General features: G+C 40.9%; 3 protein-coding genes and 1 long non-coding RNA gene across 22 annotated transcripts; 1 reads left to right on the top strand and 3 right to left on the bottom strand.

Moving 5' to 3' along the window:
- Nucleotides 1-9,589: 9,589 nt before the first annotated feature.
- Nucleotides 9,590-20,784, bottom strand: LOC147581246 (uncharacterized). Its single transcript, XR_015250879.1, has 4 exons — nucleotides 20,229-20,784; nucleotides 12,831-12,960; nucleotides 11,473-11,612; nucleotides 9,590-10,840 (listed from the first exon to the last, which is right to left on the bottom strand). It is a non-coding gene; the product is annotated as an uncharacterized LOC147581246 (long non-coding RNA).
- Nucleotides 20,785-67,325: 46,541 nt separating this feature from the next.
- ABRACL (ABRA C-terminal like) lies at nucleotides 67,326-80,045 on the bottom strand. 2 transcript variants are annotated; one of them, XM_086707980.1, is made up of 3 exons: nucleotides 79,894-80,045; nucleotides 76,333-76,399; nucleotides 67,326-67,908 (listed from the first exon to the last, which is right to left on the bottom strand). In XM_086707980.1, the coding sequence occupies exons 2-3, from the start codon at nucleotides 76,391-76,393 to the stop codon at nucleotides 67,724-67,726; spliced, it is 246 nt and encodes an 81-aa protein (XP_086564106.1). In that variant the 5' UTR covers nucleotides 76,394-76,399; nucleotides 79,894-80,045; the 3' UTR covers nucleotides 67,326-67,723. The 2 variants fall into 2 exon arrangements, with proteins under 2 accessions (XP_086564106.1, XP_086564107.1); XM_086707981.1 differs by having other exon boundaries at nucleotides 79,970-80,040.
- Nucleotides 80,046-112,815: 32,770 nt separating this feature from the next.
- On the top strand, nucleotides 112,816-201,255 carry REPS1 (RALBP1 associated Eps domain containing 1). 8 transcript variants are annotated; one of them, XM_025925238.2, is made up of 20 exons: nucleotides 112,817-113,358; nucleotides 160,917-161,040; nucleotides 162,568-162,764; nucleotides 162,885-163,038; nucleotides 163,828-163,952; nucleotides 164,474-164,636; nucleotides 164,918-164,981; nucleotides 166,304-166,458; nucleotides 177,630-177,751; nucleotides 181,232-181,312; nucleotides 187,030-187,117; nucleotides 188,300-188,401; nucleotides 190,134-190,203; nucleotides 191,525-191,643; nucleotides 192,452-192,516; nucleotides 194,876-195,061; nucleotides 196,044-196,139; nucleotides 197,786-197,934; nucleotides 198,631-198,736; nucleotides 200,998-201,255. In XM_025925238.2, exons 1-20 carry the CDS (start codon nucleotides 113,206-113,208, stop codon nucleotides 201,064-201,066), a joined length of 2,388 nt encoding a protein of 795 aa, XP_025781023.2. In that variant the 5' UTR covers nucleotides 112,817-113,205; the 3' UTR covers nucleotides 201,067-201,255. The 8 variants fall into 8 exon arrangements, with proteins under 8 accessions (XP_086564140.1, XP_025781023.2, XP_086564137.1 ...); XM_086708011.1 differs by having other exon boundaries at nucleotides 112,818-113,358; nucleotides 163,828-163,889; nucleotides 190,131-190,203; XM_086708010.1 differs by having other exon boundaries at nucleotides 112,819-113,358; nucleotides 181,235-181,312; nucleotides 190,131-190,203.
- Nucleotides 201,256-202,979: 1,724 nt separating this feature from the next.
- On the bottom strand, nucleotides 202,980-285,847 carry ECT2L (epithelial cell transforming 2 like). 11 transcript variants are annotated; one of them, XM_086707999.1, is made up of 24 exons: nucleotides 285,550-285,845; nucleotides 274,502-274,593; nucleotides 272,521-272,717; nucleotides 271,327-271,453; nucleotides 270,065-270,177; nucleotides 250,573-250,735; nucleotides 247,509-247,761; nucleotides 246,487-246,655; nucleotides 245,600-245,738; nucleotides 243,193-243,361; nucleotides 238,884-239,012; nucleotides 232,438-232,530; nucleotides 230,240-230,422; nucleotides 227,850-227,953; nucleotides 227,329-227,454; nucleotides 222,615-222,701; nucleotides 220,223-220,437; nucleotides 218,787-218,934; nucleotides 217,052-217,125; nucleotides 216,796-216,952; nucleotides 215,569-215,634; nucleotides 213,523-213,611; nucleotides 204,870-205,042; nucleotides 202,980-203,429 (listed from the first exon to the last, which is right to left on the bottom strand). In XM_086707999.1, exons 4-24 carry the CDS (start codon nucleotides 271,426-271,428, stop codon nucleotides 203,302-203,304), a joined length of 2,880 nt encoding a protein of 959 aa, XP_086564125.1. In that variant the 5' UTR covers nucleotides 271,429-271,453; nucleotides 272,521-272,717; nucleotides 274,502-274,593; nucleotides 285,550-285,845; the 3' UTR covers nucleotides 202,980-203,301. The 11 variants fall into 11 exon arrangements, with proteins under 11 accessions (XP_086564125.1, XP_086564126.1, XP_086564127.1 ...); XM_086708000.1 differs by having other exon boundaries at nucleotides 272,601-272,717; XM_086708001.1 differs by lacking the exon at nucleotides 272,521-272,717 and having other exon boundaries at nucleotides 245,600-245,735; nucleotides 285,550-285,847.
- Between the last annotated feature and the right edge of the window lie 749 nt (nucleotides 285,848-286,596).

Here is a 286,596-nt window from a genome sequence, read left to right as displayed (position 1 = left end):
AGACGTAGCACTGAAAATTCAAAGACTTGTATCACCTAGATTTCATCTTCTGGATCCCCTGTGTTTCTTCCCAGCGAAATCAGTATTTTTCTAGGCTGCCATTCTAAAACACGATTTAACCACGGTGCTTTAGTCCTTCTTTCGGCCGTCTGCAAGGTTTGCCTTAGATAATGCAACACTGGCCTTCTCTAAATGCCTCTTTTAATTCTACACTAGTTATCTATTGCTGCCTAAACAAATTACCCTACGGTCTAGCAGCTCAGAACAGCGCACATGTATTATCTCACAATTTCTGTGTCAGGAATGTAGGCATGGCTTAGCTGGGTCCTCAGGCTCAGGATCTCTCTTAAGACTGCAGTCATGTTGAAACTCAACTGGGGAAGGACCCATTTCCCAACCCCGTCCTGAGGTTGTTGGCAGCATTCAGTTCCTAAGGGTAGCTGGCCAGAGGCCTCCCTCAGTTCCTTATCATATGAGTCTCTGCATAGAGCAGCTGGCTTCATCCAAGTGAGCAAGTGAGGCAGGAAGAGAAGGGCAAGCAAGACAGAAGCCAGTCTTTTTTGTAACCTAATCTCAGAAGCAAAAAGCAAGTCACCCGGTTCGGCCCAAGCTCAACAGGAGGAGATTTTACAAGGGCATAAATACCAGGGGATAAGGATCGCTGAAATCTATCTTAGAAGCTGCCTACCACAAGTAAGTTAATATATTGCTTCTAATCCAAATTCTAATTCCGAAGGGCTTCAAATTTAGCTTATAAGACAAGGGTGGATTGTGGTAATCATTTCATAATATATACATGTATCAAAATACAGGTGTTTGTACATTGTAAATATATACAATTTTTATTTGCCAATAAGACAAGGAGAGTGAGAAAAGGTATGAACTTATTCTGGTTCTTCCTTTCTAAATTACTGTTTTGACTAATTAATCTTTGGTGATCTTGGATGATTCCATTTCATGAATCTAAAATAACTTTTGCAAAATGATCTTTGTCTAAACTGTTTCAGGGGCGCCTGGGTGGCTTGGTCGGTTAAGTGTCCAACTTCGGCTCAGGTCACGATCTCAAGGCCTGTGAGTTCGAGCCCCGCGTCAGGCTCTGTGCTGACCACTCAGAGCCTGCAGCCTGTTTCAGATTCTGTGTCTCCCTCTCTCTCTGCCCCTCCCCTGTTCGTGCTCTGTCTCTCTCTGTCTCAAAAATAAACGTTAATAGGGGCGCCTGGGTGGCGCAGTCGGTTAAGCGTCCGACTTCAGCCAGGTCACGATCTCGCGGTCCGTGAGTTCGAGCCCCGCGTCGGGCTCTGGGCTGATGGCTCAGAGCCTGGAGCCTGTTTCAGATTCTGTGTCTCCCTCTCTCTCTTCCCCTCCCCTGTTCATGCTCTGTCTCTCTCTGTCCCAAAAATAAATAAACGTTGAAAAAAAAAAAAATTTAAAAAAAAAAAAAATAAAAAAAAAAAAATAATAAACGTTAATAAATAAATAAATAAATAAATAAATAAATAAGCTGTTTCAGTCCTCTGTATTGAAAACACTGTTGATGTTTAGAAAGAACCCAACAGTATAGTGCATTCTTGGACTGAGGGCCTGCTTCAAGGATACCTATTTTTTTAAGTGCTAAGGCTACGCTATGCCTCTTTGTTGAGTTAATTTTGATTGAGCTTGAATAGAATTCTTTCAAGATTCCTCCTCCTCCTTTATCTCCACTTACAACAAGTTCTACCCAGGGTGCCCTAAAGAACACGAGTTATATAAGACATGCTTCTATTACTGCGGTTGAATAAGTCTAGGAAACACTGTATATTTTATTAGTCATGAGACACATTACTATACTAAAGACCCTAAAAAGTCCAGCGGTAAAGAAACCTACTTACTCTCAGCTTAAAATTTCCCAAGCTTATACAACCCATAAATCCTCTTACGTGTAACACCCATTAACATCTTGTGAAACTAGAGTTATGCTAAATACTTTTTTGGGAAATAACACCTTAGAGCAAAAAGTACCTACTTCTATCTTTAGCATTCAGGTGAGTTAATGCAGGGGCAAAAATTCAAGGGAAAAGATAGACATTGGATCCTTCTTGTAAGCAACCAATTCTTTAGAAAATATCTTGCAAAATACCTACAATCTCCAATACTTATAATGATATATATAAAGTCCTTAAGTACTAATGTAAAACAGTTGAACATTCACCATACTGCTTCCATTTTCAGAAACATCAATGTTTTATTGTTCCATTGAAGAACAAAAATTAGTATCAACAACTAAGGACTACTTGGTTTTTTTTGACAGAAAGACATCATTACCAATACTTCAACCAGAAGCAACCTCCAACTTCTGTTCATAATCGTTGATGTAATAAATACTATAGAACCTAGAAATATATTGTTTTGTACCCTCTAAATATGATGTGGTTCTTTCCTTTACCATCACGTGAATAATCATTTTCGCCTTCGGCCTAGTAATTTTGACTGATCTTCAATAGAATTCTCTCTCAAGATTTCCCTTCCTTCTGCAGAATATTCATACTGACCCTTTGAATGCAATATGGTACTGCACCGATTAAAGATGGCCACAAGTGCGCGACTCCTCTTTCCAAAAAGAGGTGGAGTCTATTTTCCCTCCCTTTGAACCTGATCTAGGCTTGGGACTTGCTTTGATCAACTAGAAATACAGCAAGAGTCAGGGGTCACGTTGCTCTGGTTCCCATCCTGTTAGCTTTTGCTCTTACTCTCTTAAAGCTATTCACCATGCTGTGGAGGGCCTTGAGCTAGACTGTGGAAGGATGACCGGCCGTACAGAGACGGTGACAAAGCCTCTCCCCTTGATCAAGCTTGAGTCAGGCTCCTCTGGGTCCTCTGTTTGAAGGGGCCCTAACCCTGGGCTCTGTCCTGGGTCTGTTCACTCCACTTTTAGCAAAAATCCTGCTGAGTCAGTCTGTTGAAAATATCACCCTCAATACCTTATCACCCTGGCCTGCCTTTGGCAAGAATCGTATCAAGTCAGTTTGGCCAAGATCTTCCTAACCCTGATATTTCCTGACATTTCCTCTTGGTGATTTTTCATCCACTGACCCCCAACCCTGCTCCTTGGCTATACATTCCTGCCTTTCCTTATTGTATTCAGAGTTGAACCTAATCTCTATCCTTTACTATAAATTCCATTGGACTGGTCCCCCTGGATAAAGTCTGTCTTGCCATCCTTAACAAGCATGGTAAATAAATTTCTCTAACAAAGGATCCTCGTCACCTGGAAGATGAGAAGTGTCAGCCTAAAATTGTCAGGAGGCAATAATTAAGCCAGAGCATTTATTTGGGATCAAAGAATTGCAATTCAAGGTGCACAGATTTGGGTGGCAAACCAAATAGTTTGGAGCAAAACTATTTTTGGAAGCAAAAGTCAGGAATTTTTAAAGCAAAAAGGGAATGCTTGTATACATCTTTTTTTTTTTTTTTTTTAATGCTTATTTATTTTGAGAAGGGAGGCAGGGGAGAGGAAGGGGCAGAGGGAGAGAGAATCTCAAGCAGGCTCCACGCTGTCAGTGCAGAGGCTGATGGAGGGCTCCATCTCACAAACAGGGTGATAGTGACCTGAGCCAAAACCAACTGACTGACCCCATAGGCACCGCTACAAAGAATTTTTGATCAGTGTTCACAGCAAAAAGCTCATCTTCACTGAATATAATCCGTTGCTAAGGCTCTCACTAAGCAAAGTCTGTTACTGTAGCAAGTTGCAGATGTTCTGACTGGGCCCTTGGATTATTTGCGGTTCAGCCCAATTCAGAAGTTCATTGTTCCACCAGTGAGGACATGCATGAGGTCCACCCCCTTAATAGCCGCCTAGTTCCATTTTAAAATCCCTTGACATAAGTGACTCCATTCAATTTGATAATTCACAGGAGTCATCTTTGCTGTTTCAGCCTCAGCCAAGCTCCTAGCTCAGTGGTTCTTAGCCTGGGCTATTTTATCCACAGGGACATTTTTGGTTGTCACTACTGGCATCTAATAGGTAGAGGCCAAGAACGCTGCTAAAATCCTACAACGCGCAGGACAGCCTCCACAACAAATAATTATCTAGCCCCGAATGTAGTGAGAAGGTTGAGATATCCTATTCTCGTTGAATGCAGCCGTATGGGTCATCATGTCTTCACCGCGTCAAGCAGATCACCCAGATGAGCCCAGTCAATGCACAGAATTGTGAGAAATACATGGCTGCCATTTTAAGGGACTATTGGGACAGTTTCAACGGTATGTTATTGTTCAACCACTGAGGGGGCCTGGAGGGAGGGACCGTGTGGTCTAAATGCTCCTACCATAGCCAATTTTAGGCTACCAAGATGAGCCACTGACCTCAATGCTGGAAAGGTGGATGCCGTTGGCTCTGTGAGCCAGTGGCACTTGTTCACACTGTGATAGAAAACTGAGGCATCATCCTGTGTCCAATGTCTCTTTTTTTTTTCTGTGTACAGTATCCTTTTATGTCTGAATTCTAGGCATGGGCATTTCCTGTGTTCACTTGCCGGCACAGTCGGGTCTCTCTACTCGTATACGGTGGTCGCATTTCTGTTGGAAGCTTCCCCTTTAAACGCCAACCCACTGGTTCTGTCGTCTTTCTGGCTTGTACCATTTTTTGCACCACGAAAATTGTCGAATTGGGTTTAGCCAAGAGGCTGCCACAGAGGATCACAGGGTGGACCCCACTCCAACACAATCCCACCGCATTCTCAAATTTGTGGTTACTGAGGTGAATGGTCTGATTTAGGATAAAACGTTGGCCTCATTTCTTTGTGAAATGAGACGTCTAAACAACAGGTGAAGGGGGCTAGGCAAAGTGGAACGTGAGTAGCAAGGGGACCACGCATGTCAGGTTTGGGCCCACACTGGAGCACACTTCTGTTCAGAAAATACCTTTGGCTTCCGGATAGAGGCAATTTCTTCTAGCACATAAGCCCAAAATATTCTTTGTTATATGCTAGAGCAGCCATTTCTGAGGTTTTAGGGCGGATGTTGGATTTAGGTTCTATTAAAACTTATTATCGTTTTGTGGTTAGGAGAGATTATTCATGCAGCCCAACTTCCTGGGCTTCGGTTTGGGTTTACAAATTGTATGATCTTGGGCAACATATTTGTGAAATAGGGGTAATAATCGTATCTATTTCAGAGTTAAGATAGTGTCTGGGTAGTGCCTAGTACCTGGTAAGCTCTCAATAAGCAGTCGGTATTATTATATGCGCAGGAGCATTTGAAGTTTGTAATCGGGGTTGCTGTTCAACTTCATAAATGCTATCTAACAGTTCCCCGTCTGCACTGTAAACAAGTTTGTTGTTGTTTTTTTCTAAAAGCAGGGCTGGTTCTAGGTCAAGGATAAACTGCTTTCAGCACACTTTTGTCTCACCCAAGAACAAACCACACCCTGCTTCCTGTTGCGTGCAAATTCGGGTACCTTTAAAGGGACAGTCAAACCCACGCAGGATGCTACAGATTGCCACAGGGCGCACTCTGGCGTACGCAGATGGAAGCCCGGATGATGCTTTGCCCGAGCATTTGAAGTTGATTTGTGTGGACAGAAGTTATTGCAAGTTACTAAATTTAAAAATGATACGATGGGGGCGCCTGGGTGGCTCAGTCGCTTAAGCCTCCAGCTTCAGCTCAAGTCATGATCTTACAGTCCCTGGGTTTGAGCCCCGCATCAGGGCTCCCTCAGCTGTGCTGAGAGCCTAGAACCTGCTTCGGATCCTGTGTCTTCCTCTCTCTCTCTCTCCCTTCCCCACGCACATTGTCTCTCTCTCCCTCTCCCTCTTTCTCTCTCTCTCTCGAAAATAAATAATAAACATTAAAAACTTAAATAAAAACTGAAAAGATAAAAATGATGCGATGAAAACAGTATTTTTGAAAGAATAATCTAATAATCTTTGATTTTAAAGAAAAGCTGGAGCGCCTGGGTGGCTCAGTCGGTTGAGCCTCTCACTTGGGCTCAGGTCGTGATCTTGCACTCGGTGAGTTTGAGCCCCACGGTGGGGTCTGTGCTGACAGCTCAGAGCCTGGAGCCTGTTTCAGATTCTGTGTCTCCTTCTCTCTCTGCCCCTCTGCCTCTCACGCTCTTGCTCTCCCTCTCAAAAATAAACATTAAAAAAAATTTTTAAAGAAGAGCAACCTCATCATCACCTTATCCCATGTAGATGGATACCATAAATTTCAACTCACAAATAAGTTGGGAGCATCTTCTAATTCTAAGGAAACCCCATCAGGGTAAAAGAAAACCCAATACTTATTATGTTGGTTTGTTTGCTTTAAAAAAACACACAAAATTAAGTTACAAAATTCCTCAAGACTTGTTAGAGAACCTGGGGGGCTCAGTTGGTTTGAGCATCTGACGCTTGAACTGGGGTCAGGTCATGATCTCACGGTTTGTGAGATCAAGACTTGTGTCTGGCTCTGTGATGATAACACAGAGCCTGTGTGGGATTCTCCTTCTCGCCATCTCTCTCTGCCTCTCCTCCTCCTTCTTCTGTCTCTCTCTCTCTCTCTCTCTCTCTCTCTCTCAAAATAAATAAATAAATAAGTAAACTAAAAAAAAAAAAAAAAAAAAAAAAAAAAGCCTTGGAAGTTCCAGGTAAAACTGAGCGTTTTGTCATTAAACAATGTTATCCAGTGGTCTGGAAGTCTCTTATGCCAGCTCTGGATTAGGTCAACAATCCTGAGTTCATCGGTTTCCTAAGACGTTTTTAGGTTCCAGGCTGAGATAAAAGAAGGGCCAGACAGGGGGCCTGCTCGACATTCTGTCTCTCAGCCTCTCTCTCTGCCCCTCCCCCCATTTCTCTCTCTCAAATAAATAAATAAACTTTAAAAAAAAGAACAAGAAAAAAAAATCAATTAAAAAAACAATGAAGGGCCAAACATTTTCTGCCAAACATTCTAGATGACTGTTTCCTCACGTAGTATCCAGAGAAGTAGATTTAACTCAACATGTATTTCTGTAGTAGCAATCTTGTGCAATGCTCTGTAATAGATGAACAGCAAACATCTTTCTTTCTCCTTAGTTTACAGGCCACAAAAATGTCATGACCACAGCATCAACAGGTTGAAAAGAAGGAACTTTTTATTCAATCTGTCTTTTCCTCCTTGATTCACATAAGGAACATCTTCCACCTTCTGGTTTGTAGGTAACAATTGGAATCACAATCCTTTCCTTTAAATTGTCATTGTTCAGGGGCGCCCTGGGTGGCTCAGTGGGTTAAGTGTCCGACTCAGGCTCAGGTCATGATCTCACCGTTCGTGAGTTCGAGCCCCACATCAGGCTCTGAGCCTGGAGCCTGCTTCAGATTCTGTGTCTCCCTCTCTCTCCTCCCCTCCCCTGCTCACATTCTATCTCTCTCTCAAAAATAAATAAACATTAAAAAAAACTAAAATAAATAAATAGTCATTGTTCAAATTACCAGATGAGCCTTATAATGGCAACTTTGTTTGATTTATTCTCAAAAATATTTACTGAGCATATAATGAAGTTCTATGCCAGATCCAAATGCAAAGCAACGGAAAACGATCCCCATCCACTCCCAAAGAGCTCACAGCCTGGTGAGAGAAAGATGCAGATATGTCTTTATGTTCATGATTTTCTTCCACAGGACTTACAGAGAACAAAGAAATGTGCAATACAAGAAAATAAAGTATATCAGAAGCAATGAGAAAGATAAGGCAGAAGGAAAACAATGATGGGATCATACAATAGAGGTAGGCTAATGTCCAGAATAAATACAATGAAGGCCTACATGTATTTGCCAAAGATCCACCAGGAGTTTGGCTCTAAGCTTTTTAGCAATCTCTGTGAAAAGAGAAATATGATCAGTTACACAATCTACAGCTCCCACCAGCTACCAGCAGACCAATTGCTCTGGAAAAACATAAATGGTGCTGATATAAGTCCCAAACAAGCCCTCAAAATGCAATGCTATGCAGTACACGGAAGAATATCCTCAATAATAGCCTTGTACCCAATGGAGTGGAGCTATTTCTTACAGCACATCAAAGTCCAGGCTGATGGCTTAGCATCAAAGTTCAGTTTAGTAAAAGTAATTTGATAGGAGTTCACTTAAGCAGAAAATCATTATAACCTGATAGGTGCAGTAATAGAAATATGCACAAAGTGCTGTGGAGAGCAGAGGGGACACAAGTGCAATCGCATTATTCAAGGATGGAGCAGACATCATCATCAAGGAAAGATTCTGGAAGCTTCTATTCAATTTCCAAAGGAAATCCACAGGTTTTGCTGCAAGAGCCTAACTTTCTTAGAACATCAATTTTTTTTTTTAATTTTCTTTTTAATGTTCCTTCATATTTGAGAGAGCCAGGGTGCAAGCAGGGGAGGGCAGAGACAGGGGGAGACACAGAATCCGAAGCGGGCTCCAGGCTCTGGGCTGTCAGCACAGAGCCTGACGCGGGGCTCGAACTCCCAGATCATGAGATCATGACCTGGGCTGAAGTCAGACACTTACCCGACTGAGCCACCCAGGCACCCCTTAGAACATCAATTTTTATTATGGATGGAATATTGTGTTATTGTTTTATAATGTTTTTTAAAGTTTCTTTATTTTGAGAGAAAGAGAGTGTATGTGCACATGAGCAGGGGAGGGGCACAGAGAGAGGGAGAGGGAGAATCCCAAGCAGGCTCTATGCTGTCAGCGTGAGATCGTGAAAATCAAGAATCAGACCCTTAACTGACTGAGCCACCCAGGTACCCTGGATAGAACATTGTTTTTCCTTTCTTCTTTTTTTTTTTTTAAGTTTTTTCTCTTTATGTATTTTGAGAGAGAGATAGCAAGAGGGGGAGTGGAAGAGAGAGAGGGAGACAATCCCAAGCTGATAGCAAGGAGCCCAATGTGAGGCTCGAACTCACAACTGTGAGATCATGACCCGAGGCCAAGTCAAGAGTCTGACACCTAACCGACTGAGCCATCCGGGAGCCCCAGAACATTGTTTTAAAAGGGCTTTGTTGGGACGCCTGGGTGGCTCAGTCAGTTAAGTTTCCAACTTCGGTTCATGAATTCGAGCCCCACGTTGGACTCTGCACTGACGCTGTGGAGTTGCTTGGGATTCTCTCTCCCTCTCTCTCTCTGTGCCCCTTCCCCACCTGCGCAGGTGCACACGTGCTCTCTCTGTCTCTCTCAAAATAAATAAATAAACTTAAAAAAAACAACGGGGCTCTCTCATCACAGCAAAATTCACGTTAAGAAGTCAAAACATACCTTTAATGGAAAAATTCTCATTTTCTTTGTAATTTACATATCTTGGATCACCCTTATTATTAAATACAGTAAATAATAAATTAAGAAAGTAGACCGTACCTACCTGAAGGCTGGGTGCTCAAAGAATCAGTGAAAGTTCAGAGTTACGTCAAGTTTTAAGTAGGCTCCCTCAGAAATCCAAGACCACAGAACAAAAGGAATTTTGAGGGGGATTAGTTCTGGTTCCACGTTAAACTGCATTTCTAATAAATGACATGGTCAAGAGTTGTATTTCTCCTGAACACTAGAAAAAGAGTGAACAGAGAAGGAAATTCCCAACATAAAATAATCCACATATTTGACATCAAAGAAAAAGTCTTGGATTTCCAATCCATCCAATAAAAGGAGGTGACAAGATTTGTCTTGAAGGGAAAGAAAGGCAGGAAGAATGCAAAATGCTTCTATGGTTGATTTAAGGAATATAGTATTTTTCCTCAGGGTTCAGCCAAGTATGAGAGAAGTAGCATTTTCTGGCTTCTATATACTGTGACTTAGCTTCCTCATCAACAGGTACAGAGCAGGCTCCATGGACCATGCAGGTGAGTGGCAGACAAAGTCTCCTCCGTAGCACGATGGTTGGGACTGACACCAAATAACGAAGGATAATGATAAATCTCCACAGACAAAAATGCTCAAAACGAGAAGGACTGGCACAGATGCGAAATCAGGGGCGATCCTCTTTGACCACCACTGGTCAGAGAGCACACGGAAACATTGGTCTTGACTTCTCTATCTCTGAGCATATATGATTGGTCGCTGAGATTACAAAATGGGTATTTAAAATCTTTCCCCGGCAGTGCTTTAGATACTAGGCTTGATAACATTTTTGTGTGTGACAGAAATAAAATTTGAGTGTTTAAAACCCATCTGCCATCCTGTAAAGGGTATGGATCTTTCAGTTTAAGGATCTCGTTTGCTGAGCACAAATGAAGTCATCTTCAGAATTAGACTCCTGAAGACTGTATGAAGTGATGGGTGAGGAGGAGTTGAGGTGAGGTTCATCGCTGTGTATCAGAGTATGATAGGAAAAGACAGGGTAGAAGAGGCAGAGAGGGAAAAGATAGGACCTCAGGTCCCAGGGTGGGGAAAAACACCTATTTGGGAACAATGCTGGGAGTGTCAGACCACAGCAAGCCCCCTCAGGCATAAGGTTCCTCTGAAGAATGTAACAGACCCCACCTACTCCCTCTCAGATTTCCCCTCAGGAATTTTACAAAAGACCTAAGTGTGCCCACACACCACCCCTCATACGCCAGAAACCAGCCTATCAAGAATGGACAACCCAGCACCTAGAACCATCTAGCCAATAAGGGCAGAACCTGAGAAGGAACAAGGGGGAAGGGAGAGGGGAGGGCTGATCAGAACCTTGTAAAACGAGGGCCCTTGCCTAGAGTCGTGGGTATTCACCCTCGAATGTCCCCTCTCTGTAAAGAGAGCCTTCCTATTATTCTTCCTTTCTGATCTTATACTCTAATAAACTTTGCCCTGCTGCTTATTTTGTGTCTACCTCTTCATTCTTTGAGGCAGCGAGACAACGAATCCCGAGTATTGTGGTAAAAAAAATCCTGCAACAAGAGAGTGGAGAGTAAGTGCACAGGGGACCAAGAAGGGGAGAAGGCTGGGGGTGCCTGGGTGACTCAACCCGTTAAGCATCCAGACTCTTGGTTTTGCCTCGGGTCATGATCTCATGTCCGTGGGGTCGAGCCCCACATTGGTCTCTGTGCTGACGGTGAGGAGCCTGCTTTGGATTCTCTCTCTCTCCCTTTCTCTCTCTGCCCCTCCACCACATGTGCGTGTTCTCTCTCTCAAAATAAATAAACATAAAAAAATAGATTACAAATGAAATACAGTAGGAATGGAACACTACAGCTGTTTTGATGGGTTTTCCACAGTAATACACAGCTGTGAAAAGCACTTTTACCTATTTGTCCAAGGATGGCCAAATCCAACCTCCAAATTGGACATTATATGAAAGGGAAGGAGGAGGAAAGACCGGGAGGAGGAGACTCATGAACTGGGTGGGTGGGGGGAGGGTGCCATTTGAAGAAGATATCTGGGAGAAGAGACCCACCTCATAAAATAAAATGTCTTGGGCTGTAAATACCTCCACCTGCCCCCGTCTCCACATACTCTCTTTCACACACACACACACACACACACACACACACACACACAAAACCACATGGAACAGACCAACCTGTCAACGCTGGTTGATGGGGTGGATTTTCTTTGGTGGAATCAACAGTAGTGTTCAATCCTACTTCCCAGCTGGAGAGGAGCGAGAACAGAGGCTGCCATGAGAGAACAGGCACATTCATCCGCTCTGTTTTCCTAACTCTGTGAGGAAGCAGTACAAGTAATTAAAAGGCTGAAGGTATCTTTGTCTCCACCTCATTTTGCTCACATTATCTGTTGAGTTTCGAGACCCTGTGGATTCTGCCTCCACGGTCTCTCAGAAGTAGACCCCCTCCATCCTATTCCACGACTGGCTGCTTTCCCTGCACGACCTTCCCCATTTGCTGGCAGAACCCAATCTCTCCCACCCCTCAACGTGTGTCACACTTTACTGCACCTTCCCAGCTGAGCCCATTCTAACTTATATTTGAATGTTTTACAGAGCTGCTATATCCCTGAGAGTGGCAGCGGCTGGGAAAGAGGGGGGGGCAACTTTCTCCTCAACTCTGCAGATGTGACAAGGCCTTATGCACAAAGTGTTTAGGAAATCTTGGAAAAAGCAAAGAGAGAAGAAGAAACGGGAGGAAAAGGGAACCAGAAGAAACTAGGAAGGGAAGGGAAGAGACTAGGAAGGGGAGGGGAGGGGAGGGGAGGAAAGGGAAAGGAAAAGAAGGAAGTAGAAGAAATCCTCTAGCATTTTTAATTGGGTATATAATAGATCTGCAGTACAAGTATAATTTTGTTGACTTTTTTTTTCTTATTTTCGCAACCAGATCCTTATTTTACTTGGAATGGGTATCTTAGCTGTACCATCTAAGAACTTCAATCACGTAGCATTTATACAGATTCAAATTCCAGTGTTTAGCCCCATATTTTTCTCTTACTCAAATACCTCTCCTATTTTATTTTTCTTTAGAGGCAATGTTCTGTATCCTTAAGATGATAGAAAAGTGGACTAAATAGTTTGGAGAGTACTCAAAATAATTTTATTTTACTGTGTACTTCATTTATCCTTCCTGAGTATCTGAGGGGGTTCAATGGAGGCTAGCATATCATGCATTTCTAAGATAATGATTTTTCTCATTTCTGTGGCTCCGAAAAATCTGACAAGACCCTCTGCAGCTGCTCTGGTTCTAGCCTGGAGTGCGACCATGGCCGGGTGCAAGGACAATGGCAATCTATTAATATCCCCCAGGCCAGCTGTTATCCCCACATGTGCAACGCCCAGGCACTGGGGAAGAAGACTCAATTTTGTCTGCAGCCTCCCCTTTTTGGGAAGGAATAAGCTTTGCCATTGGCTTTGGAAGAGCTTATAAAGAGTTAAGGAAATAAATTGTGTTTTATGCAATACATTTCTCACACAAAGCACCAATGACGGACCCCTTTTATCTATCCTCATGTCTTAAGTAGATACAAAGAACAGGACTTCAGGCTCCGTAGGTTGTTGGTGAACCGATCTATGTGATTTCACTGGAGTCTGCAATGAAAATCAATCTGCCGTGAAAGTGCCCTGTAATTGGGTATAATGGACATAATGAATAGGTAAGACATAAACACATTGAAGAACACATTGGCAAAGTAAGACAGAAGAGGGACCAGGGAATACATGTGAAAGGAATTCAGGACAACAAAGCTGGGTGATATTTTAATTTTTAAAAGTACTAATATAGTTGTCTAAGGAACCTGTTAAAAAGAAAATCACAGGCCCAAAATGGCACCACTTAGGCCCAGTCTAAACCAGGGCGTAATACCTAATTGCAGTTTCAACCTGCCCCTGAAACGTAGTCTTAACTAGTCACTCAGGAATTTTCTGGTCAACACCAATGAGATAATCTGTCACATGGGTCCTCTCCATCCCCCAGAGGAAGATAGGGTAAGCCAACTAATAAGACCCCCTGTCCTTTCCCTTAAGGCAGGCTTACCTGGAAGGGTCTTTGTTTCACTTTTGCTAATAATGTTTTGCTCCTCTCTCCTTCCTATAAAAAATCTTGCATTTTGTACAACTCCTTAGAGCTCCCCTCTGCTTGCTAGATAGGATGCTGCCCAAACCATCAAATGCTTAATAAAGCCAATTAAATGTTCAAATTTGCTCAGTTGAAGTTTTGTTCTTTAACGAATCCCAATATAGCTTGAGAAGGCTCAGCTTACAAATAGGCCATACTCTTCATTATCTCACTTTGAAGTTAGTGCCTTTATCCATAAATACTTGATCGTCTAAAATCAGAAAGGTGGCAGAAACCAGTTTTCTGTGTCAGATTTACTTCCAAGTCATATAATCTTATGTTGGGAAGAGACCTTGTAATCAATCCAGCCTCCTCCTGAGCCCTGGAGCCCCAGAATGGCTTCCAAAACATCTTGAGCAGATGAGCATTTAGGCTTAGCTTGAATTCTTTCTCATGACCCTGAGCTAAGCCCTCTGGAAGTCAGCCTTGTACATTATTGGACATTTTTAGTTCCCAGACAGTTCTCAGGTGAATATTTCACCTCTATAATTTCTATTCATGGATCATGGTTTTGTAATCTGGAGGATGCTAGTTTATAATTTGTAGAGAAGCCATTAGGTAGACAGAGTGACAATCTAAGATGTCCTAGGTCCAAAGAGCAGGGAATTTAAAAAGCTGAAATAAGGGACTGTTAAAAAATAAAACTCAAATGAGTAAATGTTAAGATCTAATTGGCTTTATTAAGTAACTCATGAATTGGGAAGCACCCCATTTAACAAGGAGAGGGGAGCTCCAAGGAGTTATACAAAATGGAAAGTTTTGATAAGAAAGAGGAACCGAAGTTATTAGCAAAAGAAAAGAAAGGATTACAGGCAAGGTCACCTTCTCTTAGGGGGAGGGGGTTGGGGTCTTATCATGCAGATGACCTCATCTTCCCTTGAATAGAGAGGGCCCAGGTGACAGATTACCTCATTAGTGCTGGGGGGAGGGGTGTGCGGATTTCAGACTGATTGGATTAAAATTTCACTCCTTGAAGAGTCTGAAATTGAAATTAAGTCTTGGTTTTCTGTCCGGAGGGCAAGTGACTCCACCTTGAGCCTGTCATTTTCTTTTTAATAATACATAATTTTACATCCAACAACATTCTTTTTTGGATCAAGATAAATAGCAAAACTCATTATTCTAACTTACCTGCGAGGCATAATCAAAGAGTCAGTATACATAGCTAAGATTTAAAGGTACGTCACCACTAAGTACAGTGCAATACTTTTTCTAACTAGACTCAACTGTCATCATTCAATTTCTCCTGTGGTTCTAATTTCGGTAACCTCCCCAGCCTGCGAGCAAGCAGGTTAAAGGCTTTGGGAGTAGGAGACATAGGGAAACAATTTTTCCAAGAATTTGTTCCCTGAAAATATTGGGGGATGGCATTTCTTTCTGTTATTTTTTTAGCCCAATAAACTTGATGCTGCAATTGTCACTTATAATCAGAGGCCTGGGAAGACGTCTGCATTGTTCCAGGCTGGTGTGGAACTTCCGACCTTGCAAACAACATTCTGACACTACACCACTTCCTCTTAGTTCTGAGGTTAAAAGCAAGTGCTTGCCCTAGACAGTCTAGTTAAGATCTTATCTTCTCTTGTTTTTCTTTCTCTGATAGGCTACCCTGGTACTTCTCCTAGGCAGAATAGAAAAGTGCTTTGAGATCTGCTTTCCTTGAGGCTCCAACTGAAAGACCATCAGAAACCTGCCCTGCATTAGTCTCCTGGGGCCTGGGAGCCCCCACGGCGAGTGCATTCCTAACTTTCCTTGTCACGTCTGGTGGATAACTCACCATGTTCTCCACCTGCTTTGAGTTTGTTCACTTCAAGTAATTAGTTCTTTTGTTTTCCTCTCCCTAAACAAATTTTAAAACCGATATATTTTTAAATATAGATTAGTTCTCTCATAGGCTACCACTATACTAAATGCCCTTAGAACAACGATGGAGCTTATATTTCATTCACATGCTTCAAAGAATAGAGCAGAATTGAGGCCAGCAATGAACCATAGGAAGCAGTCCAGATACATTTTTTTTTAATCCAACTGGCAAAATTAAACGAGATTATGCTGGGAATCTGAGATATTTAGAGAACTGACAGAATAGAGAAATACCTATTCAAATGCAAAATAATTAATTCTTTTTCTCTCTTAAGGTCAGTGAAGGAAGGTTCTTGCAATTTTTACAACCATTAAAAGAAATCAAACTATGTACCACTGACGCTCATAAATACTTATCCAGTGTAAGCCTCAAAACAAGTCCCGGGGGCATTATCCTTCACATTTTTACAAGTAAGAAAATGGCTTTGGGGTACCTGGGTGACTCACTCCATTAAGTGTCTGACTCTTGATCTTGGCTCTGGTCATGATCTCAAGGTTTGTGAGTTTGAGCCCCACGTGGGGCTCTGCACCGGTGGCATGGAGGCTGCTTGAGATTCTGTCTCTCCTTCTCTCTGTCCCTCCTCCTTGCGCACATACTCTATCTCTCTCTCTCAAAATAAAGAAATAAACAGAAAGAAAGAAAGAAAGAAAGAAAGAAAGAAAGAAAGAAAGAAAGAAAGAAAGAAAGAAAAATAGCTTAGATAGGAATAGCTGAGACACGCCCATCATCCTAAGGGCCAGACTTGAAGAGTCTCCTGACTTCAGCGCCCAGGCACGTCCAGTATAGCACAGCTATTCTGGGGATCTGTGAACATACTTTGGCCTGCTATTCCACATAAAAGAGACCGTTGCATTTGCTTTCTAAACAGTTCTCTCCAAACGTCTTCATCCTACTAAGTCTTTAAATTTTTCAAATGGTTCTCCATGCATCCTTTGCAGGAGATTTCCAAAAATAAAGTCAAAGAGAGGATCTCTAAGATATGTTTTACCTTTAAAACTCTTGATTCTATGCAATTTACACTTTAAAGGGCAGAGAAAAACAGAGACTTAACTACAGACACATTAGGGTATATGAGAGTCCTGCTTTGTGTAAGGCACAGGTTTTGTTGATGAGAGAGCATAAGGCAAGCTGAGAGCAAAGCACAAGCTGACAACGCCCCCTACCTCCCAGGTGTGACAAAGGAAAGGGAGAGAAAACCAATGGTTAACGGACAGGGATCACAGTCATGCAGGACGTGAGCCTCCATCAGTTTATAAATATCTTAGTAAGTTACAAGAAAAAGGCAATCTTATCAATAACCTAACTTCCAAAAACCTATAGACTCAGTTTCCTGGAGCCCCTAATACCACCCTCTCCTCCATAGTGATGTGGGAACAAAGGCAAGAAGGAAATGGTCGGTACAATTAAATTTTCTTATAACCTGCAGCCTATTGACATACTCTAGGAAAATACAGAGTATAACATTTTTCCAGGAACCTCCTACTGTCTTAATGATAATGCTTTGCCAGAGGGAAAAACAACCTTAGCTTGCCAGTAGCTAAGTCTCCAGTAATCTTAGTCTTTATCATATGGAAATCCCTTTAAGAAACTCCTTCTTGGGAGCACCTGGGTGGCTCAGTCAGTCAAGCGTCCAACTTCAGCTCAGGTCATGATCTCACAGCTTGTGAGTTGGAGCCCCGCATTGGGCTCTATGCTGACCGCTCAGAGGCTGGAGCCTGCTTCAGAGTCTCTGTCTCCCTCTCTCTTGCCCCTCCCCTGCTCACGCCCTGTCTCTCTCTCTCTCTCAAAAATAAATAAACATTAAAAAAAATTTTACAAGGGAATACAAGCAAAAATGAACTATTGGGACCTCATCAAGATAAAAAGCTTCTACACTGCAAAGGAAACAATCAACAAAACTAAAAGGCAACCAACGGAATGGGAAAAGATATTTGCAAATGACATATCAGATAAAGGGCTGGTATCCAAAATCTATGAAGAATTCACCAAACTCCACACCCAAAAAATAAATAATCCAGTAAAGAAATGGTTTGAAGACACGAATAGATATTTTCCCAAACATATCCAGTTGACCAACAGACAGACACATGAAATGATGCTCAACGTCACTCTTCATCAGGGAAATACAAATCAAAACCACACTGAGATACCACCTCCCACCAGTCAGAGTGGCTAAAATGAACAAGTCAGGAGACTATAGATGCCGGCGAGGATGTGGAGAAACGGGAACCCTCTTGCACTGTTGGTGGGAATGCAAACTGGTACAGCCGCTCTGGAAAACAATGTGGAATTTCCTCAAAAAATTAAAAATAGAACTACCCTGTGACCCAGCAATAGCACTGCTAGGAATTTACCCAAGGGATACGGGAGTGCTGATGCATAGGAGCACTTGTACTCCAATGTTTATATCAGTGCTTTCAACAATAGCCAAATTGTGGAAAGAGCCTAAATGTCCATCAACTGACGAATGCATAAAGAAGATGTGGTTTATACATACAATGGAATACTACTAGGCAATGAGAAAGAATGAAATCCTGCCATTTGCAGCAACATGGATGGAACTAGAGGGTATTATGCTAAGTGACATAAGTCAGTCAGAGAAAGACAGGTACCATATGTTTTCACTCATATGTGGATCTTGAGAAACTTAACAGAAGGCCATGGGGGAAGGAAAGGGGGAAAAAAGTTACAAACAGAGAGGGAGGGAGGCAAACCATAAGAGACTCTTGAATACAGAGAACAAACTGAGGGTTGATGGACGATGGGCAGGAAGGGAAAGTAGGTGATGAGCATTGAGGAGGGCACCTGTTGGGATGAGCACTGGGTGTTATATGGAAGCCAATTTGACAATAAATGATATTAAAAATAAATAAAATAAAATAAAATTTTCAATAAAAGAAAAAAAGAAACTTCCTCTTGACTTTATCTCCCCCAACTCCATAGTGTATAACCAGTCACTCTTCAACCCCGGTGCAGCTCTTTCTGCCCGCAGGTCCTGTCCCCGTGCTTTGATAAAATCACCTTTTTTGCACCAAAGACGTCTTCAAGAATTTTTTCTTGGCCATCAGCTCCAAACCCCCAACACTCTAAAACCTCATCATTGTTAAAAAAACAAAAACAAAAAACAAAAGCAACAATGACAACAAAACCTACAAGCTCGGAATGACGTGACTCAGCCCCAGCCTCCAAACTGGGTCTTAATACCTAACCTAACTGCAGTTTCAACTTGCCCCAGAAATTTAGTCTTAACTGGTCACTCAGGAATTTTCTGCTTAGTGCTAATGAAGTAATCTGCCCCGTGGGCCCTCTCCATCCCCACCCCCCAAAAGCAAGATGAGGTCATCTGCATAACAAGACCCCCCACTATTGCCCCCCCCAGGGAAAGCAACCTCGCAAAAACAATCCTTTTCTTTTGCTAATAACTTCCTTGCCCCACCCTCCCATCTATAAAAACCTCCCGTGTTGGACAACTCCTGGGAGCTCCTCTTTGCTTCCTAGGTGGGATGGTGCCCATTTCGTGAATTGCCTAATAAAGCCAATTAAGAGCTTCAAGTCTTCTCTGTTGAATTGTATTTCAATAGTCTCCTCCTTGGACAAATATTAAAACGACCCAGAAATTACTGGGAATGGGAGGAGAGAAAAGAATACAACTAATAAAATGACCTAGAAATTTAAAAAATAAAACCAAAAATCTGTGTCTCACACTCAGATCATTTAATTAGCCTGGCAAAGAGCTCCCCAATTAAAAGTTTTTCTTCAACTTCCTAAAAAGAACTTCAAAGTTCCCCAGGTAATTCTAATGTGTAGTCGGGACTGAGGGCTACTGATTTGGGGTGCATTGGGGGTGTCTGTGGGGAATTTGGGGAATGGAAGCTGGGCGGAAGACAGCTCAATAACTTTCTCTTCTTGAGAATCCACACTTCTGCTTGTGCAAAGAGATTGTGGGAATAAACTCTACAAGAGGCATCCATTGGCATGAGATTAGGTCCGGGAGTTAGTAAGAGTGGATTATGTCCAGAGCTGGAACAGGGCTTTTAACTGAGAACAACCAGGAAATACCGAGAAACCCATGATCAAAACTTTGTTTCCTCAAGGCGCTCAATAAATATTAATTAAACTTCATTGTAACTGAATCAAAATCATCTTAATGGAAAATCATTTATTTAATGGCTTGAAGTAAATTGTGTACTTATCACTGTGTCCATTTAATCCTGGACCTTGTCTCAAGGATTTAGAAATATTAAGCCTGAGGATCACTGTTCCCTCTTTTTTGCCACTTTGCATTATCTTTCCAGAAGCATAATGAATGGAAAGGCACCCTCTTAGCAAATTCCACACCTTATTTTCACTCCTCATTTAAATGTTACCCTGACCCCATTCAATGAAAAATAACTTTGAGATCTCAAAATTACCTGATATCCACAAATACAGTGGATAGCTCTTAAGTGTCCTAGGATGATGGTCCCATGACCATGGGGGAAAAGGATATTTTAATGAAGCATTTTCACTGAACTTTGGAATCTAATAGCACATTAAGAGTTATTCTAGTTCCTTTTTAAAAATTGTAAAATGTTTTCCATTCTGATTTAAATATTTCTTTTCTTTAACATTTTTTTTTAATATTTATTTATTTTGAGGAGACAGAGTGCAAGCAGGGGAGGGTCAGAGAGAGAGGGAAACACAGAATCCGAAGCAGGCCCCAGGCGCTGAGCTCCTGGCTGTCAGCACAGAGCCTGACGCAGGGCTGGAACCCACAAAGGGTGGGATCATGACCTGGGCCGAAGTCAGACTCTTAACCCACTGAGCCACCCAGGCACCCCTAAATATTTCTTTTCAAGACAGAATGGAGTCAAATATGGATACTTTGTGAGATATAATTAATTGAGATATAAATAATTAATTAAGGAGACTTACTTGAAAATCAAACATGACCTTCCTGAAATATCCTTCCTTGGTGATTGTCCAATCAGCACTTAGAGATTGGTAGCTGTCAGGGCGCCTGGGTGGCTCAGTTGGTTGAGCATCCGACTTGGGCTCAGGTCATGATCTCGCAGTTCACGAGTTCGAGCCTTGCATAAAGCTCTGTGCTGACAGCTTAGAGCCTGGAGCCTGCTTCGGATTCTGTATGTGTCTCTCTCTGCCCCTCCTCTGCTCATGCTCTGTCTCTCTCTCTCTCTCAAAACTAAATAAAAACATTAGAAAAAAAAAAAAAGATCGGTAGCTGTAGCTCCAGCATCAGATATGTTTTTGTCACCAGCTGAATCCCAAGACCTGACCTTTACTGCTCATCTGCTTGTACCCACCAACCTTTGTCCCACATTTGTCCTTAAGCTCTTCTTTCCAGGTTATCTCTTAACTAAGGCAAAGATCCTAGAAGCAGAGCATCCCCTGATGGAAACCGAAACTACCCCTCAAGCAATAATGACTACCCAGATGAAGAGCTCTGATGGCCCAGACCACCTAGACCAGTTTGAGCCTAATCCGTGACTCACCTGCACAGATGGACCATGGAGTGGCCCACAGAGTGACCAGTAGTTACCTTTACCTCATAATAGTAAAATCTCCGCCCACAGAGGAGCACAGGCCTCGTTTATATGACACAGCAATGTATGTATACGTGTGTTTCCTTAAGGCACAGGCATGACCTTGTGCCCACCTCGACATATGATGGCTAGGCTCCCCTATCTAAATATTCATTCTAACCCTAAATGAAAGAGATCCAGGCACCCTTGCTTGGGTAGTTATGGCTTTGGAAGTTATTGCCTGTGACCTCTTTTATTTGCTGCAAATAAAGTTTCCTTTGTGCAACAACTCCACTGGTGGAGTTTCTATCTGTGACTCACCCGGGAGTGAACTCACGTTCGTTTGGTTGCACTTTCACCAGAAGCCTTCATCGACAAGTAGCAAGACAGGGCAGAATTAAATAGAGCGTCCTTATCATCTTTAAGTGGAATAAGATGGCATAAGATATTCTGGGCTCATTAATAGAATCTGTGGGAATAATGTAATATCTGACCTTGAAAAATACTGAAACAATCACAGGGTGTCCTTCATGCCACTATACCTGAATCATAAATTCATCCATTCACCCATTCATCTATTCGACAAATGCTGAGTCTGCCTTACATGCCAAATGCTGAGAAGGACAAGCTACTTTCGGCTCTCACACAGTTTAATGGGGGAAAGCCCAACAAACATGTAAATAAATGAAAAATTAAAAAAATACCTTTTGTGAAGTTATAAACGGAGGTCACTTGAAGGGCTAATAGGAGCACAACAGCCCTGCACACAGTAAGGAGAAGGAATTCAAGCAGAGAGAAGGCTCTGGATGAGACTGGAGAATAAGGAGGTGATGGCCAGGTTACACAGGACTTCTATTCAGCCTGGATCCTCTCTGCAGCCCAGTGCCAGTTCAGGCTCACCAAGGACACCTTGTACAGGCCCCAAACCAAGCTCCTATCTTACCATCCTCTGTGTGAAAGCTCCTTTGCAACAGATTTAGCCTTTCATTGTGTACATACATACACACACATTCCTGTGTGTATCTGTATTGCGTGTGTGTGTGTGTGTGTGTGTGTGTGTGTGTGTGTGTGTGTTTGGGGGCAGGGGGTTGGTGTTGCTAGCATAATTCAGGTTTTTTAATGAAGTTCACTTTTTTCTCTTATAGCCAGGAACTTAAATTTTCAAGAAAACTACGTTGGCAATAACTCTTGAGGATTGCTTGCCTAGGAGCCCGAACTTAGTGACAGTGTGGAAGATTCCCATGTGAGACTTATGAATCCATTGGTTTGCTGACTTTTGAGGCTAAATGGGGGTCAGGCGGGGAAGAGGAGTTCCACAGTAAGAGCATCACTGACTAGTGATGGGTGTCACCAAGTTAGGGATCATCTCAAGGGAACCTATGTAAAAAGTCAGCTGTGATGGGAATGATGCTGGCAGCCCAGGTCCGAGGATCCAGAGGGGGTCCTGCGGGACCAAGCAAGAGAGTCCTCGGCTTTGCACAGGATGGAACCAAACGCAAGCCAGAAAGAAGTAAGAGCAGAGCAGATACAGACAGAGCATGTGGAAGACATGGAAAGGAAGGGAGCATGAGTCTCATCTGTGTTCAGGGTCTGGGTTTTTTTATGGAGGACAGTGGTCTGGTGTACACGTCCCCGCAGGCATCCAGAAACCAGTTAGAACGAAGATGAGGGCCCAGGTGTCATTCCTTGGAGTTAGGGGGCCTTGACCTTGAGATGTCTAGTGCGGTGATCTGGAATGCACATGTGATGGCTTGTCTGGTCATTCTCACCTGGTCCTTCCTTAGATGTTATCTATTCTGAAGATATCATTAACTCCTTGTCCCTTACAAGGAGGACATACACTATTTGCATTATGAGGTGTGTGTGAAGTGGGGTGAGGGTGCAGGTCCTAGTAAGAATAGAAGCAGAAAAAGGAGAAAAAGCAGATTTTTATGGAGTCCAGTTTCCCGGTCTCAGCTACACCTTTTAAGCTTTGAAGTTCTTAGGGTTTTTGTTTTTTGTTTTTTGGTTTTTTTAGTGTTTATGTATTTTTGAGAGAGGAGACAGAGCAGAAGCTGGGGAGGGGCAGAGAGAGAGAGGGAGACACAGAATCCGAAACAAGCTCCAGGCTCCGAGCTGTCAGCACAGAACCCAATGCAGGGCTCAAACTCAAGAGTCGTGAGATCATGACGTGAGCCGACGTCAGACGCTCAACCAACTGCGCCACCCAGGCGTCCCTGAAATTCTCAACCTTTTAAACCCTATCTACTTTGAATAAACATAAAAAGCTCATATACTCTGTTATGGGTTGAATTGTGCTCCCCCATATGTTGAAATCCTAATCCCCAGTATCTGCAAATGTGTCCTTATTTGGAAATGGGGTCTTTGTAAATCGTCAAGATAAGGTCCCTAAATTGGCCCTAATCCAATATGACTGTATCCTTAGAAAAAGAGGAAGTTTGGACACAGACATGTCACACAGGGACTATGAAGATGAAGACAGAAGTCAGAATGATACATCTGCAAGACCAGAAATACTAAAGATGGCCAACAGACCACCAGAAGCTAGGTAAGAGGTTCTCCCTCAAAAGGAACCAAACCTGCTGCTACCTCAATCTTGGACTTCTAGCCCTGAGAACTGTAAGACAACAGATTTATATTGTTTAAAGCCACCCAGTTTGTGGTATGTGGTTTTGATAGCCCTAGCAAACTAATATGCACTGCTGCAAGTCTATTTGAAATTTCAAAATAAATGGAAAAGTAACTTCCTGTGATCCAATATTTTAGAATCAAAAGCTTACAAAATGGAAAATCATGACTAAGAGCCATAAAATATTAAATATGCTTTCAACAAATATGTTTTGTAGTCTACCCATTCCTGGGCAGACCCGGAGATTCTGATACTCCTCATGATAAGAGGGTATCCCCCCTTCACATCGCACAGTTGAGAACTGCTCTATTTTCTCAGCCAGACCTCCTCCCAGCCCCAGAGGAGACCCCCTCAACCAAGGTATGATATTGGGGGAGGTAGTGGAATTCTCTATAATGCACCCTCCGAAACCTCTACCTGATGATGTCCATAAAACACCTCAATAGCAGGCTGGACAATTATGTCCACACTTAGACACCAGTATCTGGGAGACCACTAAGTTAGCATCTTGCTTGGCCTTAAAGTTTAGGTACAGTATTCGTTTCTTAGGGAGACTATAACAAAGTACCATCAATTAGGTGGCTTAAAACAACACAAATGTATTATCTCACAGTTCTGAGGCTAGAAGTCTAAAATCAAGGTGTTGGCAGCGGTGGTTCCTTCTGAAGGCTCTGAGAGAGAGAGAGAGAGAGACTTCTACCTTCTGATAGTTTGAAGCTTGTAGAGCGTCTCTTCACATGTCGTTTTCCCAGTATGACTGTGTCTATGTCCAAATATCTCCTGTGTAATAAGAATACCAGTCATGACAGATTAGGGCCAACCCTAACAATTTCATTTTAACTTAATCATTGGCAAAGTCTCCATTTCCTAATAAGGTCATATTTAACATATATTTTGGGCAGGGGGGAACATGATTCAGCTTCTAATAGGTAGCAAATTGACACTCCATACTGGGAGACACTACAATCAGTAAGATGCTCTGTAAGGACCTGATCCATCTGTCCCAACTACTCAACCATTGGAAAGAGGTGGTCATGAGACTGGAGGTTGCCCGTGGGCTCCCCCTGCTGGAAGAGTCGATGATGTATTTAAACCACTCCAATCTAGCTGCGTTTATACCCATGGCCCCGGAGGAAAATTAGCCAACAATTCTCCTTTCTCGTTCAGTCCTTGAAATCAAGGTTACATTATTCTCCTAACATGAACTAAGGGATTGTCTCTATTTATTCTCTGGAATATTATGTATAAGATAGAAATTCTGCTGCTTGAAGAGTCAGTAGAACTTGCTTATAAAACAATTTTGGCTTCATGTGCTTAGTTTTATTTATAGGTAGATTTTTTTAACTACTAATTCATTCTTTCTCTCTCTCACCCTCTCTCTCCCTCACTTCCCCTCTCTCTTTCACGTTCTTTCCTTCTCTCCCTTCCTCCGTGTGTATGTGTGTGTGTGTCTGTCTCTCTCATTTCCTGCCTTCTTTCCAGTGAATTTCCCTTTTTACATTTCCTTTTCTTCTTCAGCTATTTTGGAGGTCTTACCTTATATTCCTATTTACCTTTACTTTACTTTTTCTTAAACTTTAACATGCTATGGTAGGTTATGGTCAAGCCTGCTGTTTATAATTGCTCTTCAAATTTGAAAACTTGACAACTAACTGCATGTTACCACAGCCTAGACGTTATTACACAACTTCTAAACACAGAACCATTCAATGACATAGCTATATAAAGGCAGCCTGAACCCACAAAAGCTAAGTATGTTGAAATTTGAGAAACTGAGGTATAAGAAGCTTCATAAACATTGTTTTACCTTCAATGGGTAGAGCACTATTGTCTAATACAAGCATATCTATGAAGCACTGGGGACTTGAGAAGCCTTGCTCACTGAATATCTGCCTGTCTGATGTTCTCTGTTACGCTTAAGAGTTTATGACAGTAAAATGTAACTGGTACACAATTTATTTGTCAAAGTGCTCATTATCCTCAAGACCTAGAATCAGTCCTCTGCAGAACTGCTTTGCCTGTGGATACTTAAAAATTCTAAATTAATTGGTATTGTAGACCTCATATTTCATAGTAAAAGGACTTGGAATACTGACACTCTAAAAACGCCCTCCCATCTTACGTGTAACTGTTCCTAGTACACCTTGTTTTTAACTCCCAAAATAGACATTGCTATTTGTTTTTCAGACCTATTTATAATCTTTTTCATTTTCCATTTCAGTTTTCATCTTGCATTTCAAATTCCTGGGAGCATGAATCTTCCCATTTGTTGTACCTGCTGGCTCTCACCCATGGTAGCTTGTTTCTCTGCTTGCTTTGTAACTTTCTGTATATATCAGTGAACTTGTTTTTAACAGGTTTTATCCTGTCAGAATCCCATTCAGCCTAGATCAGAGGACAGTTCTCCAGGGAACTTTCGTGCTTTTCTCTGCCCTGACTTGAGACTATTTTTTATGTTAATTTCTGGATTGGGAGGTTCATGTCCCACACAGTGAACAAAGAAGCAGATAACGGCGGACATAAGAATTTAATACGTGATAAAGAAAGGCTTACCAATTAGATGTGAACAAAAGAATTTTTTTAATGTTTATTTATTTTTGAGAGAGAGACAGAGACAGAGTGCAAGCAGGGGAGGGGCAGAGAGAGAGGGAGACACAGAATCCGAAGCAGGTTCCAGACTCTGAGCTGTCAGCACAGAGCCGCAGGTAGGGCTCGAACTCATGGTCTGCGAGATCATGACCTGAGCCGAAGTCAGATGCTCAACCGACTGAGCCACCCGGCTGCCCAGAAAATATTTTTTTTTTTTTTAAGTAAGGCTGAAAACACAACAGTGTACACAAATTAAAACAAAACTATCTTGGGGTGGAGGGTGGGGGGTCCAGGATGAAATGCAGAGTATGACAAAACAATCTAACTATATTACAGATATATGAAACAACCTCACTGAAGGAGGTTGGGGGTAGGAGGTGGTGGGGAAGTACTGACCTCAGACTTTGGAAATGAATAGACTCTGAAAATTAAAGGCAAAAGAAAATGTACGTAGCACTATACTTTAGTTGATAAAGTTATTTCCCACAGTTTGATTTCACAATTCTGCTACTGTTACACATGTGTACTGGATTTGAACAATTAAATAAATGGATGGTGAGCGGTGGGAGCCTGATTTCTGACTGTGGGAGTGAGAGATAAGCGAGGAGAGGTGCTAGAACAATCGATGCAGTAATGGATTAACATTGGAGACATCAACATGCATTCTTTTTATGTTTGGCTTTATATAGATACAGATGGTTAGAAATATGTACAGATATGTGTATATACACAGGTTAGCACACACATGTATATGTGTGTTCTCACACTGTCAGCTGAGGGGGTCCCAGAAGCAACAGCATCCTAGTAACAAAAAGTATACCTACCCCCCAGACCTTCGTTTATAATATTATTCTCCAACAAAATGGAAAAGGACTCCTTGGTGAAGTGACTGATTCTAAGACTGGAGCAGGAAATATAAAAGATGGGCCAAGGGGCACCTTGGTGGCTGTTGGTGAAGTATCTGACTTCAACTCAGGTCATGATCTCACGGTTTGTGAGTTCGAGCCCCACATGGGGCTCTCTGCTGTCAGCATGGAGCCTCCTTCAGATCCTCTGCCCACCCCCCGCCGCCCCTCCTCTGCTCATTCGCAGTGTATCTGCACGCTCTCTTGAAAAAGAAAATTAAAATTAATAAATAAAATAAACAAAAGATGGGCCTGGAACATTCTGTAAAGCCATAAAGTAAAGAAGCATTCACACACAACCACACATGCACGCACATACACACACAGAGTGATGAAGGTGTGTCAAGAAACACAGGAGCCAAGAAAAAAGAGCTCCCAATGGTCAAAGATGGAATAATTTGTGCAAAACACCAAAGTAGCATTAGATTATAAATCAAAATATGAATAAATATTCATGAATCCGTATTAATATATATAAATGATTCAATAAATAAATAAATGGGAGGGAGGAAGATAAATATTCCATGTAGAAGAATTCCAAGTAAGTTATGTAGCAATTCTACCCTCAAGGTAGGGGCATAAAAGTCCCCACTCCTTACCTGTGACTTTGTTTGCATAGTGACTCCCATCCAAAGAATACAGTATGGAAAGGGGAACAAAAGTAACCTTACAGTAGAAGAACCTGACAAACACTATCTCAGGCAGGTAGTCAAGGTCAGCATCAACAAGCATAAGTCATGTTAATATGTGTTACTGATATATGTAATGACAGTGGCACCGTATCTTTGTAGCTTTCCTCCCCAAAACCCATAACCCAGTCTAATCATGAGAATAGCACCAGACAAATCCCAACAGAGGGACAGTCTACAAAACACCTGACCAGTTCCCAAGTCTGTCAATATTATCAAACACAAGGAAATTCTAAGAGACTGTAACAGCCAAGCAGAACATAAGGAGACATAATGACTCAATGTAATACGGTATCGTGGATGGAATCCTGGAACAGAAAAAGAACATTAAGTAAAAACTAAGGAAATCTGAAGAAAGTATGGACTTTCATTAATAACACTGTATCAGGATGGGTTCATTAGTTTTGATGAATGTACTATGTTAATATATGATGGTAATAACAGGGGAAACGATATGAGGTTTATGAGAACTCTCTATCTTCGTGACTTCTCTGTAAATGTAAAGTTGCTTTAAAATATATAGCCTATTTCATAAAGGTAATGCTGCAGTAAACTTCTTTTACCAAAAAAATGCTAGGAAATCTTAAAATCTAAAAACAAATTAATATATATTTGCCTTCCTGCAACATTATTCTAAAATAAAGGCTGTTAACATTTTTAACATCTAAAAATACGCTGGAAAATATATTAAAAAATTTTTAACTCAGGGCAACTGGGTGGAGTCGGTGACTCTTGATCTCAGCTCAGGTCATGATATCAGGGTTCATGGGTTCGAGCCCCACCGAGGGCTCTGCGCTGATGGCACGGAGCCTGCTTGGGATTCTGTCGCTCCCTCTCTAGATGCCCCTCCCCCACTCCTGCCCAGGCGCGCGCGCGCGCGCGCGTGTGTGTGTGTGCTCTCTCTCTCTCTCTGAAAATAAATAAACTTAAAAAATTTTGACTCGTAGCAAGTCCATACCTCATTCCATTTACCAAACTAAAATTTAAACTTCAGTATGACAAAATAGAGAATTAAAAGGAAAATATGTGATAGCACTATTTTGCAATGATAATGACAAAAAAGAAATAGACTTAATTTCTAAAATCTTCATAGTTTTTCAAAAGAAAAACATCAAAATCCCAAAAGACAAATAGTTAGAAGCATTAAACAGACAATTCACAAAGAAAGAAATACAATACCTAACATATATTTAACAAAACATTTCTCCTTCATCACTGAAAAAATCGACAATTGTTGAAGCAGAGTGCCGAGCACGAAGATTCTTTATACAATTCTCTTCACTTTTGTATACATTTACAATTTTTTCGTAGCATAAAGTTAGATTAAAAGTTTCACCTCTCTAAAAATGATGGCTGATTTTAAGCATATATACCATATCTTTGAAATGGCAGAGTTTTATGTGTCTTTTTAATAAAATCCACTGTAGAGATGCTATACTAAAATATTACATTGATAGCTAATGAGAATGTACATTTGCAGAACCTTCATGAAAAGCAGTCTTGTCATGTATACATATACGTATGTATGTCATTATATGCTATATGTCATATATGAAACATATGTATGTATGCATAATATATATTTTTAAGTTTTTATTTTAATTCCAGTTAGTTAACATACAATGTTTTATTAGTTTCAATTGTACAATACAGTGATTCAACAATTCCATACATCATACAGTTCTCATCACAAGTACACTCCTTAATCCCCATCACTTATTTTACCCATCACCCCCCCCACCTCCCCTTCCTCTCTGTAAGTTTGTCCTCTATAGTTAAGAGTTTGTTGAGGAGCCTGGGTGGCTCAGTCAGTTGGTCGTCCGTCTTCAGCTCAGGTCATGATCTCACAGTCATGATTTCGAGCCCCACGTCAGGCTCTGTGCTGACAGCTCAGAGCCTGGAGCCTGCTTTGGATTCTGTGTCTCCCTCTCTCTCTGCCCCTCCCCTTCTCACACTCTGTCTTGCTTTCACTCTCAAAAATAAATTAAAAAACATTAAAATTTTTTTTTAAAAAAAGAAGTCTGTTTCTTGGTTTGTCTCTCTCTCTTTTTTCCCTTTGCTAGTTTGCTGTCTTTCTTAAATCCCACATTGAGAGAAATCATACGGCATTTGTCTTTCCCTGGCTCATTTCACTTAGCATTATACTCTAGCTCCATCCACGTCATTGCAAATGACAAGATTTTGTTTAATTTTATGGCTAAGTAATATTCCATTGTATATATATACCACATCTTTATCCATTCATCAATTGATGGGCACTTGGCTTCCTTCCATATCTTGGCTAGTGTAAATAATGTTGCTATAAACATAAGGGTGCATGTGTCCTTTTGAATTAATGTTTTTGTATTCTTTTTTTTTTTTTTTTTCAACGTTTATTTATTTTTGGGACAGAGAGAGACAGAGCATGAACGGGGGAGGGGCAGAGAGAGAGGGAGACACAGAATCGGAAACAGGCTCCAGGCTCTGAGCCATCAGCCCAGAGCCTGACGCGGGGCTCGAACTCACGGGCTCGAACTCACGGGCTCGAACTCCCGGACCGCGAGATCGTGACCTGGTTGAAGTCGGACGCTTAACCGACTGTGCCACCCAGGCGCCCCATGTTTTTGTATTCTTTGGGTAAATGCCCAGTAGTGTGATTGCTGGATTTACGGTAGCTCTATTTTTAATTTTTGAGGAACTTCCACACTGTTTTCCAAAGTGGCTGCACCAGTCTGTATTCCCACCAATAGTATAAGAGGGTTCCTTTTCTCCACACCCCGCCAATACTTGTTTCTTGTGTTGTTGATTTTAGCCATTGTGACAGATGTGAGTTGATATCTCATTGTAGTTCTGATTTGCATTTCCCTGATGGCATGTAATATATATATATTATATATATAATATATTAAGTGCTTATTTATTTATTTATTTATGTTTATTTACTTTTGAGAGAGACAGAGACAGAATGTGAGTGGGTTAGGGGCAGAGAGAAAGGGAGACACAGATCTGAAGCAGGATCCAGGCTCTGAGCTGTCAGCACAGAGCCCAATGCGGATCTCAAACCCACGAGCTGTGAGATCAAGACCTGAGCTGAAGTCGGTTGCTCAACCAACTGAGCCACCCAGGCGCCCCTGTTTTATTTATTTTTGAGAGAGAGAGAGAGAGAGAGAGCATGGGAGGGGTAGGGGCAGAGAGAGACAGAGACAGAATCTGAAGCAGGCTCCAGGCTCCGAGCTGTCAGCACAGAGTCCGATGTGGGGCTCAAACTCATGAACCAGGAGATCATGACCTGAGCCAAAGTCAGATGCTTAACCAACTGAGCCACCCAGGTGCCTATATATATATACACACACACATATATGTGTGTGTGTGTGTGTGTGTGTGTGTGTGTGTGTGTGTGTATGTATTATTTTGAGAGAGAGAGAGAGCATTCATGCGCACAAACTGGGGAGGGGGAGAGAGAGGGAGAGAGAAAGAATCCCAAACAGTCTCTGTTCTGTCAGCACAGAGCCTAATGCAGGGCTCGATCCAACATACAGTAAGATCATGACCTGAGCTGAAATCAAGAGTCACACACTTAACCAACTGAGCCACCCGGGCACCCCTTAAAATTTAAGCTCTTAAGCTGATACGGAATCTGATAATACCTCGGTCTAGGCTGTGAGAGTTTTAGCTTGTGCTTTCACTACTTTTAGCCTTTGGCATTTAGGAATTTCTCATTCTTCCTTGTGAATACAAGAAAGCATTAAAAATTTTATTTGTCTGAATCCATTCTACACGGTGCAAAACGAACTGATGACTCCTTCCCTCAAGAGAGAAGCCAAACAGACAACGAAGCTTGAATCTCCTCATTTGACTCTAACTTTCTCAGGGAATGGAGCTCATCTCCTAATTTAGGTCAGAGCTTCATCCCTGACACAATTAACTGTAGCTTGAGTGACAACATCATGTGCAGGAACATGGCTGCTCCCATTGTGACCTTATGAATTGAGTGAGTAAAGAAGAGACATTCCCAGAAAAACAAGGAGTAAAACAGTGGGTGTAAAGACATTTGTAAAACTTAGAGTAAGGTTGAAATGATTGCTGTGAAAATGTGATTTCAAGGGTCAGTGCAATTACTTAGAAAAACTCCTATGAAAATAAAAGCATTGGGCGCCTGGGTGGCTCAGTGGGTTAAGCGTCTGACTTCGGCCCAGGTCATGATCTCATGGTTCCTGAGTTCGAGTCCCACGTCAGGCTCTGTGCTGACAGCTCAGAGCCTGGAGCCTGCCTTGGATTCTGTGTCTCCCTCTCTCTCGCCCCCCCTCAAAAATAAATAAACATTTACAAAAATTAAAAAAAGAAAAAGAAAATAGAAGCATGATAATGATTATCAGGAAATAAAGGTCCAGACAATTACAGTAAGAGACGGTTTTATTTGTTTGGGAGGGAGGTTATATATATTAATTACTTCCTAATAGAAAAGAATAAACTGAACATCCTGTGTTTCATGTCTATTTTATAGTAAGAATTATTACATTTGCAACTTTTAAAAGATAATGAGGACAAAAATGTCCATATTTTATTATCCAGTTATTTTGCTAATAAGAATCTATCCTAAGAAATAATTTGAAATATAAACAGACATATGCAGAAAAAGTTATTATAGTTGTTATTTATTTATAAGCATAAAAAATTGAAAATAAATGTACAGTCATGGAGAAATTATAATAAATATTGATATACTCACAGAATGTATGCTATTAAACCATTAAAAATGATGTTTATAAAGTATGGTTACTAATGAAAAAAATGCGTAGGCTTAAGAAAAACTAAATATGAAATTGCATAAGCTCAAAGAAGCAAAAAAAAATGTATTTAATAATGCCCAAAAAACACCTCAAAATTCTAGTCAGAGAGTCCCTCGGGACAATAAAGAATATCATCAATTCTTGGGGTTTATTGTTTTTTTTTTTTCTTTAGTTTTTTTTGATGCTGATTTACGCTTGAGAGAGAGAGAGAGAGAGACAAGAGAGACAGAGCACACGCAGGGAGGGGCAGAGACAGAGGGAGACACAGAATCGGAAGCAGGCTCCAGACTCTGAGCTGTCAGCACAGAGCCTGACGTGGGACTCGAACTCAGGAACCATGAGATCATGACCTGAAGTTGGACACTCAACTGACTGAGCCACCCAGACACCCCTGTTGGGGTTTTTATCTAAATGAAGACATAGGTGAGAAGTTAGCCCTTAAAAAATGACACATCCATGGACAAAATAGACAGCTGAGAATATCTTTGGTTTTATGTAGACATTAAAATTAGGTGTTTTTTTGTTTTTTGTTTTTTTTGTTTTGTTTTGTTTTACCATTTACTTATTTTTGAGAGGCAGAAAGAGACAGAGCATAAACTGGGGAGGGGCAGAGAGAGAAGGAGACAGAATCCGAAGCAGGCTCCAAACTCTGAACTGTCAGCACAGAGCCCTATGTGGCACTCTAACCCACGAACCCTGAGATCCTGACCTGAGCCGAAGTCACTGACTGAGATTCCTAAGCCAGTACTGAATCTTATAATACATCCTCTATCTAGGACTGTCATAGTTTTAACTTGCACACTTCCTACTCTTGGTTTAACTTTACCAAAATTCAAGAAGTAGGAGGATGTGAAGGCTTTCCATATTTTGCTCACTTTTGCCCCCTCTGGATCCTGGCTTTCTCTGACTACATGCAGCTCTATGCCATCAGAAGGGATGTTCCCACCATGACATGAGGGCCATAGTGTCATAAGAAGAAAGAGGCAGTGGTGGCATCTTCCCATTGCTTTTTCTCAATGACATTGACTTGTCAGGCCAAGGCAACTGCCAGGTGCATAAATGAGAGCCGATGACAAAGTACAGATGTCTGATTGAGACGAGTTTGGTAGCACAAGGGAGAACACTTAGACCAATATAATGCAGTGACCTTTTTTCAGTAGGGGTTCTGTGAGAAAATGAAGCCCTACATAAAATGATTGGAGTGACTTTTTTTTTTTTAGTTTTTTAATGCTTATTTATTTTTCAGAGAGAGGGAGACACAGAATCTGAAGGAGGCTCCAGGCTCTGAGCTGTCAGCACAAAGCCCTATGTGGGGCTCAAACTCACAGACCTGAAGATCATGACCTAAGCTGAAGTTGGACACTTAACCGAGCCACCCAGGTGCCCCTGGAGTGACTATTTTCTTAATTATCCCTGAGACGATCCATTATTAGCACCATTACAGACACAGAGAAGTTAATTCATTATATACATTGAATGCTTTAAAGTTTAATCCTCTCAGGGCACCTGTGGCTCCATAAGTTAAGCATCCAACTTTGGCTCAGGTCATGATCTCACTGATTATGGGTTCAAGCCCCACATGGGCTCACAGCTCGGATCCTGGAGCCTGCTTCAGATTCTGTGTCTCCCTCTCTCTCTACCCATCCCCTGCTCACACTCTGTCTCTCTCTCTTTCAAAAATAAATAAAACTTAAAAAAAATTTTTTTAACTTAATCCTCTCATGTAATCTTAGTTGAGAAGGGCTAGGGACAACGGCTAAAATAGATCACACTTATGCCAAGCAAAATGGGCCGCTCTCAGTGAGCAATTCAATATTTCAATCCACTCAATCTTGGGCAGCCAAAATTACAGAACAAATAACCTATTTTATCATCTGGGTTATGACTTCAGGAAATCTTGTGGCCTAAAAACTTTAATGTCCCAGGTTTGTATTAGTTTGCTAGAGTTGCCATTAAAAAGTACCACAAATTGGATGGCTTGAACAGCAGAAATTTATTGCCTCATGATTTTGGAGGCTAGAAGTCTGAAGTCAGATGTCAGCAAGGTTAAGGGAGAGAGCTGTTCCAGGCCTCTCTCCTCGACCTGTAGATGGCCATCCATCTTCCGGTTCACATGGCATTCTCCCTGTAGGTTGATCTGTGTCCACATTTCACCTTATAATGATGCAAGTCATGTTGGATTAGGTCCTATCCCAGTGACTTCATTTGAACTTGACTGTCTCTATAAAAACCCTATCTCAAAATAAGGTCACACTGTGAGAGGCTGGGGGTTAGGACTTCATACGAATTTGGGGAGGACACAATTCAACCCACAATAAGGTTACATAGGCAACTGTTAGACTTACCTGGTCCGTGTCCATTGCACTTCCTTCCCAAACTGAAATCTTCACAGTAATCACCATTAATTGTCCTGGGGGGGGGGGGGGGTGGGACATATAATACAGACATCAACAATCAGAAAAGCACATGATTTGTTTAGGGATGGACACATAATTCAAATCAAGGCAATTAAAAAGTTCTCACTGGGACTCTCATTGTAACGATCAGGAAAGATTGCAGTTGCTAAGGATCATGTAAGCCTAGCTGCTGGTGGCCATCATTGGTGGCACATGGAAAGACAGTGCCTGAGAATAAAGTCAACCAACTGGATGCATGGTCTGCCCAGACCATTGCTTCAGAGCTGGAGTGTTTATTTCCCCGCTTGCTTGGAATATTGGCAAGGGATGCCTCTCAGCTGAGCTGTTCTCCATGACATACCCTCAGCCAAACAGCCACCTGGCCCAATGACTGAATAATGTAGGGGTGTGGGTTTATAAAGGCCCAGACCCTTTCCCTCCAAGCAAAGTATCCCTAAAGAATCAGCTACCTCCCTCTGCTCAATCCTACTTTCTTCATTCTCTTCACACATGCTGATACCAAGAACACTTCCCAGTGAACTTCCTGCATACAAATCTTTACCTCAAACCTACGATACCAAACAGAGAGGAAAGCAGCACTACAGGACCCTGATTACCTTGTTCGAGGCCGTGGATTCAACCCTCAGACCTCTTGGTTATATGAGCTAATAAATTTCCCTTTTTATTGACGCTATTTCATTTTGGGTTCCTGTCACTTTCACCAAAAGAGACTTGATGAACTACAACACCTTGGATACAAGTTTCAGAAATAATCTAGTGTGATCGGCAGAGGAAGGCACATAAATTCATTCAGTAAGTATTATGGCGCCCGTACGCCTCTACTTTGTGCCAGGCTCTGTTCTAGGCTCTGGGGACATGAAAGTACATAATTCAACGTCTCTCTTCTCAGAAGGCTTACGTTTTAAGTGAAGAGAAGAAAAAATAAGCGAGTAAGAAAATAAACATAGAGTAGAATTTTAAGTAAAAGCTACCTATCCAAAGTTGGCCATGGGGGATCGGAATGCCACAGATTGTCTCTACCAGATTGAATGGCATTATATTCGAGTAGGGGAGGCCGTTCCCAGGTTCTGACCTATGCCACAACGTCTGCCTGGAAGGCTACTATGGCCCACTTAGAATCATCCACAGGGACTGCTAGCTAGTAGGGGCCTTGCAATCAACATGCTACCCCCAGGGCTACCTTTGATCAAAGCCTAACTAGGCAACTTAGGAGACTGCTATATCAGGCCTTGACCTTCTGAGAACTTCTTCTCTATCAACCTCATCTCGGTTCTGCATTTTTCAGATCATTCAAGGTGCCTTGCGTGAATCATTTCACTTAGCACTTACAACAACCGTGTGAGCTATTACACCTTCACTGAGATGTAAGAAATCCAACTCACAGAGAGAATAAGTAACTTCTCCAAGGCCAGACCTCCGCTGAGTGGTTCTGAGCCCAGGCAGTCTGATTCTGGAGACCTTAGCAGCCCCTTTGAAAGCCTGCATGACTTGGAAATACTTGGCCCAGGGGTCATACCCGTCAGGGTGCCTGTCAGACCTGTCCCGGAGCCTGAATTTCTTGGCAAGTTCAAAAATCATAAGAAAAGGGTTAACATTTACCGGGTACCTACCATATTCCAAATGCTTTACATGTATAAGGTCATTCAATCTTAAACAACAATCAACCCTACAAGGTTGCCATCACTATCCTTACTTTCAATTTGAGGAATTAATGCCAGTTAAAAGTGTGCCCACCTCTTCACCAAGTGTTAGCGATGGGTCTCAGACCCGGATCTGGCAGATTCCAACATATGTGCTCTGTTATGATTACAATGGCACCATGTTACTTTTCCAAACAGACAGTCTTCTGGATTCGTTGAGCGTTAGCTGTTTACTTTCACTCAGTTTTATCTGAATGAGACCGATATTACTGAAATATCAGATGTTATTGAAACATTTTATTAGGGTTCTTTATTTAGGGAACTGAGAACAAAAAGAAATTAATTGATAGGAATCCGGTCTACATTATGGATTTGCTAAGTTTTTAACTTGGACATATATTTGTGTCCTGATACCAATAAAGAGTAATACACAGAAGTGATTTACATGCAGTCACCATATGCTTTCTCATTAAAGGACTGGTACACATTTCCAGCCACAGGTCTGTGGGGACACAGCCTCAATCCCAGTGTCGGTCCTTAGCCTTCCCCTCTCCTGGATCGTTGGCCTGATCTGGTCAGAGTACTCTGAATTTTGTGGTAGTCATGACTTTGCAAGAGTCTCTCCAAATCCCCTTAGGCTTGTTGCATTTCCTCAGGAGACTGCCTTGTATCTCCTATCACTGCTGGTGTTCATGTCCATTCATGCATAATACTAAACCCTCCACAGAGGGCACGGAGTCCCAAAGGTAGGACTCCTGGATTAATCTGTGATTCTCCATCCTTTGGTTCACCTTCTCAAAACTGTGGTTTCCCTCTGCTCACCAGGCCCAAGAGACAATCTTCTAAGGGAACACATGTGGAGCCCAGAGACCACAAGATGAGTAACCTCTTTCTGGCTCTCCTCTGCTTCTGCTGCCTTCTTATATCATCAGTCTCAGTGGGCATCTGATTTCTCACTGGCTGTCACTATGACTTGCTCAACGTCTCAGCTCTCAGTGTTCCTGTCGTCTTCTAGAATCTTGGGTCTCTGCTCATACCTTCCTGGGAAGAGCTGTTTCTACCATCCCCGTTGTTTCTGGACAAGGAGGATTAAGTCCTTTAGGAATAGATGACTCCTTTCTCTATAGTTGCTTCCTGGATCCCTTTTGAAACAATCTCTCTTCTTCCACAGCTTTAGGGCAAGGGACAAAAAGATTTTTACTTAATATGCAGATCTTGCAACCAGTCCTCTAACTGCTATTCCTGCAGAAAGCTCTTTTCAATACTTAAAAAATTCTCTTTTTCATGCCCTGCCCCTTTGCATATGGGTCATACATTTGTCACAACATTATAAGCTACTTAGCGTATCTTCCGATATATTTAATATAATGACAGTGTGCTAAAAGAGCTGATGCTGCTCTTTAAGCATTTAAGTTAACTACAAAATATAGACTTAAACTTTGAGGCTGATAGTAACCCCCATTTTCTCGTTATTTTATCATGAGATATTTATAAGTGCTCTGATACTAACATATCGGTATATGCTTATTCTTCATGCTATTTCCTCCAAAAATGAACCCTATAAAAATTTAAACACGATTACCATCCATTAAAAGTCCACAATGTAGTGTGGAATCATCCTGTGGGAATAAAAGGAATAGCTTAGGTTTGATGAGAATTTACCACGTGCCATGTTCTCTGCTAAGCACCTTACAGACATTATCTCATTTACTCCCTCCACAGCTCACAGAGGCTGGCATGAAAATAATAATCTCCAATGAGCTAGCGGAAGTTCAGAGGAGTTAAACAACTTTAGCAGAGCCCCAGAACAAGGCCACAGTGGAGCTTGACTCCAAAGTCCAAACCTTAGCTTTCAAGTGACATTGCCTCCTAAAACTAAGTAAAGAAAAAATGTGTGTGTGTGCGTGTGTGTGTATTAAGAGGGAGAGAGAGACACACACACAAAGAAATAGAGTAAGAAGTTCTTCTTCATCCCCATACTCTTCTACCCCAGTTATATTCCTCTCTGTAGAGCCTCTGTTGTGAAGAGCAATGTCACTATTGCTAACACTTAGAACATTCTATTTATTTGATCATAGAAGGGACACATTACTTTTCTCTTCTGTGACCACTGGAGGGAATTTGCCTTTAGTTCTCTTGCGAAATAACCTTCTCAGAGCTTCCTTTACTCATGACCTTAGCTGACCACCAATCTCCTCAGATGCAAATCTACGGACAGCGCTCAACATTTGAAAAGTGTGCGTGATCTGGCTACTGTGCTATTTTGTTCGTTGTGACATTGCACGCTTAAAAATCGGCTGGCATTTTTGCTGCGTAGAACCTATCATTTATTTAGGCTTACAGGGTTATAAGAAAATTTCTTGAGACATAGTACTAATAGTCAGGTCTGCTGTGATTCTTTAACTGTGGTCCAAGAGAAACAAAGGAGCATATGAGCCAGATAATCCCTTAAAGCCAAACTGTTCGTGGTAAGGTGCCCCAGGAAGTTGAATTAAGTTTTTCCATCTTTCAGCCTACAAAATTACCACTCGGTGTACTGCTACTTCAAAGTGACGACAGGTAACCACTTCACCCAGATTTCATTGTAGAGGGTTGCGGTGTTAATAATAGCATCGGTAGTGAGCCACCTCGGCGGGGGCAACAGCGATCTTGCTACGATATTTATTACTTGAAGATGGCGTTATTAAGGCTACAAAACCAGACGTGGCTCATCCATGTCATCATCCTGCCATTTCTCTGGAAAGAAGCAAATGACTCCTGTTCAGTGCCAGAGGAGATCCAGGAAGCCCTAATTTGTCCCTAGACTGATGGCAAATGATAAGGTCTCTTTCTCTCCCATTTTCCCGACCCAGTACTGGCTCTCCAGAATCGTGTGCGCACGGTCTGTCTTGCCTGTGCTTGCCGGAAGTATTGAGAGCAACTACTGCCGCACACTGACATTCACAAAAATTCCTTTCAAGCGTCTAAGAGGGTTCTGGAATTTTCCAGGGCCCAAGTCTTCACAGCTCCCGCCTCCCAAGAATGCACAATTCCCATTGACCAACGACCACCATGTGCTTCCTGTCCTTCTCTTTTCCAAATGAGAATATCAGTTGAAGTTATCCCATGTCGACTTCTCCGTTGTATGTTGGGCATAAGCGAAGGGAAGAACACGTGTTTGTTTTATGTTAAAGTGCTTTACGCGGAAGAATTCCGGGGATGAAACAATAAAGCGGTGGGGAGGATTGATGAGGAATAGAAGGAAGTTGGTCAGGAGGGCAGTGTCCAGCACGGCTCACTGCTTCAAAACTGCAGGAGAGCTCTGGAGAAGGTAGTTGTCTCAAACAGAGAGGAAGGAGTTGAGGCATTTATACTCTTGTGCCTGTGAGAGGTTAAAGGCCCTCTAAGGAGTGTGCACATTCTTGTGCACGGGCTCTTGTGGCTGTCTGTGCGTGCAAGCAAAGAGAGGTCTGGGACTAAAGACCATCCTCTGATAAAGAGACCCAGGCTCTGACTGTTAAGAGTGAAAGCACCCTGGGTGTCTGCGTGCATAAGAAATATAGTATGTACAAAAACGGTAGCAGATGTAAGTGAAACGCCGACATCCATCCAATGGTAGGCTTCTCTCTAAGGCCCTGCGATGGGACAAAGGCAGTCCCCTTCTTTCTTCTCATCCTCCCTGCCTTTCCTCTCGCCACTCCTGTTTCCCCCCTGGGAAGAACACTTTTCTATTCATTTATGGTCAACAAGCCAAAAGGTCTACCAGCAGCCTGGCTGGAGAGGACTGCACGTCACGCAGAGCCCTTGGACTGTGAGCTGATCATAGTTATTGGATGGGAGTTTGAATTGTCCCCTTTAGGGAAGGAGTAAATGCATCCATTGAGTGGAAAGAAGAGTGTGCATACGTGGAAGGCAAGGGGGAGAGAACTATGGCAGACACTAAGTGTTTACCAAATCCATTTCTCCCTTTAATGTAGAACTCCCAAGTTCCAGGGAGCATACAACTGCCAAGGTACGGCACACTGCACAGTTGGTGTCCTCATATTACGAAATTTGGGGAATGGGATGTGGACGGAAGTGATTTATGTCTCTTTAGAGTGGTGTCCCCTCAAAAAGAAGGCATGTATGCTCTTCCCCTTTCCCTCTTTCTGCTGGCTGAGAGATGAGGACCTCCGGGAGGGAGAAGACATTTACTGGGGAGAGTAGAGCCTCCTACTGGCCATGACCTGATTACTTCTGGACTGTTCCGTGATAGTCATACTGTTGTCTTATTCAAGCCACTGTGTATTGAAGTTGCTTTGTTGAAAAAGCGTAACTTGTAGTCTAATATTTGTGGTTTACGATACTAATGGAGAAGCAAATGTAACAGTTAATGAGTGACTAGCTGGCAAAATCTGATGAAACTAGAAATAAAAGTTAGAACCCCATGTAATAATTGGTATTGTTACCGCTAATTGTAGTGGCACCGATAATGGGGTACTGTTACGTCATTGTAGTTGTCACCACTACGAGCCCTGGGATCTTGCATTTCTGTGTATCTGTGGTCACCTCTATGGCATCTTTCTTTTTTTTTTTTTAATGTTTATTTATTTTTGAGAGAGAGCGAGACAGAGCATGAGTGGGAAAGGCGCAGAGAAAGAGAGGGAGACACAGAATCCGAAGCAGGTTCCAGGCTCTGAACTGTCAGCACAGAGCCCGACATGGGGCTCGAACCCACAAACCCACGAGATCATGACCTGAGCTGAAGTCGGACGCTTAACTGACTGAGCCACCCAAGCGCCCTTCTATGGCATCTTTATTTCCACCTCTTGTCTCTTTTCAGATTCTGGCGTCCTCATGATCTTTCCATTGACCCCTTCTTTGAACACATTAGTATAAATGGAGAATAGAAGACAACTGACATACATTATATATTTTCTCTATGCCTGGCACTATATATGATGTGAGGCAGATAAGAAAAGTGAAATTCAGAGATACTTATTCACTTCTCTTAAAGTCATTTATCTAGTAACTCTTGGGACCTGGTTGAAAATCAGTCCCTCTCTCTTTAAAACTTAAAGATGTACAGTCATACAAGACTCTATTAGTGTAGTTTCAGGTGTCTCTGAGTTGGATAGAAAAGTAGATTTTCTATTTGTGCTCTGTGTGGAGCCACTGAAACATGACATAGAAATACTCACGCACTTCTGAGAGCATATTAATACTTTACCTCCTTTGGGGGCTTTTAATTAATGTAATAATGATGCCAATATAATGCAAGTGACTCTGGTAGCTTTTGTCTTGCATTAATTATTAAACACTCTTGGTATTTTCCAATACATTATGTACTCTCTTTCCTTTAGCAGTGTCTAGTTCAGTGCTTTCCATCCTGAAGGTTTATCGAAGAAAGCATGGCATCCAAATGAAATCAATATAATCATAGCCAAGTCTTAACAACAAATTAAAACATAGCAGAGTGTGCCACAGAATAAAATATCAGATTGTGGCAGTACACAACATAGGTGAGCATGATTTTGTGAAAATAATGTATGGGGACATTTTGTGTTGAGATAGATAGGTGTTTCTGTCTGTTTATCTATCTATCTATCTATCTATCTATCTATCTATCTATCCGTCTATCCATCTATCTATCTTATCTATCTATCTATCTATCTATCTATCTATCCATCTTATCTATCTATCTGTCTATCTATCTATCTATCTATCTATCTAGAAAGAGAGAGAGATTCCTACTACAACAAAGCAACCACAAATTGGGTGGTATTGGCACAGCCTTGTTCTCTCTGAAGACTTTAGAGGAGAATCCTCCCTTGCCTCTTCCCAGCTTCTGGTGTTTGCTGGAAATTCTTGGTTGTCGTTGACTTGTAGCTGTATAGCTCCAGTCTCTGTCCCTGTATCTTCTTCCCCGGGTGTGTGTGTCTGTCTCTGTATCTCTTCTCTGCTTATAAGGACACCAGTCATATAGATTGAGGGTCCAGTCTAATCTAGTATGACCTCATCTTGACTTATTCCATCTGTAACAGCCCTCTTTCCAAACCAGGTCATATTCTGAAATTCCAGGTGAACATGAATTTAGGGGGAACACTATTCATCCCAATAGAATATACATTTGTGTGTGCATGTGTGTGTGTGAGCGCGCACTTACTGGGCCAATTTAAAAGATGTATTTCTTGCTGTGGATCCTGATCACAAATATGAAATTTTCTGGTGCTAGTTGAAGGGGGTATGGCATCTCCTTATCACAATGCCGGCAAACCACCAGAATACATACTGAACACATAAGTCCTAAGAAGAGGCAAAGCAAGAGAAGAGAACGGAGATGTGTGCAGCCTAGAAAAAGCACTCAAGAAAACACCCACTCTCACTCTTATTTGACAATAGATGTGCAGTTGTCTGGATCAGTGAGTGGAGCTCATCACAAAATTTTGGAATCAGACAATGTTTTAAATTACTTTAATGATGGGTCTTTACTATGTGTCGGTGAACTTCATGAATCGTAATTATTTTGCAGCCGCTCTAGTGATCATAAGCTGGGTTTGAGCTAGTAACCTGGAAGCGAGTTTCTTGAGCATACCGATAATACTTCAAGGACTTCAAGGAACAACTCAGCCATCGTGTGAAAAGAAGAGACTTCAACTGTAGATTATTATGAAACCCACATAGCTAAGGACTAGAAATTCACTGTAAAACATAAGTTTCAAACATTCAATGAACAACCCACGTATTTCTTTTTTAAAAATCTATTTCACATATCAAGTTTTCGTCAGCTAAAAAAACTTGCAATACATTGCTGATAGAGTTAGAAATTAATTGGGCAAGAGCTGAAGAAAATACAGCAAAACGGTCCCATTAAGTTTTGGTGAATGGAACATGGACACGTGTCATGATATTCTGTACATTTTCCTGTGCTGAAAGCATTTCTTTTTTATTCTTTTTAAGAAATCAGTTGTGCCGAACCGTGTTATTGTGTTTATTCAGACCCGGAAGACTCAAGGGGTGGCTGTGGGGTTTCATTTCCGAGCCCTTGACTCCCTTTCGTGGACACTTATACAAGCTCTTCCTGACCTGTTCCCTCATTCTTGAGAGAACAAGAGCCTTCAATTTCACCAGAAGACTTCAGCCTTTAGCCCTTATTGTTGGATGGCTTCCAGGTTGATCCTGGATTGTCTTCTCCAGCCATTCCTCAGCCACTCTGGTTAGTCCTGGTGGCCTCAGGAGGCCTTCAGAACCATCTCTTTGGACCAGCCAGCCTCAAAAGAGCTCTTCACACGAACGGCATCTTCTAGAGAAAGCATGGCGCCTGGAGGCTAACCTGGCTCTGGGGGAGGGACAGGGCACAGGAGTGGGGCGTGCAGTTGTGTGTAGCCCATGCATGTGGGGTCTGGAGCCTGGGAGAGTCTGGAGGACCAGCTTTCCCGAATGACAGTGGTCTTCAAACTACATTTTGCTCCACACCCTAAAAACCTTATGCGTTGACATAAAGATTTTATAAAACTACGCATCTCTTCACACATTTTCAACCTGATTCTAGGTGTGCTTGCTATTAAAAGGTTTAAGGGCTGCACAGCGTATAATTTCCAGTTTGTATTAGATATTGATACATATGTTAAAACTGTTGTGTGGCTCTTTTAAAAGTAGCCAATGGAATGTAAATATCCTAGCAATTTGATACCCACAAATATCTATTTTTAAAACATCTGAACAACTGGGGCACCTGGGTGGCTCAGTCGGTTGAGCAACCGACTTCGGCTCAGGTTGTGATCTCACGGTTCATGAGTTCGAGCCCCACGTCGGGCTCTGGTGCTGACAGCTCAGAGCCTGGAGCCTGCTTTAGATTCTGTGTCCCCCTTTCTCACCACCCCACCCCTGCTTGTGCTGTTTCTCTCTGTCTTTCAAAGATGAATAAACATAAAAAAATTTTTTTTATTTAAATAAAATAAAATAAAACATCTGAACAAGAAGTTCCTGTGAGCAGTCGGAAATTTTAGTTTGTTCCTTGCTAACTCTGTTCCACCTCCTCCACATAAATTTACCCAAATGTAGTATTATTCTAAGCTTGAAAGTCTTTTATAGATCACCATATTATCTTATCTGCAACACAAATGTGTATATAAATTGAATATTTTTTTTACTTTCTGAGCCCATAGTGCTGTAAATGTTAAAATTTTCTGCAATTGTAATTACTAGTACACAGTTGATCAAAACGGCATCAATATGCTGACACTTTTGATAGATAATTATCAAACATAAAAAAAATTCTTTATTAGAAATGGATCTCAATAAGATGAATGAGGCTGCATTTTAAAAATTAGTTCACATATCCATCCATGAATATTATTATTACTGGTATGAGAAAGATTTGGTATTTTTCTTTTCCTATTTTTAATTTTTGTAACTGTAAGGTCTAAGAAATCTTGTTCAGAAATAAATATCTGGGGATAGACAAGATTTTGCTGAAACAAAGTCACTTAATTCTTTGAATTCCTTCTAAATTTTATGTCAAAAATCACCTACTGATTTGTCATTAAATTATTTTTCATGTTCTATCAAATGACAACTTGATTAGGCTTGCCTTCAATTTTGTTGTAAGAAAAGATTTGAAAACCACCTGGCTTGCAACCAAAATTTTTATCCAGTTATTAGCTCTCTCACCAAGAAAGCTTTGCCAAGACTTATCAAATGACTATTAATTATATATGTTACTTTTGACTTCGAGGTATTGTCTAAAATAAGATATATGCAAAAGGATTGGAAACATAGAACAGGACTTTATCTTTATCTTAACAGGACTTCTTTGCATAGTCATAATTAATAATAATAAAATTATTTTAGCCTTATCACATGTCTTAAATATATTTTTGTCAAAACTTCAATGAGCTAAAGCAATAGATTTAACTCCCTGAATTTGTGGGAAACGTTAATTGTGCCAAATCACAATTAGTTAGTTGGCCAAATCAGTCATATTGCACGCAACCTCTTTCTTCAGAAAAATTGACTTCAGTTGTCAATTTGAGTAAATGTAGCAATATAGATTTTAAGGAATATCCTGAAAACTCTGGAAAAATAAATTCTGAGGTCCATCTTATAAAATAGATGGCTAAAAATTAAGGAGACTAAAAGTGTGGAATGGTAATAGAATTAATTTCTCATTTTCACAATAAATTATAAAACCAAAAAGGACACATTTCTCATAACAAATCTGTAATTAAGCGATGGAATATGAAATTCTAGGTCAGTAGATGTATGCCTTTCTCTTTCGAGTGGGCGAAGGACTTCTGGGAAAGGCGATGTCAGGATGAAGAACCCTGAGAAACGTGCCAACTAGTCTTCAGGAAGATGAATTTCAAATAAGAGTATTCTTGGGAAGCGAGAGCCTGGACATTGATTCCTATAAAACTGCCCCTTGGAAAGTCTTCCACACCCAGGAGCACCCCAGTTTGAAGACAATGGCTATTAAGAACCAAATAATCCATCTGATTTGACACCTAATGGAACCAGGCATATAATCAGTAACAGTTATTATGAGGAAGAGAAAGGCCAGCTCCTATACACAGGCCAAGGATTCCCAAAATTATCATCCATCATGCTTTTTCATGATTTTGAGATGCCAGCTGAATATCACAGCTGGATGACTCACAGTCACCTCAGACACAGCACATGCCTAACTGAAACTTCCAACTTCCGCTCGGGTCATGATCTCGTGGTGGGTCGTGAGTTCGAGCCTGCATCGGGCTCTCTGTTGTCAGTGTGGATCCTGCTTCGAATCCTCTGTCTCCCTCTGTCCAGGAAAGCTCTTTTTTCAAAGGGCAGACTCAGCCTTTTGTCCTTCACCCTTCTTCATCCAGCCTGGTCCACACACGCGATGTTCAGAGTAGCTCAGGGTTCTTACAGTAACAGTACGATGCCAATGTGAGGGGGGAGACCCATGCTAAAAGCAGGCTGAGCAGAAAGCTCGAGGGAGCCTTCCCCGCACCCACATCACAGCCTACAGAACAGCAGTAGACTGCATTGCCAGCTTCTTAGCCAAAGAGCAACCCTGCCATCTGAACCAAGCCAGAAACCTGGATCATCCTGCGACACTCCTTCTCCCTCCCTCCCCACACCCACCTGTGGTCCAAGCCCTGATGAGTCTATCTCCCTCACATCTCTATCATTCCCATTTCCTCTGTCCCTACAACCACTGCCATAGTTTGAGCCCTTGTCTTTTGGTTCGTCCATTTCCCTGAGGCGATGTTTTCTTGTTAGAGTCTCAGCTTGCCACCCAATGGCCTCCTCTGGCTGTAGAATGAAGCACCAGCTCCTTCACATGAAACATTAGGTCCCAGGACATGTTCTGAGTCCCGCTTGCCCTGATAGATTAACTGCTGACCTTGCCTCTTCACTCCAGATAAACCGAAGTACACTAAATTGTCCATTGTTTTTAGACCTTTTCTGTCTCCCCACTTTCTTGTAATTTTTTTTTTAATGTTCATTTATTTTTGAAGGAGAGAGAGACAGAGCGTGAGTGGGTTAGGGGCAGAGAGAGAGGGAGACACAGAATCTGAAAGAGGCTCCAGGCTCCGAGCTGTCAGCACAGAGGTCTCAAGCTCACGAACCACGAACCACGAACCACAAGATCATGACCTGAGGTGGAGTCTGACACTCAACCAACTGAGGCACCCAGGCGCCCCTCCCCACTTTCTTTTAAAATAGACTTCATCCCTCATGTCTTTACCGCTGACATCTTTTCTTCTCTTAACATTCTATTTACATCCCTCTTGAAGGTTTTCCTGATTTCACCCCTCCCTTGCTAAAACACATATAGAAAGGACTTAATAAAATTTGATTTAATAATCATTTTATTCTTTTCTGAGAAATGGGAGTTTAAAATACTACAGTCTAGGGGCTCCTGGGTGACTCAGTTGGTTGAGCATCCAACTCTTGATTTTGGCTCAGGTCGTGAACTCAGGGTCGTGGGATTAAGCCCCCCAGTAGGCTCTGCGGTGAGCGTGTAGCCTGCTTAAGATTCTCTCTCTCACCCTCTACCCCTCTGTCTCACTTCCGTTCTCTTTCTCTCTGTCTCAAATTAAAAAAAATAAAATAAAATGCTACAACCACTACAAGAATGTAGAAAATTGCTTTTATATAAATATGTATTTTATATAAGTGTATAATAAATATATATTATAATATAATAAGTACATGAAACCCATATTTTATTATATGTATTTATATTTATAATATAATATATTTTACATTTATAATATATTATATATATATATATTTTTTTCATCTATATATATTTAACCCAGACTATGACCTAAACTAATCCTGTTACAGCTGACACAATTGTTTACGGATTTCATTGCTTTGTTGAAGTTAATATTTTCACAAAAGCTAGTTGTAAAATGTACTTAGCCCAGAACTTTCTAAAAATGCCGTGCCTATCAGTGTCATTATTTTGTATGTCTCATTAGCATTATTGTTTATTTTGAATAGTGAAAGGTGCCTAGGTGGTTACCTGTCACCTTAATTTGGTTTATGTAGGGTCTAATCACAGCTCCATCAATATGTCAGCATTTCATAAACATTTGGGGATGATAATTGAATACTAACAATGAGAATTGTGTGTTTAATCATCATAATACAGGCACCATCATGCTTTATGTGCTGATTATGTACTCAGACTTGAGAAGAAATAATGATGCCCAGATTTATGTGTAATTATATTAAAATCGGCACTGAGTCTGAAATATCTGGCCAGTCTTTGCTTCCCTATAAAATGCAGTAATTAGTAACTATTTTTAAAGGCCCTTTGTACAATGCTAGAAATCCTGGTACGATATCCACATAAAGAAAGAAGGTTGGACTTGAGAACCCATTTCCCTCTTTCTGTGGGGCATTTATTTTTCATTATCCTATAATTAACTTAATTGAAAAAGGTAGCAGGGCACCATGCTCCAGGAATGTCATGTAAAATACAGAGAGCAAATGCTTCCCCCTCAGGACACAAGGGAAAACTGTCTGATGACGTTGCTTCAGAAAGGGTTCACCCTTACTGTTTTACACAGAATGTCCCTTTCCACCTTCTTGCCCCCAAAGACCGTTCAGTGTGTCCCCATTCTCATTCTCCCCACCAAGCACACAGTCCACTGCTTTTCATTTGGACCAAAGGCTTCCCTGGGGGTGAGAGGCACAGGATTGTCTATGAGTGGGGGCAAATGGAGACGGAAAGAGAAATGGACAGAGGTAAGGAGGAGGGGTCAGGAAGGAGTTGAAAGAGAGCTTCCTCTTCTTGCCAGAGCCCTCCTCCTCATTTACCTTCTTTATAAGGAGAAGTGACTCTCAAAGAGAAGGGGCTAGAAAAGGAAGGGAAGCCGCTCCTGGCTCACCTCCTCTACCCACGGCCTTCATGCCTGCATCCCAGGGCCCTTGTGAACATTGTTTCAGAGCCCCGTCCCCAGCCTGGTTCAGCCATAGTGCTGGGACTCTCATGCCACCCTAGTCCTAGGCATGTGAGCCCTCCCCAGGAGAATGGAGGCAGGGAAGACTCGCTTTCATTGAGTTGTTGGTGAGAAAACTTGCTGCCGGGATGATGGTAAGGAGAGAGACAGAGAGAGGAAGGAAACCAAGAAAGAAAAAGGAAGGAAGGAAAGAAGAAGGGAGGGCACACAGAAAGAAGAAAGGGAGAGAGAAGAGATGGAGACAAGCAGGAAAGGCAAGCAGACGGGCAAGGAAAGGGAGGAAGAATGGCGGCCTCTCTCTCCCTGTCCTCTTAGTAGCCTTAGGATGTAAGCCTAGCTGGATGTAAGCCTTCCTCCAGCCATTGTGGGAGGGGCCATTGCAGCACATAGGCTGTATCTTAGCAGGAGGAAGAGGGAAATAAAAGGCCTAAAGGCCAACTGACAGAGGCCTGGTCTGTGACAGAGCCCCCAGCAAGGAGTCACAGAAGATCTGACAGGGGTCACACCGCAAACCCCTGCAGGGCCCACTGGTCCAGCAATGGTGAAGCCAGCAGGGGAGAGGTTCTGGTGCCTGAGGAGCGCAAGCCCCGACTACCATTGCTTTGTGCCAGACAACTCCATTCTTATGCGGTTGAAAAACAGTCAAAACTAACTGAGGGTGATATTGTGAAAAGAGTGTTTCCGTGAAGGGGTAATATTCTCTGAGAAAGGGTATGAGGGACCCTTCTTGGGGCCAACTTCTTTTATATTACATCTTGATACGATTGGCAGGTGTGTGTGTGTGTGTGTGTGTGTGTGTGTGTGTGTGTGTGTGTAAAAATTCATGGAGCTGTGGGGCGCCTGGGTGGCTCAGTCGATTAAGCATCTGACTTCGGTTCAGGTCATGATCTCATGGTCCGTGAGTTCGAGCTCCGCGTCGGGCTCTGTGCTGACAGCTCAGAGCCTGGAGCCTGCTTCAGATTCTGTGTCTCCCTCTCTCTCTCTGACCCTGCCCCGTTCATGCTCTGTCTCTCTCTGTCTCAAAAATAAATAAACATTTAAAAAAAATTTTTTTAAAAATTCATGGAGCTGTGCACATAAGACATGCAATTTATCATATATTCTAGAAACATCAATAACATACAAAATAAATCAATGTATTTTTGTTTTTAAAGTTAATCTGTATAATCAAAATGTCCAAGGTAAGAGCAATTCCAGCATTTCCCAGATGTTATAAGAACCAGGAAGGCGGGAGTCCTTTCGTGCAAGATACTTGAGAAACCCTGTCATGTGCCAGCGGCCTCTAACACAAACAATGCTGGGGGCAGGAAAAGAGAGACTTTGTTTCTCAGAGTGAGGTCTGCGGCCAGCAGTATGGGCATCGCCGGGGCCCTTATCCGACATGCAGCGTCCTGTGTCTCAGCCCAGACCCTACCGAAACACAACCCGCATTTTAGCAAGATTTCCAGGTGATTCATAGGCCTTGGATGGAAAATAGAAACACTGATAGAGACTACAGTAAGACTGTTTCACAGGCTTCTCTTTTACCTTCCTAATTATAACCTTCTCGAGGACAATGTAGAGTAGTGATGGAGAGCTAGCTCTTAGCTGAGTACCTTTGGAAAGTTACTAGATTCCCTTAAGCCTCAGAATATGAAGTGAGAATCATAATAGTAATATTATCAATACCTATTTCATGAGTGTTGTGAAGGTTAAATAAAATAACGTATGTAAAGCGCTCAATATATTGCTCAATACGGGCGCGCCTGGGCGGGTGGCTCAGTTGGTTAAGCGTCTTGATTTTGGCTCAGGTCACGATCTCACTGTACATGAGTTCGAGTCCTGCGTCTAGCTCTGCACTGACAGCAAGGAGCCTTCTTGGGATTCTCTTTCTCTCTCTCTCTCTGCCCCTCCCCTGCTCATGCGTGCATGTACTCTCTCTCTCTCAAAATAAACATACCCACACACACACGTTCCATGGTACATCCATGGTACATGAGATGAAAGACATTTATTCATTTATGAACAAATGTTTATTGCATGTCCACTACATCTCAGGTATTGCTTTGAGCCCCGAGGAGGCAACTCTGAACAAAACGGACAAAAAAAAAAAAAAAAAAACTCCCCGCCTTGTCAAAAAAATTTTTTAACCCCTGCCTTGCTGGGATTTCTGTTCTAGCGTGAAAGGAGGTGATAGGGAAGCAGAGAAGAATGTGAACAGAAGGAAGCGTGCCGCTCTTGGGAGATCTCCTAACTGAATCCTAGGTATCTGGCATCGCCGTGCACGGGGGTCTTCCTCCCAGTTGGGCTGTGGCCGCTGTTAGTGGGTGGGGTGTGCCACGGTCTTTTCACACCTGCCCTGGAGAGAGAGAATGTGGCACCTGCAAATCCCTTCCTTGAAACTCTTTTTCACGACATTCTCGTTCTTTCGATATTTGTGCCTTTAGAAACAAGTTGGGAAGAAACATCTTCATTTGCACTTCCCATAAAGAAAAATTACGACAGGATGCCTCATGGGCCCGTGATTTCTGCTTCAGGGGAGGTGATAACAGAGGTCATAACCCTCCCCCCTTTTGCCTGAACAGTTGCCCAAAGGGGCACAGTGACCCTGTGCCCACCCTCTCTCTAAATGAGCCACCCCTGGGTGGGGGGGTTCTGGCCTCTCAAAGCCCTCCCCTTTGGGCGGAGGGCTGATAGCAATGCAGATGATACTTGAACGTTTAGCATTCAATGTGCTGTGAGAAGAAAAGAAGAAAAGAGTCAGTTGGGGTTTTGGCAGATCCTAAAAGAGAGCCTGGAGAGTTGCTTTGGGGAGGGTTGTTTGTCTGTTTTCTCTTCTTTCCCTTTCTTCCTCTTCTACTACACGAGTCACTGCATAAAAGAGCCTCTGAAGACACCCGAACCTGTTCATAAAAATCATTCTGGGCCCCAGACCTTTATTCCCAGCATGCCTGTCCTCCCTTCTCATGTCTCACTTAGTGTTGGGTTGAGGTGAGCCTTGGAGACACTCGAACACAGCAGGGAGGAGTCTGGCTTGGAATATAAATAAGCCAGAAGCATCCATGCTTTTGCCTAGTTGAAGATCTAAGGCTGTGGGCTAGAATTCAGGATTCACGTAGCTCCCGGAGTCAGCCTGTCTGAATTACAGGGATGGATATCTTCAACCTAACTGGGTCAGCTTGGAGTCACGCACATACCATGACCGCTTCTTAGAAACCCAGGGCTGCAGAGGCATTTGCTTCCTTGGCCCCAGACTTACCAGCACTTCCCTTGCTCCCCCTCCTGTCTGCCTGAGGCTGGTCTGTCATGCTTTGCAACCAAGTCTTACTGAATCATGAAACCTAGTACTCCCAAGTATTTGATAACTTGAAGTGACGTGAAGACTCGTATCATAACGTGACAATTTCCACGGGAATTTTAGCTTGTAAGACATTTCCCTAATGTCACCAACGTACAACAAGCAGCTGCCGTTTGTTATAAGTTGTATCGAGCTATTTTTTCAACATTGTAGCTCAAACTTTTTGAACCATGGTACATTTGAGTAAGAATAATGTCCCCGAGCACCACCAAAGGGTCTCATTTCTACCAGGGGAAAAAAATAAGTGATAAAAACAGACAATTGCTCTAACAGCACATGTTGTAGGTTTTGTGGACGCATCTTCTCTAGCAAGAGTAGATTATCCATAGGTCAAATCCTAGTTTTAGGGAAAATTGTAAACCACAAATACCATTGCCTCAAAGATGTGTCACCACTTGCAAATGTTCAACTTGTCAAAAGTTCATAAAGAAGTAAGCCAAATAAATCACCGAAGTAGTAACTACTAAAAGTTTATTGTGCATTCATCAAAAAGACCGTTTGCGGGGCGCTCGGGTGACTCAGTTGGTTGAGCATCCAACTTCCGCTCAGGTCATGAACCCACGCTTCGTGTTCAAGCCCCGAATCGGGCTCTGTGCTGACAGCTCAGAGCTTGGAGCCTGCTTCAGATTCTGTGTCTCCCTCTCTCTGCCCCTCCCCTGCTTGCACGCTGTCTCTCTGTTTCCCAAAAATAAATAAACGTTAAAAAAAAAATTAAAAAAAATACTTACAAAAGACAGTTTGCAAACAGAGAGCATTCAAACCAAAACCTGGAATGAGGTTCAGAATATACTACTATAAAATAGCTAATATAATGAGAAAGCAATGACTGTTTATTCTTCACAGTGATTAATTATAATACTAGAATCAGAATTAAAATAACATTAGGATTTCCTTAAATGATAGGGAGTTGGCTAGTGGTTACCTAGCCACTAGCGTTTTGTTTGTGATTTCCAGAGGCATAAGCAAGAAATGACCCAGGTCAAGTTAGTCTTGCAAAATAAGCTAAATTAAGTTTGTAGGACTAAACTGGTTTTCATCCGCTCAGGGAATTTTCAAGGCTGGTCTCCATTTGTTTTTTATTTTAACATAACCAAACCAAACAGAAAACAAATCAAAGAAATGTTTTAACATAAGCAACAAGCAAATTTATCATAATGAAGCTAAATTCACAGTTTGTCATTAATTAGCCAGAATGGTAGCCACTGGAAATCATGATAAATGCAATAAAGCACTGATGATACGCCATTAAACAAAATACCCCTTCAAATAAGTGTGGGAATTCTGTCCATCACTATGTGCATGTGCGATACGAACTCTACAGCAAGTGCAGGACTGGAAACCAACCAGACTTGTCGGCAGGCTACTGAGTCAGGTTCTTTGTCAACCTTAATATGCATTACGTTCAGCTTACCCTAAGTTCAGCAACTCTTAGTTTCTTCTTTTTTTTAATTTAATTTAATTAATTTATTTTTTATTTTATTTTTTAAATTTACATCCAAGTTAGTTAGCATGTAGCTCAACAATGGTTTCAGGGGTAGATTCCTTAATGCCCCTTACCCATTTAGCACCCCCCCACAACTCCTCCAGTAATTCTGTGCTTGTTCTCCATATTTCAGAGTCTCTTATGTTTTGTCCCCCTCCCTGTTTTTATATTATTTTTGCTTCCCTTCCCTTATGTTCATCTGTTCTTTGTCTTAAAGTCCTCATATGAGTGCAGTCATATGATTATTTGTCTTTCTCTGACTGACTAATTTCACTTAGCATAATACCCTCTAGTTCTATCCACACAGTTGCAAATGGCAAGATTTCATTCTTTTTAATTGCCAAGTAATATTCCATTGTCTACTATATATATATATATATATATATATATATATATATACACATATACACACCACATCTTCTTTATCCATTCATCCGTCGATCCATCGATGGATATTTGGGCTCTTTCCATACTTTCGCTATTGTGGATCATGCTGCTATCAACATTGGGGTGCATGTGGCCCTTCAAAACAGCACACCTGTATCCCTTGGATAAATACCTAGTAGTGCAATTGCTAGGTCATAGGGTAGTTCTATTCTTTTTTTTTTTTTTTTTTTTTTTTTAATTTTTTTTTTCAACGTTTATTTTATTTTTGGGACAGAGAGAGACAGAGCATGAACGGGGGAGGGTCAGAGAGAGAGGGAGACACAGAATCGGAAACAGGCTCCAGGCTCTGAGCCATCAGCCCAGAACCCAACGCGGGGCTCGAACTCACGGACCGCGAGATCGTGACCTGGCTGAAGTCGGACGCTTAACCGACTGCGCCACCCAGGCGCCCCGGGTAGTTCTATTCTTAATTTTTTGAGGAACCTTCATACTGTTTTCCAGAGTGGCTGCACCAGCTTGCATTCCCGCCAACAGTGCAAACGAGATCCTCTTTCTCTGCATCCTTGTCAATATCTGTTGTTGCCTGATTTGTTAATGTTAGCCATTCCGGCAGGTGTGAGGTGGTATCTCATTGTGGTTTTGATTTGTATTTTCCTGATGATGAGTAATGTTGAGCATTTTCATGTGTCAGTTGGCCATCTGGATATCTTCTCTGGAGAAGTGTCTATTCATGTCTTTTGCCCATTTCTTCATTGGAATATTTGGTTTTGGGGTGTTGAGTTTGATAAGTTCTTTATAGATTTTGCATACTAACCCTTTATCTGATATGTCGTTTGCAAATATCTTTTCCCATTCCGTTGGTTGCCTTTTAGTTTTGTTGATTGTTTCCTTCACTGTGCAGAAGCTTTTTATTTTGATGAGGTCCCAATAGTCCATTTTTGCTTTTGTTTCCCTTGCCTCCTGAGACGTGTTGAGTAAGAGGTTGCTGCGGCCAAAGTCAAAGAGGTTTTTGCCTGCTTTCTCCTCGAGGATTTTGATAGCTTCTTGTCTTAAATTTAGGTCTTTCATCCATTTTGAGTTTATTTTTGTGTATGGTGTAAGAAAGTGGTCCAGGTTTATTCTTCTGCATGTCTCTGTCCAGTTTTCCCAACACCACTTGCTGAAGAGACTGTCTTTATTCCATTGGATGTTCTTTCCTGCTTTGTTAAAGATTAGTTGTCATATGTTTGTGAGTCCATTTCTGAGTTCTCTATTCTGTTCCACTGATCTGAGTGTCTGTTTTTGTGCCAGTACCATACTGTCTTGATGATGTCTTGTCAGCCTGAAAGCCAGGATTGTGATGCCTCTTGCTTTAGTTTTCTTTTTCAAGATTGCTTTTGCTATTCAGGGTCTTTTCTGGTTCCAGCAACTCTTAGCTTTCTTAGCAGGTTTCTAGGAAGCATCTCTTAGCTCTAGGTAAAATGAAAGTCACTCGCTCCTAATCATCAAAGAAATACCTGGCATATTTAGACCAGTTTGAGGCTCCTCAAGATGACCCTGAGGTGGACCCCATTTTGAAAATCACGGTCCTAATCTAGAATATACAAACAACTGTTCCTTTAGGCCACATGCTGCCCTGTTCCTCCTCTATTGGTATCTCTGCCCCACATCCACTGCATAAGCCCCCCTTTCTTATTCTACTGTCTGCTCTGACCTTTGTCATTCCTTCTCTCTCAATCCAGAAGTTGAGTTCTCTCCAAACTTCCAAACTTATTGTTACTCCAAAATAAATGTTCTCCAAACTTTTATCCAAATCTATCATTCCTTACTCTTGTTCTTTAGTCACTTGGGAATGTTTTACTCAACAACAGCCTCTTCAGCCAGGCGTGTCTATAGTGGAAACTTCTATAGGCCACAGCCCTCTGAGAAGATGGCTGCCATTCTGTCCCCACCCCCCCACCCCACCCCCCAACATCACAAGCTCCTGTGTATATAAGGGCTCTACTTCCCAAATGACCACAAACCTAAGACTAGATTGTTCTGGATTTATCCCATAATTTTTCAATTTTGTATCAGCCTTGCAAAGTCTCATTTTTTGCCCTCTGATTATGAAACATATTCTAAAAATCCAGCAATGAAATGAAGGGTTTGTTATTTCATAAAATGCAAGAGCCATGTGTTACCTTTCTGTAAGAAAGTACTCGTTTATCATCCAAACACTGTATAATAAAAGCTGCCAAAATGCTGATTAAAAAAAAAAAAACTATAGCACACTGCCAAATCAAAGAATATAGCTGCCAACCCATATTCTTTCCTATTATTTTAAGCTGAAAGTGACCATGATACATGAGCATTCTCCTGATGCTCAGAACAACAACCAAATTCTGAATAATTTCTGAATTCTACTAAATTCATCATCCAGACTTTCATTCACCCATTTATTCAACAACTGTGTATTAAGCACCTATTATGTGCCAGCACTGTTCCAGGTACTGGAGATTCATCAGTGAACAAAAAGACAAAGTCTCCATAGGATGGACAAAGGTGTGATACATGATGGGAGGTAGAGATTTGGCCTTTAAACAAGAACCTACCAAAAGAAAAACTACTGTTTGTAAATTACTCTCTGGATTTAATCCTGTGACTTTCAGTAAGCCTTGTTTCCTCCTCTTGAAGTCTGATGCAGTGAGACCTTGACCTTGACCACTTCCTCTACTTGCGTTCAGTCAACCTTGATGTTCAGGTTTCTTTCTTTCTTTCTTTCTTTCTTTCTTTCTTTCTTTCAATTTTTTAAAATGTCTATTTATTTTTGAGAGACAGAGAGAGAGAGACAGAGTGCGAGCAGGGGAGGGACAGAGAGAGAGGGAAACACAGAATCTCTGAGCTGTTGGCACAGAGCCTGACACGGGGCTCGAACCATGAACCATGATATCATGACTGGAACCGAAGTCAGGTGCCACCCAGGCGCCCTCAGTTTACTTCAGTACAGCATGAGACAAATAATGATAACAATTACAACCCCAACAGCAACTAATAGCAACAACACTTATTGAGCAATTATTGTATTTTAAACATTGAATTCTCACAATAATCCTAAGGTATAGTATTATTATTAGTATAGTATTATTATTGTTTCTCCAATTTTACAGATGAGAAGAGACAAAGTCTTAGACTTGCCCACCACTCCAAGCCAAGGATCTAGCTCTTTGATTGGTTGAATGCCTCCTGGCTGCAATGGTCGAGTCCTGAACTCTGTGGTTGAGTCCAGCTCCAAAATACCTCACCTTTATCAGGGTGTCTTGTTGCTAATACCCTTTGCCTCTCTGCAGCCAGCTGTCAGCAAGCTCTTTCTCTGCTGATTACAATATCAACAAACAATAAATATTGAATATCTGTGCAGACTGTTTATTATTCTAATCAAATAGTGCATTCCACAAAGTTAATTTGGCACCTATTTAATGAGACAGATAATTGTTATTGAATTGCTTGACAATTAGATAAAGAGATGCCCAATACATTCTGTAATCAGTCCTTAAATAATTATCTTATGTTTTCTATTCCCATTTTTTAATTTTGTAAGATCTACCATTTCTGGATATGATGTGCTATTTCTTGTCCTTTGCTTCTTACACTTCCTCGTCTGTTTCTTAGAATACACTCGCATGAAATAAAATGTGATAAGCCTCGATTGTATTCCCAGTCTCCTAAATCCCACATCTTCCAGGGACGAGTTCTTTCTGAGATTTCCCTGGTACCCCACACCTGCTTTCCTGATCATCCCTGCCTGAGTGTTCTGGAGGTTGAAGGATTCAGATGCAGCAATAATCAAGCAAAGCTTGCCTTAAGAGGGCTACAGATGTATTATAGGCTGGAAAATTGGCATGACAGTGACCTCCAACACAGCTGATGACAAAGTAGAGCTAAAAATGAACTCTGGGGTTCCTACACTTTAGATCTGGGAGTCTTAGAGCAAAACGATTAGAGACAACAGTTTAGGAATAAGAAAAAGGGGGAGATCGTCCAGATAAATATGGTAAAACTCTTTCTCCTGAATCTGTTCTTTTTGTTGTTTTTTTTTTTTTTTTACACATCTGAGGGCCAAGTGGAATTTTTTTTTACACACTTGAGAAACCTGCTCTTAAACTGTAGCAAATAGGTGAAAAAAGTCACAAAGTCACAAAGACAAAGAGAATGTGAGGGGATACAATAGCTGATGAGTGACATTAATAATCTCTAGAGATTGGAAAGCAGATGGAAGAATGATAACAGACTTGAGAAAGATGCCACCTAAGCACCTATGGAGAGGGAGGGACACTAGCAGGAGTTGAGCCAAGCCACCCCCACAGAGCCCCAGAGAAGCCCTGAACATGGTTCTTCCAGGGAACCCTTAAAGGCAAAATGAATTATGTGACTGAAATTAGGGAGAGTGATCAATCGTCTACACACTGAGCTGGTAGACCTTCTCCATGAACCCAAAAATCTATCCCTCCTCCCCACTGTACAGGGTCCAAGGTCTCTGGAAAAATTGAGAGGAAGTATCTCTATAACAGAGAACCCCAGGTATGGCAGAGAGCAAAGCTGAAAACAGAGGAGTAAATAAAGTTTGCTGGTTGAAGAGTAGGACCCTCAGCCTGTGCCCTTACTCTGCTTCCAGAATGTTAGCACCTATGGGATCCATCCAGGCAGAAAATAGCTGAATCCTTCTCAGAAGAAACTAAATGGCTTTGGGTGGGGGGAACCCTACAATGTTGATGTTTGGGATTTTTATAATGAAAAGCTTGCTTACCATCTGATTGCCATATAGCAAAGCTCACTAGTACATGTTAGCAAAAACTGCTCACCATCCCAAAACCTCCTATAATTTTTTTAGTGATTGACTATTAAATATTAATAGAGAGCCAAAGATTTCTAGGTTGTCTGAAGGAATACTCCAGCAAAATCCACAAAAAAACAGATACACACAAAGAGGAAAAAAACCCAAAACTTCCAGTTAAAAGACACAATACAGAAAGTAGGAGAAAACATTGATGAAACCATAATTAATATCCTCAGAGAGATGAGACATGAAACAGGAACAGAATGCTATCCTTTAATAAAAGAATTGGACATTAAAATATCAAAATATAATTGTAACTAGTAATTTTAAACAATAAAGCAAAATAAATCTCCTAGAAAGGAGATTGGAAAGAGACAAAAAATTGGAGGAAATCATTAGAAAACCAGAGTATCAATGCAGTAGTGCCCAGCATTCACCTAAAAACAGTTCCAGAAAGGGGCGCCTGGGTGGCGCAGTCGGTTAAGCGTCCGACTTCAGCCAGGTCACGATCTCGCGGTCAGTGAGTTCGAGCCCCGCGTCGGGCTCTGGGCTGATGGCTCAGAGCCTGGAGCCTGTTTCTGATTCTGTGTCTCCCTCTCTCTCTGCCCCTCCCCTGTTCATGCTCTGTCTCTCTCTGTCCCAAAAATAAATAAACGTTGAAAAAAAAATTAAAAAAAAAAAAAAAAAAAAAAAACAGTTCCAGAAAGAAACAAAACAAAACAGAAGAAATGAAGGGAAAGAAATGATCAAAGAAATAACACAAGAAAACTTCCTCACACTAAAAAAACCTAAGTGTCCAGATGGAAAGTGTCAGTCCGATGCCCAAAATAAAAGCTAAAACGATTATCCATACCAGCAAAACTTTAGAACACTAGAAATAGAAAGATCGTAAAAGTTTCCACTTTCCGCAATAAAGAAAGTCACGTAAAAGTGTTGAGGAATTAGCATGCCACCTGACTTCACAACATCACTGGAAGCTACAGTCTACTGATGCTACTTTTACGAATTTGGAGCCCCATTGTCACTCGCTCTCTCTCTTTCTCTCTCTCTCTCCCCAAAGGCCCATGTCACCCCAGGAATTGTTGGCACCTACTTTTTGACCAGAAGGAAAGACTTAGAATGAAATCAATGAAACTGCTATCACAAAAGGCAGAACGGAGAAACAGAAACAAAACAGGATCTTAGGGGTATCACTGATTTGTTTGATCAAGCATCGCTAAAGCCCTGCTTTCCCTCTGAACATTGCGTTACAAGTGTCAGGTAGTTGCTCTTTGGCCATTTGGGACCTAGCATTACTTCCTCAAAAATCACTAGCATTACTTTCACCGCATTCTACTTGCTGAAGTCGTCACGAGCCTGCCCAGATTCAAGGAGAGGAAATGTAGAACCACCACTGATTCCGAGAAAGGAAGCTAGTGAGTAGTAAACCTCGGGGTTCAAACGCAGGCTTTCCTGCTACAGGATGTGAGCTTATTGTGCCACGAAGTCATTTCTAACCTGTGGGCTGAGCACTCCTAAGACGCCACAGAGTTAGTTCAAGGAGCCCAAGAAATTATACGGGCACCAGGCATTTTCTGTAGATAAATGATATGCCTTGTATACATAATAAATGTACTATTGTCTTTAAAGAGCAAGTATTACTGTCACGATTAATAATATACAAACTCTTGGGATCCCTGGGTGGCTCAGTCGGTTAGGCGACTGACATCAGCTCAGGCCATGGTCTTGAGTTCATGAGCCCGATTCCTACATCGGGCTCCCTGCGGTCAACACAGAGCTCACTTCAAGGATCTTCTGTTTCCCTCTCTCTGTCCTCCCCCTCTTGTGCTCTCTTTCTCAAAAATAAACATATATTAAAAAACAAAAACAAAAACAAAACAGGGGCGCCTGGGTGGTTCAGTTGGTTAAGCGACTGATTTCGGCTTAGGTCATGATCTCGAAGTTCATGGGTTCAAGCCCTGCGGGGGGGCTCTGTGCTGACAGCTCAGAGCATGGAGCCTGCTTAGGATTCTGTATCTCCCTCTCTGCCCCTCCCACACTCATGTTCTCTCTCTCTCTCTCTCTCTCTCAAAATTAAATAAACATTAAAAAAACATACAAACTCTTAAAACTTTTGTTGAAGTCATAGTAGCTTTCTGTATTTTGTATGTTTTGTGTTATATATTTCTTAATCATGGACTCTAAAAGTACATCTAATATGTCGAGGAATTTTTTTTTTAAGTTTATTCATTTATTTTTGAGAGAGAGAGAGAGAGCAGGGGAGGGGCAGGGAGAGGTAGAGAGAGAACACGAAGCGGACTCTGCACTCTCAGCACAGAGACCAATGCGGGGCTCAAACTCACAACCCTTGAGATCACAACCTGAGCAGAAGTCGGTTGCTTAACTGACTGAGCCACCCAGGAGCCCCAAGGAAATATTTTTCATTTTTTATGTTTAAGGGGGGGGGGGGGTGGCATATCCTCCAAATTGAAGGTTAATGTCTTTACAGTCTATCATAAATCATAGAGAACCTGAGGAAATCCTTAGAATGCGATCACATTACCTGCCAGATCCGCAGGCACATCTCAGGCAGCTCAACTCACAGACCTTGTTACAAACAGCAGCACTGAGTTCTATGCCCCGCCCACCTATCCTCCTAGTCAAACCTGATTGGCCCGGGGAAGTTAGGCTGACCAAGTAGTTTTTTAAGTTTGCCATTGACCTAGTGGGTGGCCTGGCACAAGCCGTTCTGACATCTAAGGGCAAACCGAGCAAGTCAGCGTCGTCCTATTAAGCATTTTTTTTTTTAATTTTTTTTTCAACGTTTATTTATTTTTGGGACAGAGAGAGACAGAGCATGAACGGGGGAGGGGCAGAGAGAGAGGGAGACACAGAATGTGAAACAGGCTCCAGGCTCTGAGCCATCAGCCCAGAGCCTGATGCGGGGCTCGAACTCCCGGACCGCGAGATCGTGACCTGGCTGAAGTCGGACGCTTAACCGACTGCGCCACCCAGGCGCCCCCGTCCTATTAAGCATTTAATTTACACCTACAGACATACAGCGCATGGGACAGCTAGCAGCAAGAACTGACACTAATAAATCCAAGCCATGAGGGAGCAAAGGAAAACTTACGTAGAAGCTATGAATTACAGAAAAGACAGAGGATGAGGAAGCTAATTGGAAGCGGGAGGAGAAGCAACTGGAAAGTGGCTCCACGAACACAGCTGAGCGGTATTAACAGCGATGCTGGAATGCACCGAGGAGGGGTTCTTCCCTAGAGCTGCCCATCCGAATCAGTCTGGGACATGCTGGGATATTTCCCTCCTGGAAACGCCGAAGCCCCTCCAGATCTACTGACTCACAATCTCTGGAGCACCAAGATGTTGAAAAACTACAGAAGCTCTTCTGACGCTGTCTGATTAGGAGTCCCTCGTCTCCAGAAGCCCCTGCCTGTGGGCACATTGCACTGTCTTCGGATTTCGGTGAGTAACTTTATCGTCCTAATTGTTGCCTTGTATACATCCTGATAGTTAATCCCTGTTTAATGGGACAAAAAATGGGGGACAAAAAAAAGTTTGTCCCCATTCCTTCTAACCAAAAATGTCTCACTAAAACACTAAATTCTCACTAATTCTCACTGAAACGTAAAAGGAGAACTATAAAAACAAACAAAAAAAATTAAAGAAACCTTTTGCTGAGGGGTGATTTGGTGGCTCAGTTACTCGTCTGACTTCAGCTCGGGTCATGATCTTACAGTTTGTGAGTTTGAGTCCCTCATCTGGCTCTCTGCTGTTAGCGTAGAGCCTGCTTCAGATCTTCTGTCTCCCCCTCTCTCTGCCCCTCCCCTGCTCGCCTGCTCTCTCTCAGAAAGAAAGAAAGAAAGAAAGAAAGAAAGAAAGAAAGAAAGAAAGAAAGAAAGAAACCTTTTGTTGAGTCTGTAGAGATAAACAAAAACCACAAGAAAGGGGTTGTCATATGGAATTGTCTTCTAGAAAAATATGGTCATTTTTGATTTCTCATCTTAAAAGGCTTTTGAGGAGTGAGTTTTCTTCGAAGTTATTTACATCTTTTGTTAAGAAAGAGGAAACTCCAAGACTATTTGACGATAAATAAGTTAAAGGTGCATGCCTCTCTCTTGACTTTTTCTAGATGTATGAGGCTATAAATTAATAAGTCCAGTACCACATGCCACACAGAAAAGCAGGCTTATTCCCTTGACATCACACATGTTTGTATTTTGTCTGTCAGTCCATAGCTCTTTCTCTCCTTGTCTGGAACCATAGGAAGTAGCCCAGACACCTGGGAAATCTGGGATGTTGTGTTCAATTACGACAAATTCCTCAAGTCAATAGTTCTGTAACTTATTTTTAAGCCATGTCTCCAAGACACAGGGGGTGCTTGGATTTCTTAAGGGAATTTGAGTGAGCAAAAGTGGTCAATGTAGTCAAATTTTCAATTAAAGGTCATTCTCTATAAAGATGATAAGCTACAATTATAGATTGCCTTATATAATCACAATATACAAAATAGCACTATTGTGGAACTTACAACTTAAAGTCACTTCATAATCAGTAGCACTTGCCACATTATTTTATAGAAGTTTTCTTTAACAGTTCTTTATAATTCACCATTATTAATACCTACTCTTAGAACTGTTTCTTCTAAAGAGTTCAAAATCATGCCCCAACCTTTTTTCCAGCCTCAGCTCACAGTATCCCTTTCCTTCCTTACCTTAAGCCACTTGCCTTTCTCTTCATTTGAAACCATTGCATCAGAAAAGTGCTTCTCGATCGTTCTGCTGCTTTAAGACAAATTTCACTTCATCCCAGTTTCCCCTGGGAACAATTCATCATTTGTGTTATCTGTCTCCTAGATCACCTACCCAAAGCTTCCACTATATTTAATATACATTGTACAAATCGTTTGTTTCTCTTTGAAGACTGGAATCAAATTTTGTTTATTCTTATTTTGCCTTGCTTTAATATCCCCTAATGCCTAGCACAGTGACTTGGGAAAAGTAGACACTATACATTTTTTTTTTTTTTTGGATGAGGAATTGTTTGTGTACAACTGTTCATAATTTCTAACTCCCACCCACCTATAGCCAATGGCACTCATTACTGAGATGATTACCTGGAATGTAATTTATGGTCGAGAAAGAGGATTTTCACTGTAAATCTGGCTCAAAAGAACACAAATTTATGATTTTGAATGTTTAAGACCATGATCCAAATAAGAACTATCCAAAAATGAAGTCATTACAAAGGAATTGACTCTCTCGAATCTGAAGGAAACTATGTAAAACTATATCACAAATGCCAGTAGTAGATAAGAATGTTATGTTGTCAGTTTTCTCAAAATAAACAATCATGTGGATATGTCTTTTCTGGGAAACTTACCAAATTCTAAATCATTAGGGCTTGAAATTTTAAAACGTCGCTTAATAGTGACCACGAAGACACTAAACAAAGTGACAGATTGAGTAACTATTTCAACTTACTTTTGCAGATTTTTTAAGGAAGTCTGATTACATGAGGTCAACCTCCTCTCCAAAAAGCACTTCATATAGGAGTTTCCCAGACTGCTTTCCTCCAAGGGTTGCTTCAATTTCTTAGCCTATAGCTTATATGCTTTTGTGTGTTTTTTTAATGTTTATTTACTTACTTTGAGGGTGGGGAGGGGCAGAGAAAGAAGGAGAGGGAGAATCCTAGCAGGCTCAGTGCTGTTACATGGGGCTCAAACTCATGAACCGTGAGTGAGATCATGACCTGAGCCGAAATCAAGAAGTCAGATGCTTAACAGACTGGGCCACCCAGGCACCGTGGGTCTTTTGTGTTTTCTAAGTGCCCGATAATAAAAATGTCAACTTAATGATAATAATAAAGGCAGAATTATGGTTATCTGCCCACATCAAAATTGAGATGAAATCAGTCTTGAACCTTAATTCTCAAGCCTGTCTATATTCTTGAACGTTCACCTGGTTCCAGAACCAAATCCTCACCTGCTCTCTACACTTTTCCACTCTAAGCACCTCAAGTTCGCCAGGCCCAAATGAAACTCGAAAACCGCCCTCCTGCTCCATCTAATTCTATCTCTGTTAAATAAGTTATTCTCAGTCACTGACCCCACATCTGGTGTGGCTTTCAACCATGTCCTCTCCTTTATCTTTTATTTTCTGCCACACTGTTCTAAGGATTCATCCTCCAAAAGGACTCTTACATAGGAAACTTATGCTGTTCCCATATACCCAGTATCCAATTTTTGGGGGGGAGGTGGGGAACTACCCCTCTGCTCTTTGAGGTGAGGCTGTAAAGCACAATACCTACCTTATCCTCCCTTGGAAACAAGCATGTGACCTAGGCCTGTCAATTCACCGTACCTGATTCCTCTGGCATTCCTTTGTTACCGGTCAAAGGGGTAGGCTCGTGCTGCAGGTGGGGCCAGGGTTCCTCTCCTAGAGTTCATAATTAGGTAAAACAGATTCTCCTTCCACTAGGGTTGCTAATCTAGGAGTATGTGAATTGGCAACTACCAGCAGGCAGTCAGGGCTACACGCAGGAAGGCTGTTTAAAGTAGAAAGAGAATGAGATTGAAGCAAAGAGGCATCAGTACCAATATGGAAAGCCAGAGAGTTTTGACGCTGTTTGACCCCCTGCAGCCAGTCGCTCCTTAAGTCCATCCCATCCCCGGACTTGCGCCAGATGATTCTGACTTGCCCATTTCTGGCTCGGTGCACTTGGACAAGCTGTTTAACTTCTCTGTGCATCTCTTGCGTCATCTATAAAAATGGGAGGTAGGGGCGCCTGGGTGGCGCAGTCGGTTAAGCGTCCGACTTCAGCCAGGTCATGATCTCGCGGTCCGTGAGTTCGAGCCCCGCGTCAGGCTCTGGGCTGATGGCTCAGAGCCTGGAGCCTGTTTCCGATTCTGAGTCTCCCTCTCTCTCTGCCCCTCTCCCGTTCATGCTCTGTCTCTCTCTGTCCCAAAAATAAATAAACGTTGAAAAAAAAAAAAAAACTTTAAAAATGGGAGGTAACACATACCTACTCACAGAGTTGTATGAGGATCAGCATAGCAAATGCTCTGTAAATGTTAGCGAGGACTACGAAGTGCCAGTGAATACTGCTGTTGTTTAATCTAGTTTGAATCGGGATCTTGTCGTAATTGAAAGGGTATTGATGAGTTTCAACTTTAAAAATGTGCTTGGAGTCAGTCCCTCCTCCCTCTGCTTTTCCATTATCACTGTCCCCATGGATTCCTGAGCAGTGTTTTAGCTGGCTTCTCTGGTTGCAGCTTTGCTGTCTACAACCCTCCCTAGTTACCAGCGCCACGGCTACCTTCACAAAACATCACTTTCTTTCTTTTTTTTTTTTTAATTTGTTTTAAGTTTATTTATTTTTGAGAGAGAGGGACAGAGCGTGAGCAGGGGAGGGGCAGAGAAAGGAGACACAGAATCCAAAGCAGGCTCTGAGCTGTCAGCACAGAGCCCGACGAGGGGCTCAAACTCACGAACCGCAAGGTCATGACCTGAGCTGAAGTCAGACGCTTAACCGACTGAGCCACCCAGGTGCCCCAACATCGCTTTCATCATGCAATTTCTCTGCTCCAGTTTGTGTTCAGACTCCTCTCTCTGGCTTCCCAGATTCGACCTTGTGTATCCAGTCTGAATCACCTCTCTCCCTAGCATTCCAGTCGACCTGACATCCGACCTGTCACAAGAGCGAGCCTTGCTTATTCGTGTCCCTGTCTTACCTCACCTGAGACATCAGGGTCGCCCCTCCCAGCTTCTTCCCTGCTGGATAATCAGCTCCAATCATGCGAATTCTCTCAGTCTTCTAGGATACCTTTCCCAACCATCATGGTTTTCATGGATTTGCCCTCCTTGAGATTCTGTATCGTTTTCGATTCTGTACCATAGGCTATAATACACAAATATAGACATTTCTACATTGTGTCAGGTGAATCTAACTCATCCAATTAGGAAGTGAAGTTTTAGGTTACATTTCTTTTGGCACAGCCCCTCAGTGGTAAGCACATAATAGACATCAAAGTCAATATTTTTTATAGGGCTCAATCATAACACATCCCTACTTTTCTTTTTTAATGTTTATTTATTTATTTTTGAGAGAGAGAGAGAGAGAGAGAGAGAGAACATAAGCAGGGGAAGGACAGAGAGAGAGGGAGACACAGAATCTGAAGCAGGCTCCAGGCTCTGAGCTGTCAGCACAGAGCCCAATGAACTGTGAGATCATGACCTAAGCCAAAGTCGGACGCTTAAATGACTGAGCCACCCAGGCGCCCCACGCACCCCTACTTGTAAAATTCTGTAGTTTCGAGAAACTTTTTCTTCCAATTATGATAACTTCTGTTGCAGTTATCTAGTCTTGATGCCAAAACTTGATTTTGAGAGGCACATAAATCTTAAACGACAAAATAAGGCAATATGACAATTTTAACATCATTATATGTTTTTATTACATAAACAGTACACTATTCCTTGTGGGAGCTGATCTTCAGTTCTGCCTCTTGCTTTTATGGAATGTCAAATATCTGTAGAAATTATCTAAGAATGATTTATGAAACACCTTGCACCCCCACCAGAAAAGCCTCAGAGCCCCCATTTTCCAACCAGATTCCTGAGAAAAAGGATAGGTCTTGTTTATTCTACAGTGTAATACGTAAATTCTTCTCAAGGTATAAAAAAGGGCAGACTTTTAAAATAAGAGTCTCCTTTTGTTTTCAAAGTTCTATAAAAAATACATCAAGTATGCTCACGTGTGTCCTTTGACCTAATATTCCAGTTTACCAGAAACAAAAAATAACAATAAACAAAGATATGCAAACCACATTAATCTTGCAGCAATACGATGTCTACATCATCATGAACACCTTGCAAGAGTAGCTCTCCTGGGTACGTAACAACCTTCCTTCGCTTGGCAGCCTTGAGAGTTCCGACCAATGCTTCAAAGAGATTGGCACATTTGTCGTCTTGGAAGAGGACCCCAAATTTCACGCTTAACTTCCCATCAGCATCTAATTTGAGAGAATACAGTGTTAGTCAATGCAAAGTCTATTTCTTGCCCCCATAAATGGCAGATTTACCTAATCTTTAAAAAAAAACATCTGGGACGCCTTGGGTGGCTCAGTCGGTTGAGCGTCCGACTTTGGCTCAGGTCACGATCTCACACTCCGTGAGTTCGAGCCCCGCGTCGGGCTCTGTGCTGACAGCTCAGAGCCTGGAGCCTGCTTCAGATTCTGTGTCTCCCCATCTCTCTGCCCCTCCCCTGCTCATGCTCTGTCTCTGTCTCAAAAATAAATAAAAACATTAAAAAAAAAACAAAAAAAACATCTAACTGTATTCGCCAAGATTACAATTTAACAGTTCACGCTCAGATCAGACGTAATCTCTTGCCAGATCCAAAAAGTGGCGGAATAAGTACACTGTGTTACACACCTCCTAGCCTTCGTGTCATCTGGACAACCAAGACCCATTTACAAAAAGTCAATGTGTCACAGTGTTACTACTGTGGACCCATTCCCTCTATATTTTGATTTTTTAATTGTGGCGTTGCTGAATCAATAAAAATAACAAATATTGGAGAACCTTTAGGTCAGGAGTGGTGTTTCTCTGAAGTGTGCTCTAAACACACTCAGTACTCCTAGGAAGGAACTGGTGACCTTAAAAATGAAGAAATCCCTTGGGAAGCCTGGTGGCTCAGTCGGTTGGGCATCCGACTTCGTCTCAGGTCATGATCCCACAGTTTGTGACTTTGAGCCCCACGTCGGGCTCTGTGCTGACAGCTCAGAGCCTGGAGCCTGCTTCGGATTCTGTGTCCCCCTCTCTCTCCGCCCCACCCCTGCTCGTCCTCTGTCTCTCTCTCTCTGTCCATCTGTCTGTCTGTCTCTCTCAAAAGTAAACATTAAAAAAAAAAAAAAATGAAGAAATCCCAGGCACCAGGGCACCTGGGTGGCTCAGTCGGTTAAGCATCTGACCCTTAATTTCAGCTCAGGTCATGAGGTCCCATGAGGACCCATGGGGTCCCAGCTGGGCATGGAGTTTGCTTAATATTCTCTCTGTCTCTGTCTCTGTCTCTCTCTGTCTCTCTCTCTCTCTCTCTCCCTCCCTCTCTCTCTCTCTCTCTCTCTCTCATCCACTGCCCCTCCCCAACCCATGCTTGCTCTGCTCTCTATCTCAAAATAAAATATAGTATTATTAAGAGAAGGCAATCTGAAAAGGCTACATGCTGTATGATTCCAACTACAGGACATTCTGGAAAAGGCAAAACAAAAGAAAAAGATAAAATTAAATACAAAGATCAGTGGGCTTCAGGAGTTGGGCGGGGGACACAAACAGGCAGCGCACAGAGGATTTCGAGAGCAGTGAATACATTCCGTAAAATACTATACTGATGGATACGTGTCATTATACATTTATCCAAACCCACAGAATGTACACCACCAAGAGTGAATCATAAATTACGGACTGTGGTTGATGATGTGTTAATGTGCTAATGTAGATGATCAACTGTAACAAATGCACAATTCTGGTGGGGGATGCTGATAATGGGGGAGCTATACATGTGTGGGGATAACAGGTATACAGGAAATCTCTGTACCTTCCTCTCAGTTTTATTGTAGTCTAAAACTGCTTTAAAAAATTAAGACTTTTTTAAGAAAATAAGGTAAACAAAAGGTGGATCTTTGGTTAAGAATCAATCAGTGCTGGGCACTGGAGGCAAGTAGACGGAAGTGTGGAGCCACTTTCTAGCTTTCGAAGAAATGGCTTTAGTTCCCACAAGGAAATAAGAAATATACACATAGTAAGTAAAGCGACAGTGCAAAGCAGTATGTGATTGGATGTCCAGTAAGGAGCCAAGACTAACCCCCTGCAGTTTGGAGAAAGGCAACATGACTCTGGGCTAGAACGGGAGGGGAAGACTTTATGGAGGAGGCAGCGCTGGCCCTGACCTTTAAAAGGAGTGCAAATGGGGTGCCTGGGTGGCTCAGTCGGTTGAGCGTCCGACTTCGGCTCAGGTCATGACCTCACTGCTTGTGGGTTCGAGCCCCGTATCGGGCTCTGTGCTGACAGCTCAGAGCCTGGAGCCTGCTTCGGATTCCGTGTCCCGCTCTCTCTCTGCCCCTCCCTCACTCATCCTCTGTCTCTCTCGCCCTCTCTCTCTCAAGAATAAATAAAACATTAAAAAAAAAAATTAAACTTTGACTTTTCAACTTCCAGCGGCAGGACCCTTTGTTCGCGATAAGAACCTTTTACTGGTCACAGAAATAACAGGAGCTGCTGGGTAACCTTGAATAGGGCCTCCAAGCTCTGAGCCGCACTTACCTCATCTATACAATGAAGGTCAAAGTACCCCTCACGGATTGTTGCAAAGATGAAAAGATAGATTAGGCATAAAGGCTTTGTTTCTTTTTCTTTTTTAAATGTTTAGTTATTTTTGAGAGAGAAAGTGTGAATGGGGGAAGGACAGAGAAAGAGGCAGACACGGAACCAGAAGAAGGCTCCAGGCTGTCAGCGCAGAACCCGACGCAGGGCTCGAACTCACGAACTGTGAGCTCGTGACCTGAGCTGAAGTCAGACGCTTAACTGACTGAGCCACCCAGGCACCCCTGGACATAAAGGCTTTTATGGAGAGCGCAACATATGGTAAATTCTCAATTCAGGTTAAATTTTTGAAAGGCACCAAAGGCAGAAACCTGGGTGTAATCTTGGAGCTCTGCCCACTCACTCTTCAATCTCACAAGTGATTCCATTTCCTTCGTATCTTCTGTTGCTCTCGTCTCCTCTCCATTGACAATTAATTTCTTGGTTCAGCCTGGAGTTGTCTCCTGTGGATAACTAACTGCAAGACTCCTCACCAGCCTCCCTTTCTCCATGTCTGTCCCCAGTACGTCCTCCACATTGGCACAGAATAAAAAAGGTGAAAGAAACCTTTAAGATGCCAATCCGATTGATTTTTTTTTTTAAGTAAACCCTACCCTCGATATGGGGCTCAAACTCATGACCCCAAGATCGAGAGTCACAGGCTCCACTGACTAAGCCAGCCAGGTACCCCTTGTTGATGATACTCTTCTACTTTAACCTCCCAATGGCTCCCTACCACCTTCAAATAGTGATGCCCGTGGCATGGCAGGTAAGACCCTTCACTCTCTGGCCCTTGCACTCCCTCTCCCCTCGTCTTCTGCCATATCGTTCTCTGCACCTTTTGATCCAGTCAAAATCAACGACTTGCTGTTACCCAGGGCGACATGAGAGATTGTGCCCTAGCAGTTTTGCCCATGTTGAGCCATCTGCCCAGCATCCCAGACCCTTTCCTCTAGCTAAATTCTTTTTCTTTCAGAATGGGCTCCAACGTCACCTTTTCTGAGAAGTCCTCTGTGATTCCCTCAGTTGAGTTAATAACTCTTCTTATAAAATTAAGTATGTATCAAAGCACTCACCATCAATTATAGTAACAGCTAATGTGTATTGAGTACTTGCTATGTTCCTAGAACTATTCAGTGCATTTTAACTCACTTAAATGTTCAGTGCATTTTAACTCAGCAATTAAAACTCACTTCATCCTCATTTTATGAAAGGTAAGGCACAATTGGTTGCAAGAAACACCATTATTTTATGTTCTAATTAAACTGCCAAGGGCGCCTGGGTGGCTCAGTAGGTTGAGCGTCCATCCGACTTTGGCTCAGGTCATGATCTCACAGTTTTTGAGTTTGATCCCCACATCGGGCTCTGTGCTGACAGTGCGGAGCCTGGAGCCTGCTTCGGATTCTGTGTCTCCTTCTCTTTCTGCCCCTCTCTGGCTCGTGCTCTGTCTTTCTCTCTTAAAAATAAACTGCCAATTTAACCATAGCACACCATGTATAATAAGATGCATCCTTATTTTTGGAGATTTTTAAGTGAGGGGAGGAGGGTGCACCTGGATGGCTCAGTCAGTTAAGTGTCCGACTCTTGACTTTGGCTCAGGTCATGATCTCATGGTTAGTGAGTTCGAGCCCCATGTCAGGCTCTGCACTTACCGTGTGGAGCCTGCTTGAGATTCTCTCTGTCTCCCTCTTTCTCTGTCCCTCCCCTGAGAGCATATGTGTGTGCTCTCTCTCTCTCTTTCTCTTTCTCAATAAATAAATAAATAAATAAACTTAAAAAAAAATAGTATGGGGGGAAAAGTGTCTTTGAATCATTGAAATAGAGTATTATTATCCAAATAAGGAAACCAAGGCACAAAAATGTTTAGCAATGTGCCCAAGGTCACACAGTAAGTGGTAAGGGAGCTGGGATTCATTCCTGAAGAGTCTTGACTCCAGAGCTCACGCTCTTAACCACTTCCCAATACAAGCGTCCAGTTGATCTGCCTGTCTTCCCACTACTTACAGAGGCCCACAGGGGCTGAGATGGAATTTTATTTATTTCCACATGTCCCGTACTTGAGCACAAAAGGCAGCTCTCAAGAAATATTTGCTGAATGAAAGAATTTAAATCTCCAGATAATCTTTATCCACTTATTTTTTTCTACCGGATGAAAAATAAAAACACTTTATTTTATTCTATTTTTTTATTTTTTATTTTCTTTAATATTTATTTTCGAGAGACAGAGCACAAGTTGGGGAGGGGCAGAGGGAGAGGGAGACACAGAATCTGAAGCAGGCTCCAGGCTGTGAGCTGTCAGCACAGAGCCTGGTCAGAGCGGGGCTCAAACTCATGAACCATGAGATCATGACCTGAACCGAAGTCAGATGCTGAACCGACTGAGCCACCCAGGTGTCCTTTTTCTTTTTTTAATTTTTTTTAATGTTTATTTATTTTTGAGAGACAGAGAGAGACAAAGTGTGAACAGGGGAGGGGCAGAGAGAGAGAGAGAAAGACACAGAATCTGAAGATGCTGCAGACTCTGAGCTGTCAGCACAGAGCCCGACGCGGGGCTTGAACTCACAAGCCATGAGATCATGACCTGAGCCGAATTTGGTTGCTTAACCAACTAACTGAGCCACCCAGGCACCCTCCAGGTGTCCTTTAAAGGACTTTATTTAAAAAAAAAAAAATAGATACAACTAAATCCATCAATTTCCAACTTCACCTAGTACATCACATTTAGATTAGTCTAAAAATAATTAATCTAAATCGTAATTTACATTAGTCAAAATTATCCCAGATGCAATTTATATAGTTAACCATAACATATCCCCATAGATGCCTTCCAACTCAATAAGTCATCTATTTCCAGGAACAAGTTAGTCAAGGAGGCCCGGGGAAGTGGCAAAGTTCGAAATGTTTCATCCTCACAGAAATTATGATAATTACACTTTGGTCTCCTAGTTTGGAAAGTTGCCAATTTTAAGTACAGGTTCAGTTTGCCCTAGTAGAATAATAACACTGTTCTAGGGTACAGGTTAGAACTTTAAATGCAATTCAATCTGACCAATAAACCCTAGGCTAACGTGGAGAAAGATCTATGAGAGAAGAAAATCCTACAAATCTTTGGAAACACATCTTTAATATTGTTAACAATCTAAACAATAGTACTACTCCCAAGAGCAACATGACCTCACAGAACTCTGGAGAAATTGGAAAGGTAGAAATGAGGAACAAAGGTAGGTAGATCACTATGGAAAATAAGACTCGGGAAACTTCCATCAAGTGGATGTAGTGAACTGGGTGGGAGAAAAATGGGGTTAGGAAAGATGCTGCATTTGTTTGATCGGAGAACCAAGTAAGTTACGTTCTCCACACCTCCCTAGTGGTCTCCACAAACACCCCAAATTCAGCTCATGCGTTTCCTCCTTTACTGACCTGCCCTGTACTTCAAAGTCTTGCCTGATATTCAAGGCTTTATTAAGTGCCCCAATTACTATAGCTTCCAATAATCTACTTCTCTAGGACCACACTGAATTTGAATGTCAGCACTCCACACTGCTCCCTGAAGACTTCCATGTCCTAATCCCAAGAAACCGTATGTTTCCTTATATGGCAAATGAAAATTTGCAGATATGATAAAATGAAGGGTCTTGAAATGGGGAGATTATCCTGGACTTATCTGGGGGAGCCGAATGTAATCACAAGTGTCCTTAAGAATGGAAGGGAGAAGCAGACAAGGGGCTCAGACTGATGTAATATGAGGGCACAACCAGCTGTTGCCGGCTTTGAAGATGGAGAAAGGAGGACACGAACCAAGGAATGCAGGTTGATCCTAGAAGCTAGAAAAAGACTAGGAAACAGACGCTCCAGAACTTCCAGAAAGGAATACACTCTTGCCCACACCTTGATTTTAGCCCAAGGAGACCCTTATCAGAATCTGTTATGGTCTGAAAGTTGGTGTCCTCTCAAAATTCATATGCAAATCCTAACTCCCAAAGGTAATAATATTGGTAGGTGGGGCCTTTGGGAGGTGCTCAAGTCATGAGGGTCGTGAGTCATAAGAATCACTTCCTTTATAAGAGAGGCTGCAAAGAGATCCCAGCCCCTTTCACCATGTGAGGATACAACAAATCTACAAGTGGAGAAGGGCTCTCACCTCACTGGTCTGGCACCCTGACGGTGGACTTCCAGCCTCTAGAACTATGAGAGAATTAAACTTCTGCTGTTTATGAGCCACCCAGTCTGTGGTAATTTGTTACAACAGCCTAAACAGACTAAGACGGACACCCAACCTCCATTACAGTTAAGATATGGAACGTGTTGTTTTACGTCGCTAAGTTTGTGGTAGTGTTACCACAGCAGTAGAGAACTACTACCGGGGACACTTGATACTAATGGCTCAATGGGATTCCAAGGATGTCTTATTTCAGGTGATCTGTGATCCGAAAGCAGACAGAGCTATAAGAAGAGTCAAGCTATGATGACAAAACAACTCTTATGAGGTACTTTTCATTTATTTATTTATTTTATTTTTATTAAAAATATTTTAATGCATATTTATTTATTTTTGAGAGTGCCAGCAGGGAGGGGCAGAGAGAGAGTGAGAGAGAATATGAAACAGGCCTATGAGGTACTTTTTAAAGCTGTTGGTCACTTACGTGATGTCATTTTTTTTTTTTAACTTTTTTTTTTTTTAATTTTTTTTTTTCAACGTTTATTTATTTTTGGGACAGAGAGAGACAGAGCATGAACGGGGGAGGGGCAGAGAGAGAGGGAGACACAGAATCGGAAACAGGCTCCATGCTCTGAGCCATCAGCCCAGAGCCCGACGCGGGGCTCGAACTCACGGACCGCGAGATCGTGACCTGGCTGAAGTCGGACGCTTAACCGACTGCGCCACCCAGGCGCCCCCGTGATGTCATTTTAAAACTTAAGAGTTCCGTTATCCTAGTTGTTGCTGAATATGTCTATGGCTCTTACAGTTTTCAGAATGTTCCCCCAAACTCTTGTATATCTTATCTGAGATGTGCAAATACCTAAAGCTACAAACATAATAGTTACTTTCATCACAACTTGGAAAAGGACACTAAAACTACCAATTTTACATGGCACTGATTTCACGGTAGCTGTTTACATGCTGCTAAAGGAAAAGCTCACTTAAAAAAAATTACCTAGGGGCGCCTGGGTGGCTCAGTCGGTTGAGCATCCGACTTCAGCTCAGGTCATGATCTTGCCGTACGTGAGTTCAAGCCCCGCGTCAGGCTCTGTGCTGACAGCTCAGAGCCTGGAGCCTGTTTCAGACACTGTGTCTCCCTCTCTCTCTGCCCCTCCCCCACTCATGCTCTGTCACTCTCTCTCTGTCAAAAATAAACATTAAAAAAAATTTTTTTTAATTACCTAAAGTTTAGTTATATGTACATAAAAATACTTGACTGTACAAAACTCAAGAATTGGGAGAAAATAAAGACAATTTAATATAATTTCAATCTGAGTCCGTAGTCATTTGGAAGTTTATAAGATGGTGGCAAGATAAAGCAAAAACAGATGAACTTTAATAGTGTGGCACAAAAAAATTTGACCATGATTTAATTACCAGATTTCAATGCAGCCAGATTAAAAAGCACAGCAATTTTCTTTGCATTCAAAGGATAATGAAATAACTCAACTATTCCTTACATCAAGAATCACAATATCCCCAAGGCTCTGTGTCTTCAGAAATCACTCCATGGCTGAGGGCGGAGCTTCCATAACTATGTCCTGACGTCCTGGGTAACACTTTCATTGGGTCCTTCTTGCTCTGAGTTGAACTCAGGATACTGTGTCTGTGTTATAATACTTACTTTTTTAAATTTTTTTAAAGTTTTATTTATTTTTACTTTGAGGGAGAGAGAGAGAGAGAGAGCGTGAGCACAAGCAGGGGAGAGGCAGAGAGAAGGAAAGACAAAATCCCAAGCAGGCTCTGCACCATCAGCGCAGAGCCCGATGCGGGGCTTGAACTCACGAACCGTGAGGTCATGATCTGAGCTGAGATCAAGAGTTGGACACTTCACCAACTGAGCCACCCAGGCGCTTTTGAGCCACCCAATACTTACTTTTTGAACCCAGACGATGAATTTCCTCCACTAGGAGGTTGACTTCGTGATCCACATTCATTGTTGCCTGAGGAAGAAAGTAAGTCTATATTATTACCATTTCTATATCCCATTAACCACATCTTGCCAAATCCAAGGGCCATTTCTTTTTTTTTTTTTTCATGTTGCATTTGTCATTGTTAATTTGCCATGTCTCTCTTCCTAAAAATACTCGTGTGGTGTACACGACACCAGACTACCTCCATTTCCCCTCTTTATATCTTTCCCTTTGGGCTGACCCTCTTCCTATTCTACACAGGATAATGGGGACAGTGCAGCTATTTTCCTTGCACCCACTATTAACTCTAAGCCCATCCTCATGGTGCTCTGCCCTGCACCAAAATTACAAAGGCGAGTGACACAGGGAACTCACCGTTCGGAACAGAGAAAGACGTGGGTTGGAAAATAGCAATGTGATAGCATTCCTTGAGTGGTGAGTCCAACCATTAGGGGAGGACAAAGGAGGAAGCCACAGAGGACTTTGTAGAGGTCAGTGGAGAGAGATGAACTGGGAAGACCGTCGACAAAGGGTGCTCTATGAATGGGGAAGAGTGTGTGCAAAAGCCCAGAAGCAAAGGAGGAAAAGCACAGCGCGTTTGAGGCAGGTCCTCAGCCAGAAGGTGGAGTGCCAAGATAAAGGAACACACTCCCCACCTTCCCCGAGCCTGAGGACTCGTGGGGAAAGCAGATCAATAACGGGGCAATTTTAATACTCTTAGATTCGCGCGGTGATGCTGCTGGGTCACACGCAGGGTACCGCATCCTTCCCTGGGCAGTGCCCGCTACCGCCTGAGGGCAATGGAGACCTGTGGTGAGGACCATTCATCTCAGAGAGGAGTCCGGGACCAACAGGAGTGGAGAGACCTACCTTGGTTCACTAGGCCTTCTTCAGGCTTGTACACTAAAGACCCTTGACCCATGAAGTCAGTCTAGAGGAGACCTGCCCCTGTTTTTTAAAATGAAAGCTCCCTTGATGCATGTGTATGATAGTGTGGGCAGGATGGATAGGTGTAAGAGCGGACCGGGGAGCCATATAAGAGAACATTTTCCTAACAAGCAACACCAACAATTAGTTTGCCCTTGTTATTGGTAGCATTGAGGCAGCAGTATGGATCTGTGAGGGCTACTGAGGAAATCAGCCCTCACTGGACAGGAAAAGGAGTCAAATGCCGAAGGGAATCATGATCCTCTCCAGTTCTGACTCTCTGGCTTCCTCCCGCTTGGAACATTTATCTCTTTAACACTACCCTCCCCTCCTACTCGCCCCCATAATCAGCAGCACACTTCAGACCTAGCTCTCCTTTAATATTGAGACTCGGGGCGCCTGGGTGGCGCAGTCGGTTAAACGTCCGACTTCAGCCAGGTCAGGATCTCGCGGTCAGTGAGTTCGAGCCCCGCGTCGGGCTCTGGGCTGATGGCTCAGAGCCTGGAGCCTGTTTCCGATTCTGTGTCTCCCTCTCTCTCTGCCCCTCCCCCATTCATGCTCTGTCTCTCTCTGTCCCAAAAATAAATAAACGTTGAAAAAAAAATATTTAAAAAAAAATAAAAATAAATTAAAAAAAAATAAAAAATAATGAGACTCAACGAGGAAATCCCACTATTAATGTGAATACCTGCCTCAAATTAAGCAGATGTACACAGGTTCCGTTTAAAGAAAGGAAAGCAACCAGCATTTTTTTGTATAGTTAATTACACACGAAACTCCTTATCTGTGTTAATTCATGTAATCCTAAGAAAACTTTGCAAAGTATTTATTATTTATCGCCATTTTACGGATGATGAAACTGGCTCACTTCAATGCTGTTGTCCCACAATCATATGCTGTTTCTACAACATCATTCTGGCTTTTTTTTTTTTCTTTTCTTCTTCTTCTTCCTCTTCTTCCTGGTTAGTATGCAAAGTGTGCTAAATATAATAGTGAGTCGTGTTTGAAATACTGCATGCTGAGCACTTACTAAGGCAGAACACTTACAAAGCAAGAAAGGCTCCCTGCCCAGACCCCTACCAGTAGGAAAATAACAGGATTAGGAACTATTGCTACATACATAATTTGGCATGATTTATTTATTTATTTATTTATTTATTTATTTATTTATGTATGTATGTGTTTATGTATTTATTTTCTTAGCAAGGACAAAGTGGGGGCGGGGGGCAGCATACTCATTGTTGTTACACATTGGAAAGCCCATGACATTTTGTAAGGACAGAAGCCTGGGACTGGGGGTAAGCCAAGAACAATGAGGAGAGGCCATCAGCAGAGCAAGTCTAAGGGGAAGAAAGAGATTTTCAGTGGGAGGCTCAAGCTCAAGGGAAGGCGGTGGCAGATGCTAGTCGGGCCCTCTAACTGTGTCAGAATCTAATTAGGCATTGTGCGTGGGCACCACAAAGAAAGCGGAACGTCGGAGGGTTGGCACACATACTGAAATATACACTTAATATATTTAATGACCTTCTCACAGTTTTTGTCTTGTTTGTTTGTTAAGTTTAGAGGCAATACACGGAGATTTTCTCACGTTCGAGGCATAAAGCCTGCTGGGGTGGGGACGCCTGGGAATCAGCAGCCGGCGGTACAGCGGCACGCTGGGGGCTGGCCACTTCTTTCAGCGGTCCTTCGCAGTCCCAGACTAGCAGCTGGTGGGGGTCAAAGGAGGACTCGGGTTCCTTCCTGCCAGCCCGCTGGCGCGCACACGCTCCATATTTGGTCATCACTGCTCCAAGTTTGGGAGCTGGCCCGGAAGGGGTCCCCAGCCCCAGTCCCCTGCAGGCCATCACACGGTCACCACCCGCACCAGGGTAGGGCTGGGGAGCGGGGGAGTCGGGGCCCCGACCGCACCGCGGACTCCGGGGCAGCCCCCGCGGGAAGGGCCGAGTCCCGGAAGCCTTTGTCTCCGCGAGTCCGCGCCAGCGCCGCGCGCCCCGCGCTCCCCCGGTGGCCGGTGCGCCCCGGCGAGCCGAGAAAGCCAGCGCCCAAACCGGGGGACGGCAGTCGACCCCGCTCGGGGGTCCCCGCGCCCCCAGGGTCTCGCATCACCCCCACCCTCCACACCCACGATTTGGAGCCTACGGGACCGCACCCACCGCCGGCGCCGCAGAGTCCGCGGCCGCGGGGCCACCGCAGTCCTCGGGGGAGCCTGTCCCCTCACCCCCAGCCCTCCCCCGCCCCGCTCTGCAGATCGCGCTCCCGCGCCACCGGCAAGTGCAAAGCGGACAAGCTGCACCGCGGAGCAAGCCTTCACCTGGCTACCGGTTTCTCTCCCCGCCCCACCCCCCCCCATCCCGGGCCGGCACGATGTCACGTGAGCCGATGCGGAAGTCGGCAGAACTGGGGGCGTAGGGGCGCGCCCACCCGATACCCCCTCTGCCGGGTCTCAGCCCAATTCCAGTTACAACCTCCACGCGCCTCGGTCCCTCCCGGTCCCGGCTCCCCACCCGCAGCCCCCGATCCCCCGTCTGCCTAGCCTCCACCGGACACCCTGTCCATCCTTTATGACTGCCCATCACCTTCCCGGGAGACCCACTCACCTCTCCGCCTCTTTATCTTTTCTCGGAAAAAGCCGGTGCAGAGTCGGTCGGGACCTGGCTAATGTGTTCAACTCACCGAGGAGGAAGAGGCTGGGGAAGGAAGTGACTGAGGCGAGGAGAAAGGCTGGTGTGGAGGAGGGGGGGGTGGGAGGTGAGTTTAAGCGCTCGGGAAAGGGGCCGCCCACACTCCCAGGGACAAGCCTATGAGAAGGAAACTCGGGAGAGGAGAGCCGGAGAAGGGGGCCGACTCCCGGCAGGTGGCTGGGCGCCCGAGGCTTCTAGGAATACGGACTCAGAACTTCCAAGAGTGCCACCGTTCCTCCGCGCCACTCGGTGCCAATGATTCCCAACCTCCACCTCGGATCCTGGGCATTGATTTCCTGCCAGGATCTCTCTCTTTTAACATAAGAAAGAACGCGCCCACAACGTGACGACTGCTGAGATCTCCTAGGAGGAACGTGACATTGGTTCTCTATGCCAGGAGCGGGGGTGTCCAGCAAACCAGGAACAGGGCAGCAGGATAGACTGATGGGGGGGGGAGGGGGGGGCGGAGGGGGGAGTATTCTTGAAAACTAATTTGTTCTACTGCAAAGAAATTTTGTTTGGACAATGTTAGTTCTTGATTCTGAGTGAATATAACTTTCTTCTCTTCATTCAATATCCTACATTTAACTGCACAATTCAATCTATTCATACTCTCTTTATTTTGGTCACTGTTGTTTTACTCAGTGTGTGTGTGTGTGTGTGTGTGTGTGTGTGTGTGTGTACGTGCATGTGAGAGCACGCAAGACAGAAAGAAAGAGGAGAGAAAAGGAGAGAGAGACATACTTGCTATACCGAGAGTCCCTTCAAAAAGGAGGACACCTAGGTGGCCCAGTCCGTTAAAGGTGGGACTCTTGATTTCTGCCCAGGTCATGATCTCACTTTGTTAGATGGAGCCCACGAAGTTCGGCTCTGAGCTCAGAGCCTGGAGCCTACTTGGGATTCTCTCTCTCGCTGGCTATCTCTCAAAATAAATAAAGTTTGAAAAGTAAACAAAAGGAAACTGAAGCCCTGCTCAGAGAAATGACCCAAACTTCCCTAAGGCAAAGGTTGCACTAATAACTACCAACCCCTCCTGAAGCTGATTGGATTAGTGGTGACCATGTGACCCAAGAGCACACAATCCATAAACTGGCCATCATCCAAGAAGGTGACCTGGAACAAACAAACAGCCCTCACCAAACAGGGACTCTGATAATTAACTAAGCAATCGGATTCTCCCTTGGAAATTGAAAGGGGAGAGCGGAGAATGAGCTATCCCATAGAAAGGCTGAAGCTGAGAGAGAACTTGAGGCTGGGGTAGAGAAAATGGGCCTCCAGAAAGCCAAGCACTTGAGTAAGCAGAAACTCCCTGGGGTGAAGCAGAAGGTGGGGGCAGAAATGGTAGAAGCAAAGTCTAAGAGAAGTGAGACCCAGTGATGGAATAAGGGCGACAAAAACACCTGCTCCCCAGGGGGGTGTGACTATCCAGGTCCCCAAGGCTACGCTGGATCCCTCCACTTCCCAAACTGTATTCTAGTTACCCTTTCGTAGTGGATACCAAGCACTTGGGGCGTGACTTTGAATGAGTCTCTGTTCCCTACCACCAAAAGATTCTAATTCTGCCTGGGTTTCTCATGTCAGATGAAGTATAAGGTGACTCTCAGATCCTTTGAGGCCTATCTTTTTCTCACTAAAAGAAAGCTGAGAGGGTACACTTGGTATCTTTCAGAGTCTACGTAATGCAAAATCATAATTCAAGAAGATCTCATATCGAACACTTCTCCAAGCAGGACCTGGCTATTTGGCCTGGGGCAGTGATCACGGATCTTCATTCAGATAACAGCCGGTGAGATGAATAATCAATCTGTAGCCTGCTCCTTCTGTTATGACTAAGTAATTCGTGTTTCACAGTACTCTACCAATGGGCAAAAAAAAAAAAAAAAAAGAAAGACTATTGAAGCAAGTAGAGGTCCCTATTAATATAAAAATGGATTCAGTCTTTGAAAATACTGTTTCTACGTAGGCTGCACTAAGTATAACATATACTTCCTATTACTCTATAATTCAAGACCGTTATTTTTGATGAAAGAAATATTAAAGTGTTTGCCATTAACATTTTTCCTACCCAATTCCTACTCTTCAGTTTCTATACAGAATTTTGCCATCTTTTCCTATTCTCTCAGGAATATCAACATGTAGCTAAACAATGTGGAATTTTAACTTAAAAAAGCAAAAACTAAGGTTTATCAAACAGTTAAGAAGTATTTATTATTATTTTTTTTAACGTTTATTTGTTTTTGAGACAGAGAGAGACAGAGCATGAACAGGGGAGGGGCAGAGAGAGAGGGAGACACAGAATCCGAAACAGGCTCCAGGCTCTGAGCTGTCAGCACAGAGCCCGACGCGGGGCTCGAACTCACGGACCGCGAGAGCATGACCTGAGCTGAAGTCGGACGCTCAACCCACCGAGCCACCCAGGCGCCCCAAGAAGTATTTATTAAATATCAGGGATGTGCCAGCAACAGTTTGCCAATATGGGAGGGTACAAAGTAGCCCGCAGCATGATTTTTGTCGAAAAGAACTTTCGGTAATGTACATGTGAAATATTAAGACAATCTTTATCCATTTATTTAATTGCATAATATAGACCAGTACTGTCCAATAGAAATATAACTGTGAGCCACACATGTAATTTAAAATTTTCTATTAGCCACATTAAAAAATGTGAAATTAACTTTAATAATATGTTCTAACCCAGTATAGCCAAGATACTATCATTACCACCTGTAAAAATTATTAATGAGATATTATACATTCCTTGTTTTGTACCGTCTTTGAAGTCTAAGGTGTATTTTATACTTACAGAACATTTCAGGTGCTTGATAGCCTTATACACCTAGTGGCTACTATATTAGTCAGTGTTGCTATGCACTATTCCAGAATTAAGGATGGCGTATGTGCTAGTAATTTTCTTTTTTTTTATTTTTATTTTTTTTTTTTTAATTTTTTTTTTAACGTTTATTTATTTTTTTGGGACAGAGAGAGACCGAGCATGAACGGGGGAGGGGCAGAGAGAGAGGGAGACACAGAATCAGAAACAGGCTCCAGGCTCTGAGCCATCAGCCCAGAGCCCGACGCGGGGCTCGAACTCACAGACCTCGAGATCGTGACCTGGCTGAAGTCGGACGCTTAACCGACTGCGCCACCCAGGCGCCCCTGTGCTAGTAATTTTCTTAAGAAGTTACATGTTCCTGGGGTTCCTAGGTGGCTCAGTCGGTTAAGGGTCCGACTTCGGCTCACGTCACCATCTCATGGTTCATGAGTTCAAGTCCCGCGTCTGGCTCTGTGCTGACAGTTCAGAGCCTGGAGCCTGCTTTGGGTTCTGTGTCTTCCTCTTTCTCTGCCCCTCCTCTGCTCATTCTCTCTCTCTCTCTCTCTCTCTCTCTCTCTCTCAAAAAAAATATATATATATATATTAAAAAAATTTTAGATAAAAATTAAAAAATGACATGTTCCTGGAATGAGAAAAATAGTAACATTATATTTAAAGGTTCATGACAAATTGAATTAGTCATTTTAAAAACATAATTGCGGGGCGCCTGGGTGGCGCAGTCAGTTGGGCGTCCGACTTCAGCCAGGTCACGGTCTCACGGTCCGTGAGTTCGAGCCCCACGTCAGGCTCTGGGCTGATGGCTCAGAACCTGGAGCCTGTTTCCGATTCTGTGTCTCCCTCTCTCTCTGCCCCTCGCCCGTTCATGCTCTGTCTCTCTCTGACCCAAAAATAAATAAACGTTGAAAAAAAAAATTAAAAAAAATAAAAAATAAAAAAATAAAAACATAATTGCTGCATTGTAATGAATAGAAAGCAATATTTGTAAGAAATCTTGAGGGTAACAATTCTATCCTGAGTATATACCCAAGAGAAAAGGGACAGAGATTCATCAAAAAATATGACAGAACAGGCACCTGGGTGGCTCAGGTGGTAAGCGTTCAACTTCCACTCAGATCATGATCTCACGGTTCGTGGGTTTGAACCCTGTATTGGACTCTGAACTCCCTCTCTCTCTGCCCCTACTCATGCTCTGTCTCCTCTCTCAAAAATAAATAAAAATGTAAAAAATGTAAAAAAAAAAAAAAAGATATGACAGAAATAGTCATGGTAGCACTATTCAGAATATTTCTAAACTCAAGTTATCTAATGTCCAATAACATTAGAAGGGTTAATAAATTGTGACGTATTCATAAACCGGAAAATTATCCGCCAAGGAAAAGCCACAACCAACAACTACATGCAACAATGCAGATGAACCTCACAAACACAGTGTTGAGTGAAATGATCTGACATAAAGTTTTAAAAGTAGGCAAAACTAATCAGAGGTGTTAAAAATTAGGATAGCGGTTATCTTTGTTGGGTGGTAGGGTGACTAAAACAGGGCACGGCGGGGGCCTTGTGGGTGGTGATCATGTTCTGCTTCTTGATCTATTCACTGGTTAAACAGATGTTTTGAGAATTCATTAAGCTGGACACTTAATTATTTTTCTTGTGGCTGTGCTGTTTTTAAATAAAACAGTAAAAAAAAAAAAAAAAAAATAGAGGATCTTGACCAAGCAAGGCCTATTCCAGGAATGCAAGGATTATTCAACAGTAGAAAATTTAATCAGTGTAATATATTAATAGAATAGAGGGGGAATCCATGTATAATCATCTCAGTAGATGAAAAAAAGAAGCATTTGATAAAGTGCAGTACTCTTTTACAATAAAAACCTTCAACAAACTAGGAAAAGAAGGAAATTTTCTCAACCTAATAATAATAAGGGCAACTATAAAAACTCATAGCTAGCATTGTGCTTAATTGTGAAAAACTGAAAGCATTTCCCCTAAGATCAGGCACAAGACAAGAATGTCTGCTAAAGAATTCACAAAAAGGAGATAATAAGCCAGTTTAGCAAGGTTGCAGGATATATCGATATATAAAAATCAGTTGTAGAGGCACCTGGCTGGATCAGTAGGTGAGACATACGACTCTTGATCTAAGCGTGGAGTTTGAGCCACACTCTGGGTGTAGAGATTACTTTAAAAAGATAAGATCTTGGGGCGCCTGGGTGGCTCAGTCGATTGAGCAACCAACTCCCTCTCTCTCTGTCCCTCCCCCCACTCATGCTCTGTCTCTCTCTGTCTCAGATATAAATAAACATTAAAAAAATTATTTAATAAAAAAAGATAAAATCTTTTTTAAAAATCAATTGTATTTCTATATACTAGCAATGAAAAATCTGAAAATGAAACTAAGAAATAAATTGTGCTTATAATAACATGAAAAAAATAAAATACTTAGGAATAAGTTTAAAGAAGTGCGAGGCTTGTACACTTGTCAAAATACTGTTGACAGAAAAAAAAATTTTAAACCTAAGTAAACTGGAAAAATATCCTGTATTCATAGATTGAAATATCTAATATTGTGAGATGGTAATATTTCCCTAAATGATCTGCAGATTGAAGGCAATCCCTATAAAAACTTTAACTTTTTTTTTGACAAGCTAATCCTAAAATTCACATGGAAATTAAAGAGATCCAGAAGAGCCAAAAGAATTTTGAAAAAGAACAAAGTTGGAGGACTCACAATCCCTGATTTCAAAGCTTACTACAAAGCTATAGTGAGTAATGTAAAACTTACTACATAGGTACAGTAAGTGTAATATAGACGTGTAGAAAATGGAATGGAATTCACAGTGCAGTAATAAATATATTCATTTATGGTCAATTGATTTTTATAAGGGTGCCAAGACCATTCAATGGAGAAAGAATGGAATTTTCAACAAATGGTGCTAGGACTCTGGATATCCATAAGGAAAATAATTAATTGGATCCCTATCTCATATAATATAAAAACTTAAAATGGATCAAAGGTATAAACATAGGAGTAGAAACGATAAATCTCTTAGGACACATAGGTGTAAATCTTCATGACCTTGGATTAGAGAACATTTTCTAAGCTATGACACCAAAAGCAACCAGAGGAAAAATAGATAACCTGCATTTCATAAAAATTAAAAATGCCTATGCACCAAGGACAGCATCAAAAGTAAAAGCTGGGACAGGCCCAGTCAATTTAGGACAACAGGTCACCCTACCCATATGTCACCCTTCTCTTTTGTAGATTTTTTCGTTTGGTTTTCAGTTCTTCCCACTTTCTTTTTCCTAAGTCTTTGTTGCTTCTCCAGTAAGGGAGAAGCTACATTATCCTTTATTGAGCCTGGGCCAATGGTCTGTGTTGCCAGCTGAGAGTTAAAATTTCAAGATCATTGAACGTAATCACAAGAGGTTAAATGCTATGTGCAAAGAGCAGCCAGACAGGCAGCTGTAGTGATCACAGTGGAGTCAGGAGGCAAGGTGGGCACCAAGAAGTAGACTTTCTAGACCAAATGTCTGAGGTGTTGTCTGAGGGTCACAAAGGCCTGGAGTGGAAGAGGTTAATGCCACAAAGCATGACAGTGGTAATCTGGCTACACATTAGAATCATTTGCCAACCCTTAAGAAGCAGTGCCCCAGACCTGTCTAAACCAGTTAAGTCATACTCCCTGAGACACCTATATTTTAAGGTCCCGAAATAATTCTAATGTGCGGTCAACGGTGAGAACCAACTGGTCTAGTCAAGCCTATGAAGCCTGCAGAAATCTCGTGGCAGCAGTTTTGCTCCAAGGAATTCCAAGGGACTTCTGCTTTTTTTTTGTTTATTACTGTTTTATATATTTTTGAAAGGAGGAGAGAGGCAGAGGGCAAAGGGACAGAGGATTCAAAGAGCACTCCTCACTGACAGCAGTGAGCCTGATGAGGGGCTCAAACTCACAAACTGTGAGATCATGACCTGAGTTGAAGTTGGCCAGCCCATCAACTGAGCCACCCATAGTGCTTTTCAGCTGCTGCAGCTACTGTCTTTTTAGTTGATCCCACAGAATGTAATGGGTCTGTTCTAGTCTCTGCCCAGGCTCCCTCATTCATGTTGTCTCTGGTAGTGGCACTTTCCTAGTTTGAGCAGATGTCCCTTGGCAAGGTAGGGACTCAACAATATTATAAGATTTGAGAGGTGCTCAGGAAGGTCTCTTTCCCCCAAAGTATCTTTTCTACCACCATAATTTGCGCCCGGAATTCCAATCAGTATAGGTTGCTTTAATATAGAAGATGCAAATTCAAGGCCAATAATGCAGTCTTTCAGGATCTCCATTCCGGACTCTTGAAAAAAGTATCTGGGGTGCCTGGGTGGCTCAGTCGGTTGGGCGTCAGGTCATAATCTTGCCATTCCCAAGCCCCAACTCTGGGTCTGTGCTAACAGCTCAGAGCCTGGAGCCTGCTTCGGATTCTCTATCTCCCTCTGTCTCTGCCCCTCCCCACTCATGCTTTTTCTCTCTGTGTCTCTCAAAAATAAATAAACATCAAAAAAAATTTTTTAAGAAAAAAAGAAAAAGTATCTAATAGACCCAATTTAGATTGATTATTATTGATTATTACTCCCAATTAAATCTAATATATCAAATATATATGGCTGCATTCCAAAAGCTGTAAATGAGATAGCTTCTCTACCAAGGAGGTGTGGGAGAGGAATCATCCCAAAAGACAACAGCAGCTCTATAGATCTGTCCTGTACAGTAACTAGCCACTAGACCCATATGGATATTTTCATTTAAATAAATGTCATTTTCATTAAGTTAATTGAAGTGAAATAACATTAACAATTCAGACCTTCAGTCACAGTAGCCTCATTTCAAGTATTCAATTGCTACAAGTGGTTAAAGGCTGCTGTCTTACAGCACAGAACATTTCTACTTTTCCGGAAAGTTCTGTTGGACAGAGCTGTTAGAGATGGCAAAAAATAATAATAATAAAAATAAAAAATAAATCAACAAAATCTGGAAAATTGCTAAGAATCTTAATAAGATAACCAATATTTAGCTCTTGCAATATTTCCCCCACTCCCAACCCACCAGCCAAAAAACTTTACTAATTAGTTCTGTTCTAGGCCTCCTACTTTTCTCACATGAAACCTAAATTCTTACCCCGAAGTGGTAAATCCTCTAGAAATGTAATCCACAATTCCTCCCCTCAATCCTCAACCCTGCTGCTTGCTTGAGTTTTTTTTCTCTTTTTCTCAAGAAATTTCTTTTTTTTTTAATTTTTTTAATCTTTATTTTTGAGAGAGAGAGAGAGATACAGAGGGCAAGTGGGGGAGGAGCAGAGAGAGAGGGAGACACAGAATCCCAAGCAGGCTCCAGGCTCTGAGCTGTCAGCACAGAGCCCGATGCGGAACTCGAACTCACAAACCACGAAATCATGACCTGAGCTGAAGTCGGACGATTAACTGACTGAACCACCCAGGCGCCCCGTCAAGAAATTTCTTCAGGGAACACTTCAAACTTGCAGCTGCTAGTCCTCATCATCCACCATTTATTTATCTTACTACTTGTAATCTGGCTTCTGCCTTCACCTTTTTACCAAAGCTACTGTCTCTAGTCTTAAGGTCACTAATGACGCCCAACTGGCAAACACAATGACCTGTTTCCAGTTCTCACTGTCAAGCAGGGCTCTGTAGCACTTGACATCGTCATCAGTCCCCATGGTCATGATCACTACCCGTTAAAGGAGAGTGAGTGGCTCAGGGCCACCACCTGCTTGAAGTCTAGGCTGCTGGAGCTCAGAAAGAAGTGGAGCCGTCAGAATGGATGCCGGGGAGCAAGCGGGAAGCAGGGGAATGCAGGAAGCAGGGTCCACCGAGGTCTCTTGGGAAGGAAGTGGTAGCCTAGGGCTGAGTCCAAAAGAAGCACAACTAAAGCGGTTTGGAGTTGGAGTTCTGATCTAGAGTTTTCAGCCAGGAGAGAAGATACATGGCGTGTGCCTAGCACAGAGAACACTAAATAAACATTTACAGAGCAGAATTATCTCCACCCCATCCCCTCACTATACTCTGGACCAGATGCAGGAACAGAAGCAGACGTTGCCACGGGGTCCAGGACTGGGGATGGAGGGGAGGAATCAGAGCAGGAAAGTCACAGCCCAGGGGAAGAAAATCGTGGGCCAGAACCCTAATCTGCACACCCTAAAGCTCCTAGAGGGACATCGGCAAATACTGCCAACCTGATGGGCACTCTGCCCTCTGGAGGGGACTCTGGGAGAGGCTGGAGTCCACAGCCTCAAGTTCCTTTAATCAGCAGTGGGCACACTGGCAAACACTAGCACTTGTGTAGGCACAGAAAGGCTGGGGAAGGAAGGACAGCTCACCAGCTCAGACACTTGCCAGCATCAAGGGCCGTTTCTTCCTTCTCTGACTCCTTCACTGGCCCCTTTTTACTGCCTAAGCAAAGAAGTCCTCACAGACAAGTCTACACTTGTCATCTCATTCTGCCCAACCCCACCCTAGCCCACACCCCTCTGGTGTTTTCTCTGTATGGGGGTCTTCGATCCCCCAGCCCACACCAGCTTTTCTGTGTCAGAATCTCTAAGGGAGAGAGCCGGTCAGACACATGGAATCTCAGACTTACTGAAACAGCGTTGGCCTCACATTCGAGTCTGGAATGCCCCGGTGCGGTCCATCTTTCACCCGACTGCCAGGTTAACTTTCTGAAAGTGCAGCCTTAGTCAGTCACTCAAAACCTTCAGAATCTCCCGGTGGTCTATTAAATCAAGTAGACACTTTTCACCATGCCTTTTAAATCCTCCCACAACCTTCCAGATTCCTGACTACCCAAAACCATCTGTGAAAACCATGAATCAGTCAAATTGCACTCCATGCTTTTCCTGCGTCTGGTGCAGAGTACTGTGTGGGGATGAGGTGTGGATTAGCTTTCTTCTGTAAACACCTAGTTAGCACTTGCTGTGTGCTTGGCATACGACCTCGGACCTCCTTCTGTCCCTGTCCTGAAACCACCAAATCCCCACTTTCTTGCCTTTGCTCAGATTGTTCCCTTTGCCTGATGAGTCTCCCCTCCTCTCCCCCACCATATCTTTGCCTACTGAACTTCAAGACCAAACTTGAATGCTCTCACTTGAACAAAATTCCACGTGTTACATAAGGCGGAGGTGACCCAGTTACCTAGTCGGGCTCCTGTCCTGACTGCATACATCCTCGGGAAAGGAACTAAGTTCTATGTGCCTCAGTTCTCTTTTTATTTATGTATTGATGTATTTATTCTTTATTTAGAGAAAGAGAAAGAGAACAAGTGGAGGAGGGGCAGAGATAGAAGGATAGAGAGAATCCCAAGCAGGCTCTTGAATCTACTCGGGGCTCAATCCCAGGACCTCAAGATTACAACCTGAGTCCGTATCAAGAATCGGGGACTTACCAGCTGAGCCACCCAGGCCCCCCTATGAGCCTCAGTTTTCTAATCTAAACATTAGTGATACTAAAACCTACTCACTGGATTGTTGTAATGATTAAATAAATGTGTGTCTCTTTTCATCGTCCCTCTTCATTGCAGAAGGATTTGAAGGGAAATGAACTAATACAGGAAACGTGTCCAGCCCTGTTCTCTTCCTTCATTCCAGTCCCCTCTGCCCCTGATGTGTCATATCCCCCTTTGAGAGTCCTCCAGCACTTTGGACATCTTTTAGGACAATTATCTTGTGCCACCTTATGAAATGCAAATATCACCATCATTTTTGAAGTTTCATAAAGTCAGTTCAGGTTCACTATTCCAATCCTCTAGGAAGTCCAGTGCTCTGCCTTATATTTTTGCAAATTCTCAGGAAATACGTTCTCCTGCTTTCTGTTTGTTCTGAGTTCTCTAACCCTAATTACAACTCACATTTCATGCATGTTCAGAATAAACATGGAAAAGCTCTATTTCTTTAATTCACCACACACACACACACACACACACACACACACACACACACACCATTTCCTTCCCACCTTCCCCAAAAAACATTTGGCATTGGGTGAAGAATGGAAGAATGTCAAGGCAGCCATAATTTACAACATGATGTGAATTTTTAAAAAATACAAAGTTTATTAAAAATAAATTGCATATGAAATACAATAGGAATGGAACACCACGGTAGTTTTGATGGCTTTTCCATAGTAATACACAGCTGTGAAAAACACTCTTCCCTGGTCGTCCTAAACAAAGTGTGGGGTGGGGGGCCTGGCTGGCTCAGTTGGTTGAGCATGTGACTCTTGATCTCGGCTTTGTGAGTTCAAGTCCCACATTGGGCAGGAAATCTACTTATTAAAAAAAAAAAAAAAAGTGGGTTTAGTCCCCATAAGGCCACCAGTATTCTCAAGATAAGATTTAAGGATAAAGGCAATTATATTAAAGCAAAGCAGGCAATTTATAATGGAATACGAGATACTGTGTTCAAAAGTCCTTTCATTGCCCTGTCTCTGGAATTGCTCACTGGCCCCTCTCTCTTCCTGCAGCTCCTACCTGCTGCCAGGCACTGTCCTCACATCTCCCTGTCTGTTTGCCAAGGTCTTGCTTCTCAGGCTCCAGAACCTTCAGTTCCTTTATTATGCAGAGAAGTTTCGCTTTCTAGTCCAAACTCCAAAGTCTCATTAATGTGCTCTGCTGAAAAGAAGCATCTTCTTTGACCCTTGAGCAACTTGGAAGACCTGGCAGAGGCTTTAGAATTTGCCTCTGTTTTTCTTTCTTTCTTCTTTTCTTTTCTTTTTCTTCTCTTTATTTTCTTCTTTCTCTTTCTTTCTTTCTTTCTTTCCACATTAATCTCTATCCATGAAACGAAGCCTATAGCAATTTCTTTTCTGTGATATGAATTAAAACAAAATCCTTTTAGAAAAATCCTCTTAAGAAGACAAAAGATGCTGCAGTCTGTTGTTTTATAAAACACACTTACTGAAATTTGTATTGGAACTTGTACCACGGTCATTCCCCTTTGGTAGACTACGAAGTTTTCTAGAGTGGACAGTGTCTTATTCATTTTGTATCCTTTGCAATGCTTAGCACCATGCCTACCTAGCACGGAGTGGGCACTCAACGATTGCTTAGCTGAATGGACTTGAGGGCTGACTATCTAACCTTTTGACTCCTCTCAGGGCTATCTAAAATGAAAGATTAGGGGTGCCTGGGTGGCTCAGTCGGTTAAGCGTCCGACTTCAGCTCGGGCCATGATCTCACAGCTCGTGAGTTCCAGCCCCGCATCGGGCTCTGTGCTGACAGCTCGGAGCCTGGAGCCTGCTTCGGATTCTGTGTCTCCCTCTCTGTCTGTTCCTCCCCTACTCGCACACTCTATCTCTGTCTCAAAAATAATAAACATTAAGTTAAAAAAAAATTTAAATGAAAGATTAGATGTATAAACCAGTCAGCTTAGCCACTGTAGTCTAGATTTCTTTAAATTCATCAAAACTTAAACAAGCTTCTAGGAAAGAGGTAATATGAAAAAATGTAGTGTGTATTGAGTACATATAATTATCAGCATTTATATTCTTTTTTTTTTTTTTTTTAAGTAAGTTCTATGCCCAACATGGGTCTTGAACTCACGACCCTGAGATCAAAAGTCACATGCTCTACAGACTGAGCCAGCCAGGTGCTCTTCAGCATTTATATTCTATTTCCACTGTTCTTTTATTGTGAGATTCATGTTTAGTTTCTACCCTCAGTATCAATGCCTCTGGATCATGTTCAACAGAAATAAGCTACTAAAACATAAAAATTAGTTGAATCCATGTTTAATGGGATACAGGGAAAGTTTCATTGATATTATATTATAGTTTACAACATGATGTGAATTTTAAATGTTAGCAATTACATGCAAAATTCTCCATAATATCTGCCTTTTCGCTGTCAGTTACTAGTAATTATTTGTGATACACCATTTATTAAATCTTCCTGAGGAAAATTTCAGAGAAATATGATTTGATGGTTTTGTCTATTTAAATTTAAAAGATCTATCAATGAGTAAATTTCAAATGTCTTTTTGGCGGTTGTCACATGTATTTAATTAAGAGATGAAACAACAGAAATATGTGGGGAAGGTACACACACCACATTTGCTCCTTGCTTGTCTTAGCAGTGTGGATGCAACTGTTTGTGATGTTTTAAGTAAGTTATAAGAAGTATTTGAGGGGCGCCTGGGTGGCTCAGTCGGTTGAGGTCCAACTTTGGTCAGGTCATGATCTCACGGTCCGTGAGTTCGAGCCCCGCGTGGGGCTCTGGGCTGACAGCTCAGAGCCTGGAGCCTGCTTCAGGTTCTGTGTCTCCTTCTCTCTCTGCCCCTAACCCATTCGCATTCTGTCTCTCTCTCTCTCAAAAATAAATAAGCATTAAAAAAAGAAGAAGAAGCATTTGAGGGGCGCCTGAATGGCTCAGTTGGTTGAGTGACAGACTTTGGCTCAAGTGATGATCTCATGGTTCATGGGTTGGAGCCCTGCATCGGACTCTGTGCTGACAGCTCATGGCCTGGAGCCTGTGTCTCCCTCTTTCTTTGCCCCTCACCCGGTTGTGCTCTGTCTCTCTCTCTCTGTCTCTCTCTGTCTCTCTCTCTTTCTCAAAAATAAATAAATATTTTTAAAAAAGAATTATTTGATAAATAGAGACATCTTTCTAGGACTAATTCCAATCTCTTCATTGATTTCTTAGGAACTCAGAACATGGCTTTCATTGCCACAGATATCCTTAAAATAGCTAATTACTTCCTTGGGCTTATAAAGTCTGATTGAGTTTGACACGTTATGTCACTCAAGCATTTAGATTTCAATTTAAAAATTCAAACATCCAGATGTTTCTAAATGGATTTCTCCTCTGAGTAGTTAAGTGGCTTCAGGGGGTTCCTCCAGGTTTGACACATCTCAGGAAGACTGGCTAGTATTAACCAAGTACTGTATATAGATGACTGTCTTTGCAGTATCAATATTATTATATAGGAGGAACTGTAACTGTAAAAGAGTTAGATTAGTTATCCACCTAGAGACATCTACAATTTGCAAACAGATTACTGTACTTGAAAAATCAGATTGGTTTTTACAAAGTGGATTTACGAGCACAGAAATAAGGACAAAACAATTTGGATCATCCTAGAGGTTATTGAATTCCTGGAGCATTAATGGAAGTCAAAGCTTATGGGAGAGAAGAAAGGTATGTCATAGTAATGAAAGACTTGCGTATTAAAATTTGTAAGTTACGTTATATTTGCCTTTGATAATTTTAACCGTTAAACAAACATTTATTGGGTGTCTACTATGAACTTAATAGATCACTCTTATCTCTAACAGGGATTTTCCATGTGCTGTCTAGGACCATTTACTCTTTTGAAGAAATATCTACTTGCTAATGCTTGAGCTGAGAGAATATAAGTCTCTTACCAAACCCTCCCTTTTTAGTATTCTGCAACGGTGTTCAGAAGCACCTGTTTGCAGTTAAACCATTGTCCCCATGAGTAGAGAACCCCCGACAGCTAGCTAAGCCAGGCTGATTTTCAAACCAATGAAGGGCAGAGAGATCTTAAGTACACACAGGGTAGAGCCCTCAGTGTGGCAAGATTTGAGATTAGAAAGACCGATTGCTAAGAATACTGCTTGCCGACCTATGTCAAAGTACCTACTTACATTTCCACAGGCCAAAGGTGGGAATTTGGCCATATCCGGAAGGTCACTTTGTTATCAGTGAAACACTGGTCTTATTTTGTGATACTTCTTGCCTTCAGTTAATGTTATTCTTCTTTTCAATAATCATAAATGTTAAGTATGCTTATGATTAATTATAAAGGACTTTCAGTTAAGTATATCATTCTTAAGCTAGTGTGTATCGTTTAATTTCAGGCTCCATACTTTTCTAATAAGGCATTGCCAAATGACATGTACTTTTGAAAACACCTCAAATTTGCTGTATGGTAACATTTAATTATACGTTCCCAATGCATCTCTACTGTTTATGCTGAGCAGGGTGTGGACAGGGAGAGTTCCGGCTGGTTTGGTCCTTGAGCCTAGGCAAGGGACTTCTCCAGTGAAGTTGGAGGTTCTGAGACTTCAGACTATTTTGGCTTCAAACACTGCCCCCCCTGGCAGGCCTTTCTAAGGTTTACTCACCCTGCCTTTCTTGAGCCAGGGCCCCAAGCCTTCTAAGCTGCTTCTCCCTGATCAACTCCCAGGCTCCCAAGGAGCGCTCTGATAAGCCCCTCTCATTGGAAAATCCCTCCTCCACTATTTTCTGTTTCCCTCCAAAGCATTGTCTTCCGTCACGTCACCGTCTTCTCCTGTGGCAGTTTCACAATAGACTTGATAATTTCGAAATTAATATGTTAATTAAAAAATGGAAAATTTAGCTCTCCTCAAGAGCAGAGAAAGCTTAACTCCAAATCCTCTGTGGATGTAAGGTGAAATATTTGCATTTCGTCTTTCCAGTGCAGACAAGCGGGGCAAAACAAGGCTCTCAGCGTAAGCAGCCTAAAAGTTCACAAGCTACTGCAAAATGTTCATGTAAAAGGGGATCAAAGGCCATTAGAGGAGAACCAGACATCCTCAAACTGGGAACACAGCCAGTGTGAGACTCAGAGGTGGAGGGCGGGGGTGGGGAAGTGCACAGATACAACATTCAATGCAGGGGACAGGAAAACTGTTAAGTGACTGTCTCCTCCACTAGACCATAAATTTGTCAATGGCAATGATCATGTTATTCAACATTCTGTTCTCAGCATCTAGTACACTTATTAACACAGAGTAGCTGCTCAGTAAAGGTTGGCTTGAAATGAACTGAACTTCCCAAACTGTTTTCATGACAGGAATTTATAGGTATATGCAAAGCCCCCAGGTTGTCTTAAAAGCCCTACACATCTCAGACAACTCTTGAACCTTTAGAGGGTTAGAGACACATTGAAACCTTAAATAAATGCGTGTGAGAACAGAATGGCAAAGTATGGAAAGGCTGAGATAAAGGAGATGGGTGAGATACATAGGGAAGTCAGTGCATAACGACTATAATTTAAAGAGGAACTGCAAGAAGAAAACTCAGTGAACAGAGTCAGATTACAAATGTATGAGTGTGGGACAAAGAGATCTTTGACGGCTGCTGTTTCGTGAGTTAACATCATGCAGTTGTAATAGTGAAACCTGCACTCAGAATATAAGCAGCTTCAAAATGACTTTACCAATCTTAAGATTTGACCACAAGTATCATATATATGCAGATCTGATATAAAACCAGAACTTGAACTGCATAGTTAAAATTATTTATGCATAACATTGAAGTGTGTGCATTACATATGCTTCCACAGTCGAGTCTGAGTGACAACTGTCTCAACGATTTGTTATTGAAAGCTGCCTTTGTATTCACTTTGAGTCTTGTACATATAAACTTTTTCTGAAAACTATGAAGTAAAACATTTTGCTTATTTATTTTTAAGTAATCTCTACACCCAATGTGGGTTTCGAACTCACGATCCCAAGATCAAGAGTCACATTCCCTTCTGACTGAGCTAGCCAGGTTCTCCTCAAAATAAAACATTTTAAAACTGTGAAAAAAAAAGAATACACGTCAGTGAAGATCATAGAAGAACAGAAAGAAAGACAAATATAAATAGGCAGAAAAGTGTCTGGGTGTAAAAAACTAAGTAGAAGGGGTGACCCTCTGTTCCAAAGCTGGTCCCATCAAACAATTCCTTTTATTTAACTCCAGTTGATCTAATGGAAACAGGCTTAGAAACATCGGGTACTAGTCTTATTTCCAAAAACCCCAACTTTTTCTTAAAATGATGAAAGCAACGGGGCAGGAATTACAAAAAGGAAAATGTTCAAGTAGATTCTGAAGTCTGGCTGGTATGAAGAATCAGGCATCACTCTCAGCTACCTACAGCCTGGTCAACTCAAGGATTTGTGGCAACATTGTTGCTTTTGTTACTGCCTTAAGGACACTTACCATGAGTTCTACCCACTTAAACTTTTAAGTGCACAACATAGTATTGTCATGTGCACACCTATGAAGATGCTAGAACTACTTCACCTTGTGTAACTCTTTTCCACCCTTCTCCCCCTTTTTCTTACTATCTTTCATTTACCTTGCCTGAACATCACCTCCAGTTTCGACCTCCATTTTCCCATCTCCAATCACCGAATTTGAAATGGCATTACCTTTTTTGTTTTACAGTTTTATTTATTTATTTTGAGAGAGAAAGAGAGGGAGGGAGGGAAGAGAGAGAGGGAGAGAGAGAATCCCAAGCAGGCTCAGCACTGTCAGTGCACAGCCCAATGCGGGGCTCGAACTCACAAGTCATGAGATCATGACCTGAGCCAAAATCAAGAGCTTAACCGACTGAGCCACCCAGGCACCCCGAAATGCCATCACTTTTGTCTTAACTCTCGTGTGTCCCGTTCTAATGTTAAAGAATTGCCAATCACCCCACTCTTCCTTCCTGAAGGAGAGGTCCACAGCATTTAAGACTAACTTGACCTCACTTTTCACCACTCCAGGTCTGTGTAGAGCAAGTTTTCTGCATATTCTAGTATTCTGTTTCTCTCTCCCAGACCGTGCACTACACTGTGTTATTATTACTAGTTTACTCCTAGTTTACTCACTAGCTTCTTACCTCTTTAAAGGCAAGAAATGTTTCCTTCAAATCCTCAAACTTAGCATAGTGCCTGACATAAAGTAAATATTCAATAATTGATGAAAGAAATGGAGGGAGGAGGGAGAAAATGCAAAGGGAAAAAGGAAGGAAAGAGGAAGAAAGAAGTTAGTTAGTTGGGGAATTCTATTCATGAAAGAGGAGAATGTAATACTGAATTTGTGGAAACCAATTATTCACAGGCACTCTGACAGCAAAATCCTAACTTTGTCTCCGCCCCAGTCCCTTGAAATTCGATGGCTAATTAGGGAGCGTATCTGCAATGAGGTGGGAGGAGCCAGCTTTCACAGGAGCAAGATGTGTTCCAGCCTGCAGATAAGGTAGAAAATTCAATCAACTGTTTGTTTTTTTTAAGGGTACCGAATGTTACAAATACAATCATCAACAATAGGCACTAAACCAAACTAAGCAAATAAACAACGAACTTCATTTTGGTTATCGATTTCAGGGAAACTTTTGGGTTTGACTCCTTAGCTGCATTTCTCTATTCTTCTTATTTCCCTTTGTACAGATAATGGTTATTTTAATGACTGGCTTCCTCATAAATAATCCTCTTAAAATTATTGTCGTTGAGTGAATGAACTGGTTTATTGAGTTACCCTGGTGAAATAGCTTTCTGTCTTTAAATCAAAGTATTGTACTAGGAAGCGTGGATATTGTGAACCCTGGAACCCCTGAGACTGAATCTTAATGTGATTATTGACTTCTTGTTGAATTGACCTTTATGAGTTTCTTTTTTTTTCATTAAAAAAATTTTTTTTTAATTTTTTTTTCAACGTTTATTTATTTTTGGGACAGAGAGAGACAGAGCATGAACGGGGGGAGGGGCAGAGAGAGAGGGAGACACAGAATCGGAAACAGGCTCCAGGCTCCGAGCCATCAGCCCAGAGCCCGACGCGGGGCTCGAACTCACGGACCGCGAGATCGTGACCTGGCTGAAGTCGGACGCTTAACTGACTGCGCCACCCAGGCGCCCCTCATTAAAAATTTTTTTTAATGTTTATTTATTTTTGACAGAGAGAGCGCGTGCATGAGTGGGGGAGGGGCAGAGAGAGAGAGAGGGAGACACAGAATCTGAAGCAGGTTCCAGGATCTGAGCTGTCAGCACAGAGGCGAGGCGGGGCTTGAACTCCAGACTGCCAGATTATGACCTGAGCTGAAGTCAGACACTCAACCGACTGAGCCACCCAGGCGCCCCAACCTTTATGAGTTTCTTTATGGTGTGCCGCAAAAAAGTAGCATACAGTTAATTGTATAGTTCTTAGCTGAAATATACTTATCTTGGTAAAACCAGCTTTGCAACTGACCAAGTAATGCATTTTACAATGAGAATTTTTGAAAAGGTTTTTTAAAGACTCTGTAAATCTATTTTTAAGTAATCCAAGAAATGAGTAAAGCTTCTCTTTTATACTGAAACTTAATTATATTCTGCCTTTAAAAAATTAACCATTTGATTTATTTTTTATTTTTTTAATTTTATTTATTTTGAGGGGGGAGGGGTGACGAGAGAGGGAGAGAATCCCAAGCAGGCTCTGCCCAGATAGCGCACAGCCTGACATGGGGGTCGGTCTCACTAACTGTGAAATCACGACCTGAGCTGAACTCAAGAGTTAGATGCTTACCTGACTGAGCCACTGAGACGCCCCCTTAAAGTTTACTTATTTATTTTGAGAGGGGGAGAGAGAACAAGCAGGGGACGGGGAGAGAGAGAGGGAAGTGACAATATAGTACAGTGCCAACAACAGAAAGATGTGCCATTGGGTGAAAGAGAGAAACCCACTCTAAAGTAAATCCTCTGGTTAGTTGTGTTCATTTTTTGTCGGTTACAGTATATATGGTTTTCAAAGACAAATCATTTTACATAGCTTATTCATTATAATGAGAAGCAGTGGGCCCTTCCATCAAGAAGTGGGATATAATTCTCTCATTAAATCTGGGCTGGCTTTCATGACTCGCCTGTGATCAATAGAATGCATTGAAATAATACTGAGTAATTTCTGCCTCGATCTCTTGGGAAACTTGCTCTTCAGGTAGTCTCTTAAAACCCAGCCATCATTCTTCTGGAAGCCAAGCAAATGGAGAGGCCATAAGATACTCCAGGAGGCAGCCCCCAGAGGAGTTTTCAGACAACAGGCAGCATTAACCACTACCCATATGAATGAGTCGTCTTGGACATTTAGCCTAACCTTCAGATGACTGCACATGTCAGATATCACAACAGCTAACTACCTGCCTAGTCAAGCCCTTCCCGAATCTCTGACCCACAAAGTCATGTTTTGGGTCACTCAGTTTGGGAGTAATACATTATGCAGCGATAGGTAATCAGGCCACCTGCCTAAGGCCAAAGTCCCAGTTCTAAGAAATAATCTACCCCCACCCCCACCCGCATGCCCCACCCGAGTTTCTATTTGGACAAGTGGAACTACCACTGGGAGGACTGGTGAATGACAGAGGCCTCCCGTATGGAGACTTGAGGATTAGGGTTAAAGGCTACGAGTGATTTTGTGATACCGGCCTGATGCCCTAAAAGGCCAGACTGAACCAGCTAACTCTGAGGATACCTCAATACAGACTTGGGGACCAGGACATCCCAGCCGCCTTGCAGTGGAACCAGAGGACAGCACAGGGACCCCAGATTGTAGATTTAAGGTTCCTTCTCGATCTCACAGTCAAGAAATCACGTGAGGTCTTTCCATCCCCCACCCCCATATACCTCCCTCCCGTGATATCTGGGAGAAGAACAAGGAAAAGAGGAAGAAATATGAATGGCTGAGCATTTAAGTGAAATACTGAATTACTTAAATGATTACACTTTAAGGGAAAGATCCTGAGATATAACTGACAAAATTAAGTTAAATTGCACGCTGCTACTGAGGAAGATTATGTTCATTAGAGGAAATTAAAAAGCCACTTACAGTATTTTAATGTTTGATCCCACTATACTTACGTACCTGTACAGAAATAGTTAATTTTTCAAACAAGATACTTATCCTGATACAAGATTTTAAACACTAAATGTTTACTGGTTATAAAACTTGTTGAATGTATCCAAATCACGAGATACAGGTCAGGTTTTCTTTATCTAGAGGGTTTAGAGTATACTAACAACTTAAAGTCTAGTAGAAAATGAATATGAGAGCTGATAATGACTTTTGAAACAGTTATGTCTTACTAAAGGATATGCCCCCTGGTTGCTTGAATTATTTAAACAAAGTGCAAGAGCAAAATTAAAAACAATCCAGAATCAGGGGCACCTGGGTAGCTCAGCCAGTGAAGGGTCCGACTCTAGATTTTGGCCCAGGTCATGATCTCACGGTCCATGAGTTCCAGCCCCGCATCAGGCTCCATGCTGGCTGAGTGGAGCCTGCTTGGGATTCTCTCTCTCCCCCTCTCTCTGCCCCTCCCCAGCATGCTCTCTCTCTCTCTCTTTCAAAGTAAATAAATAAATAAATAAATAAATAAACAAATAAACTTTAAAAAAAAATCCAGATTTTAATTGATCATGCTTGTCACTGATAATAGCTGCCAGTTGTTCAACAGCAGTTAAATAACAACCTTTTATGTTCATTCTCTCTCTTTCTTATTTTGACCAAATAAAGCATTCCATTTTACAGAAGAAGGTGCTGCGGCTGAGAGACATTAAACTTGCCCTAGGTTACAAGGCTAATAATTGTCAGAATCAAGTTTCAAACCCAAGTGTATTTGGTCTCAAACTAGGATTATTGTGTGTCTATTACAACTTGATATCTTCTCATTGTTATCGCCATTAAGATTTGTATTCATTCTATACATTTTTAGTTTTTAAGGTTGCACAGACATAACCTCTAAGCATCCTCAGAAAATGAAATATTGGCAACAGCAAAGCATGATATAGGGTTAAAATGGAAAAAAAAAATTTACAAAGCAGAAACACTGTAGCTCTTTTTTTTTTTTTAATGTTTACTTATTTTTGAGAGACAGAGAGAGACAGAGACAGAGCATGAGTGGGGGAGGGGTAGAGAGAGAGAAAGAGAGAGAGGGAGACACAGAATCTGAAGCAGGCTCCAGGCTCTGAGATGTCAACACAGAGTCCAGCCCAGGGCTCCAACCCACAAACCATGAGACCATGACCTGAACCGAAGTCTGACGCTTAACGGACTGAACCACCCAGGCACCCCAGAAACACTGTAGCTCTTAAGCACCATGAAAGGTTACGAAATCCATGGCACTGTAAAATATTTTCATTGTAGGGTAATGGGAGTTAGCAGAAATTAATAAAAGTAGTAGAAGTAAAATAAAGGACAGATAATTTTGTTGTTGCTGTTAAATGAATAGTTTAAAAAGTTGATGTGTTTGGAGGTGACCCAGCCCGAGTGCAGAGTTTTCACTTTAGAAAATGCTACTAATGGCAAGCAAACTGCATTTAGTATTTTTTTACAACTACCTCTGCAGGCTTCAGTATTACACAGAATAAGAAAACCATTTTGCTTTTTTCCTTGCTAAAAATTCATAATATTGGAAAAACACTAAATTGAGAATGTTTACAAAAGACACTAAGAGGGAAAAACGGCCCTCCATAGAGTCAGTAATAAATATTTGTTGGGTTGATTTTTATTTGGAGAAAAGTGCATTTTCATTTTTGGCTAATCTCTTCTGAGAATTCTATTTCTATAAATAATTGATTTATTTTAGCTGCACCAACAAATTTGTATAGATTTTTATGCCTTTGCTCCTGATGAACCTCATGCTAATATGAAATCTTAAATTTATTTGGCATTTTCTATGTCATTATTGAAACACTGATTTACAGCTGCACCATCCAAAAAAATAATCATGTTATGATTCCCTCCTAGTTAGGGAATGAAAATAGATCCCATTGGCAATATAGGATAAGATTGCCTTAAGTGGTTTCTGGAGAATTCACTTGGGTTTTTTTAATCTGTTAATCTGATTATATCATTTATATTGATGGCTCCAAAAGAGGAAAAGAAATAAGACTCAAATTAAAAGAAAAGGAAGGCTCCTGTTATAAATACAATCTTGAGTAGAAAAGATTTGCTACAAAGGATTACAAAGAAATAGGCATCCGATGGCAAATAAAGGGGCAAATTATATATATAGTATGTAATAAAAACATGTAGTAATGTGTAATGCATCCATTCGGTTGACATATTTGTTTATATAATAAGTAGTAATATATATAAAATAAAATGTATATCTGTCTATCTATCTAATCCATCCCTTTATTTGATATTGTACGTCTATCATTTTGGGTCAAGAGGTGCTTGGCTGGCTCAGTAGGAAGAACATGTGACTCTTTATCTGGGGGTCATGAGTTCAAGCCCTTCGTTGGGAGTAGAGGTTAAATAAATGAATAGATAAAAACTTTTTAAAAATGAAAAATATATAAAAAATGATATCAAGAATATTCACCTAAACGTTAATAGAAGTTGCCTGCAGATGGCAGGATTCCAGGTGATTTTTATTTTTTTCTTCATCCTTTTCTGAGTTGTTATTTTCACAATGACTGTGTATATTTTTACAAAAACAGTAAGAGATTTTTCAGAAACAAAAAACCCAGAAATTTTGATTACAGATAGGAAACTACACTCCATTCTAAATTCCACATCAATCAATCAAACAAGAAGCACACACTGAATCTGTGTGCCCAACACATAGATACAGTATCATGTTTTCTTCCAACTCCAGTTGTTTCTTCAATGAGCTCCATAGCCAATTCCACAGCAACATTTCTCAGCAACTTACTAACATCATATCTTCCCAAAACATCAATTTTAGTTTTTATAAAATAGAAAACCGTCTTCCCGTTTTCATAATTAATTTGCTTATGTAATGCTTCACCCAATTATAACAATTACTATAATAAGTATAACAGGTTGGTAAGCACTAATGAACTCAACTTACTTAATAGGAGCAGAAGCGTGTGGGTGGTTCAAGTTGGTTTCCCCAGGAAACACACTGAAATGAAGATTTGAGTACAGGCAGTTCATTGATAATTGTTGTCAGGAACAGCACACACATGCGAGTGAAGTGGAAAAAGCTCATAATTGGGCAGAGGGAGATCGGCAGTGTGGTAACGTCAGAGGCACCCACCTATTCCTGGAAGAACTCTGGAGCTGAGATGGCTCTTCAAGTTGTCTCAAAACAGTGTGGAGACCTTTAGGCTCCTATATCCACTGGGTGGCCATTGGTTGTAATGCTGCCCCTAGAACAGGGGTATAAACTCAGGTGAGGAATCTTCCTTCTTCCAAGGGCAATTCCTGGAGAGGGGTTCAGCTGTGAGCCCCTGACATTCCAACATTCCTAACAGTTGAAAGAATAGTGTCTCTGTCCTGAGGGGTGGTAATCGGGGTCGCATCCCAGAGCAACCACCGTGGTCCAACTGACACAACTCAGACCATTTGCTTCATGTGATGTATTTACCCATAGGAGAACAACTCCCCCAGGATTGTTCTGGATGTTGTTTTCTAGAAATGTTTATAAGAGGAAAGAGAGGGGAGCGAACCATATCTGCCACGATTGCAGCTCATTTCAAGGTCACGTCTGATATCCATGATCTCTCTACTTCTCATTCTAGATTCCCCTTGACCTCAGCTAACTCCTCTGCAGCCCCAGGTGACTTATCTTGTAAGGTGACACAGACCTTCATCCCTGGGTGGTCTGCGTCCCTTGTCACCATACCCTTCTCAGACTGTGACAGTTACACTTGTTCATTTATCATTAAAACTGAACAGGGGAGCACCAGAAGACACGCCAGTGGTCTTCCGAGTGTGAAACGTCTTCTTTTCTACTTCAACTGCATAAAGTAAGCACGGTTTTCTCCTGATTAGTAGGTTCAATTAACCTCTAGTAGGTTGATTCTTTTTTTCTCTACTAATCTATTGGCAGGAGGTGCCCTAAGTGACTAGACCGCATTTGCAGCTTAAAGGTTAGTGGGACTTATAATACGCCTCCTAGTGGCGGCACTCCCCGTTAAGAACCAGGACCTCCAGATGCTCCAAACCTAGAATTGAGGGGCTGGGAAGTGCAACCTCCCCTCTCCCAAGTAGGTTGCTGAGGGCAAAGGCAAATGGGGCCAGTTTGACTTCTATCCCTTGGTTTTGTGTCTCGTTTAGTCAGTCTGCCTTCTGGAGATGTGGTAGTATAGAGGGCCATTCATTTAGTGTCCTGGAATGTAGGGATCCATAGGTACAGAATATCATCTCCAGGCTGACACGTGAACTGCACCTTCAAAAGGCCATTCTATGCTCTCTGAAGTCAGCAACTTCTGCATGATGTGGCATGTGAGAAGTCCAGTGAATCCTACAGTAATGCATTTGTATTGCTATAAAGTGAGTCTCTCAGTCTGAAGTGATGTTACACAGATTCTAGGTTTGTGATAAAAATGCTTAGACCCTCGGACTTCAGACTGTATTATAAAGCTGTAATCATCAAGACAGTATGGTACTGGCACAAAAACAGACACTCAACTCAGATCAATGGAACAGAATAGAGAACCCAGAAATGGACCTACAAACATATGGCCTGTTTCGAAGGGGCACATGCACCCCAATGTTTATAGCAGCACTATCGACAGTAGCCAAAGTATGGAAAGAGCCCAAATGTCCATCGACGAATGAATGGATAAAGAAGATGTGGTATATATATACAATGGAGTATTACTCGGCAATCAAAAAGAATGAAATCCTGCCATTTGCACCTACGTGGATGGAACTAGAGGGTATTATGCTAAGTGAAATTTGTCAGTCAGTGAAAGACAAATATCATATGACTTCACTCATATGAGGACTTTAAGACACAGAACAAGAGAATGGAAGCAAAAATAATATAAAAACAAGGAGGGGGACTCATATTTAAGAGACTCTTAAATATGGAGAATAAACAGAGGGTTACTGGAGGGGTTGTGGGAGAGGAGATGGGCTAAATGGGTAAGGGGCATTAAGGAATTTCCTCCTGAAATCATTGTTGCACTATATGCCAACTAACTTGGATGTAAATTAAAAAAACTAAATTAAATGGTAAAAAAATAAAATTAAATAAGAAAAAAATAAGAAAAAATAAGATCAAAAGATACTCATTTGATCTAAATACATATTGTATACCAGTATATGGAGTGGAGAATAGATATGATCATTATAAAAACAAAATTAAAAGATTAACTAGGTACCCTTTGGATATACTTCATTAATAAACATAAATATATAGCAGCAGCCTACTGAGAAGAATTAAAGAAGACCTAAATAAATGGAGAGTAATATAAAAAAAATTTCTCTGAACAATCATCAAAAATATATACTCAAGAGTAGATATTTGGAAAGGTGTCCTTAACATTTTAAGTGGGTGGGGAAAAGAAATGCTGAGGTATTCAACAGTGTACATAGAATAAGATCCTTTTTGATTACAAACCAAAAGATCAAATATGAAAATCATTTTTTTCTAGTGCAATATACGAAAAACTGTTAAATGTTTTGCTTTGGGAGGATGGAAAAAATGCTTAGGCTCTCTGATAGTATATTGCTGGCTAAGTCTTTGTGTACAGGAAAACAAACTTCTGTCCAGAACATGTTTGATTCCAGAGCTCCTGGGTGGCTCAGTTGGTTAAGCATAGGACTGACTCTTGATTTCGCCTCAGGTCATGATCTCACAGTGAGATCAAGGCTGGCAGTTGGGTTCTGTGCTGGATGTGGAGGCTGCTCAGGATTCTCTTTCCCTCCCCCTCTGTCCTGCCTCCACTTGTGCACCCACGCGCACTCGCTCACACGTGCTCTCCCCTCCCACCTCAAAAAGGAACATGTTTGATTCCAGGAAAAATAATCAACTTGTCACCAAGTGTTGGATTGATCTCCCCGAGGGATGATGGTGCATCAGAAACTCAATTTGGTGTTGAGCTGACACCGAGCTGAGCTGAGCTGACCTCAACTCTTGCTGGCAGGTTGATATTTGGCCTTGGTAAGTGGAGACCCATAATGTGGGGCCCATGCGTGCCTTCCATTGCTGCCACAGTAGCTCTTCAGTTCCCAAGCCAGTGTGCCAAGGCCGGGGGTGGCACCTTGCACAGGCTACTTGGCATCCACTAACCAGGTTGTTTAGTCGACTTGGTTTCCTTTGCCTCCTCCATAGCGGATGCTTTCCGGTGGGTGTCAGCACACAGTACAAAGATATTTACACTCCATACCCCTTTCCATAGGTTCGACTGTATGCTTCTCCCTTAGACTTCCTCCTCCCTGATCTTCTAAACTGCTTTCTTCCATGCCCCTGCCCTATAGGCCCAACCATTTGTCACTCTCCGTGGGTTTATGCATATTCTTATCTAGGGCAATCTCTCTTACGCAAAGTTAATGACCAGGTGCACTAAATAAAACTCTCTCCAATGGATTTCCCCTCACTAAATGTCCTTCAGGGTCACCCCTGAGTTAGCCTGAATCCAAATTTTAACAATTCCATCCTGCAAAAAATAAAAAAGCAAGCCACAGACTGTAGAAAATATGGACAAATCATGTCTCGGACAAAGGCTTGTATCAAAAATGTACAAAGAATTTTCAAAACTCAACAATAAGAAAAACAACCCGGTAAAAAATAGGAAACGTTTTTGTAAATTATTTTTAAGTTTATTTATTTACTTTGGGGGGGGGGACGTGCAGGGGAGGGGCAGAGAGCGAGAGGGAGAGACAGAATCCCAAGCGGGCTCCATATGTCAGCATGGAGCCTGATGTGGGGCTCCGACTCATAAACCATGAGATCATGACCCGAGTCAGAAGCCTAACCAACTGAGCCACCCAGGCGCCCCCAGGCTGGGAAAAGTTTTGAACAGACACTTGACCAAAGAAGATATTCAGTTGCCAAATATGTACTTGAAAAGCTGCTCAATATCATTTGTCATTGGGGAAAATGCAAATTAAACTCACAGCGAGATACCACTACACATCCCTTAGGATGATGTTACAAGGGTGAGGATAAAGAGAAACTAAAATTCTATATATGGCTGGTGGGAGTGCAACGTGGCAGAGGCATTTTGGAACAGAATCTGGCCGTTTTTGTTTTTTTTTTTTTAATTTTTTTTAACGTTTATTTATTTTTGAGACAGAGAGAGACAGAGCATGAACGGGGGAGGGTCAGAGAAAGGGAGACACAGAACCTGAAACAGGCTCCAGGCTCTGAGCTGTCAGCACAGAGCCCGACGCGGGGCTCGAACTCACGCACCGCGAGATCATGACCTGAGCCGAAGTCGGCCGCTTAACCGACTGTGCCACCCATGCGCCCTGACCCAAAACTTAGTTAGACATGCATTTAATTTCTACCCGTCAGATGATTTCCTGTTTACACATTAAAAAATTTTTTTAATGTTTATTTATTTTTGACAGAGAGAGAGACAGACAGAGCATGAGTGGGGGAGGGGCAGAGAGAGAGGGAGACCTAGAATTTGAAGCAGGTTCCAGGTTCTGAGCTGTCAGCACAGAGCCCGACGCGGGTCTCGAACTCACGGACCGCGAGATCATGACCTGAGCCGAAGTCGGCGGCTTAACCGCCTGAGCCATCCAGGCGCCCCTGGCCGTTTTTTTAGAGTTCAACACATACTTACCAGATAACCCAACAATCCCACTCCTCGATATTTACCCAAGAAGGAAATGAAGATTTAGATTCGCACACAAAACCGTACATACGTGTTTACAGTATCTTTAATAATAATCGCCTCAAATTGGCAACATCCCAAATGTCCTTCAATTAGTGAACCGAGGAACAAATTCTAATCATTCATGCAACAGAATACTATTTAGCAATTAAAAAAAAAAAAATGAACCACCATAGCAGCCAGAACGTGGGAGAATGTCAGATGCATTATGCTACGTGAAAAAAAAAATCCAGATTCAAAAGGCTACATACCCCAGAATTGCATGTATAGAACATTCTGGAAGAGGTAAGAATGTAGAAGCAGAGGGGCGCCTGGGTGGCGCAGTCGGTTAAGCGTCCGACTTCGGCCAGGTCAGGATCTCGCGGTCCGTGAGTTCGAGCCCCGCGTCAGGCTCTGGGCTGATGGCTCGGAGCCTGGAGCCTGTTTCCGATTCTGTGTCTCCCTCTCTCTCTGCCCCTCCCCCGTTCATGCTCTGTTTCTCTTTGTCCCAAAAATAAATTTAAAAAAAAGTTGAAAAAATAAATAAATAAATAAATAAATAAATAAATAAATAAGAGTGTAGAAGCAGAAAACAAATCAGTAGTTGCCAGGGTCTGAGAGTGGAGGGCAGAGGTGAGTAAAAAGGGGCAACACTAAGAAACTTGGAGGGGGGGAGTCACAGAATGGTTCTGCATCTTGATTTTGGCGGTAGATATGGGACTATGTGCATTCATCAAAACTCACAGAACTGTGTACCAGAGACAATGAATTTTATTGTATACAGTTTACCTTAAAAACCTAGAGATTTCCAGTTAAATAACAGTTGAGGCATTTGCTGGCAGTAACCAACTATTTGATCTTCCCCTGAAAACCCGCATCTTTAAATTTGTAGCTATATAATATAGACCATCTGTTTTAAAATAGCTTTCTCATGATGTCACTTTTAAAAATTGATGGGTCTAGAAATGTTTACTAGGGGGAAAAATTAAACTTGACCTCAAAGAGCATGTGTTAAATTGTATTTTTTTCCCCCTTTCATACCTGGAAATACAAATTTAAGTGACGGATATAGAGAAAAATCTCTTTCATTTGTGGAATTGTCAAGCTCTCCAGCACCAAGCCCACCCAGAATACGGCAGGGGGCTGAGAAGGCAGGCCCCCTAGAGCAGGCCTCCCTGTCTTTCTGAGCGCCTGGCCTGCCCGTGTGGGGAGTGTGTGCTTGTTGGGAGGAGATCTCACACGGGCACAGTGCTCCACACAAGCTGAGTGATGTTCAGGACTCCTTCGGGAACATGGGGAGTGGGCCTGGGGCTTAAGCTGGCTGTAGGGTCCATTTAGTTGCTAAGAAGCAACTTAGCAACTTAGCCCTTAGGGGTGGGGGTTTGACGTTGCTCTTTTTTTGGGGGGGGGTGGATCATGTGGTCCTGGTGACTTTTCGTCCTCAGCTTGGTTTTGCTCCCAGTGTGTATCCTATTAGGAAGGCCTCACAGAGCAGTGAGACCGCAGGAGTCCCCCCCCCCCCTCAACATCCTGTAACTCACATGTTGTGGTCAATTCAGTTTTAGCATTTGGCAAGGGGGAGTGGGGAAGGGCAATGCATGAGGGAATCAGGGTGTTTTAGGGTGTCCCTGACATGACTGACAATGAGATCCCTAGATGGAGGATCCCCGAGGATAAGATCATGCAGTTTATTTTACATCGGTGCAAGATGCTCAAAGTACACTTTGAACACATGAAATATGTGTTAGGATTGGGAGAGAGGAACCCAAAGGTGATAAGGAGAAGGCTTATTCAAGGAATGGGAGGCAAGACGAAAGGGATAGCACGTTGTGGACTGAGAAGGAAATTTCAGAATTCCAGAACTTGGAAGGGAAGCAAGTATTTTAGGTTGCTAAGGCGGAGTGGGGCTGGAGGTTGCTGGAGTTAAGGGAGCCGAGTTAGGAGATTAGGGTACCGACTGGCTCATCACGTCATCAGTTTGTTTGTTCATTCATTCATTCAACAAATAGTTCCTGCTGAACACTATTGGCCTTGGATGCATGGCAATGAACAAGTATTTTCTGGTAAATACAGGGATGGTAGCTGGGAGACCTAACAAACAAGTAAGAAAAGCTCTAAGACAGTGATTCTAAATTGAGATTTCCTGGGTTTTGAATCCCAGATCCAGACACTTAATAACAATGTGACTTAATAAATAAATTACTTAATCCATTTGTGCCTCGCTTTTCTCATCTGTCCAATAAAAATATTAAGTGCCTACTTCATAGGATTGTTGTGCTTAATGTGGTCATTAGCATAAAGTTTTAGGACAGTGCCTGAAACATAGTAAGCACTCGGTGACTATTAGCTATTAAAAATGTGAACAGATATATACTTTAATGTCGGGTAGTGACAAGTGCTAGGAAGAAAAATAATTCAGGGAGGGGGATAGAGAGTGGTGGTAGGGCTGTTTCAGATCAGATGTGGAGAGGAAGGTCTCTCTGGGGAGGTGACAGATGAAAAAGGACCTGAATGGTGTGGGAGAACAAGTCCTGCAAAGGTCTGTGGGAAGAGTATTTCAGGCAGCAGAAACAAAGGCCCTGGGGCAGGAGAGATTCAAGGCCTAGGAAAGGTGGTGGAGAGTAAGACGCTGAAGACCTTTGTGATCCAATCCCTACCCCATTATGCTCCTCCAATTTACGCTTTTGGAAGACAAATCATCTGTGGGGGTCTGGTCACCTCCGGCAGGTCCCCTGGAGGGGTATGTGAGATGTCTGTGTGACAAATTGAAAGTTTTAGAGATAGGACAACTGGAGCTTAATGGCAGGTTTTATATATACACACACACACACATATATATATGTATATATGTATATATGTATATGTATATATACATATGTATATGTATATGTACACATATGTATATGTGTATATATACAAATGTATATGTATATATATATTACATATGTGTATATATAATATATATATATATATATTATATACGTATATCTACCTAAAATGCTGCTGGTCAAGGGGTCCAGTTAGAAAGTATTTACAGCTCCATAGGCCTGTGTGTGTGTGTGTACATAAAAAATATATATGTAGGGGCGCCTGGGTGGCGCAGTCGGTTGAGCGTCCGACTTCAGCCAGGTCACGATCTCGCGGTCCGTGAGTTCGAGCCCCGCGTCGGGCTCTGGGCTGATGGCTCGGAGCCTGGAGCCTGTTTCCGATTCTGTGTTTCCCTCTCTCTCTACCCCTCCCCTGTTCATGCTCTGTCTCTCTCTGTCCTAAAAATAAGTAAACGTTAAAAAAAAAATTTAAAAATACATATATATGTATATATATACACATGTATCTAGATACATGTATATAAATGTATCTATATACATAAAATATAGTCATACACTAGGTTAAAACCCTATATATGTTTTAAAGACAAGTAATAAAATGCCTGTAACTATGCATATATTAACATCCCATAAAGGCCTGGAGTAAAATGAGTAAATATTGACACTAAGTGGCACAAATAAGATTATAAATAGCTTCATGTGCATTAAGATTTGGCCTCCAAATGAGGCAGAGAAGATTTTGCTGCCGAAGCGCTGCAAAAAAACTTTTGGATTTTCAGCACTTTTTGAATTTTGGATAAAGGATTGGGAACCTGTAATAATTTCCTCCTATGGGCCATCTATAGGATCAGAACTCTAGGGAGCAACATCTAAAAGACACAATAAAAGCCCAAATGGAAAAACCTGTATAACAAATAGCCTTAACCACTGTTTTTAAAATATTTCCTAAGTATAAACCCTTAAGATATTCTACTCCGGATATCTTACAACTCTCCTCTGATCGCGACCGATCAGAACAGGGCAGGATTTTCGTAAAGGAGAAAATTAGGAGTGGCAGGAGCCCCTGAGGTCAGCCCAGGGCCTATGCGACTTTACAGAGGTGTTGGTATACATTTATGGCACTAAGTTCCCGGGGACCAGAACTACCTTGCACATAGAAGAAAACTTTGCCAGTTTTTCCCTCTATTCATCAAATTTTGCTTCTCAGGTAAACATGCTTGGAGTAAGAGTGGGAGTTAAGCCTCAGTGTTAGTGTCATTATGAAAGTTCCCAGATAGAATCTTCATAGTTCTTCAGAGCACATAGAAATATTGCATTTATCCTCAGAAACATCTGACATCTAGAAGGTAACAACAAAGGTACCAACAGATACAATCATAGTAACCTGAACAATGTTCCTCTTTCAGTCAACGTTTATGAATGAAACCTTTAGTGCCAGAAGCTTCGAAACAATCTAAACTGCAACCCGTACCTGAGTTCCCCAGGTCCTAGTGAGCAGCTTGCCGTGAACCCCTGGTCCGCGGCCCCGGGGTCCCAGCTCCTCCCTCCGGGGCTGGGGGCTGCTCTCCGCCACGGGGCTCCGGCCACCAGGGGGCGCTGCGGCCCCCCCTCTCCCGGGAGCGGCCGAGCCAGCCCGGTGGGTGTTTCTCTCCCTCTCGCGCTCTCTCCTCCCGGCCTCACATCCGGGTCTGGAGCGCGGCCGCCGCTGTCAGTGCTGGTGCGGGCGCGTCGGGGGCCGGGCCGGGGCGCAGTAAATGGCGGCGGAGGGAGGCGGAGCGGCGGCCACGCTCAGCTCAGAGCCCCCGAAACTTTAGACTCGAAGCCCCACAACTTTCCGGGAAGTGCCGCCGCTCCGGAGGGGGGGGGGCGTGGACGGAAGGGGGAGCCGAGGCGGGAAGTCTGGGGGGAAGCGCCTGAGAGCCGGGGAGACTCGAACCCGCGGCGGGGGCGGTGGCGGAGTCCGCCTGTGCCTCGCGCCGCGGCGGCCCCCGCCTCCTTTCCCCGCGCCCTCCCCGCGGCCGCCGAGCCGGAGCCGGAGCCGCGCCGAGCCCGGGACTGCGCGGGGCCTCGCAGGCGGCGGCGCGCCGAGCCCAGCCGGGCCCCCTCCTCGCGACCTCCCGGCCCTGTTGCTCGGGCGCCCCCCGCGCGCGTGAGGCCGGGGCTGGGGCTCCCCGCGGCTTCGCGGGGCGAGGAGGAAGCCGGGCCGCGCACAGCCCCCGCCGTCCCGGGGTCGTGGGGCCGGGCTCCGGGTGTTGCATGCGGGGCGGGGCGGCCGTGAGCCGGAGGCGAAGATGGAAGGCTTGACGCTGAGCGATGCGGAGCAGAAATACTACTCGGATCTCTTCTCCTACTGCGACATCGAGAGCACCAAGAAGGTGGCGGCCAACGGGCGGGTGCTGGAGCTATTCCGGGCCGCGCAGCTGCCCAACGACGTGGTCCTCCAGGTAACGCCGCCGCCCTCGCCTCTGGTCGCGTCCGGGGCTCTGCCGGCCGCCGACCGGTCGCTTCCCGGCGGCTCCGGCCTCCAGCCGCCCGCCGCCAAGGGGGTGGGAGTGGGCGCCGTTTCCAGCAGCGCCGGCCGTGGGCTTGTGCCCCCGGACTCCCCAGCTGCAGGCTGGGGCCGCAGGTGCCCGGGTGGCCCGGACTCGCGGCGCGGTCGAGGGGGAGGGGTCGCTGTTAGAGGACAAAAGTCACGCAGAGATACGGTGGGGGGCGGGGGGCGGAGGTCTGTGTATTCTCGCTCAAGAACCTAAGTCCAGTATTTCTCGGCTGCCTCTCAAAATCTGTATTTTTCACAACTGGAAGAGCAACTTCAGATGAAGGGTATCGGATTGTTACCATGCCTTTCTTTGAATCGTAGATCCTGATATATAACATAGCTCTCCGGATCCTGCAGAGTAGTAAAGTTATCAGTATAGGTAAAATGTTTTTTAAATTCTTGAATAAGCCAGCGGGCGAGACAAAGTGGGTTTTGTAGGAATCGAAGAAGCCTTTTTCTTAAGGAAGCTGAATTCTTGGGGAGATCAAAAATTTGAATTTATAGCTAGTAGTTTGCAAGTAGATATGGAAAGAACTTGTAATTATAGAACGTGTGGCTGATGTAAACTGGACAGTTTTTTGATGCACATTCGGTAACATTTAGTGGAACTTAGGGATTGGGATTGGGAGATAAGTAAGTATTGAGCAGCTGGAAGTCAGACGTGCCTGTTTGCCTCAATCAGATCCGCAGCTCTAGAGGAGCAAGCAGAGTACATTTTAAGCTTTCTCTATCACATCTGTTTTTTAAAATGGAAGGTTTCCTAGAAGTTCTTATCTAATTTATGTGGTGAACATTATTGTTACTCTGTTTAATGATTCATCGCTGCTGGTAAGAGTCTGTCTAAACAGCATATCAGGAGCAGTTTTTAAGCTTTCATCTTTGTGATGATCCAAGCCAGGTTACCCACCTCTCCAAAACCTAAAGCCGTATGCATGGGTGTAATGTAGTATACCCCAGAGGGCACTGAATCAGGAGGTTTGAGGCCTGGGTCTTTGACCCCATTTTATTGTGAACTGGCAGTGTGACTTTGGGCCAGGCACTTCCACTCTTCAAGTGTAAGCGTTGCTCATCTGAAGAATGAGAGTCCGGTTTCTTCCAACAGTTCTGGAGGCATAAAAATGTCCATAAAGGTCTCTGTTTTCGAAGTTAACCTGTGCATGAACTATGACCAAGTTGAAGGAGTTCTGTCCTTTTGCATAATTTTGTGTGTGTCATAATGCTTTTTAAAAAACCTTAGGAGGAAAAGTTGGGTGTCTTAGATAACGACAGCTGGGAGTCTCAAAGCCATGCTGCCATAAAGGGACAAAACGTAAATATTTTAGGCTTTGCTGGCTACTTATGGTCGAACATTCTTCTTTGTTTTTGTTTTTGCTACTCTTTAAGAAGGTGAAAGCCATTCTTAGCTCAGGAGCATACCAAACAGGGCCTGTAGTTTGCCAACCCTTGCTAAAAAGAATGGTGGTGGCAGTGTGGGGTTCTCTACTTCCTCCGATGGCTTTGGGGTTAGACTTTTAGCCAGAATGTGCTCATTAACGATATTCCTTTTTTTGTAGCAATAACAAAACATACTTTCAAGTCATTTAGGAACTAAAATTAATGAGAAACTTCCCAAGTTCTGTTTCAGTTTATGTTTTTGGGGAGGGGGAGCCGAAATAAACTGACATATATATATATACACACACACACACACACACACATATATATATATATATATATGTGTGTATATATATATTTAATTGTATATATATTTAATTATATATATATATATTTTAACTTTTAAAATGTTTTTATTTATTTTCGAGAGAGACAGAGTGTGAGTAGGGGAGGGACAGAGAGAGAGAGAGGCAGACACAGGATCTGAAGCAGGCTCGTGGGGTTCGAACCCAGAAACCGTGAGATCATGACCTGAGCTGAAGTCGGACGCTTAACCGACTGAGCCACCCAGGTGCCCCTAAACTGACTTATATTTTTAATAGTGCATGAAGACTTTAGGACTTTTAATGTATTATTTAGTGGTATTTAGGATAGACAAATCAGCATTACCCTTTGCTTGAAATATGTTTAATCCAAGTTATTTTTGTGTTTTTCTCAGGTTTATTAATATTCAAAAAGAAATTTCTATTGCCTTTTTGTATAAAGAGAGGGCATAAATACCATAAATATTCAGGATTCAGTTACAAGTCGGAAGCTGCAGAAACTTGCTGAAGCAGAACTCTTACAGTAATACATACTAAATAGTATTATGGATATCTTGAAGGCAGTTTACTTAAAAATCAGCCTAAAGTGTAAAATGTGAGCTAAAAGGGGAATTGGATTTAGTTCTTTTAAGAGAGTTTGGGATTGTCTGAAGACAGTCCTTTGTTGCTTTCTAAGTGGGATACATTTGGGTCAGTTCCTGTATATTGAGTGAGTTACTTAACTGGACTAGGTGTTGCAGGCCATCACAAGAGGAGTAAGAAGCTCTCAAGGACCTTGTAAATTACAGGGATACCCGTGTGTAACATGAAGCACCCATGTGAATGCCATAGGAGAGGTGCAAAAGAGGTTATGGTCAGGAAAGCCTTCTTGACTTGAGATGGACATTAAATTAGTATGGAGGGAGAGCAGTGGGTCGGATAAGACTTTCAGACAGAGAAAAAAACAAGACCGAAGTTGGAAAGGGGAGGAGCCTTTTCAAGAACTAGCAGATTTAAGGTTTGCTGAAGCTGCAGTATATTTGGGGGATAATGGAACATAGAGTTAGAAAGAGACCATACTGAGAAAGACCCTAAAGAAGGCAGAAGATTTCATATTTCAGTAAGCAGTGGAGACTCATTAATGGTTTTTGACCTTGGGTGGGGGGTGAGGAGGAGGCTTTGCAGTGGTCTGGAATGGATCCTGGGTGATGGGCATTCCAACCAGGGTAACAGCTGTGCAATAGGAAACAGATCTGGATGAACAGGTCTGTTACTGAAGGGCTGCTGGCTAGACACTATGTGAGGTGCTTTGTTGGATAATGTTTAATTGAGGCCAAATTATCAAGGCTGGGTGGAGAGCTTTGAACTAATTGTGAAGGTAACAGGGAGTTGTAGTATAAGAGAAATGACTCATAAAAGCCATGCTTTACAAGGCCTTTAGATCAGTGCAGCAGGAGTTAGAGGGAAGAAGCTGGAGATGAATTTGGGAACACATTCTCTGTTGAGAATGGTGAGGAGCGAGGCTACGGTGCTCAAATGCAGGAGTGGGGGAGACACCGGGGAGGATGATTTTATCTCCCAGGGGCATTTGGCGCTGTTTGGAGACATTTTGGGTTGTCCTAACTTGTAAGGAAGGAGCAATTCTCCCGGCATCTAGCAGACAGAGGCCAGCGATGCCACTAAACATCCTACAGTGCATAGGCCAGCCCCCCAACAAAGATTTATCTAACCCCAAATGCCAGTCAGTGGTGCTGAGATCGAGACATCCTCACCTGGACTCTGGTGGTAACCGTGGAACAGCAAAGGAGGCTAGAACTTCATAGAAATTATGAAGGTAGATTTGATGGGCCTGGGTTACCTAGTGATATTTAGATGAGGGAAGGGTAGAGCAAGGATTATTCTTTGTTGGATTCTACTCACCGCCTAAAAAGGGGGCAGGAAGAGTCTGGTTTTAGGTAAAAGATACTGGCAATTTGACTTCTGGCATTTTGAGATGGCAATGGAAATCTTCAGGAGATATTTGGAAACTTATGGATGTTTGTCCCCACTGAGTGCTTGTTCTTACGGTGAAATTCAGATATTTGGGTTGTCTTCTCTGCTTTTCTCACCTAAGTATTTTGGGGGTGGGGGGCAGGCAGCTTCTTACACTGTGGGCATGCATGTACATATCAGGGCTTTGATTGATGTAGTAGTTTTCAGCATTTGTTAATAAAAGTCATGAGAAGGCTGAGTCATCTGGGAGAATGAGTGTAGAAAACAAAGAACAGAGGGCCGAGAACTGAAGGGGGAAGGAGCTGGCATTTATTGAGTGCCTATTATGTTTCTTTTACTGGGCAAATCATTTTCATGTAAGAACTCATTTGATGCTTACAACAACCCTGTAAAGTGTATTATTTTTTATTTATTAACTAGGCACCTGATAGGCAGAGAAGTTAAATCATCTGTTCGTGAATAAAGCGTCTCTCCTTTACCGTTATTCCTTGTTACCTTTCAGATCTTTCTTACTTTCACTGTTCATGTGATTGGTTTGCCCATAGTTCTCCTAAAGAGTGGAGATTTAAGATTGTTTGATTTTGAGTTGTGTGTGGATTTCCTTCTCTGCATGGTCAATAGTTTCATGTATGATGATGTCTTGAGACACAGCCACTTAAGAGAAATAGGAAGATGCTTGTAGTTGGTATCCTGTGCACACAGAGACACAATTTTATATTACTACAGCTGGCAGACATCTTAAAGTATGTTCATTACCCTGGTTTTGGAATGGTAGAGTCAGTGCTGTTCTGAGTTGAAAGGTTTGTTTTGGGGGGTGCCTGGGTGACTCGGTTGGTCGAGCGTCCCACCCTTCGTTTTGGCTCAGGTCATGATCTCATGGTTTGTGAGATTGAGCCCCTCGTTGGGCTCTGTGCTGAAAACTCAGGGCCAGCTGTGGAGTCTCTCGCCCTCTCTCTCTGCCCCTCCCCTGCTCGTAGGAGCTCTCACTCTCTCAAAATAAGTAAATAAACTTTTTTTTTTTTTTTAAAGAAAGGTTCGTTTTTGTAGACTGTCAGTAGACAAAGTGAATGAGCTACAGCTTTATAGAATTGTGCTTAACAACAGAGAGGAACAGGACTGGGTGGAGAAAAATTTGGTTCATAGGATATAATCATGAGGAGTTTTGCTCTTTGCTGAGCAAAAAAAATTCATTGACTTAAAGATCACCTTATCTAGAAATAATTTATTTTATTTTTTAAAGACGAGGGAAAGTATGCTACCACACTAATCAGTATGTTTTCTTAGCTTTTACTTGGAGCCCCTACTTTGGGAAATGTTTTAAAACTACATACAAATTTTCAGTGCGTAATAGTTTGAGAAAAGGTTCTAGTACTAATGGTTCTTTTATTGAAGGTTCTAACCAGTGTATCCCTATTAATGAAGCTGAAGAAATGTCTTAGATCATTTGTGTTGAGCAACATCTTGGTAGAATATTTGAGTAACATATTAATTTAATGGGTGAAAATGACAACAGTGACACATAAACCATTTTGCTTTTCTCTTGAAATTTGTTCAATTATAAGATTTATTCATTAGTGATAGTATTAAAGTAAGGAAAGAGAGCCTCATTTGTTCACTGAAAGTTATAAACTTAATACAATAAATGTCAGGTTTGTTGTTCTGGAGCAGTGATTTCTTTTTTATTTGTAATTTCTGGATCATTGAAACAGTTACAACAAACTACAAAAACAATCTTGCCTTAATCAGACACTTTCCTATATACAGCTGAAAAGCATACTGTTTGTGACAGAAGTGACACTTAATGGTTTTCTGTAGTGTCCTATTTGCTTTTTAAATTTGTTTTTCCTATATCATTGCTAGTTTTAGCCTTTTCTTTTTGCTTTTAAATGAATAGCTCAGAGTTAGTGTCTTAGTATTTTGGGAATTCATGCTAAGCATTTTGATGGAGCTGTAGAAGAGCATACAGGCCAGTATAAGGAGCTCTAAACATGGGAGGCAAGTTCCAGTCCTGTCTGTAGCCAGCCTTGTGACCTTGAACAGATCACTTAATGTCTGGATTTTCTTTCTCACAGCCTGAAGAGATTGGATTGGGTTTTTCTTTTCTTTTTTTTAAATGTTTGTTTATTTATTTTGAGAGAGCATGAGCTGGTGGCACTCACGAGGCTGAAGAAGAGAGAATCTTAAGCAGTCTCCACCCTCAGCATGGAGCCTGTCCCTGTCCCGGAGGCTCTGCCTCCCAACTGTGAGATCATGACCTGAGCCGGAAATCAAGAGTCCCAATGCTTAATTGACTCAGCACCCCTGGATTGGGTTTTTCAAAGAAACGTGTTAGAGTGTTGAAATGGCCACTGTGTCCAGCCACACCCTTAAGAACATAGTGCACAGTCCTGAAATTAGTTCTCCACTGTTTTAACAGTAGAATTGATTTACAAGTTTTGGAGATTTGATGAGGAGAATCTCAGCCTGGAATGCTGAAGGGACTTTGTATACATGAGGGAACTGCTGAAAGGTTTGTAAGGTCCGTAGATATTTGGCCAGTGAGAATTTGAAATGGGTGATAAAACTTGGCATTTATCACCTTTTGCCTCATATAGGTTTCATTGTCTGTAGCCTTTCCTGTGATATAGATGCATCTTCATTCATCTTTTCCCTCCTTTACCTCTATAAAAGAATCTACGGGGGCACTTGGGTGACTCAGTCGGTTGGGCATCTGACTTCAGCTCAGGTCATGATCTCACAGCTCGGGAGTTTGAGCCCCCGTCGGGCTCTGCTGACAGCTCAGAGTCTGGAGCCTGCTTCGGATTCTGTGTCTCCCTCTCTCTCTCTCTCTCTTCCCCTCCCCCACTGGCACTCTGTTTCTCTCTCTGTCAAAAATAAACATTAAAAGAAAATAATCTCGTCTGATCGGTTGCATATACAGGCGTGACATAAAAATCAGGGTGTAATAAGTTCAGCTCAGAAATCTTTTTTTAAATTCATACCATACACTAAGTTTCATTGAAATTTGGTAAATAGGACTTTGGCCTTTAAAAAAAAATGCTGTATCTTTTCTTCGTTTTGTTTCAAGAATTGACTTTATGTTGAATTTGAATCTACCTTCTTAAATGATGAAGCCAGAATTTATAAGATCATGTATCTCCTACCTCTTTTGGGTTGTGGATTCCTTTGAAATTCTGGTGCACCTACACGACATCTGTCTAAAAAATACAATCACACAAAATTTTGCATATAATTTGAGGTTGCTAGCCTTCCTCCAATTTAGTCAGGCTCATCCCATGGACATCTATGTTAAGAAAGTTTTGAGGACGAGCAGACAGGCCTGTGAAATGCCAAACATAATGTTTGTCTTAAGTCAGTTTCGTATGTTTTCATGAATACTTCTTAATGGCTACTATTTATATTCAGGGTATATATATAATAACAGTGGTAAAAAATCAGGAATTTTTCTTGCCTTCATGGATTATGCTAATGTTAAAAAGGAAAAGAACCGTGTATAGTTAATACAGAATCATTGCCGACTTGGGGACCTACTTAGTTGTAGGGGAAGGTTCCTCTGAGGAGAAATGGATGGAGATAAGGGAGCGAGAATGAGATGTTTCACGTGGAGGGAAAGCATGTGAAGGGCCTGAAGTTTGAAGAGCTTAATGTGTTTGAGGAAATGAGAAGCTGGAGCCCTTGGGCAGGGGGAGAACATGGCAGGGACCACACACTGCAGGGCCTTGTACCCAGTGGTAAGGGGTTTGGATTTTAAATATGCGAAGTTTCTGTTAAGGGAGTAGCATCATCTATATTGTTGGGGGTTTTTTTTAATTTTTTTTTTTTGTTAACGTTTATTTATCTTTGAGAGAAGAGACAGAGTGGGAGTGGGAGAGGGGCCGAGAGAGAGGGAGACACAGAATCGGAAGCAGGCTCTAGGCTCCGAGCTGTCAGCACAGAGCCCGACGGGGGGCTCAAACTCACGAGTGGTGAGATCATGACCTGTGCTGAAGTTGGACACCCAACCGACTGAGCCACCCAGGCGCCCCTAGCTATATTGTTTTTTCAAGTTTCTCCCGCTGTGTAGAGCGAAGAGCAAACAGAAACAGATTGGCCAGTGGATATGCAGTAGCTCAGATGGGAGATGACCGTGGCTTAACAGTAGTGCGGTGGCAGTGGATGGAGAGGAGTGGACATAGTGGAGATACTTTGAGGTGGTAAAAATAGGAGGACATGATAATGGATTGGATATGGAACATGAGGGAGAAGGAAGAACTCAGGGATGTTGCGGGAAGTCACTATTCTTACGGTTGGGAGAGGAATGGGTTTTGGGGGGCGGGTGGTTTGGTGTGTGGTGGAAAGGTAGTCGTGAATTCAGGAGGGGGTTTTTTGGGGGTTTTTTTTGTTGTCCTAGGCTCTTAGAATGCTGCAAGATTGTCAGGGGTGCCTCTACCAGAGGGGGTTGAACATATTTGGCTTGCAGATGTCCATTTGAAGATTATCAATGACACTTAAAAGCCAAGAACGTAGATGAAATCAGGGAGGAAGAGAAGGAAGAGATGACAGGGAGGAAAGAAAAAAGACTGACTAGAAATGCAAAGAACCCTGAGGAATGCAGTACATTTCTAAGTTGGGTAAACTGGAAGGCCGCTAGGAAGGAAGCTAAGAAGGACAGTCAGAGAGAGGTTGTAGGGAAATTGGGAATGTATATTGGACCGTGCCATGGATGCCAAGCAATGCAAGTATTTGAGGAAAAGAATAGTTAACTGTGTTGAGTTTGGTTGGCTGAGAAGTTGGGAAGATGTGGGCAGAAATATGGCCATTGGATTTGGCAGTCTAGAGGTCATCGGTAACTTGGATGAGCCAATTTCATGGACTGGTAGAGATGGAAACCAGATTTGAGTGACTTGAGGGATATCCGATGGCCCAGGAATTAGAGACAGAGTGTATAGTGTTTGAAAGCTGTTTGCAGATGAAAGGAAACAGACGTGGGGTAGAAGCTAGAGGTGTATGAGGATATACAGGAAGTCTTCCTTCCTTCCTTCCTTCCTTCCTTCCTTCCTTCCTTCCTTCCTTCCTTCCTTCCTTCCTTCCTTCGTTCCTTTCTTAGTATAAAACATACTGCAGCATGATTTTAGTTGTTAGGATAAAAAGGGAAGAAAGGAAGATGAAGGAAGCATTGAAAAAGCAAGATTGTTCAGGAGCCCAACTGCACAGAGAATGGACTTAAAAGAAAAGGGATCCCTTCCTCAACTTTGAAAGGGGGGAAGAAGGAAGAACATGGATATAGAGACAAGTAGGTACATAGATTCAGTGCAGGAGAATTCTGATGTTCCAGCCTAATAGTTTCTACGTGTTTTACATACTGAGGCAAAAATAACAGTTTAATAGTGGGAACAATCTGAATATGAAAGAAACAAAAAATCTACTTACAGTAGCATCAGAAAGAATACATATTTAGGAATAAATTTAACAAAAGATGAGGTGCCTGGCTAGTTCAGTTGGTAAAGCATGCAACTCTTGATCTTGGGGTTGTATGCTCAAGCCCCACATTGGGTGTAGAGATTACTTAAAAATAAAATCTTGGGGCATCTGGGTGGCTTAGTGAGTTAAGCATCTAACTTGATTTTGGCTCAGGTCATGATCCCAGGATTGTGGGATTGAGCCCCATGTTGGGCTCTGTGCCGAGTTGAGCATGGAGCCTGCTTGGGATTCTCTCTCTCCCTCGGCCCCTCTCCCTTGTTTGCACGTGTTCTCTCTCAAAATAAATAAATAAAAAATAATAAAAATAAGTAAAAATAAAATCTCAATCTCTCTCTCTCTTTCTCTCTCTTTTTTGTTAAAGAATCACTGGGCGCCTGGTTGGTTCATTCAGTTAACCAGCTGACTCTTGGTTTCAGCTCAGGTCATGATCTCACAGTCTGTGAGTTGTAGCCCTGCCTCGAGCTCTGTGCTAACAGTGTGGAGCCTGCTTGGGATTCTCTCCCTCTCACTATCCCTCCCTACTGTGCTCGTGCATGTTCTCTCTCTGTCTCTCAAAATAAGTAAATGATATTAAGAAAAAAAAACACCCAAGATTTTTATACTACAAAATATTACTAAGAGTTATTAAAGATTTAGGGGCACCTGGGTGGCTCAGCCAGTTGAGCGTCCAACTCTTTGCCCCAGGTCATGATCCCTGGATCTGCTTAAGATTCTTTCTTTCCCTCTGCCCCTCTCCCCGACTGGTGCACTCTTTTTCTCTAAAAAAAAAAAAAAAGAGGGGCGCCTGGGTGGCGCAGTCGGTTGGGCGTCCGACTTCAGCCAGGTCACGATCTCGCGGTCCGTGAGTTCGAGCCCCGCGTCAGGCTCTGGGCTGATGGCTCGGAGCCTGGAGCCTGTTTCCGATTCTGTGTCTCCCTCTCTCTCTGCCCCTCCCCTGTTCATGCTCTGTCTCTCTCTGTCCCAAAAATAAATAAATGTTGAAAAAAAATTAAAAAAAAAAAAAAGATTAAAGATTTAAACAAATGTTTTAAAGTTGTATTTATTTTGAGAGAGAGCACACACATGCACGAACAGGATAGGGGTAGAGAGAGAGAATCCTAAGCAGGCTCCACGTTCAGCATGGAGCCAATCACAGGGCTCGATCTCACAACTGTGAGATCATGACCTGAGTCGAAATCAAGAGTTAGAGAGGCTTACCTTGACTGAACCACCCAGGTGGCTGAAGATTTAAATAAATGGAGAGACAGTCTGTTCATAGATTGGAAGATTGGATGTTGTTAAGAGGACAGTGGTTCCCAAACTGACCTGTAGATTCAACCAGATCCCTATCAAAATCCTAGGAGGCATTTTTGTAGAAATTGTCAAGCAGATTCTAAAATTTATAGGGAAATGTAAAGGACCTAGAATAGCCAAAACAAAGGAAATAGAAGATTTGCCCTACCTAATTTTAAAACTTACTTTAATCTACATTAGTCAAGACAGTGATTGGCATAAGACTAAGCATGATAATTAATTGAACAGAAATGAGAGTCCGGAAATGAACACTCAGCATTTATGATCACCTGATTATTAAAAAAGTATCAAGACAGTTTGATGAGGGAAGGATAGTCTTTTCATCCAATGGTGCTTTGATACCCATATGTTTAAAATATGGACTTGGATGTATGGTTGTATATACTTCACACCATACACAAAAATTATCTTAAAATAATCATAGACTTAATTGTAAAATCTCCAAACTATAAAAATTCTAGGAGACACTGGAGAAAATCTTTTTGATCTTGTGTCAAGAATAGTTCTTAGATGACACCAAAAGCATGAATTGTAAAAGAAAATACAAATTGGACTTCATTAAAATGTTTAAAAACTTTATCACTCCAGAGGATATTTAAGAAAGTAAAAAGACAAGACTCAGACTGGCAGAAAATAGTTACGTATTACAAACATAGTATAGGTCTTTAATCTAGAACATATAAAGAAATTTTACAAGTCAGTTATGAAGAAAAAAACCCAATTAAAAATGAGCAAAAGATTTTAATAGATATTTCACCAAAGGAGAAAATATAAGTGGCCAAGAAGCATATGAAAGGATGTTCAGTGTTGTTAGTCATTAAGGAAATGCTGATTAAACCACAGTGATATGTTGTCACACACCCACTCGAAGGGCAGTAATTAAAAAGACTGACATTACATGGTATTGTGGAGAAACTGGAACCCTTCTACACTGTTCTTCGAAATGTAAGTGGTACAGCCATTTTGGAAAACAGTTTGGCTCTTCCTTAAAAAGTTAAACAAGCTTATCAAATGAATCAGTAATTCCACTAACAAGACCTACCCCAAAGAAATGAAAATGTGTGCACATAAAGAATTGCAAATGTCTCTTAAGAGCATTATTCACGGGGCGCCTGGGTGGCGCAGTCGGTTAAGCGTCCGACTTCAGCCAGGTCACGATCTCGCGGTCCGTGAGTTCGAGCCCCGCGTCGGGCTCTGGGCTGATGGCTCGGAGCCTGGAGCCTGTTTCCGATTCTGTGTCTCCCTCTCTCTCTGCCCCTCCCCCGTTCATGCTCTGTCTCTCTCTGTCCCAAAAATAAAAAAAAACAAAAAAACAAAAAAACGTTGAAGAGCATTATTCACAACAGTCAGAAATTGGAAAACAATCCAGCTGTCCATCAAATGATGAATGGATAAACAAAATATGGTATAGTCATATGATGGAGTACGATTCTGATAGGAAAAAATTGCTGGTAAATACTACAACAAAGGTGAATGTCAAAAACATTGTAAGTGATAGAAGCCAGATACAAAAGAGTACATATTATGTGTTTGCATTTATATGAAATGTCTAGAAAAGAACAGTGGTTACCTGAGGCCAGGGTAGGAGTGGAGACACTAGAGGAAAACATTTGGGGCGATAGTGAAGTTCTAACTTCGGATTGTGGTGATGATGTACAACTCTGTACATTTTCTTAAAATTCAATGAATCGTATGCTCACCATGGTCTAACTTTATGGCATATAAGTTATACCTCAAACTGTAAATTTTTTTGAAGATGGTTTTGCAGGGTAGGGCAATATGTATGAAATAGTCATCTTGGAGAATGTGAAAGGTGAGTGCTGTAGAGAATAAAGGGCCCTCTACTGTGTGTATAATACAGTTCTAATTACAAAACCTCAATATCGCTTATATAATGTGGCGTTTGTTAAGGACCTTCTGTTTTGGACGTGATATGAAAAGTGATACATTGATAATTTTTATGTGTAGAAGAGATTGCCATATGAAGATTCATGACAGCCAAGTATATTTACATGAAGCACCAGGATGATAATTCGGGCTTACATTTACTCACTGCTTCTGTGTGCTGGCTCTGCCCGCTTTATCTGGTATTCAATTTTTTATATGTACTTTATTTAATAGATTTAGAAGTGGCTGAAAAGTTGTGATTTAGAGCGAATTGAGACCAGTTTCTATCTGTTGACTTTAGGTTGTATGCTGAATTTATACACACTTAACTAAGATATCTCAGTTTTTTGGAAAATTGCAGAAACATAATGCCTCAAAGATAGCATGAGTTTGAAATAATCATGCCTGGTAAGTAGTGATTTGATGGAATAGTAGTTTTATTTTTTTTTAATTTTATTTATTTATTTATTCATTTATTTATGTATTTGGAATAGTAGTTTTAATCTGTAGGAAGGACTGCTTCCAGTTGTCGTCTTCTATTGGAATAATCACCGTCACGATCATTAATCTTTTTGTAGCTAAAAGCATCTACTGTTACTCCGAAGCACTGATTTGGCATCTTTGTGTTTCTAAATTATTGTATCCAGTGTGAGTTTGCATAAGTACATAGATCTGGAACCAAATCCTCACAGTTATACAGTATTAATATGCTCCTTTGTATAAAAAAATAGCTGCTAATGGTACTGATCTAAGAGAGATCTTTATGTCAAATGTTGTATGTGGAAATAGAAATATCTATATCGTTGACAAATCATTGTCTGTAAACTAAGGATTATTGATTTGTATCTCATTTATGACTAGAAGGATCAGAGGTATGTTTAAACTAGAGTGTTTATTTATATTATATTTTTTAATAGTTAACTTAGAAGAGTTCATATTTTTTCTAGAGCACTTAATTATATTCCGTAGAAAAGTTTTTCATTATAACACCCTTATAATATTGTGTCAACAAGTATTGAGTCCTGTATAGTCAGAATAGCCTAGACTTTGGAATGTGACAGTTCTACATTTGAATATTCACTTGATGCTTATTAGCTCTCTTGCCCTGAACTTCTCGTAAAGACTCCCATTTCCTCATTTGTAGACTGGGGATAATACCGGATAATGCCAGAAGTTTTCATAGTACCAAACTGGAATGAAGTGTAAACATCTAGCAGAGTGCCTGGTTCTAAGAGGGTGATCACATAAGTTTCATTCAGTCAAACTCTGCTTATATGAGAAAACTCCCCATTTATAGGATCTTGTCTTTAATAGTAAAAATCTCTCCGTATTTCTTCCAACCTAGATTTATACCTTTTGTTATTTTTGTTGCACGAAATTAATAATACTGCCCCCAATCCTTTGATCCTATCAGTAATGCCACTTGTTTCACCGTTTTACTCTGTAATTAGAGGATTTGTTCTTCTGAAGTGAAGTATACCACCAAAAGACTGTAATGAAGGATGATTTTAAGGTTTTGATCTCATGTAGCTTGCAGAATGATTATAACCATTAACAGAAATAAAGAAGTGAGGAGGATTGCGTAGTTTTGTGGGGAGACATTGTGCTGAAGTTTGAATGTGCTGGGTGAGATGCCATGTTAGTCCGTCTGTGTAGCAAGATTCGTGGGCATTTCAAAGCTGGAGAGTCGCAGCTTGGTGGCTTTAAAGCTTGTGCGGACCTGATGGTGATTTCTGACTGAGGCCGTTCACTAAACATGAGGATTGCAAACTTCATTATATCTGAAACGTTCTTTTGCAATAAATGGTAAATTGCACTTTTGTCATAGCGATTTTGTCACAGATTTTGTCATAGGTGTTCTCGCTTAAGTTCTCAGAGTTTTTGTGACATTTTTTTTGAGACTGTTAGGAAAGCAAGGTGGATGTGGAAGTATTATATTTGCCTGAAATTAGTCTAGCCTCCATAAAGTTGAACCTTGGATGTTAAACCCAGAAGCATTTGCATATTTAATGTAAGAGATTTTAGTTTGTAAGCGGTCCCCAAAGACATCCACATGTAGTGTGATTGCATTTTGGCTGAGGAATGCTATCAGTATCTCACTGCAGCTTCCTGATTCTTACTTAACACAAGATCTCATTTAATCCTTATAGTAAGCCTGCCAGGTATTGGTATTCAAATGTATGCTTTTAGGATACTCTAGAATTAGTGAGTTCTTGAAGATTTGTGGACAAATTCCTTGAAAGTCAGTTACCCTGTAGCATTGCTATACCATTTTGCGGCGGGGGGAGGGGGGGGATAGATCTGTTGAATTCTGTCCATATATTTAAAATACTTATTTCCTATTTAATATCCTATAATTACATTATCATTAACTCAACAATCACTATATAACACCTATCATCACCATCATATGCACCCAGAGCACGGAGTATGTAGAGATGAGGGAAAGATAGTTGGTTCCTGCCCTTTCTTTCCAATAGTCTAGCACAGTAACTGCCTATCAGGTTCATGACCATATCCCAGACACATTTTTGGTAGTTACATGTTTGCTGAATGTTGAATGAATGAGCATGAATTTATCTTTTTTTTCCCAAAAGTATGTATGCTTATCACTAACTTTAATAGATACTATAATAATACTAATAATAACAGTACTAACAAATGTTGTTGTGTAGTACCTAATGTGTGCCAGCTACTGTTATCTTTATTTATTTATTTAAACATTTTGTTTTTTGTTTGTTCAAGAGAGAGCGCGCACGCACGCGTGCGCGCGTGTACCAGTGGGGGAGGGGCAGAGAGAAGGAGAGACAGAATCCCAAGCAGGTGGGGCCCAAACTCACAAGCTACGAAATGATGATCTGAATTGAAATCAGGAGTCGGATGTTTAACTGACTGTACCACCCAGGTGCCCCTACTGTCCCTCTTTTTAAAATGAAGACTCAGAGGGGATAAGTAACTTCTCCAAGATCACACAGCTAGTAAATGGTAGAGTTGGGATTTAAGTCGTCTCTTTTTTAACCGCTATGTTCTACTTCCTAAGTATTATATGAGTAATACTTATTATCCTACTTCCATGCTTCTGTCTTTGCCCTCTAGCATATCTAAAATACTCTAAATTCCCAAAGAAGAACTTTAAAATTACTTGACATTTCCAGACCTTGTTGAGACGCCCATACCTGCGTGCAGGTTGCCCGTAGTGCTGGGAGTCCTGTTAGAATCTAACAGCTAGAAGACCTCTCTACCTGTATCATTCAGGCACATGGCTTCCAACATTGTGTAAATAAAACTTAAAAATACTTTCTTCTGCTACGTTTATTTAGATGACACTGATTATTTTCAGCTAAGTATATTAATTTTATTAAAGGGATAAAGTTAAAAACTATTTTTATGTAAAACTTTTATTTAAAGACTAAGAACATTCTAATAGATTGTTAAGCTGAGCACTTCTGTTTGCTAAAGCAAAGTTAGTCAAGATCTCCTCTAGGAAATCTGGGTAACATTCATTTATTTGGCTTTTTTGAGGGCCTGCTTAGCTCCAGAGGATTGAAACTTGGAAGAGAGTTCATGGAAACATGGTTTGGATCTGCTTAGCATAGAGGTGGCAGCTTATGCCATAGGTATGAAGAAGATCAGACAGGATGACTTTGTTGAGTGAAAGAAAGAGGAAGCCTGAGGTAGCTGCTTGGGACGTTGGAGGAAAATGAACAGAGAGGCAAGGAAAGACAGCGTGTCCTGGAAAGAGTAGTCTGTCACATGGCACAAAACTCAATATTGGGTTTTAGGGAGGTGTTAAGAGTGGAGTCAGATTTCTTGCTGACAAGTTAGTATATTGCTTTCAAAAAACATTTTTTTTAAGTTTGTTTTAAAGTTTGCTTTTTTTTTTTTTTTTTTGAGAGAGGGAGAGACAGCACTTGAGTGTGAGTTGGGGAGGGGTAGAGAGAGAATCCCAAGCTCTGTACTGTCAGTGTGGAGCCCGATGCGGGCTTGAACCAACAAATTTGAGATCATGACCTGAATTTGAAACTAAGAGTGGGATGCTTAATCAAGATTGAGCCACACAGGCGCCCCTCAAAAATATTTTTTTTTTAATTTTTAAAAAATTTTTTTTTTCAACGTTTATTTATTTTTGGGACAGAGAGAGACAGAGCATGAACGGGGGAGGGGCAGAGAGAGAGGGAGACACAGAATCGGAAACAGGCTCCAGGCTCTGAGCCATCAGCCCAGAGCCTGACGCGGGGCTCGAACTCACGGACCGCGAGATCGTGACCTGGCTGAAGTCGGACGCTTAACCGACTGCGCCACCCAGGCGCCCCTCAAAAATATTTTTTAATTTAGACTTTTGGTTAACTCCTACTAGATTTTTTTTTTTTTTTTAACATTCTCCCCATTGTTATTGAGGTTTTACTTTCTCTTCCGTGGTATTCAAAACAAATCCTTCTCATGATGAGTTCATTTCTGTATTGAGATATTTCCCAACTACGTTTTTAAAGTCCTTTGGTTTCCTTTATAATTTTTGTCGCAGACATAATATTTATTTAAATAATCTCTGAATCATCAAGAACATCTCTGTAATGTTGTATTGTTTTCCATGGAATTAGAAATGTATTTGAAATAATAATTTAAAAACTTTATAATATACCACTTGTGTTTTGTTTTGCTTGAATTTGACATCCTGCTTCTTACTTTTTCCTGATCGTCGCGACAAGATGACCCCCGTCTGTAATTTTCCTACACTGTTCTGTATGTTTGCACTTCTGTAACACTTGTGCTTTTAGCCTCCTGTTCTTATGTAGATCTTTTCCTTGATAGGTAGACACCCAAAACCTACTGGACTGGTTAATTGGCACTTCCCGTCTTCATCCCTCCTCAGTAGGTTGATGGGTCCTAGTGTAACCTGTTCATTTTATCATGCTCCTTTAAAAATTCCAAAAGACGATGTATGAGCCCCTTTGAACAATATGAAACCTCTAAGACAAGATTGTATAGATCTTTCAGTTGGACTGTGAGTACACTAGTTAAATATTTTCGAAGTTGTTAAGTGACTCGTCAGATACAGTGATCATGCATACTAGTAACTTTTCTTTAAGGTGCTGTCTCTCAAGGCTGTTCTGTTAATTTTTTTAAAAGGTAATTAGGGTCCACTTTAGTAGTGAACTCACGAGTTTCTCTGCCCTTCAGAGGTACAATTTCTAATTCTTGAACTTGACAGTAAGCAGGAAGTGGTAGGCAATCTAAATAAGGAAACAGGTCAGTACTTACTAATTTAATTTAGTTGACACTTAGGGAGGGAAAGCATAGCACTCTCATAAAATGCCCAGCAACGACAGAGAGAGCTATCAAATCTGAGGAGTCCTGTCTACCAGTCTTAAAAATACCTACCAGCTCACTCCTGCATCTTGCAGTCTTGTTTCTGCTTATTCTCCTAACGTGGACTTTGTGTTCCCACCCAGCAAATCTGTTTTCTGTTTCTCACAGTTACTTGTTCTTTATCGGTTTCTTTTCATCATGCTCCTTTCTTCATCTGCAGCACCTCCCCCAGCTTGCATCCTCCCCCTTTTTCAGAACACGACAGCTTTTGTAGGCTTTGGAAATCTAATTTGAACAACCTCACCCTCATTGTGAGACTTTTCATTTGTCTCCCCCCTCCATACTAGTGTGTGTGTCTTGCACTAGATTGCTTTTTGTAAGCAAACTGAATGAAATTCAGGTTTCTTTCTCTTCATGACCTCATGATGTCTAGAGCAGCAAAAGCACGTAGTAGATGTTTAGAAAACATAGCCAGCTTATTAGGGCAAGTCAGTTGCTTAGCCCTGCCTCTTGCTGTGCATTCATAGATGTGATTGGGATGATGAATTAAGGCGATTCTGGATCGCTCACTCAGCGAAGTAACGAGTGGGGGTGGTGAAGCTTGTAGCCCTGGATGTTCCTCTGCCAGCGCTATGGATACTCTCTCTCCCACCGCAGCCAACATTCTGGGCATGAGAAGAGAAGAGGAGGCAGCAAGAACAGGAACGAATAGCACAGAATTCTTGGAGCTCTGACTTCGGTGGTTTGCTGACTGACATTGCCAGTTCCCCCTTCTTCCCTTTCAGAACCCTCGCCCCCCTCCCCCATTTCTTTTTTTATAGCAGAGTGACTGTAAGTTTACAGACGAACATAACTAAGAGTTTGTTGGCAACCAAAATAAATTATGGTAGAATCTGGGTATCTTGGCATCACAGCATATATTGTCTTTCATAAAATGTAATAAAGCACCACTTCTGTCGAGTTCCAGCATACCTGGCTGAAAAGAGAAGACCACAGACCCGTTAAAGATGAGGGTGTGAGGCACCCCATGTGATGTCACACAAGGATAGCATATTCCCAAGCAGAGGCCATTGAGACTTGTGCCATGTCAGAATGACAGGTTATACCATTTGTCATGGCCTGTATAAATCTCACAGGAATAATAGAAATTGCTGATGTGAAACCTTGGAAATATAAGAGCCTACTGTTTTCTGTGCCTTCCTGCAAAGGCTAAGGATTTTAATAGCCAGAGGAAGGGAGTTTATGGTTGACTTTTCTGTTAGTACCCACAGTTTTGAACCCCTAGGGTTAGCAGTCTTCTTCCCTCATCACATTTCTGCAGATTCTCCGCTAGGACTTGATTCTGGAGTGAATCCAAACTTAGTGTTTCTCATTTGCATGTAACAAATGACCAAAGGGACATTGTCATAGTTACTACTTGGGTTGTATCGTGGCTGTTTTCTGCATAGTGCTCTTTTTTGCTTCCTGTATTATTCATTTGACCCTGCACACCCATCTAGCTGCCTTCCCTATTTTTCTTCTTCCTTTTGCTGCCAAATAACAAATGACCCAGATTTCCTCTCTGCTGCGTATACTCTCCTTACCCACTAGTAATCCAACTTTTGTACTACCCCCTCTCCTGCATCCTTTTGAAAAAGGATATTCTTAAAGTTCACTTTTATCCTAGTCACCAAATTCTTAGGACCTTACCTTGTTTTACCATTTCCCTTGCAATTGACACTGAATGACTTCTTGGTGGATATTGTTGTTAGGGTTTTTTTTGCTCGTGTGATCCTAAATTCTGTTATTATATGTCTTTAGCATCCTTTCTTCCTAGTGTCTCTTTCTCTTGTTCAGAATTAGCTTTGACTCCTCCTTTCCTTATGTCCAACCTGTGAGATCCTTCAGATTTTCTTTCTTTGAAAGGTTCCAGCTAATCATTCTTTCCTGTCTTTTGTGTTACCCACCTGAGCTCTTACCACCTTGTTGCTGAACTACTGCAGTAGCCTCAATTTAAACTAGCTTTTGTGTAGTTGTTAAAGAACAGATAAATGAATTTCTAAAAAATTTCATGATACTCTACAAAAATGTTCAGTAAAAATTAGTCGTATTCAGAGCCCTCACCGTTGAGCTCTGTCCAGTTTGCTACCTAGTCACCACTACAATCTTTGCTTTGACCTGTGCCCCCCCCCCCCCCCCCATTAGGATGCCCATCTTGTGTAGACTTTCCAAAAACTTGTCCGTGCTTTAAGGTCCAGTTCAGGCTTGCTTCCCCCCAACCCCCCCCCCACCCCCAATAAATATTTTCAACCCATAGTAGTCCCTGTAATCCTTACAGTATCAAGTCCTAAGTATGTAGCATCTGTCATGGGCCAGGCATTGAGCTGTTTGACATATGATCACTTATAAACAGTAATTGTTTCTGTTTTACAGCCGAGAAACCTGGGGCTCCAGAGGTTACATGCTCAGCATGAGCCAGGATTCGAATCTAGCTCCATGTGATGACAAAACTTTGTGTTCAAGACACCCAGCCATTTTGATGTGTAAAATGACAGCCTTCTATAGTGGCTTATATTTTTCAGTTGTGTGTTATGCTCACAACTAGGCTAGAAGTTGCTTGAGAACAGGGGATGTGTGTTAGAACTTTGTGTGCTTCCCGCGGCCCACTATGTACTGTGAACACTGTATGGAGTACCTTAGAGGAGAACATTTTGATGAGGTGTTCCTGTCGTGCTGCTAATTACAATAACCAGTCTGCCTCCTTTTTGGTGTGAGCATTCTCCAAACCACGAGTAGGGGAAAGACAGCAGGCATGGCTGCATACTTGAATTAAGGGAGGCAGTAGAACAGCCTTAGGATTTGTTTCCTGAAGTGTGGGATATGTACCCAGCAGGGTGTGAAAGCACACAGTAAGAAAGCTGTAACCTGTTAAGTTGTTTTACAAAATGGATAAAGGAGAAATTGTAGTTTGATACTAGTAAGTTTTTAACACCTTCCTAACACGTTACTCTCTTCATAAAGAACAGGTAGGCCTTGATGTGGTAGCCACGAGCATATTTTGCAGATAATGGTATTTAGCTGAAATTAAATAGCAGTTTTGTTTTCCTTGAACTTATTATAGTTTTTATCTTCTATTTATTTCATGCGATACTTATTTTTTATTTATATTCTGATACAAGTTCCTTTTAAAATATATCTATTAGCTTAAGTATCGTGATGTAAAGAAGACATGTTAGGAACATAACAGCACAAGTGGCCTGTGGACATGGCAGAATTTGTGAAGGAGGTGTGCAGATGTCTCAAGTTTAAGAGACGGTGGCATAATGGAAAAAGCCAGACTTTAGAGTTTCACAAAGCTAGGTTCATATTTTGGCCCTGCTGATTTTTAGTCTGTAACCTTGGTCAAAAACTTTCTCTTTGCCTATTTTGATTTGTAAAATGAAGATAACAATACTCCCTTTTTTATGTTTATTTTTGAGAGTAGTAGAGAGTGCAGGAGGGAGGGGCAGAGAGAGGGGGGGGACAGGGGATCTGAAGCAGGCTCCATTCCAGCAGCAGAGAGCCGAAAGCAACGCGGGGCTGGAACACACGAATCGAATCAGGAGGTCATGACCTGAGCCAAAGTCAGATGCTTAACTGACTGAGCCGCCCAGGCGCCCCACCAGTGCCTTCTTTTTAGGGTTATTTGAGGTTGTTTGATAAACCTCAAACAACCCAGATAAATAGTAGTTTTTTATCATTATCAGTTCTGTTTATAATTTATTTCCTCATTTAGTCAACTAAAAATCTTTGATAGAATTTTAAAGGCACTGTTTAATTCTTAGGATATCTTACTCTCAAGCAAGTACTTAACTACTGTGGGCCTTCGTTTCTCTGGACGTTAGTTTTTTCATCTGCATATTGGAAATAATATAGCACTTGCCTTATAGGATTGTTTTGAGGACTAAATTAATTGCTAAAATGCCTAGAATAGTGCCTGGTACTTGGAGCAGTGCTGTATAGCCGTTAGCTACTACTGTTAATACTTCCTTAGAAAGGATGTAGCTTTTTGGGAACCCCTAAGAATTTTTTTTCTTTGTTCTTATCATTCTGATGTGGGGATGGAAGGTGTTTTGTGAACTTTTATATGTTTATTAAACACCTGCTGAGTATAAAGCATTGTTGCACTGAGATCATGGTAAACTGGCAAGGGAGAATAAGGAGGCCTTCTGCAAAACTAGTCTGAGCTACCTGTACCCTAAAGTTACTATAGCATGCAGTTAAACTCAACAGAAGATTTAATGAACTCCAGAGAATTGAGGGGACTGACGTTGAATCATTGTGAATTTCTGGTATGTTACAGCATTTTCTAATTAAGTAAAATGCCACAGGACATTTGATATTGATATATATAATTTACTAGCATTTCTTTACAGTAGTGCCATGAATTCATATTAGTTCCATGGTTACATTTGCTATTCTTGTTCCTCAGTTTTTATCTATTTTGTAAAATATACCTGGTTTTGCGACAAGTAGCAGTTTTTATTCTGTGGATTAGTTAGGTACCTAAGATGTTGGTTGTAAAACAAATATGGAAAGCCAAATCATTTCCCTATTTTTCTTGAGTAATTTAATTGGTACTCCTCTGATACAGGGGGAAATTGACCCTAAGACAATATAAAATTAGAGTGCAGAAAGTTTTCATTATCAAATATTTAATACAAAAATATGATAAAACACTCATTCACAGAAATACTGATGCTTGAATTTCACACCAGATATTGTTCGTTTAGAGCTAGATTTACAGGACAGGGTTTTAGCAAGTCACGTAATTATTTCCACTTAGATCCCCAATTCAAACAGTGAATTTATTAACTCCTTATATTTTTGCTTTTCATAACAATTCATATTTAAATACATATCTGTGTCATTTTTTAAAGGTGGCACATAGCTAGTAATCTATTTGATATTTTGGCAGAAACAGATTTTTAAAAATTAGATGTTTTCAGAGGGTACTTTGTGTTGTAATTATAGATTTGATAGGAAATTTGCATTCAGAGAAATAATATTTCCACTAAGAAGGGATTTTAGAGGTAGAATCCAAACCTTTCTTTTGTTTGGGAGGAAAGTTGAGATATCTTGTGTAACTTACCTGTTGTCACATAACAAACACTTACCAAAACTTGATTCTTTGGCCTACCCACCAAAACCCAAAAACTCTTGTTTTTATGGTATAACGTAACATAGTAAAGCTCTGGTATAATTCACCTTATTATGTGAATTTACCACTGGGCAGACGTGATCGCTTAAAAAATACTGTAGTGGTTAAGAGCATTGGTTTCCATCCAAGTTCTGTTAATTTGCTGTGTGTCAGTTTCCTCATCTGTAAAACTGTACCTGCCTCATAAGTTGTTAGGATGATTACATGAGTTAATGTGTTACTGAGCTTGGATTGGTACCTGACATACTGTGTGTACACTGTTAATGTTAGCTTATCATAAACCTCATCATTATTGTTATCATCCTTATCCTATAATAACCTGCAGTAGCACATAGCACAGGTTAGAGCACTATTCTGAGTGAATGAACTGTTTCTCTTTATCACAAGTAACAGTAAGTTCCCAGGCCCGTGTTTGCTGATGCCTGACCGACCACTGGTAAAGAAGAATATGTACTGGTGCTTAGCCCTGTTCATTTGGACTCTGCTCACGGACTGCAGACACTTTAGATCGCCGCTGTATTCTGTGGGTTTAGGAAGAATCACGCCCCCAGGAAAGGAGCAATAGTAGTAACAGAGTGCGTAGATAAGGGCATTCTGTGGGGCTCCCAGCTTCCCCACTTAATTTAACCTCTCTGTGCTTTAGTTTTCGCATATGTAAAATAGGGGTGAAAGGCCCTGTCCTTCAGGAATAAAAGTTCCCTCTGTGGAGACTGAATGAGCTAATTTGTAAAGTGCTTAGCCTGACATCTGGTCTACAGTGTTCAAATGTTTTGACTTTTATTATATTTTTAAAATTTGACAAATTAGGAGTTACTGTGGCTCCAGAATAGTCCACTAGGCCTCCATGTAATAAAACAGGGGTTTGATTACTATTAACAATTCCTAAAAAATATTATTCCTCAATCAGAAATAAATATTGGGGCGCCTGGGTGGCTCAGTTGATCGAGCGTCTGACTTAGGCTCGGGTCATAATCTCACAGTCCATGAGTTCAAGCCCCACATCAGGCCCTGTGCTGACAGCTCAGAGCCTGGAGCCTGCTTCGGATTCTGTGTCTCCCTCTCTCACACTCTCTGCCCTCCTCCTGCTTGCACTCTGTCTCTCTCTCAAAAATAAATAAACATTTAAAAAAAATTTTTTAAGAAATATTTAATATGGCATATTTAAGGAAACAGGGTATAAGTGTTGGCCTTTTTTGTCGCCTTATGTATCTTACTCGTTAAATAGGATCATTTGTCTTTAAAGGTGTTTTAGAAGGGCAGTTATAAGCCTGGGTTTGCTTGTGACAATCTGGCTTATTCCTCTTGTCCAGGTATAATTATAAATAGTATCCCCTTTCACTCTGGCAAATGTCCCAGGTTGGATGTACATTTTATGGTCACTCTAAGTATATTTACTGTCCGGATTTATTTTACCAGACTATCCTCATGCCCCAATAATATTTTCTAAAGGCACAAACTACTGTTTAAAGCTTAAGTTTGAGATGGTTTGTGGGATTTTTCAAACCACATCTGCATTTTTTGTTGTTTTTCTTCTTATTTTTACTCTGTATTTTTTTATTTTTTAAAGTTTATTTTTTGGTTAATGTAGAAGATACAAAAAAATCATTATTTTAATTGGGAATTTGGGACTTGAACTACCAACCAATTTTGTAGGCAGTCATACTATTTTTCATATCAGGGTCTTTGTGTTTAAGGCTGTCAGAAGTGTTTTATTTGTTTAGATAACTAATGACTGTGATACTGATTATAAGCTGTAAAATATTTATTGGTCTATATGTACTACTCTAATCATAGTAGATTGCTAACGGGAGTTTATATGGCCCAAAGCAAGTAAGATTTGTAGTTAAAGAGTTAGGAGTCAGATATTGCTAAAAAGGATGAGTTTCTTTAATTATCTACACTATCCAGAAGTTCAAGTTAAGAAATTCCATGCAATTTAAAAATCTACCTCAGTCCTTTTTTGTGTTGACCGTTTATTTAAGTCCACACATTCTTTATGGTTCCTTTCTTTAGCAAGTAGAATAAAATCTGCTTTCCGAATACTAATAAGCTTCGAGGTCCTATAGCAATAATCTGTATTGTTACAGTGTGTTCTTTTGATAAATTTCTATGGTAATATTAGTAGATGAAAAAGTATATAATATATTTAAACTTTTTCTATTGAACAGTTATAGGAGACATTTGTAGTTTTTCTTTGTATTGAAAAATAGACCTTTTGTAAATGTAGAAAGGGGAGTAATACTTATCCATTACTTACCTGATACTTCAGTGCCTGATACATAAAAAGGGCTCGAAGAAAGACTGATGTTGCTATGTAACTATAGTAGTTATGACAAATTTTATACATTTCTTATTTTTGAGGTAGTCTATAAAATAGTGTGTGCCAGTGTCAACACAACAATGTATAACAGTTTGTTTTGTATTTTACCTAAGGACATACTGTTGAGCAAAGACTTGGAGAACTCTTAAGAGGATAGAAAAGTGGCTGAAATATGAAATAGGAGTTAATGCGTGAAGGTACAAGTGAAAGAAAAGAATCAAGAGAATGCTTACTTATTTACAGAAGTGTTAAGATAAACTCATAGCAGGAGAAAGCAAAGGAGTGTGGTCTTGAACCGCAGTTTGAAATCAAAGATCCTTGGAATTGCATAAGGAGAGCAATGAGCGCTAATGGTTTTGGATATGAAAGTGAGGTGGCAAAAGTGTATTTGCTCAAGTACAACCGCGGAATATCTTGAGAAGGTTGGTAAGGCTGCATTTCACTTTAGATCTGTGTTTACTAGGGCATTGGCAGTGGAGTTGACTAAAGTTATTTGGGAATGCAAACATGCTTCTTGAGTGTAGTGATACCCACTTGTTAGTTGGACAGGTTGTGTATTTAAATTGCTTTTATAGCAAAGGAAGATGCTAGAGATTAGTGTGTTTGCATAGTTTGTAAACAAACTAAACATCCTCTGTGTGGACAGCAGTGTTTGAAAGGAAGTTAAGTCTTAATGGAACAACTGGGCTTTAATGTATGCCCCTGTCTTCTTTGCCATTGACTTTTTTTTTTTTTTTAACCTTTTCTGTTTGCGCCTGTGTACTGCAGTGGTGAAGGTGATGTGCAGTGTGCGTGGATCATGTGTAATCTAAATTTCCTTGCACAAATCAAACAATGTTTACTGTTAGAAAATTTTCAACTTTTAAGGAAATGATAAAAATGATCTTTCCAAGTGAGAAAGATTTTTTTTTTATGTTTATTTATTTTTGGGAGAGAGAGAGCAAGCGTGTCGGGGAGAGGGAAGGGCAGACAGAGGGAGACAGAGGATCCAAAGCGGGTTGTGCACTGACAGCAGAGAGCCCAGTGTGGGGCATGAGCTCTCAAACTGTGAGATCATGACCTGAGCCCCCCAGGAACCCCCAAGTAAGAAAGCTTTAATTCTTATGCAAAAAAAAAACAAAAACAAAAAAAAAAAGGAAGAAAGATTTACTTCCAGTGAAGATTAACAGAGTGAATTTGGTAAATCAGGAGTGTTTGGGCACCATGAGGGAGCAGTTCCCTTCAGCACTATGTGCCTGCCATGTGCACGGTACAATGCCAGATCTTGCATTGGTTCTGGTATGACTAAGTCGTCGTCTCTGCCCCCAAGGAGCTTAGTGGAAGGAGGGGGGATCAGAAGTGTGTGGTTGGTTAACATAATTACACAGATAATTCAAGTCAAATGGTAGAAGCTGGAGTACAAGTACAAAGAAAAAATCATTTGCTTATGGAGGAGGAAGGATAAAAAATGTTACAGGAAGAAGGAGGCTTTTAAGGTGTTCGTGAAGGAAGGGGTGTAATTTTAATAGGCAGACATACGTGATCTGCTGAGACACAAGGACAAATATGAAGACAGGATAGCCCAGTATAGATTGGCTGAAGTAAGACTTGGGAAAGAATTTTGGGACTGTATTATGGAGAATCTTGAAAAATGGACTTAGAAGTTTGTTCTTTTAAATATAAATATTATTTAGAGCTATATATTAGGATTGTTAATCTGGTAGCATATGTATGGGAGTGGATAGAGACTGCAGCAAAGTTGATTAAAAATATTTCTTTTAGGGTGCTTGGGTGGCTCAGTCGGTTGAGCGTCCAACTTCGACTCAGGCCATGATCTCAACAGTCTGTGGGTTCGAGCTCCTCGTCGGGCTCTGTGCTGACAGCTCAGAGCCTGGAGCCTGCTTTGGATTCTGTGTCTCCTTTTCTCTCTGCCCCTCCCCCACTCATGCTCTGTCTTTCTCTGTCTCAAAAAATAAACAGACATTAAAAAAATACTTCTTTCATTTATTCTCTCAGCCAACAAACATTGATACTTGTGCAGTAGGAGTTCTAGGTGCTAGGAATGTAAGAGGCATTCCTTGTTCTCTGGAGTCTCATTCTTGTGGGAGATGTTGACAATAAATAAGTAAACAGTAGGGTGCTCTAGAAAGGTCTCTGAGATTATGACGCTTGAGCTGAGACCTGACTGGCAGAGGAAGCCAGCGAAGGAAAGATCTGAGGGGAAAGCATACAGTGCAGGAGCAGAGTAAATGTGCAGGGACCCTGAAGCAGGAGCAGTCTTGATGTGCTGAAAAGAGGAAGAGGTGTTCCAGAATTCTTGTATTATTTATACTGTGGAAATCAGCGTGTAAGAAGAACTGTACCTTCACTGGACAGACCAGTGAAGGATGAGGTAACACATTTTCTTACAGTTAATTTCCCTTGGTTACTCTTCAGTTGTCTCAGTACCTTGAGTCACTTTGCCAGGTAACAAGATCTTATATAAAACCATTATATAATGATTCATTAATGGCCTGAGAATTTTTGTTTTTTCTGTGTGTCCAGAATCTTAGACAGCTTGAACACTCTAGGACCATTACCTAAGCAGGTCAGGTTAATATGTAATAATGTGTGTGTAAATGATTATCTTTTATGAAATTTGGTCTCACTTTTTTCCTACCCTGCTTGCTAGGGGACCTGAAGGGACATTATTGCAGGTTTGCCATTGATTTTATGCTGTTTTTCTTTTTCTTTTCTCTTCTCTTCTCTTCTCTTCTCTTCTCTTCTCTTCTCTTCTCTTCTCTTCTCTTCTCTTCTCTTCTCTTCTTCTTAATGCTGATTTATTTATTTTTTGAGAGAGAGCATGCGTGCAGGGAAGGGGCAGAGGGAGAGGGAGAGGGAATCCCAAGCAGTCTCTGCACAAGCCCGATGACCTGAGGCGAAATCAAGAGTCGGATGCTTAACCAACTGAGTCACCCAGACGCCCCTAGGCTATTTTTCTACTATTAACCATAGAACACCCTTTGTACAGAACGTGTAGATGGGTGGCTCATTAGCATATGTTTTAAAAATTATTTTGAGTCCACATTAGCATTTAAAAATGAAAACATGTCATAGAAAATTCCAGATTTCCAGCGTCAGAAAAACCTGAAGATGGCATCATTTGGTAGATACTCTTGTCTAACAGCAGTTAGCTAGGGCTCGGTAGCATTTGTTTCCTTCATATCTGCTCTCCTTCGCACACTGCATCCACCACCTGGCCAGTTTCACTAATGTATGCTACTTGTTTGCACCCGTAGACGTTGTGTTTGCGGTGTCTGTTCTAGGGCAGGGAGTAGAGAGCATTGGCATCAAAGCAAGAGGTCCTCCTGTCACCGTTCTCTGTTTTTACTCTGTGGAAGAACAGGGTGTGTTTTTTAAAAGCATTCCTCAGAGTTTGGTCTGCAGACCCCTGGTGTGTGAGGGCAAAATTATTTTTATAGTGGGGCACCTGGGCGGCTCAGTCGGTTAAACGTCCAGCTTTATCTCAGCTCAGGTCTGGATCTTGGAGTGGTGAGTTCAAGCCTTGCGTGGGGATCTGCACTATGCATGAAGCCAATTAAAAAAAAATGTATATATATTAGGTGTGTGTGTGTATACACACACACACACACACATACACACACAGAGTAAGATGTTGTTTGCTTTTTTTCCTCACCATGTTATTTGTGTCGATAGGACAAAAGTAGTGGTAGATGTAACTGCTGGTTCCTTAGCCCAAATCAGTGTAATTACCAAACTTTAGTACTATTGTGTTCTTTCCTGCTGTGCAGTAAAGAAGCCAGTTTCACTTAAGAATGTTCTGTGTATAGAAAAACATTAATTTTATTAAATCTTAATGCTTAAGTATATGTCTGTTTAGTATGTCATGTAATGAAATGGTAAGTAGTCATTCTACTGTAATGGTAGAATGAAATGGTAAGTAGTCACTTCTGCTGTATACTAAAGTATGGTGATTGTCTTGAGGAAAAGTACTTTGAGTTGTGAGCTGTACTAGTTTTTCATGCAATACCATTTTTCTTTTTTTTTTTTTTATGAAAGGTCATTTATTCAACTTCTCAAACTATGCATTTTTTTCAGTCATCTATTCAGTTTTACTCATTAACTCACCGAACGCATCAAGCTCTCACTAGGTCCGTGTAACAGATCTCTTGACTGCTTCAAATGGCTTAATCCTACACGAAGCACCAGTTGATTCAATATTTAGCATCACAGATCAATTCTTTCCTCCCGGTTTTCCCAAAAGTTTTACAATTCCTATAGTGCCAGCAAGGGAATTATATTTGCTCCAAACTCCCAGCATTTTCCTAAGGGATTTTGACTTCTTAGTATGACTTAAGAGGGTATTATTGTAGATCTCTGATTTCCAGAATTCATATGAAAGAGTTCAGGAGTACCTTTAGTGAACAGATAAGATTCTTCACAAATCTAGATGATTTCCCAGGGGCGTTAAATCGGAGTTCTCATTAGAAGGAAAGTTAGGTTAGGGCATAATGTAGGACCAATAGAGGACCAGAAAGAGTGGGATTAACATCAAGGCTAGTCTGTGACTTTCCTACCATGAAATATATGAATGAATAATAGTAGGGAAGTATTATTATGTGTTCTAGGGACTGTTTGGTTATAAGACCTCTAGAAAATAACTAGCTGCAAATTTTCCTGAACAGCTAGCTTGGATATTGGGCAGATATTTTCTTGAAAATGAAGAAAGTGTACCTGATAACTTAAAACAACTGGTGCTTTTTGTTACTAATGATAAAATTCAAGCTTTCTGGCAAAAAATTAGGATTTTGAAAAACTTATGTCTGCAAACATGTGCTTGACTGCTTCTCAATATTTCATGACTTTTCTGACGAAATTGGTAGTGATATTAACAAATGTGATTTTTAAACTATTTTATAAATGAAATGTGTCAGTATTTGGTTAACATACATACATAGTTAACCATATTTGGTCAACATACATAGTTAACATACAGCGTTAATATTGGTTTCAGGAATAGAATTTAGTGATTCATCACTTACGTATAATACCCAGTGCTGATCATAGCAATTGCCCTCCTTAATGCCTATCACCCATTTACCCCATCCCCCACCCACCTCCCTCCATCAGCTCTGTTTGTTCTCTGTAGTTAAGAATCCCTTATGGTGGCTTCCCTGCCTCGATTTTTCCTCCCTTCCCATATGTTCCTCTGTTTTGTTTCCTATATTCTCCATATGAGTAAAATCATACGATATTTGTCTTTCTCAGGATGACTTATTTTGCTTAGCATAATACATTTTAGCTCTATCCATGTCGTTGGAAATGGCAAGATTCCATCTTTTTGATGGCTGAGTAATAGTCCATTGTATGTATATACCACGTCTTCTTTATCCATTCATCAGTTGATGGACACTTGGGTTTTTTCCATAGTTTGGCCATTGTTGATAATGCTGCTATAAACATAGGGGTGCATGTACCCCTTTGAATCTGTATTTTTGTAACATTTGCATAAATACCTAGTAGTGCAATTGCTGGATCATAAGGTAGTTCTATTTTTTGCTTTTTGAGGAACCTCCATACTGTTTTCCAAAGTGGCTAGCTTTTCCAAAGTGGCAGTTTGCATTCGTACCAACAGAGCAAAAGTGTTCACGTTTTTCCACATCCTCACCAACGTCTGTTGTTTTTTGTGTTAAGTGTAGCCATTCTGACAGGTGTGAGGTGGTATTTCATCATGGTGGTTTTGATTTGTATTTCTCTGATGATGTGATGTTGAGCACCTTTTCATGTGTCTGTTAGCCATCTGGATGTCTTCTTTGGAAGAATGTCTATTCCTGTCTTCTGCCCATTTCTTAACTGGATTATTTGTGTTTTTTTGGGTGTTGAGTTTGATAAGTTCATTACAGATTTTGGATACTAACACTTTACCCAGTATGTCATTTGCACACATCCTCTCCCATTCCATAGGCTGTCTTTAGTTTTCTTGATTGTTTCCTTCACTGTGCAGAAGCTTTTTATCTTGATGAAGTCCCCATAGATCCTTTTTGTTTTTGTTTCCCTTGCCTCCAGCAATGTGTCTAGTAAGTCTAGTAAGTTGCTACAGCCAAGGCCAAAGAGGTTGCTGCCTGTGTTCTCCCATAGGATTTTGATGGTTTCCTGTCTCATGTTTAGGTCTTTCAGCCATTTTGAATGTATTTTTGTGTATGGTGTAAGAAAATGGTCCAGTTTCATTCTTCTGCATTTTGCTGTCCAGTTTTCCCAACACCATTTGCTGAAGAGACTTTTTTCCACTAGATATTCTTTCCTGCTTTGTTGAAGATTAGTTGACCGTATAGTTGTAGGTCCACTTCTGGGTTTTCTATTCTGTTCCATTAATCTATGTGTCTGTTTTTATGCCGGTACCATACTGTCTTGATGATTACAGTTTTACAGCTTTGTAATACAGCTTAAAGTCTGGGATCTTGATGCTTCCAGGTTTGCGCTTCTTTTTCAGGGTTGCTTTGGCTATTCAGGGTTTTTTGTGGTTCCATACACATTTTAGGATTGATTGTTCTAGCTCTGTGAAAAAGGCTGGTGGTATTTTGATAGGGACTCCAATGCATTTTAATGTAAGATATGCAAAAAGGTTTATTGATAAGGCTTTGGATTCCATATAGCAGTTACCATTTGTTGAGTTTTGGTGTCGTATCAAAACATCAAGTCAGAATTATCTGAAAAGGCTATATAAATCGTCCTCTGTTTTCCAATACAAATCCTCGTGAAGTGACTGTTCTCTTATGCTTGAAATAAAGCATCATATTTCAATGAATCAAATATGAAGCCGATATGAGAGTCTTCTCTTAAGCTGGACATTAAGGAAAATTTGCTTATATAAAAAACAATGTACTCTTTTCACTCAGGTTCTTTGTTTGTTTGTTTGTTTTTTAATGTAAACTCCGTGCCCACCATGGGGCTTGAACTTGTGACCCCAGGATCCTGAGTCACATGGTCTTATTGACTGAGCCAGCCAGGTGCCCCCACACTCAGTTTTTGTTTTTGTTTTTGTTTTTGTTTTAATTTTGGGAAGTAGTTATTTTCATAAAATTTTATGTTACATGTAATGGGATTATTCTTATTTCTACATGAATTTATAGATACATAGTGTTAAATTTCACAGTTTAAATTCTAAATGGTAAATATCAATAATATAATCCGCAAAAGCTTTGGGGGAGTTCTCGATAACTTTTTATTAAAACATTTTTGTTTCTCAGTAATTTTTTAAAGCATGTATAAGGGATTTCAAGACCAAAAAATATGAACATAAATGCTCTAGGCTCTACAACATTAGTTCTCAAAGTGTTTTATACCAAGCATCTGATTGATGGACCACTAGCTCTGAAGCATTTTAATTGAATCTAAACCAAAAGGGGGTTTATTTCTAGACTATAGGATTTTTTTTAGTGTCTCTTATGGCTTAAAAATGCTTTGTGCAGTTTCCAAGGGGGCTGTAATATATCTCAAAGTCTTCAACTACAGAGTCTTTAGCTTAACTGATGTTCTTTAGAATACATTTTGGAACTACTGTACTGTTCCATAAGCATGCCAATATTAAGAGTTCTGCTTAGCTATGCTTTCGAGACAGCTGGGAATAGAGAGCTTTGGACTTAAGACTAATAAGTCTTTGAATCCTGGGGTGCCTGGGTGGCTCAGTTGGTTAAGTGTCCGACTCTTGATTTCAGCTCAGGTCACGATCTTACAGTTCTTGAGATTGAGCCCTACGTCTGGCTCTGTGGGCAGTGCAGAGCCTGCTTGGGATTCTCTCTCTGCCCCTTCCTTCTCCTGCTTGCTTTTGTATGTGCTATCTCTCTCTCTTTCTCTCTCTCTCTCTCAAAATAAATAAACTTTTAAAAAAATTATTAAAAAAGGGGGCCCCTGGGTGACTCAGTCAGCTAAGCATCCAGCTTCAGCTCAGGTCATGATCTTGCAGTTGGTGAGTTCGAGCCCCCCACATTAGGCTCTGTGATGACAGCTCAGCCTGGAGCCTGCTTCAGATTCAGTGTCTGTCTCTCTGTCTCTCTCTCTCTCTCTCTCTCTCTCTCTCTGTCTCCCCCCCTCCCCTCTGCTTATGCTCTGTCTCTCACAAATAAAATTAACATTAAAAATTTTTTTAATAAAAAATTAAAAAGTTCTAAAAAATAAGGCTTTGAATCCTGGCCTTGCCCCTTATTAGCCTCATCTTCCTTTCCTATTAACTGGAGATAATGGTAGCCAACATTAGAGGATTCTTCTGATCATTAAGTATGATAACAAGTAAATAGCCTTCCTATTCCATGATCTTCCTGTTCCCTGTGAATCTTCATTACAGATATTCCCATGTTAGTAAGGCTAATGAGTCAGAATGGTGTAGAAACTAGTCTAACAAGTGAATAGAACAGTAAAAGTTACACTGATTTGGGCAGCCAGATATAAGTGGTGCACATATGCAGCCTAAGCTGCCTGAGCTTTTAAGCCAGCAAACATATAGTCTGCTTTGCCACTGATTCAGTCCCACTTAAACTTTTATTTTAAAAATGAGAACAATGAGGTCACCTTATTTTTAACCTGATAATAACTAGAAAGGGAGGATTTTAGTTTTTATTATACAGTTGACCCTTGAACAATATGGGTTTGAATAGGTGGGTTCACTTACAGATTTTTGGTTTTTTTATAAAGACGGGTACAGTACCGTCAATGTATTCTAATTTTCCTTATGATTTTCTTAATGACATCTTCCTTTCTCTAGCTTATTTATTGTAAAAATGCAGAGTATAATACATACAACATACAAAATATGTGTTAATTGATTTTGTTATTGGTAAGGCTTCCGGTCAATAGTAGATTTTTAGTTAAGTTTTTAGGAAGTCAAAAGTTAGAAGTGTATTTTTGATTGCATGGGGGTTTGGCTCCCCTAATTCCTGTGTTGTTCAAGAGTCAACTGTATTAAACACTCATAAAATTTCATCTTGGAGAGAATATAGGCCGATGCTTCTCCATATTTTGTGTAGTTTCAATATATTTCTCATTTTCTGTATTCTTATATTTTGAAATTCCTCTCATGGATTCAGGTTTATCTATGTAATTTGGCATCTACTTTGATCTTTCATATTTCAAATAAGAAACAACTTCTCGGGGTGCCTGGGTGGCTCAGTCCGTTGAGCGTCTGACTTCGGCTCAGGTCATGATCTCGCGGTTCGTGAGTTCCAGCCCCACGTTGAGCTCTTTGCTGACAGCTCGGAGCCTGGAGCCTGCTCCGGATTCTGTGTCTCCCTCTCTCTGCCTCTTCCCCGCTCATGCTCTGTCTCTCTCTGTCTCTCAAAGATGAATAAACGTTAAAAAAAAAAAAAAAAGAAAATTAAAAAAAAAGAAAGAAAGAACTTCTCTACACCTTTATTGTTGTTAGCATTCCTGTACCTCATGTTCTGAGCCCAGAATTAAAGAGCCCTTCTTACACATGTAAAGTACTCTTTCATTGTCACTGTGTACTAGGCAGTCTGGACTATAAGACATGCTTTAGGAGTTAGTGAGGGTACTTGCCCTGAGGAAGCCGACATATCTTGGGAAAAAGACAACGTACGGCATGTCTTGGTAGAAGATTATTATAGGCATAACTTTGAATTATAGCTCTGCCCTTCGGGTCTTCTGGCCTTAGTGACTTGGCCAGTCTGATTTTCTTTCTTCCTCTGTAAATTGATAATGATACCAATTCTGCCCCATTATTTTTAGGATTAAATGGGAATACTTTGAGTAATTGGGTTTGTGCTTAGCATTATGTGTGCTCAATAAACGTTAGCCTCCCTCCTCAACCAACACACCTGGTTACCACCACCACTATATTTGTATATCCAGAAGTAAAATATAATACTTGGGTACTTTGCTCTTTGGTGAGCTCTTCTAGTTATAACTATTAAAGAACTATTTATTCTTGTTTTATACGGTTTTAAAAACTTGGTTCTATTTCTAAGCCATGGCATGCAAGGCAGAAGTCCAACAACTGGAAAGACCGCTGACAGAGCCAAAGTAAGAGCTTGGCAACAAGGAGAAAGTCACAAATCATTACCAAGAACAGAATAAAACAAAAACTCTGTGATAGTGTTAGTCCATTAGGTGAAGAAAACATTCCACTTTTTCTTAGCTTTAAATATATAACTGCAGTACAGTATAGGATACTAATCTGTTTATAAAATCTATACTGTCAAAAATATGAGTCTGTTTACTAGATCTTTACAGACTATATCCTTTCGGTTTTCATCAAGATAATAATCTGCATGTGATTAAAAAATCAAGGATTGTAAGGGCTTTATAAGAGCAACAATTTCTTCTCCTTCCCTATACTTCATATTGTTTCCTATAAAAACCACTTTGAACTTATTAAACTATTTGATGATTACTTCCATTCTCTTTTTACAAATTCCCACTTTACTTTGGTTTATCAATTTTAGACATTATCTTGCTATATAGTAAGAGTTTCATTTATTTCTGTTCTTTGCCAAAATTTTGTTATATTTAGCTTCAAACTTTGCTTATTTCTTGTCCTATTAATTCTTGTTTCAGTTGAGAGTGAGTCCATGCCTTTTTTAAAAAACAAAAACAGACTTTATTTTATAGAGCAATTTAACATTCATAGCAAAATTGAGCTGAAGGTATATTTTCCATATACCCTCTGTTCCCACACACACATGGCCTCCACCATTATCACTATCCCCCATCAGAGGTAAAGTTGTGACAACTAATGATCCTTCATTGACGTATATTGTAATCAACCAAAGGTCATAGTTTACATTAGAATTCACTCTTGGTGTTGTACGTTCTGTGGTCTTGGACAGATGTATAATGAATGACATGTATCTCTCATTATGGTAGCATACAGACTATTTTCATTGCTATAAGAATCCTAAATGTTTCAGTTTTTAACCCCCCACACCCCAACCCCTGGCAACTACTGATCTTTTTATTGTCTCCATAGTTTTGCCTTTTCTAGAATGCCGTTTAGCTGAATCATACAGTGTGTAGTCTTTTCATATTCTTTCACTTAATGTTATGTGTTTAAGATTCCTCCATATCTTTTCACGGCTTCATAGTTCATTTCATAACATTCCATTATGTGGATGTGCCACAGTTTGTTTATCCGTTCAATCACTGCAGGATATTTTGGTTACTTCCAAGTTTGGGTAATTATGAATAAAGCTGCTATAAATATCTGTGTGCAGGTTTTTATGTGCACATAAGTTTTCTTTTTTTTTTTTTTTTTTTTTTTTTTTAAATTTTTTTTCAACGTTTATTTATTTTGGGGACAGAGAGAGACAGAGCATGAACGGGGGAGGGGCAGAGAGAGAGGGAGACACAGAATGGGAAACAGGCTCCAGGCTCCGAGCCATCAGCCCAGAGCCTGACGCGGGGCTCGAACTCACGGACCGCGAGATCGTGACCTGGCTGAAGTCGGACGCTTAACCGACTGCGCCACCCAGGCGCCCCATGTGCACATAAGTTTTCAACTCCTTTAGGAGAGTGATTGCTGTATGGTATGGGTACATTTAGTTTTATAAGAAATTGCCAAGCTGTCACATTCCCACCAGAATGACACTTCCTGTTCCTCCCTAGACTCACCAGCATTTGGTATTGTCAGTGTTCCAGATTTGGGCCAGTTTAATAGATTTGTAGTGGTATCTCATTGTTTTAATTTGTATTTCTTTGATGACGTATGATGTGGAGCATCTTTCCATATGCTTATTTTCCATCTGTGTATCTTCTTTGGTGAGGTGTCTCTTAAGGTCTTTGGTCCATTTTTTAATCAGGTTTTTAGTTTTCTAATTGTTGAGTTATAAGTGTTCTTTGTATATTTTGGATAACTGTCCTTTATTAGATAAGTCTTTTGCAGATATTTTTTCCTGGTCTGTGGCTTATCTTACTCTCTTGACCTTATCTTTTGAAGACCAGATGTCCAGCTTATCAATTATTTCTTTCATGGATCATGACTTTGGTGTTGTATATAAAAAGTCATCACCATACCAGGCCATCAGGTTTTCCTCTTGTGTTATCTTCTAGAAGTTTCATAGTTTCATGTTTTACATTTAGGTCTGTAATCCGTTTAGAGTTAATTAATTAATTTATTTATTTTAAGTTTATTTTTATTTGAGAGAGAGAGAGAGTGAGAGTAGGGGAGGGGCAGAGAGAAAGAATCCCAAGTAGGCGCCGCTGTGCAGAGCCCAACGCAGGGCTCGAACTCTCTGTGAGATCATGACCTGAGCCCAAATCAAGAGTTGGACACTTAACTGACTGAGCCACCCAGGTGCCTCTGGAGTTAATTTTTTTTAAAAGTGTTAGGTCTACTTTTTTTTGGCACTTAACCCTGCTTGGTATTCTCTTAGCTTCCCGAATCTGTGGTTTAGTGTCTAGCATTAATTTGGGGAAATTCTCACTCATTATTTTTCAGATATTACTTCTGTTCATTCTTTCTTGTCTTCTCCTTACACATTTGTTTGACCTTTTTTTAGTTGTCCCACAGTTCTTGAAGATTTCGTTTGTTTCAGTTTTCTTTTCCTGGTTGCATTTCAGTTTTGGAAGTTTCTATTGAAATAGCCTCAAGCTTTGAGGATTCTTTCCTCAGCCATGTCCAGTCTAGTAATAAAGCCCATCAAAGACTCATTCTTCATTTCTTTACATATACCCATTTTTTTGTTTTTTGTTCTTCATAGAATTTCGGTCTCTTGCGTTGCCTATCTGTTCTTGCATGCTGTCTTCTTTATCCATTAGAGTCCTTCACATATTAATCATAGTTGCTTTAAATTCCTGGTCTGATCCAGCATATCTACCATATCTGAGACTGGTTCTGACACTTGCTCTGTGTCTTCAGATTGTGGTTTTGGGGGGTTTTCTTTGTTTATTTATTTGTTTTGCCTTTCAGTATGTCTTGTGATTTTTTTTTTTTTCTTGATAGCCAAGACATGATATACTGGGTTAATGAACTACTATAAATACATCTTTGGTAATGTTGTGGTAAGGTGTTTGGGGGGGCTAGCATTCTATAGTCTTAAGATTATGCCTCAGGTCTTTTAGTATACCTGTGAATTTTGCAATTGCTTCCCAGTCCTACCTGCCTCTACTCTCCCCCATTTAGGTGGGAGAGGATGGATAGATAGACTAGAGCTGGTGGGTATTTCCCTTCGTCCAGGTCAGTTAGGCTCCAATAAACCTGGGCAGGTTAGGCTCTGGTTAAGTAGGTTCTCTTGAGGATAAGCCTTGTTGAGAAGAACAAGTGGATTTCTGGTGGACTTCAGAATGGTTCCTTTTTCCTTTCCTCTGCCAGAAGCACACAGGCAGGGACTTTTCTCTCCTATGCACTGTGAGAGCTTGGTAGAGCTCCGAGAGGTAAAACTCACAGTATGACGAAGGTCTCCCTATAACTAGGTCCCCCTGAAGTTTTTATCTCAGATTTGTATTCACTGAGCCTACAGCAATTCATCAGTTACAGTTCAGTCTTTCCTTCCCTGACGCTAGTTTCAAGGAGGTTAATGCTGATGGGTTTCACCTCTAATAAGTTATGATTCTTTGTATTTATCTTCTGTTAGCCTTCAGTTAGGGGGACAGCAGTGTGCTCTGTGACCTGACTTTTACAGATCTAAGGAGAGTTCTTGGTTTTTCAGTTTGTTCAACATTTTGTTTGTTACAATGGAGTTTTTTGACTTCTAAGCTTCTTACATACTAAACCAAAAGCCAGAAGCCCACGCATTTTTCCTTATCCTTCACCTTCCTTATCCTTATCTCTTTAAACTTGTTAGCTGTACTTTTACATATTTAATATTAAGAACATTTGCACATTGTTCTAAAACCATAATTCTTTTTTTTTTTTTTTTGAGAGAGAGAGAAGGCGCGCATACACACGTGTGGGGGGGGGAGGGGCAAAGGGAGAGGGAGAGAGAATCTTAAGCAGGCTCCGAGCTTACCAGGGAGAGACCTCTCTCCAACTGAGAGATCAAGACTGAGCCCAAATCAATAGACCCTAAAGCTACTGAGTCACCTAGGTGCGCCTAAAATCATAATTCTTAATTGTTTAATATATTCTGATATTTTTTTAAAAATAAAAATATATTTACATTATGAAGATAAAAATATTTTTACTGCAGATCCATTAGTATAATATAGTACTATGATTACATTCTTCTTTTTGTTGTTGTTATTATTTTTTTAATGTTTTTATTTTTGAGAGAGGGAGAGAAAGAGCACAAGCAGGAGAGGGGCTGAGAGAGGGAGACACAGAATCAGAAGCAGGCTTCAGGTTCTGAGCTGTCAGCACAGAGCCTGAGGCGTGCCTCGAGCTGATGAACTACAAGATCATGACCTGAGCTGAAGTCAGACCTTTAATCTTACTGAGCCACCCAGGCGCCCCGTGATTACATTCTTCTATAGCTTCCCCCCTCTAAACTTTCTCGATTGCCTTTTTTTTTTTTTTTTAAACTGTTTGCCTTCATCTCTATTTCTTCCCCTTTTTTTTTTCTGAAATCTTTCTGGAGCTTTCTGTCATTTTAATCTGGACTGGTTGCTTTCCAGGTCAATTGCATAGCTGTCATCCTGCAGCTTTATTTCCCTGCTTTCTAGCCGTGTATCTGTTTTTTTCCTGGATGCTCTGCCTCTAAGTTTTGCTGAATAACATCCTCAGATATTTTCTCAAGAAAGAGTTCATAGGAGATAAACTTTGTTTATTTCTGCATCTACAAAAGTGTCTGTTCTTTCCATCATCTTGATGCTAGTTTGGATACAGAATTCTAGGTTGAAAATAATTTTTTCTTAGAACCTTGAGGGTGTTGCTTTATTATTTTCTAATATTCAGTGTTACTGATGAGAAGTCTGATTCCAGTGCAGTTAATATATCTTCTTAGTGATCAGCACCTCTCCCCCTTACTCACTTCCCTTATGCAGATTCTGGATGCTCTTAGGATCTTTGTTTTATCCTTGCAGTTATGAAGCTCCACAGTAATGTGTTGAGGAATTCTTTCACCTGTTGTGTGGAGCACTCACTAGACTCTGTCTGAAAGCTTGTTGTCCTTGGATTTGGGGAAAATCTCTTGTTCTTTATTACTCTTCTGTTTTCTCTACATTTTTTGTAGACCTCATTTAAGTAAATTTTGTCCTTTCAAATTAATTCTCTTTTTTTCTCCCATATTTTCTAATTCACCTTTCCCCTTCCTACTTCTGGAGAAATTTTCTTTATCTTCTAGTATTTCTGCTGAACTTTGTATATTTCCTGACATCTTGTTCTTTGTTCCTTTTTCATAGTATCCTGTTCCTGTTTTATGGAAGCATTAATTGTCTGAAATCTGGCAGAGGATACTGAATAGAGTATCTTTAAGTGTTCTTTCTTTCTTGAATTATATCTTTCCCTCAGTTTTTTTTCTCCCGTTTTTAAATTTGACAGTTTTCTTCCATTATGTAAGTTTTCCATAGTTGCCTGTTGATCTTTGGTAACCTGTTTACATTTAATGCAGCAATAGAATAACTGAGCTCTGTGTACTTGGGTTTAGCTCCTTAAAAGGCTGCCTTACTTTGGGAGGAGTGGGTCAGATGCTGACTCTTACTGGATTGCTAAATGCTAGAAACAGAAGCCTTTCTCTGGGGCAACAACCCCTATCCTTATCAGCTGACCTAGTACTTCCCTACATTTCATTCTTTAAAGAGAAAACTTCCAGTTTTTTGTTTGTTTATATTTGGAGGGTAAAGTCTGGTTGCTAATATTCTGTGAGCAGCTGTAGAGATAGGGATCTTAATCTCTGTCCCAATCTTCCCCTTAGTCATACCTGGCATTTCTGGGTGAGTCCCTGGATTTTGCAGGACAAATTGTCTCTATAGGTACTCCTGGCACTAATTTCTTCCACCTACTGTTTTAGGCATGACTCCTATCTCCTTTCTGATTGCTAAAATTTGTTGAGATTTCCTGTCTGCTCATTGTTGCCCCTTCTCTTTTATTTATTTTTGTGGATTTATTCCCTTAGTATCATTTTAAGAAGATTTTTGAAGGGAGAAGAGGCAATTTCCTGTGCTCAGTATATTGTCTTAAACCAGAACTTCAAAATACTTATGAAGGCTTGAAAGCATCTTATATTTTAGAAGAATTTTCATGAAAAACTATAATAAAACCCACTTTGGTGCTGAAAGGCATTAGTTCTTGGCTCTCAAGAGAATGTGGTTTTCAAGAATGACTTAGTCTCTGAAGTCCTTGACTGAATAAAGTACATTATGATCAGGGTAGTGAATAAAAAATAATTATTATTTGTGGACCAGACACTTTTGTGTTTTATTAAATATGGTTTCATTGAATCCTCACAACAATCCTAAGAGGTAGTATATTATTTTCCCCAGTTTACATAAAAGGAAACAGACACAGTAAAGTAATATAACTTGCTCAAATACTGTATAAATGATACAGAATGATTCCCTAACCACATTGATCTCTGTAAGTATTAAAATGAACTACAGTCTAGTTTATCTTTTCTTCCTGGAAGTTGGTGGCTTTTTGATAAGTATTATGGAACAGAGTGTAGAGACAAGAAGTCAATACTGCCTATTTAGGATTGATATTCTTGTGAAGCCAATACAATTAATGAAAACTTTAGCTTCTCTCCTGTCTCATACTAGCAGCCAGGATTCTGTGCTGGTTAGTAAGATGCTACAGTCACTCAGAGTTTGTAGTGCTTGGCTATGCTACATTTTATTTTATTTTATTTTTTTATTTTTTTAATTATATGAAATTTATTGTCAAATTAGTTTCCATTATGCTACATTTTAAAGTGTATTCCATTTCTGTGGGGCGCCTGGGTGGCTCAGTGAGATGAATGTCCGACTTCGGCTCAGGTCATGGTCTCACAGTTGGTGGGTTCGAGCCCCGCATCAGACTCTGTGCTGACCGCTTGCTTAGAGCCTGGAGCCTGCTTCAGATTCTGTGTCTCCTTCTCTCTCTTCCTCTCCCCCGCTCATGCTTTGTCTCACTCTGTTTCTCAAAAATAAATAAATGTTAAAAAAAAAAGATTTTTTTTAAGTGTATTCCATTTCTAGAAATTTGTCCTACAGTTCTACAAGTGCACAAAGTTTCATGCACAGCAATGTTTACAGCATTATTTATAATAGAAAGCTAAAAGAACCTAAGTGTCTGTCAGCAGGGGATTGGTTAATTTGTAATAGGTATATTCATGCACATAATGCTATGTAAAAAAAAAAAAAATGAAAGAGATCTATGTATGCTGATATAAAAAGATCTTCAGGTAATACTGTGTGAAAAGTCATATATAGTATGACTATATGTGTAAAAAGTGTTAAGTATGCGTGCTCATGTGTTTGTATACATGTGGGAAAAATGGGAAGAACATATGAAAAGAATTGTTACTTCTGATGGGGATTGTAGGGACTTCAATTCCATATCTTTAAGTACCATTTTATTTATTTTACTATGAGCACGTAAATTTTACAATGTTATGAAAATAAAGCTTAATGGTTTTCAGTAGCTGGCAGTAGTAGAATAGCAACTACTAACTGGCCCTGGGTTTCTTAGGTGAGTTAGGATCTAATGGAAGAGATCTGGGTATCTGTACCCTATCAAGGACTTTAAGTGGTTCTCAATATTAGGCAGCTGTGCAGTCATGCTCACATATATGCATAATTTAGACTAAGGCGAAATTACCGCGGAGAGGCAATTAAAAGAATGAGACTACTTTGAATAATGCCAGACTAATAAATTTCAAAATTTGGAGGCGATAAATGATGTTCCCAGAAATTATCAAATGTTTTACCTTTTAAAAATGTTTGTTTGTTTATTTAGAAAGAGAGAGGGGCGCCTGGGTGGCGCAGTCGGTTAAGCGTCCGACTTCAGCCAGGTCACGATCTCGCGGTCCGGGAGTTCGAGCCCCGCGTCAGGCTCTGGGCTGATGGCTCAGAGCCTGGAGCCTGTTTCAAATTCTGTAACTCCCTCTCTCTCTGCCCCTCCCCCGTTCATGCTCTGTCTCTCTCTGTCCCAAAAATAAATAAATGTTGAAAAAAAAAAAATTTAAAAAAAAAAAAGAGAGAGCAAGTGAGAGCCAGCCAGGGAGGGGCAGAAAGAGAGAAAGGGAGAGAGAATCCCAAGCTGGCTTTGCACTATCAGCACGGAGCCCGATTTAGGGCTCGATCTCACAACCCTGTGAGATCATGACCTGAGCCAAAATCAAGAGTCAGACATTCAACCGACTGAGCCACCCAGATGCCCCAATTACCAAATGTTTTAGTACCAAATGTTTAGTAAAGATTCTTCCAAATCTTTACAGAACATGTCATTCCAAATCTATTTACAGTATTTCAGAGCAGAGAGAAAAAAAAGTAAAGCTTGTTAGTCGTGTTTACAAAGCCAACATAGCACCACTTCCAAACCTTTCAGATACAGGAGTGTTATTTTTTGGCCAAATCATTTTAAGATTGTGGTTAAAATTTTATAAATATAATTTGAAAAATAATATATACCATGACTAAATGGAATTCATTTTAGGGATCAAAGGATGGTTTGATGTTAGGAACTCAATTATTAGCATTAATGGACCAAAGAGAAAAATTATGATATTTTACTTTTCTGCCCCAAAATGCACACAATAATATTAACTTCTGTTTGTGGATTTTGAAAACACAAAACCTGAAACAAAACTCTTAGATGAGTGGAACTAGCTGAATAGTTTCACATAACAAAGGTGTTGCAGAATGTTAGCTAGTACCATGCTTAATGACAAAATACTAGAAGTGGTGTCGTTGAAGTTAGGAAAAAGATGATCAATAAAATACCATTCCAATTAAAGTCACAATTTATTTTGATAAATGATTCTAGAGATTACCTGGGGGAATAAATAATATGAGAATAGTCCAGGAAATTCTAAACGAGAAAAAAAATTGAGGACTGGGCTAATAACTCTATCAGGTATTTAAATATTATAAATCTAAAGCAAGGAAAGCAGTCAGAAAAAAATTCATGTAAGTGTGAGTGGCCTTTTCAGGTTACTGGAGAAAAGGAGATAAGGAAACACTCTCATATTGATAGTGGGAGAATAAATTTGAGTAACCTTTTTGAAAGGCACTTGGTGATAGCAAATGCATTTTTTTATCTTTTTAAGAGAGAGAGGGAAAGAGCACAGCTGGGGAGAGGGGCACAGAGAGAGACAGAGACAGAGAGAATCTTAAGCAGGCTCCACACTCAACGCAGAGCCAGACATGGGGGCTCGATCCCACGACCCTGGGATCATGACCTGAGCCAAAACCAACCGACTGAGCCACCCATGCACCCCACAAATGCATTTTTAAGTGTACTTATATTTTGGTCCAGCATTCTGCTTCTAGGAATTATTCCAAAAATTTCTTTAGAGACAAATTTTGTTGCATTCACAAGATTGTGATGGGAAACCGGACCTGATACTGTTTCATCAGAGATTGTTAACAAATTTGTATTCACAGCTTCTTTCCTCCTCTGCTGCTTTCAAGGATTTGTGGTCTCTCCAATTGGGGTAGCTTGGAAACATAGTCCTCAGTGACACATATGCCTGACTTGGGCTACAAAGTGAGTTTGTTTTAGGTGTCGTGGCCAGGATCAATCATAGGGAAGTGACTGCAAATATTTTGCCTTTGAGCTCTTTTATCTCCCCTTTTAAAACCTCCTTCCTGCAACCTGATGGGACAGTTTGATATATATCAACTCTTAAAATTTTGTTATGCCTGATATTGTAGAAAGGTAGAATCCTTCCTTGCTCTCCTACCCTCCAGCCCCTCCCTCCTCCCCCCACTACCCTCTAGTCCCTTGGAAAGAGCTTTGGGTTTGGAATCCAAGGACCTGGCTTCTAGAGCCAGTTCTTCCACTGACTAGCCCTGAGACTTAGGAGAAGAAACAAGATTACCCTTCTAAACACTTTCTTTGAGAGTCAAGCATCCTAACCTGTTTTTGTACTTGTCTTTCTACTCACATTCCTCCTGTTAATTCCTTAATCCATTACAAACGAAATTTTACCCTACTGCATCTCTACTAGTGCTCCAGCAGCAAAAAACCTCCTAATTGCAAAATATCGAATGCGTTTTCTTTCCTTTTTGATTTGTTCCCATTAGTTTTCTTTTTTGAAAAGTATCTATCACTCTTCTGATTTAAAGAAATTAAATATTTTTACTAGTAAATACAGACTTATGTAAAGAAAACATAGAAATATCCCTTATTCTCAGCACCCAGAAATAATCACTGGCATGTTCACTACCATTTATATGTACGTATCTTAATATATTTGGGATTATACTTCTATATACACTGCTTTGTATCTTCCTTTTTGTTTTCAAAACAATACTGTAAGCAATGGGTTTTAAATGTACGGTTTTCTCATTATATAGTTACTTCATAATCAGTTCTTGTGGTGAGTTTAGGTTGCTTTTCATTGTGAACCCCTTTGTACATGAATCTGTATGTGCAGTAATGATTTTCTTTCAGGCTTGCTTCCACCTTCCAAAACCTCTTTACACCCTTGATTTCCTCCTTCTGCTGGTCCTTTTTGCTACTGCTTCTTTCGTAGGCTCTTTTTTATGCCTACACTTAGGTTATGGTGTTCTCCAGAGTTCCCTTTCGCGGCTCTGGGCTTGCAGGCAGTCTCATTCATTTACTCCCTCAGCTTCAGTCATCACCTGTTGTCTGGTTCCCAGGTGTGGAGCACATCTCGGCAGAGTGCTGTCTTCTGAACACCCTCCCTGCATTTCTTACTGTTCCCTGGGCATCTCCTCCTGATTGTCCCATGGGCACCTGAAACGCACATAACAGGGATAAACAAACCAACTACATGCAATTTCCTTTTAGGTCGTCCCTTTACCTAGCATACGTACAAGGACGTATTTTAGATGTTTTACGTTTGTTTTATAAGCAAAAGTAGCTAAGATCTGTAATGATCCCTTACAGGATGGCACGTGGGCAGAAAAGGATAATGGATAGGGGTGGTGATCCTAACAAAATGCCTGCGTATCTTTCAAGGCTTGTGTGGCCTTCTCAACTCTTTCTTTTCCTCATAGCTGATATGAATCTGCCTCCTTATCCTCCTTGCCCTTTTAAATTTATACAGAAGTGATGCCCCTTTGTGGCAGAATCAGGAACTTCCTCCATTGCTGATCAATCACACGAAAAATGTCTTCTTGTGTGCTTAAACAAATTGTTATTGTGATTTGACACATTGCTGAACTGTTGTAGGTGCTTATTTTGCAATTCTAATAAATACTTCCGACTTCACCCGTAACGACTAGGTACCTTCGTCTTTGAGTGTTTCAGGAAAAAAGAAAATAGACCAAATATGCTCCACAGGAGTGTGGAATGTGTATCTTTTGAGAAGGTGAGACAAGGATACTTAATGCTTATTTTATTTTAAGAGTATAATGTCTGTACAGTAGACATTACTCCAGCTTTTGGAGTTGTAATTAAATCTCATAACCTAAAATTCTCTTTCTAGTCGGATACTTAACTTGTAACTAGTCTAGAAATACTTGTTGAATGACCTAATGGTCAGTGGCGATCCTTGAAGACCTTCATGCTTTAAAAAAAAACAAAGCAAACAAAATTTTTTTAAAGAAAAGTAATATAACCACAATTAAATACAATCTGGGAAATTAGAGAAAAAAACCCTACTCTTGATCTCCCCTGACAAAACTGCCGATAGAGTTTTTATATATCTGGTTCTTTTCAGATTTGTGTTTATGTGGTTAAAATTACATATCCTGCTTTTTTTTTCCACTTACTGTGTCATTTTATGACTGTTACTTTAACTGGCTGCATAGTAATCTTTTAGTTGCAGGGACTTTTGGCCCTGTTGCATGTACAGTGTGTATGAAGAGTGGATGGTGCCTGGTTTCTGAAAAATGTGACTCTTGAGCAAACACAGTAATTCTAATAAAATAAAATTGTGTATCACATAGATTTTTCTAAATAGGAGAACTATTGGGGCACCTGGGTGGCTCAGTCAGTTAGGCTACCAACTTCGGCTCAGGTCATGATCTCGCAGTTTGTGAGTTCGGGCCCCGTGTCGGACTCTGTGCTGACAGCTCGAAGCCTGGAACCTGCTTCAGATTCTGTCTCCTTCTCTCTCTGCCCCCTCCCCCCCAAATAAACATTCAAAAACATTAAAAATAAATACATAAATAGGGGAACTATATAACCCTCATAATCGTAAGGTCAGTGCTTTATTTTCAGACTTCTAAGACTGAAACCCGAGGAAGTTGGTTGTCAGTAAGTGTAATATGCTATGTGTCAGCTATGTATTTTGGAGAAGTTACAAACAGATGTTAGATACCTGTTTATTTGGAGGATTATTGTCATTAGTATTTAACATTGTGTTCTCTTACAGATTATGGAGCTTTGTGGTGCAACGAGGCTTGGTTATTTTGGAAGAAGTCAGTTCTACATTGCTTTGAAACTTGTAGCTGTTGCCCAGTCTGGTTTTCCTTTAAGAGTGGAAAGTATAAATACAGGTAAATATGGAGTACATTAGTAGCTGAAATGAAATAAAGTCCGTAGAATTGCTGAGTCTTCTTGATATTTTAGTGGCATTTGTGACCCTAAGTGTCATGGCTTTAATCTCACTACCATGCTTTTTTTTTTCATTTGCGAATATTAGAAAAATATCTCTTTCCTAAATCTGTTATGGCGTGTATGTACTTAATACATATTTGATGATAATATAAAAATTGTTAAAAGTGATGATTTTTCAGAACTAATTCACTAAAAATTGCTTAGAAAGAGGTTAGGTGAATAATTTTATCAAAGTAAATGATGAATTGTAGTGAGCATTTTCTTATATGCCTTCCTTATATTCTTCTTTTCTGCTGAGTATAAAATAGCATTATACTTGTGGGTTTTTGTGTGGGAAAGCTATACACTTGAAATTAGAAACTATTAACCAAAACTTTCTGATAGAGACAATATTAAAATATCGGCAGACTAAAACCTGGTTACAGACATCTGGCTGCCTTATAAGTATCACCTAGGATAATTTGTTTTTTTATGCTTTGGAGGCTTATTGATGCCCAAGTCAGTGGAAATTCTGTAAAGGTAGGCACTTAAATGCAGACAGTTCTTTGGTTGTCATAGCAAAAAGAGGAAAGAGAACACTTGAGGTTTTCTGTAATGTTAGAGTTTTTATAAATAGTTTTAAGCACCAGCTCAGTTTATTGGTCAGTGTGAGGTTTTCATTGTGGACTTCTGGTTTGCCACACATCATTCTTCTAGAATTGAGAGTGTATATTCTTTTCAGGTAATTTTGAATTCTTTTACTTACATCCTGAATAAGCTTGGTTTAAGTGTGGAGTTTCAAGGCAGATGCAGATAATCATAGTGGAGGGAAGTGTACTTTCTGTTAAAAATTCTGCTACTGTTTTGTTCTAGTCTAAAAGTATGAGCTATGATTGACCTGCAGAGAAGTTCTGTCTTCTTTCTTCTCTGTTTAAAATTGAATGTAGGATATTTGCTGTAGAAGTGTCATAAGCCAGACTAAAACGGATAGATATGATGCCTTGTGCTGTGTCGTTGGCAGGTGAACAGTAAAATATTTTCAGGAACTTGTGCCATGAAAATGTCTAGATTAATCTAGTCTCAATCCAGTGACATTTTCTATGTTTTACTTACAGCTCTAGCATCTTACTTAAGAGAATCAGTATGAGTAGAAACAGCCTAGCCTTCCAGGTCAGACTGACCTAGGTTCAGATCCTAACTGTCAGTTACTATCAGTGACCTTGACATCTGGTAGCCTCAGTTGCAAGCATAGAGCCAGACAGGACAGTTATTACAGTTTTAGAAGGTCAGTTTAGTGTTGCTACTACTTTCTAGGTTAGAGTCTCCCTAAACAGTGTAAGGGAGGTGGTCTAAATGTAGTGATAAACATGTGTCTGTGGTTTCTGTATCAGTTTTTACAAAGATTCTTTTTAATATCTAATTCATATTTCAGTTTTAATGTGTGCCCCTTTTTCTTTTAAAGTAATAATTATTTTTGTGGTTAACAGTGAAGGACCTTCCTCTGCCGAGATTTGTTGCTTCAAAGAATGAACAGGAATCTCGCCATGCAGCCTCATATTCTTCAGATTCTGAAAATCAAGGGTCTTATTCTGGTGTAATTCCCCCACCACCTGGCAGGGGGCAAGTGAAAAAGGGATCTGTAAGCCATGACCCTGTCCAGCCTCGTACGTCTGCAGATCAGCAGGTAATCATGTGCACGTAAACGTTATCGGTTGATGTGCTGTATAGATGTTCACATTAAAACTTATTGAGTGCCTTGTTGATTAAAATTTAAGTCTTAGAATAATAATAATATTCTTTCTAGGAACCTGCATCCCCAGTCGTTTCACCACAGCAGTCCCCACCAACTTCTCCACACACATGGAGGAAGCACAACCGTCACCCCAGTGGGGGAAATAGCGAGAGGCCACTTACAGGACCTGGGCCATTTTGGTCTCCCTTTGGTGAAGCTCAATCAGGTATTTTAAAATTCTTTAGAAGACAGTTATTTATTAAGGGTTGTAAATTAAAGGAAGCTTGATGATGTTCTTTCCAGAGCTTCCTCCAAGATAATTTTAATTATAAATTAAGTGCCTTAATTAGAAGCAAAAGCCAACCATGAAAATTTGTAGGCAGATACATCAGTTTAAACAATGGTAATTGCGTTTACATAATACGTATAATTCTTAGACAAAGTTGATAAATATCAGATGCTCTGAGGGTGAAATGGGTAAATAATAACTTCCCAGAATATTAGGTATATATTACATTAGCTCCAGTATTGACAAGGAAAGCACACAGTAACAATTTAAAAAATTTCAATGAGGTATAATTTTATTCATTTTCAATTTTTTTATTAAAGCTCTTTTTTTGTTTTATTTTATTTGAGAGAGAGAGAGAGAGCGCATGTGTGTGCATGGAGAGGGGGGTGGGGGAATAGGGACAAAGAGTGAGAGAGAATCCCACGCAGGCTCCGTGCTATCAGCACGGAGCCCCACTGGCCTCGATCTCGCAAACCGTGAGATCATGACCTGAGCTGAAATCAAGAGTCGGACACTTAATTGACTGAGCCACCTAGGTATCCTGAGATATAATTTTAAACTGACAGAAGAGATTCAGTTTGGAAATTGTTAACATTTCTTCAGAGTTAGAGTTGGAAAGAAAACTTCTATAATATGTATGTGGTGAGTTACAACTAAAAACCTATGGTTAAAAACAGTTGGCTTTTCTTCAAAAGTGAGTCGGCATGTGTACCGTTCTCCCCCTAGGTTCTTCTGCGGGTGACGCAGTGTGGTCAGGGCACTCTCCACCTCCACCACAAGAAAACTGGGTCAGTTTTGCAGATACTCCACCAACCAGTACTCTTTTAACCATGCATCCTGCTTCTGTCCAGGTGTGACATTTTATTGGTATTGCATTTTTATTTGCTTCATTCAGAGTATTGCTGTGGTCATTGTTTTCATATTTTGCTGTGGCACACTTGATAAATGCAAGTTCACTCCTTTTACAGAACACAGAACTCTGCTCTGTGCCTTTTCTTAAAGTCTCTTCTCATTGGAATGTTTCACTAAAAGTTTTGGCTGATTTTCTTTCTAATTATTCAGTGAAATTTTGAAAGTTGTCTGCCCCTAAGAATATCTCCTATTTGCTTGGCTTTGTTAGCACGTTTTTCATAACTTTCTGTTGCTTACATATTGCTATCATTCTACGCACTTATATAATCATCGTGCAGAAACATTCAGTAACTTGATTATAACAAATACGTGGTTTGCTGATGAGTTTGTGAAGACTTCTTGTATTTTAAACATTCACAGAAAGTAAGTTTTATTTTCAAAGATGAGTAACCTAGCAATCTTGGCCCATATAATCATTACAGATAGAAAATGTACTGAGGAAAAAAATGTTTCATTACAGGACCAGACAACAGTACGAACTGTAGCATCAGCTACAACTGCCAATGAAATTCGTAGGCAATCCAGTAGTTATGATGATCCTTGGAAAATAACAGATGAACAAAGACAGTATTATGTAAATCAATTTAAAACCATTCAGCCTGATCTAAACGGATTTATTCCAGGTGAGTTGTTAAAAACAGAAATTCTTGTAGATGGGACAGGACAAAGTCTCAGTTTCATAATCTCAAAGGCATGGTTTTTATTGGTCAGAGATTATAAAGAAAATCAGTTCTCAAGTTGTGTGTCTAAAAAGCTGATAATCACTGGAGACAAAAACATGACGTGCACACGTGTTAAGGGTACCTTTTTCCCAATGAAAAAAGCCTTAAGACTCTTACCCTCACTTTATTCTTGGATCTCTACGTTCAGAATAACATTAAACAACACTGTTTTAACATTTCAGGATCTGCAGCTAAAGAGTTTTTTACAAAATCAAAACTTCCTATTCTTGAACTTTCTCACATTTGGTAAGTGTGGTACTTCACATCAATCAGGTAATGTGGGTTGTTTCAAAGGAGTTTCCAGCAGGTCGATTTTTAAACCTTAAAAAATAAACTATTAGAGTAATCTTTTCAAGAATGTTCCCAAATAACTCAGTAGTGCCTTCCAATAGTAGTCAGTTTCTATCTCACTCTCTGGAAAAGAAATAAATGATGCCAATACAGTAGTTCTTTTTAAAGTGCTAAAATTCGTTAAGCCATATTAGCTGTTTAAACCATATTAGCTGTTTCTTCTTGCTTAGCATAATGCATGGAAGAAAAGCTAGTTGCTTCATCCATGGTTATCTTTATCCCATTTGGTTTTTAATAAGCCTATACCTGTTATGTATTACCTATACCTATACTAAGCCATGTGCTTAAGAACATTGCTTAGCTCCCATTTAAGTCCATACTAAGACTCACGAGAGCTGTGATGTAGTTGGAATTAGTTATTTAAAGCAAATTATAACCACAAGTTACTTTCTAAAAACAATTATCATATAAGCATAAATGGTATTTCTACTCGATATCAATCTATTTCTTTATATTTTAAATTATTTTGTTAGTAGGGTTTTTAGTAGCTTTGAGTGCTGTAGCAGAAGAGAGATAATGCCTAAAATTGAAAAATCAAGAACTGGCAATATACACTTGCTGTTTATGGTATCAGGCATTAACTACAAAATGGTTGCCTCTGCATCTAGAAAGTGGGACAATAGTTGAGGGAAAGGGGGGGTTCTGCTGCTTTTTAATATCAAGCCTTGTAGTCTGTTGAATGCTATTTTTTTTTTTTCATATTCTACACTTTTATTTTGTGGTGATTGTGAGACAAACACAATCCCAACATTTAGACTTCTCATCCTTCTTCCTGAGGACTATCTGACTCCATGGCTCATGCACCCCAAGTACAGTAGGACTTTGTAGAACTTTGATAACAATAAAAACAAAGTTTTTAAAAATTTCAGTGACGTATTAAATGGGCCTGACTTTATCCTGTTACTAAAAATGCATATGAATTAAAGGTCCTTTTTTTTGGTGACCTTATGTATTGAGGGTGCTTTTCAGCATTTTATTGTAAGAATTTCAAGTATTCAGAAAAGGTTAAAGAACTGTGCCTTGAACACTCATATGCCCACTGCCTGGGTTCCACAGTTAAACAGTTTGCTATATTTGCTCTATTATACTTTTTCCATCTATGGGATTTTTTAGGTTATGGATTGTACTTTTTCTGGAAAAAGATTTCTTTTTCTTCTTTTTGAGACATAAAGGGATCCAGAGCAAATGATTATATTTATGGCAAGTTTGTGTTCCAGGGAACTTTCAGACTTTGATAAAGATGGAGCATTGACACTGGATGAGTTTTGTGCTGCTTTTCATCTGGTAGTTGCTCGGAAGAATGGCTATGACTTACCAGAAAAACTCCCTGAAAGCTTAATGCCCAAACTGATTGATTTGGAAGACTCAGCAGGTAAGTTCGGGAGCCTAAGGGACCTGGTTACAGGCCTTGATAAACATCATACTTGATTTGTAAGGCAAAATTAAGATAGATGTTAAAACTTAGCTTAACAACCTCAAGAGCATGTAGATTTAACATCAGAATGTAATATACAGGCTGAACTTGGATTAATGGTTTGTCTTAGTCAGCTTTAAAAAGATAAATAATTATATGCACTACTATTTTACTTTACACTTTTGACTTCCTGAGATTTTAAGAATATTTCACAGAATCTTGTTATTTTGCCACAAGGCAAATGCTTTAGTTGAATTATATATTGTCTGAGGTGGGAAAGGTAGCCTGTGTTATCAATATTTTTCCATTTAATGCATCTTAATTTGTTGAAGGATGATGCCTGGTTTATCATTAGACCAGCTCAGTCTGCAAGCATTTTCCTTTCAAAAGCCCAACTCTTTTCTTCAGACTCTAAAGAAATCTGGAAATTTTGCATTTCATTGTAAATACCGCACTTTTGTTACCGTGTTTACAAGAATACTTTTGTAAATGCCCATATTTATTAGGCATTTTTTAAAAAGGAAACAAGAATATAAGGGGTAAAAAAGTGAGCATGTTGTTTTAAAATTCAGAATGAATAAAAGGAAATCTAATGTTAAATTTTTAATGAGACTAATTAAATTACTGTTTTCTGTTTTCCTATCTAAATTATCTTTTCGATATTGTGATGGAAAGAATTTTATACTTTTAAAAGAAAAGCTGAAGCATAATTTGGCTCTGCAAAGGGCATTTATCTGTTAGGCAGTGTCTGTTTAATTCAGAAATGCACATGATCTGACCTTATTGTCTAAATTATACAGAAGGAATCATATGCATGTTATTAATGTCACGAAGAGAACATTCTCCTTGATGTTAAGAATCTGAGTCTGCTTCTGGTTTTGCTAATTATTCCTGTGACCTTGGGCAAGTTCTGACCATTTATTTTTTGCCTTCTGTTTCTCCACCTGAAATGTGGATTTGATGCCATTCATGTTTCTGAATTGTACACTGACCTTTTGGCAACGAGGAAGTTGATTTAAAAATTGAGCATTGATTTTTATGTTTTTTAGAAACACTGTCCTATGAGAATCCTAGGATTTTTCTGATCATTTCAGGTAGCTATTAGGCAACCTCAACTTGAGCAGAAAGCTAAGTATTTTTGTTGACAATTTTGCTTCAAAGTACTTTGATTTCTCTAATTAAGAAATAAATGAAAACTCTATTTAGCTTATTTGATAGTAGCCAGAAGGGGAAGAAATTTTGGTAGCTACAAACGTGGTGTATCATTTTAAAACTTGGGCCTTGTATCTAGAATTTTTCTGTGACTTTCTTTGAAAACTGGTAGGATACTAATACAAGGAAGTAAGTCAAGTTTATTCTGTTATGTTATTTTCTAGAGACTTGTCTGAACCTGTTATCTGTTGCATTCAGATTGGTGAATTTGGCTATAGCATGTAGTCAGTGGAGGCTTTTGTTTTTTATTTTTAATTTAAATAAATTCTGGTTCTTTATAAACTCGACTTACTGCCAGAATTTTAAGGTTGATGAGTCAAGAACTTCTTTTTTGGGCATTTGTCTTTTTATCCCTGTTAAATCTGTTTAGCTAAGAGACACTCTGGTTTGGTTTTAATTTTTTTTTTTTTAATGTTTATTTACTTTAGAGAGAGAGAGTGTGAGCCACCCAGACTCCTGTAGACACTCTGCTTTTTGCCTACATATATCTGTTTACTATTGCTTTAACTATAATTTTAAAGGTGTCAAAGAAACAGATAATTTTGTCCCATTCCAACATAATATTATATGGTTTTCTGATCACCTTTATTCTAAACATTTGGCTACACAGTATTAAACTCAAATCTGCTTTGCCTACATATAAATGATAAATTTGGAATTCTGTTAATTTGGGGGTTGGAGAAACTGTTTAATACTTTTCCACCTACCTATCCTAAGCCTGAGATTCATATTTTAAAAAAAATGAGCCTGGAAGAGCCTGGAGCCTGCTTCAGATTCTGTGTCTCCCTCTCTCTCTGCCCCTCCTCCACTCACACTCTGTCTCTCAAAAATGAATAAAAATGTTAAATAAATAAAATAAAATAAAATAAAATAAAATAAAATAAAATAAAATGATAAGCCTGAGATTCATAGTACACAAAGTCCTTTGTATATAGAAATTGTGTGACACTGTAGATCACTCAATATCCACAAAAATAATTTAAAATAGCTGTGTTTTTAGAAGTTCACCTTAGAAGTTTTAAAAGTTAAAAGGCAAATACCCAAAGAGTTTCCTTTGGCGGAGCTTGCTTTGGGATTCTCTTTGGAGCCTTTCTGACTCACAGGCAAAAGTAGTTCCTGTTCCTCTGATCTCTCGTAATATTGCCTACATGCTGCTGCTTATAGCACACACATCACCCTGAATCCTGTTTTGTTTTGTTTTGTTTTGTTTTCCTCTTTCTACTACCTCTCTGAGCTCTTTAAAAACAAACAAACAAACAAAAAACAAGAAATGTATCGTGTTCATTATAGTATCCTAAGGACCTAGCACTTGGCCAGGCAGGTACTAATAAGTTGTTCAGCAAATAATTATTGAGTGAATTAATGGTAAATGTGTGCCACTTTTAAAGTAGGATATTTTTCTTAACACGTTTCTTTGAAATATGGCTGTTTGTTACCATAAATTTGTGATGTTGGGGCATACTAAATTATTAGCTCTGCAGGTATTCTGTGTTGGCAATTTAAGTAACTTAAAAAATAAACGATGAATACTGGTGACTTAAGTTACAGCCACTTGGGGTAACAAGTTAGGCTTTCTATATGCATGCAAACATGGGTTGGGTTGGGGACGTATGTAATTTTTCCAAAATTATTTGATGAGGTTTTTAGGATTAAATGTCAGGTAAAACAGAATAACTAATGATCTGTAGGTGGAGTGCTTATGTGGGCCTGAATTAAAATACTTAATATTTAACATCAGCACTGAATCGGGCAGCTAGGGTAAATAAACAAGGAAACTTGGTTTTTCTTGTCTTACCAAAAGAAAAAAGAAGCCTACAAAAATCCATCTATGGAAACACCTTTGTGAAGTCTTCAAGGACAAAACCAAACATGTTGGGATACTGTGCACCTTCAGCTCAGTCCACAGAGAATCTTCTTTAGAGCACAGTTTCAATTTGACATAGATTTTTTTGTGATTATTTGGTAATATCTCCCTCTTAAACTAGCCTGGAGGATCCTAGGCGGGTAGTAACTGGATCATTCTTGTTCATTGTGTCTCAGCACCTGGCAGGGTGCAAACTGAGTATGTAAGTAGGCGTTCACGTTTTTTGAAATGACTAAGTGGCTGAACCACTTGTTTTTAAAACTGTTTTCTGTCTTCATACCACCCTGCTCGCATGAGTAGTAATACCTGGTTGGGACGCTCAGAGAATGGGTGAAGTTATTCCCTATTCTGTCTCCTCCTCCATCATCACTGCTTCATAGTAAATTGAGCGTATTTCATTGTTGCTGAGATGACACGTAGTAGCACAGATCCCCAATCTCCTTGCAGTACTTCTAATATGAATAGACATTTTTTAATGTTTACTTATTTTTGAGAGAGAGCATGAGGGAGCACAAGCTGGGGAGGGACAGGGAGGGGGAACAGAGGATCCAAAGCAGGCCCTATGCTGATTGCAGAGAGCCCCATGTGGGGTTCGAACTCGCAAACCGTGAGATCGTGATCTGAGCCCAAGTCAGACACTTAACTGACTGAGCCACCCAGGCGTCCCTAAACATGAATATTTTTTAAAGCCACAAACTTTTTATGGATAGTTTACCAAAAATCCATACTTGAGACTAGCTTGATGCCAATCATTGTTGACTTTTCTGTTTATCCAGAAACTTTTAACATAGAAAAGGCCAACACAGTAACACATGCAGATACCTGTTTTCACACAAGTACACACTATATATCCTTGATTTTTTTTATAGTGTTGAACATCTTCGCACTTTGTCGCATATAGGGCTGTCATATTCTTTATCATACAGTGTATTCCATAATATAGATGTGGCTTAATTTAACCAATGTCTTATTAACGGATTTTTGGATAGTTTCTTGACTTTACCTTTAAAACAGTGCTGCAAAAAAGATACATATATCTTTATTTTCTACAAAGAATCCTAAATCTTTATTTAAAAAAAGCTTTTTTTATTTTTACTTATTTTGAGAGAGAGGGAGAGAGAATCCCAAGCAGGCTCCACACTGTCAGGGGCTTGGACTCATGAACTGTGAGATCATGACCTGAGCCAAAACTAAGAGTCAGTGGTTCAACCAACTGAGCCACCCAGGTTTCCCTCAATCTTTATTTTTGAAAGTTCACTCTCCCAAATGACTTAAGTTGCAGAGGAAAAAATAAACACTAATATTCATCGTTACCTTTACACCTAAGTAATTACTTCTCAAGCCTTCCCCTCCCCCCCATACACACATATATACGTTCTTAACATTAGTGTCCTTTTTTTCCAGATAGTTGGTTGTTGTATGTGACAAATCAGTACAATTCCAAATATTGGCAAAAATGCACCATTTAATGAAATTGGTCAAAATGATTAGAACTCCATAAATTCCTGGCAAAGACACTGACAACAAGATTAGATCATACTTGAAGGAGAAAATCTCTACAAGGATGACATGGTAGGGGCTTTAAAAGATTACGGTGTAGGAGCGCCTGGATGGCTGGATGGTTAAACATTCAACTCCTGATTTCGGCTCAGGTCATGATCTCGTGGTTCATGAGTTTGAGCCCTGTGTCAGGCTCTGTGCTGACAGTGTGAATCCTGCTTGGGATTCTCTCTTCCTCTCTCTGCCCCTTCCCTGCTCGTGCTCTCTCTCAAAATAAATAAGATTTAAAAAAAAGAATAAGTAAAGGATTATGATTTAAATATCAGAGCTTTAGTAATAGTCCTTGTGAATAATTACTGATACTTTACATTATTTTTTGTATAAAGGACAAATTTTGTACTTTTTCTTTACAATTGTGATATGAAACTCAAAAGTGAAACGAAAGACGTCTGTCTTCCTCTGTAGGAAAGAGAACTCCATGGAGGGGCCCCTCGGTGGCTCAGTTGGTTAAGCGTCTGACTTCAGCTCAGGTCATGATCTCACGGTTCGTGAGTTGAAGCCCCGCATCAGCCTCTGTGCTGACAGCTCAGAGCCTGGAGTCCGCTTCCGTTTCTGTGTCTCCCTCTCTCTCTGCCCCAACCCTGCTCATGCTCATGCTGTCTGTCTCTTAGAAATAAATAAATGTTAAAAAAAATTTTTTGTACATAAAAAAAAAAAAAAGGAAAGAGAAGTCCCTGGAAATAAATGAAAGCATTGTCATCTTGCTCAATATTTTGTCTTTATTTACTGTGTTTAAGTATAGGCCCTCAGTAAATGTTCACTGATTGAATTCTTACTTTTATTAATTTTGCTACCAAATTGCACCCCAGAATTATAGCATCTTTTATTCTTTGGTCTTGATACTCATTTTCACAATTTTCTGTGTTAAGTTTTGAAAACAAAGCCCTACATAAATTATTTTTTCTTCATGAAATTTTAGTTATTTTAACTGGATTCACATAGATGCACTTCTTCCATTTTTAGCTGTTCTTGGATAATGGGAACCTTCTATGTATCTGTAGATTATATTCTTTGAAGTATAGTAGCTGAGTCAAATAATAGTTCCTATAAAAGATCAGGACTGCAAAAAAAAAAAAAGTCAACAGTTTACAATTTAATTAGGATTTGGAGTGAATGTTTCTTTTCAAACATTGTACACAGTTTTGTACTTAAAAAATCCTTGGTTTTAATTTAAAACTGGTAAACTATGTAGACTGTATAAAGGTCTGCTTACTGAAGAAGTTTCCATCTTGTGGAGTGTTGAAGAAGAGTAAAATTAATTTTTCAAATAGAATGTAGTTTTTTTAATGGGTATAATATCAAAACAAAGCATAGTATACCTTAAATTCTTTAATTTCTTTTTGCATATCCATTGTTTGTCCCTGTCTTTTAAGTCTGCATGAAAAATGTACCATTAGTAGTTTTACTTGAAGACTTAACATTTATCCAAACCAGTTTTTGTTTTAAATACTTTTTTTATAAGAATAATATTCACATTTCAAATAAGACACGTAGCTGCTTATGCTTTAACAAAGCTATTAAATGAGATTGCAGCTTTGACTGAGGTTTCATGATTGAAGGATTCTTCCTACCTTTATTTTGCTACTTGAAAGCAAAATAAGTTTTAAACCCTAAGACTCTAGGGAGCATATGTATTTCTATCATATTAATAACAACCAGCAGTCATTTTTGAAGCAGTGTTAGCATGTTAGTGTAACAATGGAAAGATAAACCTAGAACAAAACCAAAGGTCTTTGAGAAAGACCAGTGTTCAGCAGGCACGCTGTACCGACCCGAATCTGGGAACTTTTCAGAATCTTTGGAGGCTAGAAGGATGGAAACTACTGACAGGGTTTTTATTTTCTGGTGTGATCCTAAAAATACAGTTTGCACTCATCTAATATAATCATTTCTAACTTTAAATGTAGATTGACAGTATGTCATTGTGATCACACAGGGTTGTGTCTTCCAGACCCACTTTTATACATGGAAATACTTTTTGCATAACAGCCCTTTTGGGGTTTACTTTAACAAATAATTTAGGCTCATGCTCTTCTTTTTCAGCCCTGATGCTCTGATGATGTCAGGGGCAGAGCAGAACCCTCAGGAGGGAGGCAGGGTTGACACAGTGTTCCAGCGGGAGGCTAGGTTGGAACACTGCATCAGGTAAGCGTAAAACTACGCCCCTGCCTCCGCAAGATACAGTCTTAAAGACTAACTTCTGTGGGTGGGCGTGAAGCTCTTGGTTGGCATTTATAGGGAGCCAGGTTGAAGGAGGTGCGGTTTAGTTACAGACCTAGTGCTTCTCAGTCTCATGACTGTTAGTTTCTAGAACATAGGTAATTTGTTCTTTTTCTACTACCATTTGTTGTTCTATATAAGAGGCGATGTGTGATTTTGCTAATTTATTCTAGAAATAAATTTTGGATTTTCTAGGACAGTGAGTTTTCACACTTTTTAGTCTTAGGACCCCTTTACATTCTTAAAAATTATCGTGGACCACAAAAGAGTTTATGCGGACGAGATCTATCGGTAATTACCTATTCAACAAAATAGTTACCCTTTTAGAAATTAAAACTGATAGATTTTATGCTTTGTTTTAAAATAACAATAGAACACCTTTTATATATTAACAGATATTTTTAGGAAAACAACCGTATTCTCCAAAATAAGAAAAAAAATTATAAAAAGGATGGCATTGTTTTACATCTTTGCAAACCTCTTTAATATCTGGTTTAATAGAAGACAGCTAGATTCTCATATTTCCTTTTGCGTTCAGTCTGTTGGATATGTTACGTTGTTTGAAATGTGTCAGGAATTGGCAAACTAAAGGCTGAGGACCAAACAGTCTGCTGTCTCTGTGTAGTCCACAAGCACAGTGGGGTGGCGGTGGTTTTTTTAATCGAGGTGGGGGGGGCAGTATTTCATGATACATGAAATTTATATGAAATTAAAATTTTACTTTCCGCAAATAAAATTTTATTAGACTACAAACCAACCTCATTCCTTCACAAGTTATTTCTGGCTGCTTTTGCACTGCAATAGTTGCACGTTTGCAGCAGAGACCATATAGGCCGTCTGCAAAGCCTAAAATATATACTGTCTGGCCTTTGTAGAAAAAGGTTGCCAGTCTCTAATACATGAAGAAAACGTGGCCTCAGTAGTAAAAGGAGGACTATTTTCAGATAATTACAGATGTTCTTTGGTACTACTCCAAAACTCAACAGATGGTAATTTCTTAAAGGTTAATTGAGAGCCGAGACCATATAGATGAATTGTTTGTACTGTTACATCAAAATCCATAGGTTTGCCTTGCACTTTGAATACACTTTGAGCGAATCTTTTACCCCATGCATGATTTTGTAACTTAGTGCATTGATTACTTGTAAAACATCAGTTTATTGAGTTATACAGACCTTTCTTTCAAACATTGGGACATTTTATTATAAAATGTCAAAAAAGCGTATATGTTAACATAACCTAGCTTATCAAAGAAGCATTGTGAAGTTCTTGAGAGTATGGGCATGGATACACATTTTCCAAAATTCTTATTTTTTGCTTGAAAGCTCAAACTTTGTCATTTGTAACAAATACTGAAGACAGTTGGTTTTCCTGGAAGTGACAGGCTCACTTAATTCATTTTTGAGAAAATGCCTGCATCATATCCAAGTCTGCATAATTATAGTTTATCAGCTATTCTTTCAAGGAAAATGGTGTTCCATGACAAAAGTGGCCTGTTCAGCTGACAACTGAGTCATACAAGTACTTTTCCTTGAGACCACTGTAATCCTGGATATGAAATAGAGTGCTTTGTATACGTTTCCCTTTTTTTTTTTTTTTTTTTGCCATGCAGAGTATTGAGACGTGTTTTCAGGGTTGAGGTTTCATAAAAATAATTTTTAGTGTGATAATTGTGAGCGTTCTTCAGTGAAGTTGTCATGCTTGTTTATTTTAACTGGAATGCGTGGGGTGAAGGATATAATGACTAATATATTTTGGTGCCACTGCCTTGATTTTTGCTTATTGATAAGCCAGCAGTTTTACCCGCCATTGCTTTTGCTTCATTGTCGTAGGTGCCGTCACAGGAAAAAGCATTATTATCATTACAAAAACCATTTTGACTTTTCAGAGCCCGTAAAAAGTCCTGGGGACTCCCCAGGAGTCCATGGACCACAGTTTGAGAATTGGTACTCGAGGAAAATAACTATTAGAATAATTATGAAGTACAATTATTTGGGTGGCTAACATTTCACTTCTCGGCCTCGAGAGGCTGGACCCAAGGCAGTTCTGTACCAGTGAACCAAAGAGGTTCCCAGAATCTACCCTAAATTGTAACTGCCCTGAAGTGGGGGTAGGGTGCAGTCTGATCCTAAATTTGTAAGTAGAAGACTGAGACAGGAGAGCAGAAGTCTGGAAAGCTAAACCAGGGCCCCAGTTTGCCCTGAGATGACATTTCAAACTTCACTGATACAGTCTGACTTTAGATAGATAGGTTCTTTTGAAAATTAATCATTCTGTGGTTAAGACTATTCTAATTCTGCTTTTCTCCATATGAATACCTGCTTTTGGTTATCTCTGACGTTGCTTCATTCACCATCCTCATTTCACTTAGAGCGAACAGTCAAATTTATAGCCATTATCTTCCTTTCCTTAACTTCCTTTCCCTTGGTAATCATAGGGGGAAAAGTCTGTAATTTTCGTTCACACTGAGAACTACAATGGATTTATCATAAATAATGTTTTCATTAGTCCTTCTCTGAGAGTTTTGAACCTTCATAGAATATTATAGGAGGCATTGGTTCTACACCACTCGGACACGTTTATTGACAAAGGGACAAGATTAAGAAAAAAGTAGCAACTATTCTTGATCTTGGAAAACAAAAGTTTATCAAAATATGCTGGACTGCAAATTAGGACTTAAAGAAGTTATGTCAGGGTAAGCGAATGGCAAATTTGAGATAGCCATGGAACAGAAATGGGGCAAAGAGAAATTTTGAGAACTTTTTCAAAATGTCAACAGGTAATTTTTGTTTTAGGAAAGTAACAGTAAAGAAGAATGAATTTAAATGGAGAACCTGAAAGTAACTCAAAAAATATTTGAGTGCCTGCTATGTATTAGGTCCTCTGTTAGGCCCTAAAATATAAAGGATTTGCTTATGAATAGGTTGAAAGGTAAAAACCTTTATATTGCTAAGTTATATGGCCATCTATTAGGAATTTGAAGTACAGTTAATGGCAAATGTCTTTCTGATGGAGAAACTCAGGTGCTGTTTTATTCAACTTGCCCATGGTCAAACAGTGAGATGCTGACAGATTTTAGAATCATATTTTTGTTACAGGTTCTCAATAGATTAAGTAGTCCCATTAATTTGACAATTAATCTGATTTTCAGGCTGGGGTTATATTCAAAACCATGTAAAATTTGGGAAAATTGGATTCAGAGTTTAGTTGCTGTTGAAATTCCTTCTGTTTTTACATTGGAATGTAATTACATTGTAATGTAATTATACATTGTAATGATAAAAGTTGGCTTATTGACTTTGCTTTTTGCCCAAGCCTGGGACCTTTCCTTTCCTTTTGCTGTCTGCCTTGCCAATATATGCTGCTTTTTGGTAACGGGGAGGTTTGTAGAGAAAATGTGAGTGAATGAGTTCTAAATCAGCAGTTTCCAAATTATATTCCAAGGGAATATGGAAGGATTTTGTTTGATAAAAATGGTTTGTGTTTGGGAAAAACTGGTTAAATAAAGTTTATTTGTTCAAGGACATTACAAGTCTTTGATACACAGGTGTGCATGGGGATGTTCAACAGGGAGTTATAGTATCACCACATTTATTTGAACAGGAAGCCTAATTTTTTAAAGCACCTTAATGATTAATCTTCCATGAAATACACTCTGGGAACTGGTGTGAGATTATTAGAAAATGATTCAAAATAAACCATAAGAGACTCTGAAATAGAGAACAAACTGAGAGTTGCTCAAGGGGTATTGGGGGGATGGGCTAAATGGGTGATAGACATTAAGGGGGGCGCTGGTTGAGATAAGCACTGGGTGTCATAAGTAAGTGATGAATCACTAAATTCTGTTCCTGACATCATCATTACACCATATGTTAACTAACTTGGATTTAAATTAAAAAAGACATCTAGTCAAGTAAGATAAAATTAAAATAAAATAAAATAAAATAAAGTAAAATAAAATAAAATAAAATAAATTATTCAGAGCATGTGTCTATTGCATTTGTTGTTATGTGTAACACTCTTTTTCTCTATTTATGCCTGACTAGATTTTATTTTCATGGAAAGCTATGGTTCCGAGTAGACAATACATAGCATTAATAAGTATTGCCTGATTATTTGATTTTTAAAGTGTTTATTTGGGGAGCATAAGGAAAGGAAATTCAGTTTATAAATTACTGCTTTTGAAAATCTTTTGTTCGGTTTTCTTTTATAAGTAAATATTCCTAAACTAAATGTATTGTTTATAGAGAATTTCTCTGTTTTTCAATTGCAGACGTTGGGGATCAGCCAGGTGAGGTAGGTTATTCAGGCTCTCCTGCAGAAGCACCTCCAAGCAAGTCGCCGTCAATGCCGTCACTAAACCAGACTTGGCCTGAGTTGAATCAGAGCAGTGAGGTTAGCAGATCTTCCCTTTTCTTTTACTAACATTAATTATTTTAAGGTAAGAAGTTCCAGACAGAGTAATTTCAGCAGATAGCTCTGTCAGTATGCATGCATGAGAGAACATACCCAATAGGACTGTGATAAAGGTTTATAATGACGTGACTGAGCTTTTCCAAGTATTTTTCATAATAAATACTATCGTTTGGTTTCCAGCACTTATTCCTGCTAAAGCCTTGTGAGTTAGATGGGGCAGACACATGAAGTTAACAAAGGGGTGGATATCTTGGCCCACATATGTCATAGCCAGAGAGGGTCTGGAGCTAAGATTTAAACACAGATCCTTTGACATTCAGTCAGCTGTGCCCACCGTATCACACGGTCTTCTCATTTCCTGTAAGCAAGGTATGTGATAATATATTCCGTATCTCAGCATTGGAAGTGAGTGTGAGAAGTCACTCTCCAGCTTTCCACATGAAAAAAGCATTTTCTACAACCCAAGCTATTTATAATAATTTAGTTCTATGCTATACAAAATGGAACGATTTAACTACCAAATACAGTGGTTAAAAGATAAATCGTGTCAGACCAAGCACAGCATGCAAAACAGAATTTGAGACCAAATACACTGCCTCCCCCCATTACTTGAGCTCCTCTATAGAAAACAATAGAAATAGGGCCACTCTGATTAGAAAAAAAAAAAAAAAAAGCCCAGAGGCCCTCCCATAGGGCCACTCTGATTAGAAAAAGAGAAGGCCCGAGGTCCCCCGACTCTGCTAAACCTTAATGCTGTGTAAAACTCCTAGGAAACCACTGGCCTGGTCTGTGAGAGCAGTTTTCTTTGTGAACAAGTACTTTTTTCTTCTGGTTTTTGATATCACTTTTATAGTGCTACAAACCTAGAAGTTTGTTGTTTCAGGAAAAATTCTAAGCTTTCTGTTTTCCATGTATTTTAAAGGCTGAAAAACACTAGATGGAAGGGACACTAGTTAATTTTACATAGTTGGAAAGCAGAGAAGGAACTGGCAAATTTTAAGTACTTGCAGCTGCTTTATGACATAATCACAGATACGTGTCTGAGACCTTATAACATACATTTATCAAATAACCATCTAAGTCCTTGTTAGAGGGAGGAATTAAGGCTTAAAAGAATTTACTAGTGGGAAAAAAAATTTACTAGTAGGCTTTATAGAAAGTACGGTCAGTTTTCTTGAAATCACTAATTTTTGCTACATTTATTCATTTGTCATTTTTAAAAGCACTATCAGATTAAAGGAATATTTATATTCCATTGATATCAGTTCATAAATAAAAGCAACTCGTTCTAAATCAACTCAGTTCTAAAGCCCATCTTCATTCTCAGTAAAATTGCATGTGATCATTAAAGACGAGGAATGGAGTCCCTTCCAAATTCTGATTTCAGTAGTTGCATTTTCCTTTCAGTATTCCTAGCAAGTTTCATTTTGTAGTATTTGCTACAATGTTCATCATGAGTGTCACAATTTTTTTTAACTACATATGAAAAATCAGAATGTTACTAAAACTAACATTGATTTTGAGACATTTTAATAGTATTTATAAAAAGTATATATACTTAGGGTATGGAATTTAAATTACATTTTAATTTTCTACCACAAAGCACTAATACTCTTTCAGCAAATACTCAGCACCTGCAAACACGGACGGGGCACTGGTTAACACTAATAATGGCACCTCACATTTGTCGAGCATAAATTTTGCTGTGCCAGCTCTGTCTAAAAAGCTCTCACATGTGTTAACTCCTGACAGCTTCGTCACAACCTTGTGATACAGGTATTATTAGCCTCATGTTACAGATGGTGAAACTGAAGCACAGAGAGGTTAAATAACTCGCCTAAGGTCATACAGCATAACTAGGATTCCAGCAGCATGCTTTTAGCCATTATACTAAAGTAAAGATCTGGGTTGTTTCTCTGCTCTCCAGGTAGCTTATATATAACCTTAAAAAACCCAAGTAAAACTTCATGCCACCAGATAAGATAGGTAATGCCTTTTTTTTTTTTTTTTGGCAAAAATCTTCTGCATCTAAACTTTTCTCCATAATTAGATAATTAGGATTTTAAAAATTTCTTCTCTACCCCTGCAACAATAATTATTGAAGAAACTGATTATATTAATAACATCACTGAAGTGATGTCCGTGACAAAAGTGAATTGTTGTGGGTTTTCTTTATTCAAGAATCATTTTGAATGCATTAGTATTTCTATCTTAATTTTTATGAAAAAACTTATCTAGAGGGAGAGTTGTTGAATGATTTATATTATCTATTTTTGTAGATAATTTTCATCAGCGTATTTGCTAATCTTTAATTTCTACATGTCTTCTCAAATTGAATATCACTATTTTAAATAGTAAGTCGAACTTTGAAGCATAAAAATGTATACTTTTCCACACTGAATTATAGAAAGGATTTTGGCTAATAGAGTAGGGTGTGTCTGTGTGTAAACATTTGTGTGTATATATTGTACATGTGTAGATGTTTTTCCTTCTTCAGAGAATAACTGATAATTCTTAATCAAATTTTAATGCAATTTTGATATAAAATTCTTAGCTATTTTATTACTAAGATCTCCCAAACAAATGGAATTTACTAAAATTAACGTATGATCACTCCACCTGTTTTAAGAGGTATGATATTCGTGTACCTCTTTTAGAGGAGTAGTATTTCATATCAAAATATATCTTCTATATATAACACAAACTCAGATGCTTGATTTGCTCTCATTGTGGCCGCATTCTGATTTTTCTAGCATGGGGTGGGGGGCGGTGCCTGATGGGCAGTTCTGTCTTGTGGTCTGGCATGGCCCTGTTCGTAGTGCTGATGGCAGGGGTTGACTTGCTACAGATTGACATAAGCTCAAACATATATTAATTCCGGAAATCTTTTCATTTTACCTCAATTATATTTTATTAAATATCTCTGCATACGGATAAAATATGTGCACGTACATAATAGAATCATCTTTCAGGGGTCGCACTGGCAAGTCACAGTGACTTGCTTTGTTTTGACCAAAACTTTGGTACACAGGATTCATTTAGCATCACCAAATCAATACATTAACATTAGAATTTTGAAAGAAGGATTTGAAGTAATACTTTCTCTAATGAAGACCAACCCCTTCACATTTTTACTTTGTTGCCATTTATATCACTTAGATTCTCTTCCTACAGGGTGTTTTGAGTTTTAATTCTGTGACACTTTGAATCTCTCCCGTTGAGATTGCAATAAATTGTTATCCTACGTTGGAATGTGAAGCTGCCCGCCTTAACATTTTAAGATGACCCAGCATAGAGAAGTATAAAATGTTTATGGAAAAACAGCAATTACGGAATTTTGTCAGGCCTTTGAAACACAACTTGCAGTGCAACCTCTGAATTACTTTGCTAAATCTTCTCCAATGATCTTTGACTCCATCTTTCTCATCATGCTGACTTGTCTCTCCTCTGTCTGTTCAGCAGTGGGAGACATTTAGTGAACGCTCTTCAAGCTCACAAACTCTGACCCAATTTGATTCTAACATTGCACCAGCTGATCCTGTAAGTCAATCACTTAGCTTGCTTGTTTGAAATTAATTTTATTAACCCAAATTTCCATTCATTATGGTTTTTAGCTGATATGCATGATTGAGTGGAGTGCTTAGAGGGAAATGGTGGCAGGCTTTTCAATTTTTGTGTGCTTAATGGTGGAAAGAACATTTTTTTTTTAATCATTCTCTGTATTTTCTAGTTATTTTGATGACAGAAAACTGTATGTTTTTACAATCTGGTATATGTGTCTAAGGAAGTATTTTGTGAAAATTGGTTTAGCTGACCTTGTTTTCATTTGCTAATTAAGTGTATGTTCTAGTAAACATATACTGTGTATCTCAGTGACACTTAGTAATACTGTTTTATTTGTATGCTTACACATCATGTAATATGTACTATGTATGTAAATATGCAGTGTCCTCTTTTATTTTAACAGTCCAGATGATATGGCTTTGACTTAATTAGTATGTTGAGTTCTGTTATACAGAATCAAGCTCAGCAAAAGAATACAGAGTTGTTGGTCACAGATTCCCATTGTGCAAGAGAGCCTCCGTCTTGTCTTCCTGTGGCTCACTGTGTTGCTTTGAAAATGCTACAAAGTTCACATCTCAGATTTAAAAAATAAATTCTACCCCATAGAATTAATTTCATGTATGCCCAACTTGCCCCTCAAATTATTTGAAAACTTCAAAACCGTAGCTATTAACCATTCTTCTCACTGTTCACTCCTCCTTTTCCTTTTATTTTTTCTCTTAAAGAGAAGGACATGCTAATAAGCACCTTTCAAAAAGAAAAGAGGAAGTAAGTAGGAAGGAAGGGAAGAAGAGAGTAAAGGTAGGATTTTTTTTTTTTTTAAATGAGTTGAGTGGAAAGATACGGAAAAAGTGACAAGGCATTCTTTTTAGATGTTTCTGATCAAAGAGTTAGTTTTTAATTAGTTTTTAATTAAATATAGAAATAGCCCTATTTAATGTGGATTTAGAAGAAATGGCATTTAAAGATAGTAGTACATCTTAGTAGTTTAAATGAATGGATCTTTCGTGTGCTTCATAATTTTAAACAATTTGTATCTGTGAAATAGTGAGGATGCTGTTATATTGAAAACAGATAACTTATGGAAGTGTTTTAAGTGTCTGTTTCATAGTTCATTAACTATGTAGATCATCTGCCTTTTGCTTCTCTTAACTGCTGTTTTGAGGGCATTAATCTTCAGTTTTGATCTGAAAATTAAGGAGGAATAAAAAAACAAAATATAATTTCTGCTGCTTGTTAGGGCTGTAATTAAGGTCTTTTGGGAAGTGACAGGTGCTATGAGCTCAAAGACAGTTTACCTTTGCTGTAAGTTTTATTTCTCCATATTATTCTTGTCTCCTACTTAGTCAAGTTATTTTTTTTTTAAATACTTAATGGAAGCCCTTTTTTGAGAAGGCAAGTTTGATGTAGCAATAAAGAAATGCTCTGTTTTATTCTCTAACCCTTAAGAGAGGTGAAAATAATCATGGTATGACGATTTTTTTGTCAGGCCAGGAAAGAACATTATGTATAAAAATATAAAACTCAGAGGCAAAATAAATTGAGTCATGACTGGCAGGAAATGCCAGGAAATATTTGACTTCATAATATTGATGTTCTTGTAACCTTTTGGAAAAAAAATACGCAAATTTTTGAATTCTGGCTCTAGTGTTGAAAATGATATGGCTCCACACTTTATGTTTTTATCTTCAGTGTGGCAGGAGGTTCTAGGAAATTGTTAATTGCTATTTTTAACTTGAATTTAGATCTCTAAACTTGATAAAGTTGGCAGTCTTAACTATTTATAATCTGGTACCTAGAAATATCTTTTTTCTGTTACGGTGCTAAACTTAAATCTAAACTTTGTTCCCCAACTAGTAATCTCACTTTAAACCTGGCATTAGGAAAATGCCCTGCTCCCATCGAGGATCTAATAAGTTCTTACCCTTCGCTCAATGCTTATCTGGCGTACTGTCTTCTACAGAACACAGCCTCTACCCACAATCCCAAATGATCCTTTGCAAGGCTTCAATAAATAATTACAAGTGAGTAAGTAAGGTCCACACAGATTAGAAGAGAGTCGCCTAAGAGAAAAATACCACTGCAGTTCTAATATGCATTTACATACCTTACAGTGTTGGAAACATTTAATGGAATGGTTTTTAAAAGCTAAAAATTATAATTAGCCATTCGCTCAACAAGGTGAAAGTCTGTGAAAAGCCCCACACTTCTCTGTAGCACGTAGAGACATCTATATCACACAGTACAGTGACCCCACATGCACACTGAGATGGGTAATTTTTAGGCTCCCAGAATTGTGATGAAATTGAGTTTCTGATAGCTCATTTCCAGAAACTTGATTGCTTTTGTTGAACTACTTTATCATTTTTTTTTTAATTTTTTTTTTCAACGTTTTATTTATTTTGGGGACAGAGAGAGAGCATGAACGGGGGAGGGGCAGAGAGAGAGGGAGACACAGAATCGGAAACAGGCTCCAGGCTCTGAGCCATCAGCCCAGAGCCTGACGCGGGGCTCGAACTCACGGACCGCGAGATCGTGACCTGGCTGAAGTCGGACGCTTAACCGACTGCGCCACGCAGGCGCCCCAGAACTACTTTATCATTAATAGCCTCTGGTAGAATCTGCTTCTGCTACTAAATTCTAGACTGATGAGAAGTGTAATGCTCTAGTCTTTGCCATGATGTATGCCCAATCTCGAGTGCCGCCGAACTTCTGAGTAATTCAGGGTATAAAAAGAAAGTGTAGTTTGCTTACAGATTATGCCCAGCCAACTCACCTGGTTTGGTGGGGCCCCCTTCTAAGTGCCTCTGATACTCCCTAGGGGTGTAAAATGTCACACACGCGCACACACACACACACACACACAAATTCCAGTCTTAAGTAGACCACAGCTTAATCATTATAAGTTGATGGTTATAATACAGCTGATTGTGATAATTATCATATATAGTGTGAGCAGGATTGTGGGCAGAATACTGTGAGCTCACTCAACCCAGTGTATTTGGGCAAGTTTTCACAAAAGAGGTTATGTTTGTATGCTGAGGTTTGAGTGAAACTCTGAATTGGCAGGAGTGGACAAGGGCACCCCAAGCAGAGAGAATATCACAAGCAGATCTGGTAAGTGGCAAGAGTATAGGGTAGACACGTGGTTGGCGATTCGAATGATGGGGCTAAGGGTTGAAACCAGACTGGGAAGAACTTTGTGTACTAGACCAGGAATCTGAACTTAATCTCCTAGACACGAGGAGCCAGCCGGGAGTGCCGTGACAAGATGAGGTGAGAAAGGCAGTTAGGGAAGATCACTCAGGCAGGAAACAATGTGAAGGATCAATGGGAACAAGAGAGAGCAAGCTGGTAAGTGACACAGAAGTGGAAAGTAGGCAGACTGGGTTCAGACAGGATAATGGGATTTAAGGCAAGTGGAAACTACAGATAAATGAGCATAATATATTTAAAATGTGTACATGGAATCAGATGTCCAAATATATGACACAAATGTGCCATAAGTGATTAGGAATGAGTTTCCTAGAGGTGATGAGGTGATTTTAGTAGGTGGAAGAAACTGGGCAGAGCCTGCTAGTCGGTCTTCCTACTTTTTTCTCTGTAAATTTGGGGATGCTAATTTGGAGCAGAGAAGGTGTTACTTTGGCATCTTATGGCTCAGGATTCAGAAGCCTGTAGGCGTTCACGGTTCTTGATTTGGATGTGGAAATGCTCAGAGGCAAAGCTCTCTGTCCTGCTGCAAGTCTCAATCACAAGCGAAGCTTCTGACACATACGGCAGTTGTAGGTTAGGCCTGTCATCTGTGTAAAGCCCTGCGAGGGGCCGCCTTGTCCTGCAGCGGGTACAGCCGTTGCGGGCTCCCGGCAACCAGTGGTTGCATGACTGAAGTATGTGACCCAGAATTGATTTGCTGGCACAGAAACTTAACAGAAATTATTTGGAGGATGAATAGAACATTCATGATTTTCTTTTCTTGGGATCATTATCGTGACTTCCATGGAGTGTACTGGAAATATATGAAAAGGCTACTTAATCGTTCCAACTGTTACAAGTTCTATGTATCTGATTTCATACACACGCAAAATATATATTAGATGAATATTAAAACATCTAAGAAGGTTTTTTTTGCTTGTTTTTTCCTAGTTTGGGGTTTGGAGTTAAGAACTTATCTCACGAACTATCATTTTTTTCTCCTTTGACTTTGCCTTATGAGGTTAAATTCTGATTCTCATGGCATTTATTTCTGCCACTAACATTGCGAGTTAAGAAAGTAGTATTTATCCCCTAAAGCCATGTTTTTTATAACTGTAAATACAACAAAGAACATCTTACGTGTATTGTTAAAATATTTCCCTGAGAATGACTCTTTATTATATGAGAAATCTAAACTTGTATCCACATATGTATTCATATTTATAACTGTGATTTTAGAGTTGTAGAGGAAATGTTCGAACTTTGTCCAGAGCCTTGCTGGTATGGGGGCAGAAAATTGCTACGAATGGGTGTATCAGTACAATTGCAACAAAAAATTCATTTGTCATAAATTGGTTGGATGTAGAGATTACGAGAGTAAGCCAGGGAGACCTGTCAAACAAGAGACAGTGTCGTGGAACTGAACTTTGTCTAGCAGAGGCTTCGTGTCGCCTGCTACTCTCAACCAAAAATGGTGTCTGACTTAAACTGAAAAGTCCTGATCCTTCACACTAAATCATAAACATAACTCATAACTAGATATCTGAAATTTCAGGATCTCAAGTTTAGTCTTTAGTAGGAGCACACACAAAATAGGAACTGAGTCTTCATAGAAGGAACTGAGCCCCCTAGCAGTTCTGGTCAGTTGCTATTCAGCCAAATGCTTGATCCCATTCTGGTCCCTCCCCTGTGGGTCTCAGCTGCCAGGGCCAGGTCTGCCTCGTACCCAGGTGCACCTTTCTCCTTCTCTTGTCTTTCCGAGAGGCTTGTCTCCATCCTCTCTTCTTACTTTGCTCTTTTCGTTCTTTTCGGAGGTCTGTTTGGCCAGTTTCCTTACTCCTTTAACTACACTTGCCACTCACGAAGGGATTTCAGATGTATTACAGTCATGAAAAGGTTTAAGAAAAATGTGAAAATGTTGAGAGTAGGAGTCTTATTCCTCTTAAAAAACGCATGCCTTTGTGGAAGTTTTTTAAACAGTTCTGTAGAACTAATCTGTAGAAAGTACGTGTCGTGCCTACTGTTAAAATATAGCAAGGATTATTACCTTTGTTTTGTATAGGAAGAAGTAAATGTCCATTTTTTTTCAGCAGTTTAGTGAAAGAGTTCAATCTGTTAAGTGTTTGGGTTCTCACGAAATAGTTGTTCACTTTAACCTCAAAGGTTCAAATTCGTATAATTTCATGAGATCGTCTCACACTCTGCCTTCGATTATTGTCTTCAGTGGTAGTTTCATGGATCTTCTTTTCACTCAAACCTTAACCACTCAAGCTAAAGTGTATTTTTTGTCAAAGAAACCAGAATGTTAGGCACGCAGAGTGAACTGGACTTTTCGCTATAATTCTGAAACATTCCATTAAGAAATTAATTTTCGCGCTTGCCTTCGCATGAATGAGAAAGTCTGTCCACCAGTTTTTAAAGTGTCGTCAATTTTTACCGTTTCGTGGTGTCGGCGTGGCACTTGTGATGTAAAGTCTGTGTTTCCCGTGTGCCTGCAGGACACCGCTATCGTGCATCCGGTTCCCATCCGCATGACTCCGAGCAAGATCCACATGCAGGAGATGGAGCTGAAAAGAACCAGCAGCGGTGAGAGGGCTGCTGCCTGCTGCCGGGCCGGGCTCCGGTTGGCGGTTAGCGGCAACTAAACGCACAGTTCCTCTTCGGGGGTTCACGTCTAGTTCATCATTGTCTGTTTTTTAAACATAGTCCTTTCTGCAAGCATGCATATACATGCGGGCGTGTATGTGCTTTTCATCTTGTATCAGTTGAGTTTATATTACAAAGTCTTAAAGGAAGGACTCTTGGCATATGTGGCGTTCCAACACCCCGTGGGTTTTTATGATAACTGGTGTGAATTCACATTTTAAGCGTGTTGGGATTTTAACCAAAGAGGTTTACGGTTAAAATAAATTTTAGCTTTAAAATTGTATGTTTTGCTTGAACTCTTGAAGTTTCTCCCTACTTTAAATTTTTTGTTTTTAATGTTTATTCATTTTTGAGAGACAGAGAGAGACAGAGCATGAGCAGGGGAGGGGCAGGGAGACAGGGAGACACAGAATCCCGAAGCAGGCTCCAGGCTCCGAGCTGTCAGCACAGAGCCCGATGTGGGGCTCGAACTCACGAACTGCGAGATCATGACCTGAGCCGAAGTCAGACGCTCAACCGACTGAGCCACCCAGGCGCCCCTCTCCTTACTTTAGATTAAATATTTCAGTTAGGGCTTCTCAGAGGTATATTTATTTTGTATATAAATCAGCATTATAAATTACCTTTTTTTTTTTTTAGAGAGAAAGATTGTGTACATGGGAGGGGCAGGGGGAGAGAGAGAGAGAGAGAGAGAGAGAATCGTAAGCAAGTTCCATGCTTAGCAGGGAGGATGACACGGGGCTCGATCCCACCACCCTGGGATCGTGACCTGAGCTAAAATCAAGAATCAGATGCTTAAATGACTGAGCCGCCACCCAGTCACCCCATAAACTACTTACTTTACAACCATATGTGGGGTGCTTTGTTTAATTACCCTGAAGGGGATAAAATTAATGAAGTATGAACATACAACTTGACTCTTCTGTTATAAAGTATCTTCTGTTACTGCAGAAAACTAAATTCTATATAAACAAGCTTATATTTTATTAAAAATACTATTTGTCTTATATCTCATGGCATACCTGCTACTTCTTTGCAATGCCTAAATGAAGTCTTGAACTCTGAGGTTTATGAATTGTATTAATTCAGGTCTCGTACTTTCACCTATTAATTCTCTACTAGATCATCCTAATCCCACTAGCCCATTACTTGTGAAAACGTCTGACCTGTCAGAGGAAAGTAAGATAAATTCATCGGTGAAATTTGCTTCTGGAAATACTGTAGGTAAGTGAAAAATAGCATTACAGCTTCCATTTGAAGTTGATTGAGTCTCAATTTAGAGTCTGAATAATTCAAATGTGTAGCTATTTCATATTACCTTTACTGAATAAAGTAGAGATTAGTCAACCCTTTGATACCTCCTACCCTCTAGATGGGTAAATGGTTGCTCATTGCCTCCTGGACCTGCTTCCAGGCAGGCTTTCTGTTTGCCATCCCTCTCGGTTAGCCACGTTTAGTCCATGACTCCTCCCACCAGCTCCTTTCTCTCTCTCTCAGTAAATTGTGTATACATTCATTTATGCAGCCTGTGTTAATGGAATACTGCGTGCCAGGCTCTGTTCTAGACACTGGGGATTCAGCAGTTAAAACAGAAAAAAAAAAATCTTTGCCCTAGTGGAGCTTACATTCAGTAGGGGGTGTAAAAGAAAAACTTAGTTTAAAAAAAAAAAGGAGCTCGCATCTTAGGAGATAATTAACACAGTGGATAAGGATAAAGCTGGGAAAGGGAAGAGGAAGTGACATTTTAAATAAGGTAGTCAAAGAAGACCTTACCAAAAGATGACACTTGGGTTAAAATTTGAAGGAGATGAGGGATTCAGCTTTGAATATCTGAAGGAAGGACGTTTAAGGCACAGGAAAGGGCACACGTGAAGCCCTGGTTTAGAGTAGTCATCAGGGAACAGTGTAAGAATGGCTCTTACTGAATGAGATGAAAAGCCATTAGAAGGTTTTGAACGAAGAAGTATGTGGTTGGCCTTTATTTTTTAACAGGATCACTCTGGCTGCTGTATTGGTAACAGGCCTGAAGAAAGCAAGAGTCAAAACAGGGAAATAATAGACTAATATTTAGACTATATTAGAATGATACAGGCGAGAGAAGGTGACAGCCTGGCCTGGAGTGGTAGCAGGGGGAGTGCTGAGAAACGGTCAGATTCTGACTCTGTTTGGTGGGGAAAGTACGTGGGACTTGCTTACCTGTGTGATCGAGGATGGGGGTGAGAGGTCAAGGGCGATTCTGGGAATTTTGGCCTGATACACTAGTAACTGAGGAAGGCTGTGGTAAGAGTAGGTTTGTTGGGGAAGATTGGAAGTTGACTTTTGGATATCTCCGGTTTGAGGTGCCTGTTAGAACATCCAAGTAGAAATCGGGTAGTTTTAGTATCATTCCTGTAGAATTAAACAGTTCAGTTATTTGATGAGAAAAAGGAACGGGGTACATTTTGAAATGAAACTAAACCAAATAACCAGTCCCTTTAATTTGTAATCCTTGAAAGTGTGGAGTAGTATTAGTGTTCCTTCAGATCGACCCTGGAGTTTCTGTTTTAAAATCTGTTACTGTATCACAACCATTAGGCTGCCTCTGGAGTTCTCTGCTCCTCATAAGAGTTTGAGGAATTGGCAGTGAAACTTTCTCAGGCGAAAAATGGTGAACCTCTGACTAATTTCATGAGTTTTATTGTGGTCTATGCATATTTTTTATTCCTATTTACATTAACTTCTCTAGATTATAACTTGTTCCGTGTGCATAGTATTTTGTTGTGTAAATATGCCATGATTTATTTGATTTATATTTAATTGTTAACATTTAACGACACTAGGATGAACTCTTAAGCTGTTAGCCAGTCTTTAAATGTCTCTGATTTGAAGTAATAATTATCGTACTCGTTTAGAGTATCTAGAGTAAAAAGTGAATAAAAAATCATTATTAAATAGGGTATATTCCATTTATCAGCAGATGGGTACAGTAGTTCAGACTCTTTTACTTCGGACCCAGAGCAGCTTGGAAACAATGTAACTCATCAAAGGTCAGTATTTCTGTCAATAAAAAAACACATGAAATATGTTGTCACATTGTAATATTGAGAATTATTTTAGAACCAAGTATAAATTATTTTCCTCTATTCTTCAGTTCTCTGAACGCTGTTAGGTTGCCTCCTGGTTTATGTAGAAGGGAGATGATTTCGATTCTTTCCAACTCTAATAGGAAAACAAAAGGAACCCTTATCTTAACCCCGTGGTAGTCTCTGGAAGGTTTAGGAAGTGCTGTAGTAGCATTAGCAGTTTAAGGTAGTCCTTTGTGAAGGTAAACAGCTGAGAGTCTAAATAAGTACTAGAGGTACAGATTTTCTTTTAAAGCCTTGGTGGCAAGTGTCAGCAATTGTTTTGAGATGCCATCTTTCTAGATGGCACACCCTCATGTTGGCCTACCTACCCTCCCTGAAGATCTGCGTGACATAGAACTTTTCAGACACAAATAAAAAAGGTGTGGGATAGGGTGAAGGTGGCCAGGGATTTGTCTGCAAGGGCTTAACTTAACCATCCACTAAAATCCGTGGACAGGACAGGAGCATCTTTTTCCCCTCTCCTGTTATACATGCTCAGTATCCTTTGGCCACGTGCCTGGAGGATGTATATAGAGACAAGTAACACAGAATCTCAGAAGAGCTTCTTGAGTCAAAGCCTGCTTCTTCATATAATTCTTTCTGTATATCTTAGAGTTCTCAGTCATCTTGAGTTTTATTCTTCTTTTTATCCCTATAAGTGAGGAGCAGATTGTCAGAGTCCGTGAGACTCTTTTTCAGAATACAAAAGACTTCGGTGGCAAAAAAGTGAATCTCTGGGGGGGGGGGGGGTCGAAAATGAGGACAGTCCCCTATACGATGAGATGGCCTGTGGAGACACGGGAATGGTCACCTCAGATAGTTGAGCAAGATTCTGCTTCACTTTCCCAAACTTCAAACTTTAAATAAGTTGAAAGCTAATCATATCTGAAAGTGAAGTCTCTCTTTCTTGAAAATGATTTTTCAAACTAATATTACCTTTAATGGAATGGGAAAGCCATTACTAGGTTTGCAGTCTACCTTGAATTCATGTTAATAACTTTCTTTTCAGATTTTTTAAATGTATAATTATCCTTTATAATTAAAGGGTGTTTGCCCCATTAAATAATTTTTTGTTTAACGTATATCAGAAAGTCTTCTTTTTATTCATTGGTATACTTGTCATACCTACTTGAGAAAATGTCACACCACTGAGATCCTTTGCTGCTTAGCCAAGTTGAATGCTTAAAAAGAAGAAAGCTCCAATACCAGTAGCATCACGAAGTGTAATGGGTGGATTTTGTAGGTCTCATTCTGGAACGTCGCCTGATAACACTGCACCACCACCTCCCCCTCCAAGGCCTCAGCCTTCTCATTCTAGATCATCATCTTTAGATATGAATCGGACCTTTGCAGTCACCACAGGTGGGTCAGAAGACCATAAAATCATTTGATTCTAAAGTTCATTAAAGAGCACAACATTTTATTTTCTTTTCTCTTAATATGTCTCATTTTTTTATCTGAAGAAGAATTTTGAATTTAAAAGGTGTCAAGTGAGAGGAGTTTTTTTTTCTTAATGTGATTGAGTTAAAATGATAAAAGATGGGAACCTGAGAGATGCCACCAGAGAGTTTAAAACAACCATGTGGAGAGAGATTAAGGAGGGAAAGCTGACAGAGGAGAGAGAAGACACATAACTTACTCCAAGGTTTTAATTTCTATATAACTGGTTGTATTGTTACTATGTTGATCAAAATAGAAAAGTTAGGACCAGGCGATGAAGATGTTCTGTTTTGGACATTATGAGTTTGGAGTGATGAGGAAAAGGGGACATAATAACAGGCTATTGGACTTGTGGGTTAAGAAAGATTGTATTATTTGAGAATCATTTACATAGAAACGGTAGAGTGAATGAAAAAAGAAAATTTGGACGTCTGCGTATTTTATAGCTGAAGAGCATTCAGAAGTAGAAGAAAGCCAAGATGGTATAGTATTATGGAAACAAGCATGTCACGACTGTCTCGTGCAGAGAACAAGAGAAACGAGGTCTGAGAAAGGGCCATGAGGCTTGGTTATTAAGTCCTACGTAGATAGTTTTACAGGATAGTAAATGCCTTCTAGTACTTATCAAACATTCTTACAAATCTTCATCATTTGATCACATTCACTCCACCTGTTTGTTGTACTAGCAAAGTGTGTATTTACTAAAAAGACAACTTGTGTGTTTACTCAGGACAACAACAGGCTGGGGTTGTTGCCCACCCTCCTGCAGTGCCTCCAAGGCCACAGCCCTCACAGGTAATCCTTCAGTGCTTCCATTACTTAGGTGTTCACTGCTACTCTAGAATTACTTTGAAGATCAGGAATTACCTAATTGTCATTCCTTTTTTTTTTTTTTTTAATGTTTATTTTTGAGAGAGAGAGAGAGAGAGACACACACAGAGTGTGAGCAAGGGAGGGGCAGAGAGAGAGGGAGACACAGAATCCGAAGCAGGCTCCGGGCTCCGAGCTGTCAGCACAGAGCCCCACATGGGGCTCGAACCCACGAACCGCGAGATCATGACCTGAGCCAGAGTCAGACGCTTAACCAACTGAGCTACCCAGGCGCTCCTCTAATTGTCATTCTTAATGAACATTTCATTCAGAGAAGCTAAGTCTTGTTTGGAAGTCAAGAATAATGATTGGAGTTATCTTTTGAAAGAAGCTTAAAAGTGGACCAAATGATAATGTCTTGATAAAGGAAGGTTTAGTGGAAAGAACAACAGGTTGGGCGACAGGAGATGTCCGTTTATGTCCTGGATCTAGCAGCACCTCAGTGCCCTCACTGCATCTCTCTGGCGATGTTATTCCAGCAGTAGAGGAAGTGTTAGATGACCTCTGTATCCCTGCCAGGTAGAAATTGTTTCCGTCTAATCTGTTCTAAGATTCTCGATTATAGCTGTTAGTTTTATGAAACTGGCTGGCTGACTACCTTTTACATGAATGAATTCGGTTGATTTTTCTGAGTTAGATCCTTATAATGAAGTTGGTTATTTGAAGTTAAAAAGATGGTTTCTTAGTCTTTACGAGTAAGATACTGAAATTTGAAGATTTTAGTATGTATTTTACCTCAAGTACTATCGAAAATATATATTGGGTTAAACTGGAAACCCAGGGAGTTGGTCACTTGATTCAAGAACCAGTCCAGCGGGGAAGACAGACCTATAAACAACAATTACAGGACAAGTGCTGCTCCAGGCGTATTTGTAAAATGCTTCGCCACAGCTTTACTAGCTAGTGAAGTCAAGGGTCACGTTGAAAAGGTGTAAGTAAAACGAAGGAAGTAAGGCTTTAAGCAAAGACTTGAGAGATGAAGTAGTGTTTCTTGGGGAGAGGGCCCTCCAATCAGAAGGAATGACATTGCCTGGCATAATCAAGGGAAGATGAGTTAGTTCTGTGCAGCCAGAGTGATGGGGAATGAAACTGTGGACACGGGGAAGGGGCAGAGCATCTCCAGATCAAGAGTTTTTCTTACAGGAGATGGATAAGCAGGGAAGAGACTGCAGATTTATTCCTGTGTTGTCCTGTACTTCCATCACAATAAAACTGCTCACACTGTATTTTAATTCCTTGTTTTCTTGCTCTTATCCTGCACTAGACTATCTGCTTCATTAGGTCATGGGCCTTATTTTTTTGTTTGCTGTTATTTCCATAGTGCTTAGCCAAAAGTTAGATCCTCAATAAATGTATTTTTGGGTTGAAGATTTTAGAGGATTGCTCTGGCAGAGGAGTGGAAGAAAGTTGAAGGGAAGTAATGCCAAAGTATTGGGAGAATAGTTAGAGCGGTGGTTTTCACACTTTAACGTAACCTTTTTAGAAATATGATGGAACTTTTTTTTAATAAAAGTAACTTTTTTAAAGCACAAACTGTTGTGCAGTGGCCCGATTAAAAAAAAAAAAAAAGACACAAGTAGAGAATCTGGGAGTAGGGCCAGACCCTCCCTGTCCTCGGATGTACTTTCTTTGTAATAAGAATTTTGTAAAAGTATCTTTTTTTTAAATCTCCTTTATTTTTTTTTTTATTTTTTTTTCAACGTTTATTTATTTTTGGGACAGAGAGAGACAGAGCATGAACAGGGGAGGGGCAGAGAGAGAGGGAGACACAGAATCGGAAACAGGCTCCAGGCTCTGAGCCATCAGCCCAGAGCCTGACGCGGGGCTCGAACTCATGGACCGCGAGATCGTGACCTGGCTGAAGTCAGACGCTTAACCGACTGCACCACCCAGGCGCCCCTAAATCTCCTTTAAAAACTTATTTATTTTGAGAGCGAGCACAAGCAGGGGCCAGGGGGCGGGGAGGGGGGCGCGGGGAGAGAATCCCAAGCAGGCTCCGTGCTGTCAACGCAGAGCCCAGCCGGGTTTGATCTCATGAGTCGGACGCTTAACCACCTGAGCCACCCAGCTGCCCCTAAAAGTATCTTTTTTTTATTGAAAGTTTGTCATCTTAACCTCTTGAGTGTCTCAGCATGTCACTTACAGTTTTTTAGAGGCTAGATGCTACTGTAGCTCACCTCCCTGAATTTATAGGTAACAAGGTTATTTGTACAATGTATTTTCAAAGAAGGTTGCTGCCAGTGATACACTAATGTGTGTTCCTCCCTCCTAAACCATCGTGTAGGCTCCTGGTCCCGTTGTGCATCGCCCAGTGGATGCCGATGGCCTAATAACTCACACTAGTACCTCACCTCAGCAGATACCAGAACAACCAAATTTTGCAGATTTCAGCCAGTTTGAAGTATTTGCTGCGTCAAATGTAAATGAAGAACAAGAGGATGAAGCCGAGAAACATGCAGAGGTCTTACCGGTGAGTTTTCAAGGGCTTTAGCTGATTTTCTACTGGGAAACGCTTCCCACATTATATTCATAAGTAGGTCTGTAAACAGAGGAACCTTTAAAAAGTAGATACTAGAATGGACATGAGTGAATAAAATGTCTTCTGCTGCTGCTCTAGAGGATTTCTGTTCCCTAGGTCTGTGCTTCTTAATTTCTTTAATTGGTCTTAGACACCTGCTGGTTGCAATATAATGCTTAATAAGAATGAGAATCTGCGTGGAAGTTAGTTGTCGTGTGAAAAGATACAAACACGACCGTCTGGTCATGGCTGAAACACTGCTCAGGGGCTTGCTTCTTAATGCTGAGTGTCTGATGTGTGATTTGGTGAAGATTTCCGTGTAATAAGTGGCTGTGGTTACCATAGCTACACTCCATTTGTGTGACAGTAAGTCACTTCAGTTAGACAGCAGCGTTCCAGGAGATTCTGTTTAGTTCTAGCGGCAAGAACTTCTCTAGGGATTCCCAACCTCACTAAACATAAATGTGAAGTTGGAGAGACTTATTAAAGCTTCTTACAGATCCGATCCATGGGAAATTTTCTACTAGCCGCTTCTTCAAGCCTGTAACTTTCTGCCTAGCCCTGGGGCCTCTAGGTGTGTGGGCTGTGCCTCCAGGAAGGCAGGGCGAGCCTGAGGGGAAGTCCAGGTGTGCCCAGGGCATTGCGTACTCGGCTCTCTGGGATGGAGGCATCCGCTCCCCCAACCGCAAGAATTTTCCAGACTGTGCCGGGCTGCATTCTCAGCCCTCCCCTTCTCCCTCAGAGACCTGTCACCTTCCCTGCTCCCTGCCTTTCTGTAGGACAGAATAGTCATTGTACGGGGTTTTCTCAAATTCCTTATTATCAGACTGAACATTTTCTTAATATTTTACTCTCTGATTTGTTAACATATGTATTTATGCATAATTTTATACTGATTACATATAGTTAGGAATGATAATATATTCATCTCTAGGTTGAAAAAGCTTCTGATCCTGCAAGTTCTCTTCGAGTTGCCAAAACAGATAGTAAAATTGAAGAGAAGACAGCTGCTAGTGCTCCTGCCAATGTGGTAGGCGACAAGTCTTGTATAATATTGGTTATTTTGTACATATAAAATGTGATATGACGTCATTTTTACTTTGTAAGATTTTAAAACTGACAGAAATCTTAGAAATAAAGTTAACTGTAGAGCAACCTAACCCACCCACTGCCAGAACTGTAATATACTGAGTCGGTCTCAGAACAAGGTCTGCCCGTTTAAAAATTCTAGGAGATAATAGTCTGTCGTCCAGTATAGACCATAGGTTCTCAGAACTCATGTTACTACATTGTTCACATGCATAAAATAGAGCTTCCTTATTGGTCACATTCAGTTTGTTTTATTGCAGTCTTAAATGTCATAGGGAAAAATGGTCAACGCTTGAAGAATGTTATGCTCTGGGCTCTTCTTGACTGTTTTGGGGATTATTTTTTCCCCAGCACATTTCATGAAAATTTCGACACACATGGTAAAGTTGAGAGAATTTTACGTTATATACATCAAAAAACCCACACTTGACCGTACCATTACCAGTTTCCTGTACTTGCATTGTCATGTATCTCTCTGTCCTTTATCTACATCAGGTTTTCGTATCTGTTTTTTGCATTTCAAAGTAAATTACAGATACTGGCATATTTTTCTGTTCAGAGAAGTGTCTTGGTAATTTTTTTTTTCTGTTCTCATCCAGATATTCCCAGTAGTTATTACAGCACATGCCTCTGAAAGTGCTTAAATTGTGCTTTCTGGACACCTTAGTTTGTACCGTATTTCTGTGATTTTTTTAATAGTGTGTTTTTGTCAGCTCACGGGAACACATAGCACTTAACCAAAGATATGGCAGTTGATTCTCATTTTTATCTATGAACAGATCAAATCAGGTTATGGTAAATGCCAAAATACCATATTTGAATCTCAGTTTCCAACAAAATGTCCACTTGTATTCAAGAGTTACAAATTACTGGGGCTCCTGGTGGGCTCAGTCGGTTAAGCGTCCGACTTCGGGGCAGGTCATGATCTCACGGTTTATGGGTTCGAGCCCCACAGCGGGCTCTGTGCTGACAGCTCGGAGCCTGGATCCTGCCTCAGATTCTGTGTCTCCCTCTCTCTCTGCCCTCCCCGCTCATGCTGTCACACGCATGTGCGCATTCTCTCTCTCTCTCCCCCCCCAAAATAAACATTTAAAAAGTTACAATTATTGTGCATTTTAGTTATGAGTTTTAAAGTATTGCCTAGCTTTCTACTTCTTTATAAATTGCTTTATTATTGATATATTTTAGTATTTTTGAGTAGGAAATCCTAGGATAATGGATACATATTTCTGGAGGCTCCCTTTTATACTTATTAAACAGGTATATATATTGAGCATGTTTCTTGTTAACATTTAAACTGTGAATATTATAGTTTTGAGTCAGATTTGGGACTCAAGGAACTCCTGTTGCCCTTTTTAAAAGAGTATCTTGTTAGGTACATTCACAACTGTGATGTCAACAGCCTCTCCTATTGAAATGTAACTTAGCTGTGGTTACATCTGTATAAATTGTTTTAAAATGGGACAGATGACTTTTAATTTTTGGAGAATAAGCAGTTTAAAGAAAGCAAATGATGTTGGTGAAGTGCTAATTAACCGTGAATGTCTTCAGGACGTGCTCCTTGTTGACAGAATTCTTCTCCTCCAGAGCAAAGGCACAACACCCCTTGCGCCACCACCTAAACCTGTTCGCAGAAGATTAAAATCGGAAGATGAGTTAAGGCCAGAAGTTGATGAACATACACAAAAGACCGGTGTCCTAGCTGCTGTTCTTGCATCACAGCCTTCTATTCCTAGGTAATCAGAGTAGTTCTGAAACAAATGTAATTACTAGTAACAAAAAGCACAGCAATTAAATTATCAGACTAGCTCTTCAGTTGAGCAGAGGTTCTCAGCTTCTCCTCTTTAAGCATTTTCTCTTTTATGAGCAGGTGTAATATGCTTTCCGCTTTTCCTCTTTCTATTATTAAGTTCAATTCCATTTTAAAACCCAAACGCAAACTCTTGAGCAGATTTTTAAAAAATTGATAGTGTAGAATAACACTAATATTTTAACTACGGTTGTCTTAGATCCAGCTGACTCAGGGGCTTGTGCGCCAAATTCATCCCATGGCCTGTTTTTGTAAGTCCCAGAACTAAGGCTTTCACATTTGTGTAAAAAAGAGAAGAGCCAAGAGAAAGGAAACAAAACAAAACAAAACAAGAATATGCTGCAGAAACCATATGACCCACAAATTTAAAATATTTACTGTGTGGTTGTATACAGAAGAGGGTTACTGATGAGTTCTACAGAAGAAGAACAATTAAAACAATAATAATTAAGCTTTGATACTTTTGGCTGACCACTGAAACCAAGCAAGTGAGGTTGAACTATGCCATTAAGGCAAAAGATGCTCTTCTACTTTCTGGATTTAGTGATAGGTCAGGGAAGAATGAGAGAATTTAAAGGTAAGAAACGAAAGTCATGTTTTCTTACCCTCTTTATCTTCTCAGGTCTGTTGGGAAAGATAAGAAAGCAATTCAGGCATCAATTAGACGCAATAAGGAAACCAACACAGTTTTGGCCAGATTGAACAGTGAATTGCAGCAACAGTTAAAGGTATTCTGAATCTCTACTGGGGAACTTCCATGGACTCAAAACATCTTAGAGTTAATAGGAACTTAGAAGTGATCCAGCAATTCATAGGCTATATGGAACTTCCCAGGTAGCAAGAGAAACAAACGAGTTATCGAAAATGTTCTTTACGCCTTTGAACCTTTTCATATTAGAAGGAATTTTGCATATTCAATTCTGGTCTGATTGCCATACCCTACATATATATGGCATCACTATTTCTGTAATATTCCTGAACTTTCATAATGAAACCCTAGAGAGGAAATGTCATGACCTCAGGTACCTCCAAGATTATAGACATGGTTCTCTATGCTCTTACTGAATTCTAAGATGATTTGAGTATTGTTAGTTTATCCTTTTATCAAAGACAACTCAGAATCTATTAAAGGGACTCAAACAGGTCTAAAGAAGAAGGAGGATGCGGACAATTTAGATCATGTCACATGTGGAAGAGAAAAGACTAGCCTTCAGTAGAAATGCTGCTTATGGCCAGCGTGTACTCCTGTCAACTGTACTTGAGAGGAATGGGTTTGTTTTTCTTACTACTGTGATTTCTTTGAATCCCTCCAAATAAAAATCAGCCAGAAAGAATCATTTATGGTTTACCAACATTATTAAATATTCATGTCTTGTAAACCAGTGGCTCTCAAATCTTAACATGTACACAGTTAATCAGGGGTCATGTTAAAATGCAAATTCTGGTTCATATTAGGTATGGCATGGGCCTTGAGAATTCTGCATTTCTCATAAGCTTCCAGATGATGACTGTTGCTCTCAGTTCGCGTAGCAAGGTTATAAACCACAAAGATGAGAAAAGAGTCTGTGGAAGTATAAATTGAATTATGAAATTTGTAAAATAAATGCAGAGTTAGTTCGTTCCCAAAACATTCTGTTTATATCCCTCATCTAGCATTTATCACACTATCTGGAATTACTGTCCATGGCACATTTGTCTCTCTAGCCTACTAAAATGAACTCACTGAGTGAGAGTAAAGCATATTTTCTGTTCAGGGCGACCGTAATACATTGTCCAAATCAAAATACTTTTCAGAGAAAAGAGAGAGGGATGTGTTAATGTGTAGGCCAGGACATCAGAAATAAACTGGGGCTCCCCTAGATAAACTCACAACCGTATTGTCTCCATCCCCAAAACCTAGCGCATGTTAGGCATTTGATAAATACCTGTGAATGAATGGTATTTTTGTACAACTCTTTGATCAAAGAAGAGATTTGTAGTCTATGGTTATGAATTTGGTCTGTTGTAAAGGAAGAATGTAAAACTGAGAACAAGCTTGCTTACCATACCTTGACGATGGAAATCTTATCAGCACATGTTTTTCTGAAGAACTAAGGAAGCCTATAGAAACATCTATATAGAAGCTATGTTAAAAATCACTTTTCTCACTATATCTGAGAACAGAAAAAGGAAGTAGGATATGAAATAGGAAGAGGTAGCTCTGGTTAAAACACGATACTATCAGGGTGATCGAGAAAAAGAAAAAACAAAGCAGGTGAGTTAGAATTTCCTGGCTGTCTGAAAAGACGGCTCAGAATCAACAGTGATTAGAAATTCTGATTGCAAAATAGATTTATTCTTTGTGAAACTGAAACTCAGATGAGTTTCAGGAGTTTTTATGACCAGGTATCACCAGGAGAAAGAATCTGTTTAATTGATTCATCAGCTGTTACTGCAGGGGGTAGGTTTTATGCAAAATGCATGCATGAATAGCCATCATTTGCAAATTTTGGCTTTTCTAATAATTAAAAAAACATTTTATTACCCTGATTTATTTTGTAAGAAAAAGATTTCAGTTAAGATCGTATCTTAATTTGGGGCGCCTGGGTGGCGCAGTCGGTTAAGCGTCCGACTTCAGCCAGGTCACGATCTCACGGTCCGGGAGTTCGAGCCCCGTGTCAGGCTCTGGGCTGATGGCTCAGAGCCTGGAGCCTGTTTCCGATTCTGTGTCTCCCTCTCTCTCTGCCCCTCCCCCGTTCATGCTCTGTCTCTCTCTGTCCCAAAAAAAATAAATAAACGTTGAAAAAAAAAATTTTTTAAAAAAAAGATCGTATCTTAATTTTGTGTACGTTTAAAGAAACTACTTTTCTCAAGTGAGGTATCCTTTTAAAATATGAATGACTATCCCTTCATCACAAGTTTAAATGGTTTTCTTGATGCTTAGTTGTTGTATATGTGCCTTCATTTTTGTGTACTTTGAAATATAACTTAGCTTTGCATCTTTTCTCAGGATGTTCTTGAGGAGAGAATTTCTCTGGAAGTTCAACTGGAACAACTTCGACCGTTCTCTCACCTATAAGCCAATTGCCGTTAACTGTGAACATACCCATTTTTAAGCAGTTCTGGGTCCAAGCCAATTTGGAGACCCAGACAGTCAGCTCACTGCTTAATTCAACATTGAATTTTATGATTCTGTTTTGCCCTATATGTTCACCTGTATTTAAGTATCTTTTATTTTTTAATTTCAACAATAAAAGGGTCAGGATGACTTTTTCTGGAGGTTATATTGTTTTTGTTGGCACAGCCCACTCTTCTTTACTCCGTAGCATCAGGAACTCGGAACATGGGTCCAGTGCACTTATGTGGCCAGAACCTCACACTGATTTGATTTACAGAACGGCCTTCCTGTTTATATCTCAAGCACAGACTGAAATATTTGCAAAAGGGGAGACAAAATTAAATGAATTGTCAAGTTGTCTTTTAGGTTTACATAAAGCACCTATGGGTTTTTTTGTAAAAATCTTTAAAATGAGTTTCCTACTGAATTTTTTTATTCGAAAGAACTATATTGCATGAGGCACTCTTTAACCCTAATCAGCAGTCTTCAGGAGTCACGTGGCACTTTCAGGTTCTTCCATGTTCACTTGGGGGTCAGAATTTATCATTTCTCTTGTGAAAATTTGAGCCATTTTACCAGTAACTTAAAATTTTCGTGTGTGAGGTTTTGACTCAGCAGTCATGTAAACTTACAAGATAGCTATGAAGCCAGGCCTTTCTTATTTGTCTCCTAGAAGGGAAGGGAAGGGAAAGTGTTGAAACCACCAACAACATAAGTACCGTCCACTTGCAAACATCACCATTTTTTGCATGAGTTATGCACTTGACTCTCAGTTAGAAGCTTATGCTTATCAGTCACTACAGGGATTATTTTCAGGTAATAATGTTTTAAAACTTCTGAGGGCATTAATTATCACAGAATAAATGGAAATTTCTTGAGATTTCCAGTTTTACCTTCAGCTATCCTGTCCTTCATTCTTTCGCCATAGAGACAGGTTTTTTCCTATTAACGGAGCTTCTGAGGTGTGCCCTATTAAGAATGATATACTGTCTTAGAATTTGTTTTACATTATATGATAAATACATTTTGATCACATTTGTAAATTTGCATTCACTGCTGACCAACAACAGATGTTCCCTTTAATGGTTTATTCTGTCTGTCGGATCAAGATGTTAAGCTGCATGGATATATCATGACAGAATCAAAGTGTGATTTTACACTAATAAAACAGCACAATATTTAACTTCTGTATATTTTTCAAGAATTAGAAGGAATCTGTGTGTTTATTAAAGATGTTTAATATAGCCCAGTTCACAATCCTAGACTGTACTACTAGATTTTATTATTATCTTAAAGGAGAATATGAAACAGGAAAGTAACAACTGAAAGCTTCCAATATTAATATCTACTTTAAGTGAAAAATATTATTACTGCATACATCAGCAAAAGTTTCCAGGTAGCTAACAGGTTATAGCTTCAGTTTGTTAAATAATTGAATGAAGGCCTTTTAAAGACACAGAAAACTACTCAACACCTATTTTGCTGTTTCTCTTAAAACAGAATTGTCTTACTTCCTTTATTTTTGTTTCTTAAAAGTTTTTTTTTTTTTCCCACCAACCTTCTAATTTAACAATGTCTAATTTAACTTTTTAAAACTTACTTGGTAGGTCTAAAATTTTAATTTTGAAGCCAAAGAAAGAAAGAAAGAAAATTTTGAAGTTTGCAACCAAAAAACACTTAAGAGTCACAGAAAACTTTTTAGTGCTTTGTAGTGGTTTGTTTTTAATGCTCTCTGGAGGACTACATTCATATTAAGGATATAGACGACAAGTTTTTAAGTTATTTATATTACTTATACACATTTCTAAATCAATTATATCATGAAAATTTATAAAGATATGATAAGTCACCAACAAAATATTTCTCTAAACTGATCATTTAAAAAACGCTTTTTATTCCAATTTTGTTTTTCATTAGATCACAAAATAAAACTTTCAAATTAAAATAATATTGTCTATGAAAATAACTACCAAAAGAAGTGCTTCAAAATTTTGGACTCAAATTGTTACTGTACATTTCACATAGTTGAACATGGATGATAAAGCTTAAAAGTTAGGAGGGACTAAAGTCCCTAGGGATCATCCTAGTTCATTCTCCTATCATCCGTGACAAATCGTCATTCTGCTTCCTGCTGGATCTTCTGGAATAGAAAATACATTGTGTTTGCCAGGGAGAATTAACACCCAGAATGTTTTCTCACTTGTCCAAACTGCTTTTGATGGCATGTTGGAGTGCTGACAACCATAGGAATTTGTCGTCCCCAGCCTCTGTAGCACAAATCCATTCACGTTTTGGACCTTGAACAATAAATGCATTCCTGATATCTGTAAAAATATTTGAGGTATACTAATTAATGTTGGCAGGTCACAATCAAAATGTTTTAACATTCAAGAATTGACCAAGTCACTTTGAGAATTTTTTGAAAACTAAAAAGGGATTCCAACAAATACAAATCCAGTTTAGAATATAAGTTCCTAAAAATACTGAATAATTTAGATATCTAAGATAGCTTTTGTCTTTGTAATTGTTCAATTGTAATTAGCAGTTAGTTTTAAAGACTAAATGGTAGATGATATAATGTTCCTTAATTTTTTTGTCTCGGCCACTCCAGAAGAACTGGAATCAGTACGGTCTGCACTAAGAGCTGGTGCAGGTAGAGATGTGAGACGTAGGCCTGCACCACGCCGTTATGAAGGCCGGTGTCAGAATTAAGCCAGTTACGTACTTGAGTGCCAACCGCCTAGCAGGTTATAGAATGATGTTTTGACACAGGGAAGAGCTTACTTAGGGGAGGTGAAAGCAGACATCCTACCCTCCTTAACCATTCCCGGTGATTATAGACAGCTTAACTCAGGTTATCTGAGTTTGTCTTTTGGGTGGAAACATTTATTTTCACCTTTGGTGTTCATCTTTTTTCAGGCTCAGATTTAAAATGGGGCTAACACTAATGGGAAGCATCCCTTTTAATTGAGTTCCTTCTCTAAGATCTTGGTTCCAGCTTTATCCTTACGTCCTGCCTTGACATGCAGTGAAAAATATTGGCCAGATTGTCTGGCCTAATAGAAATTGAGGAAAGAGAAAGATCCTTTTAAGCTTGGGAAGTAGAGTGCAGGATAATAACTAAAAATAGGCACAGTAGTGTTTTTAAGTAGGATTTCTTTTTGTAACAGACGATAGTTCTATTGAGGTTATTAATGAATGAAATGTTTGTTACTAAACATCCTTTGCAAATCTGTTAATTACAGAAGAACTTTCAACTTGAATATGAATTTAAGGAATAAAAGGTGCACAGATCTGTAATAATCACTTAGTCCTAGTGGGATGGGAATGTAGATAGAAATCTAAAATAGTAGCAAGTATACGCAGTGTAGAGTCCTAGTAAAATGGAAAAGTGATGGATAATAATCTAAAATTGTAGCATTTACAAGAAGTGGCGAGTAGTGGTCATAAGGGCTCCAGCTCTCCTGTCAATTGCTTCAAAGAACTCAAGATGATGTTCGTTCATGCCTCCCTTTGTGCTTTTTGAAATTGTTTTCCTAATATGTAGGGTGCACATCTGAAAATGCAAGCATTTCTTTCTTCTGCTATTTCTAATAGATGAAAGTTTACATTAATGAAACCTAAAAAACATTTGGATAATTATCAGCAAACTTGCAAATTAAAATCCCAGTCCTATTCCCACTTTTATATTTTCATAGTTAATGAGCATTATATAATACAGTTTTCTGAAGGTACTTAACTCTTGGAAGAAAAAGAATACATACATTTGGAATCTGGAATATCCTCTACAAGTAACCTATGAAGAGCCACTGACGCAATGAACTGGTAGGTTGATTTTGAAGTCCTTTCAAACGGAGTATGAGATGTGCCCCGACTCGAAACGAGTAGTGCATCATTGAAGAGAAAAAGACTGAGATCACGGGTGTGTTCATAGGTCCTGTGTTAAAAGTGAAGGAGGATTACGTATACATACATACATGCTTTGTTACACAATTCATCATCTTTGCATTGATAAGCCAATTGTCAAGGCTTTTGCCCACTGCAGACCTTTGGAATGGCTGGCTGAAGTTCTGTGTAGTCCCTTCTGTCTCTCAGATGTGAATAGTCCCTCCTGTCTCTCAGACCAGGGCTGTGGGTGGGCCTCAAGGTGCCTTGATGGAATGGTCTGAACTTACTCATTGGCCAAGTGGTCGATCAGTGTGGGGCAAATGGACGTTGAACTTTTCCTCCTTTATGACACGAATCGTGGGAAAGCTGTGTTTTCAAACTTCGGTCAAGTTTGGTATTTTAATGTTTGAAGTATTTGGGTAATCGGGAAAGTAAGTTTTTGTTTGGTTTCTTCTTTAAGGGTAACAACAGTTTGGGGTAGAGAAAAACACAAGAACCAGTGTGGCACAAGGTGTCTTAAGCACAAAGCAGGGACAAATGCATTGAACTCCTAGGTAGGAAATTCGAATTTCTCTAATTTTGATTGGAGGGAAATCAATAGATGCTACACTTCATCGGTATGAAAGGTTAAGCAGCTCTTCATTTTCACTGAGATTGCTGCGATGGTTTATCAACAGGCAATACGTGACGTCCACCCCCGTCTCTGACCCCCTTTGCTGTTGTGTTGCTGGAGCCGGGTCTCTGTGTCTGGTAGGTGCCAGTGTGCTCTAGTAGGACTTCTCAGCAGAGAATCAAGCAACGGGTTGGGGAAGAGCCAGGGGAGCCACGCCTCCCCCCAAACACAGTGTCCCCGGCGTCCCCCTCCCCACACACCAGGAGTGGCTAAGTGAAGCCGGCTCAGGGTTTTACGGAAGGATAACCAAAAACCTTTCTTCTCTTAGAGCCATCGAGCAATCCTCAGTTACTCCAAGAAAGGGAGCCACTTTACAGGCTTGATGTTCACAGGAAGTCTCTTCGTTTTTTATCTCAACCATCTTTGTTTAATTTTTAAATTGTCTCTGAACATCCACATCAAGTTTTACATAAATGCTAAGGTGACATCAGTCCATACCCTTGGTTTTTTTAAGTGTACTTTTTTGGTCACTTTTTCTTTTTGCTTGGCTCCCTCCTCCCTACATTCAATTCATCCAAGTTACCAAGCTAGTACCTGGCTTTCTTCATTTTCTTCCCCGCTCAGGTAATCACACGCATATGCACGAATATACACATCTATTTATAGATAGGTTGCCATTATTTTACAAAAATGGAAATATTAGTCACACTTTTTTCCTGCTTTTGTCCACAATGGAAATCACTTCAAGTTAACTGGTATGGCTTTAATTTATCCTTTTTAATGGCCAACTAATACTTTATGGTGTGGGTAGCCCTTTTGATGCACATTGGTTTTGTTTACAGGCCTGGGTCTTTTTCCTCCCTTCCCTTTCTCTCTCCTTCCTTTCACTAGTTCTTTGTTGTCACTATGAGCGGTGTTCCAATAAACCGATCTTTACATGTAAACAAATCCCTTACATGCTGTTATTTCTATCAGGTTTTAGGGGGTTCGATTGATTGGTCACAGGGTTTATGTATTTTTATCGAAAACTTCCAGATTGCTGTCCCTAAAAGCTGCTATAATTACCATTTAGAATCCATTTTATACAATGGTTCTGGCTTGTACATAGTACAAACTTTTTTTTTTAACATTTTATTTTTGAGAGAGGGTGGGGGAGGGGCAGATGGGGGGTGGGGACAGAGGATCCAAAGCAGGCTCTGCGCTGACAGCAGCAAGCTCCATACGGAGCTCAAACCCGTGAACCGTGAGATAGGACTTGAGCCGAAGTTGGACGCTCAACTAACTGAGCCACCCAGGCACACCTCGTGGTACAAACTTTAATGTCCATCGAAATTACCTGGAGAATTGTGTTAAAATGCAAATTTTAGTGCCGTAGAGCTACAGTAGCCTGCGAATTTCTACATTTCTAAAATCTAATAGGTTTTCAGCTCATCTAATAGATGATGCTGATGTGCAGACCACATTTTGAACAGTGAAGCATTTAAATGATTTATTGGTTACAACCACGTCAAGCTAGGCAAAGGACTGGTTCCGGGAGTTAGACATTTTTTAAGGAGTACTATGCTTCAGATTCAGCTTTTTGGAGAGTATTAGGAAATACAGGTTGTGTTAGATGTGTGGGTAAACAGAAGAACTGTGATCACCCAACCGTAAGCCAGCTTTTTCTTTTTCACACATTCCCTTCCCATTTCTATGTGATTATGATTTAGGCTGGAAGGAGCTGGGGTGCTTGCAAGAAACAATATTCTAGGTCAAGTTGATAGGGTATTCTGACAATAGGGGTGAGGGAGAGAGGAAGCAGGAAAGGCAGGAGATAACGTTTATACAGATAAAGTCTGTATGTAATGGTCTACATGTGGTGAATGACCACTTTAAGTAGGTAAAGAACACCCATATTCTTGCCCTTTTTTGGCATTCATTTTACCATATTACTGATAACAGTTATTTTTCCTATCGTAACCAGTTTAGAAAAATGTTCAAAGCTATAATAAAATTTTTCTGTTTTATCTCAATTATCAGAGAACATGCATACAAGTTTGATTTAAAGAAGTGGCTTTGAAAGGAGTGTCTGCTTTGGTAAATGATCACTTTTTACCTTTGGAAGGGGTAATATTGAAAGTGGAGGTAAATGAAAGAATTCCAGTTTTGTGACCCACTTGGAGCAGGTGAGTGGTTAGGTGGCCCAGGGAAGGGAAGGAGCGGGCACATTAACTCGTAGTTGAGGCCACTTGCAATCAGAGGACATGAACAGGGAAACAGGCTTGAAAACGCACAAAGAGGCTTCTGTTATTTCAATCTGATTTATAAGAATTTTGTTTAAAATACAGTAAAACCTTGGATTGTGAGTGACGTTCTGCGAATGTTCTGCAAGACGAGCAAACATTTCTAATAAGTTTTAACTTGGTAAATAATGTCTACGTGACGCCGAACGTCACACAATCACAACTGAGCCCAGGGTTCTTGAAATTTGCTTTGATATAAGTGCTTTGGATTACAAGCATGTTTCTGGAATGAATTATACTCGCAAACCAAACTTTTACTCTCTCTATATACCTGAGTTCTATCTAGAAAGAAGGTTTTCAAAGCCATTTACTAAATTAAGCCCCTCAAGATCAACAGTTTTCATCCACAGACAAGAAACACCAGAACTTTTTTTTTTAAACGTAACAATTCCTCTACATATATAAAAGTAAATAATTTCATCTTTCATATTGACATAATAGCGGCTAAAGTGGAAACTATGGATCCCAGTAGGGTTTCAGAAAGCCACTTCTGCTCATACTGAAAAGAACCAACCCTAAGGGGTAGGGTTTTTCCTCTAAACTTGGATAGAATTTCTTTTCTTACTCAGAAGTAGGTCAAATGACTCAGCAAAAATGTAACAGCTCTGTTCTAGTTTAAATTCCTAACATCATCCTAGAAGTGTTTTGTTGTTGTTTATTATATTAGACGGCCAAAACTACCAACTACCCAACTACTATAAATACATAAAACCTTCAAAGGAATTTTCAGAATACAACCTCGGGCACGAACAGACAACTGAGCCATCGGATCTGTGAGCTGACCTGAGCCAAAACTGTAGCTCCCATACATCCACACTCTGACTTGAGGGTTGTGTGGCTTTTTGAGTTTCCAGAATAAGAATCAGTTCAGAGTCCCATATCCCTGGGAAGTCCCCAAAACACAGTGGCCCTGGTAAATGACTGTAGGTCTTTTGGGGTAAGGCTAAAAAGGAAAGTTTACAATCTATATTGGCAGTGTAATTGGGTTTTTCCAAGTCCCAAGAGGACTTGGTCTGAGAAGTGGATGGCTCCATTTGGTGATTCAAGGCCATGCCACTATTCACCAGTCCTAGAAGGCTCCACCTTTGGGCACCTTTGCATCAAGGTAGGAAAGAGGGAAGGAAAGAAAAAAAAAAAAAAAAAGTCTATTTAAAAACCAGCAGGCTTAAAGTCACATAAATGAAAATTGGCGTTTCTGGAAAAAACTTTATTATAAAATTTCCAAATTCCATAATGTATTATAAAAGCTTAACATATCCCAAAACTCTGTGGGCGATATCCACAGAGGTACAAATAATAACCCCAAATTTCCTAACTCGAAAATGACTCTATGATTTCATCTCTACCCCCTGAGGAAATTTTTTCACTTACGGTGCAAATATTTACTTATTTTTTGTGTGTCACAGCTCTTGTTTATTCATTGTTTCATACCTGCTGCTCAGGTGGTGAGTTTATTATGAGGAAGGTTAATTCATCTTTCCACCTGCTGGTCTAATCAGTAGGAGCACTGAGACCTGGTTTTGAGTTTCAGACCAGCACTTATTCTGCAGCCTCAAACAAGTTAAATCCAGATTCCCACCCGTAACATGGTTCCAGTCCTACTTGCTTCACCAAGTGATTGTAATGAGTATATCAAATGAGAAAATTTAAAGTATACGATAAATTGTAGGGGTGTCTGCCTGGCTCAGAGGAGTGTGCGACTCTTGATCTTGGGGCCATTAGTTCAAGCCCTGTGTTGAGTGTAGAGATAGATTGATGGCAGATAGATAGATAGCATTAATAAAATATAGTAAATTATAAAAGCTTATACTCATGTGAGTCAGTATAAATATTAGCAGTTTCCTCTGATTAGAAATCCCTGATGGAAGTCATAGGAATGGGATTTCTTGGGTTTCATGTGACTTTCCAAAATGATAGTAAAGTTTCAGGCTAAATATTCTGTAATATCTTCTGGAATATGAAACTATCTTGTATTTAATTTCAGCTGTTGATGTAAAATTATATGTACATTTGTTGCTTGGCAAATCACTGAGATAGTGCCTATTTAAATATACATGTACCTCATAATTAGAGTATAAAATAATTTGGTATCCTCTCATTATCCTCAAAATGTACTCTCTGTTGTCCAAATACTGAAGACAAGCCTAAATTCTAAACAATGAGACATCTGGTTTCTGATTGGACATGTCAAAAAGCTTGGAAGTCCTAACTTCACCCTCACAACAAAAAAGAAGCTAAAAACCTCAGAATCAGCCACTCTTCCATCAAAGAATTGAGGTCATAAGGTAAACCAGCCACCCAAAAGCTGGGGAGACACACTGATAAGGGAATCACCACTTACTGGAAGCAGAAACTCCCTGAGGGAGCAGCATCAGGAAAGAATATTTAAAAGATAATTGACTAACTGCTAGAGACAGAGTGAACTAGTTTAAGAGATTAGGAACTCCTGGAAGCCTAGCCTTAGGGGAACATTCTGTCCCCACTTGCATGAATTTGAAAGTTGCAGGAATTTTACTTCCAGGAGCCCCACCAGGTTCTCACTGTAAAATCGAGAGAAAAATCTTTTCATTCTTCCAGATGGGGAAGGGAAAAGTAACTTTTTTGAAACATGCCCAAAGAGTTCTCTTCTTAACAAAGGACTGCCTTCAAGGGAAACTATTTTTATCAGAATCGAACCAACATGGGGGAGGGAAACTTGTACCTCCAGCTCCTTCTCAGTTTCCTGTGTCAGTAGAGGGGCACCAAAACAAAACAAAACAGAAAACAAGACTGGGAAGCACTTCTGAAGGTCCTAGCCTAGGGGCACAGCTCACTAAAAAAAACGAAGACCTCATCAGAAGACTATAGAACTCTTCCCCTCCCCTCCCCTCCCCTCCCTTCCCCTCCCCTCCCCTCCCCTCCCCTCCCCTCCCCTCCGCTTCCCTCTCCTCCCCTTCCTTCCATTTGACTACCACATCCATAGGACTCCTTATAACGACAGGGATTATAGCTAAAAAGAACTAGAAGGTTCAGACCTTATTTAAGAGATCTCTAGGGAAACTCAGTGACAAAAGGGGAGACAAAAACAAGAACACCAGAATTAACTGTAGCTTCTGACACCACAGCTACAACAAACAGTAAGCACAGGCTAACCTCTAGCCAGATAAACATAACACCTCACACCAAAGACCTATTTACCTCATTTCCTTTCACCCAATATATCTAGCTTTCAACAAAAAATTACAAATCTTGCTAAGAGGAGAGAAAACAGTTTGATAAAGCAAGTTTTAGAACCAGACTCACATGGCAGGGATGATGTTGGAATTATTAGACAGAAATTTTAAATATTTATGACAAAGTAAGGACTCTAATGAAAAAAGAGTGGACAACATGCAACAAAAGAACAGATGGGTAATGTGAACAAAAAAATGGAAACCCCCCAAAATAAAATTGCAGAAATTGAAAACACTGAAATGGAAATGAATAATGCCTTTGATGGGCTCATTAGCAGATGGGACATAGCTGAGGAAAGAATCAATGAGCCTGAAGGTACATCAATAGAAACTTACCAAACTTAGAAGCAAAGAGAAAAAAGACTGAAAAAGGAATAGACTCTCCAAGAAATGTGGGACAATTACAAAAGATGTACATATATCTAATGGGAAAAGATGATGGAGAATAAAGAGAAAGGAACAGAAGAAGTGTATGAAGTGATGATGGCTGTGAATTTTACAAAATTATTGACAGACACCAAGCCACAGATCCAGGAAGCTTATAGAATACCACGCAGGGTAAATACCAAAAAAATCTACACAGGCATATTACATTCAAACTCCAGAAAATCAAAGACAAAGAAAAAATCTTGAAAGAACCCAGAGGACAAAAACAAAACAAAAAAACCACCTTACCAAAGAGGAACAACGATGACATTGGATGTCTCTTCAGAAACCATGCAAGAAGAGAGTACAGTGGAATAAGCATTTAAAGAAAAAAACAAAAAAAACCCCAGCAACCCAGAATTCTGTAGCCAGCAAAATTATCCTTCAAAAGTGAAAGTTTATCAGACAAACAAAAACTGAGGAAATTTATTGCCAGTAGACCTTCCTAGCAAGATACGTTAAAAGAAGGTCTTTAGAGAAAAGGTAAATTATGTAGGTCAGAAACTCAGACTCACATAAAGACCGAGTGTTACCTTCATGAGTACATGAAGGTAAAATAAATTCTAATAATAAAAAACTGGAATAATCCCTAGCATGTCTCCCACTACACCAATATGTTCAAAATTGCTGGTTTGCTAGCTAGTTTCCTTCCATCACTGCAGCTTACTTCTAACGTTACCAAACAAAATCAACAAAACGAAACAAAAACACTGTGACCATGACAAAAGTGACGCAATTGTGTAATTTGATTTTCATTTAGAATCATTCCAGGTAGGAATAGAGGTGAGAGGATTGGGTTTCTTCCAACCACCACCTCCCCACCCCCCCACCCCCACCCCCACCCCCACCCCCACACACACTGACCTATGCCTCTGGGAAACATTCACCGAAATATTCATTGAAATGACAGGCAAATCCATTTTTACTTCTTTTGTTGAAATCGGACAAATTAAGGGAGTTGATGTCTCTCCAGTTTGGTTGCTGTTTGTTGATTTCTCCTCTTTGTCATTAATACTAAGAACATAGTTGTGCAAATAATTTTCCAAAGCAGGGATCAGTAAATTATAACCCCACTTGTTTTATAAATACAGTTTTATTGTCACACAGCCACACTGGTTCATTTATGTGCTGTATTGTCTATGAAGACTGTACGATTTATGTATTGGATCATTATGTTGCTGCTTCTGTGCTGCAACGGTGAAGTTACTAGTTGCCACGGGATATTTACTATCTGACCCTTTACTGAAAAAGTTTGCCCATCCTTGTTCTTTTTTTTTCCTCAAGTCTTTATTTAGTTTGAGAGAAAGAGGGAGAGTGGGGGGGAGGGGCAGAGAGAGAGGAGGAGAAAGAGAAGCTCAAGCAGGCAGGCTCTGCACTGCTAGCCTGGAACCCATTGTAGGACTCAAACCCATGAACCGCGAGATCGTGACCTGAGCCAAAATCAAGAGTCGGGAGCTTAACGGACTGAGCCACCCAGAGGCCCCCCCATCCTTGTTCTAAAGGAGGAAAGGGGGTGCTAGCTTATGGAAATTAGCACCCTCCCATCTTCTGTTCTTACACTACTGTGAGGTGCAGAACAGATACAGTGGGCCCTCAATACAATGGTGGTTCCTTGGTGAGACCTTTTTAATACTAACCTCAATAACTATCTGAGGATAATTAACTGGCCTTCTCTTTCTTATAGTTGAGCAAATCACTCGTGTGATACCCACCACTTGGATCTCCTTTCAGCAGGGAAGTGACCAACCTTCAGAATTCCTGCTTCTATGCAGTTTGTGGTTCTGGCAGAGACCATGTATTTTCTCCCATTCTATCCAGTAGCTGCCTGGAATGTGAGTAAGTGAGTAAAGCACCTTACATCATCTCAGAGGAATGTGTGTGTAAATTTTCAGTACAGCACAAAGATTTGTTGTAAACTTATGTCAGACATTGTACTCAATCCCAGATACAAGATGAGCAAGTCACAGTCACAGCCTTAGGATAGTTCAATGCTTACCTTAAAGAGAAACTTACTGCCTCATCACAGCAGTGAAGCTGGGCTACATCTTGGACCCTAATCAGATATCTGTTTTCCTCTGATAGAGTCTGTGAAATAAAAAACAAAATTAGACACATTCATAAATTTGTAGAAAATAGAAGTCCCACTACTGCAGAACCATTTGATATCCTGCACACTGTTGAGTAGAACTCAGTGTAATTATGAAAAAGTGAGTGTTTTTACTATTAACAAAACAGGCTTTCGTTAGACCACAGAATTGACCATGAAAACTATATTTTGAGGGTGTTATCTAATTTTCAATTTTTAATTTTTTTAATTAATTTATTTTTTCAAGTCTTAAATAATCTCTGCCCCCAACATGGGGCTGGAACTCACGACCCCGAGATCAAGAGTCATATGTTCTTCGGACTGAGGCACCCAGGTGCCCCGTTGTCTAATTTTTAAAGCTACTGAAATTACTGTTTTATTTATAAATTCTTTAAATGCTGTCCTAGTATTAAAAGAAGAAGGAGGAGGAAGAGGAGGGTTGGAAGCAGGAAAGAAGGGATCTATCAAGAAAGGGTAATGAATGGATTGTTACGAATTAAGAAATTAGGCCCTTGTACTGATCTAGCTATGGAGATGATCACTTGTTATGAACAGCGATCCAGAGATAAAGTTCAGACTCTGTGAGTGCCAAGATTTGGGACTTTTTGTAATCCAGTCAACTTCACTCTCCCTACCAAAATGTCCAGATCTAAATTCTAACAAAACAGCTCCATCTTGTTTCCCTACTTTGGCCTAAACAAGTAAATAAATAAATAAATAAATAAATAAATAACATTTCCAATCAATTGATACTTTAATTCAACACAATTCATATGGTGAACTCCTACTAGAAGACAAGTAAATCATAGCTCATACCTGATGGAGCTCCCAGTCTTATGAATTAAGGGTTACAAAAAAGTGTGAGAGAGATGTTCAAGGTGCTGCGGAAAACCCAGGAAGGGGGAACTCACAGCTGGAGATGCTGGGGAAACTTCACAAGGAAGATGATGATTGAACTTGATTTTTTTTTTAAGTTTATTTTTGAGAGACAGAGTGAGTGGGGGAGGAGCAAAGAGAGGAGAGAGAGAATCCCAAGCAGGCTCTGCACTGTCAGCACGGAGCCTGAGGAGGGGCTTGAACTCACAAACCACAAGATCGTGACCTTAGCCAAAACCAAGAGTCTGATGCTTAACTGACTGAGCCACCCAGGTACCCCTGAACCGGATTTTTTTTTTTTTAACGTTTATTTATTTTTGAGAGAGAGACAGAGTGTGAGTGGGGGAGGAGCAGAGAGACAGGGAGACACAGAATTCGAAGCAGGCTTCAGGCTCTGAGCTGTTAGCATAGCCCGATGCAGGGCTTGAACTCACAAACCGCGAGATCACGACCTGAGCGGAAGTCGGACACTTACCGACTGAGTCACCCAGGCGCCCCTGAACTGGACTTTTAAAGGATAAAGAGTTTATCCAGTGGAGTGGGAAAGGAAGGCAATTTCAGAGAAGGCAAAGCATGAGCAAAGCACAAATGTGTGAGGAAAGATTAACATTATTGAAGAACTATGAGATTTCTTTGATCATAAAGTGGTAGGCAAGGCAGTAAGAGAGAAGGTAGAGTGGGACCAGATGATATTCTATATAGGCAGCAGCTAACAGATGACTCCTGAGATTTTTTAGATATCCTCAGTGTGCAGAATCCTGCACCAGGCTGTATGTGCAGGGAGATATGACATCAGAAAAGACATGGCCCCTTTCCCCAAAGGAGGTCATGTTACAGAAGTGACAATCAGAGAGCTAAGACTGAAGACAAACTATGGGATGGGGTCAAGTTCACTCGTGCCTCTTCTCATATGCACCCTTACAGCTAGCAAGGAAGTGAAATGTGAGAGCTCGCCAGCACATCGCACACAGCAGGCCCTCAACAGACATTAGCTGAATGGAAAAATGCATGTCTGCTTTGCCGATGACCGGACATTACATTCCTGAGCATGAGATGTAATGAGCACATCCTAATACGTACCGGGCATCCCCTGACGATTCTCTGTACATCTGACAGCTGATCTCTCATACCGATGTTTTGCTTCATCTAGTAAACAAAGTGATTTTAGGCCAACTAAAATTATGAAAGTTTTATACAGAAAAACTAGATTTAAAATATTTTATGTCACTTGATAGAGGGCTCAGTATGTTCATAACCCTTAATAAGAATCTCAGTTTCGTGCCCCCAATTATTTATTTATTTTTATTTTTATTTGAGAGAGAGAGAGAGAGAGAGAGGGAGAGAATGCAAGCAGGGTAGAGGGGCAAAGGGAGACAGAAAGAGGACCTTAAGCAGGCTCCACGCTCAGCGCGGCACCTGACATGGGGCTCAATCCCGTGACCCTGGGATCGTGACCTGAGCTGAAATCAACAGTGGGCCACTCAACTGACTGAGTCAGCCAGGCGCCCTATCGTATCCCCAGTGTTTTAAAACAAAGACACAGGTTTAAAACAAAGACACAGCACTGTATTCAGAAAGTATCTTCAGGGCATAATATGTTATCAGGTTACATTCAGCCTGGCTGCCCATGCAGTACGCCCATCACAACAGTATTTTCAGAACGATAGAACTGTCTTCCACGATGCCAAATTCTTTCAGAGAATGATTATGATTTAAAATTTTTTTTTAACATTTATTTATTTTTGAGAGAGCACAAGTGGGGGAGGGGCAGAGAGAGAAGGAGACACAGAATCGGAAGCAGGCTCCAGGCTCCCAGCTGTCCGCCCAGAGCCCGAAGTGGGACTTGGACTCATGAACTGTGAGATCACGACCTGAGCCGAAGTCAGATGCTTAACCAACAGAGACACCCAGGCACCCCCGAGAATGATTATGATTGCGATACTTACTGAGTCAGAAAATTTAATTAACACGGTAAGAAGTACCTTCAGAAACAAAGAATTTTGCTTTTTTTTCCTCTTAGTTATCTAGAAAAATCAATCTAAATATCCGAGTCTTCAAACTTCCATACTAATAAAAGTTCTATTGCGCTTACGCAGATGTCTGAAAACATTGTGTCTCATGTTGCTTGGCTTAGAATAGATGCCCTTAGTGCTCCAAATCCCTGAACCCGATGATTTCACATGAAAGGGATAAAAGACTTTGAAGTAAAGAACACCACGACAGGATAAGCTATTTCAGGATCTTTGAGTCAGTACCGCAAAGCATTGTAACATTTTTCAAGGACACCAACTCTTACCAGCAACCAACCTGATCTATATAACGTTTATAGTTTTTGACTTGGTCAATCGCAGCGGTCAAGTCCCCACGGTCAACATGTTCTGCAGGAGTATGAAGCCTCAGAGCGTACAGAAGATTAATATATTCTTCAAATCTTCTGGATGGGTGTAAGAGCAGCTCCGGGAGGCTGTAGGAGGCATAGAAAATGGAACGCTGGTCACTTTTGGAAGGTCAAAGTGTGCCCTGTGCTTAGGGCACCCCCACTGTGCTTTCCCTCAGAACTCACCTCAGCATTTTGGTAGCAACGGTCTTATCATGCCTCTTCAGGAAAGCTCGGAATGCTGGTATCGTTTCTCTGCACTAAAGGTATTCAGTGAACTGAGTCAGTATAGACAAAATGGCTTTGCAGCCAGGTAGGCCTGGATTAAAATTAAAGATTTAATTTAATTCTACCTAATTCTATGTGACCCTATCAAGTTATTTCACTTCTCTGAGCCTCCATTTTCCTGTGGATACTGTACCTAACTCTCGTGGTGAGGAGAGGAAGAATCCTCTCCATAAAGTGCTTGTCAGGCAGTAAGTGTTATCCCCACAGTAAGAAACTATTCACCTATAATACTGTTGTTGAGGGGCGCCTGGGTGGCGCAGTCGGTTAAGCGTCCGACTTCAGCCAGGTCACGATCTCGCGGTCCGGGAGTTCGAGCCCCGCGTCGGGCTCTGGGCTGATGGCTCAGAGCCTGGAGCCTGTTTCCGATTCTGTGTCTCCCTCTCTCTCTGCCCCTCCCCCGTTCATGCTCTGTCTCTCTCTGTCCCAAAAATAAATAAATGTTGAAAAAAAAAATTAAAAAAAAAAAATACTGTTGTTGACTATGTTTTCCACAGGAGCATTAGAAAGAGGCTCCACTGTGCCAAATATGTTTTAAAATGCATTCGTTCATCTTAGTAGAGCCCTCCGGAAGTTACCTCATTTTTCTCAGCACACACGTGCCTGAAAGACACCAGTAATGCTAATTTCCAGAAGGCAAATATTCACTGTTGTAATGTTAACAGCTAACGTTCACTGAGTACTTGCTTATATGCACACCCCATGCTAGTGACAATATGTGACACTCTGCTCCCATTTCTGTCCTATGGTTGGTCCTATGAAATCGCCTTATTCACGCAACTTTCCCATCATTCACTTGTCTAGCAGTGTTTGAACTCCCTAAGTGGGGCAAGAAGAATGCTACAAAGGGAGACGTCTGAGGTCAGGGATCATCCAGAGGCCTCCCAGCCCCCAAGCCTTCCCCTCGGCCTCAGTGCAGATGGGCGGACCCAGCCGGAGTGGACGCAGCCGACACTGGCAGAAGTCAAGGTTCCGTCTTCTGCTGCGCTTTTCACACAAATTGAAGAGGGCGGAAAGAAAGATCTCCCGGCCGTCAGAAGAGACCCCAACAAGAGCAGTGAGTGACGCAGAACGAGCTGAATGTTCCTGCCCAGACTACATATGGCATCGGTCGCAGTGGGAAGAATTGTGTATAATGAACTCTCCAAGGGATGGAAGGCAAAGAAATTCCTTATTCCACAATGAGATTTTTCAAATTGAGTGTCCCTATTCCGAGCAACATGGGTTATCGATTCCTTTTCTCCATAAGAGAGTTGAGCTTGTCAAGGCCACGCAGGACCACATGTGTTGGCAGAGTAGAATCAGGGCTCTCAGTTTTGTTTCTACCTAATTGTTCGACGGTTTTCTGTAAGCGAACCACAGGGTATCTGGGACAGATGAAAGCTTGGAAACGTGTATGATTAATTCAGCCCAACAATCAGTTCCTGGGGCCTTATGTATCAAGCACTATGCTAGTCCCTAGTGATACGAAATTAAATAAGTCAGAGTCGCCATCCCCAAAGAGTTCACAGCAAACTGGAAGCTAAGAGTAGGGAGGAAGTCTTCCCTATTAATCCTAGTCCTTTGGATCGCACACAAAACTTCCTCTCGAGCTCAGAAGGTCTCATACGTGCCTGGGTGGTAACTCAATCATTACCTTCTCCATAGTTTTCAGAACAACCGGGTAATTGTTGAAGAAATTGGTATATATGTTCAACTGGCTTCCAAACTTTAGGAATATTTCCCCCACGCCGTGGGCCGGGCCCCATTCCTGCAGTCTGTCTCTCAGGTGGTCTAGAAACTGCCTGCCATAGGAGAGAAGCATGCCCGTGAAAGAGTGGCCAGGGATAACCTGGAAACTTAAAGACCAGGTTAGTTGTCATCAGCGCAGGCTGGCAGGGCTTTGGTCCAGTCGTTTTGCCTCGACACAGAGCAGGGCAGGTCTGCTAGGAAAGGGGGAGGAACTGGGGTGTGAGGACGTAGGTTGCCTCTGGAGAAGCCTCATCTCTCCTTCTCATTTCCTTGAGCCAGAAGCCCCGGCCGGCCTCCGGAGGCCTGCCCCGGACAGCACCCCTCCCACATGGCCAGCCAGGAGGGCGGCAAAGGTTTCTTAAAGTCTTCAGAGGAGAGTGACTGACTGGCTTCAAATGCCAACCCCCCCCCCCCCCCCCGCCACCCTTTTCCCTGAGACCCTAAGGTTGTCCTTCATTCCACCCTTGACGGGACTTGAAACCAGGGCGAGGCTTGTTCAACCTGTTCCTTTTGCAGGAGCTGGGGGGAGGGGGGGGGGCATGGAGTGTGAGGCACTTCTGAGTCACCCAGAGAGGTGACTCTGCCTCTGGCAGAGAGGCACCAGCTCACTCTGTCTTTACCGCTGGTGCACGTGGTCACGTTTCTTTGTCAACTGGGGCGTACGTGAAACAACCTGCTGTCATTGAGCCGACCCCCCAGCCTTGGGTTCTTGAAGTACAGTATCCTAGTGACCTGACTCCATGAAATCCTTTGTTTTCGTTCCCTTTGCTCACCTGGGCACTGCTGATTAAGAACAGTGACAGGCACTCTCTCTCAAAAAATCAAAATAAAATCAATAAAAGGGGCACCTGGGTGGCTTAGCTGCCTAAGGGTGCAACTCTGGATTTTGGCTTCAAGTCATGATCCCCTAGTCATGAGATCAAGCCCCACAACTGGCTCTGCCCTGGGTGTGGAGCCTGCTTGGGATTCCCTCTCTCTCTCTCTCTCTCTCTCTCTGCCCCTACCCGCAACCTCCCCACCACCATCTCAAAAACAAAACAAAACAAAACAAAACAGAGAGTTCTTCCCATCACCTTCTGCATGAACAATATAGTGAATACAAAATCCCCAGGCACTCAGCTCCACTCCTTGAACCACAGCATCGAACTGAGGCAGGGATAAGCCCCCAGGAGTTCTCACTCTTGGTCGCAGCCCAGCAGCAAGAGTCCTCTCTCGTGAGATGATCAGGGGCTCTGAGCAGGGCGGAGAAGAGCCTCTGTACAGCTTTTGAAATAATTAAGGGTGGGCTCCTCCCAAGGCATGATGAGTGAATATTTGAAGAAACGCCTACACAGAGTTTACCTGTTGAGACTTAGAATCTGCAAAACGTCGGAGAAAATGATCCGGATATTTGCAGCACTCAGAATCGCTCTATTTGATGACAGGGCTGCTTGCAGTGGTGCTGCGTAGACCTCTCTCACCGTTTCCAGCATCTGTACATATTTTCTCTCACTCCGTAAGAGTTCCCTGACAACCCCCGTTCGCTTTCCAGCCGAGTCCATCTGGAGCTTTCTCTCCTGTAGAAAGGCATTAAGGACTCACAGGGAAAGCAGAATGACTCTTTCCGTGTTTACAGCCTCCAAGAGCCTGAAAGCTGAAGGAGGCAGAGAAATGACCGACGGAACAGTCGGGCGGTCATTCTGAGATTCCCCCTTTGGGGTTTACAGCATACAAGGTTGAAGGGGACCTTGATAGGGGACTGTGGTGGACCCTGCTGACCACGGCTTGATCCGGTATCACCAACCAGCCCCTCCCATCGGGCCAGTCTTGGATCCCGAGGGGGCCAGACTGAGGCTCGATGTCTTTCCATCTGGTCTACTTGAATACGTATTCGGTGACACGTGCTAGGTGGTCACTACACAACGATGGGAGGGCACAGAGCCTCGCCTTCATGATGGTGATAGTCCAGTGAGGAAGCCTTTGGGTTGCCCACTCTTGATTGCTCTCCTGTGCCTTTTCCCCAGTGTTTACTGACTGATTTCTAGTGTTTTATTGACAACACTGCAGACAGAAGAAGTGAAATGAGCTAACCCTCCTATCAACTAATCTGCTTCGAAATTAATTTTCAGTGCTGGGACTAAGTAATTCTTTCTCTTCTATCTGTACTTTTCAAAAGTTGGAAAATGAGTATCCTTACAATAGAAAACAATGAAAATATTTAATTTTTAAAAATGCAATGGCCTTGTGTTTGAGCCTAGAACTATTAATACTCTTAGAACACAATTTCTCCTTCTCCCTTAAGCCCTCGGATGCCCCACACCGCCCCAAATGAAATCTAACAATACGAAGTGTAATGCCATGTGATCTTTGCCCAAAACAAATCAACCATAACTTCATGAACCAGAATTCAAATATAAAGTAAATGTAAGAGAAAAACCAGAAAACTCACTCTATGAAATACTATAAACACGCTGTTTTGGTAAAGTTTTATCTTTCAAACACAGGATCTATCTATCTATCTATCTATCTATCTATATCATACCCATTTAGACATTCCTAATGAGTTAAAAAAAAAAAAAATACATTTATAGCCCCACCTGGCAGCTGGCTTGGAGCCCGTATTATACTTCTATGTGTACAAATGTTTTTAAAATATTGGAGTTCTCCAATATTTTTAATCATTTTAAATTAAGGTTTCAGTTGTCAAACCTATTGTCTTAAAACCATTGTCAGGTGTTGTGACCAACAGTGAGATGAGATACTCTCATATTCATGGCGCTATGTGAACCCCCTTCTCTCTGGTGATTCCAGGGGGTGTACCCGAGGGTGAGTGAGCACCCACGCCATGAGGTCCACACGGGCAACACTGTGGCAGGTGGATTCCCCAGAGCATGGCCAGGCTTGGGAAGGAACTCCACAGTTGAGCTCAGGGCTGTGGGATTCAAGTTTCTTTCTCAGCAGGCCATGTGACTTTAGGGAAGTCATTTAAGTGTTCTAACCGTAGTTCCTCATCTACAAAATGTGGTCGCTAACATCTACCTTAAGGGATTGTGAAAAGGAAAACAGGATGAATTTGCGAACGTGGGATGAAGAAAGGCAAAGCAGCTTGTGTGTGCTGTGTGTTAGGGCAGGATGGGACCAAGCCTCGACCTCCTCCATGCCCTCCCCTTTGGAAACAGAAAGACAGGGCCCTGAATGTTGTAGTCAGCCTTCGAAGTCAGACTACGAGTTGGTGGGTCATTTAGAAACTGTGAAGCTTTATGTCCGTGTGCCATTTCTCTAAATGCTGTCCTCCTGTCATATTAGAAAATCAGAGTAGGGTGTCTGGGTGGCTCAGTCATTAAATGTTGGACTTGGGCTCAGGTCATGATCTCATTGTTCATGGGCCTCTAGCCCAGAGCCCTGGGTTGGGCTCTGTCTGCTTCGGATTCTGTGTCTCCCTCTCTCTCTCTAATTTAAAAAAAAAAAAACTTTTTTAAAGGAAAAGGAAAGAAAAAAAATCAGAGTAGCACAGAGATGGCTCTTGCTCCCAAGATGTTAATTAGTTAATTTCTTGGTTAATTTCTTTTCAGACCAGGACAGATTCAAAAGAAAAATCTACCTGTTGGATTCCCTCACTTATATTTAAGTTTTTCCCCCCTAAGGGAAACTGTCAAGAAAAAAGAACCAGAATAAAGGCTGACGCCTTTTTTGGGGGGGGGGGGTGTCAGGAGCAAAACAATGGAGAATTCTTACTATATAATCATTGGCTTACCAGCTTAACCAGCGTCTCAAAATTTAGATCGTCTTTGCTGAGACTTGATTTTGCGTCCTGAGGATTGTCTTCTCTAACATTTCTTTCCTGAGGATTAAATGCAGACTTGATTATTTGGAGGCAGGCCTTGGGATGTCTAAATGCCCAGTGGGTGCTGTGCCTACGGGAGGCTTTCAGTAGCTGTCTGCCTTCAGCCCCAACCACGGTGCTCCCCAGACACAATGAACTAAGCACTTGACACAGTTGATGACTCTCTTAAATTAAATCTTACGTTAAAAAAAGTAAACTTTAGCTTCCTAGGAACTATATTATACTTGAGAAACTGAATTTAGTGCAGCCCCCTTCTCCCTGGGAGGCAGGAGAGAGACCCTGCTCCTTGAGGCTGGGCGGGGTGGGGGGGGCGAGGTAGGGGGTTGAGGGGGGGCTTATCTGCTCACTGAGGCACGAGGAATCCCACACATTCCAGGCCTCTGCCTCAATTCTGCTGTCATTTGTCAGTTGAGGACAAATGGCTTATCTTACTTTTAAAGTTACCAGAAGGGACATCTGGGTGGCTCAGTTGGCCAAGTGTCTGACTCTTGATTTTGGCTCAGGCCCTGATCCCGGGGTCATGGGATCCAGCCTGCAATGGGCCCTGCGCTGACAGCGGGGACCCTGCTTGGGATTCTCTCTCTGCCCCTCCCCTGCTCTCACTCTCTCCCTTCTCCCTCAAAAATAAATCAGTAAACATTAGAAAAAATAATAAAATGGCCAGAAGAAAAAGGGCACAGCACTTTGTAAAATCCACCCTTTTTTTACTCTAATGAAGATGTGTCAGAAACGATCCACATGCGCTCTCTAGCACCTGTTTCCACATTTAAATATAGCTTATTCTTTCTTCATGTTCCCTTGTGGCTTTCACATAAAGTAGCACATCAAAAAAACAAAAAAAAGTCCCACCTGCTGCCTGCAGGGTCCTCCCTAGCAAGGGAACAATGGTCCCGGGTTTGTGGTGAGAGGTAAGGATGATTCCTGCTCATCACCGCTGCCTTTCCTAGTCAAAGATAAAACTACTCATGGTAACCCCTTCAGTTCTATGGCGAGAGTGGGAAAAAAAATCAATGTATAACCAAGACTTTGTTTTTGTTTTTTGTGGTTTTTGCCTTATTCTACTCAGGCAAAAGGAATTTTTGTTTTGTAACTGCAGCCGTTCTTTATGGCTACCCGAAGTAAGAGCCCTGGTCCCCCAGCCGCAGTCAGCTGGCTTCTCCCCGGCTTGCAGAGGTCCCACCTGAGCCTGCGCACTTCGCAGCTGCCCCAGAGTCTTTCCACCATTTCTTTTGCGTCCCCCATTTGTGGATGTCCCCTGTTAGCCTGCCATGTGTTTATACTTCTGCTGGGGGTGGGGAAGGGGGCAGGAATCTACTTTGAATCCTGGCAAAATCAAAGTTTCTATGAATGGAACACACTCTCTTCTTTCAGCATAAACAGCAGTGCTGGTGATTTAATAGAGACATGATGACTTCAAGCCGTCAGTGGTGACAATGACACCAATAGTTGTAAAGATAGACGTGGCTGCAGACATGCAATGAGAACGACACTCAAACTGGCCCAAGGTTAAGAGAATCGAAACGGGACAGAATCGTCTGTGGATCTCACATATAAGGGAGACCGCCTCACCCGGGACATCATCCCGTTGCGCAGGCTCGCACGAGTGCTTTTGCACGGCCCCCCGGACCACCCTGGTTATAGAGAACCTGTTCACTCACACTGGGGCTTTGCTTCACCTCTGGCTCAGCAGCAGCCACTTTTATTAAGCATCAATTTTGCTTTGTGGATAGCAAGTTGATTTGGCGTGTGAATTTTGTTTGAATCTAAAAATAACAAGTTTTCTCACTGTATACGATACGTATGATTTCGTTACATTTCAGAGATGATTTTTAAATTTAAGACATCATCCCTTATTTTCTTTTTAGGGATGAACTCAGAGGAGGTGACGGGGCAACAAACTTGGCACATTTATAAGGAAACTACTGTTTGGGGCTGGTGGGCCTGTGCCTTCGCTCCCTCCATGACATATAAGGGAGGCCACTGATGACTTTCCTACCTTGTTTGCCTTTTCCAGATTATTGCCGATGCTTCTCCCACAAGACACTCAGTGCCTGAATTAGGGGCAGAAATAGCTGTGAAAATGACAGGTAGAACTCAGGAACAACCATGGGTCTGCTTGTAACCTGTTGCCATGGTTGTACAGTATCAGTGTAAACACTAGAGTGAGTCACTACTGCCCAGGGAGACAGATAGGATCTGATTGGACAGATGGTAGGTAGACAGATAGACAGACAGACATGTGCATATACCTCTATCTGTATATACATATATGGGCAGAGTCTGGGCCATCTGGATGGAGGGTAGGCCCTGCCCGGTCATACCTTCAGACACAGCTCTGTGTGTGCATGTGTGTGTGTGTGTGTGTGTGTGTGTGTGTGTGTGTGTGTGTCTGGTCCTGGATTTGGCAGGCAAGTCCTCTTACAGAATCCCCTATGGAATGGTCTAAACCAATTATCTCAGCAGAAACTGTTATTTTCCATTCCTATGGCTGTTAAGTTTATGTGTTCTTCAGGACAAATATCTACAGTTTATTTACTATTTATGTGTTTGCCGTTTTTAAGTAGGCTCCATGCCCAGCACGGAGTCCAATCCAAGGCTTGAACTCAGGAGCCCGAGCTCAGGACCTGAACGGAGAGAAAAAATCAGACGCTGAGCTACCCAGACACCCCAGTATCTACAGTTTAAAAAATAAACTCCGATGTGTGGAGAAACTCGATTTCTCTATTGTATCCTAATTCCACACCTATGTTTAAGCTGTGGTTTTTCTTCCTGGAAGTCCCCGACTTTGTTTCGTGGGGTTTGTGCACAGACTCTTAAGTAGTAAACAACAGAAAACCAAATAAGAATGTAACACATATTTTTCCTAATTTGATTTTTGTTTTAAATCAAGGAAATTTCTAGGCACTGAGTCTTCCGATTCTGTGCTTCTATTACTGGCAGGTGATGTGACATTAGCAGGCCTGCTTCCCAGCAATGAGGCAACTTGAAGTCCATACATTCTGTGTTATTTTATTAAAGTGATTAGATGTTTAGGGGCGCCTGGGCGGCTCAGTCAGTGAAGCGTCCAACTATTGATTTCCGCTCAGGTCACAATCTCATGATTTGTGGGTTCAAGCCCCACACCGGGCTCTGTGCTGACAGTGCGGATAAATATACATATTAGATATATTAGACATAATATATATTAAGATTAAATTAAATATTATATATGTATATACATATATACACATATATACATATATATACACATATATATACATATATACACAATGCACACATATATATGTATATACGTATATATATCTCCTATTACTTCTGGTTCTCTGGAGAACCTGACTAATGCATGGTCTGCAAGAGTCTTTTGAAAAGACAGATTCAGAGATGGGGCATGAGGGAAGCAGGGCTCTGACCTATAAAAGGCTTAGATGTCCCTGAAAATGTGTTAAGACTCTTCTTCGAAAGGAAGCTTGTGCTCGAGAAAAATAAGTCACTTCGGGGGGGTGGGGGGCAGGTTAAACCAAGGGTCCTGCTCTGGTAACAACCAAGGGGTGGGTGTGCATAACTGCATGGCTTTCATTTTGCTGAGCAATCTGGGGACTTGGCAGAGGGGACGCTGCTGCCAGAAGGTCCTCCGTGGTTGCCTCTCCTCCACTGTGCTGTCCACTAAAGAAGTGTGAAGAGAGGCTTCCAGAATAGCAGGTTAATAGCCTGGTATTTGCCTGCTTGATAGAACTCACAGGTCTATTCCCACTAACAGTCTCCATGGTGAGTTTGTGTTTGGGGTCGTGTCCCCAGCCTTGAAGCAAGAGGTGATTTTTCTATGGGCATCACGTGACATTCTATGGACATCATCTGAAGTGATATTTTCTTAGAAACCAGCTCTCTGAATGACAATGCGGTTTTCCGTATTTCCTGAATCCGTATTATTTCACTGAACCAAGAATGGGTGGATTCTGAACATAGTACTGGCAAAATTATTCTTGTTTGCTTGAAGAACTGGCTTCAAACCTACCTTTTTTTCCTTTTTTGAATCTGAATTTCAACTAAGAAAAGAACACATCCTACTTTTATTTAAAAAAAAAAAGTGTCCTGGATTGCAAATGAAACCATTTTCTTGGGGCGTCTGGGTGGCTCACCCAGCGAGTGGTTAAGCGTCCAACTTCAGCTCAGGTCATGATCTCTCAGTCTGTGGGTTCGAGCCCCATGTCAGGCTCTGTGCGGACAGCTCAGAGCCTGGAGCCTGCTTCGGATTCTGTGTCTCCCTCTCTCTCTGCCCAGTCCTGCTCTTGCTCTGTCTCTCAAAAATGAATAAATGTTGAAAAAAATTTTTTCTTAAGTTTTCTCTCGAATCAATCTCAGGACTCCACTGAGCGAGCTGCTTAATGCAAATGATAGACTCTGTTCCCAGGGCCCAGACCGTGTCTCTCTAGTCAAGGAGTGCAGCTTCCGGCATTAAGTGGCTTCACTCTTATTAGGAAACTACAAAACACCCTTTTTTTATAATAATCCATGAAAAGGAAATTCGTAGGAAAAATGACAAGTTGAAAGCTTTCCAAGTAGAATTATCATTACTGTGTATGAATTTCTTAACCACGTGTGTCTAACAGCACAGCAATAACCTTACCTTCATGAATAAATCGAATGTTGCTTTTGGGTCACATTTTGTCAGAATAACATCTTCTCCAAAATCCTTGCTTTCTTTACTACTTTTCTTCAGCAGAAAATTTGACAAAAATTCCAGAGGTTTGTCCTAAAAAAATCAACCCCCCACCAGAAGAAAAAAAGAAATTCCAATTAAAACATTCATCTGAAATACAGGTCGATCAAAGTGCAGCAGAAAAGAGCAGTGTTTTCTTCTTTCTACCCAATTAATTTAAGTCTAGGAAACAAAGTAAGTATTATTCAACTAATGTCTGTAAATGGTACTTTGTAGTTAATTTTGGTTCTCTTATTGTCCAGGATCTCTCAGTGGCTGTGTTTTACAACCCGATATAATCTCTCAGAGGAATTGTTCATACAAAGGGATAATATGGTTTAAAAAAAATCAATGCAAACTAAAAATGTATTTAAGTATTGGGTTTTTAAAGTTGGCTTTCTTTGAAAAAAAAAACGAAAAAGGTTGGCTTTCTTTGAAGAAACACTTACGGAATTTTCTTTTGAAAGTTCCATCAATCCATCTGCCAGAGCTTGTGCAATTTCTTGGTTATTCAGAATGTTAGCCACACTCATGTGGTCAAACATGAATTGCCCTGCGAATATATAAGGCCATCTGCCTTGTAATTGATTTATGTAAGAGATGTGATCAAGCAGAAAACAATTCAATCCTCACCATTGCTTTTTAGTGGATAACAATGTGAAGAATAAAAAGTAAAATTCCACTATGCCATGGGGGCTATCTACCGTGATAAAATATAAATTGACCAAGAGTAACCAAATGTGCAGCATATGAAAAAGTACCCATCCTGGTAAGGCTGATATTAAATAGAATATATAAATTGGGCAATAAGGAAGGAACATGTGAAAATAAATCTTGTAAGTTTAAATTTTAGATTCTCAATCCCACCCACAATGTCTCCTCACTCCCCTTTATCTACGGGCTCAAGTACATAAATACTTTAAGTCTACAGGAAATGACATACAAACATAGTTACACAGACATCTTTTATGTTTTTTAGTGTTTTTTTTTTTTTAATTTTTTTAACGTTTATTTATTTTTGAGACAGAGAGAGACAGAGCATGAACAGGGCAGGGGCAGAGAGAGAGGGAGACACAGAATCGGAAACAGGCTCCAGGCTCCGAGCCATCAGCCCAGAGCCTGACGCGGGGCCCGAACTCACGGACCGTGAGATCGTGACCTGAGCTGAAGTCGGACGCTCAACCGACTGAGCCACCCAGGCGCCCCATGTTTTTTAGTGTTTTAAACAACATACGTTTATGTGAAAATGATTTTATTCCATTTAACTTCTTCTTGCTTACAAATATTATTTAAAAATTCTCTCTTGGTACACCTGGGTGGCTCGGTCGATTAAGTGTCCAACTCTTGATCTTGGCTCCGGTCATGATCTCACAGTTCGTGGGATCAAGCCCCACATCAAGTTCTGTGCTGACAGCATGGAGCCTGCTTGGGATCCTCCCTCCCTCTTTTTCTGCCTCTCTGCTGCGTGTGCTTGCTCTCTCTCTCTCTCTCTCTCTCTCTCTCTCAAAATAAATAAATAAATAAATAAATAAATAAATAAATAAACATTAAAAAAATTCTTCTATCTTGAAAAAGCTAACTTTCTCGCTTTTCTTTTTGGTCCTTAATACCTATGAAAAAACCAGGAGAAATAATTTCTCCCTATTTATAGCCTCATAAGCATTTTTCAGTATTGGCTGAACATCCACTAACTGTGGTCAAGTGGATAGTACGTAAAACCAAGAATAGCACTCCCAGTTTTGCCCTGTTTTGGAGGCACTGATGTAAAGAGATGCAGAACATATATTGACGTAAAATATCTACATGTATAGCTGTGTTTTATGGCTCTTGTACAGACAGGTATTGTGGCAAAAGACATCAATAAGAAACAGGGCAGGGAAGGGAAGGAAGAAGTAAGACACAACTAACTACTGGCTTGATTTCAGGGGTGTTTAAGGTAGATGGGAACAGGGGCGCCTGGGCGGCGCAGTCGGTTGAGCGTCCGACTTCAGCCAGGTCACGATCTCGCGGTCCGGGAGTTCGAGCCCCGCGTCGGGCTCTGGGCTGATGGCTCGGAGCCTGGAGCCTGTTTCCGATTCTGTGTCTCCCTCTCTCTCTCTGCCCCTCCCCCGTTCATGCTCTGTCTCTCTCTGTCCCAAAAATAAATAAACGTTGAAAAAAAAAAAAAAAGGTAGATGGGAACAGTTAGGGATAAATTGAATAGGTAGTTAAAGACGGGAGGGTTTACCAGATGATAAACAAACAAAACAAACCAAAAAAAAAAAACCCCTCATTTTAAAGGAGGGACTGACTTAGGGGAAGGTCCAATACAGAAAACTGTTTCCAAGACTCTATTGTGATAAATCAGTCATGAGTAAGGAGTGTGAATGGGAAAATAAATTCAGTGATGCCAGTAGGCTCAGCGGAGGACCATGGAGCCCATCACCAAATTGAGTATTTTATATAGAAAATAAATAGAACACCACCCCAGAACAATTTAAGTAATGGGTGCTGTGTCTAAGAGGAGCTTACCTTTTAGAGCAGATTGTGGTGGGGAACAGGGCAGAGCCCCCTGGCCTAGCAAACACTTAGTGAGTTTTGTCTAGGTCAACTGCCTGGCACAGGATTAGTAAGACGGTATCATTTAAAATGAACTAGCTTCAGCATTTTGAAGATGAGCGTATTTGTTCTTATTGGCTATTCCTTACATTCGAAAGGAGATATGAAGGACAAGGAATCAAGTTTTACTGAACAGGTGCTAAGGTCAACGTTCGCTTGAGCCATTCCTAAACTTGTATTTGCTCCGGAAGCAGAACAAGCCTCATAACTCACCTGCAACAAAAGTAGCAAGAGTTCTTACCTATTATCTTGGCACTGATGTTCTTTTGCAACTCCTTGAAGAGAGGACTTAACTGTTTCCTTACTGATTTCAAGGTGTCTTCCAGAAAGTCCGTGAGGCTGGACCACATCTGCAGCTTTGACTCACTGAAGTAGATGCCAAAGGGATCCCTTTCCCACGGTCGTCCCAGCCAATCACTGAGAACTGACAGTATTTTCTCCTTTTATTATTTCAGGCTTAATATCTTAGAAGACTAAGATAAGTACTCATGGTCTCCTTTCAAAGGTAAAATTACAAACTCAAGAAGCACACAATAAATAATTTCAAATACCTATCTATTCTTTGATAGATAAGGCTGACATGTGATATTTGAAAACAAAATTAAGTAGCCGCTGGATTTGTAGATCAGGAAGCAGAGTGGCCATCTGGGTAAGAATATACTGACTTTGCTTTACATCCTAAAAATGAACATGCAAGAAAATCCCACTCGGCCTGGCTTCCCCATCATGCCATCCAGAGTCATCTTGGGCTCGCCAACCCTCTAGCTTTCTTACATCATGTCAAGTTGCTCTCTCTCTATAAATCTCTCTCTAAAACTGTAATGGGTGCTTAAGAGAGTTCTCTCCTTGAAAATCAATTACTGAATGATATTGTGGCATGTTAAATCTGATTTTCTGTCCCGGATGGATAGGTAGCCTTATTTGATTCCTGTCCCTCATTTTTATTGATAGACATGTACAACTCTTTATAAGATGTTTTCCTAGAAGAAAACTAAGAAGAAGAGAGGGAAAAGGAGGACGAACAGAAGGCAGAGGAGACAGAGGAGGAGAAAAAGAAGAAAAGCTTCCCCAGAAAGAACAGTGTGTGCAGGCTGATGTCCCCTCTCCATAAGGCCCCATATGCTATCACATGGCAATGCAGTCATATAAACGAAAGTGAATGAGTGACTTCTGCTACAAAAATCTATCAGGCCAATGTGCTTTCTGTAGATATGTGGAAACTTGTCCCTTACAAGTTCCAATCATGCCAGTTTTTCCCAGGCTCCAAAGCCTTTTGGCATCTGGCATTAGAGAAGTCATGCTTTACATGGTTTCTACGTGGCCCCAAACCCCAGGTAATAGGAGGCCAGGGAGTTTTAAAGGGGGAAATGATTATATTACCATTACTGTAGCAGAGCAGTGTGGTCCTCTTGCTGGTCAGCCAATGTCACATTTAGATTCAATATTTGCAACTTTCAGTATCTAAATCAAATTTTGCTCGCAGATGTATTTTATCTTTGTTTTTCCTCTCAGATAATGCAGTTGAATTGGAACCTGAGCAAGCCCCTTCACCATCACTTTATAGCTGCAATTCTTATTTCCAAATGACACTATATTGATTATATCTCACTAAGAAGAATTATTCTTTATTATTTCTCTAGATCAGCAACTATACACGTTTAACTGTTAAAAATGATGTTTTCCCAAATGTGCATCAACCGATGAATAGATCAAAAAGATGTGGTTTATACATACAATGGAATACTCACTCAGCAATGAAAAAGAATGAAATCCTGCCATTTGCAACAGCGTGGATGGAACTGGAGGGTATTATGCTGAGTGAAATAAGTCAGCCAGAGAAAGACAGACAATCATGTTTTCACTCACATGTGGAAGTTGAAAAACTTAACAGAAAGCCATGGGGGAAAGGAATGAAAAAAAATATAGACAGTCACAAACAGAGAGGGAGACAAACCGTAAGAGACATTTAAATGCAGAGAACAAACTGAGAGTGGAAGGGAGCGGGAGAGCGGGGGGGGGGGGGGGGGGGGGGGAATCGGTGATGGGCATTGAGGAGGGCGCTTGTTGGGATGAGCACTGGGTGTTGTATGTAAGTGATGAATCACGGGAATCTACTCCCGAAGCCAAGAGCACACCGTATACACTGTATGTTAGCTAACTTGACAATAAATTATATATTTAAAAACATGATGTTTTCAATAGAGTTTGTCCACATGATGGTTTGAAGCGAATATCTGCAATAAAAAACCCCTTTCTAAGCAAATGACTGAGCGGCAGGCAATGACATAGTTTGAATAGCGACAGCATTCCTTCAGAGAAGGAATGGAAGACAGTAATTGACATGAGTCAGAACCGGTATTATTAGCTGTGCTGGGTCTTTTGGTGACCCTGGAGTTGGTAGATGTTACCGGGCACTGTGGTCAGCCCCCGTGTACTTACTGTGTTGGTAAGAGCCAGTTGCAATCCCAGTGGGGGCAGTAAAGAACGTGCCAGTTAGCTGAGACAGCTGAGAAAGAACTTCTATTCCTGCCTCTGCGCAGTCAAAAATACTATCATTAGTTTACTCACAGGTTTTGCCTTGGAACAGTTAAGTATTACTTAGGAGCACTAAGCTGGCCAAGAAAGGCTGCGAGGACTTCTCATCTTCGATCCAAATCCCTCATGGAACAGTCCACAAACACTTCACAGCTCACCCCTAAGTGCCGAGGTCCAAACACTTAGTCTATGGGGACTACACAACAGGGTGGAGAGAGATGGCATGAGGTTTGACCTGGTGCTTATTTTCAAATTCAGAATACTCAGGCCAAAGGCAGAGAAAAGTCTACATACATTTTCGAAAATAGTTTGACTCAAAGGAGAAGTCTCATTGTAAGAATACAGACTTAAAACTGTTGAAACTGAAAAACAGCGGTCAAAATTAAGTATGGCATTAATTTCACCCCTTCTTCAGTGACACAGCATAAAGTTGGAATTATTAAATTCAGCACATAGAGTGAGTTACTTTGAATGAAACTAATACATTGGGCTATATATTTTAACTCTTTGTGGTCTAAGAATAAACAAATTACTCCAAACTGTTTCAATTGTTTGGAAAAAGATGGCAGTGGCTGAAAGGTTGGGATGTGTTTCGTTCACTGGGGTCTAGTCTTTGTTTTTTTAAGTTTATATATTCGCTTTTGAGAGAGAGGGGGAGAGGGTGAGGGGCAGAGAGAGAGAGGAAAAGAGAGAATCCCAAGCAGGTTTCGTGCTGATAATGCAGAGCCTGACGTGGGGCTCAGTCTCACAAACCGCGAGATCATGACCTGAGCCAAAATCTAGAGTTGGGTGCTTAGCTAACTGAGCCACCCAGGAAGCCCTACTGGGGTCAATCTTTTAACTGACAAATGGTCCAGTGAAATCAATGGAGTCCATAGGTATACCTACATATATGTGCTCAACTGATTTCTACAAAGATGCAAAAGGAAGGCACGGAGAAAAGGACGGTCTTTACAAGAAATGGCGGTGGAAAAATGAGATATCCATATGTTAAGGAAAAGAACCCACAAAACTTCAACCTGTACCTTTAACACTATGTAACACAAACAAATCAATGGATCAGAAATCTAAAAGTCAAAACAATAAATAATTTAGAAGAAAGCATAGGAGAAAGTCTTGTGAACTTGAGTCGGGTAAAGAGTTTTCAGATATGACACTGAAAGCATACTCTATAAAAGAAAAAAAAACACAAATTTGACTTCACAAAAATTAAGAACTTCATCTCTTCAAAAGGGATTGTTCAGAGAAGGAAAAGATAAGTCCCAGGGTGGGAGGAAATATTTGCAAATCAGTTTTCTAGACTACATACAGAGTTCTCAGTAAGACAACAAACAACCTAATTTGAAAAATGAACAAATGATTTGAACAGACACTGCAGCAAGGAAGACGAATGGCAAATAAGCACATGAAAACATGTTCAGTATTATCGGTCATTAGGAAAATACAAACTAAAACCACAATGTAATACTACTGCACACCCACACAAATGGCTAAATTTAAGGAGACTAGTACCCAGTGTGGGGGTGCTACACAACTCAAGTTCTCATACACTGCTAGTGGAAATGAAAAATTCTACAACCACTTTGGAAAACAGCTTAGCCGCTGTTAAAAAAGTTAACACCAGGGGCGCCTCGGTGGCTCAGTCGGTTGAGCGACCGACTTCGGCTCAGGTCATGATCTCACAGCTTGTGGGTTCGAGCCCTGCATCGGGCTCTGTGCTGACAGCCCAGAGCCTGGAGCCTGCTTCGGATTCTGTCTCCCTCTTTCTCTGCCCCTCCCCCACTCCGTGTGTGTGTGTGTGTGTGTGTGTGTGTGTGTGTGTGAAAAATAAATAAATATTAACAAAATAATATAAAAAGTTAACACTGATCATATGACCCAGCTATTCTACTCCTAGGTATTTATCCAGAGAATTAAAAGCATATGTTCACACATAGGCTCATACCAGCTTTATATGTAAGACCCAGGAACTGGAAAGAACTCAAATATCTATCAACAAGTGACTGAACAAACTGTGGTATATGTGTACGATGCAATAATTCCCAGCACTAAAAAAACAGTGGGCCATTGATACAAGCATCAAATGGATGGATCTACAATAATTCTTCTGAGTGAAAGAAGCCTGACAAAAAAAGAGTGCACGATGTATGTATGGTTCCATTTATAGAAAATTCTATAAAATACAAACGAATATATTGTGAAAGAAAGTAGGACAGTTGATTCATGGCTGGGGGTGGGGAGAAGTAGGAGAGAAAAATTACAGAGTGGCATGAAGAAAATTGTTTGGGGGGTGGCGACTAGGTTCGTTTTCTTGATGTTTTATGGTTTCACAGGGCACGTATCCATATGTCAAAATTTAGCCAATGGCACCCTTTAAATAGTACGGTCTATTAGGTGTCACTTATATCTTCGTAAAGTTGCTTGAAAATGTTTAAATAATGTCCAAAACAGATAAATTTTAGGTTTTGGGCTTATGAAGCAACTGAGCGAATGACGATATCCTAACCGAGGAATCCCGGGCCAGGTGGGGGGGGTTTGGTGCTGAGGGGGCAACCCGGCCTTTTAGGTATGTTAACTCTGAGATGCCTCCTAGATGCCCAAACTAAACATTCGTATGAGGACGTCAAGCTAGCTATGAGTGTGCAGCTGGGAGATCGCAGAGCCGGAAGCACAAATTTGGGAGTCCCGAGCACATGGATCGGATTTAGAGTCGGGAGCGGATGAGGTTGTCCAGGGAAAGAGTGCGGTGGTGGGAAAGGCCGGGCAGCTCGCAGAGGGCGGGGAGCCGGCAAAGGACCCCAGGAAGGGCCCGCTGACGGAAGAGGCAGCGCAGGGAGAGGGTGGTGTTCCGGGAACGGAGAGAAGGAGGAGAGTTTCCAGGAAGAGTGTCCGTGTGCGTGAAATGAGGAGCGAAGGAAGGGTGAGGAAGGTAGTCGGCATAGACCAGTGTTTCTCCCAGCGTGCCCCGGGAGCGGCAGCACCTGGGAACTTGTTAGAAATGAAAATTCCTAGTACCCCCCGCCCCCGGCCCCACCAGACCTACTGAGTAAGAAATGCTAGGACAAGGTCTAGCAATGCGTACTTAAAAAAAAAAAAAAGTCTTATGTATTTATTTTGAGAGTGAGAGCGGGGAAGGGATAGAGAGAGGTGGGGGAGAGAGAATCCCAAGCAGGCCCTGCGGGGGCAGCGCCGAGCCCCACACGGGGCTCGACCCCATGAACTGTAAGATTATGACCTGAGCCGAAATCAAGAGTCCCATGCTTAAACCACAAGACCTCTAGGTGACTCAAATACACATGAACATTTGAGAACCACCGAGAAATCCGTATATAGGTGAGGGTACATAGGCGAGGGAAAGTTTATGGTCTCCCTCTCTCTTTTTTTAGGACCGGAGCTGCTGCTACAGGTGATCCTGATTTGATAGGAATGACCCAATAAAAGAGGGTAGAGGCTGTCGGAGAGAACTGAGTATAGGAATGCGGCCGTGAGGAGGTGAAAGGTGGTGAGATACAGAGTCCTAGCGGATGCCGGATCTCTGATTCGGGCAGAGCTGTTTCTTCCATCATAACAGAAGGGAAGACAGAGAGCGAAGGTAAGAAGCGGGGGGGGGGGGGGGGGGGAGCGGTGGATTTGGTGGTGGGAGGGGAATTCGGGAGTTTTCTCAGGGAAGAAAAAGTTAAGGTCAACAGCTGAAAGAGGTTATTGAAGTATTGACAGAGGAGGAGCAGGGACGGTATAGTCCTCTCCAAGAGTGGGAAAGGAATTTACCAGGTGCTCATCAGTGTTGCAATCTTATTCGACATTTATGCCGTCAAAGTCAAGTCAGATTAAAAGTCATATTACTTTTTTCAGCAGGCTTCAGCTGCTTTAGTGCAGGCAGGCGGAGGTTAGGTAGATGATGGTGTTTAAGGAACATTGGAATTTAGCCTGAGAAAGAGAGCCAAAGAAGTTCGGATTCTTTGCAAGAAACTAATGATAATGATGAACCATTAAATGCAGGTTTAACAAAGAAGGAACCAAGGATGAAGGCAAGGTTGATAGAGAGTGTAAAAGTGAGAGTGTGTGCATTGGAGATCTTCAGGCAAAGAACTATTAGAGTAGGAATATTTGGAACATGGTTGTTGGAATATTTGGCACATGATTTGGAAGTGGTACTGAGGGAGAAAAATGCTGGAGATCAAGCTTTCAGAGGTAATACAGCTTCCGGGGATGACAAGCTCAAGAGTGATGACCGAGGTGGCAGAAAAGAGATTTTTGGACTGAGAACCTGGGATCTTTTGACTGAATCAGGGTCTTGATGGCTCATCCAGGTGGAAGTGACCTTTGGCAAGAACTTTAGAGATGGTTTGGGGGCCAAAATGGTGGTGAGAAATCTGAGCGCAATTACGTTTCACTGGAGACAATTCTTTAAATTTTTTTTAATGTTTATTTATTTTTGAGAGAGAGACAGATTGAGATCAAGTAGGGGAGGGGCAGAGAGAGAGGGAGACACAGAATCCGAAGCAGGCTCCAGGCTCTGAGCTGTCAGCACAGAGCCCAACATGGGGCTTGAACTCACAGACCAGGAAATCATGACCAGAGCCGATGTTGGACACTCAACCACCTGAGCCACCCAGGAGCCCTGAGACAATTCTTTTTTTTTTTTTTTTTTTTTCAACGTTTATTTATTTTGGGGACAGAGAGAGACAGAGCATGAACGGGGGAAGGGCAGAGAGAGAGGGAGACACAGAATCGGAAACAGGCTCCAGGCTCCGAGCCATCAGCCCAGAGCCTGACGCGGGGCTCGAACTCACGGACCGCGAGATCGTGACCTGGCTGAAGTCGGACGCTTAACCGACTGCGCCACCCAGGCGCCCCGAGACAATTCTTATATCACCAAATCTATTGTTCTTTTCCCCTTTTGCCCTTATTTTCAAGCCGTTCAAAGCTTTACTTTCCCAAATCCTTTCTTTTTGTTCTACTTCAGTTAAAATTTTTTGCTTTGCTCTCATTATAAAATACTAGTTCGTTATAGAAAATCAGGACAAATAAGAGATCAAAGAAAAAGAAGAAAAGAAAAATCACTTATCTATTGTTAACACCTTGACGTACATCCTTGCAAACCCTTTTCTATACACACCCCACTGCCACTCCCACCTGCCCCACACGGATTTTAAACCGAGGAATCCCACACCACCCATATTTGATTTCAAATGTAGAAAATCTGAAAGACTCATCTAGAGATACATGCTGTTAATATTTTGTTGTATTTCCTCCTAGATTTTTCTATACCTATTTTCTATGCTTAAGATTACATAATTATAATAACTGTATAAGAAAAAAAAATTGATAATATTTTGTAATTCATTTTCCTCTAACCCTCTTCCCATTCTTTTGTTTTTCCCTTTTCCCTGGTTGAACTGTGGCAGGGGCATGCTTTGCATGTATGAATAGTTCAGTGAAATCTGAGGATTAGACAGAGCTTGAAGACTCACAGTTCCCTAAGGAATGGGTAATAAGAAACTGTTCGAGAAAATTTAATCTTATACTCCCTCTGCTTTGCTCTGCTTGGCATTAAAAAATATATAAAATTAAAAAAAAAATAAGCCCATGATGGCAGAGCTTTTATTTAATAGATGTCTAGAAAGTGAATCTGTCTTATTGTTTCTAAAGTTTCTCTTCAAGTACTGAAATCAACTTTGAATTATAGTGACTGATACTGGACCGAGGGGCGCTGAACATTATCAGCAACCTCGGTGATCAGCAACCAGTCTCATCTTTACCAAGCGCTTCACCTGTTTCTAATTTTCCAATATTATTTAAGTATTTGTATTATTTATTTTTAAGTGCTTACATTATTTTGATATTCACAAGTCCTGTAAGGTCAGATACTATTCTCCTAACTTTCGTATGAGGAAACAGAGGTCCACAAACTTGCCTAAGGCCATACAGCTAAAGTGGTATGCCTAGGATTCAAGTTCAAGGTCTTTGGTCACCAAGTTCATGCTCAATCCTTCCAGTTTCAGAACACAGCGGGGAGGCTTTTCTCAGGTTGATCGATTATGGTTTCTGTGCTGGTCAGGCATTTTCTCCTGTATAGTGGAGGCTGATTTTACCATGTTTTCCAGAAGAAATACAAATAATGCTCTTGGCTGGCTCTTGCCACTAGTGACTTTATTTCTGTTCTTGCCCCTCGTTACTTTGACAACTAACCGCAGCTCTTTGCCCCCTAAATACCTGAGTATGTGAGGTATAAGAGAAAAAAAGAAATAAAGAGGAACAAGGGACTGACTCATACGAACTGAAGGCATTTCAAAAATCCACAAAATATCACTATAAAGTAGGCACGACCACCGCCTTTCAAAACTGACCGGATGCTCCGAGTGGTACAAAGAGGTCCACATGACCCCCTTCTTGTTCAGGAGCCACGTAGCTTCCTAATTTCTCCCAGAAGTCTCTCACTTCAGGCCTCAATAAATTTTTAATACCAATTTTATAACCTGAGGAAAAGAAATCAAAATGTCCTCTTAGTCTGTAACATTATCAGGAACAGAAACCCTTAGCGGTTTGTGAAAAAGCAACCACAACTCAAAAAGCCAGTATCTGCTCCTAAGACTCCAGTCTGGAGGGTGCCTCTCATTTAGCACTGCACCACACTGGTGCCACAAAAGGACCCCAACATGGCCACAATCTCCTTCACATTCTGAATTTATTGGACGCTGTGCACTCTGATTTAGGACATCGTCTCTCTGCCTCCAATGTATATATACCCCAAAAGTAAAGTACATACACCCCAAAAGCAGCAGTGTGTTACCAGGCTCACAGCAGGGTTCAAGGTAGACGGTCAGTCAAGCCCTGAGATTTTTGCAACCAAGTTCCGAAGTTAAAATGTTTCTCACAGTTGTCAATCAAAAAAGAAGTCAGAACAGAAGGTTCCCAGAGATGGTAACCATCCTGGAAACGCTCACTTCCTGGGAATTCTATATGATGATTCAACTAATGAGAATGTGTTTGGACCCATTTCTAAGGGACTCCTGGAGACTGTGAATTCTTAAGTCCCAGGAAGGCAGTTGAAAATAAAGTCAGGCAAGAATCCCAACATTTCACTTCCTTCCACCGAGAAGTCTAGATACAGAACGGAAGGACCTGTTGAGATCACTGGAGTAAGAGATTTCATTTTGTTGTTGGTTTCAAGGCAAAAGCTCTTGCAGAAACACCACAATTATATAGAGGGAAAAACTTCCGTTTTCAAGTATTTTGTTATGTTACTATTGACATTTAAAAAAGAAAACAGGGGCGCCTGGGTGGCGCAGTCGGTTGAGTGTCCGACTTCAGCCACGTCACGATCTCGCGGTCCGTGAGTTCGAGTCCCGCGTCGGGCTCTGGGCTGATGGCTCGGAGCCTGGAGCCTGTTTCCGATTCTGTGTCTCCCTCTCTCTCTGCCCCTCCCCCGTTCATGCTCTGTCTCTCTCTGTCCCAAAAATAAATAAAAAAAATAAATAAAATAAAATAAAATAAAATAAAATAAAATAAAATAAAATAAAATAAAAAAGAAAACAAAGGGAGCTCCTTGGTGGCTCAGTCGGTTAAGTATCTGATTCTTGATTTTGGCTCTGGTCATCAACTCACGGTTTGTGGAATCGAACTCCAAGTGGGGCTCTGCTCTGACAGAGTGGCTCTTTCTTCCCTGTCTCTGTCCCTCCCCCCATTGTGTTTTCTGTCCCTCTCACACTCTCTCTCTCAAAGTAAATAAATAAACATTAAATATATATGTACATATATATATATATTATTTTTTTATTTTTAAAGAAAGAAAACAAAAAGGCAGAGTTTAGAAACCTGTCTCATCTGGAGAACAAAAAGTCTGAGATGTTAGAAAACCCTAACAGGCTCTTCTACTCTGTAAGAGGTGAACCTACTATGCCACGGCATAAATTTGCAATTGATACCTCTCCATCGTTTAGAGGAGAGCTGCCATGTAATTAATCGTAAATTTAAACCCCGACTAGTAGCCATGCTTTACTTTGGGGGGGGGGGCGGCATATAAAATCAGGTGTGGAACGTAACTTGCCCCAGGCACAGCTAACCTGAACAAAAAAAGACAAAAATAAGGTAAAGATAAACCAAAAGCAGCTTGTTTTCGTTAATAATAAAATTCACTAAACCTGTCCCAAGCATGCTGAGTTCTAGCTGTCAGCAAGCCCTCTTGCTCAACCAAAGACCCCCAACAGTTAAACCCAGAAATAGACAAGACTGCTTAACTCATGCTCCAAAGAAAACCCATTATGCCTATTTCTCACTGCACTTTCTGGAGACATTGACAAGACGTTATGCAATGACTGGACTCTTCCAATTGGACCAGAAAAGCCCTGATAGCAATGGAATGCCTCAAAGACCACACCTAACGTGTCCCCTTCTCTGCCCGTGATTGTGAGCTGAGCACATACCAACCCCCAGCTCATGATCACGTGCCCCCTGCCTGCTCTCGTGCACGTACCCCACGGAGCTCATCTCTGTAAAACTCTAGTGTCCATCCTGCAGGTGGAGAGGTCGGTTGTTTAGGCTCAAGCCTGCAACTCTCCTTGGCTACTGGCACTCAAAATACATGTCTCCCTTTTTTCTTCCAAACCCTTGTCTCTTGAGTGATTGGCTTCTCTTGCCATGAGTTTATCTGCATTTGTTCAGCAACAGTGTTGGCAAACCCAGCCAGGAGCTATGCTTTCGGTTTGTGCAGCCCTCCTGGGATTCCCCCAGATGGATCAGTGGGCCCCGGCAGCCCGCCAGAGCTTTCCTGCTCCGTTCCTGAGTTAGCAGCTGGAATAGATCACTGGGCGACATAGCCACAGAGATGGCAGTTTTATGGGTGATTCAGGTATTCGCTTGGCCATGTTGTGAGTTCCCTGCCAGCCAGATCCTTGACCATCTTATTCCCTTTCTTCCCTCATCTCCCAAAGGTGGAAGATTTCATGCTAAAACAGTTCTATCTTAGGTATAACAAGGAAAGAATGTAAGTTATAGTAGAAGGAGGGCTAGAAACTGAAACTTTAGTTCTAAAACACTCGTCATCTTCTTCCCCCCAGAAAGGATAACGATCATCATTTTTAAAAAATGTTTATGTATGTACATATGTATGTATTTAGTTTGAGAGAGAAAGAGCATGAGCAGGGAAGAGAGAGAGAGAGAACCCCAAGGGCTCCACATGGTCAGTGCAGAGCCTGACTTGGGGCTTGAACTCACAAACCAGGAAATCATGATGTGAGTTGAAATTAAGAGTCCGAGGCTTAACCAGTTGAGCCATGCAGGTGCCCCACCATTAACATTTTTAAAAGAGGACCCATAACAAATTAATGATACCAGTCAATCCTTTCCTTTGTGGTATAAACCATTTGGAAGTACAATGCATTCTATTAGTGATATTTGCTGCTATTATAATTACTATACTTTCATCAAACTTAAAAACTTTTGTGCATGAAAGAACATAATAAACAGAGTACGAGACAGCATACCGAATGGGAGAAAATATTTGCAAATCATATATCTGACAAGAGATCAATAGCTAGACTAATAAAGAGTATCTACACCTCCATAAAAAATATCAAATAAACCCATTAGAAAATGGGCAAAGGACTTCAATAGATACTTCCCTAAAGAAGATATACAAATAGCCAATAAGCATATGAAAAAATGTTCAACATCACGATTCATTAGACAAATGCAAATCAAAGCCATAATGAATATCACCTTAAACCCATTAAGATAGTTAACTATCAACTAAAAACAAACAAAAACACAGAAAACAACGAGTGTTGGCGAGGATGTGAAGAAAATGGAACACTTTCTGTCTGCAACAGTGCACAAGGGAGCATAAAATGGTGGGAAATAGTATGGAGGTTCCTCAAAAGATTAAAAATAAAACTATCATATGGCTCTGCATTCCCATATGTGGATACATATCCAAAGGAATTTAAAGTAGAATCTCAAAGAGATATCTGCATACTCATGTTCACTACAGGACTATTCACAAAAACAAAGAAGTGGAAACAAAATAAATGTCCATCAACAAATGAAAGGATAAACCAAATGTGATCCACATATACAATGGAATATTATTCAGCCTTAAAAAGTGGAGGAAATCCTTTCATAAGCTACAACATGAATGAAACTTGATGATATTGTTAAGTGAAATAAGCCCGTCACAAAGTTAAATACTGTATGATTTCACTTCAGATGAGCTACATAAAGTAGTCAAATTCGTAGGAACAGAAAGTATAATGGTAGTTCCTAGAGGCTGGAATAAGGGGGACAAGGGAAGTTTTTGTTTAATGGTGTGATGATGAATTTTACGTATCAACTTGACTGGGCCACTGGTGCCCAGATATTTAGTCAAATATAATTTTGGGTATGTCTGTGAGAATGTTTGGGAATAAGATTAACGTTTGAATAAGCCGACTGAGTAAAGCAGATAGCTCTCCCCAGTGTGGGTGGGCCTCATCCAATCAGTTGAAGGCCTGAATAGAACAAAAAGGCTGACCCTTCTTGAATAAGAGGGACTCCTCCTCTATGACTCCTTTGAGCTAGGATATCAATTCTGTTAGCAAATTGAAAAATAGTATTCTGGAGGTCATACATGTGGTAGGCATTGCTGCAAAGTTGGTTGTTGTCTCGAATCTCCCAGCTTACCTTGGAGTAAATTGATTTCTCTGCTATTTCCTTCACTGAATATCCCCATACTCTGTGCCTTCCGTCCATCCAGAGCTTTTTCTATGAGATAAAGCAGGCTCTCCAAGGTTAAGCCACAGTGTTCATACACCAGAGAAATGATACCTGCCTTAATGCTGTCCACTACTATCTAGAAAATGAAAACAGAGCCCATTATTTTAGCATATTTATTAATAAAGACAATGGGTATGTAATACGCTCTGATTTTTAAAGACTTGTTGTCAGAAACTGTGGAAGGAGGAAGATAAGCTTTCTCCTTTGTTGGTTTCTTTTTAAATTTTTTTTTTCAACGTTTTTTTATTTATTTTTGGGACAGAGAGAGACAGAGCATGAACGGGGGAGGGGCAGAGAGAGAGGGAGACACAGAATCGGAAACAGGCTCCAGGCTCCGAGCCATCAGCCCAGAGCCCGACGCGGGGCTCGAACTCACGGACCGCGAGATCGTGACCTGGCTGAAGTCGGATGCTTAACCGACTGCGCCACCCAGGCGCCCCGTGTTGGTTTCTTTTTAAATAATTTCATTTCTTTTCTAATTATAAGAGGAGAAAATTAAGTATACCTACAATTCCATCCCTCAGGGGTAAATACTATTAACAAGTTAGATTACTTTCTTCCAGTCTTTTTATTTTTGTACCTACCCGTGCAAAGACATGTGCAACTTTTAAACATAATAAAATTCAGATCATATGATTTCGCAATGGACTTTTAAAATAGATTTAAAGTTTTCCTCTTAATTATGAAGTTTTGAATTATCGATAGTGACTGATTGAATATATCCCATTTAAATAAATATTAAAACCACTGTGCTTTGAATTCAACAACCAAATAAAGTTTTCATTGTGATAAAGTTAATTCATTAGCAGCAGACATGTTGGAAAGTCATTCAAGTCCACGATTTTTTTTTTTTTGCCTGCAAACCTCATGCCACTTTCTGAAGGTCACACAGTTCCACCCAACAAAGAACTACCACACGGTTATGACCTACTTTTTGCTTAAACACCCATCACATGTATAATAAAATAAGTAATTATGGCGTAGATTTATGTAAAGAAGACAAATAGGAGGATAGACCTACTTTATTTTTTACATTTTAGTCACCATGCAGTACAATATTGGTTTCAGGAGTAGATTTCCGGGATTCATCACTTACACATGACACACTGTGCTCCTCACAGGTGCTCTGCTTCATACCCATCACCCATCTAGCCCACCCACCACCCACTTTTAACCGGTTTTTGTTGTTCGTTTGTTTGTTTTACCCAGATTCTATCACCAGTTATCCTTTGTGCCCAGCTTGATGCCCCTTATTAAACATCAGGGAAACTGTCTGGGGCCCACCTGGAGATCAAAGCTCTGATCTTGCTTTCATGTGTATCCACTAAGTCGGCCAGTTGTGAATGATCAGAGTCAATTTCTTTCAGTGCCCAGAAAGAATACTGACTTCGTATCTTGAAAGCAACCATTTTGTTACAAATACAATTTTTTGAAAACACTTTCTAAGTAGGCCAATGAATATAACCTGCCCCGTGTCATCCCTTCAATATGTCCCTGTGTATCAATGCATACATATATACAAATACACACACTCACGTATCTCTAAAAATACGTGCTTCCTATGTCTTCTTTGTGCTTCCTTTATTGTTCTTATTACTCATATTAAAATTAAAATATATAACTTCATTATAGAAAGGACTTTTTTTATGTCTATTTTTGAGAGAGAGAGAGAGAGAGAGACCGAGAGAGAAAGTGGGGGAGGGGCGGAGGGGGGAACAGAGGATTCGAAGCAGGCGCTGCGCTGACAGCAGCGAGGCTGATTTTGGGCTCGAACTCACGAACCGTGAGATCATGACCTGAGTTGAAGTAGGACGCTCAACCGGCTGAGCCCCCCACGTGTCCCAGAGAAAGAACATATTTTAATTTAATGGCACCTCATTAAATAGGTCACAAACTAGGATTCCTGACATTCTTCTTTTGAGAAACGGTGGTGACATGATAGTATTTAATTCCTTGGGCATTCCAAAGAGGTTTTAAAATAATCCTTAATCACCTTGCTCTTTTTTGGGCTGAGTGCAACAAATTCAATTCAGTAAGAATTCACCGGACACTTAACTACTTGCAAGGTGGTTTGGCCTTTCATGCTTTCTTAAAAGTAATTTTGATTTATGGGTATCTTTATCGCTTCTGATTTTTAAAAGTATTTTGGGTCTGTAAATTTCCACTTACACTGTTTTGCTTTCAGAAGATGAATCCTTTTCATACACATGGGGGCCAAAAGATTGCCATACGTCCTCTAGTGGGGATGAAAAAGGAAAAAAAAAAAAAAACAACCCAATTCAAAAAAGGGCAGGCCTCCTAACACACTCTGTACCTCATATGCAGGAATCCGAGATGATATTAATATGATGTGGAGCTGGGAAGCATATGAACTGCTGTCATCATTTTTATGAACACCATGCCAAGTTTTCTTTGATAACAAAGGATAGGAATGGCTTCCAGAAACATTGCTTCTACAGGGAAAAGAGGGGAAGAAGTGAAATTTTAATTTTCTATTCATTTGATTTTGATGCTGGAGCACCGACATGTTGTCTGGGCATTACTCATACTGAACAAGGCATGTGGCCGTAGGACCTCAGTCTCTCCCTGCGGTTTTTGGGGACAGCAGCAAATGGGGTTCTTGAGTGGGGAGGGGCTGGAGCTGGCCTTTGGGCCTCTCCTCCTGCATTTGAAGGACACTGGAAAGGTCTTCTGGAACTTATTTAGCGTTTATCGGGCACTCAGAATGAATATAGTGACATACTTAGGGGTTCAAAATGACGTCTTAAAGAGGAACAGCTGAGAAATTTAAAATTTCCTAAATCATCTGGTCCCCACAGCTTTCTGAGTAATGACTCTATTCTCTTACCCTTACCCCCACAGTCCCATTTGGATATGCTTATTCAATAAAAAAACATTTCTGAAAAAAATGTTACTTTTGCTCAATAGCTTTGCACAGAACGTGTCCTACAGTCCAGCCTCTTTGTAGGGTCAAGAATATTTGAAATATAAAATTTATTTTGAAAGTTACAGATTTCCCTCTTCAGAGAACATGTTAAAGACCACTGGTCTTGAGGACTAAAGAGTTATTTCTGTTGCTGTTTCGTAGGATAGGAGCCAGATAATTATACAAGCTCCCTGCGTGTTAGCTAAATTATTCTAGAATGAATTCTTGGTATCATGGGATGGTCTTGAGCTTTCAGGAGACGGAGGTTTGCTTACCGCTTGGGCAAAGCTTCTAAGGATGCCAAAACAAGCTGTTTCTCCAAAGCTTCATGTAATCCCACTCGATCCCTCACAGTCTGGGACAGACGTGGCTGGCATTTGGATTTTAACAATCTAGAGCAGCACGTTCCGCTCGCCCAAGGGGGTCGAACTTTAAATAACTCCTCTGAAAAACAAATAGCACCGGCTCAGTTGTTTACTTCAGTTCTTACTTGCTTCTCTCAGCCAAGTCTACCTAGATAAAGGCATCAAAAATCAAGCCGTACCAGGGCACTGCTCCAAATGGCAATACCTGTAGCCCTTTCTACAGACTCTGTTTGGATTTCTTATCGTCTCAGCACTGTGGCTGTGAGTTACCAGTCATGTCAGGTCAAGAGACAAAGCTCAGAGAACCAGCACCCCTTTTCTTGTGAAAACCAGTTAATCAATGTATAGGCATCACGTCCATTTCTGCATTTCTTCTTGGCTTCAAGTAACTTCCCATTTGTTAGGATCTCACCGGGTGTGAGTCAGTGAAAAAAAAAAAAAAAAGATGGCAGAACTCAAATCACTTTTGTCGATGACTATTGTGCACTGTGCAAATCAGAGGGCTTAGCTGAGAGTGGGTCTTATCCCTCCTCCCTTTCCACTTTGCTTTTTTTAATGCCATTCTTCCTGCTTCTGCCTATTTTCATTCCTCCCTCTCTGTCACCAGTCCCAATTCTGCCTGCGTTATTCTTCTCTCTCCCTGTTTTTGGTCTCCTAAACTCCTAAACCCGAGAGTAACCAGAATAATAATGGAGGCACTGATATTTGACTTTCTGTATTTCATCTGAAATCTTTTTTTTCTTATTCATGGACTGGAAATATACGGGGGGTGGGGGGGGGGCGGGGAAGAACTTGTCCTGAACATACTTTAGAGAAAGCCACCCACATGCTATTCCAGAAAGACCTAACTATCCTCCTCTGTGGGAATTTGTGTGTAAATCCATTCGTTTCTACAATAGTTGGATAAGATAGAGTTTTCAAATGCTGCTCACTTTTACGTAGCGCAATTTTCTCCCAAATTATTTTTCGTAGGCGCTTTTCTCTTTGTCTCTCCTGTAGCTCCTCATCTTCTCTTCTGGGTTCATTCAAGGTCCCATACATAGCAGTAGCTTCCCTAGGGATTGGCCAATCTAAGTTGGACACACAAGCAATGTAATGATGCTTCCAAGCACCATACTCATTATCTGTTGGAGTATAGGGCAGAAACCACCCAAACCTAATGCATTTGGGCATCCATAAGCAGTCCTACAGAAAAAGAAATGAGAAAGAGAGTTTGCTGGAAATTTTTAAGGACAGTTTCCTAGTAATAATGTTTCAGGTACACATAACTTCTTTACATTGAGATTTCTGGTGCCGCTGACTTGTCATCTGAATTTGACTCTAACAAACAAGAACCATCCCTGACTCCGTAGAAAAGTAGTCTTTGATGACAATATACGTTACATATGAATATATGTATTAGTCATCTTTGTACACTTGCTCCCATAGCATTTGATTTACCCTAGATTCTGAGGATTTTGAGCAATAGTATATTAGTTTGTTTCAGACCAAACCTTCCACTGGGAACACCTTTGGTTGAACCACATGATCTTGCCAGTATGCAACCAGCTTTGATATATGGGAACAGCAAATTTCACGTGATCTAATTGAGTCAAGTATCTAGACAGAATATTATAAAACAATTCTTTGAAGGCGTATAGAGCTACGAATGCAACGTCTCATGTAACCATGACCCCAGAGAGAAGGGAAACCCAGAGAGGTGACCCCAACATTTGGCATTACTTTTCATTTCAAGGCATCTGGCAGTTCCAAAGGAAAGCTCAGGCTGAGAAGCAAAGCAGAAAGTTATGGCTGAACGACAGGGAAGCTGAAAAGAATTTTAGGTATTCTCACGAGGAGGAGAGGAAACAAAATTAAATTCAGGGCTCACTAAGGGCAAGAGCCTTGGTGATCACGCCAGGCTTTCAGCTGAGATCCTTATCAGCAAGGATAAGGAATTAGACAACTATCACAAAGACTGAAGCCAGCTTTGAAAAATCTCTTTCTCTGACTGGATTTAAGTCATCTATTCCTAGCCTAACCAAATGCCAGAAACAAAAGCAAATTCTCTCTGGAAGAAGATAACCTCATCCAGAGACTCAAATTATTGACTGCAAAAATATCTTATAACCAATATCTGATACTCCATCAAAAGTACCAAGCACACCAAAGGACAAGAATTGTTTGTTTCTCCTTTTGTCTTTCATGATCTGTTATTAAGTAGAGTAAGACCCTCAGGAGAGCCATGCATTGTAATTGTTAGGCACGAACTTAAAAAATAAACAACCCTATAATTAATATGTCTGGGAAATTAAATAGCTAGGTGAGAAATTTTGGTAAAATAATCAGATCAGCATTCTAGAACTGAAAAACATAATAGCAGAAATTTAAAACTCAATGGACCAGTTTAAAAGCAAATTAGAATCCAGCAAGAGAGAGAATTAGTAAACTAAAAAGCCAGAAGAAAGATGCAGGCTGAAACACTGACAGCCAAGAAAGGTGGAAAAGACACATAGAGAACATGAAGCTTGCAGGGCGGGTGAGTCAGTCTAACACATAAGTACTGGAACCGCAGAGGAAAAGGAGAGAAAATGGGGCAGAATATGAAGGGATCGTCTCCGACAGCTTTTCGAAACTGAGAAAAGACACTAAATCTCAGATGCAAAAAAAAAAAAAAAAAATTACTGTAAATCACAAAATAGGAGAAACACACATACACACGCACATTTCTGGGTACCTCCTAAAAAAATTGCATAAGACAGAAGACAAGATGGAGGAAAAAATCATAAAAGCAGCTAAGGAAATAAGGAGCAACAATAAGGGAGCAACAATAAAACTTCCCGCTTCTTCCAAAAAAAATGTGTGTGCGTATGTGTGTAGAAAATTAAAATATTTGACAGTAACATAGAAACTGGGAGGAGGGGAGCAGATGCAGGGTCCGAAGCTTCTGGCTTTATCTCAGAAGTGGTAAAAAAAATAATAATAAAAACAAAAAAACCCACCCTAGAACGAGTGCTGTAATCTCTAATACAACCAGGAGAAAACAGCTAAAGAATTTAAAATTAACAATCTAAAAAATATGGAAGTACTCCAAAAGAAAAAAGAGAAACAAGATATAAAACACAAGGAACAAACAAAAAGTAAATAGTGAAACGGTGGACTTAAGCTTACATATATCAGTATGTACACAAATGTAAACAGAAGAATGACCCCAGCTAAAAGCCAGGGACTGTCAAATGTTAAAAAAACAACTCCCCACAACCACATTCTGTTTCCGAGACATATTCCTTAAATATGAGGACATAGAAAAGTAAAAAGTCAGAAAACAATACATATGCCAACACCTCGCCTGGGTTCTTAAATGCTGTAAACCCAGGACTCAACAGTTGGTTTTGCATGTGGCCTCTCCATGGAAAGCTAGGTATTTTCTGAGATCAGAAGCTCAACACTAGCCCACTCTGGGAAGTTTGTACACGTTAAAGAAGTAAGTTATTGACTTGTATTCAAGTATGTCTGCCATTACATTTCATTAAATCTTTTAAGAAGAAAATGAGACAAGCCAGAGGCAGAGTTAATGGCAGAGGATGTTGGAAATCCAGATTTACATTCTTTAACAGATGTGAGCCAAAGAGGGACCAGATGAGGTTGTGGTTGTACAGCAATTTTCGAGGTGAATGATCATGGATAAAATCATACCATATAATAACCAAAGCTTAACTACAATTTCTCAGGAAAGAAGTGGACTTCTTTAGCCACGGTAAAATGTTTTCTAAATAATTAAATTGAGTATTTGAAGATTCTTAAAATTACACGAATTATTAGAATAGTGTATATCCGCTCACTTACAAAATAAATTATCATATTTAACTTCTCCCCATGTTTGCTCTGAAGGGTAAGTTAATTATGGTTCAAATACTCTCCATTACTGTCTTCAGGGAAGGAAGCTACCCCAGTTGTCTCCTTACAGAACACAGCTGTTATTTGTGCCCTATCGGTAGGAAGTGACAAGTAGTCAACCTGTTCAGTTAAAAACTTCCAGGCCCAGCTGACTTGTGCAGCTGCACACAAATCTTTTGGATTCAGAAAGGAAAAGATATATAGAGAAATGAAGCGCGGTAACACCGTAGAGAAATCCACTTTGGCCATTTGCATCCTTTCCGAAAACCACTCTTGGACAATCCTACAAAGAAAGACACAGAAATTTAGTTCAGAATGCTAGTATCTAAAACCGACCAAAAATCTAGGATACATATTGGTCATTGTTCTTTCTATAATGTTCTAACTATAAAAAAAAAACAAAACAAAACTTAAATCCTAGGTAACACACAGCTAGATTTTTAAAAATACTGTATCTACTTTCACTGATCCATTCTAAAGGTGAGTAATAAAAATACCTAAAATCTACAGGAAAAAGGTCTGAAATAAACATAGTTATTTAAGTTATAAATCTGGATTTTCTGCCTTTTCCTTTACTCCAAATTCAATAAATCAGCAAGTCCTGTCAGCCCTACAAATATGTACCCTCATATCCAACCACTTTCTCTCCACCTCCACTGCTATCACCACTGCAAAGCTCCTCCTTCTCCCTCTTGCACAACTGCAATAACCCCTTCTGATAGGCTCCCCCATTCCACTCCTCTTCCGAGAGCCCATTCTCTACATGGCAGTGGAGGTTTTTTTTTTTTTTTCTAATTTTTTTTTTTTTTTCATTAAGTAACCTCTATGCCCAACGTGGGGCTCAAACTCACAAACCTAAGATCAAGAGTCACATGTTCCAGAGACTGAGCCAGCCAGGCGCCCCCTCAAGTGTTTTTGGTTTTTTTAATGTAAATTAGATAATGTCACTCATGCAAGTAAAACCCTACAGTGACTTCCCGGTGTTATTAGAATAAAACCCTGTAGTTACATCACACTTAGTGGTGAAATATTAATGCCTCCCCCCTAACATAAGAACAAACCAAGAATGTTCACTCTCATTCCTTCAATTTAACAGGCGCCGGAGATCCTAGCCATTTCAACAAGACAGGAAAAAAAGTAACTAGTATACATATTGGAAAGGAAGCAGTAAAACTGTCTCAATTCATGTATGTGGAATCTACAAAACCACTTAAAAACAAGGAATCTGCAAAACAACCATTTAAATTGTCGAACTAGGGGCGCCTGGGTGGCGCAGTCGGGTAAGCGTCCGACTTCAGCCAGGTCACGATCTCGCGGTCCGTGAGTTCGAGCCCCGCGTCGGGCTCTGGGCTGATGGCTCAGAGCCTGGAGCCTGTTTCCGATTCTGTGTCTCCCTCTCTCTCTGCCCCTCGCCCGTTCATGCTCTGTCTCTCTCTGTCCCAAAAATAAATAAACGTTGAAAAAAAAAAAAATTTAAAAAAAAAATAAAATAAATTGTCGAACTAATTAGTATAAAATGGTTGATGATTTTCTTTTATCTTTTTTTTTTAAGTTAATTTCATTGTTTTGAGAGGGACAGAGACACCACAAGTGGGGGAGGGGCAGAGAGAGGGAGACAGAGAATCCCAAGCAGGCTCTGCGCAGTCAGTGAAGGAAATTGTGAGATCGTGACCCGACCCAAAACCAAGAGTCAGATGCTTAACTGAGCCACCCGGGAGCCTCTGATTCTCTTTTATCTTTTTAATGTTTATAGGATCTATAGCAACATTCCCTTTTTCATTCCTGATATTGGCAATTTTCTCTTCTTTTTTTCTTGGTTATTCTTGCCAGGAGTTTATCAATTCAATTACTTTTTTTTTTTTTTTAACAGCTTTTGTTTTCATAAATTTTCTCTCTTCATTTTCTATTTTATTGATGTCAGCTCTTCATCATTTCTTTACTTCTACTTACTTTGGGTGTAATTTGAGTTTCTTTCTAGTTTCTTAAGGTGGAAATTTAGATAGTTAATTTGAATCCTTTTTTTTCTTTTCTGAGGTAGGAATTTAAATGATATATTTTCCTCTAAGCTGTACTTCAGCTGCATCTCAGCCATTTAGATGTGTTGTATTTTCATTGTCACTCAATTTGAAATATTCTAATTTCCCTTGTGTTTTCTTTTTTGACCACATGGTTTTTATAAGTGAGTTAACTTCCAAATAGTTTTGGATTTTCTAGATAAATATTTTTGGGTTTTCTAGGTATTTTATATTTTTTAATCTCAAATTTTATTTTATTTTATTTTTTAAAGGAGTTTCTTTTTTTTTTTTTAATTTTTTTTTTCAACATTTATTTATTTTGGGGACAGAGAGAGACAGAGCATGAACGGGGGAGGGGCAGAGAGAGAGGGAGACACAGAATCGGAAACAGGCTCCAGGCTCCGAGCCATCAGCCCAGAGCCCGACGCGGGGCTCGAACTCACGGACCGCGAGATCGTGACCTGGCTGAAGTCAGACGCTTAACCGACTGCGCCACCCAGGCGCCCCTTTTTTAATCTCAAATTTTATTGCATTGTTGTTAAAACTTATACTTAATTAGATTTTAACAATTCTGAAATGTATTGAGTCTTATTTTTTGGACCAGGAAATTATGTATCTTGGTGAAAGTTATTTTGCTCATAAAAAAACTCATCTATTGGGAAGTTGTTGGCTTTAATTTCCTATAAATATTAGGTCAAGGTGGTTTAGAAGATTGCTCAGTTCTATATTCTCACTGATTTTTTTTGTTTAGTTGTTCTATTATAATTTACTCAGTTTTGTTTTATGTAATTTGAAACTCTATTATTTGGTACATACATATTTATTATTTTATGACTTCATGATGAAGGGATCCTTTTCTCCTTATATAATGTCTCTCTCTGTCTTTCTAGTAACATTCCTCATCTTGAAGTCCATTTTGTCTGATATTAATATTGCCATCCTACTTTTATATACTTAGCATTTATATCCTATCCTTTTACTTTTAACCAATCAGAATCTTTATATTTACAGTGTATCCTTTGTGGTCAGTATACAGTTAGATCTTGTTTTGTTTTTTGTTTTTATTTTTTATTTTTTTTAAATTTTTTTCCAACGTTTATTTTATTTTTGGGACAGAGAGAGACAGAGCATGAACGGGGGAGGGGCAGAGAGAGAGGGAGACACAGAGTCGGAAACAGGCTCCAGGCTCTGAGCCATCAACCCAGAGCCCGATGCGGGGCTCGAACTCACGGACCGCGAGATCGTGACCTGGCTGAAGTCGGACGCTTAACCGACTGCGCCATCCAGGCGCCCCTGTTTTTTGTTTTTAAAGCTCATTTAACCACCACTGCTTTTTATTTGAAGGTTTAGTCCACTTATATTTAATATAATTATTGATATGGTTGAATCCAGGTCTTAATTTTATTTGTTTTTTGCTTTTCCCATTTGTTTTATGAAAATTTATTCCTCCTCTCCTGTCTTGGTTTGAGGTAATAAATTTTTTTGTATTCCATTTCAATTCCTTTATTGACTTTTTAGGATATCTCTTGCATTATGCAATTGAGTTGTTGTTAGCAAGTACAATACGCATCGTTGACATTTCATAGTCTATTTAGAGTGAATATTCATATAAAATTAAAGAACAGTGGATTGGTATAGTTCTTGACATCCTTAAGCTTTGGTCATGATACCACATCTACTTATGTTATAAGCCCCATAATACATTGGTTTTGCTTTAAACAGTCATATGTCTGTAAAATAACTTTAAAATTTTACATTTTCCCACACAATACCATTTCCTGCTTGTACATCCAAGCTTCCATCTGTTATCAATTTCCTTAGCCTGAAGAATTTGTTTCAGCCTTTCTTCACTGGAGGTCTTCTGACAACAAATTTTATCACTCTCTTTTTATATGAAAATGTCTTATTTCACCCTAATGTTTGTAGTACTATTATGACCTGCATTAATCAATTTTTTTTTTTTTTAATTTTTTTTTTCAACGTTTATTTATTTTTGGGACAGAGAGAGACAGAGCATGAACGGGCGAGGGGCAGAGAGAGAGGGAGACACAGAACCGGAAACAGGCTCCAGGCTCCGAGCCACCAGCCCAGAGCCTGACGCGGGGCTCGAACTCACGGACCGCGAGATCGTGACCTGGCCGAAGTCGGACGCTTAACCGACTGCGCCACCCAGGCGCCCCGTCAATTTTAATAATTATCATCTTGTAGCCAGTCTGGTTTCTGCTATATCATCATCTTTCCTTCCTCCTCCTCTGCCTCCTCCTCTTCTTTCTTTTCCTCCTCTCTCCCTCCTCTTCCTGTTTCTTCCTCCCTCACGCCCATCCCATTTTATTTTAAAGCCAGCCTAAAACATTGGGTCACTGCACTCATCTCACCCACATAGATGTGTTATATTGTCATCATCATTCCATTTGAAATATTCTCATTTGTGATTTCTTCTTTGATATTTCTGTGTGCCTTACTAAACAATAGGAGCATTTTTAAAAAACATATACTATAATACCATCATCATGCCTAAACAAATTCAATAAGAATTTTTTTTTTTAACATTTATTTTTGAGAGAGAGAGATGGACCACAAGCAGGAGAGGAGCAGAGAAGGAGCGAGACATAGAATCCAAAGCAGGCTCCAGGCTCTGAGCTGTCAGCACAGAACCCAATGTGGGGCTCGAACCCATGAAACGCGAGATCATGACCTGAGCCGAGGTTGGATGCTTAACTGACTGAGTCACCTAGGTGCCCCTCAACAATAATTTCTTAATGTGATACCTATTTTTAAAAAGTTTATAAAAATATAGCATACATCAAGAACACTTCTTACATTACTCTGTGTGCCACCTAAGCACAAATGGATCTTGAATGAATAAAAAATCTGGGGGCTATGTAGGCCTTAGACCAAAGAGATGTTTTATGGTTCATGAAAGATGCATTGCTGGCCCTGTAGCCACCAATTATTAAAAAAAAAAAAAAAAAAAAAAGAGATACTTAATTCCTAATTGCCCTCTCTGGATATTGGCCATAAACATCTGTTATAATCCCAAGCCACCAAATAGGTCATCATATGTGAATAAGAATCACTAGAACAAGAAAGTTTGGAAGCAATCCAAGGATTAGCAAATGGAAGTCTTCCCTGGAACCCCTAATCTCCTCCAATCTCAGTGAAATTACAGATGTTTGTGACCAATCTCATAGCTGATTGGAAAATTTGGCAATGGAACTCACCAGAACTCTTTTATCTCAAGCCATGGGGACCATGGAACTATTTTTCACTGCTAAGTGGCTACTGCTACCCTGTTACCAGGTCCTATTGGACACAGATTAACTCACTGGAAGACAAATCCTGTCTCTGAATGGATCTCATTCTGCAATGTGTCTTCTCTGACTTTCTGTGACCTTCTCTGAATGCATAGGCTAAATTCCCACAGGGTGGGTCAAGCCCCAGAAAGTTCCAATGTGAAATGAAAACACTATCTCCAATTAGGGACGAGAAAAGAACTTAGTTATCTTCATAAACAAGTTGCTGAAGACCCATGAGACCCAGAGACTGTCTTTATCATTAATTTACCCAAACTGCTTGCCTAACTGGAGCCTCATCTATAATCTTGGGAGAAGGGAAACTTGTATCTTGCAACTGAACACCAATAAATAATACATGTAGAAGGAATTAAGAAGTTAGAAAATGAGCACTTGGCAGCTATCACAGCAATAATTACATCAGATAAGAATCATCAATGGATTCTAAAACCAGTGGGTGAAAGTATGGTGAGGAACAGGGTACTTGCATAGATTCAAATACTTTTAAGTTAATTTAAAATTAATCACTCAAAGTCTTTTTAGTTACTTATTAATTAATAAGTACCAAAGACCTAATAATTAATCATCTTAACCAAGTGATGATAAGTCAACAGAATGAGCAATGGGGCAAATCGACATAGTATGTATGCCCCATGTGATCCGCTGAGAACACAGCGTCACTTCTGTGTTATTCCTGCCAAGAACACATAACCTGAATGTGATCTTAAAGAAGTATCAGCCAATCACAGATTGAAGGTCATTCAACAAAGTAGGTCTGTATTTTTTTTTTTTATGTTTTATTTTATTTTTGAAAGAGAGAGAGACAGAGTGCAAGCAGGGAAGGGGCAGAGAGAGAGGGAGACACAGAATCTGAAGCAGGCTCCAGGCTCTGAGCTGTCAGCACAGAGCCCCACGTGGGGCTCAAACCAATGAACCATGAGATCACGACCTGAGCCGAAGTTGGATGCTTAACCAACTGAGCCACCCAGGTGCCCAAGTAGGTCTGTACTCTTGAAAGTGTTAAGTAATAAAAGACAAGAAAGAACTGAGGAACTGCTCCCCATCAAAGGTGGATATAGAGACGTGAAAACCGAATACAACAGGACCCTGGATTGGATTCTGGGCTGAGAAGGAAAGGACATTGTTGGAACAATCAGGAGTATTCAAATGGAATCTGTGGATTAGACCATAGTACTGTATCAGTGCTGATTTCTTGATATTGGAGGATGCACTTTGATTTTTCAGCAGAATGTCCTGTTTGTTTGTTTGTTTGTTTGTTTTGAAAACACATACTGAGATGCTTAGCTTTAGTGGGGCATCATGTTTGCAACATATTCTCAAATGATTCAGCATAATAAGGTGAAATGGTAAAATGTTAACCATTAAGGAATCCAGGTGAAAAGTATAAAGGAATTATTTGCACAAGTTTTTGCAATTTTTCTATAAGTTAAAAATTATTGCAAAATAAAAAGGTTTTTTGATTTCTGTTTTTAAAGACGAGGCTGCCTACATCATTTGCAAGGTTTAATGATTGCCTATTATGTTGGGTGTTTCTACTCCTCTGGCTTTATCTGAGGCCACTGCTCATTCTTGATCCCTGTCCATGCAGCTTTGTCACAACCTAAGACAAAACAGTGGTTCAAAATGAACCTAATGGTGGGGCGCCTGGATGGGTCAGTCGCTTAAGTGTCCGACTCTTGGTTTCGGCTCAGGTCATGATCTTACAGCTCATGAGTTCAAGCCCCACATCAGCTCCATGCTAATAGTGTGGAGACTGCTTGGGATTTTCTCTCCCTTGCTTTCTGTCTGCCTTTCACCTGCTTGTGCTCTCTCTCTCTCTAAATGGATAAGTAAACTTTAAAATAATTAAAAAGAAAGAAGTAAATAGATAGAGGGATAGAGAGATGGATAAAATGAACATATTGGCATGCCAGTCTGGGGAGTGCGTGCGTGTGTGCACACGCACGTGTGTGTGTGTGTGTGTGTGTGTGTGTGTGTATAAGCAGGAGAGCAAAGGATGGAATTGTGCATGTACTGGCAGCATATCGTATCCACAGATAAAAGTGTCATGAGGGCTCCTCTCATTGTTGAGAGATTAACATTCAAGCCCAATGAGGCAGTGAGGACACCAGGAACAGCTAATCCCCGGGGATCGCTGATCTGAGTCCTCACTGTCCCAGACAGGCTTCACAATCCTTTCACTGGTTCTTGGAGGACAGTATGCTCTCACTTAGAATTATAAAGCAGATCAATAAAATAAGGTGCAAAACAGAAATGTTCTCAGCCTCCTTTTCAAAGACGGGCCTCAGTATCTTGAGTTTTTGTTCCCACCCCCTTCCCACCGCACACCGTCTACTGTTCCATCCCAGCCAAGCAAAGGAGAAGAACTGAATCTGAGTTACTGTTTATTTATTTATCATTTTTTTTAAGTTTATTTATTTTGAGAGAGCAAGTGGGAGGGGCAGAGAGAGAGGAGGCGTGAGAGAGAATCTCAAGCTGATCATGCAGAGCCTGACATGAGGCTTGATCTCATGAACCATGAGATCATGACCTGGGCCAGAATCAAGAGTCAGATGCTTAACCAACTGAGCCATCCAGGTATCCCAAAATATTTTCTTTCTTTTTTCTTCTTTTTTTAAAATGTTTTATTTTATTTTTGAGTGAGAGAGAGCGGCGGGGGGGGGGGGTGAGCAGGGGGATGGGAACAGAGGATCTGAAGCAGGCTTCATGCTAACAGCAGAGAGCCTGATGCGTTGCTCAAATCAAACTCACGAAACTTGAGGTCATAACCTGAGCCACCCAGGTGCCCCCAAAAGATTTTATTTTTAAGCAATCTCTATAACCAGCACGGGGCCCGAACTCACAACCCCGACATCAAGAGTCATACACTTCACTGACTGAGCCAGCAAGGCACCCCAAGGATCTGAGTTACTTTTTAAAGCGGACCTCACTTATACATGTTTTACATTTGTTCGTAGCAAGCACTGCTACAAGGACACATTCAAGTATAATGAATCTTAAGCAAGAAAAAAGGAAAATGCTTCAGCCACATAAAAAGAAGAAAAAAAAAATCAGTACCCAAGCAGCAGAGCTAGGGTAGTTTGTGGTAATGACATCGTGGCTCATTGCATTTTAGTTAATGTTGCAAAGTAAGAAATCCGTGAAGAGAAATAACAACATGTAAAGAGACAATGAACAAAATGTGCTTTGCTCCTTTATTGTGACAAGGATATCTTCATTTAAATAATTCATGACACTACTTTGCCGTGTGCTACTGAATGTACAATGTGTACTTTGCAAAAATAACAAGGCTTAGTAATACGGAACTTGAATCTAATTCTCAGCTCTTAAATTTCTGATAAGAAGGAGAAAGAAGCGGCCCAAACTGCGATGAAAACCACTGAGAGGACAGCTTGCAGCGGTGGCCTGGAGAGGGGAAGTCACGTTGGCAGAGGTCCCTGCTTTCTTGCTTCCCGGGCAGTACCCTGGAGTCTCGACTGGTGGCTTTACCACCACTTTATGGCACGGCCAGGGTCTGGATTAGGTGGGCTTCCACAACGGATGCCAGGGTCACACAGAATAATGATTAGGTTTGGGGAATAAAGGGAGGGGAGAACGTATGCCGAAGTCTTCTGTGAATGAGAGAACAAAGCTGGGTGTGGAAAAAGTGATAAGGAAGGGTGACTGAAGAGTTTAAAATCTTTTTAGATTTTAAAATTGGGGCGCCTGGGTGGCTCAGTCGGTTAAGTGTCTGACTCTTGATTTTGGCTCAGGTCCTGTCTCGCAGTTTGTGAGTTCGAGCCCCACATTGGGCTCTGTACTGTCGGTACGGATTGGGATTCTCTCTTTCTCCCTGTGGCTCTGCCCCTCCCCTGCTCGCTCTCTCTGTCTCTCAGAAATAAATAAACTTAAAAAAAAATTTTTTTAAGATTTTAAAATAGTTTGTCTATGCTGATTCATAGCTACATGGAGGCACATAAGCATAAAAAATTAGGTTATCTCTGGGTGGGGGGATTCTGGGTAATTTTCCTCTTTTTGCCTACTCACGTGTTCCAGTGCTTCTACAAAAGCCTGGAATTACTACTGAAGAGATAAAGAAGGCCCCAGGCTTCCACACAGGTGGTCCCTACCAAGTGGAACACTCATTCTCCTAGTCTTTGCTTGTCTAGCCTCCTACGTATCCTTCAGACTCCAGCCTAAATGTCAGATCCTCAGGGGAAGGCTGTCCTGATCCCCTGGACCCGCTGAGGTCTCCTTACTTTTCCTTTGCTACTGAGCACGGTCGGAGCTATTTATCTGATATCCGGGGGGGCTGGTCAAGCCTGCTTGGGAAATAAAGGAGAATGCATGTACACAGACTTCTCATTGTTATCAAAGTGCAGTACGACCTTCCATGTATGATACATACGGTATAACTTGTGGCCAGTGAAGCAATATGGTGCTGGGGAAGGAGCAAGAAAGTGTACCTGGAACTAGCATGGCGGGTCTAAGTTATGTGGCTGGTGGGAAGCCATTTTTCGCAACAATGTTGGTGACCATGTAAGGTAATGGCAGTGAAATTTTAGGGTGATATTTCTGGGGTGCTGACAGAATCCCCCCACCTCCCCAACAGGCTGACCATTCCTGCTGCCCACATCCTTGCCTGTCGGAGGAGGCTCCTGCCGCTCACAGAGCACTCCCCCCTCAATGTCATCTCCTGTCCTCTGCTGAAACCTGTATCCTTTACACTTGATGTGCACTATAATGTAATCTAAGCATGGTTTTTGTGTTTCCGTTCCTGCTGACCCTCAAACTCCATCCATTTTGGGGCTCATTCACTATTGAAAGTCTTTCTCTTCCACTGCACCTCAAGCCGCAAGGAAGAAGGCATGGTGTTTGTCTTGTTTGCTGCTATGCCCCCAGCACTTGGTATGGTGCTTCTGACTTGGCAGGGGCTGAGAAAACACGTGTAAGTTAGAATAAGGAATGAAAAAAATAATAAAAATAGAAAAGCACTACTTGTATTAACTTCCTGTTCATTATAACAATTACTGCTGACTTAACTGGCCTAGAGAGGTGCAAATGTATGTTCTCAGAGTTCCGGAGGTCAGAAGTCTGAAATCAGTTTCACTGGGCTCCAGTCAAGGTGCTGCCAGGGCTGACCCCCTCTGGAGGCTCGGAGGGGATAATCTGTCCCCTTGTCCCTTTCGCGTTCTAGAAGTGGCCGGCCTTCCTTGGCTCGTGGCCGCTTCTCGAAGCACAGCATTGTCACACGTCTCCATCTCTCCCACTGCTTCTGGCATGACATTGTCTGTCGGGCCTCTTGCCTCCCTTTTAAGGACGATTGTGATTACGTTGAGCCCCGATCACGCAGGATAACCTCCCCACCTCAACATCCTTCATCACATCTGCAAACTGCCTTTGCCCCATCACGTAACATCCACGAGTTCCAGGGTGAGGGTGTGGACATACTTGGAGGCCACTATTCAGTCTGCCACATTGCTCTAACTTCTGAAACACGGAAAACACTCCAAAATATTTGTGCTGGTGCTACATTGCGCTCTCGGATATCCGGTGAGAGGCAGGGACATCCCCTTGTCCTGAAATAGGACATATTTTCTTCTACTAAAATATGAACTTCAGAGGGCAGGAATGTTTTACACTCTGCTTAGTGTTGAATCCCGGGCACCCAGAGTTGTGTTTGGCACATGGTAGGCATTCAGTAAATAATTGTTGAATGCTGGATGAAGAGACAGCATTCTTCCGACACCCATCATTTACTTCCCCTTCTTCCGGTAAAATAACTTCAGTTTCTATAGGGTGATCCATGTGGTTCTGTAGAAGCCCATTCCATCCCTGGCTCCAAAATGCATATGAATAAAGGCTAATTCCATTTATTTGGGTCAATCTCCTGGCCACAGCAACTGGCAAAAGTAGGCATGGACCTATGCTAGTCCAAGCAGAGTGAAGCTCAAACAAAGAAATTATTTTTATGTCCATTCACAACGGAGGAAACTTCATAATGAAGCCAGGACTGCCAAAGGCAGAGCTGAAGAGCAGAAAGAATCAAGTCACTGGTTTTATTACTGAACCTCTGAATTGAGCTTCAACTGCAGCCAAACCTACTCCGATTTTTTCGATTATAGGAGAGGGAAATATTTCCTTTATTACTAGTGTCAAGTTTGGGGGTTACTCACAACGAAACATTCGAAACCCACGAAGCAGCAGTGCCGGGGAAAGATGAAAAAGGCATCTAGAGAACCCGAACAGATCATTCTGTTTCGTTGGGAATAGAAGGAACGGGGTACTCGTGCATCCTGCGTCCCTGCCTCTGAGGAAGAGTGGACTCTTGGGGCCATCAGGTCACCCTTGGCTGTGCGCCACAGCACTCTGGGAATGGAGTCAATACTGCTTCCTCGGCCCCATCCCCGCGTGTTGAGCCAAAATCTCCACGGATGGGGTTCAGAGTCTGTTTTTACAAACTCCAAGTGACCCTATGGGCCCAGCCCTTCTCAGCATCCGGGAATTTGACTTCCCAGTAGCAGCAGATCCCGGGGCTCGTGTCAAGCCGAGTACAAAGCACTGGGTGTGTGTAGGGCGGTCTTAGGAGGAGGTGGAACTCCTTTTGGAGGCCCTGAGCTCATGAAGTTCTGAGACCTGCATGGGAATCTAATTGGCTCTCTCCCATGTGTAAAGAGCGTCAGTTGAGCTTTCGATGCATTTTGTTTTTCTAAAGGTAGCTGGTTCACAGCTAAATTCTGGAGGGTTGATATGACCAGAGAAGGGACAACTGGATAAATGGATCATTATGGGCCATATTAAACCTATTTATCTTCCTTTCACTTAAGCAATAAGGAAAATCAGGGCAGCTCCAGGGTTAGTGAATTCAAGGACTCAATGAGGTCATCAAAGGCCAGAATCTTCCATATTTTCACTTTGCCTCCTCAGTAGTTTGCTTTGGTCCTTAGGCTCATTCCCTGAGGTGATTTCCGAGTGACTAACAAAGTGAGTGATTATCCTCACACAACAGGAACCACAGATGGAAAGGGCGTGTCCCTTCCTCAAGCCCCTATTTAAGTCCCTTTGAGAGCTAAGAAAACTCTTCCAGAAGCTCTCCAGCAGCCACTCGCCATGTGTCCTCAGGCAGAATTAGTGTCTACATGCCCTTTTGTAATCCAGACGCCACCAAGGGGGTGGAATCATCGTGAACCTGTCCAAGCCTGACTCACCCTTGGTGGGGCAGGGTGACAAGCCACCTCTGAAACACATAATGCCTGGGGAGAAGGGCCTCTGTCAGGAATATGGAGAAGAAACAGGCAATGGTGATGGCACGCGGGTAATCAACAGTGTCTGGCCCACTAAACAGGCACCAAAGAAAGAAAACATCTATGTAGCTGCCCAGGCGTCTGATCTACCCAACCTTTACGGGTTGCCCCTTTGGTTCAGAGTTCTTACTTGTCTCTGTCCTTGCTCCCCTCTATACTTGAGATCTGACTACAGGTATTTCTTAAAGGGGTAAATGTGGTTTTAATATCTGGTAATATAACTCTTACTCCTTTTTTCCTTTATATTTATGCTTTTCTTAACTGTTGGTATCCATTTTCTTTAAGTTTTATTTCTTTATTTTGAGAGAGAGCATGCGCATGTGAGCTGGGGAGGAGTAGAGAGAGAGAGAGAGAGAGACAGACAGGAAATCTCAAGCAGGTTCCCCACTGTCTCTGCAGAGCCTGACACGGGGCTCAGTCCCACGAACCCTGACATCATGACCTGAGCTGAAATCAACAGTCAGACACTTAACTGACTGAGCCACCCAGGCGCCCCTGTCACTATCCGTTTTATTTTCTGGATTCGCTTTAGAATCAGTTTCTCGAGGTCCATAAGAATATCCTATTTGGGAATTTGCACTAGGACTGACCTGAACTTTAAGACTAATTTCAAGACAATGGGCATCTTTAAACATGGCACATCTTCTTCTCAGGTTTTGTTTTTAACTGTCCTTTAACACAAGTTTATAATTTCCTGCCCAAGGGTCTTGCACTTACTGTTTCAGTTTTATGCAACAGAGGAAGGGAAGCTGAGCTAAGAGAAGGCAGTGGGGGTGGGGGAAGTAGGGGGGGCAGGCAGGCAGGCCCCACGGCCTGGGTGACATTGTTTGAATCCAAGGATCTCTCCCGGCCTGAAGCTAGACCAATCTTAAGTCAAGGCATTCCCATTTCTTCTGAAGCTGGTTTGAATTCCATTTCTGTTATTTGCACCTGAAAGCATTCTAACCATGACATCAAAAGAATACACCGGGAGAACAGGAGGAAAGATGACAAACATCCACTGAATGCTTACTGTGCACTTGGGGTTTTCTTCTTCTGTTCCTAAGACCTGCTAGCCTACTTAGGCCTCGTGTGCAGCCACCTCTATGCTTACTCTGCCGTAACCCTCCTGGACATTTCCTAAACAGATTCTTCAATACAGAACAGAGACAAATGTTCTCTTAAAACGTTTCTCCATTTTCCTATGATTTATCTGGGAATTTCACTCCCCCTACACAGAAGTAATAAGATTCTTGGTAGCTGTGGAAGCTAGTATCATGTGCCTTATAAATGGCTGGTAGCGTTAATTATCAGGGCTGCGGCATTTGGGAAATTGTGCAATGAACGACTTCAGGAGGTGCCATTAACACAGATGACAGTGTGAAACAGCACCCCCGGAGTTGTGTGACATGCCACCCTTGGGTATTATTACTGTGCATAATTCCTTCTGGAATTATTTTATAGGAGTCTTGAGTTAATTCAATAGTGAAAAGTCTTGAGCGAAGCAAAGTGTTAGTAATCGCCCATACTTGAGAACTTGGAATATCTTGAAAAGTTCCTTCCTCCCAGGGAGCTAGCAAATGAAAAAGTTGTTCTGATCATTTTTTTGCTATTCTTGTAATTAGGAGTGTTTAGGATCTCTTCATTCAGCAAGCATTTACCCAGTGGCTGCTGTGTACCTAGTATTGTTCTCAGTGTTAGGGACACAGAGAGTCACCAGAAAAAGTTCTTGCCCTCACAGAGCTACAGTCTAGTGGAGGGGACACACAGTAAGTAAGCAAGTACTGTATATAACATAATGTCAGGTGGTGCTAAGTGGTGTAAAGACAAGTTAAACCTTTTAAAGTGTGGCACCACCAGAGAAGAGTGGTACCACTTACAAAATGGGAAGTGAGAATTTCAAGCGCACAGGCTTTGCCTAGCATAAGCCAATGACCTTCCCACCATCCACTCTCCCTCTGTCCCCATCCCCACCCAATAAAACTCAAGGGTTTTCCTTCTTAGCTTCATCCACTTCTAAAAACTGCCCCAGTGACAAATGATGGTCATCCATGACCATGTGATCTATGTGAAAGGACGGGAGCATGTCCAAAACCTGGGGCTGAGGAGAGAGAAGACTCAGGAGGAACCAGATTTCCAGACTCGTCTTGGATATTTAGAAACCCAGTGGGCCTTTGAATATGCTCTCTGCTACCTCCACACAGAAACAGTCTCCTTTCAAATGGGTGCTCAGGAACTCAGAGTGATGGGGCTGTTCTGAATTCAAATTTAACTTAGATGCATCGTCTCTGGGAAATGCATACACCAGATTTCCTCACAGTTCACAGATGGGATAGACATCCTGGCCTGAGCTCTCCCACGGGCCGCTTGGAAAGAGGGGGTGGGTGCAGGGAGGTGAGTGTGGGGGGTATTCTCTCTTCACTGTACATTTTTCTGGACCACCCCATTTCTGGTCGGCTGTGATGGACACACAGGATGAGAGTGAATCCTTCGCTGTTCATGTCCTCCCTCTCCACCCACACACACATGCACACACACAGAAGAAGACAGTCCATCTGTGTCTTGGGATTGCACTTGCGTGAATGTCGCCCCAAGGACCCACCGGGGAAAGCTACAGGTTTGAACAGCTCCAGCCCTGGAATGAAAGGCCTTTGTGTGGGGCGTTGCCTGCTGCTGAGTCGGGGCAATTAGAAACCGGTCCCACCAGTGTGGCTAGGAGACCAGAGGCAAACTTCTCATGGGATTCTTTGAGGGACAGACGCAAACAGCCCAGTGTCCTTTTGGGAGTCGTAGGAAAAGTCAGCCTAATCGAGCAGCAGGGGGATGACATTAACGGAAGCTTTTAGACACGTGGTCATATAAGCATAATATACTGGGGGAAATGCCATGATAGAGGTTTGTAAACATTGCTGGGGGTGGAAGATGTGCAGGAAAGGTCCCAGGAGAGGGGCCACTAGAGTTGAGGTGAGGAAGCACTTGCCAGAGTGATGGTTTAAGAAGCTTTGAAAAATGTCTTAAATATCATGAAACTCCATTTAAGAAATCTTCTTAAGGGGCACCTGGGTGGATCAGTCAGTTAAGCTTCATCTGGCATTGGCTCAGGTCATGATCTCACGGTGGTTTGTGGGTTCAAGCCCCGCGTCAGGCTTTGTGCTGACAGCCCAGAGCCTGGATCCTGCTTCGGATTCTGTGTTCTCCTCTCTCTCTGTCCCTCCCCTGCTCGCACTCTGTCTTGCTCTCTCTCAAATATAAATACAAACATTAAAAGAAATCTTCTTAAATCTGAACAATGTGGAATATAGTTCAGCACAGAAAAGAAAAATCTTACCTCACTGAGATTAAGAAAAAACTTTCAAAGAAAATTGTGACAACCCAGTTCCACCCTATACCACAATATCCTATTTAATACCTTTATAACTGTGACTGCTTCCATTAAGACAAAATTATTCAGAAATTATAAAACAAAACATCTAAACAATGGCTCCTCTGCCTTGAAAATGGGGTTTGTACCAATACAGCCCAGTTTACATATAAATACTTCAGACATTCAAGCAATGCTAAATTCTCTCATGCATCCATAAGCTTATTCAGTGGTGGGGGAACAGGGACTATAAGAATAAATAGGGTTCAAAAGAAATGTTTAACAACCAAAAGTTGATTGCACTGTCACTATTTGACCCAGCAGTTCCATTTCTAGGTAGAGACCTAAAAGAAATAAAGACATCCATCTAGAAAAGCCTGCACACAGATGTTCTTAGCATTATTCACAATCGCCAAAATGTGGAAACAACACAAATGTCCATCAACTTAGGAATGGGTAAATAAAATATGGACTATCCATCCATGGAATATTATTTGACGACAAAAAGGAAAGAAGTACTGATATTTGCTACAAAATGGATGACCCTTGGGAACATTGGCTGAACAAAGAAAATCATGGGCCCCAAATGGTGTCACTTAGACTGAGTTGCCAGACCGCGGCTTAATACCCAATAATTGCAGTTTCAGCCTCCCCCAGAAATGGGGCTTTAACCGGTCAGTCAGGAAAATTTTTCTTCCCATCTGCACCAACAAGTCTGGTACACGGTCTCTATCCCCCGAAGAAAGATGAGGCAATCTACGTGATAAGACCTGTTGCTTTTTCTTTCCCCTAGCAAACAGCCTTGTTTGGAACAATCCTTTTCTTTTGCTAATAGCTTTCTTACCCCCACCCTCCAACCATAAAAGCTTTCCTTCCATTTTATTTTGTACAACTCCTCTCAGAGTCCAGCTCCACTTGCTAAATGGGTGCCGCCCATTTACTTGGTTGCATTTGTTATTTAACAACAATACAAGAACAGAGCCAGTCACAGAAGACCACGTGTTGTAAGACTGTATTTATATGAAAAGTACAGAAAAGGCAATTTATAGAAACAGAAAGTAGATTTCACGGTTGCCCAGTGCTGGGGGTGGAGATGGAAAGTTACTGCTAATGGGTAGGAAGTTTCTTTCGGGGGTGTTGAAAATGCCCTAAACTTAGATTGTGGTAGTGTTTACACAACTCTGTGAATATACTAAAACCACTGACTTGTACCTTTTGAATGATGACTTTTATTGCACGTGAATTCTATATCAATAAAGATGTCTAAAAGAAAGTTGATTGCGCTGACTTGAAAAACTAAAATGAATTGGGCTTTTACATTTGATTAAAATCAAACATAACTCGAATCGGATTAGACTATGAGCAAATAGTTTCTGTAGATGTTAGCAGGAGAGGAGACATGGCTGACCCAAAGAGAGAGGAAGAAAGACTTAATCCAGGGGCACCTGGGTGGCTCATTTGGTTGAGCATCTGACTCTTGATTTCACCTCAGATTGTGATCACAGGGTCACGTGGGTTTGAGTTTTGCATTGATTCTCTCTCTCTCTCTCTCTCTCCCTTCCGCCCTTCTCCCCTGCTTGCTCACACTCTCTCACTGAAATAAATTAAAAAAAAAATAATCTAAATTTTGGGGAATAAACTAATTGATGTTCAGCAACAAAACCACCACTACAAATTAAAGATGGGTTCAGGATGCCAAATCTAGAGACCAGAAGTTGACATACAACTTCCCCTTAAAAGCAGCAGCCCAGAATACGTAATAATAGCTTCATATGAAACTATGAAACCTACACAGCTCTCTGCAGAAATGCAGCTACTATGAAACAAGGCAAAGTAATTCCACTGAGCAGATTAGTCCCATATCCTGATGCCATAGTAAAAACTCAGGTACCAGACAAAGGCTACGACTTCCAGTGACAAAATGTCAGGCCTAATGTTAATGAGCCTCAAAATATACCACAAGATCTCTATTGACCTCCAGTGGTTACAGCTAAAATTGCGTGGTTTATGATACATGAGAAGAGAACATGATGTACCACAAGCAATTTTGGATTTGGGGTTTGGTCTGTTATTTTATCTTGAAAGCTATAAAGTTGGACTAAAAGGAAACCCAGCTGATGACTCCCATAAAAAGTTCCTTCCCTGATTTTTAAGCATTGACTAAAGAGCTTATTTTTCTGTGGACTGTTTTTGCAGCCTTTTTCAACACAGCCAGGAAGGTGCTTGCCTCCCTCCGGTGACTTGGTGACTCCATCGGGGACCGTCTGTGGACAAACCACTGTGCACCCACGGATGCAGGCGAGGGTACGCAGGAGAGCAGGTGAGCAAGCAGGTAGGAGAGAAGAAATGGCTGACTGAAAAGAGACAGGCAGGAGGAAGTGTAAGAAAGGGTGGAAGGCAGGTATTACAAATTAAAATAGGCCAATCCGGTTTTGCACAACTCTGGCGCTTTTTGGTAGCTACCTCAGCAGTTCAGAGATTCGCCTCTCCCAACAACCTCACCACCAGGCTGTAGTGAAAACAACTAACACCAAACGTTGCTATACCTACAGTTTCCCTAAACAAACCTAGTAAACAACCCCCAAGCACTTCATACAGTCTCCTCTATGGGCTTGAAGGAGTCCCAGCTCTCTGTCCTTTGGGTGAAAGGTTTGCTCAGTTGAGAAAGTGCAATGTTCCAGAAGCGAGATTCTACTATTACCCTCATTGCTAGCCTCAGGCTACCAGAAACCCCCAGACTGGCAAGGCCATTGATCTGGGGATAAAGTCTTACAAGCACCTGTTACTGGGCTGGCTGGATTCTTCAGCCAGGAACAGGCGTGTCGGAGGGCTCTCTAGAATATTTTCAGTCCCACATCTAAATACCTTCAATTTCTCCAAAGAATCCATTTCTGCCATTCATCTGACAAATGAACAAGCCACTGGTTGCTCCGATAATAACTCATGTCTGATATTTGCTATGCTAACTAGCAAAGTATCTTGTAATAACTGAGACATTGTGACCTTTCCAGTAACAGTGCTAGCTAATCACGCTTAGAGCATTAAATCCTGATCAAAACACTAACTGTTCCGTATGTAATTTCAACCAGTGCATTCATATATCACACCATCTCTGCTGGAGTATTTCAAAGCAAGTAACAGACATAGGAGGCAAGGGCAAGAAAAGAACAAGAAGCCATTGGCAATCGGTGGCGACTATCGTTAACCATTCTTGCCCGTATTCCTAAATGTTACTTCCCTGGTCACTCCTTGGATATTTTTCAGATCCTTTCATTTCAGATCCGTTGTTCAGGTAACAATTATTTATGGACCGCCTGTGTACCAGATATCTACTTGACATATATTATCCTTCCATTCTAAGGAGAATTTAATATACTAAGAGAATGTTAAAAATTCACTGGCTGAAGTCTCTGATGTTTGCAAAAACTAAACATCTCACTGTGGTGTGGAGGTGTTATAGCCCTCCAAGGCTCCATTTGATCCTCAAGGAGAAAGCAGCACTAGAAGATTCTGTCTATAAACCTTAAAATACCAGTCGCTTTATTTGTTCTTTCTAAGGGAAAGAAAAAAAAAGAAACCCTTAAAGGTTATGTAAACATTTTACTATATTTTATCTTCCTTTAAGAACCAATGATGATTACATCCTTGGGCTACATTTACCTTAACTGTGATTTAGTGCATCGTAAAAAAATCGTGAATAAGAATTCTTGACGTTGCTTGTTAGTCCAGAGGTCAAACCAATGACTTATAAGAGCAACTCTTTCCTGAAAGAGCTATAAGGGAGAGAAAATGTCATTTTCCTGTATAGTTCAATCTAAGTTGCTAAGCAATCCTTAGACAGTCTACCAACCTCATGGCTAATATTTGCATAGCACATTACAGTTGGCGAAGCACTTTCACTGTGTAGCAGAGGTCTATCCCTTCCACTTCAACTGCTTTTATCTGGGGATAGAGAGACAAGCCCAGGCTTGTTGGGTGGGCTGGTGGGAAAGGCTGGCCAGGAGATATAATTACAGTGGGGCCCCAAGGAGGGCCTCTCTGGAGAACAAAGAGGTAATGAATCCTGTCTCTTGTTTCTACCTAACCGAATGTGGCCTGGGGAAACAGATGCCAAACATTTCATCTTGAAAACACCTACAGGCTACACTTAAATAGTGAAAACAACAGGGCCATTTTAAGTAGGTATGATTTTACTAACCCACAGTCCTACATCTTTATAACCCTCACCAAAACAAGAGTTAATAAATATTGCTAAGTAGCCATTGTTAGACGTGTCTCCAAGGAAGACGTACGCCAAGGACCCCCCCCCCAAACCTGGGTGTCGGTCCAGCTTTGCTCAGATGATATATACAAACTCACTGGCTTTATTACTGGGTCAGGCTTTGGCCTTAGCCCGGCTAGTCTCCTTCCCTTGGAACAGGCCTGAACCACGCATGAGCTATCAGCCGTTAATGATTGACAGAGCTGCCTAAGCCAGTCAGTAACTACTTCCTGAACCACCTTTCAAAGGAGGGGCATCCCCCGGCCATTGAACTGAACTGAGAAGAGAGGATTAAAGAAATACACAGAGAATTAACTATACATGAATACTCTCCATATCGAACACCACCAAAGCACCTCCTCTTTTCTTCTCCCCAGCACACAGTGTTTTCTGGAGGCTTCTCTTTTGTCCCTGGAGGTACAGGGGAAAGGGGAGGCAGACCTTGGGGCTCCTCATAAAGTAGGAGTTGGAGACTGGAGTGAGAAGAGACTGTCTTGGGGCCGACAAATAGAAGTTTGTTTTTGTTTGAAGTGACTCCAAAACTAAATTCTTCAGAGTTTTGTTTGTTTTTTTTTTAAATATGGTGACATGAGACTCCGAATGTCACAGTAAAATCAGCCCTACAAATTAAACTTCTTTTATTCCAGAATATCTAACTTACCTCTCTATTTAATGACTTGTTGCTGAAAGGTGTCCAGGCACTGAATCTTGTGTGAAAGCACTCCATTTCCAGAGTTTTTCTAGAAGAATCCTGAGCTGACATCTCAGCAAATTATTTTCTTCCAGCCCTAAGATATATACATTCTAAGATATATACATTCATTTCAATAGAGGCTTAATTAAGATCACCTAGAAACATCCAATATATTAATGTTGTCATCATGGGAATTATAATAATTTCTGCCATTCATTGACATCTATATATTTATTTAAATTTTTTATTTTATTTTATTTTTTTTTAATTTTTTTTTTAACGTTTATTTATTTTTTGGGGGACAGAGAGAGACAGAGCATGAACGGGGGAGGGGCAGAGAGAGAGGGAGACACAGAATCGGGAACAGGCTCCAGGCTCCGAGCCATCAGCCCAGAGCCTGACGCGGGGCTCGAACTCACGGACTGCGAGATCATGACCTGGCTGAAGTCGGACGCTTAACCGACTGCGCCACCCAGGCGCCCCTATTTAAATTTTTTAAACATTTATTCATTTTTGAGAGAGAGAGAAATAGCACAACTGGGGGAGGGGCAGAAAGAGAGGGAGACACAGAATCTGAAGCAGGCTCCAGGCTCTGAGCTGTCAGCACAGAGCCCGACGCGGGGCTCAACTCACAGACCGTGAGATCTTGACCTGAGCTGAAGTCGGACGCTTAACTGACTGAGCCACCCAGGTGCCCCATATATCTATATATTTATTTAGATAAAATTACAGCAAATTATGTGTGTATATATACATATATATACACGTGTATATATACATCCCTGTGGAAGATAATCCATACAAATATGCACAGGGAGTTCATGAACTTCAAGGCATTGCAGTTTATTCTGTCCTCATCTGTTTGTACCCAAATGTGAATCTAAATCAGAGTTGTTTTTCACTTTTCTGGGAAAATGACTCAGAAATTGGGATGATGCTCTACCAACCAGGAATACTGCTTTTTCTTTCCCTGGAAAGCAGTAATCTGAAGGGCTTAAAGAGGGCATTCTACCTGCCTATCTTTTGAGGACACAATGAGGACATAGAGAATAAACCTAGCGTAATGTATCAGTCATCCATCGCAGTGGATTCATTGCATCCCCAAATTTAACAGCTCAAAACAACTGGGGTCAGGAATCGAGGCACAGCATAGTGGAGTGCCTAATCAGTCTGCTGGGGCTGTCATAGCAAAATATCACAAAGTGAGTGTCTTGAAGAACAACAAAAATTTATTTTCTCACAATTCTGGAAGCTAGAAGTCCACGATCAAGGTGCTGTCAGAGCTGGTTTCTAGTGACACCTGCGTGCTTGGCTTGGACACAGCCACCTCCTCTCTCTGTTCGTACCGGGCCTTTCTTCTGCATACATATAACGAGTACAATGGGTAGGCAGCAGAGAGAGAGAGAGGGGGAGAGAGAGAGAGAGAGAGATCTTTGGTGTCTCTTCCTGTCCTCCTAAAAATATCAGTCCTGCTGGATTAAGGTCCCACCTTAAAACCTCATTTAATTTTCATTACCTCTTTATAGGCTCTGTTTCCAAATATAGTTACATTGGAGGTTAGGGCTCCCACCTGAAATTTGGGGGGACACAGTCAAGGCCATAAAAGGTATTTCTGCTTTAGGGTGTCTCATAAAGCTTCAGTCAAGGGATTGGCTAGGACTCCAGGCTCATTTGAAGGATGTGAAGCTCTTTCATGTGGTTGTTCGCAGGATTCAGTTGCTCATGGACTGTTGGACTGAAGGCCTCTCTTGTCTTAGTTGCCACATGGGCCTCTCCACAGGGAAGTTCATATGGTAGCTGGCTTCCATCAGAGCAAATAAGAAAGCAAGAGAGGGCACGCAAGAGAGAAGCCAGCTTCTTGGTAACCCAATGTCAGAAGTGATATACCATCACTTTTGCTGTTAGTCAGGACAGGTCACTCGGTCCAGCCTACTCTCCAGCAGGGGGGATCATACAACAGCATGAGCCGTCATACAATCTATCTCAGTTCACCCTTTGGGTCAGTTCTCTTCTTTTTCCACATGTAGAACATGGTCACCCACTTCTTAACAGACACAACCCAGAAGTGCCACCTCATCAGTATTTTTAGTTCAGATCCCAGAAGATGTGGATGATTCACAACAGTCTCTACAGATCCAGATATAGCTCCTCATGCTTTAGCAATCTCTAAAGATAGGTTGGCCCTAGCTCCTATACATACAATGGTAGAGCAGGGAAAGGATAACCACAATAAACATTCCCATTTGGAAAGGAGAAGAATGACATATAAAATAGTTGATCCACAGCAAGTCCGAAATCCTGCTGTGCGAGGCTGGGGCCCAGTTATCATTTTTAGTCTCAAACAATCGCATTCTCTTTCAGGCCATGTCAGTGATTTCTTTGACGGTACAACTTTCTCAAAATCTACTCTAAGTTATGCTTTGATTCCAGGCAGTGTTCTATTCTTATATTCTACCATTGTTTAGAGGCATTTCCCTCTCTCCCCCTCTCTCTCTGAATTTAATTGCAAGGATTTTGAGCCTGTCAGGCTTCTTTGGGAAGAGCCCAACCCTAAGTCTTTCTTCCCTGAGATCTTTTTCCAACTGAAAGTACTTGCGGGTTATCACCTTGTTCCGTTCAGAGATCCTAACCCCATCCTTTTGCATGGTCCTTCCACTAAGCAGGGTCTAAGCAGCATCTGTTGCTGACAGGCCTTCTCAATGGTTTCTTTACTAGTTGAAGATGTGAATCGGTTCCATCTTCTAACCTAGCAAGTACCTGAGTTTTTGGCCGTCTCTGAATTCCTTTACGTTCCTGCTTGCAAACTAGCCAACTATTCTCTGAGCTGCCTCTATTTCTGGTAGGTACCTCAGCAAATGCAGCCAGGAGTAACAAATTCATTCTAAGAACATTCATTTTCTACCTCTCTGCATAAAGTAAAAGCCATTTACTCTATTCAAAACTATAGTTTTGCAAGTGTTTTTTGCGCTGTATAACGTGGATTGACATCGTTCCAAGTGTCCAATAACAGTTTCATGCTGCCAGACTGGATGTTAACACCACGTAATTTGGAATGTGTTGCCGTTGCTATGGTAGCATCTTGCTCCTGGAACCAATATTTGTATCTACCAAAGATTTAAGAAAGAAATAACAGTAAACTTACACAAAATCTTCCAGAGAATGAAAAAAGTGGGAATTATTTCCAAGTCCTTTAATGACGTCAGCATAACCTTGATAACAAAACCCAATAAGGACCTTGAAAGAGAAATATTATAAGTTTATTATCATAAACATAGATGCAAAAATCCTAACCAAAATCTTAGAAAACCAAACCCAGCAATATATAAAAAGATAGCATATCACCACCAAGTTGGATTTATCCTTGGAATGTAAATTTGGTTTGGTATTACAAAATCAATGTACTTCTCATCATTCATAGAACAAAGGAGAAAAATTATATAATGATCTCAGTAGGTATGCAAAGTGCATTTACTAAGCGTCAGCATCCATTCCTAACAATAACAACAAAATGTTAGCAAACTAGAACTTGAAGGTAATTTAGTAATCCAAATAAGGATGTATTATAAGAAACACAGCAAACTTAAACTTAAGAGTGAAATGTTGAAACTTTCCTTCTGATTGCTACTACTACCTTTATTCAGTATTATCCTGGAGGTTCTCTCCAATACAATAAAACCAGAAAATAAAATGTATACTAATTTAAAAAGAAAAGTAAAAGTTGTCATTACTTATTAATGGCATAACTGTATGTAAAAAAATATCAAAGAATCTACAGATAAATTATCAGATTTAATGCATAAGCTTAGCAAAGTTGCTGTGCATAAGAGCAACATTTAAAAATCTGTATTTCTGGGGGCACCTGGGTGGCTCAGTTGGTTAAGTGTCCGACTTCAGCTCAGGTCATGATCTCAAGGTCTGTGAGTTCGAGCCCCACATCAGGCTCTGTACTGACAGTTCAGAGCCTGGAGCTTGCTTCGGATTCTGTGTCTCCCTCTCTCTCTGCCTTCCCCCACTCACGCTCTGTCTCTCTCTATCAAAAAATGAATAAATGTTAAAAATTTTTTTTAAATCTGTATTTCTGTATACTAACAACAAACCCTTATAAATAACAGAATATCATTTGTAATAATTCTTAAAAATCCAATTTAAGTTCAGTGAGGGACAAATATTCCACATAGAATACTAAACATCCTATCAAGAGAAAACTCTCAAGATGTAAATAAGAGCATACATATGTACAGGTGTTGGTTCTACAAAATTAACCTATTGATTTCTATGATCTCAGTCAAAACCAGAAGCTAGTGTGTGTGTGTGTGTGTGTGTGTGTGTGTGTGTGTGTGTTCGACAAACTCATTATGAAATGTGTATGGAAATGCAATGTGTCAAGAATAGCAAAGACGGGGCGCCTGGGTGGCGCAGTCGGTTAGGCGTCCGACTTCAGCCAGGTCACGATCTCGCGGTCCGTGAGTTCGAGCCCCGCGTCGGGCTCTGGGCTGATGGCTCAGAGCCTGGAGCCTGTTTCTGATTCTGTGTCTCCCTCTCTCTCTGCCCCTCCCCCGTTCATGCTCTGTCTCTCTCTGTCCCAAAAATAAAAAAATAAAAACGTTGAAAAAAAAATTAAAAAAAAAAAGAATAGCAAAGACAACTTCAAAAAGAACAAAGAAGGGGTGACTGGGTGGCTCAGTCAGTTGAGCGTTTGACTCTTAATTTCAGCCCAGGTCATGATCCCAGGGTCAGGGGATCAAGCCCCACTTTGAGCTCTGTACTGAGCATGGACTTTGCTTAAGATTCTCCTCTCTCTCTCTCCCCCCATCCCCTTCCCTGCTCACATGCCCTCTCTCTCTAAAAAAAAAAAAAAAAAAAAAAGAGAGAGAGAAATTGAAAAAAAAAAAAAGAGCAAAGTGGTAAGACTTACTCTATGATGTTAGGACTTACTCGTGATAAAGCTACCCTAAAGAACAGCATGAGATATTGGCAGAAGAATAGACAAACCAATAGAAACAGACTCACGTATATATGGTCACTTGATGTGTGAGAGAGGTGGCATGCAGAGCGGTGGAGAAAGGAACATTCTAGTGAGCAACACGTGGAGCAAAACAGCTATCCAGTTGGGCCCCATTGACCCCAGAATCATGAGAGATAATCAATGGTTATTGGGCTAAGGCCCTACGTTTGAAGTTGGTTTGTTATTCAGCATTAACAACTGATACAAAAATTGGTACCCGGAAGTACAGTGTGGCCATAACATAACTGAGGGCATAGGGCATTGACTTTAGGAACAGGCAGTGTGTGGAAAGTGGACGGGTGGTCAGCAGACCGTTAGTAGAGGCAGAAGAGCAGTGGAGCTGCTACGAAAGGCCAGGCAAATGGTGACTGTGTTATGTGGCAGTGAAACGTTTAGTGACGCTGGTGTCTGCGTTAGTACGGACAATAGAAAACGTACCAAGGAATACGTAGACCTGACTAAAGAGATTCTAAGCAGGATGTAGAAAAGGCTAATCGATTTTTTTAGCTGCAGATCATGCAGTCAGGGAGACACGAAATGATCTGAAAGATCGGTTTTGTTTTGGGGTAGAATTTAGTGGAAATAAAGAACATCTAATACAGTATCTTCGGCTAGAAAAAAGTCTCAAAATAATAAAGATCTCATTTCAAAGACTTCCTTTATAAGGTCTTTAAAAGGTCTGCAATGGTACTGACCCTCTCATTCAGAAAATAAAAGAGTTTTGGGGCCCCCAGGTGCTTCAGTTGGTTAAGTGTCCGACTCTTGATTTCAGGTCAGGTCATGATCTTGTGGTTCATGAGTTTGAACCCTGCTGTCAGCACAGAGCCTGCTTGGGATTCTCTCTCTCCCTCTGCCCCTTTCTCTCTCTGTCTCTCAAAATAAATAAATAAAATTTTTAAAAGTTATACAAAGAAAACAAATGAGTTTCTAAGAATCTTAAAGACTGCCCCACAGCACCTTGAATCACAGCACAAGGCAGAGAGGAGTCTATCTTAAAGAGGTTTGTGGAAGGAGGTCTTATATTAAATAGATTATAATTAGGTGCATAGAAAGAAGACTGTTCTGGTGAAAGCATGACCAGCTAGAAAGAAAAGGGACCAAGAAACTTTGCAATGGTCTCTGACACACCAACTTTCTATAGGCAGAAAGCAGGCTGAGAAAGCTAGGCAATTACAACCACAAATCATTTCTTTCTTTCTTTCTTTCTTTCTTTCTTTCTTTCTTTCTTTCTTTCTTTCTTTCTTCCTTCCTTCCTTCCTTCCTTCCTTCCTTCCTTCCTTCCTTCCTTCCTTCCTTTCACATTTATTTATTTTTGAGAGACAGAAAGAGACAGAGCCATAAGCACGGGAGGGGCAGAGAGAGAGGGAGACACAGAATCTGAAGCAGGCTCCAGGCTCTGAGCTGTCAGCACAGAGCCCGACGCGGGGCTCAGACCCACGAACCGTGAGATCATGACCTGAGCTGAAGTTGGACGCTTAACCGACTGAGCCACCTGGGCGCCCCAACCACAAATCATTTCTTATTGGAAAGGATGGATGATTCAGAAGGTGAAGCCAAGAGTCAGTAGTGCAGAACTCAGAGGAGCTGAGGACAATGGAATAGGAGGCCACACCCAAGGAGGAGACCTGGACTGTATGTAGTCGAGGAATAATCAGGGCAACTGGCCTGGCTAAATTTCAGAGTTGCTATGTCAGCAACTGCCATGTGCCTTGTGTTTCCTGTCTTTATGAACAGGAAATACTACCCTTCTTGTGTGTCACCAGCATAAGGCGGGTGTCTGGGAGACAGCCAGGTTCACAGGTCTCCAGATCAAGAAAAGCCACAGACGAGGAGCCTCATTTGCAATTGGCCCTAATGCAGATCACAAGAGATTAGACTTCAAACCTCGTACCATAATTGGATGAGACTTTAGGTGTCTTGGGATGGAGTAAACGTATTCTGCATACAAAAGGCATGTGAATTGTTGTGGCCAGAGAGCACAACGGGGTATATTGTCTGCACATATGGCCAGGAAAAATTGCTCCCATCCTTGTGTATGCGTATCAGTTCTTCCATCAAGAGGCAGAGGATGTTGATGGAGGTTGATAAAGTGAAGATGTGTGGCTTCTGGGCCTAGGCCTTAAGAAGATTTGCAGTTTCTTGTTTGGTACGCTTTGGATCTAGCTGCCATGTAAATAAGCTCGAGCTACATTACAGAATGATGAGAGACCATCTGGAGAGACAGAGGTTGAGCCAGCGCAAAGCTGTTTCAGCCACCCTCGTCAAAGCACCAGATGTGTGAATGAAGCCATCTCGGGTATTCTGCTCCAACTGAGCTCCCAAGTGAACGCAACCATATGAAGGACCCCTGATCTATAACAGGCAGAAGAACTGGCCAGGCGAGGCCAGCAAACCCAGAGAATCGTGAAAAGTAATGATTTCTGTTTCAAGCTACCTTGGTCTGAGACTGTTTGTTATCTAGCACAGACTGACAGAGCCATATGCTGGTGAGCATCCAGAACAGTCACATACAGCTGGTGAACGTGCAAACTGGTGTAAGTGCTTCGCAAAAACGGTTTGGCATTATTTCCTAAAGTTGAACGTGTGCCTCCAATGGACTCAACAGAAAAACTCGAACATGTGGACCCAACATATCCACGAGCACATTCACAGCTACATCAGATAGCTCCAAACTGGAAAGGGTACAATCATTCCCCAGCAGTCAAGTGGATAAATATATTGTCATGTATCCCTGTGCGAGAATGCTATATATCAATGAACAATCTGCTGCTACACACAATATGTGTGAATCATACACATAAGACATTAAACAAAAGAAGCTGGAAACAGCATGCCACATTTTATGTGGTTTAATTTATACACGGTTCTACACCACAGTGTTAGAAGTTAAGATGGCAGTTACCTTTGGGTAGGACAGAGAGGGCATGACTGGGAGGAACTAAGAGGTGACTCTGGGGTGCTGCTCCCTGATCTATGGGGACCCAGTGGGGTTCACTTTACAATTCACTGAGTTCCATACATATGATTCGCATATTTTTCTACATCTTCTATTTCTTTTTTTTTAAGTTTATTTATTTTGAGAGAAATAGAGTGCATGAGAGAGTGGAGGAGGGGCAGAGAAAGAGAGCGACAGAGAGAGAATCCCAAGTAGACTCTGTGCTGTCAGCACAGAGCCCCATGTGGGGCTTGAACTCACGGACTGTGAGATCATGACCTGAGCCAAAATCAAGAGTCAGACGCTTAACAAACTGGACCACCCAGATGCCCCTACATCTTCTATTTTGATCAAGAAGTTTTAAAAAGATATCACTTATAAAAAACCAAACACTCTTAAGTATCGAGAAAAAAATAAAAGTACAAACTTTATGAAGAAAATGATAAAATTTTTTTGAAGAACACTTTTAAAGAACCGAGATAAATGGAGTGATATGTTTTATTCATGAATTAGAGAATTTGGAAGAATGAAGACCTTAGTTTTCTCAAATGGATCCACCAATTCAATGCAATCTGAATTTAAAAAATCCTAAGAGATATCGTGGTATGTGTGTGGAACTTGGAAAGCTGATTTTAAGATATTTATGGAGGGTTAAAGGGCCCCAAATAGTCAAGTCAGTCTGGAAGAACAAGGGAGAGAGACATATTTCTAGAAAGACTCACTGTAAAGCTGTAGTAATAATGTCACATGGCATTAGTATGGAGACAAATATCGAAGCCAGGGGAACAGGAGACAAAGTCCAAAATAGACTCCAGTATACATGGGTACTTGTTAGATGATAAATCAAAGAAGAGATGGATTTTTCCATTTATAGAAACCAGAGTATCTGTTTTAAAAGAAGAGAGAAGAAATTGGACCCCTTTCCCACACTGTACACATACACACACGCACATCAACTATCTGAAGGCTTTTTATATGTAAAATCAATTACACATGGTTTGTGATCCCCCAGAAGACAAAATTAAGAACAATGTGTGATGTCAGAGAGACAGATTTTGGATCAATCTAAGTGGGAAAACAACCGCTTCAGCGGCTTTAGCTGTCTCAGGAGGTTAAGTCCATTACTGGAGATATTAAAAAAAAAAAAAAATTGGATGACCACTTGGCAGTGAAATTCTAGCTGGGATTCCAGCATCAGAAAATGTCTCAGTTTCTAAGCAACCCTCTGTTGCTATAAATCCCAAGAAGAGAGAGAACAATGGGTCCTGGCATAGCCGAAGAAACTTTATGGGAGAACCAGGAGATTTTGAGAATAAGACAAACATTTGCAGGCTCTTCTTACCACATGTGAGAAATGGAAGCATGTTTTAAAAATGAATATATTGGAAAGGCATGTACCAGATTAGGAACAATTTTAGAAATATTACAGCGGGTAGCATGACAACACTGAATTTGGATCCCTGCTCTGACCTCCTTTCCCCCAAGTAAAGCTTTACAAGTAATTTAGTCTCTGAGCCTCAGTTTCCTCATGTGTAAAGCAAAGCAATGCCGTGCTTGGCAAACTACAGTATAATAATGTGTTGTTCAGATAAAAACCTCATGGCAATGTGGGAAATTAAATACCTCCTTCTGAATCAACATTAAATCAAAACAAATCCTTAGTTTCCTAAGACGCCCAGCTGTTGTTATGTGAAATCCCTCCAAGAGCCAACATAAGGAGTTTTTATTTAGCAAGTTCTTAAAATCGTTGTTATCCTCTGTGTTAAGGGATTACTGAGTTATATAATAAGCAGAACATTGCAGAAAGAACAGTCACTATCTCTGCTGGTGGACTTAAATATATGAGTACAGTATATCATATATAGAGATATAAATATAGAGATAAAAATGCCAATAGAGAGTTAGAGATAGAGATAGAAATTTCCACGGGATTATTTACATTCTTTTAAGATGTCATTTTTGCTGATTATTCAACCCAAGGACAAATGGCATGCTGGCAATCACTACTTCTTTAAATTGAATGATTTCTTTTCATATTCCAGCATTTTATATTTTTCCAAATAGTAGCTCCATATGATATTAATAGTCATTTCCCAAAAGCAGGATCCATGGTTAAATATGCTTAGGAAATGATTAAGCACAATGAAACAAGTGTCTTTTTTGTAAGATGTTATAGAAACTGTACTACGATGATGCTCACTGTGAATCTCCAAGAGGGGGAAATAATATGCAGGATTTCCCTTGTTCATTGTTATAGGAACCTGTCATAGTGCGTATTGGTTATGTGATGTGGTTATCGTGGTGGTTATCTAATGCTGCGTAACAAAGAGTCCCAAAACCTAGTGGCTTAAAACAACAAATATTTATTATCTCACAGTTTCTGTGTCAGGAGACAAGGCATGGTTTAACTGGGTCCTTTGACTCAGGGTCTCTCACAACCATGTTTCAGTTGGGGCTGTGGTCATCCAAAAGCTCAACAGGGGAAGGATCCACTTCTAGGCTCGTGTAAGTGGTTTGTTGGCAAGATTCAGTTCCCACAGACCACAGGAACAGGGACTCAGTTCCTTGCAGGCTCTTGGCTGGAGGCTTCCCTCCCATGTGAGCTTCCTAACTTGTTAGCTTACAAAATGACAGCTGGTTTCCACCCACTGAACAAGCTAAAGGGCAAGACGGCAGGCAAGATGGAAATTGGCGTCTTTGTGTAACAGAATCCCAGAAGCAACACAGCATCACTTTTTGATTAGTCAGAACAGAGGTCAGCAAATGTGGTCAGCAGCCCATATTCAGCCTGCCAACCACTTTTGCAAATAGTTTTATTGGAATACAGCTAATCACATTTATTTACATATTGTCCAAGGTTGCTTTTATACTGTAACAGGAAGAATTGACTAATTGAGAAAGAGAAAGAGAGTGAGAGACCATATAGCCCACAAAGCCAAAAACATTTACTACCTGGCCCTTCACATAAAACATTTGGCAACCCCTGCACTGGAAACAAATCTAGCCCACATTCGAGGGTAGAGGATTCACAAGGGCATCGCTATCAGGAAGCTGGGGTCGTTGGGAGCCAATTTAGAAGCTGCCCACCACTTAGCACTTGCACCAAATAGGCACTTGGCAAGTACTTGCTGAATGAGTAAAGGAATAATTGTTCGCATCTACTAATTTTCCAAATTCAAGGGCTGAAAAGCAAGTCACTAGCTAAGAAAAAGCCAAATTCCTTCGCTGATTATTAGGATTTGACACCTATGTCACAGCTGTGACAATCTGTCAACTTATGTGGATATTATTAGTAATTCCCATCATTATATTAAGTGAGTTAGATGGTAAAATAGGCTTAGAATCGAATTAATATGTACATCTGACAGATCATTCTTTCACAACATCAGCAAATTGGAAGGAAGGGAAGTATTTTAGGGTAGTCATTTGGAATGAGAATTCTGGGGCAAGAATACTCCTTGTGAATTATGTTTACAATATGGCAGTCACCACTATTTCTTTTTTTTTTTTTTTTTTCAATTTTTTTTTTTCAATGTTTATTTATTTTTGGGACAGAGAGAGACAGAGCATGAACGGGGGAGGGGCAGAGAGAGAGGGAGACACAGAATCGGAAACAGGCTCCAGGCTCTGAGCCATCAGCCCAGAGCCCGACGCGGGGCTCGAACTCACAGACGGTGAGATCGTGACCTGGCTGAAGTCGGACGCTTAACCGACTGCGCCACCCAGGCGCCCCGCCACTATTTCTAACACCATGGGAGACTCAAAACCTAGGTATACAAAACCAAATTCTCATCCATTTTTCATCTTTGCTCTGTGTCCTTTCTCCAAGAGTCACAGTACTGTCCCATGCGGTTTTTCCTTGATCATTTAGGATTTCTCTTATTTGCACACAAAGTAGCGTGTCACTCCTGGGAAAGTAAAGGTCCAGCCACTCACTGCCTTGCTCATATCCCAGTTTTCCAGGGAATTGAGGCCCCAGTGTGGATGACACCAACTGGGTATCTCTGTCTTACATTATCTTGCAAAACAAGGGCTCTAAACGTTTCTGAAGTGTGTTCTCAGAAGGTAATGAAATAGGAGACCCCAATCTGTGGCTCTTCTCATTTATAACTAGATCCAACATACAGATTGTTACAAAATCAAAGTGGGGAGGGAGCCATGTAACAAATGGTAAACTTATCTTAATTTTTGTTTGAGTGGCTCTTCTAACCGGCACTGTGCTAGTAAATCTTTTTCCCACACACTAGCTCCTTCTCACATTCACCCTGGGAGTTAGATTACAGAGGAGAAAAACAGGGTAAAGAAAACCATCCAAGGTCGTACAGGGAATAGTTGGTTATTGAATTTAAAAATTATACTGGATTTTTCCTAAAGAGTGAGTGTAATAAATTGGATCTATGGCTGCTATGGGTTAATCCGGAAATACGATTTCTCTTTCATGGCCGACTATCCTTTACAACTGGCATATTGATGAGGAACTCAGCAACTGACCTACTACTACCTCTATGCCTAGTAAAAAAAAAAAAAAAAAAAAAAAAAAGGTGGGGTGATGGGTGAGGTGGGGAGGAGCCTGTTATGTGACAACCAAAGCCAGATTAAGGGTTGAAATGGCTGGCCAATTGCCGGTCTGTACAGCGTTAAATTATCACCAGGATAGCACAGGATCATGTTGTCATTAACGATGTTTCCACAGCCTTACCCGGTTGGAGAAATGTACATTCGCCTGGTCCTGCCCCACTGTAGTAGACAAAATGACTTGAAGTGCAAGTTAGAAACAAACATTGTTCTCTGCCACAGAGGTACCTACATTTGAGTCCTTTTATGATTCACACCTGCAAGTTGCACAACGCCTCATTTATTATCTGAAATTTAATCCCTTAAGCATGATCTATATTTTCAACATTTCAGAGGCTATTGCAAACTCACCTAAACTTTTAACGTAAGTACCTGGCATTACTTCCTCAAGAAACTTTTAGATTCTATGCATGGAAAACAAAAATCTATAGAAAGTCTTCTTGCAACATGAAAAAAGAATCAAGTACTAGGCGTAGGGAAGAAATCCCAATTTAATCCCTTAAATATGCCTCTGAAGAGTTATCTGGTTTTAAAGACTGTGAAAAAACCAGAGTACAAGGACAATGTGTGTGATTATGAAAACAGGAATGAAAGATTATTCCACTTAAATGCCTGTTTTTCAGGACATATAAAAACATGACTTATTTTGAACATAAACTGGTATATTATTTTATTAAATGCACAAAAAAGTAATGGATGATGAAGGTAACAGCATGTTTTGAGGAAATCTGCACTACTGATGGCACAGGAGGTGATCGGAAATGCCGCACTTGTGAGCCCAAATGCACATAAATGTTGGATTGGCTCCCCGATAAGTAAGTTTAAAACTACAAGATTAAAGTTGCAACAAGAAGCAATTGCACTAGTTAAACTCATTCGGGAGAAATAACCAGCCATGGCTGTTGTAAACTTTCAAGTTCCTAATCCCTACTTTCTCCTACTGAAATAAGTTTTAAAACATGAGTTTTGAGGACTCCCAAGGTGCGCAAGTGTCAAGAAGGGCCCGAAAACAAATTGCCTGTGTTTTGCTGAACTTCGATACAGATGATGTCGGTATATTCTGTTCTGATACTATGGAGAAAGTTATTAAAAAGCGCAGCACTTTGTACTTTTAAAAAGAAGAAAAAAAAAGGAAGTATCATGTCTTTAGTTGTTTGTCCTGTTCATCAAATCTTAGCATATTAACTCCTAGAGCGACAGAATTCGAACCAGGAACTGTATTCTCAACAGGGTGTATTTCCCCGTCACTGCCCCCAGCTCCACTCCCCACGCTCCCGTGACTCTACCGTAGGAAGAGCTGAAAACTGGAAGAAGGAGAGGCGTTGGTGTGAACCAGTCTGGGGTCGGATGAAAATCACTGTTTTCCAAAGTGCTCAATAACTTGACTTCATTTCTAGCCCAGATGAAAGCTCTGGAAGAGGTTAAGAGTTTCCTTGGCACCGCCCAAGTCAAACCCACGGAAAGATTGCTTTTGTTTCTCCCCGGAGCCACTGCAGCTTTTTGGATAATCGTGGGGCTGCTGCGGCTCTCAAGGTCACGGGTGGGGGAGGGGCGGTGCCCGCCTCAGCGCCGCTTCGGGTCTTCCGGAGGTCGCGCAGGGAAGCTAAACCGCCCCGGTGCTGTGCCCGAGGGGTCTCAAGCAAAAGTTGCGCGGCCCGGAGGCCAAGGGCTTTACCTCCCGGAGGTGGCCGAGGGACCCGGGCCGGAGCGCCTCCTCTTTGGACCGCCGAGTGACAAGCGGGGGCTGCAGCCAGCGGCCGCCCCGGAGCGCGGCGAGGACGGGTGGCGCGCGGTCTCCACGGGGACGGGCAGCATCCCCCCCCCCCCCCAACCGCGCTCCTCGGAGTCCCCGCCCCGCGCGCCTGGCCGCAGCCCGCAGGTGTCCGCGGGGCGGGGGGTGCTGGCCCCGTGTGGGCCACCGAGGCCTGTCCACGGCCGCTGCGGGATTCCGGCCAGTCTGGGGCCCAGGCTCCTCCGCCGTCCCTCGGGGGGGGGGGGGGCTGAGGTGGGACCCCCGAAGGCTTAGAGCGGAGGGGCAGACGCCAGGCTGCGGGACCCCAACCAGGAGGAGATGGGACACTGACGCCAGCGTTAGCTTGGTCGCAAAGAAAGCCAGCAGTTTTAAGGCCGTGTGATGGGAAAGGTGGGGTTGATCTTCAGCAAATCCTCGGAATATTTTAATACTTCTTGTCAAGTTTAGCGTTATACAGGAGGTACCAAAACCAAAGCAAACACGTTTAAGGGATCTGGAAGTAACACTAAATATAAATGGTTTGCTCTGGTGTTTTGTTTTGTTTTTGTAATTTTGTAATTTTGTAATTTTGTAATTAAAATTTGTCTACAAGGAATATACAACATATAGTAAATTTGATCCTCGTACAGTTTTATTCTAATCCAGGCATCTCAGCTTTTTCCTGTTGCCTTTAACATATGTTTAAATTGTGTGTACCAATTAGAGAAGCTAAAATTTTATTACCTGAGACCCACATGGGGTCCCTTGACACAAAGGACAAATGAACCAGATGAATAAACAAGATCAATCTGATGCTCTGTCAGTGACCCCACAGGAAACAGCTTGTGCTTCACTCTATCTCAGGACCCATCCAAGAAAAACATGTCACGCGGCAAAATTTCCTTTTTGCTTTGTCAGACCCTAAAACGCTATTTCCCCACCCTGGAATCCCTAGTCTCTCAACCCAACTGAAAAGTTTGGAAGACTGTA

This window comes from Puma concolor, chromosome B2 (assembly GCF_028749965.1).
Source record: "Puma concolor isolate L17-30 chromosome B2, mPumCon1.1.hap2, whole genome shotgun sequence".
NCBI lineage: Eukaryota > Metazoa > Chordata > Mammalia > Carnivora > Felidae > Puma > Puma concolor.
This window is presented reverse-complemented; position numbering and strand designations above follow the sequence as displayed.

Coding starts and splice junctions, on each gene's coding strand:
- ABRACL (XM_086707980.1), bottom strand. CDS start 76,393: ATGAATGTGGATCACGAAGTCAACCTCCTAGTGGAGGAAATTCATCGT. Junction 67,909..76,332: donor TCATCGTCTGGGTTCAAAAA/GTAAGTATTGGG, acceptor CTCTCAAATTAG/ATGCTGATGGGAAGTTAAGC.
- REPS1 (XM_025925237.2), top strand. CDS start 113,206: ATGGAAGGCTTGACGCTGAGCGATGCGGAGCAGAAATACTACTCGGAT. Junction 162,765..162,884: donor GTACGTCTGCAGATCAGCAG/GTAATCATGTGC, acceptor TATTCTTTCTAG/GAACCTGCATCCCCAGTCGT. Junction 195,062..196,043: donor AACATGCAGAGGTCTTACCG/GTGAGTTTTCAA, acceptor ATTCATCTCTAG/GTTGAAAAAGCTTCTGATCC.
- ECT2L (XM_086707999.1), bottom strand. CDS start 271,428: ATGTCAGCTCAGGATTCTTCTAGAAAAACTCTGGAAATGGAGTGCTTT. Junction 245,739..246,486: donor TTAGAAGCTTTGCCCAAGCG/GTAAGCAAACCT, acceptor TTTTCCCTGTAG/AAGCAATGTTTCTGGAAGCC. Junction 216,953..217,051: donor GTTGCTACCAAAATGCTGAG/GTGAGTTCTGAG, acceptor TGCCTCCTACAG/CCTCCCGGAGCTGCTCTTAC.